Below are 288,358 nucleotides of genomic sequence, written 5' to 3' on the forward strand. Positions count from 1 at the left end.
TCCACCAGATCAAACAGTTAGGGCCTTAGAAGTCAACGCCTGAAACATAAAATACAAAATAAATCGAACAGGTTTTCCATTGTATAAAACGAATAATTGCTACCAGTGTGAAAGTTCTGGTCATTTCGACGTTCCGGGCAACCTAGGCTTCACTCTACGGCGTTGTTCCACCAGATCGAATAGTTAGGGCCTAAGAAGTCAACACCAGAAGAATAAAATACAATAAAAATACAACAGTTTTTCCATCGTATGGCAGGAATAATTTGCAACCAGTGTGATAATAGTGGTCATTTCTACGTTCCGGGCAACCTAGGCTTCACCCTACGGCGTTGTTCCACCAGATCGAACAGTTAGGGCCTAAGAAGTCAACGCCAGAAGTATAAAATACAATGTAAATATAACAGTTTTTCCATCGTATAAATCGAATGATAGCAACCAGTGTGAAAGTTATGGTCATTTCTACGTTCCGGGCAACCTAGGCTTCACTCTAGGGCGTTGCTCCACCAGATCGAATAGTTAGGGCCTTAGAAGTCAACGCCCGAAGCATAAAATACAAAATAAATAAAACAGTTTTTCCATCGTATAAAACGAATAATTGCTACCAGTGTGAAAGTTATAGTCATTTCTACGTTCCGGGCAACCTAGGTTTCACTCTAGGGCGTTGCTCCACCAGATCGAATGGTGATGGCCTTAGAAGTAAACGCCCGAAGCATAAAACACGATACAAAATACAACAGCTTTTCCATCGTATAAAACGAATAATTGGGACCTGTGTGAAAGTCGAAGTCATTTCTACATTCGGAGGAACCTAGGTTTCTCTCTAGGGCGTTGCTCCACCAGATCGACTAGCTAGGGACGTGGAATTCAACGCCAGAAGAATAAAACACAATATAAGTACAACCGTTTCTCCATTGTATAAAATGAATAATTGCAAACATTGTGAAATTAATGGTCATTTCTAGGTTCCGGGCAACCTAGGCGTCACTGTAGGGCGTTGCTCCACCACAGCTAATAGCTACGGCCTTAGAAGTCAACGCCAGAAGCATAAAATACAATATCAATACAACAGCTTTTCCATCGTATAAAATGAATAATTGCAAACAGTGTGAAAGTACTGGTCATTTCTACGTTCCGGGTAACCTAGGCTTCACTCTAGGGCGTTGTTCCGCCAGATGGAACAGTTAGGGCCTAAGAAAGCAAAGCCAGAAGCTTAAAATACAATATAAATATAACAGTTTTTCCATCGTATAGAACGAATAATAGCAACCAGTGTGAAAGTTATGGTCATTTCTACGTTCCGGGCAACATAGGCTTCACTCTAGGGCGTTGTTCCACCAGATCGAACAGCTAAGGCCTAAGAAGGCAACGCCAGAAGCATAAAATACAATATAAATATAACAGTTTCTCCATCGTATAAAACGAATAATAGCGACCAGTGTGAAAGTTATGGTCATTTCTACATTCCGAGCAACCTAGGCTTCACTCTAGGGTGTTGATCCAACAGATTGAATAGTTAGGGCCTTAGAAGTCAACGCCGGAAGCATAAAATGCAATAAAAATACAACAGTTTTTCCATCGTATAAAACGAATAATTTCAACCAGTGTGAATGTTATGGTCATTTCTACATTCCGAGCAACCTAGGCTTCACTCTAGGGTGTTGATCCAACAGATTGAATAGTTAGGGCCTTAGAAGTCAACGCCGGAAGCATAAAATGCAATAAAAATACAACAGTTTCTCCATCGTATAAAAGGATTAATTGCAACCAGTTCGAAAGTGTGGTCATTTCTACGTTCCGGGCAACCTAGGCTTCACTCGAGGGCGCTGCTCCACAAGATCGAATAGTTAGGGCCTTAGAAGTCAACGCTAGAAGCTTAAAATAGAATAAAGATGCAACAGCTTTTCCATCGTATAAAACGAATAATTTCAACCAGTGTGAATGTTATGGTCATTTCTACATTCCGAGCAACCTAGGCTTCACTCTAGGGCGTTGACCCAACAGATTCAATAGCTAGGGCCTTAGAAGTCAACGCCCGAAGCATAAAATACAATATAAATGCAACAGTTTTTCCATCGTATAAAACGAATAATTGCAACCAGTATGAAAGTTAAGGTCAATTCTACTTTCCGGCAACCTAGGCTTCACCCTAGGGCGTTGCTCCAACAGATCGAATAGTTAGGGCCTCAGAAGCCAACGGCCAAAGCATAAAATACAAAATAAATAGAACTGTTTTTCCATCGTATAAAACGAATAATTGTCACCAGTATGAAGGATATGGCCATTTCTACGTTCGGGGCAACCTAGGCTTCACTCTATGGCGTTCTTCCACCACATCGAATAGCTACGGCCTCAGAACTCAACGCCTGAAGCATAAAATACAATAAAAATACAACAGTCTTTCCATCCTATAACAGGAATAATTGCAACCCGTGTGAAAGTGATGGTCATTTGTTCGTTCCAGGTAACCTAGGCTTCACTCTAGGGCGTCGTTCCACCAGATCGAATTGTTAGGGCCTAAGAAGTCAACGCCAGAAGCATAAGATACAATATAAATATAACAGTTTTTCCATCGTATAGAACGAATAATAGCAACCAGTGTGAAAGTTATGGTCATTTCTACGTTCCGGGCAACCTAGGCTTCACTCTAGGGCGTTGTTCCACCAGATCGAACAGCTAGGGCCTAAGAAGGCAACGCCAGAAGCATAAAATACAATATAAATATAACAGTTTCTCCATCGTATCAAACGAATAATAGCGACCTGTGTGAAAGTTATGGTCATTTCTACGTTCCCGGCTACCTAGGCTTCACCCCAGGGCGTTGTTCCACCAGATCGAATAGTTAGGGCCTAAGAAGTGAACGCCAGAAGCATAAAATACAATATAAATACAACAGTTTTTCCATCATATAAAACGAATAATTGCAACCAGTATGAAAGCTATGGTCATTTCTACTTTACGGGCAACCTAGGCTACACCCTAGGGCGTTGTTCCTACAGATTGAATAGTTAGGGCCTTAGAAGTCATTGCCCGAAGCATAAAATGCAATAAAAAAACAACAGTTTTTCCATCATATAACAGGAATATTTGCAACCAGTTTGAAGGTGATGGTACTTTCTACGTTCCGGGCAAGTTAGGCTTCACTCTAGGGCGTTGCTCCACCAGATCGAATAGTTAGTGCCTTAGAAGTCAACGCCAGAAGCATAAGATACAAAATAAATAGAAGAGCTTTTCCATCGTGTAAAACGAATAATTGCTACCGGCGTGAAAGTTATGGTCATTTCTACGTTCCGGTCAACCTAGGCTTCACTGTATGGTGTTGCTCCACCAGATCGAATAGCTAGGGACTTAGAATTAAACGCCAGAAGCATAAAGTACAATAAAAGTACAACAGTTTTTCCATCGTATAACAGGAGTAATTGCAGCCAGTGTGAATGTAATGGTATGACCTACTTTCCGGGCAACCTAGGCTTCACTCTAGGGCGTACGTCCACCAGATCGAATAGTTAGGGCCTAAGAAGTCAACGCCAGAAGCATAAAATACAATATAAGTATAACAGTTTTTCCATCGTATAAAACGAATAATAGCAACCAGTGTGAAAGTAATGGACATTTCTACTTTCCGGGCAACCTAGGCTTGACCACAGGGCGTTGCTCCAACAGTTTGAATAGTTAGGGCCTTAGAAGTCAACGGCCGAAGCATAAAATACAAAACAAATATAACAGTTTTTCCATCGTATAAAACGAATAATTGCTACCGATGTGAAAGTTATGGTCATTTCTATGTTCCGGGCAACCTAGGCTCCACTCTAGGGCCTTGCTCCACCAGATCGAATAGTTAGGGCCTTAGATGTGAACGCCAGATGCATAAAATACAATAAAGGTGCAACTGTTTTCCCGTCGTATAAAACGAGTAATTGCAAACAGTGTGAATGTAATGGTCATTTCTACGTTCCGGGTAACCTAGGCGCTACTCTAGGGCGTTACTCCACCAGATCGAATAGTTAGGGCCTGAGAAGTCAACGCCAGAAGCATGAAATACAAAATAAATAGAACAGTTTTTCCATGTATAAAACGAATAATTGCTACCAGTGTGAAAGTTATGGTCATTTCTACGTTCCGGGCTACCTAGGCTTCACTCCAGGGCGTGGTTTCACCAGATGGAATAGTTAGGGCCTAAGAAGTCAACGCCAGAAGCATAAAATACGATATAAATACTACAGCTTTTCCATCGTATAAAACGAATAATAGCTACCAGTGTGAAAGTTATGGTCATTTCTACGTTCCGGGCAACCTAGGCTTCACCCTAGGGCGTTGTTCCACCAGATGGAATAGTTTGGGCCTAAGAAGTCAACGCCAGAAGCATAAAACACAATAAATATACAAGAGTTTTTCCACCGTGTAACAGGAATAATTGCATCCAGTGTGAATGTGATGGTCATTTCTACGTTCCGGGCAAACTAGGCTTCACTCTAGGGCGTTGTACCACCAGATCGAAAAGTTAGGGCCTAAGAAGTCAACGCCAGAAGCATAAAATACAATATAAATATAACAGTTTTTCCATCGTATGAAACGAATAATAGCAACCAGTGTGAAAGTTATGGTCATGTCTACGTTCCGGGCTACCTAGGCTGCACTCTAGGGCGTTCCTCCACCAGTTCGAATAGTTAGGGCCTTAGAAGTCAACGCCAGAAGCATGAAATACAAGATAAATAGAACAGTTTTTCCATGTATAAAACGAATAATTGCTACCAGTGTGAAAGTTATGGTCATTTCTACTTCCCGGGCAACCTAGGCTTCACTCTAGGGCGTTGCTCCACCAGATCTAATAGTTAGGGCATTAGAAGTCAACGCCCGAAGCATAAAATGCAAAATAAATAGAACAGTTGTTCCATTGTATAAAACGAATAACTGCAACCAGTGTGAAAGTACTGGTCATTTCTACGTTCCGGGTAACCTAGGTTTCACTCTAGGGCGTTGCTCCACCAGATAGAATAGATAGAGACTTATAATTCAACGCCAGAAGGCTAAAATACTATATAAGTACAACAGTTTTTCCATCGTATAAAATGTATATTTGCAAAAATTGTGAAAGTAATGGTCATTTCTACGTTCCGGGCAACCTATGCGACACTCAAGGTCGTTGCTCCCCCAGATCTAATAGCTACGGCCTTAAAAGTCAACGCCAGAAGCATAAAACACAATAAATATACAAGAGCTTTTCCACCGTGTAACAGGAATAATTGCAACCAGTGTGAAAGTGATTGTCATTTCTACGTTCCGGGCAACCTAGGCTTCACTCTAGGGCGTTGTACCACCAGATCGAAAAGTTATGGCCTAAGAAGTCAACGCCAGAAGCATACAATACATTATAAATATAACAGTTTTTCCATCGTATGAAACGAATAATAGCAACCAGTGTGAAAGTTATGATCATTTCTACGTTCCGGGCTACCTAGGCTGCACCCTAGGGCGTTCCTCCACCAGTTCGAATAGTTAGGGCCTTAGAAGTCAACGCCAGAAGCATGAAATACAAAATAAATAGAACAGTTTTTCCATGTATAAAACGAATAATTGCCACCAGTGTGAAAGTTATGGACATTTCTACGTTCCGGGCAACCTAGGCTTCACCGTAGTGCGTTGTTCCACCAGATGGAAAAGTTAGGGCCTTAGAAGGCGACGCCAGAAGCATAAAATACGATATAAATACAACAGCTTTTCCATCGTATAAAACGAATAATGGTGGCCAGTGTGAAAGCTATGGTCATTTCTACGTTCCGCGCAACCTAGGCTTCACTCTAGGACGTTGCTCCACCAGATCGAATAGTTAGGGCCTAAGAAGTCAACGCCAGAAGCATAAAATACAATAAAGATGCAACAGTTTTTCCATCGCATAACAGGAATAATTGCAACCAGTGTGAAGGTAATGGTCATTTCTACGTTCCGGGCAACCTAGGCTTCCCTCTAGGGCGTTCCTCCACCAGTTCGAATAGTTAGGGCCTTAGAAGTCAACGCCAGAAGCATGAAATACAAAATAAATAGAACAGTTTTTCCATGTATAAAACGAATAATTGCTACCAGTGTGAAAGTTATGGACATTTCTACGTTCCGGGCAACCTAGGCTTCACCGTAGTGCGTTGTTCCACCAGATGGAAAAGTTAGGGCCTTAGAAGTCGACGCCAGAAGCATAAAATACGATATAAATACAACAGCTTTTCCATCGTATAAAACGAATAATGGTAGCCAGTGTGAAAGCTATGGTCATTTCTACGTTCCGCGCAACCTAGGCTTCACTCTAGGACGTTGCTCCACCAGATCGAATAGTTAGGGCCTAAGAAGTCAACGCCAGAAGCATGAAATACAAGATAAATAGAACAGTTTTTCCATGTATAAAACGAATAATTGCTACCAGTGTGAAAGTTATGGTCATTTCTACTTCCCGGGCAACCTAGGCTTCACTCTAGGGTGCTGCTCCACCAGATGGAATAGCTAGGGAGTTAGAATTCAATGCCAGAAGCATAAAATGCAATATAAATATAACAGCTTTTCCATCGTATAAAACGAATTACTGCAACCAGTGGGAAAGTGCTGGTCATTTCTACGTTCCGGGCAACCTTGGCTTCACTCTAGGGCGTTGTTCCACCAGATCGAATAGCTAGGGACTTAGAAATCAACGCCAAGAGGATAAAATACAATATAAGTACAACAGTTTTTCCATCGGAGAAAATGAATAATTGCAGACATTGTGAAAGTAACGGTCATATCTACGTTCCGGTCAACCTAGGCGTCACTCTAGGGCGTTGCTCCACCACATCTAATAGCTACGGCCTTAGAAGTCAACGCCAGAGGAATAAAATACAATATAAGTACAACAGCTTTTCCATCGTACAAAATGAATAATAGCACACAGTGTGAAAGTTATTGTCATTTCTACGTTCCGGGCAACCTAGACTTCACTCTAGGTCGTTGCTCCACCAGATCACATAGCTAGCGACTTAGAATTAAACGCCAGTAGCATAGAACACAATAAAAATACAACAGTTTTTCCATCGTATAACAGGAATAATTGCAACCAGTGTGAATGTAATGGTCATTTCCACGTTCCGGGCAACCTAGGTTTCACTCTAGGGCGTTGCTCCACCAGGTCGAATAGTTAGGGCCTAAGAAGTCAACGCCAGAAGCATAAAATACGATATAAATACAACAGCTTTTACATCGTATAAAACGAATAATTGCAACCAGTGTGGAAGTTATGGTCATTTTTACGTTCCGGGCAACCTAAGCTTCACTCTAGGGCGTTGCTCCACCGGGTCGAATAGTTAGGGCCTAAGAAGTCAGCGCCCGAAGCATAAAATGCAAAATAAATAGAACAGTTTTTCATTGTATAAAACGAATAACTGCAACCAGTGTGAAAGTACTGGTCATTTCTATGTTCCGGGCCACCTAGGCTTCACTCTAGGGCTTTGCTCCACCAGATCGAATAGTTAGGGCCTTAGATGTCAACGCCAGATGCATACAATACAATAAAGGAGCAACAGTTTTTCCATCGTATAACAGGAATAACTGCAACCAGTGTGAAAGTTATGGTCATTTCTACTTCCCGGGCAACCTAGGCTTCACTCTAGGGCGTTGCTCCACCAGATCGAATAGATACGGCCTTAGAAGTCAGCGCCCGAAGCATAAAATGCAAAATAAATAGAACAGTTTTTCATTGTAAAAAACGAATAACTGCAACCAGTGTGAAAGTACTGGTCATTTCTATGTTCCGGGCCACCTAGGCTTCACTCTAGGGCTTTGCTCCACCAGATCGAATAGTTAGGGCCTTAGATGTCAACGCCAGATGCATACAATACAATAAAGGAGCAACAGTTTTTCCATCGTATAACAGGAATAACTGCAACCAGTGTGAAAGTACTGGTCATTTCTACGTTCCGGGTAACCTAGGTTTCACTCTAGGGCGTTGCTCCACCAGATAGAATAGCTAGGGACTTATAATTCAACGCCAGAAGGCTAAAACACTATATAAGTACAACAGTTTTTCCATCGTATAAAATGTATATTTGCAAAAATTGTGAAAGTAATGGTCATTTCTACGTTCCGGGCAACCTATACGACACTCAAGGGCGTTGCTCCACCACATCTAATAGCTACGGCCTTAAAAGTCAACGCCAGAAGCATAAAATACGATATAAATACAACAGCTTTTCCATCGTATAAAACGAATAATGGTAGCCAGTGTGAAAGTTATGGTCATTTCTACGTTCCAGTCAACCTAGGCTTCACTCTAGGACGTTGCTCCACCTGATCGAATAGTTAGGGCCCATGAAGTCTACGCCAGAAGCATAAAATACAATAAAGGTGCAACAGTTTTTCCATCGTATAACAGGAGTAATTGCAACCAGTGTGAAGGTAATGGTCACTTCTACGTTCCGAGCAACCTAGGCGTCACTCTAGGGCGTTGCTCCCACACAGCTAATAGCTACGCCCTTAGAAGTCAGCGCCAGAAGTATAAAATACAAGAAGAATGCAACAGTTTTTCCATCGTATAGCATGACTAATTGCAACCAGTGCGAAAGTAATGATCATTTCGAAGTATCGGGCATCCTAGGCTTAACTCTGAGGCGTTGCTACACCAGATCGAGGAGTTATGGCCTTAGTAGTCAACGCCAGAAGCATAAAATACGATATAAATACAACAGCTTTTCCATCCTATAAAACGAATAATGGGAACCAGTGTGAAAGTTATGGTCATTTCTACGTTCCGGTCAACCTAGGCTTCACTCTAGGACGTTGCTCCACCAGATCGAATAGTTAGGGCCTATGAAGTCAACGCCAGAAGCATAAAACGCAATAAAGGTGCAACAGTTTTTCCATCGTGTGACAGGTATAATTGCAACCAGTGTGAAAGTTATGGTCATTTCTACTTCCCGGGCAACCTAGGCTTCACTCTAGGGCGTTGCTCCACCAGATCGAATAGTTAGGGCCTTAGAAGTCAGCGCCCGAAGCATAAAATGCAAAATAAATAGAACAGTTTTTCATTGTATAAAACGAATAACTGCAACCAGTGTGAAAGTACTGGTCATTTATATGTTCCGGGCAACCTAGGCTTCACTCTAGGGCCTTGCTCCACCAGATCGAATAGTTAGGGCCTTAGATGTCAACGCCAGATGCATAAAATATAATAAAGGAGCAACAGTTTTTCCATCGTATAACAGGAATAACTGCAACCAGTGTGAAAGTACTGGTCATTTCTACGTTCCGGGTAACCTAGGTTTCACTCTAGGGCGTTGCTCCACCAGGTAGAATAGCTAGGGACTTATAATTCAACGCCAGAAGGCTAAAATACTATATAAGTGCAACAGTTTTTCCATCGTATAAAATGTATATTTTGCAAAAATTGTGAAAGTAATGGTCATTTCTACGTTCCGGGCAACCTATGCGACACTCAAGGGCGTTGCTCCACCACATCTAATAGCTACGGCCTTAAAAGTCAACGCCAGAAGCATAAAATACGATATAAATACAACAGCTTTTCCATCGTATAAGACGAATAATGGTAACCAGTGTGAAAGTTATGGTCATTTCTACGTTCCAGTCAACCTAGGCTTCACTCTAGGACGTTGCTCCACCAGATCGAATAGTTAGGGCCTATGAAGTCAACGCCGGAAGCATAAATTACAATATAAGTACAACAGCTTTTCCATCATATGTAATGTATATATGCAATCAGTGTGGAAGTAATGGTTATTTCTACGTTCCGGGCAACCTAGGCTTCACACTAGGGTGTTGCTCCACCAGATGGAATAGCTAGGGAGTTAGAATTCAATGCCAGAAGCATAAAATGCAATATAAATATAACAGCTTTTCCATCGTATAAAACGAATAATAGCAACCAGTGTGAAAGTTATGGTCATTTCTACTTCCCGGGCAACCTAGGCTTCACTCTAGGGCGTTGCTCCAGCAGATCAAATAGTTAGGGCCTTAGCAGTCAGCGCCCGAAGCATAAAATGCAAAACAAATACAACAGTTTTTCCATCGTTTAAAATGAATAATTGCAGACATTGTGAAAGTAAAGGTCATTTCTACGTTCCGGTCAACCTAGGCGTCACTCTAGGGCGTTGCTCCACCACATCTAATAGCTACGGCCTTAGAAGTCAACGCCAGAGGAATAAAATACAATATAAGTACAACAGCTTTTCCATCGTACAAAATGCGTAATAGCAAACAGTGTGAAAGTTATGGTCATTTCTACGTTCCGGTCAACATAGGCTTCACTCTAGGACGTTGCTCCACCAGATCGAATAGTTAGGGCCTATGAAGTCAACGCCAGAAGCATAAAAGGCAATAAAGGTGCAACAGTTTTTCCATCGTGTAACAGGAATAATTGCAACCAGTGTGAAAGTTATGGTCATTTCTACTTCCCGGGCAACCTAGGCTTCACTCTAGGGCGTTGCTCCACCAGATCGAATAGTTAGGGCGTTAGAAGTCAGCGCCCGAAGCATAAAATGCAAAACAAATAGAACAGGTTTTCATTGTATAAAACGAATAACTGCAACCAGTGTGAAAGTACTGGTCATTTCTATGTTCCGGGCAACCTAGGCTTCACTCTAGGGCCTTGCTCCACCAGATCGAATAGTTAGGGCCTTAGATGTCAACGCCAGATGCAGAAAATACAATAAAGGTGCAACTGTTTTCCCGTCGTATAAAACGAATAATTGCAAACAGTGTGAAAGTAATGGTCATTTCTACGTTCCGGGTAACCTAGGCGTCACTCTAGGGCGTTACTCCACCAGATGGAATAGTTAGGGCCTTAGAAGTCAACGCCAGAAGCATGAAATACAAAATAAATAGAACAGTTTTTCCACCGTATAAAACGAATAATTGCTACCAGTGTGAAAGTTATGGTCATTTCTACGTTCCGGGCAACCAAGGCTTCACCCTAGGGCGTTGTTCCACCAGATGGAATAGTTTGGGCCTAAGAAGTCAACGCCAGAAGCATAAAACACAATAAATATACAAGAGTTTTTCCACCGTGTAACAGGAACAATTGCAACCAGTGTGAAAGTGATGGTCATTTCTACGTTCCGGGCAACCTAGGCCTCACTCTAGGGCGTTGTTCCACCAGATGGAATAGTTTGGCCCTAAGAACTCAACGCCAGAAGCATAAAACACAATAAATATACAAGAGTCTTTCTACCGTGTAACAGGAATAATTGCAACCAGTGTGAAAGTAATGGTCATTTCTACGGTCCGAGCAACCTAGGCGTCACTCTAGGGCGTTGCTCCCCCACAGCTAATAGCTACGGCCTTAGAAGTCAACGCCAGAAGCATAAAATACAATATGAATGCAACAGTTTTTCCATCGTATAGCATGACTTATTGCAACCAGTGCGAAAGTAATGATCATTTCGACGTTTCGGGCATCCTAGGCTTAACTCTGAGGCGTTGCTCCACCAGATCGAGGAGCTATGGCCTTAGTAGTCAACGCCAGAAGCATAAACTACAAAATAAATACAACAGTCTTTCCATCGTACAAAACGGATAATTGCAACCTGTGTGAAGGTTATGGTCACATCTACGTACCGGGCAACCTAAGCTTCAGTGTAGGGTGTTGCTCCACCAGATCGAATAGGTAGTTCAGTAGAAGTCAACGCCGGAAGCATAAAATACAAGATAAATAGAACAGTTTTTCCATGTATAAAACGAATAATTGCTACCAGTGTGAAAGTTATGGTCATTTCTACGTTCCGGGCAACCTAGGCTTCACTCCAGGGCGTTGTTCCACCAGATGGAATAGTTAGGGCCTAAGAAGTCAACGCCAGAAGCATAAATTACAATATAAGTACTACAGCTTTTCCATCATATGTAATGTATATTTGCAATCAGTGTGGAAGTAATGGTTATTTCTACGTTCCGGGCAACCTAGGCTTCACACTAGGGTGTTGCTCCACCAGATGGAATAGCTAGGGAGTTAGAATTCAATGCCAGAAGCATAAAATGCAATATAAATATAACAGCTTTTCCATCGTATAAAACGAATAATAGCAACCAGTGAGAAAGTGCTGGTCATTTCTACGTTCCGGGCAACCTTGGCTTCACTCTAGGGCGTTGCTCCACCAGATCGAATAGCTAGGGACTTAGAAATCAACGCCAAGAGGATAAAATACAATATAAGTACAACAGTTTGTCCGTCGTATAAAATGAATAATTGCAGACATTGTGAAAGTAATGGTCATTTCTACGTTCCGGTCAACCTAGGCGTCTCTCTAGGGCGTTGCTCCACCACATCTAATAGCTACGGCCTTAGAAGTCAACGCCAGAGGAATAAAATACAATATAAGTACAACAGCTTTTCCATCGTACAAAATGAATAATAGCAAACAGTGTGAAAGTTATTGTCATTTCTACGTTCCGGGCAACCTACACCGGGTCGAATAGTTAGGGCCTAAGAAGTCAACGCCAGAAGCATAAAATACGATATAAATACAACAGCTTTTACATCGTATAAAACGAATAATTGCTACCAGTGTGAAAGTTATGGTCATTGCTACGTTCCGCGCAACCTACCCTTCACCCTAGGGCGTTGCTCCACCAGATCGAATAGTTACGGCCTTAGAAGTCAGCGCGAGAAGCATAAAATACAATAAAGATGCAACAGTTTTTCCATCGTTTAACAGGAATAACTGCAACCAGTGTGAATGTACTGGTCATTTCTACGTTCCGGATAACCTAGGTTTCACTCTAGGGCGTTGTTCTACCAGATCGAATAGCTATGGACTTAGAATTCAACGCCAGAAGGATAAAATACAATATAAGTACAACAGTTATTTCATCGTATAAAATGAATAGTTGCAAACATTGTAAAAGTAATTGTCATTTCTACGTTCCGGGCAACCTAGGCATCACTCTAGGGCGTTGCTCCACCAGATTGAATAGTTAGGGCCTTAGAAGTCAACGCCAGAAGCATAAAATACAATAAAGATGCAACAGTTTTTCCATCGTACAACAGGAGTAACTGCAAACAGTGTGAAGGATATGGACATTTCTACGTTCCGGGCTACCTAGGCGTCACTCTAGGGCGTTGCTCCACAAGATCGAATAGTTAGAGCCTTAGAAGTCAACGCCAGAAGCATAAAATACAATATCAATATAACAGTTTTTGCATCGTATAAAACGAATAATAGCAACCAGTGTGAAAGTTATGGTCATTTATACGTTCCGGGCAACCTAGGCTTCACTCTAGGGCGTTGCTCCTCCAGATCGAACAGTTAGCTCCTTAGAAGTCAACGCCAGAAGCATAAAATACGATATAAATACAACAGCTGTTCCATCGTATAAAAGGAATAATTGCAAACAGTGTGAAAGTAATGGTCATTTCTACGTTCCAGGCAACCTAGGCTGCACTCTAGGGCGTTGCACCACCAGATGGAATAGTTAGGGCCTTAGAAGTCAATGCCCGAAGCATAAAGTACAAAATAAATAGAACGGTTTTTCCATTGTATAAAACGAATAAATGCTACCAGTGTGAAAGTTATGGTCATTTCTACGTTCCGAGCAACCTAGGCTTCACTCTAGGGCATTGCTCCACCAGATCGAATAGTTAGAGCCTTAGATGTCAACGCCCGAAGCATAAAATACAATAAATATACAAGAGTTTTTCCACCGTATAACAGGAATAATTGCAACGAGTGTGAAAGTGATGGTCATTTCTACGTTCCGGGCAACCTAGGCTTCACTCTAGGGCGGTGCTCCGCCAGATCAAATAGTTAGGGCCTAAGAAGTCAACGCCAGTAGCATCAATTACAATATAAGTACAACAGCTTTTCCATCGTATATAATGTATATTTGCAAACAGTGTGGAAGTAATGGTCACTTCTACGTTCCGGGCAACCTAGGCTTCACTCTAGGGTGTTGTTCCACAAGATGGAATTGCTAGGGACTTAGAATTCAATGCCAGAAGCATAAAATGCAATATAAATATAACAGCTTTTCCATCGTATAAAACGAATAATAGCAACCAGTGTGAAAGTTATGGTCATTTCTACGTTCCGGGCAACCTAGACTTCACTCTAGGTCGTTGCTCCACCAGATCAAATAGCTAGCGACTTAGAATTAAACGCCAGAAGCATAGAATACAATAAAAATACAACAGTTTTTCCATCGTATAACAGGAATAATTGCAACCAGTGTGAATGTAATGGTCATTTCTACGTTCCGGGCAACCTAGGTTTCACTCTAGGGCGTTGCTCCACCGGGTCGAATAGTTAGGGCCTAAGGAGTCAACGCCAGAAGCATAAAATACGATATAAATACAACAGCTTTTACATCGTATAAAACGAATAATTGCAACCAGTGTGGAAGTTATGGACATTTTTACGTTCCGGGCAACCTAAGCTTCACTCTAGGGCGTTGCTCCACCAGGTCGAATAGTTAGGGCCTAAGAAGTCAACGCCAGAAGCATAAAATACGATATAAATACAACAGCTTTTACATCGTATAAAACGAATAATTGCTACCAGTGTGAAGGTTATGGTCATTGCTACGTTCCGCGCAACCTAGGCTTCACCCTAGGTCGCTGTTCCACCAGATCGAACAGTTAGGGCCTAAGAAGTGAACGCCAGAATCATAAAATGCAATAAAAATACGACAGTTTTTCCATCGTATAGCAGGAATAATTTGCAACCAGTGTGATAGTAGTGGTCATTTCTACGTTCCGGGCAACCCAGGTTTCACTCCAGGGCGTTGCTCCACCAGATCGAATAGTTACGGTGTAAGAAGTCAACGCCAGAAGCATAAAATACGATAAAGACGCAACAGTTTTTCCATCGTATAAAACGAATGATTGCAATCAGTGTGAAAGTTATGGTCATTTCTACATTCCGAGCAACCTAGGCTTCACTCTAGGGCGTTGCTCCACCAGATCGAATAGTTAGGTCCTTAGAAGTCAACGCCAGAAGCATAAAATACGATATAAATACAACAGCTGTTCCATCGTATAAAAGGAATAATTGCAAACAGTGTGAATGTAATGGTCATTTCTACGTTCCGGGCAACCTAGGTTTCACTCTAGGGCGTTGCTCCACCAGGTCGAACAGTTAGGGCCTAAGAAGTCAACGCCAGAAGCATAAAATACGATATAATTACAACAGCTTTTACATCGTATAAAACGAATAATTGCAACCAGTGTGAAGGTTATGGTCATTGCTACGTTCCGCGCAACCTACCTTTCACCCTAGGGCGTTGCTCCACCAGATCGAATAGTTACGGCCTTAGAAGTCAGCGCGAGAAGCATAAAATACAATAAAGATGCAACAGTTTTTCCATCGTTTAACAGGAATAACTGCAACCAGTGTGAATGTACTGGTCATTTCTACGTTCCGGATAACCTAGGTTTCACTCTAGGGCGTTGTTCTACCAGATCGAATAGCTATGGACTTAGAATTCAACGCCAGAAGGATAAAATACAATATAAGTACAACAGTTATTCCATCGTATAAAATGAATAGTTGCAAACATTGTAAAGGTAATGGTCATTTCTACGTTCCGGGCAACCTAGGCGTCACTCTAGGGCGTTGCTCCACCAGATTGAATAGTTAGGGCCTTAGAAGTCAACGCCAGAAGCATAAAATACAATAAAGATGCAACAGTTTTTCCATCGTACAACAGGAGTAACTGCAAACAGTGTGAAAGATATGGACATTTCTACGTTCCGGGCTACCTAGGCTTCACTCTATGGCGTTCTTCCACCACATCGAATTGCTACAGCCTCAGAAGTCAACGCCTGAAGCATAAAATACAATAAATATACAAGAGTTTTTCCACCGTATAACAGGAATAATTGCAACGAGTGTGAAAGTGATGGTCATTTCTACGTTCCGGGCAACCTAGGCTTCACTCTAGGGCGGTGCTCCGCCAGATCAAATAGTTAGGGCCTAAGAAGTCAACGCCAGTAGCATCAATTACAATATAAGTACAACAGCTTTTCCATCGTATATAATGTTTATTTGCAAACAGTGTGGAAGTAATGGTCACTTCTACGTTCCGGGCAACCTAGGCTTCACTCTAGGGTGTTGTTCCACAAGATGGAATTGCTAGGGACTTAGAATTCAATGCCAGAAGCATAAAATGCAATATAAATATAACAGCTTTTCCATCGTATAAAACGAATAATAGCAACCAGTGTGAAAGTTATGGTCATTTCTACGTTCCGGTCAACCTAGGCTTCACTCTAGGACGTTGCTCCACCAGATCGAATAGTTAGGGCCTATGAAGTCAACGCCAGAAGCATAAAACACAATAAAGGTGCAACAGTTTTTCCATCGTGTAACAGGAATAATTGCAACCAGTGTGAAAGTTATGGTCATTTCTACTTCCCGGGCAACCTAGGCTTCAATCTAGGGCGTTGCTCCACCAGATAGAATAGCTAGGGACTTAGAATTCAACGCCAGAAGAATAAAATACAATATAAGTACAACAGTTTTTCCACTGTATAAAGTGAATAATTGCAAACATTGTGAAAGTAATGGTCATTTCTACGTTCCGTGCAACCTAGACGTCACTCTAGAGCGTTGCTCCACCACCGCTAATAGCAACGGCCTTAGAAGTCAACGCCAGAAGCATAAAATACAATAAAAGAGCAACAGTTTTTCCATCGTATAGCATGACTAATTGCAAACAGTGCGAAAGTAATGATCATTTCGACGTTTCGGGCATCCTAGGCTTAACTCTGAGGCGTTCCTCCACCAGATCGAAGAGTTAGGGCCTTAGATGTCAACGCCATAAGCATAAACTACAAAATAAATACAAAAATCTTTCCATCGTATAAAACGTATAATTGCCACCAGTGTGAAAGTTATGGTCATTTCTACGTTCCGGGCAACCTAGGCTTCACCCTAGGGCGTTGTTCCACCAGATGGAATAGTTAGGGCCTTAGGAGTCAACGCCAGAAGCATAAAATACGATATAAATACAACAGCTTTTCCATCGTATAAAACGAATAATGGTAACCAGTGTGAAAGTTATGGTCATTTCTACGTTCCGGGCAACCTTGGCTTCACTCTAGGACGTTGCTCCACCAGATCGAATAGCTAGGGACTTAGAATTCAACGCCAGAAGCATAAAATACGATATAAATACAACAGCTTTTACATCGTATAAAACGAATAATTGCTACCAGTGTGAAAGTTATGGTCATTGCTACGTTCCGCGCAACCTACCTTTCACCCTAGGGCGTTGCTCCACCAGATCGAATAGTTACGGCCTTAGACGTCAGCGCGAGAAGCATAAAATACAATAAAGATGCAACAGTTTTTCCATCGTTTAACAGGAATAACTGCAACCAGTGTGAATGTACTGGTCATTTCTACGTTCCGGATAACCTAGGTTTCACTCTAGGGCGTTGTTCTACCAGATCGAATAGCTATGGACTTAGAATTCAACGCCAGAAGGATAAAATACAATATAAGTACAACAGTTATTCCATCGTATAAAATGAATAGTTGCAAACATTGTAAAAGTAATGGTCATTTCTACGTTCCGGGCAACCTAGGCGTCACTCTAGGGCGTTGCTCCACCAGATTGAATAGTTAGGGCCTTAGAAGTCAACGCCAGAAGCATAAAATACAATAAAGGTGCAACAGTTTTTCCATCGTACAACAGGAGTAACTGCAAACAGTGTGAAAGATATGGACATTTCTACGTTCCGGGCTACCTAGGCTTCACTCTATGGCGTTCTTCCACCACATCGAATTGCTACAGCCTCAGAAGTCAACGCCTGAAGCATAAAATACAATAAATATACAAGAGTTTTTCCACCGTATAACAGGAATAATTGCAACGAGTGTGAAAGTGATGGTCATTTCTACGTTCCGGGCAACCTAGGCTTCACTCTAGGGCGGTGCTCCGCCAGATCAAATAGTTAGGGCCTAAGAAGTCAACGCCAGTAGCATCAATTACAATATAAGTACAACAGCTTTTCCATCGTATATAATGTTTATTTGCAAACAGTGTGGAAGTAATGGTCACTTCTACGTTCCGGGCAACCTAGGCTTCACTCTAGGGTGTCGTTCCACAAGATGGAATTGCTAGGGACTTAGAATTCAATGCCAGAAGCATAAAATGCAATATAAATATAACAGCTTTTCCATCGTATAAAACGAATAATAGCAACCAGTGTGAAAGTTATGGTCATTTCTACGTTCCGGTCAACCTAGGCTTCACTCTAGGACGTTGCTCCACCAGATCGAATAGTTAGGGCCTATGAAGTCAACGCCAGAAGAATAAAACACAATAAAGGTGCAACAGTTTTTCCATCGTGTAACAGGAATAATTGCAACCAGTGTGAAAGTTATGGTCATTTCTACTTCCCGGGCAACCTAGGCTTCAATCTAGGGCGTTGCTCCACCAGATAGAATAGCTAGGGACTTAGAATTCAACGCCAGAAGAATAAAATACAATATAAGTACAACAGTTTTTCCATTGTATAAAGTGAATAATTGCAAACATTGTGAAAGTAATGGTCATTTCTACGTTCCGTGCAACCTAGACGTCACTCTAGAGCGTTGCTCCACCACCGCTAATAGCAACGGCCTTAGAAGTCAACGCCAGAAGCATAAAATACAATAAAAGAGCAACAGTTTTTCCATCGTATAGCATGACTAATTGCAAACAGTGCGAAAGTAATGATCATTTCGACGTTTCGGGCATCCTAGGCTTAACTCTGAGGCGTTCCTCCACCAGATCGAAGAGTTAGGGCCTTAGATGTCAACGCCATAAGCATAAACTACAAAATAAATACAAAAATCTTTCCATCGTATAAAACGTATAATTGCCACCAGTGTGAAAGTTATGGTCATTTCTACGTTCCGGGCAACCTAGGCTTCACCCTAGGGCGTTGTTCCACCAGATGGAATAGTTAGGGCCTTAGGAGTCAACGCCAGAAGCATAAAATACGATATAAATACAACAGCTTTTCCATCGTATAAAACGAATAATGGTAACCAGTGTGAAAGTTATGGTCATTTCTACGTTCCGGGCAACCTTGGCTTCACTCTAGGACGTTGCTCCACCAGATCGAATAGCTAGGGACTTAGAATTCAATGCCAGAAGCATAAAATGCAATATAAATATAACAGCTTTTCCATCCTTTAAAACGAATAATAGCAACCAGTGTGAAAGTTATGCTCATTTCTACTTCCCGGGCAACCTAGGCTTCACTCTAGGGCGTTGCTCCAGCAGATCGAATAGTTAGGGCCTTAGAAGTCAGCGCCCGAAGCATTAAATGCAAAACAAATACAACAGTTTTTCCATTGTATAAAACGAATAACTGCAACCAGTGAGAAAGTGCTGGTCATTTCTACGTTCTGGGCAACCATGGCTTCACTCTAGGGCGTTGCTCCACCAGATCGAATAGCTAGGGACTTAGAAATCAACGCGAAGAGGATAAAATACAATATAAGTACAACAGTTTTTCCATCGTTTAAAATGAATAATTGCAGACATTGTGAAAATAATGGTCATTTCTACGTTCCGGTCAACCTAGGCGTCACTCTAGGACGTTGCTCCACCAGATCGAATAGTTAGGGCCTATGAAGTCAACGCCAGAAGCATAAAACACAATAAAGGTGCAACAGTTTTTCCATCGTGTAACAGGAATAATTGCAACCAGTGTGAAAGTTATGGTCATTTCTACTTCCCGGGCAACCTAGGCTTCAATCTAGGGCGTTGCTCCACCAGATAGAATAGCTAGGGACTTAGAATTCAACGCCAGAAGAATAAAATACAATATAAGTACAACAGTTTTTCCATTGTATAAAGTGAATAAATGCAAACATTGTGAAAGTAATGGTCATTTCTACGTTCCGTGCAACCTGGACGTCACTCTAGAGCGTTGCTCCACCACCGCTAATAGCAACGGCCTTAGAAGTCAACGCCAGAAGCATAAAATACAATAAAAGAGCAACAGTTTTTCCATCGTATAGCATGACTAATTGCAAACAGTGCGAAAGTAATGATCATTTCGACGTTTCGGGCATCCTAGGCTTAACTCTGAGGCGTTCCTCCACCAGATCGAAGAGTTAGGGCCTTAGATGTCAACGCCATAAGCATAAACTACAAAATAAATACAAAAATCTTTCCATCGTATAAAACGTATAATTGCCACCAGTGTGAAAGTTATGGTCATTTCTACGTTCCGGGCAACCTAGGCTTCACCCTAGGGCGTTGTTCCACCAGATGGAATAGTTAGGGCCTTAGGAGTCAACGCCAGAAGCATAAAATACGATATAAATACAACAGCTTTTCCATCGTATAAAACGAATAATGGTAACCAGTGTGAAAGTTATGGTCATTTCTACGTTCCGGGCAACCTTGGCTTCACTCTAGGACGTTGCTCCACCAGATCGAATAGCTAGGGACTTAGAATTCAATGCCAGAAGCATAAAATGCAATATAAATATAACAGCTTTTCCATCCTTTAAAACGAATAATAGCAACCAGTGTGAAAGTTATGCTCATTTCTACTTCCCGGGCAACCTAGGCTTCACTCTAGGGCGTTGCTCCAGCAGATCGAATAGTTAGGGCCTTAGAAGTCAGCGCCCGAAGCATTAAATGCAAAACAAATACAACAGTTTTTCCATTGTATAAAACGAATAACTGCAACCAGTGAGAAAGTGCTGGTCATTTCTACGTTCCGGGCAACCATGGCTTCACTCTAGGGCGTTGCTCCACCAGATCGAATAGTTAGGGCCTATGAAGTCAACGCCAGAAGCATAAAACGCAATAAAGGTGCAACAGTTTTTCCATCGTGTAACAGGAATAATTGCAACCAGTGTGAAAGTTATGGTCATTTCTACTTCCCAGGCAACCTAGGCTTCACTCTAGGGCGTTGCTCCACCAGATCGAATAGTTAGGGCCTTAGAAGTCAGCGCCCGAAGCATAAAATGCAAAATAAATAGAACAGGTTTTCATTGTATAAAACGAATAACTGCAACCAGTGTGAAAGTACTGGTCATTTCTATGTTCCGGGCAACCTAGGCTTCACTCTAGGGCCTTGCTCCACCAGATCGAATAGTTAGGGCCTTCGATGTCAACGCCAGATGCAGAAAATACAATAAAGGTGTATCTGTTCTCCCGTCGTATAAAACGAATAATTGCAAACAGTGTGAAAGTAATGGTCATTTCTACGTTCCGGGAAACCTAGGCGTCACTCTAGGGCGTTACTCCACCAGATCGAATAGTTAGGGCCTTAGAAGTCAACGCCAGAAGCATGAAATACAAATAAATAGAACAGTTTTTCCATGTATAAAACGAATAATTGCTACCAGTGTGAAAGTTATGGTCATTTCTACGTTCCGGGCAACCTAGGCTTCACCCTAGGCCGTTGCTCCACCAGATCGAATAGTTAGGGCCTAAGAAGTGAACACCAGAAGCATAAAATGCAATAAAAATACAACAGTTTCTCCATCGTATAGCAGGAATAATTTGCAACCAGTGTGATAGTAGTGGTCATTTCTACGTTCCGGGCAACCTAGGTTTCACTCCAGGGCGTTGCTGCACCAGATCGAATAGTTACGGCCTAAGAAGTCAACGCCAGAAGCATAATATACGATAAAGATGCAACAGTTTTTCCATCGTATAAAATGAATAATTGCAAACAGTGAAAGATATGGACATTTCTACGTTCCGGGCTACCTAGGCTTCACTATATGGCGTTCTTCCACCACATCGAATAGCAGCGGCCTCAGAAGTCATCGCCAGAAGCATAAAATACAATATAATAATAACAGCTTTTCCATCGTATAAAACGAATAATTGCTACCAGTGTAAAAGTTATGGTCATTTGTACGTTCCGGGCAACCTAGGCTTCACTGTATGGCGTTCTTCCACCACACCGAATAGCTACGGCCTCAGAAGTCAACGCCTGAAGTATAAAGTACAATAAAAATACAACAGTCTTTCCATGCTATAACAGAAATAATTGCAACCCGTGTGAAAGCGATGGTCATTTCTACGTTCCAGGCAACCTAGGCTTCACTCCAGGGCGTTGCTCAACCAGATCAAACAGTTAGGGCCTTAGAAGTCAACGCCAGAAGCATTAAATACAAAATAAATAGAACAGATTTTCCATTGTATAAAACAAATAATTGCTACCAGTGTGAAAGTCATGGTCATTTCTACGTTCCGGGCAAGCGAGGCTTCACTCTAGGGCGTTGCTCCACCAGATCAAACAGATAGGGCCTTAGAAGTCAACGCCCGAGGCATTAAGTATAAAATAAATAGAACAGTTTTTCCATTGTATAAAACGAATAATTGCTACCAGTGTAAAAGTTATGGTCATTTCTACGTTCCGGGCAACCTAGGCTTCACCCTAGGCCGTTGTTCCACCAGATCGAATAGTTATGGCCTAAGAAGTGAACGCCAGAAGCATAAAATGCAATAAAAATACAACAGTTTTTCCATCGCGTAGCAGGAATAATATGCAACCAGTGTGATAGTAGTGGTCATTTCTACGTTCCGGGCAACCTAGGATTCACTCCAGGGCGTTGCTCCACCAGGTCGAATAGTTAGGGCCTAAGAAGTGAACGCCAGAAGCATAAAATACAATATAAATACAACAGCTTTTCCATCGTATAAAACGAATAATTGCAACCAGTATGAAACTTGTGGTCATTTCAACGTACCGGGCAACCTAGGCTTTACTCTAGGGCGTTGGCTCTACCAGATCGAACAGTTAGGGCCTTAGAAGTCAACGCCCAAAGCATAAAATACAAAATAAATAGAACAGTTTTTCCATCGTATAAAACGAATAATTGCTACCAGTGTGAAAGTTATGGTCATTTCTACTTTCCGGGAAACCTAGACTTCACCCTACGGCGTTGTTCCACCAGATGGAATAGTTAGGGCCTAAGAAGTCAACGCCAGATGCAAAAAATACGATATAAATACAACAGCTTTTCCATCGTATAAAACAAATAATTGCAACCAGTTTGATAGTGATGGTCATTTCTACGTACCGGGCAACCTAGGCTTCACGCTAGGGCGTTGCTCCTCCAGATCGAATAGTTAGGGCCTTAGAAGTCAACGCCCGAAGCCTAAAATATAAAATAAATAGAACAGTTTTTCCACCGTATAAAACGGATAATTGCTACCAGTGTGAAAGTTATGGTCATTTCCACGTACCGGGCAACCTAGGCTACACTCTAGGGCGTTGCTCTACCAGATCGAACTGTTAGGGCCTAAGAAGTCAACGCCAGAAGCATAAAATACAATATAAATATAACAGTTCTTCCATCGTATAAAACGAATGATAGCAACCAGTGTGAGAGTTATGATCATTTCTACGTCCCGGGCGACCTAGGCTTCACCCTAGGGCGTTGCTCCACCATATCGAATAGTTAGGGCCTTAGAAGTCAACGCCCGAAGCATAAAATGCAATAAAAATACAACAGTTTTTCCATCGTATAGCAGGAATAATTTGCAACCAGTGTGATAGTAGTGGTCATTTCTACGTTCCGGGCAACCTAGGTTTCACTCCAGGGCGTTGCTCCACCAGATCGAATAGTTACGGCCTAAGAAGTCAACGCCAGAAGCATAAAATACGATAAAGATGCAACAGTTTTTCCATCGTATAAAATGAATAATTGCAAACAGTGAAAGATATGGACATTTCTACGTTCCGGGCTACCTAGGCTTCACTATATGGCGTTCTTCCACCACATCGAATAGCAGCGGCCTCAGAAGTCAACGCCAGAAGCATAAAATACAATATAATTATAACAGCTTTTCCATCGTATAAATCGAATAATTGCTACCAGTGTAAAAGTTATGGTCATTTGTACGTTCCGGGCAACCTAGGCTTCACTGTATGGCGTTCTTCCACCACACCGAATAGCTACGGCCTCAGAAGTCAACGCCTGACGTATAAAGTACAATAAAGATACAACAGTCTTTCCATGCTATAACAGGAATAATTGCAACCCGTGTGAAAGCGATGGTCATTTCTACGTTCCAGGCAACCTAGGCTTCACTCCAGGGCGTTGCTCCACCAGATCAAACAGTTAGGGCCTTAGAAGTCAACGCCTGACGTATAAAGTACAATAAAGATACAACAGTCTTTCCATGCTATAACAGGAATAATTGCAACCCGTGTGAAAGCGATGGTCATTTCTACGTTCCAGGCAACCTAGGCTTCACTCCAGGGCGTTGCTCCACCAGATCAAACAGTTACGGCCTTAGAAGTCAACGCCAGAAGCATTAAATACAAAATAAATAGAACAGATTTTCCATTGTGTAAAACAAATAATTGCTACCAGTGTAAAAGTTATGGTCATTTCTACGTTCCGGGCAACCTAGGCTGCACTCTAGGGCGTTGCTCCACCATATCGAATAGTTAGGGCCTTAGAAGTCAACGCCCGAAGCATAAAATACAAAATAAATAAAACAGTTTTTCCATCGTATAATACGAATAATTGATACCAGTGTGAAAGTTATGGTCATTTCTACGTTCCGCGCAACCTGGGCTTTACCCTAGGGCGTTGTTCCACCAGAGGGAATAGTTAGGTCCTAAGAAGTCAACGCCAGAAGCATAAAATACGATTTAAATACAACAGCTTTTCCATCGTATAAAACAAATAATTGTAACCAGTGTGAAAGTTATGGTCATTTCTACTTTCCGGGAAACCTAGACTTCACCCTACGGCGTTGTTCCACCAGATGGAATAGTTAGGGCCTTAGAAGTCAACGCCAGAAGCATAAAGTACAATAAAGATGCAAAAGTTTTTCCATCGTATAACAGGAATAACTGCAAACAGTGTGAAAGTTATGGTCATTTCTACGTTCCGGGCAACCTAGACTTCACTCTAGGGCGTTGCTCCACCAGATCGAATAGTTAGGGCCATAGAAGTCAACGCCCGAAGCATAAAATGCAAAATAAATAAAACAGTTTTTCCATCGTATAAAACGAATAATTGCAACCAGTATGAAAGTTAACGTCATTCCCACTTTCGGGGCAACATAGGCTTCACCCTTGGGCGTTGCACCAACAGATTGAATAGTTAGGCCCTTAGAAGTAAACGCCCGAAGCATAAAATACAAAATAAATAGAACAGTTTTTCCATCGTATAAAACGAATAATTGCAACCAGTGTGAAGGTAATGGTTTTTTCTACGTTCCGCGCAACCTAGGCTTCAATCTAGGGCGGTGCTCCACCAGATCAAATAGTTAGGGCCTAAGAAGTCAACGCCAGAAGCACAAAATACAATAAAGATGCAAAGGTGTTTCCATCGTGTAACAGGAATAACTGCAAACAGTGTTAAAGTAGTGGTCATTTCCATGTTCCGGGCAACCAAGTCTTCACTCTAGGGCGTTGTTCCACCAGATCGAATAGTTAGGGCCTAAGAAGACAACGCCAGAAGAATAAAATACAAAATAAATAGAACGGTTTTTCCACCGTATAAAACGGATAATTGCTACCAGTGTGAAAGTTATGGTCATTTCCACGTACCGGGCAACCTAGGCTACACTCTAGGGCGTTGCTCTACCAGATCGAACTGTTAGGGCCTAAGAAGTCAACGCCAGAAGCATAAAATACAATATAAATATAACAGTTCTTCCATCGTATAAAACGAATGATAGCAACCAGTGTGAGAGTTATGATCATTTCTACGTCCCGGGCGACCTAGGCTTCACCCTAGGGCGTTGCTCCACCATATCGAATAGTTAGGGCCTTAGAAGTCAACGCCCGAAGCATAAAATACAAAATAAATAAAACAGTTTTTCCATCCTATAAAACGAATAATTGCTACCAGTGTGAAAGTTATGGTCATTTCTACGTTCCGCGCAACCTGGGCTTTACCCTAGGGCGTTGTTCGACCTGATGGAATAGTTAGGGCCTAAGAAGTCAACGCCAGAAGCATAAAATACGATATAAATACAACAGCTCTTCCATCGTATAAAACAAATAATTGTAACCAGTGTGAAAGTTATGGTCATTTCTACGTTCCGGGCAACCTAGGCTTCACCCTAGGCCGTTGTTCCACCAGATCGAATAGTCAGGGCCTAAGAAGTAGACGCCAGAAGCATAAAATGCAATAAAAATACAACAGCTTTCCATCGTGTAGCAGGAATAATATGCAACCAGTGTGATAGTAGTGGTCATTTCTACGTTCCGGGCAACCTAGGTTTCACTCCAGGGCGTTGCTCCACCAGATCGAATAGCTAGGGCCTTAGAAGACAATGCCCGCAGCATAAAATACAAAATAAATAGAACAGTTTTTCCATTGTATAAAACGAATAATTGCTACCAGTGTAAAAGTTATGGTCATTTCTACGTTCCGGGCAACCTAGGCTTCACCCTAGGCCGTTGTTCCACCAGATCGAATAGTTAGGGCCTAAGAAGTGAACGCCAGAAGCATAAAATGCAATAAAAATACAACAGTTTTTCCATCGCGTAGCAGGAATAATATGCAACCAGTGTGATAGTAGTGGTCATTTCTGCGTTCCGGGCAACCTAGGATTCACTCCAGGGCGTTGCTCCACCAGGTCGAATAGTTAGGGCCTAAGAAGTGAACGCCAGAAGCATAAAATACAATATAAATACAACAGCTTTTCCATCGTATAAAACGAATAATTGCAACCAGTATGAAACTTGTGGTCATTTCAACGTACCGGGCAACCTAGGCTTTACTCTAGGGCGTTGGCTCTACCAGATCGAACAGTTAGGGCCTTAGAAGTCAACGCCCAAAGCATAAAATACAAAATAAATAGAACAGTTTTTCCATCGTATAAAACGAATAATTGCTACCAGTGTGAAAGTTATGGTCATTTCTACTTTCCGGGAAACCTAGACTTCACCCTACGGCGTTGTTCCACCAGATGGAATAGTTAGGGCCTAAGAAGTCAACGCCAGATGCAAAAAATACGATATAAATACAACAGCTTTTCCATCGTATAAAACAAATAATTGCAACCAGTTTGATAGTGATGGTCATTTCTACGTACCGGGCAACCTAGGCTTCACGCTAGGGCGTTGCTCCTCCAGATCGAATAGTTAGGGCCTTAGAAGTCAACGCCCGAAGCCTAAAATATAAAATAAATAGAACAGTTTTTCCACCGTATAAAACGGATAATTGCTACCAGTGTGAAAGTTATGGTCATTTCCACGTACCGGGCAACCTAGGCTACACTCTAGGGCGTTGCTCTACCAGATCGAACTGTTAGGGCCTAAGAAGTCAACGCCAGAAGCATAAAATACAATATAAATATAACAGTTCTTCCATCGTATAAAACGAATGATAGCAACCAGTGTGAGAGTTATGATCATTTCTACGTACCGGGCGACCTAGGCTTCACCCTAGGGCGTTGCTCCACCATATCGAATAGTTAGGGCCTTAGAAGTCAACGCCCGAAGCATAAAATACAAAATAAATAAAACAGTTTTTCCATCCTATAAAACGAATAATTGCTACCAGTGTGAAAGTTATGGTCATTTCTACGTTCCGCGCAACCTGGGCTTTACCCTAGGGCGTTGTTCGACCTGATGGAATAGTTAGGGCCTAAGAAGTCAACGCCAGAAGCATAAAATACGATATAAATACAACAGCTCTTCCATCGTATAAAACAAATAATTGTAACCAGTGTGAAAGTTATGGTCATTTCTACGTTCCGGGCAACCTAGGCTTCACCCTAGGCCGTTGTTCCACCAGATCGAATAGTCAGGGCCTAAGAAGTAGACGCCAGAAGCATAAAATGCAATAAAAATACAACAGCTTTCCATCGTGTAGCAGGAATAATATGCAACCAGTGTGATAGTAGTGGTCATTTCTACGTTCTGGGCAACCTAGGTTTCACTCCAGGGCGTTGCTCCACCAGATCGAATAGTTACGGCCTAAGAAGTCAACGCCAGAAGCATAAAATACGATAAAGATGCAACAGCTTTTCCATCGTGTAAAACGAATAATTGCTACCAGTATGAAACTTATGGTCATTTCTACTTTCCGAGCAACCTAGGCTTCACCCTAGGGCGTTGCTACAACAGATTGAATAGTTAGGGCCTTAGAAGTCAACGCCCGAAGCATAAAATACAAAATAAATAGAACGGTTTTTCCATTGTATAAAACGAATAATTGCAACCAGTATGAAACTTATGGCCATTTCTACGTTCCGGGCAACCTAGGCTTCACTGTATGGCGTTCTTCCACCTCATCGAATAGCTACGGCCTCAGAAGTCAACGCCTGAAGTATAAAATACAGTAAAAATACAACAGTCTTTCCATCGTATAAAACGAATAATTGCAACCAGTATGAAACTTATGGTCATTTCTACTTTCCGAGCAACCTAGGCTTCACCCAAGGGCGTTGCTACAACAGATTGAATAGTTAGGGCCTTAGAAGTCAACGCCCGAAGCATAAAATACAAAATAAATAGAACGGTTTTTCCATTGTATAAAACGAATAATTGCATCCAGTATGAAACTTATGGCCATTTCTACGTTCCGGGCAACCTAGGCTTCACTGTATGGCGTTCTTCCACCTCATCGAATAGCTACGGCCTCAGAAGTCAACGCCTGAAGTATAAAATACAGTAAAAATACAACAGTCTTTCCATCGTATAAAACGAATAATTGCGACCAGTGTGGAAGTTATGGTCATTTCTACGTTCCGGTCAACCTAGGCTTCACTCTAGGGCGGTGCTCCACCAAATCGAATAGCTAGGGCCTTAGAAGACAATGCCCGAAGCATAAAATACAAAATAAATAATACAGTTTTTCCATCGTATAAAACGAATAATTGCAACCAGTGTGGAAGTTATGGTCATTTCTACTTTCTGGGCAACCTAGGCTTCACTCTAGGGCGTTGCTCCACCAGATCGAATAGTTAGGGCCTTAGAAGTCAACGCCCGAAGCATAAAATACAAAATAAATAAAACAGTTTTTCCATCGTATAAGACGAATAATTGCAACCAGTATGAAAGTTAACGTCATTTCTACTTTCGGGGCAACATAGGCTTCACCCTTGGGCGTTGCACCAACAGATTGAATAGTTAGGCCGTTAGAAGTCAACGCCAGAAGCATAAAATGCGATATAAATAGAACAGCTTTTCCATCGTATAAAACGAATAATTGCAACCAGTGTGGAAGTTATGGTCATGTCTACGTTCCGGGCAACCTAGGCTTCACTCTAGGGCGTTGCTCGACCAGATCGAATAGCTAGGATCTTAGAAGTCAATGCCTGAAGTATAAAATACAATAAAAATACAACAGCCTTTCCATCCTATAACAGGAATAATTGCAACCCGTGTGAAAGTGATGGTCATTTCTACGTTCCAGGCAACCTAGGCTTCACCCTAGGGCGTTGTTCCACCACAAGGAATAGTTAGGGCCTAAGAAGTCAACGCCAGAAGCATAAAACACTATATAAATACAACAGCTTTTCCATCATATAAAACGAATAATTGCAACCAGGATGAAAGTTATGGTCATTTCTACTTTCCGGGCAAGCTAGGCTTCACTCTAGGGCGTTGCCCCACCAGGTCGAATAGTTAGGGCCTTAGAAGTCAACGCCCGAAGCATAAAACACAAAATAAATAAAACAGTTTTTCCATCGCATAAAACGGATAATTGCAACCAGTATGAAAGTTAACGTCATTTCTACCTTCCGGGCAACATAGGCTTCACCCTTGGGCGTTGCACCAACAGATTGAATAGTTAGGGCCTTAGAAGACAACGCCCGAAGCATAAAATACAAAATAAATAGAACAGTTTTTCCATCGTATAAAACGAATAATTGCAACCAGTGTGAAGGTAATGGTCATTTCTACGTTCCGGGCAACTTAGGCGTCACCCTAGGGCGTTGCTCCACCACATCTAATAGCAACGGCCTTAGAAGTCAGCCCCAGATGAATAAAATACATAAAAGATGCCACAGCTTTTCCATCGTATAAAACGAATAATTGCAACCAGTGTGAAAGTTATGGTCATTTCTACGTTCCGGGCAACATAGGCTTCACTCTAGGGCGTTGCGCCACCAGATCGAATAGTTAGGGCCTTAGAAGTCAACGCCAGAAGCATAAAATACGATATAAATGCAACAGCTTTTCCATCGTATAAAACGAATAATTGCAACCAGTGTGAAGGTAATGGTTTTTTCTACGTTCCGGGCAACCTAGGCTTCACTCTAGGGCGGTGCTCCACCAGATCAAATAGTTAGGGCCTAAGAAGTCAACGCCAGAAGCATAAAATACAACATAAATACAACAGTTTTTCCATCGTATATAATGTATATTTGCAAACAGTGTGAAATTAATGGTCATTTCTACGTATCAGGCAACCTAGGCTCCACTCTCGGGTGTTGCTCCACCAAATCGAATAGCTAGGGCCTTAGAAGTCAACGCCAGAAGCATAAAATACAATAAAGATGCAAAAGTTTTTCCATCGTATAACAGGAATAACTGCAAACAGTGCTAAAGTAATGGTCATTTCCATGTTCCGGGCAACCAAGTCTTCACTCTAGGGCGTTGTTCCTCCAGATCGAATAGTTAGGGCCTAAGAAGTTAACGCCAGAAGAATAAAATACAATATAAGTACAAAAGCTTTTCCATCGTATAAAATGAATAATTGCAAACATTGTGAAAGTAATGGTCATTTCTACGTTCCGGCCAACCTAGGCGTCACTCTAGGGCGTTGCTCCACCACATCTAACAGCTACGGCCTTAGAAGTCAACCGCAGATGAATAAAATACAATAAAGGTGCCACAGCTTTTCCATCGTATAAAACGAATAATTGCAACCAGTGTGAAAGTTATGGTCATTTCTGCTTTCCGGGCATCCTAGGCTTCACCCTAAGGCGTTGCACCAACAGATTGAATAGTTAGGGCCTTAGAAGTCAACGCCAGAAGCATAAAGTACAATAAAGGTGCAAAAGTTTTTCCATCGTATAACAGGAATAACTGCAAACAGTGTGAAAGTTATGGTCATTTCTACGTTCCGGGCAACCTCAGCTTCACTCTAGGGCGCTGCGGCACCAGATCGAATAGTTAGGGCCTTAGAAATCAACGCCCGAAACATAAAATACAAAATAAATACAACAGATTTTCCATCGTATAAAACGAATAATTGCAACCAGTGTGGAAGTTATGGTCATTTCTACGTTCCGGGCAACCTAGACTTCACTCTAGGGCGTTGCTCCACCAGATCGAATAGTTAGGGCCTTAGAAGTCAACGCCCGAAGCATAAAATGCAAAATAAATAAAACAGTTTTTCCATCGTATAAAACGAATAATTGCAACCAGTATGAAAGTTAACGTCATTCCCACTTTCGGGGCAACATAGGCTTCACCCTTGGGCGTTGCACCAACAGATTGAATAGTTAGGCCCTTAGAAGTAAACGCCCGAAGCATAAAATACAAAATAAATAGAACAGTTTTTCCATCGTATAAAACGAATAATTGCAACCAGTGTGAAGGTAATGGTTTTTTCTACGTTCCGCGCAACCTAGGCTTCAATCTAGGGCGGTGCTCCACCAGATCAAATAGTTAGGGCCTAAGAAGTCAACGCCAGAAGCATAAAATACAATAAAGATGCAAAGGTGTTTCCATCGTGTAACAGGAATAACTGCAAACAGTGTTAAAGTAGTGGTCATTTCCATGTTCCGGGCAACCAAGTCTTCACTCTAGGGCGTTGTTCCACCAGATCGAATAGTTAGGGCCTAAGAAGACAACGCCAGAAGAATAAAATACAATATAAGTACAAAAGCTTTTCCATCGTATAAAATGAATAATTGCAAACATTGTGAAAGTAATGGTCATTTCTACGTTCCGGGCAACCTAGGCTTCACCCTAGGCCGTTGTTCCACCAGATCGAATAGTCAGGGCCTAAGAAGTAGACGCCAGAAGCATAAAATGCAATAAAAATACAACAGCTTTCCATCGTGTAGCAGGAATAATATGCATCCAGTGTGATAGTAGTGGTCATTTCTACGTTCCGGGCAACCTAGGTTTCACTCCAGGGCGTTGCTCCACCAGATCGAATAGTTACGGCCTAAGAAGTCAACGCCAGAAGCATAAAATACGATAAAGATGCAACAGCTTTTCCATCGTGTAAAACGAATAATTGCAACCAGTATGAAACTTATGGTCATTTCTACTTTCCGAGCAACCTAGGCTTCACCCTAGGGCGTTGCTACAACAGATTGAATAGTTAGGGCCTTAGAAGTCAACGCCAGAAGCATAAAATACGATATAAATACAACAGCTATTCCATCGTATGAAACAAATAATTGTAACCAGTGTGAAAGTTATGGTCATTTCTACGTTCCGGGCAACCTAGGCTTCACTCTAGGGCGGTGCTCCACCAAATCGAATAGCTAGGGCCTTAGAAGACAATGCCCGCAGCATAAAATACAAAATAAATAGAACAGTTTTTCCATTGTATAAAACGAATAATTGCCACCAGTGTAAAAGTTATGGTCATTTCTACGTTCCGGGCAACCTAGGCTTCACCCTAGGCCGTTGTTCCACCAGATCGAATAGTTAGGGCCTAAGAAGTGAACGCCAGAAGCATAAAATGCAATAAAAATACAACAGTTTTTCCATCGTATAGCAGGAATAATTTGCAACCAGTGTGATAGTAGTGGTCATTTCTACGTTCCGGGCAACCCAGGTTTCACTCCAGGGCGTTGCTCCACCAGATCGAAGAGTTACGGCCTAAGAAGTCAACGCCAGAAGCATAAAATACGATAAAAATGCAACAGTTTTTCCATCGTATAAAACGAATAATTGCAATCAGTGTGAAAGTTATGGTCATTTCTACATTCCGAGCAACCTAGGCTTCACTCTAGGGCGTTGCTCCACCAGATCGAATAGTTAGGTCCTAAGAAGTCAACACCAGAAGAATAAAATACAATAAAGATACAACAGTCTTTCCATCCTATAAAAGGAATAATTGCAACCCGTGTGATAGTAGTGGTCATTTCTACGTTCCGGGCAACCCAGGTTTCACTCCAGGGCTTGCTCCACCAGATCGAATAGTTACGGCCTAAGAAGTCAACGCCAGAAGCATAAAATACGATATAAATACAACAGCTTTTCCATCGTATAAAAGGAATAATTGACACCAGTACGAAACTTATTGTCATTTCTACGTTCCGGGCAATCTAGGCTTCACTGTATGGCGTTCTGCCACCACATCGAATAGCTAGGGCCTCAGAAGTCCACGCCTGAAGCATAAAATACAATAAAAATACAACAGTCTTTCCATCCTATAACAGGAATGATTGTAACCCGTGTGAAAGTTATGGTCATTTCTGCGTTCCAGGCAACCTAGGCTTCACTCCAGGGCGTTGTTCCACAAGATCGAATAGTTAGGGCCTAAGAAGTCAACGCCAGAAGCATAAAATGCCATATAAATATAACAGTTTCTCCATCGTATAAAACGAGTAATAGCAACCAGTGTGAAAGTTATGATGATTTTTACGCTCCGGGCAACCTAGGCTTCACTCTAGGGCGTTGTTCCACCAGTTGGAATAGTTAGGGCCTAAGAAGTCAACGCCAGAAGCATAAAATACGATATGAATACAACAGCTTTTCCATCGTATAAAACGAATAATTGTAACCAGTGTGAAAGTTATGGTCATTTCTACGTTCCGGGCAACCTAGGCTTCACCCTAGGCCGTTGTTCCACCAGATCGAATAGTTAGGGCCTAAGAAGTGAACATCAGAAGCATAAAATGCAATAAAAATACAACAGTTTCTCCATCGTGTAGCAGGAATAATATGCAACCAGTGTGATAGTAGTGGTCATTTCTACGTTCCGGGCAACCTAGGTTTCACTCCAGGGCGTTGCTCCACCAGATCGAATAGTTAGGGCCTAAGAAGTGAACGCCAGAAGCATAAAATACGATAAAGATGCAACAGTTTTTCCATCGTATAAAACGAATAATTGCAACCAGTGTGAAAGTTATGGTCATTTCTACGTTCCGGGCAACCTAGGCTTCACCCTAGGCCGTTGCTCCACCAGATCGAATAGTTAGGGCCTAAGAAGTGAACACCAGAAGCATAAAATGCAATAAAAATACAACAGTTTTTCCATCGTATAGCAGGAATAATTTGCAACCAGTGTGATAGTAGTGGTCATTTCTACGTTCCGGGCAACCTAGGTTTCACTCCAGGGCGTTGCTGCACCAGATCGAATAGTTACGGCCTAAGAAGTCAACGCCAGAAGCATAAAATACGATAAAGATGCAACAGTTTTTCCATCGTATAAAATGAATAATTGCAAACAGTGAAAGATATGGACATTTCTACGTTCCGGGCTACCTAGGCTTCACTATATGGCGTTCTTCCACCACATCGAATAGCAGCGGCCTCAGAAGTCAACGCCAGAAGCATAAAATACAATATAATTATAACAGCTTTTCCATCGTATAAAACGAATAATTGCTACCAGTGTAAAAGTTATGGTCATTTGTACGTTCCGGGCAACCTAGGCTTCACTGTATGGCGTTCTTCCACCACACCGAATAGCTACGGCCTCAGAAGTCAACGCCTGACGTATAAAGTACAATAAAAATACAACAGTCTTTCCATGCTATAACAGGAATAATTGCAACCCGTGTGAAAGCGATGGTCATTTCTACGTTCCAGGCAACCTAGGCTTCACTCCAGGGCGTTGCTCCACCAGATCAAACAGTTAGGGCCTTAGAAGTCAACGAGAGAAGCATTAAATACAAAATAAATAGAACAGATTTTCCATTGTGTAAAACAAATAATTGCTACCAGTGTAAAAGTTATGGTCATTTCTACGTTCCGGGCAACCTAGCCTGCACTCTAGGGCGTTGCTCCACCATATCGAATAGTTAGGGCCTTAGAAGTCAACGCCCGAAGCATAAAATACAAAATAAATAAAACAGTTTTTCCATCGTATAATACGAATAATTGATACCAGTGTGAAAGTTATGGTCATTTCTACGTTCCGCGCAACCTGGGCTTTACCCTAGGGCGTTGTTCCACCAGAGGGAATAGTTAGGTCCTAAGAAGTCAACGCCAGAAGCATAAAATACGATTTAAATACAACAGCTTTTCCATCGTATAAAACAAATAATTGTAACCAGTGTGAAAGTCATGGTCATTTCTACGTTCCGGGCAAGCTAGGCTTCACTCTAGGGCGTTGCTCCACCAGATCAAACAGATAGGGCCTTAGAAGTCAACGCCCGAAGCATTAAGTATAAAATAAATAGAACAGTTTTTCCATTGTATAAAACGAATAATTGCTACCAGTGTGAAAGTTATGGTCATTTCTACTTTCCGGGAAACCTAGACTTCACCCTACGGCGTTGTTCCACCAGATGGAATAGTTAGGGCCTTAGAAGTCAACGCCAGAAGCATAAAGTACAATAAAGATGCAAAAGTTTTTCCATCGTATAACAGGAATAACTGCAAACAGTGTGAAAGTTATGGTCATTTCTACGTTCCGGGCAACCTCGGCTTCACTCTAGGGCGTTGCGGCACCAGATCGAATAGTTAGGGCCTTAGAAATCAACGCCCGAAGCATAAAATACAATATAATTATAACAGCTTTTCCATCGTATAAAACGAATAATTGCTACCAGTGTAAAAGTTATGGTCATTTGTACGTTCCGGGCAACCTAGGCTTCACTGTATGGCGTTCTTCCACCACACCGAATAGCTACGGCCTCAGAAGTCAACGCCTGACGTATAAAGTACAATAAAAATACAACAGTCTTTCCATGCTATAACAGGAATAATTGCAACCCGTGTGAAAGCGATGGTCATTTCTACGTTCCAGGCAACCTAGGCTTCACTCCAGGGCGTTGCTCCACCAGATCAAACAGTTAGGGCCTTAGAAGTCAACGCCAGAAGCATTAAATACAAAATAAATAGAACAGATTTTCCATTGTGTAAAACAAATAATTGCTACCAGTGTAAAAGTTATGGTCATTTCTACGTTCCGGGCAACCTAGCCTGCACTCTAGGGCGTTGCTCCACCATATCGAATAGTTAGGGCCTTAGAAGTCAACGCCCGAAGCATAAAATACAAAATAAATAAAACAGTTTTTCCATCGTATAATACGAATAATTGATACCAGTGTGAAAGTTATGGTCATTTCTACGTTCCGCGCAACCTGGGCTTTACCCTAGGGCGTTGTTCCACCAGAGGGAATAGCTAGGTCCTAAGAAGTCAACGCCAGAAGCATAAAATACGATTTAAATACAACAGCTTTTCCATCGTATAAAACAAATAATTGTAACCAGTGTGAAAGTCATGGTCATTTCTACGTTCCGGGCAAGCTAGGCTTCACTCTAGGGCGTTGCTCCACCAGATCAAACAGATAGGGCCTTAGAAGTCAACGCCCGAAGCATTAAGTATAAAATAAATAGAACAGTTTTTCCATTGTATAAATGAATAATTGCTACCAGTGTGAAAGTTATGGTCATTTCTACTTTCCGGGAAACCTAGACTTCACCCTACGGCGTTGTTCCACCAGATGGAATAGTTAGGGCCTTAGAAGTCAACGCCAGAAGCATAAAGTACAATAAAGATGCAAAAGTTTTTCCATCGTATAACAGGAATAACTGCAAACAGTGTGAAAGTTATGGTCATTTCTACGTTCCGGGCAACCTCGGCTTCACTCTAGGGCGTTGCGGCACCAGATCGAATAGTTAGGGCCTTAGAAATCAACGCCCGAAGCATAAAATACAATATAATTATAACAGCTTTTCCATCGTATAAAACGAATAATTGCTACCAGTGTAAAAGTTATGGTCATTTGTACGTTCCGGGCAACCTAGGCTTCACTGTATGGCGTTCTTCCACCACACCGAATAGCTACGGCCTCAGAAGTCAACGCCTGACGTATAAAGTACAATAAAAATACAACAGTCTTTCCATGCTATAACAGGAATAATTGCAACCCGTGTGAAAGCGATGGTCATTTCTACGTTCCAGGCAACCTAGGCTTCACTCCAGGGCGTTGCTCCACCAGATCGAATAGTTAGGGCCTTAGAAATCAACGCCCGAAGCATAAAATACAAAATAAATAATACAGTTTTTCCATCGTATAAAACGAATAATTGCAACCAGTGTGGAAGTTATGGTCATTTCTACTTTCTGGGCAACCTAGGCTTCACTCTAGGGCGTTGCTCCACCAGATCGAATAGTTAGGGCCTTAGAAGTCAACGCCCGAGGCATAAAATACAAAATAAATAAAACAGTTTTTCCATCGTATAAAACGAATAATTGCTACCAGTGTGAAAGTTATGGTCATTTCTACTTTCCGGGAAACCTAGACTTCACCCTACGGCGTTGTTCCACCAGATGGAATAGTTAGGGCCTTAGAAGTCAACGCCAGAAGCATAAAGTACAATAAAGATGCAAAAGTTTTTCCATCGTATAACAGGAATAACTGCAAACAGTGTGAAAGTTATGGTCATTTCTACGTTCCCGGCAATCTCGGCTTCACTCTAGGGCGTTGCGGCACCAGATCGAATAGTTAGGGCCTTAGAAATCAACGCCCGAAGCATAAAATACAAAATAAATAATACAGTTTTTCCATCGTATAAAACGAATAATTGCAACCAGTGTGGAAGTTATGGTCATTTCTACTTTCTGGGCAACCTAGGCTTCACTCTAGGGCGTTGCTCCACCAGATCGAATAGTTAGGGCCTTAGAAGTCAACGCCCGAGGCATAAAATACAAAATAAATAAAACAGTTTTTCCATCGTATAAAACGAATAATTGCAACCAGTATGAAAGTTAACGTCATTTCTACTTTCGGGGCAACATAGGCTTCACCCTTGGGTGTTGCACCAACAGATTGAATAGTTAGGCCGTTAGAAGTCAACGCCAGAAGCATAAAATGCGATATAAATAGAACAGCTTTTCCATCGTATAAAACGAATAATTGCAACCAGTGTGGAAGTTATGGTCATGTCTACGTTCCGGGCAACCTAGGCTTCACTCTAGGGCGTTGCTCGACCAGATCGAATAGCTAGGATCTTAGAAGTCAACGCCTGAAGTATAAAATACAATAAAAATACAACAGCCTTTCCATCCTATAACAGGAATAATTGCAACCCGTGTGAATGTGATGGTCATTTCTACGTTCCAGGCAACCTAGGCTTCACCCTAGGGCGTTGTTCCACCACAAGGAATAGTTAGGGCCTAAGAAGTCAACGCCAGAAGCATAAAACACTATATAAATACAACAGCTTTTCCATCATATAAAACGAATAATTGCAACCAGGATGAAAGTTATGGTCATTTCTACTTTCCGGGCAAGCTAGGCTTCACTCTAGGGCGTTGCCCCACCAGGTCGAATAGTTAGGGCCTTAGAAGTCAACGCCCGAAGCATAAAACACAAAATAAATAAAACAGTTTTTCCATCGCATAAAACGGATAATTGCAACCAGTATGAAAGTTAACGTCATTTCTACCTTCCGGGCAACATAGGCTTCACCCTTGGGCGTTGCACCAACAGATTGAATAGTTAGGGCCTTAGAAGACAACGCCCGAAGCATAAAATACAAAATAAATAGAACAGTTTTTCCATCGTATAAAACGAATAATTGCAACCAGTGTGAAGGTAATGGTCATTTCTACGTTCCGGGCAACTTAGGCGTCACCCTAGGGCGTTGCTCCACCACATCTAATAGCAACGGCCTTAGAAGTCAGCCCCAGATGAATAAAATACATAAAAGATGCCACAGCTTTTCCATCGTATAAAACGAATAATTGCAACCAGTGTGAAAGTTATGGTCATTTCTACGTTCCGGGCAACACAGGCTTCACTCTAGGGCGTTGCGCCACCAGATCGAATAGTTACGGCCTTAGAAGTCAACGCCAGAAGCATAAAATACGATATAAATGCAACAGCTTTTCCATCGTATAAAACGAATAATTGCAACCAGTGTGGAAGTTATGGTCATTTCTACGTTCCGGGCAACCTAGGCTTCACTCTAGGGCGTTGTTCCACCAGATGGTATAGTTAGGGCCTAAGAAGTCAACGCCAGAAGCATAAAACACTATATAAATACAACAGTTTTTCCATCATATAAAACGAATGATAGCAACCAGTGTGAAAGTTATGGTCATTTCTATGTTCCGGCAACATAGGCTTCACTCTAGGGCGTTGCTCGACCAGATGGAATGGCTAGGGCCTTAGAAATCAACGCCCGAAGCATAAAATACAAAATAAATAGAACAGTTTTTCCATCGTATAAAACGAATAATTGCAACCAGTGTGAAGGTAATGGTTTTTTCTACGTTCCGGGCAACCTAGGCTTCACTCTAGGGCGGTGCTCCACCAGATCAAATAGTTAGGGCCTAAGAAGTCAACGCCAGAAGCATAAAATACAACATAAATACAACAGTTTTTCCATCGTATATAATGTATATTTGCAAACAGTGTGAAATTAATGGTCATTTCTACGTATCGGGCAACCTAGGCTCCACTCTCGGGTGTTGCTCCACCAAATCGAATAGCTAGGGCCTTAGAAGTCAACGCCAGAAGCATAAAATACAATAAAGATGCAAAAGTTTTTCCATCGTATAACAGGAATAACTGCAAACAGTGCTAGAGTAATGGTCATTTCCATGTTCCGGGCAACCAAGTCTTCACTCTAGGGCGTTGTTCCTCCAGATCGAATAGTTAGGGCCTAAGAAGTTAACGCCAGAAGAATAAAATACAATATAAGTACAAAAGCTTTTCCATCGTATAAAATGAATAATTGCAAACATTGTGAAAGTAATGGTCATTTCTACGTTCCGGCCAACCTAGGCGTCACTCTAGGGCGTTGCTCCACCACATCTAACAGCTACGGCCTTAGAAGTCAACCGCAGATGAATAAAATACAATAAAGGTGCCACAGCTTTTCCATCGTATAAAACGAATAATTGCAACCAGTGTGAAAGTTATGGTCATTTCTGCTTTCCGGGCATCCTAGGCTTCACCCTAGGGCGTTGCACCAACAGATTGAATAGTTAGGGCCTTAGAAGTCAACGCCAGAAGCATAAAGTACAATAAAGGTGCAAAAGTTTTTCCATCGTATAACAGGAATAACTGCAAACAGTGTGAAAGTTATGGTCATTTCTACGTTCCGGGCAACCTAGGCTTCACTCTAGGGCGCTGCTCGACCAGATCGAATAGCTAGGGCCTTAGAAGTCAACGCCTGAAGTATAAAATACAATAAAGATGCAAAAGATTTTCCATCGTATAACAGGAATAACTGCAAACAGTGTGAAAGTACTGGTCATTTCTACGTTCCGGGTAACCTAGGTATTACTTTAGGGCGTTGCTCCACCAGATCGAGTAGCTAATGACTTAGAATTCAACGCCATAAGAATAAAATACAATATAAATATAACAGTTTTTCCATTGTATCAAACGAATAATAACAACCTGTGTGAAAGTTATTGTCATTTCAACGTTCCGGGCAATCTAGGCTTCACTCTAGGGCGTTGCTCCACCAGGTCAATCAGTTAGGGCCTTAGAAGTCAACGCCCGAAGCATAAAATGCAAAATAATTAGAACTGTTTTTCCATTGCATAAAACGAATAATTGCTACCAGTGTAAAAGTTATGGTCATTTCTACGTTCCGGGCAACCTAGGCTTCACCCTAGGGCGTTTTTCCATCAGATCGAATAGTTAGGTCCTTAGAAGTCAACGCCAGAAGCATTAAATACAAAATAAATAGAACAGTTTTTCCACTGTATAAAACGAATAATTGCTGCCAGTGTAAAAGTTATGGTCATTTCTACGTTCCGGGCAACCTAGGCTGCACTCTAGAGCGTTGCTCCACCATATCGAATAGTTAGGGCCTTAGAAGTCAACGCCCGAAGCATAAAATACAAAGTAAATAGAACAGTTTTTGCATCGTATAAAACGAATAATCGCAACCAGTATGAAAGTTATGGTCATTTCTACTTTCTGGGCAACCTAGGCTTCACCATAGGACGTTGCACCACCAGATCGAATAGTTAGGGCCTTAGAAATCAACGCCAGAAGCATAAAATACAATAAAGATGCAACAGTCTTCCCATCGTAAAGCAGGAATAATTGCAACCAGTGTGAAGGTAATGGTCTTTTCTACGTTCCGGGCAACCTAGGCTTCACTCTAGGGCGGTGCTCCACCAGATCAAATAGTTAGGGCCTAAGAAGTCAACGCCACAAGCATAAAATACAACATAAATACAACAGATTTTCCATCGTATATAATGTATATTTGCAAACAGTGTGAAAGTAATGGTGATTTCTACGTACAGGGCAACTTAGGCTCCGCTCTCGGGCGTTGCTCCACCAAACCGAATAGGTAGGGCCTTAGAAGTCAACGCCAGAAGCATAAAATACAATAAAGATGCAAAAGTTTTTCCACCGTATAACAGGAATAACTGCAAACAGTGTGAAGGTAATGGTCATTTCCATGTTCCGGGCTACCTAGTCTTCACTCTAGGGCGTTGTTGAACCAGATCGAACAGTTAGGGCCTAAGAAGTCAACGCCAGAAGCATAAAATACAATATAAATATAACAGTTTTTCCATCGTATAAAACGAATGATAGCAACCAGTGTGAAAGTTATGGTCATTTCTACGTTCCGAGCAACCTAGGCTTCACTCTAGGGTGTTATGCCACCAGATCGAATAGTTAGGTCCTTAGAAGTCAACTCCCGAAGCATAAAATACAAAATAAATAAAACAGTTTTTCCATCGTATAAAACGAATAATTACAACCAGTATAAAAGTTAACGTCATTTCTACTTTCCGGGCATCATAGGCTTCACACTTGGGCGTTGCACCAACAGATTGGATAGTTAGGTCCTTAGAAGTCAACGCCCGAAGCATAAAATACAAAATAGATAGAACAGTTTTTCCATCGTATAAAACGAATAATTGCTACCGGTGTGAAAGTTATGGTCATTTCGCCGTTCCGGGCAACCTAGGCATCACTCTAGGGCGTTACTATACCAGATCGAATAGTTAGACCCTAAGAAGTCAACGCCAGAAGCATAAAATGCAATAAAAGTACAACAGTTTTTCCATCGTATAACAGGAATGATTCCAACCAGTTTGAAAATGATGGTCATTTCTACGTTCCGGGCAACCTAGGCTCCACTCTAGGGCGTTGCACCACCAAATCGAATAGCTAGGGACTTAGAAGTCAACGCCAGAAGCACAAAATACAATAAAGATGCAAAAGATTTTCCATCGTATAACAGGAATAACTGCAAACAGTGTGAAAGTACTGGTCATTTCTACGTTCCGGGTAACCTAGGTATCACTTTAGGGCGTTGCTCCACCAGATCGAGTAGCTAGTGACTTAGAATTCAACGCCATAAGAATAAAATACAATATAAATATAACAGTTCTTCCATTGTATCAAACGAATAATAACAACCTGTGTGAAAGTTATGGTCATTTCAACGTTCCCGGCAATCTAGGCTTCACTCTAGGGCGTTGCTCCACCAGGTCAATCAGTGAGGGCCTTAGAAGTCAACGCCCGAAGCATAAAATGCAAAATAATTAGAACAGTTATTCCATTGCATAAAACGAATAATTGCTACCAGTGTAAAAGTTATGGTCATTTCTACGTTCCGGGCAACCTAGGCTTCACCCTAGGGCGTTTTTCCATCAGATCGAATAGTTAGGTCCTTAGAAGTCAACGCCAGAAGCATTAAATACAAAATAAATAGAACAGTTTTTCCATTGTATAAAACGAATAATTGCTACCAGTGTAAAAGTTATGGTCATTTCTACGTTCCGGGCAACCTAGGCTGCACTCTAGGGCGTTGCTCCACCATATCGAATAGTTAGGGCCTTAGAAGTCAACGCCCGAAGCATAAAATACAAAGTAAATAGAACAGTTTTTGCATCGTATAAAACGAATAATCGCAACCGCTATGAAACTTATGGTCATTTATACTTTCTGGGCAACCTAGGCTTCACCCTAGGGCGTTGCACCACCAGATCGAATAGTTAGGGCCTTAGAAATCAACGCCAGAAGCATAAAATACAATAAAGATGCAACAGTCTTTCCATCGTAAAACAGGAATAATTGCAACCAGTGTGAAGGTAATGGTCTTTTCTACGTTCCGGGCAACCTAGGCTTCACTCTAGGGCGGTGCTCCACCAGATCAAATAGTTAGGGCCTTAGAAGTCAACGCCAGAAGCATAAAATACAGAATAAATAAAACAGTTTTTCCATCGTATAAAACGAATAATTGCAACCAGTGTGGAAGTTATGGTCATTTCTACGTTCCGGGCAACCTAGGCTTCACTCTAGGGCGCTGCTCGACCAGATCGAATAGCTAGGGCCTTAGAAGTCAACGCCTGAAGTATAAAATACAATAAAGATGCAAAAGATTTTCCATCGTATAACAGGAATAACTGCAAACAGTGTGAAAGTACTGGTCATTTCTACGTTCCGGGTAACCTAGGTATTACTTTAGGGCGTTGCTCCACCAGATCGAGTAGCTAATGACTTAGAATTCAACGCCATAAGAATAAAATACAATATAAATATAACAGTTTTTCCATTGTATCAAACGAATAATAACAACCTGTGTGAAAGTTATTGTCATTTCAACGTTCCGGGCAATCTAGGCTTCACTCTAGGGCGTTGCTCCACCAGGTCAATCAGTTAGGGCCTTAGAAGTCAACGCCCGAAGCATAAAATGCAAAATAATTAGAACTGTTTTTCCATTGCATAAAACGAATAATTGCTACCAGTGTAAAAGTTATGGTCATTTCTACGTTCCGGGCAACCTAGGCTTCACGCTAGGGCGTTTTTCCATCAGATCGAATAGTTAGGTCCTTAGAAGTCAACGCCAGAAGCATTAAATACAAAATAAATAGAACAGTTTTTCCATTGTATAAAACGAATAATTGCTACCAGTGTAAAAATTATGGTCATTTCTACGTTCCGGGCAACCTAGGCTGCACTCTAGGGCGTTGCTCCACAATATCGAATAGTTAGGGCCTTAGAAGTCAACGCCCGAAGCATAAAATACAAAGTAAATAGAACAGTTTTTGCATCGTATAAAACGAATAATCGCAACCAGTATGAAAGTTATGGTCATTTCTACTTTCTGGGCAACCTAGGCTTCACCCTAGGGCGTTGCACCACCGGATCGAATAGTTAGGGCCTTAGAAATCAAAGCCAGAAACATAAAATACAATAAAGATGCAACAGTCTTTCCATCGTAAAACAGGAATAATTGCAACCAGTGTGAAGGTAATGGTCGTTTCTACGTTCCGAGCAACCTAGGCTTCACTCTAGGGCGGTGCTCCACCAGATCAAATAGTTAGGGCCTTAGAAGTCAACGCCAGAAGCATAAAATACAACATAAATGCAACAGATTTTCCATCGTATATAATGTATATTTGCAAACAGTGTGAAAGTAATGGTGATTTCTACGTACCGGGCAACTTAGGCTCCGCTCTCGGGCGTTGCTCCACCAAACCGAATAGGTAGGGCCCTAGAAATCAACGCCAGAAGCATAAAATACAATAAAGATGCAAAAGTTTTTCCACCGTATAACAGGAATAACTGCAAACAATGTGAAAGTAATGGTCATTTCCATGTTCCGGGCAACCTAGTCTTCACTCTAGGGCGTTGTTGAACCTGATCGAACAGTTAGGGCCTAAGAAGTCAACGCCAGAAGCATAAAATGCAAAATAATTAGAACAGTTTTTCCATTGCATAAAACGAATAATTGCTACCAGTGTAAAAGTTATGGTCATTTATACTTTCTGGGCAACCTAGGCTTCACCCTAGGGCGTTGCACCACCAGATCGAATAGTTAGGGCCTTAGAAATCAACGCCAGAAGCATAAAATACAATAAAGATGCAACAGTCTTTCCATCGTAAAACAGGAATAATTGCAACCAGTGTGAAGGTAATGGTCTTTTCTACGTTCCGGGCAACCTAGGCTTCACTCTAGGGCGGTGCTCCACCAGATCAAATAGTTAGGGCCTTAGAAGTCAACGCCAGAAGCATAAAATACAATAAAGATGCAAAAGTTTTTCCACCGTATAACAGGAATAACTGCAAACAGTGTGAAAGTAATGGTCATTTCCATGTTCCGGGCAACCTAGTCTTCACTCTAGGGCGTTGTTGAACCAGATCGAATAGTTAGGGCCTAAGAAGTCAACGCCAGAAGCATAAAATACAATATAAATATAACAGTTTTTCCATCGTATAAAACGAATGATAGCAACCAGTGTGAAAGTTATGGTCATTTCTACGTTCCGGGCAACCTAGGCTTCACTCTAGGGCGTTGCGCCGCCATATCGAATAGTTAGGGCCTTAGAAGTCAACGCTCGAAGCATAAAATACAAAATAAATAAAACAATTTTTCCATCGTATAAAACGAATGATAGCAACCAGTGTGAAAGTAATGGTCATTTCTACGTACACGGCAACCTAGGCTCCACTCTCGGGCGTTGCTCCACCAAATCGAATAGCTAGGGCCTTAGAAGTCAACGCCAGAAGCATAAAATACAATAAAGATGCAATAGTTTTTCCATCGTATGACAGGAATAACTGCAAACAGTGTAAAAGTAATGGTCATTTCCATGTTCCGGGCAACCTAGTCTTCACTCTAGGGCGTTGTTCCACCAGATCGAATAGTCAGGGCCTAAGAAGTCAACGCCAGCAGAATAAAATACAATATAAGTACAAAAGCTTTTCCATCGTATAAAATGAATAATTGCAAACATTGTGAAAGTAATGGTCATTTCTACGTTCCGGCCAACCTAGGCGTCACTCTAGGGCGTTGCTCCACCACATCTAACAGCTACGGCCTTAGAAGTCAACCGCAGATGAATAAAATACAATAAAGGTGCCACAGCTTTTCCATCGTATAAAACGAATAATTGCAACCAGTGTGAAAGTTATGGTCATTTCTGCTTTCCGGGCATCCTAGGCTTCACCCTAGGGCGTTGCACCAACAGATTGAATAGTTAGGGCCTTAGAAGTCAACGCCAGAAGCATAAAGTACAATAAAGGTGCAAAAGTTTTTCCATCGTATAACAGGAATAACTGCAAACAGTGTGAAAGTTATGGTCATTTCTACGTTCCGGGCAACCTCGGCTTCACTCTAGGGCGCTGCGGCACCAGATCGAATAGTTAGGGCCTTAGAAATCAACGCCCGAAACATAAAATACAAAATAAATACAACAGATTTTCCATCGTATAAAACGAATAATTGCAACCAGTGTGGAAGTTATGGTCATTTCTACGTTCCGGGCAACCTAGACTTCACTCTAGGGCGTTGCTCCACCAGATCGAATAGTTAGGGCCTTAGAAGTCAACGCCCGAAGCATAAAATGCAAAATAAATAATACAGTTTTTCCATCGTATAAAACGAATAATTGCAACCAGTATGAAAGTTAACGTCATTCCCACTTTCGGGGCAACATAGGCTTCACCCTTGGGCGTTGCACCAACAGATTGAATAGTTAGGCCCTTAGAAGTAAACGCCCGAAGCATAAAATACAAAATAAATAGAACAGTTTTTCCATCGTATAAAACGAATAATTGCAACCAGTGTGAAGGTAATGGTTCTTTCTACGTTCCGCGCAACCTAGGCTTCAATCTAGGGCGGTGCTCCACCAGATCAAATAGTTAGGGCCTAAGAAGTCAACGCCAGAAGCATAAAATACAATAAAGATGCAAAGGTGTTTCCATCGTGTAACAGGAATAACTGCAAACAGTGTTAAAGTAGTGGTCATTTCCATGTTCCGGGCAACCAAGTCTTCACTCTAGGGCGTTGTTCCACCAGATCGAATAGTTAGGGCCTAAGAAGACAACGCCAGAAGAATAAAATACAATATAAGTACAAAAGCTTTTCCATCGTATAAAATGAATAATTGCAAACATTGTGAAAGTAATGGTCATTTCTACGTTCCGGCCTACCTAGGCGTCACATTAGGGCGTTGCTCCACCACATCTAATAGCTGCGGCCTTAGAAGTCAACCGCAGATGAATAAAATACAATAAAGGTGCCACAGCTTTTCCGTCGTATAAAACGAATAATTGCAACCAGTGTGAAAGTTATGGTCATTTCTACGTTCCGGGCAACCTCGGCTTCACTCTAGGGCGCTGCGGCACCAGATCGAATAGTTAGGGCCTTAGAAATCAACGCCCGAAACATAAAATACAAAATAAATACAACAGATTTTCCATCGTATAAAACGAATAATTGCAACCAGTGTGGAAGTTATGGTCATTTCTACGTTCCGGGCAACCTAGACTTCACTCTAGGGCGTTGCTCCACCAGATCGAATAGTTAGGGCCTTAGAAGTCAACGCCCGAAGCATAAAATGCAAAATAAATAATACAGTTTTTCCATCGTATAAAACGAATAATTGCAACCAGTATGAAAGTTAACGTCATTCCCACTTTCGGGGCAACATAGGCTTCACCCTTGGGCGTTGCACCAACAGATTGAATAGTTAGGCCCTTAGAAGTAAACGCCCGAAGCATAAAATACAAAATAAATAGAACAGTTTTTCCATCGTATAAAACGAATAATTGCAACCAGTGTGAAGGTAATGGTTCTTTCTACGTTCCGCGCAACCTAGGCTTCAATCTAGGGCGGTGCTCCACCAGATCAAATAGTTAGGGCCTAAGAAGTCAACGCCAGAAGCATAAAATACAATAAAGATGCAAAGGTGTTTCCATCGTGTAACAGGAATAACTGCAAACAGTGTTAAAGTAGTGGTCATTTCCATGTTCCGGGCAACCAAGTCTTCACTCTAGGGCGTTGTTCCACCAGATCGAATAGTTAGGGCCTAAGAAGACAACGCCAGAAGAATAAAATACAATATAAGTACAAAAGCTTTTCCATCGTATAAAATGAATAATTGCAAACATTGTGAAAGTAATGGTCATTTCTACGTTCCGGCCTACCTAGGCGTCACATTAGGGCGTTGCTCCACCACATCTAATAGCTGCGGCCTTAGAAGTCAACCGCAGATGAATAAAATACAATAAAGGTGCCACAGCTTTTCCGTCGTATAAAACGAATAATTGCAACCAGTGTGAAAGTTATGGTCATTTCAACTTTCCGGGCATCCTAGGCTTCACCCTAGGGAGTTGTTCCACCAGATCGAACAGTTAGGGCCTAAGAAGTCAAAGCCAGAAGCATAAAATACAATATAAATATAACAGTTTTTCCATCGTATAAAACGAATGACAGCAACCAATGTGAAAGTTATGGTCATTTCTACGTTCCGGGCAACCTAGGCTTCACTCTAGGGCGTTATGCCACCAGATCGAATAGTTAGGGCCTTAGAAGTCAACTCCCGAAGCATAAAATACAAAATAAATAAAACAGTTTTTCCATCGTATAAAACGAATAATTGCTACCAGTGTGAACGTTATGGTCATTTCTACGTTCCGCGCAACCTAGGCATCACTCTAGGGCGTTGCTACACCAGATCGAATGGTTAGGTCCTTAGAAGTCAACGCCAGAAGCATAAAATAGGATATAAATACAACAGCTTTTCCATCGTATAAAACGAATAATTGCAACCAGTGTGGAAGTTATGGTCATTTATACGTTCCGGGCAACCTAGGCTTCACTCTAGGGCGTTGCTCGACCAGATCGAATAGCTAGGGCCTTAGAAGTCAACGCTTGAAGTATAAAATACAATAAAAATGCAACAGTCTTTCCATCCTATAACAGGAATAACTGCAACCCGTGTGAAAGTGATGGTCATTTCTACGTTCCAGGCTACCTAGGCTTCACCCTAGGGCGTTGCACCACCAGATCGAATAGTTAGGGCCTTAGAAGTCAACGCCCGAAGCATAAAATACAAAGTAAATAGAACAGTTTTTGCATCGTATAAAACGAATAATCGCAACCAGTATGAAAGTTATGGTCATTTCTACTTTCTGGGCAACCTAGGATTCACCCTAGGGCGTTGCACCACCAGATCGAATAGTTAGGGCCTTAGAAATCAACGCCAGAAGCATAAAATACAATAAAGATGCAACAGTCTTTCCATCGTAAAACAGGAATAATTGCAACCAGTGTGAAGGTAATGGTCTTTTCTACGTTCCGGGCAACCTAGGCTTCACTCTAGGGCGGTGCTCCACCAGATCAAATAGTTAGGGCCTAAGAAGTCAACGCCAGAAGCATAAAATACAACATAAATACAACAGATTTTCCATCGTATATAATGTATATTTGCAAACAGTGTGAAAGTAATGGTGATTTCTACGTACCGGGCAACTTAGGCTCCGCTCTCGGGCGTTGCTCCACCAAACCGAATAGGTAGGGCCTTAGAAGTCAACGCCAGAAGGATAAAATACAATAAAGATGCAAAAGTTTTTCCACCGTATAACAGGAATAACTGCAAACAGTGTGAAAGTAATGGTCATTTCCATGCTCCGGGCAACCTAGTCTTCACTCTAGGGCGTTGTTGAACCTGATCGAACAGTTAGGGCCTAAGAAGTCAACGCCAGAAGCATAAAATGCAATATAAATATAACAGTTTTTCCATCGTATAAAACGTATGATAGCAACCAGTGTGAAAGTTATGGTCATTTCTACGTTCCGGGCAGCCTAGGCTTCACTCTAGGGCGTTGTTCCACCAGATCGAATAGTTAGGCCCTAAGAAGTCAACGCCAGAAGCATAAAATGCAATAAAAGTACAACAGTTTTTCCATCGTATAACAGGAATGATTCCAACCAGTTTGAAAATGATGGTCATTTCTACGTTCCGGGCAACCTAGGTTTCACTCTAGGGCGTCGCTCCAATAGATCGAATGGCTAGGGACTTAGAATTCAACGGCAGAAGGATAAAATACAATATATGTACAACAGTGTTTTCATCGTATAAAATGAATAATTGCAAACATTGCGAAAGTTATGGTCATTTCTACTTTCCGGGCATCCTAGGCTTCACTCTAGGGCGTTGCCCCACCACACTGAATAGTTAGGGCGTTAGAAGTCAACGCCCGAAGCATAAAATGCAATAAAAAGACAACAGTTTTTCGATAGTATAACAGGAATAATTCCAACCAGTTTGAAAGTAATGGTCATTTCTACGTTCCGGGCAACCTAGGCTCCACTCTAGGGCGTTGCTCCACCAAATCGAATAGCTAGGGACTTAGAAGTCAACGCCAGAAGCATAAAATACAATAAAGATGCAAAAGATTTTCCATCGTATAACAGGAATAACTGCAAACAGTGTGAAAGTACTGGTCATTTCTACGTTCCGGGCAACCTAGGCTTCACTCTAGGGTGTTATGCCACCAGATCGAATAGTTAGGTCCTTAGAAGTCAACTCCCGAAGCATAAAATACAAAATAATTAGAACTGTTTTTCCATTGCATAAAACGAATAATTGCTACCAGTGTAAAAGTTATGGTCATTTCTACGTTCCGGGCAACCTAGGCTTCACCCTAGGGCGTTTTTCCATCAGATCGAATAGTTAGGTCCTTAGAAGTCAACGCCAGAAGCATTAAATACAAAATAAATAGAACAGTTTTTCCACTGTATAAAACGAATAATTGCTGCCAGTGTAAAAGTTATGGTCATTTCTACGTTCCGGGCAACCTAGGCTGCACTCTAGGGCGTTGCTCCACCATATCGAATAGTTAGGGCCTTAGAAGTCAACGCCCGAAGCATAAAATACAAAGTAAATAGAACAGTTTTTGCATCGTATAAAACGAATAATCGCAACCAGTATGAAAGTTATGGTCATTTCTACTTTCTGGGCAACCTAGGCTTCACCATAGGACGTTGCACCACCAGATCGAATAGTTAGGGCCTTAGAAATCAACGCCAGAAGCATAAAATACAATAAAGATGCAACAGTCTTCCCATCGTAAAGCAGGAATAATTGCAACCAGTGTGAAGGTAATGGTCTTTTCTACGTTCCGGGCAACCTAGGCTTCACTCTAGGGCGGTGTTCCACCAGATCAAATAGTTAGGGCCTAAGAAGTCAACGCCACAAGCATAAAATACAACATAAATACAACAGATTTTCCATCGTATATAATGTATATTTGCAAACAGTGTGAAAGTAATGGTGATTTCTACGTACAGGGCAACTTAGGCTCCGCTCTCGGGCGTTGCTCCACCAAACCGAATAGGTAGGGCCTTAGAAGTCAACGCCAGAAGCATAAAATACAATAAAGATGCAAAAGTTTTTCCACCGTATAACAGGAATAACTGCAAACAGTGTGAAGGTAATGGTCATTTCCATGTTCCGGGCTACCTAGTCTTCACTCTAGGGCGTTGTTGAACCAGATCGAACAGTTAGGGCCTAAGAAGTCAACGCCAGAAGCATAAAATACAATATAAATATAACAGTTTTTCCATCGTATAAAACGAATGATAGCAACCAGTGTGAAAGTTATGGTCATTTCTACGTTCCGAGCAACCTAGGCTTCACTCTAGGGTGTTATGCCACCAGATCGAATAGTTAGGTCCTTAGAAGTCAACTCCCGAAGCATAAAATACAAAATAAATAAAACAGTTTTTCCATCGTATAAAACGAATAATTACAACCAGTATAAAAGTTAACGTCATTTCTACTTTCCGGGCATCATAGGCTTCACACTTGGGCGTTGCACCAACAGATTGGACAGTTAGGTCCTTAGAAGTCAACGCCCGAAGCATAAAATACAAAATAGATAGAACAGTTTTTCCATCGTATAAAACGAATAATTGCTACCGGTGTGAAAGTTATGGTCATTTCGCCGTTCCGGGCAACCTAGGCATCACTCTAGGGCGTTACTCCACCAGATCGAATAGTTAGACCCTAAGAAGTCAACGCCAGAAGCATAAAATGCAATAAAAGTACAACAGTTTTTCCATCGTATAACAGGAATGATTCCAACCAGTTTGAAAATGATGGTCATTTCTACGTTCCGGGCAACCTAGGCTCCACTCTAGGGCGTTGCACCACCAAATCGAATAGCTAGGGACTTAGAAGTCAACGCCAGAAGCACAAAATACAATAAAGATGCAAAAGATTTTCCATCGTATAACAGGAATAACTGCAAACAGTGTGAAAGTACTGGTCATTTCTACGTTCCGGGTAACCTAGGTATCACTTTAGGGCGTTGCTCCACCAGATCGAGTAGCTAGTGACTTAGAATTCAACGCCATAAGAATAAAATACAATATAAATATAACAGTTCTTCCATTGTATCAAACGAATAATAACAACCTGTGTGAAAGTTATGGTCATTTCAACGTTCCGGGCAATCTAGGCTTCACTCTAGGGCGTTGCTCCACCAGGTCAATCAGTGAGGGCCTTAGAAGTCAACGCCCGAAGCATAAAATGCAAAATAATTAGAACAGTTTTTCCATTGCATAAAACGAATAATTGCTACCAGTGTAAAAGTTATGGTCATTTCTACGTTCCGGGCAACCTAGGCTTCACCCTAGGGCGTTTTTCCATCAGATCGAATAGTTATGTCCTTAGAAGTCAACGCCAGAAGCATTAAATACAAAATAAATAGAACAGTTTTTCCATTGTATAAAACGAATAATTGCTACCAGTGTAAAAGTTATGGTCATTTCTACGTTCCGGGCAACCTAGGCTGCACTCTAGGGCGTTGCTCCACCATATAGAATAGTTAGGGCCTTAGAAGTCAACGCCCGAAGCATAAAATACAAAGTAAATAGAACAGTTTTTGCATCGTATAAAACGAATAATCGCAACCAGTATGAAAGTTATGGTCATTTCTACTTTCTGGGCAACCTAGGCTTCACCCTAGGGCGTTGCACCACCGGATCGAATAGTTAGGGCCTTAGAAATCAAAGCCAGAAACATAAAATACAATAAAGATGCAACAGTCTTTCCATCGTAAAACAGGAATAATTGCAACCAGTGTGAAGGTAATGGTCGTTTCTACGTTCCGAGCAACCTAGGCTTCACTCTAGGGCGGTGCTCCACCTGATCAAATAGTTAGGGCCTTAGAAGTCAACGCCAGAAGCATAAAATACAACATAAATGCAACAGATTTTCCATCGTATATAATGTATATTTGCAAGCAGTGTGAAAGTAATGGTGATTTCTACGTACCGGGCAACTTAGACTCCGCTCTCGGGCGTTGCTCCACCAAACCGAATAGGTAGGGCCCTAGAAATCAACGCCAGAAGCATAAAATACAATAAAGATGCAAAAGTTTTTCCACCGTATAACAGGAATAACTGCAAACAATGTGAAAGTAATGGTCATTTACATGTTCCGGGCAACCTAGTCTTCACTCTAGGGCGTTGTTGAACCTGATCGAACAGTTAGGGCCTAAGAAGTCAACGCCAGAAGCATAAAATGCAAAATAATTAGAACAGTTTTTCCATTGCATAAAACGAATAATTGCTACCAGTGTAAAAGTTATGGTCATTTATACTTTCTGGGCAACCTAGGCTTCACCCTAGGGCGTTGCACCACCAGATCGAATAGTTAGGGCCTTAGAAATCAACGCCAGAAGCATAAAATACAATAAAGATGCAACAGTCTTTCCATCGTAAAACAGGAATAATTGCAACCAGTGTGAAGGTAATGGTCTTTTCTACGTTCCGGGCAACCTAGGCTTCACTCTAGGGCGGTGCTCCACCAGATCAAATAGTTAGGGCCTTAGAAGTCAACGCCAGAAGCATAAAATACAATAAAGATGCAAAAGTTTTTCCACCGTATAACAGGAATAACTGCAAACAGTGTGAAAGTAATGGTCATTTCCATGTTCCGGGCAACCTAGTCTTCACTCTAGGGCGTTGTTGAACCAGATCGAATAGTTAGGGCCTAAGAAGTCAACGCCAGAAGCATAAAATACAATATAAATATAACAGTTTTTCCATCGTATAAAACGAATGATAGCAACCAGTGTGAAAGTTATGGTCATTTCTACGTTCCGGGCAACCTAGGCTTCACTCTAGGGCGTTGCGCCGCCAGATCGAATAGTTACGGCCTTAGAAGTCAACGCTCGAAGCATAAAATACAAAATAAATAAAACAATTTTTCCATCGTATAAAACGAATGATAGCAACCAGTGTGAAAGTAATGGTCATTTCTACGTACACGGCAACCTAGGCTCCACTCTCGGGCGTTGCTCCACCAAATCGAATAGCTAGGGCCTTAGAAGTCAACGCCAGAAGCATAAAATACAATAAAGATGCAATAGTTTTTCCATCGTATGACAGGAATAACTGCAAACAGGGTAAAAGTAATGGTCATTTCCATGTTCCGGGCAACCTAGTCTTCACTCTAGGGCGTTGTTCCACCAGATCGAATAGTCAGGGCCTAAGAAGTCAACGCCAGCAGAATAAAATACAATATAACTACAAAAGCTTTTCCATCGTATAAAATGAATAATTGCAAACATTGTGAAAGTAATGGTCATTTCTACGTTCCCAGCAACCTAGGCGTCACTCTAGGGCGTTGGTCCACCACATCTAATAGCTACGGCCTTAGAAGTCAACCCCGGATGAATAAAATACAGTAAAGATGCCACAGCTTTTCCATCGTATAAAACGAATAATTGCAACCAGTGTGAAAGTTATGGTCATTTCTACGTTCCGGGCAACATAGGCTTCACTCTAGGGCGTTGCGCCACCAGATCGAATAGTTAGGGCCTTAGAAGTCAAGGCCAGAAGCATAAAATACGATATAAATACAACAGGTTTTCCATCGTATAAAACGAATAATTGCAACCAGTGTGGAAGTTATGGTCATTTCTACGTTCCGGGCAACCTAGGCTTCACTCTAGGGCGTTGTTCCACCAGATGGAATAGTTAGGGCCTAAGAAGTCAACGCCAGAAGCATAAAACACTATATAAATACAACAGTTTTTCCATCATATAAAACGAATGATAGCAATCCAGTGTGAAAGTTATGGTCATTTCTACGTTACGCGCAACCTAGGGTTCACCCGAGGGCGTTGTTCCACCAGATGGAATAGTTAGGGCCTAAGAGTTCAACGCCAGAATCATAAAATACGATATAAATACAACAGCTTTTCCATCGTATAAAACGAATAATTGCAACCAGTGTGGAAGTTATGGTCATTTCTACGTTCCGGGCAACCTAGGCTTCACTCTAGGGCGTTGTTCCACCAGATGCAATAGTTAGGGCCTTAGAAGTCAATGCCCGAAGCATAAAATACAATATAAATACAACAGCTTTTCCATCGTATAAAACGGATAATTGCAACCAGTATGAAAGTTAACGTCATTTCTACCTTCCGCGCAACATAGGCTTCACCCTTTGGCGTTGCACCAACAGATTGAATAGTTAGGGCCTTAGAAGTCAACGCCCGAAGCATAAAATACAAAATAGATAGAACAGTTTTTCCATCGTATAAAACGAATAATTGCAACCAGTGTGGAAGTTATGGTCATGTCTACATTCCGGGCAACCTAGGCTTCACTCTAGGGCGTTGCTCGACCAGATCGAATAGCTAGGGCCTTAGAAGTCAACGCCTGAAGTATAAAATACAATAAAAATACAACAGCCTTTCCATCCTATAACAGGAATAATTGCAACCCGAGTGAAAGTGATGGTCATTTCTACGTTCCAGGCAACCCACGCTTCACCCTAGGGCGTTGTTCCACCAGATGGAATAGTTAGGGCCTAAGAAGTCAACGCCAGAAGCATAAAACACTATATAAATACAACAGTTTTTCCATCATATAAAACGAATAATTGCAACCAGGATGAAAGTTATGGTCATTTCTACTTTCCGGGCAACCTAGGCTTCACTCTAGGGCGTAGCCCCACCAGATCGAATAGTTAGGGCCTTAGAAGTCAACGCCCGAAGCATAAAACACAAAATAGATAAAACAGTTTTTCCATCGCATTAAACGGATAATTGCAACCAGTATGAAAGTTAACGTCATTTCTACCTTCCGGGCAACATGGGCTTCACCCTTGGGCGTTGCACCAACAGATTGAATAGTTAGGGCCTTAGAAGTCAACGCCCGAAGCATAAAATACAAAATAAATAGAACAGTTTTTCCATCGTATAAAACGAATAATTGCAACCATTGTGAAGGTAATGGTCATTTATACGTTCCGGGCAACTTAGGCGTCACCCTAGGGAGTTGCTCCACCACATCTAATAGCAACGGCCTTAGAAGTCAGTCCCAGATGAATAAAATACATAAAAGATGCCACAGCTTTTCCATCGTATAAAACGAATAATTGCAACCAGTGTGAAAGTTATGGTCATTTCTACGTTCCGGGCGACATAGGCTTCACTCTAGGGCGTTGCGCCACCAGATCGAATAGCTAGGGCCTTAGCAGTCAACGCCAGAAGCATAAAGTACGATATGAATACAACAGCTTTTCCATCGTATAAAACGAATAATGGCAACCAGTGTGGAAGTTATGGTCATTTCTACGTTCCGGGCAACCTAGGCTTCACTCTAGGGCGTTGTTCCACCAGATGGAATAGTTAGGGCCTAAGAAGTCAACGCCAGAAGCATAAAACACTATATAAATACAACAGTTTTTCCATCATATAAAACGAATGATAGCAATCCAGTGTGAAAGTTATGGTCATTTCTACGTTCCGGGCAACATAGGCTTCACTCTAGGGCGTCGCGCCACCTGATCGAATAGTTAGGGCCTTAGAAGTCAAGGCCCGAAGCATAAAATACAAAATAAATAAAACAGCTTTTCCATCGTATAAAACGAATAATTGCAACCAGTATGAAAGTTAACGTCATTTCTACTTTCCGGGCAACATAGGCTTCACCCTTTGGCGTTGCACCAACAGATTGAATAGTTAGGGCCTTAGCAGTCAACGCCCGAAGCATAAAATACGAAATAAATAGAACAGTTTTTCCATCGTATAAAAAGAATAATTGCTACCGGTGTGAAAGTTATGGTCATTTCTCCGTTACGGGCAAGCTAGGCTTCACTCTAGGGCGTTGCTCCACCGGATCGAATGGTTAGGGCCTTAGAAGTCAACGCCAGAAGCATAAAATACAAAATAAATAAAACAGTTTTTCCATCGTATAAAACGAATAATTGCTACCAGTGTGAAAGTTATGGTCATTTCTACGTTACGCGCAACCTAGGGTTCACCCGAGGGCGTTGTCCCACCAGATGGAATAGTTAGGGCCTAAGAGTTCAACGCCAGAATCATAAAATACGATATAAATACAACAGCTTTTCCATCGTATAAAACGAATAATTGCAACCAGTGTGGAAGTTATGGTCATTTCTACGTTCCGGGCAACCTAGGCTTCACTCTAGGGCGTTGTTCCACCAGATGCAATAGTTAGGGCCTTAGAACTCAATGCCCGAAGCATAAAATACAATATAAATACAACAGCTTTTCCATCGTATAAAACGGATAATTGCAACCAGTATGAAAGTTAACGTCATTTCTACCATCCGGGCAACATGTGCTTCACCCTTGGGCGTTGCACCTACAGATTGAATAGTTAGGGCCTTAGAAGTCAACGCCCGAAGCATAAAATACAAAATAAATAGAACAGTTTTTCCATCGTATAAAACGAATAATTGCAACCAGTGTGAAGGTAATGGTCATTTCTACGTTCCGGGCAACTTAGGCGTCACCCTAGGGCGTTGCTCCACCACATCTAATAGCAACGGCCTTAGAAGTCAGCTCCAGATGAATAAAATACATAAAAGATGCCACAGCTTTTCCATCGTATAAAACGAATAATTGCAACCAGTGTGAAAGTTATGGTCATTTCTACGTTTCGGGCAACATAGGCTTCACTCTATGGCGTTGCGCCACCAGATCGAATAGTTAGTGCCTTAGAAGTCAACGCCAGAAGCATAAAATACGATATAACTACAACAGCTTTTCCATCGTATAAAACGAATAATTGCAACCAGTATGAAAGTTAACGTAATTTCTACCATCCGGGCAACATGTGCTTCACCCTTGGGCGTTGCACCAACAGATTGAATAGTTAGGGCCTTAGAAGTCAACGCCCGAAGCATAAAATACAAAATAAATAGAACAGTCTTTCCATCGTATAAAACGAATAATTGCAACCAGTGTGAAGGTAATGGTCATTTCTACGTTCCGGGCAACTTAGGCGTCACCCTAGGGCGTTGCTCCACCACATCTAATAGCAACGGCCTTAGAAGTCAGCTCCAGATGAATAAAATACATAAAAGATGCCACAGCTTTTCCATCGTATAAAACGAATAATTGCAACCAGTGTGAAAGTTATGGTCATTTCTACGTTTCGGGCAACATAGGCTTCACTCTAGGGCGTTGCGCCACCAGATCGAATAGTTAGCGCCTTAGAAGTCAACGCCAGAAGCATAAAATACGATATAAATACAACAGCTTTTCCATCGTATAAAACGAATAATTGCAACCAGTGTGGAAGTTATGGTCATTTCTACGTTCCGGGCAACCTAGGCTTCACTCTAGGGCGTTGTTCCACCAGATGGAATAGTTAGGGCCTAAGAAGTCAACGCCAGAAGCATAAAACACTATATAAATACAACAGTTTTTCCATCATATAAAACGAATGATAGCAACCAGTGTGAAAGTTATGGTCATTTCTACGTTCCGGGCAACATTGGCTTCACTCTAGGGCGTCGCGCCACCTGATCGAATAGTTAGGGCCTTAGAAGTCAACGCGCGAAGCATAAAATACAAAATAAATAAAACAGCTTTTCCATCGTATAAAACGAATAATTGCAACCAGTATGAAAGTTAACGTCATTTCTACTTTCCGGGCAACATAGGCTTCACCCTTTGGCGTTGCACCAACAGATTGAATAGTTAGGGCCTTACCAGTCAACGCCCGAAGCATAAAATACAAAATAAATAGAACAGTTTTTCCATCGTATAAAAAGAATAATTGCTACCGGTGTGAAAGTTATGGTCATTTCTCCGTTCCGGGCAACCTAGGCTTCACTCTAGGGCGTTGCTCCAACGGATCGAATGGTTAGGGCCTTAGAAGTCAATGCCCGAAGCATAAAATACAATATAAATACAACAGTTTTTCCATCGTATAAAACGAATAATTGCAACCAGTAGGAAAGTTAACGTCGTTCCTACTTTCCGGGCAACCTAGGCTTCACCCTAGGGCGTTGCACCAACAGATTGAATAGTTAGGGCCTTAGAAGTCAACGCCCGAAGCATAAAATACAAAATAAACAGAACAGTTTTTCCATCGTATAAAACGAATAATTGCTACCGGTGTGAAAGTTATGGTGATTTCTCCGTTCCGGGCAGCCTAGGCTTCACTCTAGGGCATTGCTCCACCAGATCGAATAGTTCGGGCCTTAGAAGTCAACGCCAGAAGCATAAAATACAATAAAGATGCAAAGGTTTTCCCATCGCATAACAGGAATAACTGCAAACAGTGTTAAAGTAATGGTCATTTCCATGTTCCGGGCAACCAAGTCTTCACTCTAGGGCGTTGTTCCACCAGATCGAATAGCTAGGGCCTAAGAAGTCAACGGCAGAAGAATAAAATACAATATAAGTACAAAAGCTTTTCCATCGTATAAAATGAATAATTGCAAACATTGTGAAAGTAATGGTCATTTCTACGTTCCGCGCAACCTAGGCTTCACCCAAGGGCGTTGTTCCACCAGATGGAATAGTTAGGGCCTAAGAAGTCAACGCCAGAAGCATAAAATACGATATAAATACAACAGTTTTTCCATCGTATAAAACGAATAATTGCTACCAGAGTGAAATTTATGGTCACTTCTACGTTCCGCGCAACCTAGGCTTCACCCTAGGACGCTGTTCCACCAGATGGAATAGTTAGGGCCTAAGAAGTCAACGCCAGAAGCATAAAATACGATATATATACAACAGCTTTTCCATCGTATAAAACGAATAATTGCAACCAGTATGAAAGTTAACGTCATTTCTACTTTCCGGGCAACATAGGCTTCACCCTTTGGCGTTGCACCAACAGATTGAGTAGTTAGGGCCTTACCAGTCAACGCCCGAAGCATAAAATACAAAATAAATAGAACAGTTTTTCCATCGTATAAAAAGAATAATTGCTACCGGTGTGAAAGTTATGGTCATTTCTCCGTTCCGGGCAACCTAGGCTTCACTCTAGGGCGTTGCTCCAACGGATCGAATGGTTAGGGCCTTAGAAGTCAATGCCCGAAGCATAAAATACAATATAAATACAACAGTTTTTCCATCGTATAAAACGAATAATTGCAACCAGTAGGAAAGTTAACGTCGTTCCTACTTTCCGGGCAACCTAGGCTTCACCCTAGGGCGTTGCACCAACAGATTGAATAGTTAGGGCCTTAGAAGTCAACGCCCGAAGCATAAAATACAAAATAAACAGAACAGTTTTTCCATCGTATAAAACGAATAATTGCTACCGGTGTGAAAGTTATGGTGATTTCTCCGTTCCGGGCAGCCTAGGCTTCACTCTAGGGCATTGCTCCACCAGATCGAATAGTTCGGGCCTTAGAAGTCAACGCCAGAAGCATAAAATACAATAAAGATGCAAAGGTTTTCCCATCGCATAACAGGAATAACTGCAAACAGTGTTAAAGTAATGGTCATTTCCATGTTCCGGGCAACCAAGTCTTCACTCTAGGGCGTTGTTCCACCAGATCGAATAGCTAGGGCCTAAGAAGTCAACGGCAGAAGAATAAAATACAATATAAGTACAAAAGCTTTTCCATCGTATAAAATGAATAATTGCAAACATTGTGAAAGTAATGGTCATTTCTACGTTCCGCGCAACCTAGGCTTCACCCAAGGGCGTTGTTCCACCAGATGGAATAGTTAGGGCCTAAGAAGTCAACGCCAGAAGCATAAAATACGATATAAATACAACAGCTTTTCCATCGTATAAAACGAATAATTGCTACCAGAGTGAAATTTATGGTCACTTCTACGTTCCGCGCAACCTAGGCTTCACCCTAGGACGCTGTTCCACCAGATGGAATAGTTAGGGCCTAAGAAGTCAACGCCAGAAGCATAAAATACGATATATATACAACAGCTTTTCCATCGTATAAAACGAATAATTGCAACCAGTATGAAAGTTATCGTCATTTCTACTTTCCGGGCAACCTAGGCTTCACCCTGGGGCGTTGCTCCAACAGATTGAATAGGTAGGGCCTTAGAAGTCAACGCCCGAAGCATAAAATACAAAATAAACAGAACAGTTTTTCCATCGTATAAAACGAATAATTGCTACCGGTGTGAAAGTTATGGTGATTTCTCCGTTGCGGGCAACATGGGCTTCACCCTTGGGCGTTGCACCAACAGATTGAATAGTTAGGGCCTTAGAAGTCAACGCCCGAAGCATAAAATACAAAATAAATAGAACAGTTTTTCCATCGTATAAAACGAATAATTGCAACCATTGTGAAGGTAATGGTCATTTATACGTTCCGGGCAACTTAGGCGTCACCCTAGGGAGTTGCTCCACCACATCTAATAGCAACGGCCTTAGAAGTCAGTCCCAGATGAATAAAATACATAAAAGATGCCACAGCTTTTCCATCGTATAAAACGAATAATTGCAACCAGTGTGAAAGTTATGGTCATTTCTACGTTCCGGGCGACATAGGCTTCACTCTAGGGCGTTGCGCCACCAGATCGAATAGCTAGGGCCTTAGCAGTCAACGCCAGAAGCATAAAGTACGATATGAATACAACAGCTTTTCCATCGTATAAAACGAATAATGGCAACCAGTGTGGAAGTTATGGTCATTTCTACGTTCCGGGCAACCTAGGCTTCACTCTAGGGCGTTGTTCCACCAGATGGAATAGTTAGGGCCTAAGAAGTCAACGCCAGAAGCATAAAACACTATATAAATACAACAGTTTTTCCATCATATAAAACGAATGATAGCAATCCAGTGTGAAAGTTATGGTCATTTCTACGTTCCGGGCAACATAGGCTTCACTCTAGGGCGTCGCGCCACCTGATCGAATAGTTAGGGCCTTAGAAGTCAAGGCCCGAAGCATAAAATACAAAATAAATAAAACAGCTTTTCCATCGTATAAAACGAATAATTGCAACCAGTATGAAAGTTAACGTCATTTCTACTTTCCGGGCAACATAGGCTTCACCCTTTGGCGTTGCACCAACAGATTGAATAGTTAGGGCCTTAGCAGTCAACGCCCGAAGCATAAAATACGAAATAAATAGAACAGTTTTTCCATCGTATAAAAAGAATAATTGCTACCGGTGTGAAAGTTATGGTCATTTCTCCGTTACGGGCAAGCTAGGCTTCACTCTAGGGCGTTGCTCCACCGGATCGAATGGTTAGGGCCTTAGAAGTCAACGCCAGAAGCATAAAATACAAAATAAATAAAACAGTTTTTCCATCGTATAAAACGAATAATTGCTACCAGTGTGAAAGTTATGGTCATTTCTACGTTACGCGCAACCTAGGGTTCACCCGAGGGCGTTGTCCCACCAGATGGAATAGTTAGGGCCTAAGAGTTCAACGCCAGAATCATAAAATACGATATAAATACAACAGCTTTTCCATCGTATAAAACGAATAATTGCAACCAGTGTGGAAGTTATGGTCATTTCTACGTTCCGGGCAACCTAGGCTTCACTCTAGGGCGTTGTTCCACCAGATGCAATAGTTAGGGCCTTAGAACTCAATGCCCGAAGCATAAAATACAATATAAATACAACAGCTTTTCCATCGTATAAAACGGATAATTGCAACCAGTATGAAAGTTAACGTCATTTCTACCATCCGGGCAACATGTGCTTCACCCTTGGGCGTTGCACCTACAGATTGAATAGTTAGGGCCTTAGAAGTCAACGCCCGAAGCATAAAATACAAAATAAATAGAACAGTTTTTCCATCGTATAAAACGAATAATTGCAACCAGTGTGAAGGTAATGGTCATTTCTACGTTCCGGGCAACTTAGGCGTCACCCTAGGGCGTTGCTCCACCACATCTAATAGCAACGGCCTTAGAAGTCAGCTCCAGATGAATAAAATACATAAAAGATGCCACAGCTTTTCCATCGTATAAAACGAATAATTGCAACCAGTGTGAAAGTTATGGTCATTTCTACGTTTCGGGCAACATAGGCTTCACTCTATGGCGTTGCGCCACCAGATCGAATAGTTAGTGCCTTAGAAGTCAACGCCAGAAGCATAAAATACGATATAACTACAACAGCTTTTCCATCGTATAAAACGAATAATTGCAACCAGTATGAAAGTTAACGTAATTTCTACCATCCGGGCAACATGTGCTTCACCCTTGGGCGTTGCACCAACAGATTGAATAGTTAGGGCCTTAGAAGTCAACGCCCGAAGCATAAAATACAAAATAAATAGAACAGTTTTTCCATCGTATAAAACGAATAATTGCAACCAGTGTGAAGGTAATGGTCATTTCTACGTTCCGGGCAACTTAGGCGTCACCCTAGGGCGTTGCTCCACCACATCTAATAGCAACGGCCTTAGAAGTCAGCTCCAGATGAATAAAATACATAAAAGATGCCACAGCTTTTCCATCGTATAAAACGAATAATTGCAACCAGTGTGAAAGTTATGGTCATTTCTACGTTTCGGGCAACATAGGCTTCACTCTAGGGCGTTGCGCCACCAGATCGAATAGTTAGCGCCTTAGAAGTCAACGCCAGAAGCATAAAATACGATATAAATACAACAGCTTTTCCATCGTATAAAACGAATAATTGCAACCAGTGTGGAAGTTATGGTCATTTCTACGTTCCGGGCAACCTAGGCTTCACTCTAGGGCGTTGTTCCACCAGATGGAATAGTTAGGGCCTAAGAAGTCAACGCCAGAAGCATAAAACACTATATAAATACAACAGTTTTTCCATCATATAAAACGAATGATAGCAACCAGTGTGAAAGTTATGGTCATTTCTACGTTCCGGGCAACATTGGCTTCACTCTAGGGCGTCGCGCCACCTGATCGAATAGTTAGGGCCTTAGAAGTCAACGCGCGAAGCATAAAATACAAAATAAATAAAACAGCTTTTCCATCGTATAAAACGAATAATTGCAACCAGTATGAAAGTTAACGTCATTTCTACTTTCCGGGCAACATAGGCTTCACCCTTTGGCGTTGCACCAACAGATTGAATAGTTAGGGCCTTACCAGTCAACGCCCGAAGCATAAAATACAAAATAAATAGAACAGTTTTTCCATCGTATAAAAAGAATAATTGCTACCGGTGTGAAAGTTATGGTCATTTCTCCGTTCCGGGCAACCTAGGCTTCACTCTAGGGCGTTGCTCCAACGGATCGAATGGTTAGGGCCTTAGAAGTCAATGCCCGAAGCATAAAATACAATATAAATACAACAGTTTTTCCATCGTATAAAACGAATAATTGCAACCAGTAGGAAAGTTAACGTCGTTCCTACTTTCCGGGCAACCTAGGCTTCACCCTAGGGCGTTGCACCAACAGATTGAATAGTTAGGGCCTTAGAAGTCAACGCCCGAAGCATAAAATACAAAATAAACAGAACAGTTTTTCCATCGTATAAAACGAATAATTGCTACCGGTGTGAAAGTTATGGTGATTTCTCCGTTCCGGGCAGCCTAGGCTTCACTCTAGGGCATTGCTCCACCAGATCGAATAGTTCGGGCCTTAGAAGTCAACGCCAGAAGCATAAAATACAATAAAGATGCAAAGGTTTTCCCATCGCATAACAGGAATAACTGCAAACAGTGTTAAAGTAATGGTCATTTCCATGTTCCGGGCAACCAAGTCTTCACTCTAGGGCGTTGTTCCACCAGATCGAATAGCTAGGGCCTAAGAAGTCAACGGCAGAAGAATAAAATACAATATAAGTACAAAAGCTTTTCCATCGTATAAAATGAATAATTGCAAACATTGTGAAAGTAATGGTCATTTCTACGTTCCGCGCAACCTAGGCTTCACCCAAGGGCGTTGTTCCACCAGATGGAATAGTTAGGGCCTAAGAAGTCAACGCCAGAAGCATAAAATACGATATAAATACAACAGTTTTTCCATCGTATAAAACGAATAATTGCTACCAGAGTGAAATTTATGGTCACTTCTACGTTCCGCGCAACCTAGGCTTCACCCTAGGACGCTGTTCCACCAGATGGAATAGTTAGGGCCTAAGAAGTCAACGCCAGAAGCATAAAATACGATATATATACAACAGCTTTTCCATCGTATAAAACGAATAATTGCAACCAGTATGAAAGTTAACGTCATTTCTACTTTCCGGGCAACATAGGCTTCACCCTTTGGCGTTGCACCAACAGATTGAGTAGTTAGGGCCTTACCAGTCAACGCCCGAAGCATAAAATACAAAATAAATAGAACAGTTTTTCCATCGTATAAAAAGAATAATTGCTACCGGTGTGAAAGTTATGGTCATTTCTCCGTTCCGGGCAACCTAGGCTTCACTCTAGGGCGTTGCTCCAACGGATCGAATGGTTAGGGCCTTAGAAGTCAATGCCCGAAGCATAAAATACAATATAAATACAACAGTTTTTCCATCGTATAAAACGAATAATTGCAACCAGTAGGAAAGTTAACGTCGTTCCTACTTTCCGGGCAACCTAGGCTTCACCCTAGGGCGTTGCACCAACAGATTGAATAGTTAGGGCCTTAGAAGTCAACGCCCGAAGCATAAAATACAAAATAAACAGAACAGTTTTTCCATCGTATAAAACGAATAATTGCTACCGGTGTGAAAGTTATGGTGATTTCTCCGTTCCGGGCAGCCTAGGCTTCACTCTAGGGCATTGCTCCACCAGATCGAATAGTTCGGGCCTTAGAAGTCAACGCCAGAAGCATAAAATACAATAAAGATGCAAAGGTTTTCCCATCGCATAACAGGAATAACTGCAAACAGTGTTAAAGTAATGGTCATTTCCATGTTCCGGGCAACCAAGTCTTCACTCTAGGGCGTTGTTCCACCAGATCGAATAGCTAGGGCCTAAGAAGTCAACGGCAGAAGAATAAAATACAATATAAGTACAAAAGCTTTTCCATCGTATAAAATGAATAATTGCAAACATTGTGAAAGTAATGGTCATTTCTACGTTCCGCGCAACCTAGGCTTCACCCAAGGGCGTTGTTCCACCAGATGGAATAGTTAGGGCCTAAGAAGTCAACGCCAGAAGCATAAAATACGATATAAATACAACAGCTTTTCCATCGTATAAAACGAATAATTGCTACCAGAGTGAAATTTATGGTCACTTCTACGTTCCGCGCAACCTAGGCTTCACCCTAGGACGCTGTTCCACCAGATGGAATAGTTAGGGCCTAAGAAGTCAACGCCAGAAGCATAAAATACGATATATATACAACAGCTTTTCCATCGTATAAAACGAATAATTGCAACCAGTATGAAAGTTATCGTCATTTCTACTTTCCGGGCAACCTAGGCTTCACCCTGGGGCGTTGCTCCAACAGATTGAATAGGTAGGGCCTTAGAAGTCAACGCCCGAAGCATAAAATACAAAATAAACAGAACAGTTTTTCCATCGTATAAAACGAATAATTGCTACCGGTGTGAAAGTTATGGTGATTTCTCCGTTGCGGGCAACATAGGCTTCACTCTAGGGCATTGCGCCACCAGATCGAATAGTTAGGGCCGTAGAAGTCAACGCCAGAAGCATAAAATACAAAATAAATAAAACAGTTTTTCCATCGTATAAAACGAATAATTGCTACCAGAGTGAAATTTATGGTCACTTCTACGTTCCGCGCAACCTAGGCTTCACCCTAGGACGCTGTTCCACCAGATGGAATAGTTAGGGCCTAAGAAGTCAACGCCAGAAGCATAAAATACGATATAAATACAACAGTTTTTCCATCGTATAAAACGAATGATAGTAACCAGTGTGAAAGTTATGGTCATTTCTACGTTCCGGGCAACCTAGGCTTCACTCTAGGGCGTTGCTCCTCCAGATCGAATAGTTAGGGAATTAGAAGTCAACGCCCGAAGCATAAAATACAAAATAAATAAAACAGTTTTTCCATCGTATAAAACGAATAATTGCAACCAGTGCGGAAGTTATGGTCATTTCTACGTTCCGGGCAACCTAGGCTTCACTCTAGGGCGTTGTTCCACCAGATGCAATAGTTAGGGCCTAAGAAGTCAACGCCAGAAGCATAAAACACTATATAAATACAACAGCTTTTCCGCCATATAAAACGAATAATTGCAACCAGGATGAAAGTTAATGTCATTTCTACTTTCCGGGCAACCTAGGCTTCACCCTAGGGCGTTGCTACAACAGATTGAATAGCTAGGGCCTTAGAAGTCAATGCCCGAAGCATAAAATACAATATAAATACAACAGTTTTTCCATCGTATAAAACGAATAATTGAAACCAGTATGAAAGTTAACGTCATTTCTACTTTCCGGGCTACCTAGGCTTGACCGTAGGGCGCTGCACCAACAGATTGAATAGTTAGGGCCTTAGAAGTCAACGCCAGAAGCATAAAGTACAATAAAGATGCAAAAGTTTTTCCATCGTATAACAGGAATAACTGCAAACAGTGTGAAAGTCATGGTCATTTCTACGTTCCGGGCAACCTCGGCTTCACTCTAGGGCGTTGCGGCACCAGATCGAATAGTTAGGGCATTAGAAATCAACCCCCGAAGGATAAAATACAAAATAAATAATTCAGTTTTTCCATCGTATAAAACGAATAATTGCAACCAGTGTGGAAGCTATGGTCATTTCTACGTTCCGGGCTACCTAGGCTTCACTCTAGGGCGTTGCACCAACAGATCGAATAGTTAGGGCCTAAGAAGTCAACGCCAGAAGCATAGAACACTATATAAATACAACAGTTTTTCCATCATATAAAACGAATAATTGCAACCAGGATGAAAGTTATGGTCATTTCTACTTTCCGGGCAACCTAGGCTTCACTCTAGGGCGTTGCCCCTCCAGGTCGAATAGTTAGGGCCTTAGAAGTCAACGCCCGAAGCATAAAACACAAAATAAACAAAACAGCTTTTCCATCGCATAAAACCAATAATTGCAACCAGTGTGAAGGTAATGGTCATTTCTACGTTCCGGGCAACTTAGGCGTCACCCTAGGGCGTTGTTCCACCAGATGGAATAGTTAGGGCCTAAGAGTTCAACGCCAGAATCATAAAATACGATATAAATACAACAGCTTTTCTATCGTATAAAACGAATAATTGCAACCAGTGTGGAAGTTATGGTCATTTCTACGTTCCGGGCAACCTAGGCTTCACTCTAGGGCGTTGTTCCACCAGATGCAATAGTTAGGGCCTAAGAAGTCAACGCCAGAAGCATAAAACACTATATAAATACAACAGTTTTTCCATCATATAAAACGAATAATTGCAACCAGGATGAAAGTTATTGTCATTTCTACTTTCCGGGCAACCTAGGCTTCACCCTAGGGCGTTGCTCGAACAGATCGAATAGTTGGGGCCTTAGAAATCAACGCCCCAAGCATAAAATACAAAATAAATAGAACAGTTTTTCCATCGTATAAAACGAATAATTGCAACCAGTGTGGAAGTTATGGTCATTTCTACGTTCCGGGCAACCTAGGCTTCACTCTAGGGCGTTGCTCCACCAAATCGAATAGTTAGGGCCTTAGAAGTCAACGCCCGAAGCATAAAATACAAAATAAATAAAACAGTTTTTCCATCGTATAAAACGAATAATTGCAACCAGTATGAAACTTAACGTCATTTCTACTTTCGGGGCAACATAGGCTTCACCCTTGGGCGTTGCACCAACAGATTGAATAGTTAGGCCCTTAGAAGTCAACGCCCGAAGCATAAAATACAAAATAAATAGAACAGTTTTTCCATCGTATAAAACGAATAATTGCAACCAGTGTGGAAGTTATGGTCATTTCTACGTTCCGGGCAACCTAGGCTTCACTCTAGGGCGTTGCTCCACCAAATCGAATAGTTAGGGCCTTAGAAGTCAACGCCCGAAGCATAAAATACAAAATAAATAAAACAGTTTTTCCATCGTATAAAACGAATAATTGCAACCAGTGTGAAGGTAATGGTTTTTCCTACGTTCCGGGCAACCTAGGCTTCAATCTAGGGCGGTGCTCCACCAGATCGAATAGCTAGGGCCTTAGAAGTCAACGCCTGAAGTATAAAATACAATAAAAATGCAACTGTCTTTCCATCCTATAACAGGAATAACTGCAACCCGTGTGAAAGTGATGGTCATTTCTACGTTCCACGCAACCTAGGATTCACCCTAGGGCGTTGTTCCACCAGATGGAATAGTTAGGGCGTAAGAAGTCAACGCCAGAAGCATAAAACACTATATAAATACAACAGCTTTTCCAACATATAAAACGGATAATTGCAACCAGGATGAAAGTTATGGTCATTTCTACTTTCCGGGCAACCTAGGTTTCACACTGGGGCGTTGCTCCAACAGATTGAATAGTTAGGGCCTTAGAAGTCAATGCCCGAAGCATAAAATACAATATAAATACAACAGTTTTTCCATCGTATAAAACGAATAATTGCAACCAGTAAGAAAGTTAACGTCGTTCCTACTTTCCGGGCAACCTAGGCTTCACCCTAGGGCGTTGCACCAACAGATTGAATAGTTAGGGCCTTAGAAGTCAACGCCCGAAGCATAAAATACAAAATAAACAGAACAGTTTTTCCATCGTATAAAACGAATAATTGCTACCGGTGTGAAAGTTATGGTGATTTCTCCGTTCCGGGCAGCCTAGGCTTCACTCTAGGGCATTGCTCCACCAGATCGAATAGTTCGGGCCTTAGAAGTCAACGCCAGAAGCATAAAATACAGAATAAATAAAACAGTTTTTCCATCGTACAAAACGAATAATTGCTACCAGTGTGAACGTTATGGTCATTTCTACGTTCCGCGCAACCTAGGCTTCACTCTAGGGCGTTGCTCCACCAGATCGAATGGCTAGGTCCTTAGAAGTCAACGCCAGAAGCATAAAATACGATATAAATACAACAGCTTTTCCATCGTATAAATCGAATAATTGCAACCAGTGTGGAAGTTATGGTCATTTCTACGTTCCCGGCAGCCTAGGCTTCACTCTAGGGCGTTGCTCGACCAGATCGAATAGCTAGGGCCTTAGAAGTCAACGCCTGAAGTATAAAATACAATAAAAATGCAACAGTCTTTCCATCCTATAACAGGAATAACTGCAACCCGTGTGAAAGTGATGGTCATTTCTACGTTCCAGGCAACCTAGGATTCACCCTAGGGCGTAGTTCCATCAGATAGAATAGTTAGGGCCTAAGAAGTCAACGCCAGAAGCTTAAAACGCTATATAAATACAACAGCTTTTCCAACATATAAAACGGATAATTGCAACCAGGATGAAAGTAATGGTCATTTCTACTTTCCGGGCAACCTAGGTTTCACCCTGGGGCGTTGCTCCAACAGATTGAATAGTTAGGGCCTTAGAAGTCAATGCCCGAAGCATAAAATACAATATAAATACAACAGTTTTTCCATCGTATAAAACGAATAATTGCAACCAGTATGAAAGTTATCGTCATTTCTACTTTCCGGGCAACCTAGGCTTCACCCTAGGGCGTTGCACCAACAGATTGAATAGTTAGGGCCTTAGAAGTCAACGCCCGAAGCATAAAATACAAAATAAACAGAACAGTTTTTCCATCGTATAAAACGAATAATTGCTACCGGTGTGAAATTTATGGTGATTTCTCCGTTCCGGGCAACCTACGCTTCACTCTAGGGCATTGCTCCACCAGATCGAATAGTTAGGGCCGTAGAAGTCAACGCCAGAAGCATAAAATACAAAATAAATAAAACAGTTTTTCCATCGTATAAAACGAATAATTGCTACCAGAGTGAAATTTATGGTCACTTCTACGTTCCGCGCAACGTAGGCTTCACCCTAGGACGCTGTTCCACCAGATGGAATAGTTAGGGCCTAAGAAGTCAACGCCAGAAGCATAAAATACGATATATATACAACAGCATTTCCATCGTATAAAACGAATAATTGCAAGCAGTGTGGAAGTTATGGTCATTTCTACGTTCCGTGCAACCTAGGCTTCACTCTAGGGCGTTGCTCGACCAGATCGAATAGCTAGGGCCTTAGAAGTCAACGCCCGAAGCACAAAATACAAAATAAATAGAACAGTTTTTCCATCGTATGAAACGAATAATTGCTACCAGTGTGAAAGTTATGGTCATTGCTACGTTCCGCGCAACCTAGGCTTCACCCAAGGGCGTTGTTCCACCAGATGGAATAGTTAGGGCCTAAGAAGACAACGCCAGAAGCATAAAATACGATATAAATACAACAGTTTTTCCATCGTATGAAACGAATGATAGTAACCAGTGTGAAAGTTATGGTCATTTCTACGTTCCGGGCAACCTAGGCTTCACTCTAGGGCGTTGCTCCTCCAGATCGAATAGTTAGGGAATTAGAAGTCAACGCCCGAAGCATAAAATACAAAATAAATAAAACAGTTTTTCCATCGTATAAAACGAATAATTGCAACCAGTGCGGAAGTTATGGTCATTTCTACGTTCCGGGCAACCTAGGCTTCACTCTAGGGCGTTGCTCCACCAGATGCAATAGTTAGGGCCTAAGAAGTCAACGCCAGAAGCATAAAACACTATATAAATACAACAGCTTTTCCGCCATATAAAACGAATAATTGCAACCAGGATGAAAGTTAATGTCATTTCTACTTTCCGGGCAACCTAGGCTTCACCCTAGGGCGTTGCTACAACAGATTGAATAGCTAGGGCCTTAGAAGTCAATGCCCGAAGCATAAAATACAATATAAATACAACAGTTTTTCCATCGTATAAAACGAATAATTGAAACCAGTATGAAAGTTAACGTCATTTCTACTTTCCGGGCTACCTAGGCTTGACCATAGGGCGCTGCACCAACAGATTGAATAGTTAGGGCCTTAGAAGTCAACGCCAGAAGCATAAAGTACAATAAAGATGCAAAAGTTTTTCCATCGTATAACAGGAATAACTGCAAACAGTGTGAAAGTCATGGTCATTTCTACGTTCCGGGCAACCTCGGCTTCACTCTAGGGCGTTGCGGCACCAGATCGAATAGTTAGGGCATTAGAAATCAACCCCCGAAGGATAAAATACAAAATAAATAATTCAGTTTTTCCATCGTATAAAACGAATAATTGCAACCAGTGTGGAAGCTATGGTCATTTCTACGTTCCGGGCTACCTAGGCTTCACTCTAGGGCGTTGCACCTACAGATCGAATAGTTAGGGCCTAAGAAGTCAACGCCAGAAGCATAAAATACGATATAAATATAACAGCTTTTCCATCGTATAAAACGAATAATTGCAACCAGTGTGGAAGTTATGGTCATGTCTACGTTCCGGGCAACCTAGGCTTCACTCTAGGGCGTTGCTCGACCAGATCGGATAGCTAGGGCCTTAGAAGTCAACGCCTGAAGTATAAAATACAATAAAAGATGCCACAGCTTTTCCATCGTATAAAACGAATTATTGCAACCAGTGTGAAAGTTATGGTCATTTCTACGTTCCGGGCAACATAGGCTTCACTCTAGGGCGTGGCGCCACCAGATCGAATAGTTAGGGCCTTAGAAGTCAACGCCAGAAGCATAAAATACGATATAAATACAACAGCTTTTCCATCGTATAAAACGAATAATTGCAACCAGTGTGAAAGTTATGGTCATTTCTACGTTACGCGCAACCTAGGCTTCACCCGAGGGCGTTGATCCACCAGATGGAATAGTTAGGGCCTAAGAGTTCAACGCCAGAATCATAAAATACGATATAAATACAACAGCTTTTCCATCGTATAAAACGAATAATTGCAACCAGTGTGGAAGTTATGGTCATTTCTACGTTCCGGACAACCTAGGCTTCACTCTAGGGCGTTGCACCAACAGATTGAATAGTTAGGGCCTTAGAAGTCAACGCCCGAAGCATAAAATACAAAATAAATAGAACAGTTTTTCCATCGTATAAAACGAATAATTGCTACCGATGTGAAAGTTATGGTCATTTCTCCGTTGCGGGCAACCCAGGCTTCACTCTAGGGCGTTGCTCCACCAGATCGAATAGTTAGGGCCTTAGAAGTCAACGCCAGAAGCATAAAATACAGAATAAATAAAACAGTTTTTCCATCGTACAAAACGAATAATTGCTACCAGTGTGAACGTTATGGTCATTTCTACGTTCCGCGCAACCTAGGCTTCACTCTAGGGCGTTGCTCCACCAGATCGAATGGCTAGGTGCTTAGAAGTCAACGCCAGAAGCATAAAATACGATATAAATACAACAGCTTTTCCATCGTATAAAACGAATAATTGCAACCAGAGTGGAAGTTATGGTCATTTCTACGTTCCCGGCAACCTAGGCTTCACTCTAGGGCGTTGCTCGACCCCGATCGAATAGCTAGGGCCTTAGAAGTCAACGCCTGAAGTATAAAATACAATAAAAATGCAACAGTCTTTCCATCCTATAACAGGAATAACTGCAACCCGTGTGAAAGTGATGGTCATTTCTACGTTCCAGGCAACCTAGGATTCACCCTAGGGCGTAGTTCCACCAGATAGAATAGTTAGGCCCTAAGAAGTCAACGCCAGAAGCTTAAAACGCTATATAAATACAACAGCTTTTCCAACATATAAAACGGATAATTGCAACCAGTATGAAAGTTATCGTCATTCCTACTTTCCGGGCAACCTAGGCTTCACCCTAGGGCGTTGCACCAACAGATTGAATAGTTATGGCCTTAGAAGTCAACGCCCGAAGCATAAAATACAAAATAAACAGAACAGTTTTTCCATCGTATAAAACGAATAATTGCTACCGGTGTGAAATTTATGGTGATTTCTCCGTTCCGGGCAACCTAGGCTTCACTCTAGGGCATTGCTCCACCAGATCGAATAGTTAGGGCCGTAGAAGTCAACGCCAGAAGCATAAAATACAAAATAAATAAAACAGTTTTTCCATCGTATAAAACGAATAATTGCTACCAGAGTGAAATTTATGGTCACTTCTACGTTCCGCGCAACCTAGGCTTCACCCTAGGACGCTGTTCCACCAGATGGAATAGTTAGGGCCTAAGAAGTCAACGCCAGAAGCATAAAATACGATATATATACAACAGCTTTTCCATCGTATAAAACGAATAATTGCAAGCAGTGTGGAAGTTATGGTCATTTCTACGTTCCGTGCAACCTAGGCTTCACTCTAGGGCGTTGCTCGACCAGATCGAATAGCTAGGGCCTTAGAAGTCAACGCCCGAAGCATAAAATACAAAATAAATAGAACAGTTTTTCCATCGTATGAAACGAATAATTGCTACCAGTGTGAAAGTTATGGTCATTGCTACGTTCCGCGCAACCGAGGCTTCACCCAAGGGCGTTTTTCCACCAGATGGAATAGTTAGGGCCTAAGAAGTCAACGCCAGAAGCATAAAACACTATATAAATACAACAGCTTTTCCGCCATATAAAACGAATAATTGCAACCAGGATGAATGTTAATGTCATTTCTACTTTCCGGGCAACCTAGGCTTCACCCTAGGGCGTTGCTACAACAGATTGAATAGCTAGGGCCTTAGAAGTCAATGCCCGAAGCATAAAATACAATATAAATACAGAAGTTTTTCCATCGTATAAAACGAATAATTGAAACCAGTATGAAAGTTAACGTCATTTCTACTTTCCGGGCTACCTAGGCTTGACCATAGGGCGTTGCACCAACAGATTGAATAGTTAGGGCCTTAGAAGTCAACGCCAGAAGCACAAAGTACAATAAAGATGCAAAAGTTTTTCCATCGTATAAAAGGAATAACTGCAAACAGTGTGAAAGTCATGGTCATTTCTACGTTCCGGGCTACCTAGGCTTCACTCTAGGGCGTTGCACCAACAGATCGAATAGTTAGGGCCTTAGAAGTCAACGCCCGAAGCATAAAACACAAAATAAATAAAACAGCTTTTCCATCGCATAAAACCAATAATTGCAACCAGTGTGAAGGTAATGGTCATTTCTACGTTCCGGGCAACTTAGGCGTCACCCTAGGGCGTTGCACCAACAGATTGAATAGTTAGGGCCATAGCAGTCAACGCCCGAAGCATAAAATACAAAATAAATAGAACAGTTTTTCCAACGTATAAAAAGAATAATTGCTACCGGTGTGAAAGTTATGGTCATTTCGCCGTTCCGGGCAACCTAGGCTTCACTCTAGGGCGTTGCTCCACCGGATCGAATAGTTAGGGCCTTAGAAGTCAACGCCAGAAGCATAAAATACAAAATAAATAAAACAGTTTTTCCATCGTATAAAACGAATAATTGCAACCAGTGTGGAAGTTATGGTCATTTCTGCTTTCCGGGCAACCTAGGCTTCACCCTAGGGCGTTGCTCCAACAGATTCAGTAGCTAGGGCCTTAGAAGTCAATGCCCGAATCATAAAATACAATATAAATACAACAGCTTTTCCATCGTATAAAACGGATAATTGCAACCAGTATGAAAGTTAACGTCATTTCTACCTTCCGCGCAACATAGGCTTCACCCTTGGGCGTTGCACCAACAGATTGAATAGTTAGGGCCTTAGAAGTCAACGCCCGAAGCATAAAATACAAAATAAATAGAACAGTTTTTCCATCGTATAAAACGAATAATTGCAACCAGTGTGAAGCTAATGGTCATTTCTACGTTCCGGGCAACTTAGGCGTCACCCTAGGGCGTTGCTCCACCACATCTAATAGCAACGGCCTTACAAGTCAGCCCCAGATGAATAAAATACATAAAAGATGCCACAGCTTTTCCATCGTCTAAAACGAATAATTGCAACCAGTGTGAAAGTTATGGTCATTTCTACGTTCCGGGCAACATAGGCTTCACTCTAGGGCGTTGCGCCACCAGATCGAATAGTTAGGGCCTTAGAAGTCAACGCCCGAAGCATAAAATACAAAATAAATAGAACAGTTTTTCCATCGTATAAAACGAATAATTGCTACCGGTGTGAAAGCTATGGTCATTTCTCCGTTCCGGGCAACCTAGGCTTCACTCTAGGGCGTTGCTTCACCAGATCGAATAGTTAGGGCCTTAGAAGTCAACGCCAGAAGCATAAAATACGATATAAATACAACAGTTTTTCCATCATATAAAGCGAATAATTGCAACCAGGATGAAATTTATGGTCATTTCTACTTTCCGGGCAACCTAGGCTTCACTCTAGGGCGTTGCCCCACCAGATCGAATAGTTAGGGCCTTAGAAGTCAATGCCCGAAGCATAAAACACAAAATAAATAAAACAGCTTTTCCATCGCATAAAACGAATAATTGCAACCAGTATGAAAGTTAACGTCATTTCTACCTTCCGGGCAACATAGGCTTCACCTTGGGCGTTGCACCAACAGATTTAATAGTTAGGGCCTTAGAAGTCAACGCCCGAAGCATGAAATACAAAATAAATACAACAGTTTTTCCATCGTATAAAACGAATAATTGAAACCAGTATGAAAGCTAACGTCATTTCTACTTTCCGGGCTACCTAGGCTTCACCCTAGAGCGTTGCACCAACAGATTGAATAGTTAGGGCCTTAGAAGCCAACGCCAGAAGCATAAAGTACAATAAAGATGCAAAAGTTTTTCCATCGTATAACAGGAATAACTGCAAACAGTGTGAAAGTTATGGTCATTTCTACGTTCCGGGCAACCTCGGCTTCACTCTAGGGCGTAGCGGCACCAGATCGAATAGTTAGGGCCTTAGAAATCAACGCCCGAAGCATAAAATACAAAATAAATAATACAGTTTTTCCATCGTATAAAACGAATAATTGCAACCAGTGTGGAAGTTATGGTCATTTCTACGTTCCGGGCAACCTAGGCTTCACTCTAGGGCGTTCCTCCACCAGATCGAATAGTTAGGGCCTTAGAAGTCTACGCCCGAAGCATAAAATACAAAATAAATAAAACAGTTTTCCATCGTATAAAAAGAATAATTGCAACCAGTATGAAAGTTAACGTCATTTCTACTTTCGGGGCAACATAGGCTTCACCCTTGGGCGTTGCACCAACAGATTGAATAGTTAGGCCCTTAGAAGTCAACGCCAGAAGCATAAAATACGATATAAATAGAACAGCTTTTCCATCGTATAAAACGAATAATTGCAACCAGTGTGGAAGTTATGGTCATGTCTACGTTCCGGGCAACCTAGGCTTCACTCTAGGGCGTTGCTCGACCAGATCGGATAGCTAGGGCCTTAGAAGTCAACGCCTGAAGTATAAAATACAATAAAAATACAACAGCCTTTCCATCCTATAACAGGAATAATTGCAACCCGTGTGAAAGTGATGGTCATTTCTACGTTCCAGGCAACTTAGGATTCACCCTAGGGCGTTGTTCCACCAGATGGAATAGTTAGGGCCTAAGAAGTCAACGCCAGAAGCATAAAACACTATATAAATACAACAGTTTTTCCATCATATAAAACGAATAATTGCAACCAGTGTAAAAGTTATGGTCATTTCTACTTTCCGGGCAACATAGGCTTCACCCTTGGGCGTTGCACCAACAGATTGAATAGTTAGGCCCTTAGAAGTCAACGCCAGAAGCATAAAATACGATATAAATAGAACAGCTTTTCCATCGTATAAAACGAATAATTGCAACCAGTGTGAAGGTAATGGTCATTTCTACGTTCCAGGCAACTTAGGCGTCACCCTAGGGCGTTGCTCCACCACATCTAATAGCAACGGCCTTAGAAGTCAGCCCCAGATGAATAAAATACATAAAAGATGCCACAGCTTTTCCATCGTATAAAAGGAATTATTGCAGCCAGTGTGAAAGTTATGGTCATTTCTACGTTCCGGGCAACATAGGCTTCACTCTAGGGCGTGGCGCCACCAGATCGAATAGTTAGGGCCTTAGAAGTCAACGCCAGAAGCATAAAATACGATATAAATACAACAGCTTTTCCATCGTATAAAACGAATAATTCCAACCAGTGTGGAAGTTATGGTCATTTCTACGTTTCAGGCAACCTAGGCTTCACTCTAGGGCGTTGTTCCACCAGATGGAATAGTTAGGGCCTAAGAAGTCAACGCCAGAAGCATAAAACACTATATAAATACAACAGTTTTTCCATCATATAAAACGAATGATAGCAACCAGTGTGAAAGTTATGGTCATTTCTACGTTCCGGGCAACATAGGCTTCACTCTAGGGCGTCGCGCCACCAGATCGAATAGTTAGGGCCTTAGAAGTCAACGCCCGAAGCATAAAATACAAAATACATAAAACAGCTTTTCCATCGTATAAAACGAATAATTGCAACCAGTATGAAAGTTAACGTCATTTCTACTTTGCGGGCAACCTAGGCTTCACCCTAAGGCGTTGTTCCACCAGATGGAATAGTTAAGGCCTAAGAAGTCAACGCCAGAAGCATAAAACACTATATAAATACAACAGTTTTTCCATCATATAAAACGAATAATTGCAACCAGGATGAAGTTTATGGTCATTTCTACTTTCCGGGCAACCTAGGCTTCACTCTAGGGCGTTGCCCCACCAGATCGAATAGTTAGGGCCTTAGAAGTCAGCGCCAGAAGCATAAAATACGATATAAATACAACAGCATTTCCACCGTATTAAATGAATAATTGCAAACAGTGTGAAAGTAGTGGTCATTTCTACGTTCCGAGCAACCTAGGCTTCACTCTAGGCCGGTGCTCCAACATATCGAATAGCTACGGCCTTAGAAGTCTACGACTGAAGCATAAAATACGATATAAATACAACAGCTTTTCCATCGTATAAAACGAATAATTGCAACCAGTGTGGAAGTTATGGTCATTTCTACGTTCCGGACAACCTAGGCTTCACTCTAGGGCGTTGTTCCACCAGATGCAATAGTTAGGGCCTAAGAAGTCAACGCCAGAAGCATAAAACACTATATAAATACAACAGTTTTACCATCATATAAAACGAATAATTGCAACCAGTATGAAAGTTATTGTCATTTCTACTTTCCGGGCAACCTAGGCTTCACCCTAGGGCGTTGCTCCAACAGATTGAGTAGCTAGGGCCTTAGAAGTCAATGCCCGAAACATAAAATACAATATAAATACAACAGTTTTTCCATCGTATAAAACGAATAATTGCAACCAGTATGAAAGTTAACGTCATTTCTACTTTGCGGGCAACCTAGGCTTCACCCTAAGGCGTTGTTCCACCAGATGGAATAGTTAAGGCCTAAGAAGTCAACGCCAGAAGCATAAAACACTATATAAATACAACAGTTTTTCCATCATATAAAACGAATAATTGCAACCAGGATGAAATTTATGGTCATTTCTACTTTCCGGGCAACCTAGTCTTCACTCTAGGGCGTTGCCCCTCCAGATCGAATAGTTAGGGCCTTAGAAGTCAACGCCCGAAGCATAAAACACAAAATAAATAAAACAGCTTTTCCATCGCATAAAACGAATAATTGCAACCAGTATGAAAGTTAACGTCATTTCTACCTTCCGGGCAACATAGGCTTCACCTTGGGCGTTGCACCAACAGATTTAATAATTAGGGCCTTAGAAGTCAACGCCCGAAGCATGAAATACAAAATAAATAGAACAGTTTTTCCATCGTATAAAACGAATAATTGCAACCAGTGTGAAGGTAATGGTCATTTCTACGTTCCGGGGAACTTAGGCGTCACCCTAGGTCGTTGCTCCACCACATCTAATAGCAACGGCCTTAGAAGTCAACCCCAGATGAATAAAATACATAAAGGATGCCACAGCTTTTCCATCGTATAAAACTAATAATTGCAACCAGTGTGAAAGTTATGGTCATTTCTACGTTCCGGGCAACCTAGGCTTCACTCTAGGGCGTTGCGCCACCAGATCGAATAGTTAGGGCCTTAGAAGTCAACGCCAGAAGCATAAAATACGATATAAATACAACAGCTTTTCCATCGTATAAAACGAATAATTGCTACCAGTGTGAAAGTTATGGTCATTTCTACGTTACGCGCAACCTAGGCTTCACCCGAGGGCGTTGATCCACCAGATGGAATAGTTAGGGCCTAAGAGTTCAACGCCAGAATCATAAAATACGATATAAATGCAACAGCTTTTCCATCGTATAAAACGAATAATTGCAACCAGTGTGGAAGTTATGGTCATTTCTACGTTCCGGACAACCTAGGCTTCACTCTAGGGCGTTGTTCCACCAGATGCAATAGTTAGGGCCTAAGAAGTCAACGCCAGAAGCATAAAACACTATATAAATACAACAGTTTTTCCATCATATAAAACGAATAATTGCAACCAGGATGAAAGTTATTGTCATTTCTACTTTCCGGGCAACCTAGGCTTCACCCTAGGGCGTCGCTCCAACAGATTGAGTAGCTAGGGCCTTAGAAGTCAATGCCCGAAGCATAAAATACAATATAAATACAACAGTTTTTCCATCGTATAAAACGAATAATTGAAACCAGTATGAAAGTTAACGTCATTTCTACCTTCCGGGCTACCTAGGCTTCACCCTAGAGCGTTGCACCAACAGATTGAATAGTTAGGACCTTAGAAGCCAACGCCAGAAGCATAAAGTACAATAAAGATGCAAAAGTTTTTCCATCGTATAACAGGAATAACTGCAAACAGTGTGAAAGTTATGGGCATTTCTACGTTCCGGGCAACCTCGGCTTCACTCTAGGGCGTTGCTCGACCAGATCGAATAGCTAGGGCCTTAGAAGTCTACGCCCGAAGCATAAAATACAAAATAAATAAAACAGTTTTTCCATCGTATAAAAAGAATAATTGCAACCAGTGTGGAAGTTATGGTCATTTCTACGTTCCGGGCAACCTAGGCTTCACTCTAGGGCGTTGCTCCACCAGATCGAATAGTTAGGGCCTTAGAAGTCTACGCCCGAAGCATAAAATACAAAATAAATAAAACAGTTTTTCCATCGTATAAAAAGAATAATTGCAACCAGTATGAAAGTTAACGTCATTTCTACTTTCGGGGCAACATAGGCTTCACCCTTGGGCGTTGCACCAGCAGATTGAATAGTTAGGCCCTTAGAAGTCAACGCCAGAAGCATAAAATACGATATAAATAGAACAGCTTTTCCATCGTATAAAACGAATAATTGCAACCAGTGTGGAAGTTATGGTCATGTCTACGTTCCGGGCAACATAGGCTTCACTCTAGGGCGTTGCTCGACCAGATCGAATAGCTAGGGCCTTAGAAGTCAACGCCTGAAGTATAAAATACAATAAAAATACAACAGCCTTTCCATCCTATAACAGGAATAACTGCAACCCGTGTGAAAGTGATGGTCATTTCTACGTTCCAGGCAACCTAGGATTCACCCTAGGGCGTTGTTCCACCAGATGGAATAGTTAGGGCCTAAGAAGTCAACGCCAGAAGCATAAAACACTATATAAATACAACAGCTTTTCCAACATATAAAACGGATAATTGCAACCAGGATGAAAGTTATGGTCATTTCTACGTTCCGGGCAACCTAGGCTTCACTCTAGGGCGTTATGCCACCAGATCGAATAGTTAGGGCCTTAGAAGTCAACGCCCGAATCATAAAATACAAAATAAATAAAACAGTTTTTCCATCGTATAAAACGAATAATTACAACCAGTATAAAAGTTAACGTCATTTCTACTTTCCGGGCAACATAGGCTTCACCCTTGGGCGTTGCACCAACAGATTGAATAGTTAGGGCCTTAGAAGTCAACGCCCGAAGCATAAAATACAAAATAAATAGAACAGTTTTTCCATCGTATAAAACGAATAATTGCTACCGGTGTGAAAGCTATGGTCATTTCTCCGTTCCGGGCAACCTAGGCTTCACTCTAGGGCGTTGCTTCACCAGATCGAATAGTTAGGGCCTTAGAAGTCAACGCCAGAAGCATAAAATACAATATAAATACAACAGTTTTTCCATCGTATAAAACGAATAATTGAAACCAGTATGAAAGTTAACGTCATTTCTACTTTCCGGGCTACCTAGGCTTCACCCTAGAGCGTTGCACCAACAGATTGAATAGTTAGGACCTTAGAAGCCAACGCCAGAAGCATAAAGTACAATAAAGATGCAAAAGTTTTTCCATCCTATAACAGGAATAACTGCAAACAGTGTGAAAGTTATGGTCATTTCTACGTTCCGGGCAACCTCGGCTTCACTCTAGCGTGTTGCGGCACCAGATCGAATAGTTAGGGCCTTAGAAATCAACGCCCGAAGCATAAAATACGATATAAATAGAACAGCTTTTCCATCGTATAAAACGAATAATTGCAACCAGTGTGGAAGTTATGGTCATGTCTACGTTCCGGGCAACATAGGCTTCACTCTAGGGCGTTGCTCGACCAGATCGAATAGCTAGGGCCTTAGAAGTCAACGCCTGAAGTATAAAATACAATAAAAATACAACAGACTTTCCATCCTATAACAGGAATAACTGCAACCCGTGTGAAAGTGATGGTCATTTCTACGTTCCAGGCAACCTAGGATTCACCCTAGGGCGTTGTTCCACCAGATGGAATAGTTAGGGCCTAAGAAGTCAACGCCAGAAGCATAAAACACTATATAAATACAACAGCTTTTCCAACATATAAAACGGATAATTGCAACCAGGATGAAAGTTATGGTCATTTCTACGTTCCGGGCAACCTAGGCTTCACTCTAGGGCGTTATGCCACCAGATCGAATAGTTAGGGCCTTAGAAGTCAACGCCCGAATCATAAAATACAAAATAAATAAAACAGTTTTTCCATCGTATAAAACGAATAATTACAACCAGTATAAAAGTTAACGTCATTTCTACTTTCCGGGCAACATAGGCTTCACCCTTGGGCGTTGCACCAACAGATTGAATAGTTAGGGCCTTAGAAGTCAACGCCCGAAGCATAAAATACAAAATAAACAGAACAGTTTTTCCATCGTATAAAACGAATAATTGCTACCGGTGTGAAAGTTATGGTGATTTCTCCGTTCCGGGCAGCCTAGGCTTCACTCTAGGGCATTGCTCCACCAGATCGAATAGTTCGGGCCTTAGAAGTCAACGCCAGAAGCATAAAATACGATATAAATACAACAGTTTTTCCATCGTATAAAACGAATGATAGTAACCAGTGTGAAAGTTATGGTCATTTCTACGTTCCGGGCAACATAGGCTTCACCTTGGGCGTTGCACCAACAGATTTAATAGTTAGGGCCTTAGAAGTCAACGGCCGACGCATGAAATACAAAATAAATAGAACAGCTTTTCCATCGTATAAAACGAATAATTGCAACCAGTATGAAAGTTAACGTCATTTCTACTTTCCGGGCAACATAGGCTTCACCCTTGGGCGTTGCTCCAACAGACTGAATAGATAGGGCCTTAGAAGTCAACGACGGAAGCATAAAATGCAATAAAAATACAACAGTTTTTCCATCGTATAAAAGGATTAATTGCAACCAGTTTGAAAGTGATGGTCATTTCTCCGTTCCGGGCAACCTAGGCTTCACTCTAGGGCGTTGCTCCACCGGATCGAATGGTTAGGGCCTTAGAAGTCAACGCCAGTAGCATAAAATACAAAATAAATAAAACAGTTTTTCCATCGTATAAAACGAATAATTGCTACCAGTGTGAAAGTTATGGTCATTTCTACGTTACGCGCATCCTAGGCTTCACCCGAGGGCGTTGCTCCACCAGATCGAATAGTTAGGGCCTTAGAAGTCAACGCCCGAAGCATAAAATGCAAAATAAATAAAACAGGTTTTCCATCGTATAAAACGAATAATTGCAACCAGTATGAAAGTTAACGTCATTTCTAATTTCGGGGCAACATAGGCTTCACCCTTGGGCGTTGCACCAACAGATTGAATAGTTAGGCCCTTAGAAGTCAACGCCAGAAGCATAAAATACGATATAAATAGAATAGCTTTTCCATCCTATAAAACGAATAATTGCAACCAGTGTGGAAGTTATGGTCATGTCTACGTTCCGGGCAACCTAGGCTTCACTCTAGGGCGTTGCTCGACCAGATCGAATAGCTAGGGCCTTAGAAGTCAACGCCTGAAGTATAAAATACAATAAAAATACAACAGCCTTTCCATCCTATAACAGGAATAATTGCAACCCGTGTGAAAGGGATGGTCATTTCTACGTTCCAGGCAACCTAGGCTTCACCCTAGGGCGTTGTTCCACCAGATGGAATAGTTAGGGCCTAAGAAGTCAACGCCAGAAGCAAAAAACACTATATAAATACAACAGTTTTTCCATCATATAAAGCGAATAATTGCAACCAGGATGAAATTTATGGTCATTTCTACCTTCCGGGCAACATAGGCTTCACCTTGGGCGTTGCACCAATAGATTTAATAGTTAGGGCCTTAGAAGTCAACGCCCGAAGCATGAAATACAAAATAAATAGAACAGTTTTTCCATCGTATAAAACGAATAATTGCAACCAGTGTGAAGGTAATGGTCATTTCTACGTTCCGGGGAACTTAGGCGTCACCCTAGGGCGTTGCTCCACCACATCTAATAGTAACGGCCTTAGAAGTCAACCCCAGATGAATAAAATACATAAAAGATGCCACAGCTTTTCCATCGTATAAATCTAATAATTGCAACCAGTGTGAAAGTTATGGTCATTTCTACGTTCCGGGCAACCTAGGCTTCACTCTAGGGCGTTGCGCCACCAGATCGAATAGTTAGGGCCTTAGAAGTCAACGCCAGAAGCATAAAATACGATATAAATACAACAGTTTTTCCATCGTATAAAACGAATAATTGCTTCCAGTGTGAAAGTTATGGTCATTTCTACGTAACGCGCAACCTAGGCTTCACCCGAGGGCGTTGATCCACCAGATGGAATGGTTAGGGCCTAAGAGTTCAACGCCAGAATCATAAAATACGATATAAATACAACAGCTTTTCCATCGTATAAAACGAATAATTACAACCAGTGTGGAAGTTATGGTCATTTCTACGTTCCGGGCAACCTAGGCTTCACTCTAGGGCGTTGTTCCACCAGATGCAATAGTTAGGGCCTAAGAAGTCAACGCCAGAAGCATAAAACACTATATAAATACAACAGTTTTTCCATCATATAAAACGAATAATTGCAACCAGGATGAAAGTTATTCTTCATTTCTACTTTCCGGGCAACCTAGGCTTCACCCTAGGGCGTTGCTCCAACAGATTGAGTAGCTAGGGCCTTAGAAGTCAATGCCCGAAGCATAAAATACAATATAAATACAACAGTTTTTCCATCGTATAAAACGAATAATTGAAACCAGTATGAAAGCTAACGTCATTTCTACTTTCCGGGCTACCTAGGCTTCACCCTAGAGCGTTGCACCAACAGATTGAATAGTTAGGGCCTTAGAAGCCAACGCCAGAAGCATAAAGTACAATAAAGATGCAAAAGTTTTTCCATCGCATAACAGGAATAACTGCAAACAGTGTGAAAGTTATGGTCATTTCTACGTTCCGGGCAACCTCGGCTTCACTCTAGGGCGTTGCGGCACCAGATCGAATAGTTAGGGCCTTAGAAATCAACGCCCGAAGCATAAAATACAAAATAAATAATACAGTTTTTCCATCGTATAAAACGAATAATTGCAACCAGTGTGGAAGTTATGGTCATTTCTACGTTCCGGGCAACCTAGGCTTCACTCTAGGGCGTTCCTCCACCAGATCGAATAGTTAGGGCCTTAGAAGTCTACGCCCGAAGCATAAAATACAAAATAAATAAAACAGTTTTCCATCGTATAAAAAGAATAATTGCAACCAGTATGAAAGTTAACGTCATTTCTACTTTCGGGGCAACATAGGCTTCACCCTTGGGCGTTGCACCAACAGATTGAATAGTTAGGCCCTTAGAAGTCAACGCCAGAAGCATAAAATACGATATAAATAGAACAGCTTTTCCATCGTATAAAACGAATAATTGCAACCAGTGTGGAAGTTATTGTCATGTCTACGTTCCGGGCAACCTAGGCTTCACTCTAGGGCGTTGCTCGACCAGATCGGATAGCTAGGGCCTTAGAAGTCAACGCCTGAAGTATAAAATACAATAAAAATACAACAGCCTTTCCATCCTATAACAGGAATAATTGCAACCCGTGTGAAAGTGATGGTTATTTCTACGTTCCAGGCAACTTAGGATTCACCCTAGGGCGTTCTTCCACCAGATGGAATGGTTAGGGCCTATGAAGTCAACGCCAGAAGCATAAAACACTATATAAATACAACAGTTTTTCCATCATATAAAACGAATAATTGCAACCAGTGTAAAAGTTATGGTCATTTCTACTTTCCGGGCAACATAGGCTTCACCCTTGGGCGTTGCACCAACAGATTGAATAGTTAGGCCCTTAGAAGTCAACGCTAGAAGCATAAAATACGATATAAATAGAACAGCTTTTCCATCGTATAAAACGAATAATTGCAACCAGTGTGAAGGTAATGGTCATTTCTACGTTCCAGGCAACTTAGGCGTCACCCTAGGGCGTTGCTCCACCACATCTAATAGCAACGGCCTTAGAAGTCAGCCCCAGATGAATAAAATACATAAAAGATGCCACAGCTTTTCCATCGTATAAAACGAATTATTGCAACCAGTGTGAAAGTTATGGTCATTTCTACGTTCCGGGCAACATAGGCTTCACTCTAGGGCGTGGCGCCACCAGATCGAATAGTTAGGGCCTTAGAAGTCAACGCCAGAAGCATAAAATACGATATAAATACAACAGCTTTTCCATCGTATAAAACGAATAATTGCAACCAGTGTGGAAGTTATGGTCATTTCTACGTTCCGGGCAACCTAGGCTTCACTCTAGGGCGTTGTTCCGCCAGATGGAATAGTTAGGGCCTAAGAAGTCAACGCCAGAAGCATAAAATGCAAGATAAATAGAACAGCTTTTCCATTGTATAAAACGAACAACTGCAACCAGTGTGAAAGTACTGGTCATTTCTACGTTCCGGGCAACCTAGGCTTCACTCTAGGGCGTTGCTCCACCAGATCGAATAGTTAGGGCCTTAGAAGTCAACGTCCGAAGCATAAAATGGAAAATAAATAGAACAGTTTTTCCACTGCATAAAACGAATAACGGTAACCAGTGTGAAAGTACTGGTCATTTCTACGTTCCGGGTAACCTAGGTTTCACCCTAGGTCGATGCTCCACCAGATCGAATAGCTTGGGACTTAGAATTCAACGCCAGAAGGATAAAATACAATATAAGTACAACGGTTTTTCCATCGTATAAAATGAATAATTGCAGACATTGTGAAAGTAATGGTCATTTCTACGTTCCGGTCAACCTAGGCGTCACTCTAGGGCGTTGCTCGACCACATCTAATAGGTACGGCCTTAGAAGTCAACGCCAGGAGCATAAAATACAATATAAATACAACAGCTTTTCCATCGTATAAAATGAATAATTGCAGACATTGTGAAAGTAATGGTCATTTCTACGTTCCGGTCAACCTAGGCGTCACTCTAGGGCGTTGCTCGACCACATCTAATAGCTACGGCCTTAGAAGTCAACGCCAGGAGCATAAAACACAATATAAATACAACAGCTTTTCCATCGTATAAAATGAAAAATTGCAGACATTGTGAAAGTAATGGTCATTTCTACGTTCCGGTCAACCTAGGCGTCACTCTAGGGCGTTGCTCCACAAGATCAAACAGTTAGGGCCTTTGATATCAACGCCCGAAGCATTAAATACAAAATAAATAGAACAGTTTTTCCATTGTATAAAACGAATAATTGCTACCACTGTAAAAGTTATGGTCATTTCTACGTTCCGGGCAACCTAGGCTTCACCCTAGGCCGTTGTTCCACCAGATCGAATAGTTAGGGCCTAAGAAGTGAACGCCAGAAGCATAAAACACGATAAAGATGCAACAGTTTTTCCATCGTATAAAACGAATAATTGCAACCAGTGTGAAAGTTATGGTCATTTCTACGTTCCGGGCAACCTAGGCTTCACCCTAGGCCGTTGTTCCACCAGATCGAATAGTTAGGGCCTAAGAAGTGAACGCCAGAAGCATAAAATGCAATAAAAATACAACAGTTTTTCCATCGTATAGCAGGAATAATTTGCAACCAGTGTGATAGTAGTGGTCATTTCTAAGTTCCGGGCAACCTAGGTTTCACTCCAGGGCGTTGCTCCACCAGATCGAATAGTTACGGCCTAAGAAGTCAACGCCAGAAGCATAAAATACGATAAAGATGCAACAGTTTTTCCATCGTATAAAACGAATAATTGCAGCCAGTGTGAAGGTGATGGTCATTTCTACATTCCGAGCAACCTAGGCTTCACTCTAGGGCGTTGTTCCGCCAGATCGAATAGTTAGGGCCTAAGAAGTGAACGCCAGAAGCATAAAATACAATATAAATACAACAGTTTTTCCATCATATAAAACGAATGATAGCAACCAGTGTGAAAGTTATGGTCATTTCTACGTTCCGGGCAACCTAGGCTTCACTCTAGGGTGTTGCTCCACCAGATGGAATAGCTAGGGAGTTAGAATTCAATGCCAGAAGCATAAAATGCAATATAAATATAACAGCTTTTCCATCGTATAAAACGAATAATAGCAACCAGTGTGAATGTTATGGTCATTTCTACTTTCCGGGCAACCTAGGCTTCACTCTAGGGCGTTGCTCCACCAGATCGAATAGTTAGGGCTTTAGAAGTCAGCGCCCGAAGCATAAAATGCAATATAAATAGAACAGTTTTTCCATTGTATAAAACGAATAACTGCAACCAGTGTGAAAGTACTGGTCATTTCTACGTTCCGGGCAACCTTGGCATCACTCTAGGGCGTGCTCGACCAGATCGAATAGTTAGGGCCTTAGAAGTCAACGCCCGAAGCATAAAATGCAAAATAACCAGAACAGTTTTTCCATTGTATAAAACGAATAACTGCAACCAGTGTGAAAGTACTGGTCATTTCTACGTTCCGGGTCACCTAGGTTTCACCCTAGGGCGTTGATCCACCGGATCGAATAGTTAGGGCCTAAGAAGTGAACGCAAGAAGCATAAAATACAATATAAATACAACAGTTTTTCCATCGTATAAACCGATTAATTGCAACCAATATGAAACTTATTGTCATTTCTACGTGCCGGGCAACCTAGGCTTCACTGTATGGCGTTCTTCCACCACATCGAATAGCTACGGCCTCAGAAGTCAACGCCTGAAGTATAAAATAAAATAAAAATACTACAGTATTTCCATTCTATAACAGGAATAATTGCAACCCGTGTGAAAGTGATATTCATTTCCACGTTATAGGCAACCTAGGCTTCACTCTAGGGCGTTGTTCCACAAGATCGAATAGTTAGGGCCTAAGAAGTCAACGCCAGAAGCATAAAAAACGACATAAATACAACAGCCTTTCCATCGTATAAAACGAATAATTGCAACCAGTGTGGAAGTAATGGTTATTTCTACGTTCCGAGCACCATAGGCATCACTCTAGGGCGTTGCTCCACCACATCTAATAGCTACGGCCTTAGAAGTCAACGCCAGAGGCATAAAATACAATATAAATACAACAGCGTTTCCATCGTATAAAACGAATAATTGCAAGCAGTGTGATAGTTATGGTCATTTCTACATTCCGAGCAACCTAGGCTTCACTCTAGGGCGTTGCTCCACCAGATCGAATAGTTAGGTCCTTAGAAGTAAACGCCAGAAGCATAAAATACGATATAAATACAACAGCTTTTCCATCGTATAAAAGGATTAATTGCAACCAGTTTGAAAGTGATGGTCATTTCTCCTTTCCGGGCAACCTCGGCTTCACTCTAGGGCGTTGCTCCACCAGATCGAATAGTTAGTGCCTTAGAAGTCAACGCCAGAAGCATAAAATACAATATAAATACAACAGTTTTTCCATCGTATAAAACGAATAATTGCAACCAGTATGAAACTTATGGTCATTTCTACTTTGAGAGCAACCTAGGCTTCACCCTAGGGCGTTGCTCCAACAGATTGAATAGTTAGGACCTTAGAAGTCAACGCCCGAACCGTAAAATGCAAAAAAAATACAACAGTGTTTCCATCATATAACAGGAATAATTGCAACCAGTTTGAAAGTGATGGCCAATTCTACGTTCCGGGCAACCTAGGCTTCACTCTAGGGCGTTGCTCCACCAGATCGAATAGTTAGTGCCTTAGAAGTCAACGCCAGAAGCATAAAATACAATATAAATACAACAGCTTTTCCATCGTATAAAACGAATAATTGCAACCAGTATGAAACTTACGGTCATTTCTGCTTTCCGAGCAACCTAGGCTTCACCCTAGGGCGTTGCTCCAACAGATTGAATAGTTAGGGTCTTAGAGGTCAACGCCCGAAGCATAAAATGCAATAAAAATACAACAGTGTTTCCATCATATAACAGGAATAATTGCAACCAGTTTGAAAGTGATGGCCAATTCTACGTTCCGGGCAACCTAGGTTTCACTCCAGGGCGTTTCTCCACCAGACCGAATAGTTACGGCCTATGAAGTCAACGCCAGAAGCATAAAATACGATAAAGATGCAACAGTTTTTCCATCGTATAAAACGAATAATTGCAGCCAGTGTGAAGGTGATGGTCATTTCTACATTCCGAGCAACCTAGGCTTCACTCTAGGGCGTTGTTCCGCCAGATCGAATAGTTAGGGCCTAAGAAGTGAACGCCAGAAGCATAAAATACAATATAAATACAACAGTTTTTCCATCATATAAAACGAATGATAGCAACCAGTGTGAAAGTTATGGTCATTTCTACGTTCCGGGCAACCTAGGCTTCACTCTAGGGTGTTGCTCCACCAGATGGAATAGCTAGGGAGTTAGAATTCAATGCCAGAAGCATAAAATGCAATATAAATATAACAGCTTTTCCATCGTATAAAACGAATAATAGCAACCAGTGTGAATGTTATGGTCATTTCTACTTTCCGGGCAACCTAGGCTTCACTCTAGGGCGTTGCTCCACCAGATCGAATAGTTAGGGCTTTAGAAGTCAGCGCCCGAAGCATAAAATGCAATATAAATAGAACAGTTTTTCCATTGTATAAAACGAATAACTGCAACCAGTGTGAAAGTACTGGTCATTTCTACGTTCCGGGCAACCTTGGCATCACTCTAGGGCGTGCTCGACCAGATCGAATAGTTAGGGCCTTAGAAGTCAACGCCCGAAGCATAAAATGCAAAATAACCAGAACAGTTTTTCCATTGTATAAAACGAATAACTGCAACCAGTGTGAAAGTACTGGTCATTTCTACGTTCCGGGTCACCTAGGTTTCACCCTAGGGCGTTGATCCACCGGATCGAATAGTTAGGGCCTAAGAAGTGAACGCAAGAAGCATAAAATACAATATAAATACAACAGTTTTTCCATCGTATAAACCGATTAATTGCAACCAATATGAAACTTATTGTCATTTCTACGTGCCGGGCAACCTAGGCTTCACTGTATGGCGTTCTTCCACCACATCGAATAGCTACGGCCTCAGAAGTCAACGCCTGAAGTATAAAATAAAATAAAAATACTACAGTATTTCCATTCTATAACAGGAATAATTGCAACCCGTGTGAAAGTGATATTCATTTCTACGTTATAGGCAACCTAGGCTTCACTCTAGGGCGTTGTTCCACAAGATCGAATAGTTAGGGCCTAAGAAGTCAACGCCAGAAGCATAAAAAACGACATAAATACAACAGCCTTTCCATCGTATAAAACGAATAATTGCAACCAGTGTGGAAGTAATGGTTATTTCTACGTTCCGAGCACCATAGGCATCACTCTAGGGCGTTGCTCCACCACATCTAATAGCTACGGCCTTAGAAGTCAACGCCAGAGGCATAAAATACAATATAAATACAACAGCGTTTCCATCGTATAAAACGAATAATTGCAAGCAGTGTGATAGTTATGGTCATTTCTACATTCCGAGCAACCTAGGCTTCACTCTAGGGCGTTGCTCCACCAGATCGAATAGTTAGGTCCTTAGAAGTAAACGCCAGAAGCATAAAATACGATATAAATACAACAGCTTTTCCATCGTATAAAAGGATTAATTGCAACCAGTTTGAAAGTGATGGTCATTTCTCCTTTCCGGGCAACCTCGGCTTCACTCTAGGGCGTTGCTCCACCAGATCGAATAGTTAGTGCCTTAGAAGTCAACGCCAGAAGCATAAAATACAATATAAATACAACAGTTTTTCCATCGTATAAAACGAATAATTGCAACCAGTATGAAACTTATGGTCATTTCTACTTTGAGAGCAACCTAGGCTTCACCCTAGGGCGTTGCTCCAACAGATTGAATAGTTAGGACCTTAGAAGTCAACGCCCGAACCGTAAAATGCAAAAAAAATACAACAGTGTTTCCATCATATAACAGGAATAATTGCAACCAGTTTGAAAGTGATGGCCAATTCTACGTTCCGGGCAACCTAGGCTTCACTCTAGGGCGTTGCTCCACCAGATCGAATAGTTAGTGCCTTAGAAGTCAACGCCAGAAGCATAAAATACAATATAAATACAACAGCTTTTCCATCGTATAAAACGAATAATTGCAACCAGTATGAAACTTACGGTCATTTCTGCTTTCCGAGCAACCTAGGCTTCACCCTAGGGCGTTGCTCCAACAGATTGAATAGTTAGGGTCTTAGAGGTCAACGCCCGAAGCATAAAATGCAATAAAAATACAACAGTGTTTCCATCATATAACAGGAATAATTGCAACCAGTTTGAAAGTGATGGCCAATTCTACGTTCCGGGCAACCTAGGTTTCACTCCAGGGCGTTTCTCCACCAGACCGAATAGTTACGGCCTATGAAGTCAACGCCAGAAGCATAAAATACGATATAAATACAACAGCTTTTCCATCGTATAAAACGACTAATTGCAACCAGTATGAAACTTATGGTGATTTCTACTTTCCGAGCAAGCTAGGCTTCACCCTAGGGCGTTGCTCCAACAGATTGAATCGTTAGGGCCTTAGAAGTCAACGCCCGAAGCATAAAATGCAAAAAAAATACAACAGTGTTTCCATCATATAACAGGTATGATTGCAACTAGTTTGAAAGTAATGGCCAATTCTACGTTCCTGGCAACCTAGGTTTCACTCCAGGGCGTTGCTCCATCAGACCGAATAGTTACAGCCTAAGAAGTCAACGCCAGAAGCATAAAATACGATATAAATACAACAGCTTTTCCATCGTATAAAACGAATAATTGCAACCAGTGTGAAAGTTATGGTCATTTCTACATTCCGAGCAACCTAGGATTCACTCTAGGGCGTTGCTCCACCAGATCGAATAGTTAGGTCCTTAGAAGTAAACGCCAGAAACTTAAAATACGATATAAATACAACAGCGTTTCCATCGTATAAAACGAATAATTGCAATCAGTGTGAAAGTTATGGTCATTTCTACATTCCGAGCAACCTAGGATTCACTCTAGGGTGTTGCTCCACCAGATCGAATAGTTAGGTCCTTAGAAGTAAACGACAGAAGCATAAAATACGATATAAATACAACAGCGTTTCCGTCGTATAAAACGAATAATTGCAACCAGTGTGAAAGTTATGGTCATTTCTACATTCCGAGCAACCTAGGATTCACTCTAGGGCGTTGCTCCACCAGATCGAATACTGAGGTCCTTAGAAGTAAACGCCAGAAGCATAAAATACGATATAAATACAACAGCTTTTCCATCGTATAAAACGATTAATTGCAACCAGTATGAAACTTATGGTCATTTCTAGTTTCCGAGCAACCTAGGCTTCACCCTAGGGCGTTGCTCCAACAGATTGAATAGTTAGGGTCTTAGAGGTCAACGCCCGAAGCATAAAATGCAATAAAAATACAACAGTGTTTCCATCATATAACAGGAATAATTGCAACCAGTTTGAAAGTGATGGCCAATTCTACGTTCCGGGCAACCTAGGTTTCACTCCAGGGCGTTTCTCCACCAGACCGAATAGTTACGGCCTATGAAGTCAACGCCAGAAGCATAAAATACGATATAAATACAACAGCTTTTCCATCGTATAAAACGACTAATTGCAACCAGTATGAAACTTATGGTCATTTCTACTTTCCGAGCAAGCTAGGCTTCACCCTAGGGCGTTGCTCCAACAGATTGAATCGTTAGGGCCTTAGAAGTCAACGCCCGAAGCATAAAATGCAAAAAAAATACAACAGTGTTTCCATCATATAACAGGTATGATTGCAACTAGTTTGAAAGTAATGGCCAATTCTACGTTCCTGGCAACCTAGGTTTCACTCCAGGGCGTTGCTCCATCAGACCGAATAGTTACAGCCTAAGAAGTCAACGCCAGAAGCATAAAATACGATATAAATACAACAGCTTTTCCATCGTATAAAACGAATAATTGCAACCAGTGTGAAAGTTATGGTCATTTCTACATTCCGAGCAACCTAGGATTCACTCTAGGGCGTTGCTCCACCAGATCGAATAGTTAGGTCCTTAGAAGTAAACGCCAGAAACTTAAAATACGATATAAATACAACAGCGTTTCCATCGTATAAAACGAATAATTGCAATCAGTGTGAAAGTTATGGTCATTTCTACATTCCGAGCAACCTAGGATTCACTCTAGGGTGTTGCTCCACCAGATCGAATAGTTAGGTCCTTAGAAGTAAACGACAGAAGCATAAAATACGATATAAATACAACAGCGTTTCCGTCGTATAAAACGAATAATTGCAACCAGTGTGAAAGTTATGGTCATTTCTACATTCCGAGCAACCTAGGATTCACTCTAGGGCGTTGCTCCACCAGATCGAATACTGAGGTCCTTAGAAGTAAACGCCAGAAGCATAAAATACGATATAAATACAACAGCTTTTCCATCGTATAAAACGATTAATTGCAACCAGTATGAAACTTATGGTCATTTCTAGTTTCCGAGCAACCTAGGCTTCACCCTAGGGCGTTGCTCCAACAGATTGAATAGTTAGGGCCTTAGAAGTCAACGCCGGAACCATAAAATGCAAAAAAAATACAACAGTGTTTCCATCATATATCAGGAATAATTGCAACCAGTTTGAAAGTGATGGCCAATTCTACGTTCCGGGCAACCTAGGTTTCACTCCAGGGCGTTGCTCCACCAGAGCGAATAGTTACGGCCTAAGAAGTCAACGCCAGAAGCATAAAATACGATATAAATACAACAGCTTTTCCATCGTATAAAACGAATAATTGCAACCAGTATGAAACTTATGGTCATCTCTACTTTCCGAGCAAGCTAGGCTTCACCCTAGGGCGTTGGTCCAACAGATTGAATAGTTAGGGCCTTAGAAGTCAACGCCAGAAGCATAAAATACAATATAAATACAACAGCTTTTGCAAAGTATAAAACGAATAATTGCAACCAGTTTGAAAGTTATGGTCATTTCTGCTTTCCGGGCAACCTAGACTTCACTCTAGGGCGTTGCTCCACCAGATCGAATAGTTAGTGCCTTAGAAGTCAACGCCAGAAGCATAAAATACAATATAAATACAACAGTTTTTCCATCGTATAAAACGAATAATTGCAACCAGTATGAAACTTATGGACATTTCTACTTTCCGAGCAACCTAGGCTTCACCCTAGGGCGTTGCTCCAACAGATTGAATAGTTAGGGCCTTAGAAGTCAACGCCGGAACCATAAAATGCAAAAAAAATACAACAGTGTTTCCATCATATATCAGGAATAATTGCAACCAGTTTGAAAGTGATGGCCAATTCTACGTTCCGGGCAACCTAGGTTTCACTCCAGGGCGTTGCTCCACCAGAGCGAATAGTTACGGCCTAAGAAGTCAACGCCAGAAGCATAAAATACGATATAAATACAACAGCTTTTCCATCGTATAAAACGAATAATTGCAACCAGTATGAAACTTATGGTCATCTCTACTTTCCGAGCAAGCTAGGCTTCACCCTAGGGCGTTGGTCCAACAGATTGAATAGTTAGGGCCTTAGAAGTCAACGCCAGAAGCATAAAATACAATATAAATACAACAGCTTTTGCAAAGTATAAAACGAATAATTGCAACCAGTTTGAAAGTTATGGTCATTTCTGCTTTCCGGGCAACCTAGACTTCACTCTAGGGCGTTGCTCCACCAGATCGAATAGTTAGTGCCTTAGAAGTCAACGCCAGAAGCATAAAATACAATATAAATACAACAGTTTTTCCATCGTATAAAACGAATAATTGCAACCAGTATGAAACTTATGGACATTTCTACTTTCCGAGCAACCTAGGCTTCACCCTAGGGCGTTGCTCCAACAGATTGAATAGTTAGGGCCTTAGAAGTCAACGCCCGAACCATAAAATGCAAAAAAAATACAACAGTGTTTCCATCATATATCAGGAATAATTGCAACCAGTTTGAAAGTGATGGCCAATTCTACGTTCCGGGCAACCTAGGTTTCACTCCAGGGCGTTGCTCCACCAGACCGAATAGTTACGGCCTAAGAAGTCAACGCCAGAAGCATAAAATACGATATAAATACAACAGCTTTTCCATCGTATAAAACGAATAATTGCAACCAGTATGAAACTTATGGTCATCTCTACTTTCGAGCAAGCTAGGCTTCACCCTAGGGCGTTGGTCCAACAGATTGAATAGTTAGGGCCTTAGAAGTCAACGCACGAAGCATAAAATGCAATAAAAATACAACAGTGTATCCATCATATAACAGGAATAATTGCAACCAGTTTGAAAGTGATGGCCAATTCTACGTTCCGGGCAACCTAGGCCTCACTCTAGGGCGTTGCTCCACCAGATCGAATAGCTAGTGTCTTAGAAGTCAGCGCAGAAGCATAAAATACAATATAAATACAACAGTTTTTCCATCGTATAAAACGAATAATTGCAACCAGTATGAAACTTATGGTCATTTCTACTTTCCGAGCAACCTAGGCTTAACCCTAGGGCGTTGCTCCAACAGATTGAATGGTTAGGACCTTAGAAGTCAACGCCCGAACCATAAAATGCAAAAAAAATACAGCAGTGTTTCCATCATATAACAGGAATAATTGCAACCAGTTTGAAAGTGATGGCCAATTCTACGTTCCGGGCAACCTAGGCTTCGCCCTAGGGCGTTGCTCCACCAGATCGAAAAGATCGTGCCTTAGAAGTCAACGCCAGAAGCATAAAATGCGATATAAATACAACAGTTTTTCCATCGTATAAAACGAATAATTGCAACCAGTATGAAACTTATGGTCATTTCTACTTTCCGAGCTACATAGGCTTCACCCTAGGGCGTTGCTCCAACAGATTGAATAGTTAGGGCCTTAGAAGTCAACGCCCGAACCATAAAATGCAAAAAAAATACAACAGTGTTTCCATCATATAACAGGAATAATTGCAACCAGTTTGAAAGTGATGGCCAATTCTACGTTCCGGGCAACCTAGGCTTCGCTCTAGGGCGTTGCTCCACCAGATCGAAAAGATCGTGCCTTAGAAGTCAACGCCAGAAGCATAAAATGCGATATAAGTACAACAGTTTTTCCATCGTATAAAACGAATAATTGCAACCAGTATGAAACTTATGGTCATTTCTACTTTCCGAGCTACATAGGCTTCACCCTAGGGCGTTGCTCCAACAGATTGAATAGTTAGGGCCTTAGAAGTCAACGCCCGAACCATAAAATGCAAAAAAAATACAACAGTGTTTCCATCATATAACAGGAATAATTACAACCAGTTTGAAAGTGATGGCCAACTCTACGTTCCGGGCAACCTAGGTTTCACTCCAGGGCGTTGCTCCACCAGATCGAATAGTTAGTGCCTTAGAAGTCAATGCCAGAAGCATAAAATGCAATATACATACAACAGTTTTTCCATAGTATAAAACAAGTAATTGCAACCAGTTTGAAACTTATGGTCATTTCTACTTTCCGAGCAACCTAGGCTTCACCCTAGGGCGTTGCTCCAACGGATTGAATAGTTAGGGCCTTAGAAGTCAACGCCCGAACCATAAAATGCAAAAAAAATACAACAGTGTTTCCTTCATATAACAGGAATAATTGCAACCAGTTTGACAGTGATGGCCAATTCTACGTTCCGGGCAACCTAGGTTTCACTCCAGGGCGTTGCTCCACCAGATCGAATAGTTAGTGCCTTAGAAGTCAACGCCAGAAGCATAAAATGCGATATAAATACAACAGCTTTTCCATCGTATAAAACGAATAATTGCAACCAGTATGAAACTTATGGTCATTTCTACTTTACGAGCAAGCTAGGCTTCACCCTAGGGCGTTTCTCCAACAGATTGAATAGTTAGGGCCTTAGAAGTCAACGCCCGAAGCATAAAATGCAGTTAAAATACAACAGTGTTTCCATCATATAACAGGAATAATTGCAACCAGTTTGAAAGTGATGGCCAATTCTACGTTCCGGGCAACCTAGGTTTCACTCCAGGGCGTTGCTCCACCAGTTCGAATAGTTAGTGCCTTAGAAGTCAACGCCAGAAGCATAAAATGCGATATAAATACAACAGCTTTTCCATCGTATAAAACGAATAATTGCAACCAGTATGAAACTTATGGTCATTTCTACTTTACGAGCAAGCTAGGCTTCACCCTAGGGCGTTGCTCCAACAGATTGAATAGTTAGGGCCTTAGAAGTCAACGCCCGAAGCATAAAATGCAGTTAAAATACAACAGTGTTTCCATCATATAACAGGAATAATTGCAACCAGTTTGAAAGTGATGGCCAATTCTACGTTCGCGGCAACCTAGGCTTCGCTCTAGGGCGTTGCTCCACCAGATCGAAAAGATAGTGCCTTAGAAGTCAACGCCAGAAGCATAAAGTGCGATATAAATACAACAGTTTTTCCATCGTATAAAACGAATAATTGCATCCAGTATGAAACTTATGGTCATTTCTACTTTCCGAGCAACCTAGGCATCACCCTAGGGCGTTGCTCCAACAGATTGAATAGTTAGGGCCTTAAAAGTCAACGCCCGAACCATAAAATGCAAAAAAAATACAACAGTGTTTCCATCATATAACAGGAATAATTGCAACCAGTTTGAAAGTGATGGCCAATTCTACGTTCCGGGCAACCTAATCTCCGCTCTAGGGCGTTGCTCCACCAGATCGAATAGTTAGTGCCTTAGAAGTCAACGCCAGAAGCATAAAATACAATATACATACAACAGTTTTTCCATCGTAAAAAACGAATAATTGCAACCAGTATGAAACTTATGGTCATTTCTGCTTTCCGGGCAACCTAGGCTTCACTCTAGTGCGTCGCTCCACCAGATCGAATAGTTAGTGCCCTAGAAGTCAACGCCAGAAGCATAAAATACAATATAAATACAACAGCTTTTCCACCGTATAAAACGAATAATTGCAACCAGTATGAAACTTATGGTCATTTCTACTTTCCGAGCAAGCTAGGCTTCACCCTAGGGCGTTGCTCCAACAGATTGAATAGCTAGGGCCTTAGAAGTCAACGCCCGTACCATAAAACGCAAAAAAAATACAACAGTGTTGCCATCATATAACAGGAATAATTACAACCAGTTTGAAAGTGATGGCCAATTCTACGTTCCGGGCAACCTAGGCCTCACTCTAGGGCGTTGCTCCACCAGATCGAATAGTTAGTGCCTTAGAAGTCAACGCCAGAAGCATAAAATACAATATAAATACAACAGTTTTTGCATCGTATAAAACGAATAATTGCAACCAGTTTGAAAGTGATGGTCATTTCTGCTTTCCGGGCAACCTAGGCTTCACACTAGGGCGTTGCTCCACCAGATCGAATAGTTAGTGCCTTAGAAGTCAACGCCAGAAGCATAAAATACAATATAAATACAACAGTTTTTCCATCGTATAAAACGAATAATTGCAACCAGTATGAAACTTATGGACATTTCTACTTTCCGAGCAACCTAGGCTTCGCCCTAGGGCGTTGCTCCAACAGATTGAATAGTTAGGGCCTTAGAAGTCAACGCCCGAACCATAAAATGCAAAAAAAATACAACAGTGTTTCCATCATATATCAGGAATAATTGCAACCAGTTTGAAAGTGATGGCCAATTCTACGTTCCGGGCAACCTAGGTTTCACTCCAGGGCGTTGCTCCACCAGACCGAATAGTTACGGCCTAAGAAGTCAACGCCAGAAGCATAAAATACGATATAAATACAACAGCTTTTCCATCGTATAAAACGAATAATTGCAACCAGTATGAAACTTATGGTCATCTCTACTTTCGAGCAAGCTAGGCTTCACCCTAGGGCGTTGGTCCAACAGATTGAATAGTTAGGGCCTTAGAAGTCAACGCCAGAAGCATAAAATACAATATAAATCCAACAGTTTTTCCATCGTATAAAACGAATAATTGCAACCAGTATGAAACTTATGGTCATTTCTACTTTCCGAGCAACCTAGGCTTAACCCTAGGGCGTTGCTCCACCAGATCGAAAAGATAGTGCCTTAGAAGTCAACGCCAGAAGCATAAAATGCGATATAAATACAACAGTTTTTCCATCGTATAAAACGAATAATTGCAACCAGTATGAAACTTATGGTCATTTCTACTTTCCGAGCTACATAGGCTTCACCCTAGGGCGTTGCTCCAACAGATTGAATAGTTAGGGCCTTAGAAGTCAACGCCCGAACCATAAAATGCAAAAAAAATACAACAGTGTTTCCATCATATAACAGGAATAATTGCAACCAGTTTGAAAGTGATGGCCAATTCTACGTTCCGGGCAACCTAGGTTTCACTCCAGGGCGTTGCTCCACCAGATCGAATAGTTAGTGCCTTAGAAGTCAACGCCAGAAGCATAAAATACAATATACATACAACAGCTTTTCCATAGTATAAAACAAGTAATTGCAACCAGTTTGAAACTTATGGTCATTTCTACTTTCCGAGCAACCTAGGCTTAACCCTAGGTCGTTGCTCCAACGGATTGAATAGTTAGGGCCTTAGAAGTCAACGCCCGAACCATAAAATGCAAAAAAAATACAACAGTGTTTCCTTCATATAACAGGAATAATTGCAACCAGTTTGAAAGTGATGGCCAATTCTACGTTCCGGGCAACCTAGGTTTCACTCCAGGGCGTTGCTCCACCAGATCGAATAGTTAGTGCCTTAGAAGTCAACGCCAGAAGCATAAAATGCGATATAAATACAACAGCTTTTCCATCGTATAAAACGAATAATTGCAACCAGTATGAAACTTATGGTCATTTCTACTTTACGAGCAAGCTAGGCTTCACCCTAGGGCGTTGCTCCAACAGATTGAATAGTTAGGGCCTTAGAAGTCAACGCCCGAAGCATAAAATGCAGTTAAAATACAACAGTGTTTCCATCATATAACAGGAATAATTGCAACCAGTTTGAAAGTGATGGCCAATTTTACGTTCCGGGCAACCTAATCTCCGCTCTAGGGCGTTGCTCCACCAGATCGAATAGTTAGTGCCTTAGAAGTCAACGCCAGAAGCATAAAATACAATATACATACAACAGTTTTTCCATCGTAAAAAACGAATAATTGCAACCAGTATGAAACTTATGGTCATTTCTGCTTTCCGGGCAACCTAGGCTTCACTCTAGGGCGTTGCTCCACCAGATCGAATAGTTAGTGCCTTAGAAGTCAACGCCAGAAGCATAAAATACAATATAAATACAACAGCTTTTCCACCGTATAAAACGAATAATTGCAACCAGTATGAAACTTATGGTCATTTCTACTTTCCGAGCAAGCTAGGCTTCACCCTAGGGCGTTGCTCCAACAGATTGAATAGCTAGGGCCTTAGAAGTCAACGCCCGTACCATAAAACGCAAAAAAAATACAACAGTTTTGCCATCATATAACAGGAATAATTACAACCAGTTTGAAAGTGATGGCCAATTCTACGTTCCGGGCAACCTAGGCATCACTCTATTGCGTTGCTCCACCAGATCGAATAGTTAGTTCCTTAGAAGTCAACGCCAGAAGCATAAAATACGATATAAATACAACAGTTTTTGCATCGTATAAAACGAATAATTGCAACCAGTTTGAAAGTGATGGTCATTTCTACTTTCCGAACAACCTAGGCTTCACCCTGGGGCGTTGCTCCAACAGATTGAATAGTTAGGGCCTTAGAAGTCATCGCCCGAACCATAAAATGCAAAAAAAATACAACAGTGTTTCCATCATATATCAGGAATAATTGCAACCAGTTTGAAAGTGATGGCCAATTCTACGTTCCGGGCAACCTAGGTTTCACTCCAGGGCGTTGCTCCACCAGACCGAATAGTTCCGGCCTAAGAAGTCAACGCCAGAAGCATAAAATACGATATAAATACAACAGCTTTTCCATCGTATAAAACGAATAATTGCAACCAGTATGAAACTTATGGTCATCTCTACATTCCGAGCAAGCTAGGCTTCACCCTAGGGCGTTGGTCCAACAGATTGAATAGTTAGGGCATTACAAGTCAGCGCCCGAAGCATAAAATGCAATAAAAATACAACAGTGTATCCATCATATAACAGGAATAATTGCAACCAGTTTGCAAGTGATGGCCAATTCTACGTTCCGGGCAACCGAGGCCTCACTCTAGGGCGTTGTTCCACCAGATCGAATAGCTAGTGTCTTAGAAGTCAGCGCCAGAAGCATAAAATACAATATAAATACAACAGTTTTTCCATCGTATGAAACGAATAATTGCAACCAGTGTGAAAGTAATGGCCATTTCTACGTTCCGAGCATCCTAGACTTAACCCTGAGGCATTGCTCCACCAGGTCGAATAGTTAGGGTGTAAGAAGTCAACGCCAGAAGCGTAAAACGCAATATAAATACAACTGTTTTTCCATCGTATAGCATGAATAATTGCAACCAGTGTGAAAGTAATTGTCATTTGTACGTTCCGGGCAACATAGGCTTCACTCTAGGGCGTTGCTCCACCAGATCGAATAGCTCGGGCCTTAGAAGTCAACGCCCGAAACATAAAATACAAAACAAATACAACTGCTTTTCCATCGTATGAAACGAATAATTGAAACCAGTATGAAAGTAATGGTCATTTCTACGTTCCGAGCAACCTGGCCTTCACTCTAGGGCGTTGCTCCGCCAGTTCGAATAGTTAGGGCCTTAGAAGTCAACGCCGGAAGCATAAAACACAATATAAATGCAGAAGTTTTTCCACTGCATTGCAGGAATTATTGCAACCATTGTGAAATTAATGTCCATTTCTACGTTCCGCGCAACCTAGACTTCACCCTAGGGCGTTGCTCCACCAGATCGACTAGTTAGGGCCTTAGAATTCAACGCCCGCAGCTTAAAATGCAATATAAATACAGCAGATTTTCCATCGTATAACAGGAATAACTGCAACCTGTGTGAAGGTAATAGTCATTTCTACGTTCCGGGCAACCTAGGCTTCACTCTAGGGCGTTGCTCCACCAGATCGGATAGCTCGGGCCTTAGAAGTCAATGCCCGAAACATAAAATACAAAACAAATACAACTGTTTTTCCATCGTATAATGGGAATAATTGCAACCAGTGTCAATGTGATGGTCATTTCTACGTTCCGGGAAACCTAGGCTTCACTCTAGGGCGTTGGTCCACCAGATCCATTACTTAGGGCCTAAGAAGTCAACGCCAGAAGCACCAAATACAAAATAAATACAACAGTTTTTCCATCGTATAGCATGAATAATTGCAACCATTGTGAAAGTTATGGTCATTTCTACATTCCGGGCTACCTAGGCTTCACTCTAGGGCGTTGGTCAACCTGATCGAATAGTTAGGGCCTTAGAAGTCTACGGCCGGAGCATAAAGTACAATAAAAATACAACAGTTTTTCCATCGTATAAAATGAATAATTGCAACCAGTGTGGTGGTAATTGTCATTTCTACATTTTGGGCAACCTGGGCTTCACTCTAGGGCGTTGCTCCACCAGTTCGAATAGTTAGGGCCTATGAAGTCAACGCCAGAAGCATAAAACACAATATAATTACAACAGCTTTTCCATCGTATAGAACGAATAATTACAACCAGTGTGAAAGTTATGGTCATTTCTACATGCCGGGCAACCTAGGCTTCACTCTAGGGCGTTGTTCCACCATATCGAATAGTTAGGGCGCAAGAAGTCAACGCCAGAAGCACCAAATACAAAATAAATACAACAGTCTTTCCATTGTATAGCATTGATAATTGCAACCAGTGTGACACTAATGATAGTTTCGGCGTTTCGGGCATCCCAGACTTAACTCTGAGGCATTGCTCCACCAGATCGAATAGTTAGGGCCTTAGAAGTCAACGCCCGAAGCATAAAATACAATGTAAATACAACAGCTTTTCCATTGTATAAAACGAATAATTGCAACCAGTGTGAAAGTTATGGTCATTTCTACGTCCCGGGCAGCCTAGGCGTCACCCTAGGTCGTTGTTCTATCAGATCGAATAGTTAAGGCCTAAGAGGTGAACGCCAGAAGCATAAAGCACAATATAAATACAACAGTTTTTCCATCGTACAACAGGAATAATTGCAACCAGTTTGAAAGTGATGGTCATTTCTACTTTCCGGGCAACCTAGGCATCACTCCGGGGCGTTGGTCCAGAAGATCGAATAGTTAGGGCCTAAGATGTCAACACCAGGAGCATAAAATGCAATATAAATACAACAGTTGTTCCATCGTATAACAGGAATAATTGCAACCAGTGTGAAAGTACTGGTCATTTCTACGTATCGGACAAGATAGGCTTCTCTCAATGGCGTTGTTCCACCAGATCGAATAGCTAGTGCCTAAGAAGTCAACGCCAGAAGCATAAAATACAATATAAATACAACAGTTTTTACATCGTATAAAACGAATAATTGGTAACCATTGTGAAAGTTATGCTCATACCTACCTTCCGGGCAACTTAGGCTTGACTCTAGGGCGTTCCTCCACCAGATCGAATAGGTAGGGCCATAGAAGTCAACGCCCGAAACATAAAATACAATAAACATACAACAGTTTTTCCACCGTATAACAGGAATAATTGCAACAAGTGTGAAGGTAATTGTCATTTCCACGTTCCGGGCATCCTAGGCTTCACTCTAGGGCGTTGCTCCACCAGATCGAATAGCTAGGGCCCTAGCAGTCAACGCCAGAAGCATAAAGTAAAATAAAAATAGAACAGTTATTCCATCGTATAACAGGAATAATTGCAACCGTAGTGAAAGTGATGGTCATTTCTACATTCCGGGCGACCTAGGCTTCACTACGGGGCGTTGGTCCACCAGATCGAATAGATAGTGCCTTAGAAGTCAACGCCAGAAGCATAGAATACAATAAGAATACAACAGTTTTTACATCGTATAAAACGAATAATTGCAACCAGGATGAAACTTATGGTCATTTATACTTTCCGAGCAGCCTTGGCTTCACTCTAGGGCGTTGCTCCACCAGATCGAATAGTTAGGTCCTTAGAAGTCAACGCCAGAAGCATAAAATACAATATAAACACAACAGTATTTCCATCGTATAAAACGAATAATTGCAACCAGTATGAAAGCTATGGTCATTTCTACGTTCCAGGCAACCTAGGCTTCACTCTAGGGCGTTGTTCCACCAGATCGAATAGTTAGGGCCTAAGAAGTCAACGCCAGAAGCATAAAATACGATATAAATACAACAGCTTTTCCATCGTATAAAACGAATAATTGCAACCAGTGTGAAAGTTATGGTTATTTCTACGTTCCGGGCAACCTAGGCGACCCTCTATGGCGTTCATCCACCACATCGAATAGCTACGGCCTAAGAAGTCAACGCCAGAAGCATAAAATACAATATAAATATAACAGTTTTTCCATCGCATAAAACGAATAATAGCAACCAGTGTGAAAGTTATGGTCATTTCTACGTTCCAGGCAACCTAGGCTTCACTCTAGGGCGTTGCTCCAACAGATTGAATAGTTAGGGCCTTAGAAGTCAACGCCCGAACCATAAAATGCAAACAAAATACAACAGTGTTTCCATCATATAACAGGAATAATTGCTACCAGTTTGAAAGTGATGGCCAATTCTACGTTCCGGGCAACCTATGCTTCAGTCTGGGGCGTTGCTCCACCAGATCGAATAGATAGTGCCTTAGAAGTCAACGCCAGAAGCATAGAATACAATACAAATACAACAGTTTTTCCATCGTATAAAACGAATAATTGCAACCAGGATGAAACTTATGGTCATTTCTACTTTCCGAGCAACCTTGGCTTCACTCTAGGGCGTTGCTCCACCAGATCGAATAGTTAGGTCCTTAGAAGTCAACGCCAGAAGCATAAAATACAATATAAATACAACAGTATTTCCATCGTATAAAACTAATAATTGCAACCAGTATGAAACCTTTGGTCATTTCTACTTTCCGAGCAACCTAAGCTTCACCCTAGGGCGTTGCTCCAACGGATTGAATAGTTAGGGCCTTAGAAGTCAACGCCCCAACCATAAAATGCAAAAAAAATACAACAGTGTTTCCAACATATAACAGGAATAATTGCAACCATTTTGAAAGTGATGGCCAATTCTACGTTCCGGGCAACCTAGGCTTCACTCTGTTGCGTTGCTCCACCAGATCGAATAGTTGGTGCCTTAGAAGTCAACGCCAGAAGCATAAAATACAATATAAATACAACAGATTTTCCATCGCATAAAACGAATAATTGCAACCAGTATGAAACTTATGGACATTTCTACTTTCCGAGCAACCTAGGCTTCACCCTAGGGCGTTGCTCCATCAGATTGAATAGTTAGGGCCTTAGAAATCAACGCCCGAAGCATAAAATGCAATAAAAATGCAACAGTGTTTCCATCATATAACAGGAATAATTGCTACCAGTGTAAAAGTTATGGTCATTTCTACGTTCCGGGCAACCTAGGTTTCACTCCAGGGCGTTGCTGCTCCAGATCGAATAGTTACGGCCTAAGAAGTCATTGCCAGAAGCATAAAATACGATAAAGATGCAACAGTTTTTCCATCGTATAAAACGAATAATTGCAACCAGTGTGAGAGTTATGGTCATTTCTACATTCCGAGCAACCTAGGCTTCACTCTAGGGCGTTGCTCCGCCAGATCGAATAGTTAGGTCCTTAGAAGTCAACGCCAGAAGCATAAAATACGATATAAATACAACAGTTTTCCATCGTATAACAGGAATAATTGCAAACAGTGTGAAAGTAATGGTCATTTCTACGTTCCGGGCAACCTAGGCTTCACTCTAGGGCGTTGCTCCAGCAGATCAAACAGTTAGGGCCTTAGAAGTCAACGCCCGAAGCATAAAATACAAAATAAATGGAACAGTTTTTCCATTGCATGAAACGAATAATTGCTACCAGTGTAAAAGTTATGGTCATTTCTACGTTCCGGGCAACCTAGGCTTCACCCAAGGGCGTTGCTCCACTAGATCGAAAAGCTAGGGCCTTAGAAGTCAACGCCAGAAGCATAAAATACAATATAAATACAACAGTTTTTCCATCGTATAAAACGAATAATTGCAACCAGTATGAAACCTATGGTCATTTCTACTTTCCGAGCAACCTAGGCTTCACCCTAGGGCGTTGCTCCAACAGATTGAATAGTTAGGGCCTTAGAAGTCAACGCCCGAACCATACAATGCAAACAAAATACAACAGTGTTTCCATCATATAACAGGAATAATTGCAACCATTTTGAAAGTGATGGCCAATTCTACGTTCCGGGCAACCTAGGCTTCAGTCTAGGGCGGTGCTCCACCAGAACGAATAGATAGTGCCTTAGAAGTCAACGCCAGAAGCATAGAATACAATATAAATACAACAGTTTTTCCATCGTATAAAACGAATAATTGCAACCAGGATGAAGCTTATGGTCATTTCTACTTTCCGAGCAACCTTGGCTTCACTCTAGGGCGTTGCTCCACCAGATCGAATAGTTAGGTACTTAGAAGTCAACGCCAGAAGCATAAAATACAATATAAATACAACAGTATTTCCATCGTATAAAACGAATAATTGCAACCAGTATGAAACTTTTGGTCATTTCTACTTTCCGAGCAACCTAAGCTTCAGCCTAGGGCGTTGCTCCAACGGATTGAATAGTTGGTGCCTTAGAAGTCAACGCCATAAGCATAAAATACAATATAAATACAACAGTTTTTCCATCGCATAAAACGAATAATTGCAACCAGTATGAAACTTATGGACATTTCTACTTTCCGAGCAACCTAGGCTTCACCCTAGGGCGTTGCTCCATCAGATTGAATAGTTAGGGCCTTAGAAGTCAACGCCCGAAGCATAAAATGCAATAAAAATGCAACAGTGTTTCCATCATATAACAGGAATAATTGCTACCAGTGTAAAAGTTATGGTCATTTCTACGTTCCGGGCAACCTAGGTTTCACTCCAGGGCGTTGCTACTCCAGATCGAATAGTTACGGCGTAAGAAGTCATCGCCAGAAGCATAAAATACGATAAAGATGCAACAGTTTTTCCATGGTATAAAACGAATAATTGCAACCAGTGTGAGAGTTATGGTCATTTCTACATTCCGAGCAACCTAGGCTTCACTCTAGGGCGTTGCTCCGCCAGATCGAATAGTTAGGTCCTTAGAAGTCAACGCCAGAAGCATAAAATACGATATAAATACAACAGTTTTCCATCGTATAAAAGGAATAATTGCAAACAGTGTGAAAGTAATGGTCATTTCTACGTTCCGGGCAACCTAGGCTTCACTCTAGGGCGTTGCTCCAGCAGATCAAACAGTTAGGGCCTTAGAAGTCAACGCCCGAAGCATAAAATACAAAATAAATGGAACAGTTTTTCCATTGCATAAAACGAATAATTGCTACCAGTGTAAAAGTTATGGTCATTTCTACGTTCCGGGCAACCTAGGCTTCACCCAAGGGCGTTATTCCACTAGATCGAATAGCTAGGGCCTTAGAAGTCAACGCCAGAAGCATAAAATACAATATAAATACAACAGTTTTTCCATCGTATAAAACGAATAATTGCAACCAGTATGAAACCTATGGTCATTTCTACTTTCCGAGCAACCTAGGCTTCACCCTAGGGCGTTGCTCCAACAGATTGAATAGTTAGGGCCTTAGAAGTCAACGCCCGAACCATACAATGCAAACAAAATACAACAGTGTTTCCATCATATAACAGGAATAATTGCTACCAGTTCGAAAGTGATGGCCAATTCTACGTTCCGGGCAACCTAGGCTTCAGTCTAGGGCGTTGCTCCACCAGATCTAATAGATAGTGCCTTAGAAGTCAACGCCAGAAGCATAGAATACAATATAAATACAACAGTTTTTCCATCGTATAAAACGAATAATTGCAACCAGGATGAAACTTATGGTCATTTCTACTTTCCGAGCAACCTTGGCATCACTCTAGGGCGTTGCTCCAACGGATTGAATAGTTAGGGCCTTAGAAGTCAACGCCCGAACCATAAAATGCAAAAAAAATACAACAGTGTTTCCAACATATAACAGGAATAATTGCAACCATTTTGAAAGTGATGGCCAATTCTACGTTCCGGGCAACCTAGGCTTCAGTCTAGGGCGGTGCTCCACCAAATCGAATAGATAGTGCCTTAGAAGTCAACGCCAGAAGCATAGAATACAATATAAATACAACAGTTTTTCCATCGTATAAAACGAATAATTGCAACCAGGATGAAACTTATGGTCATTTCTACTTTCCGAGCAACCTTGGCTTCACTCTAGGGCGTTGCTCCACCAGATCGAATAGTTAGGTACTTAGAAGTCAACGCCAGAAGCATAAAATACAATATAAATACAACAGTATTTCCATCGTATAAAACGAATAATTGCAACCAGTATGAAACTTTTGGTCATTTCTACTTTCCGAGCAACCTAAGCTTCACCCTAGGGCGCTGCTCCAACGGATTGAATAGTTAGGGCCTTAGAAGTCAACGCCCGAACCATAAAATGCAAAAAAAATACAACAGTGTTTCCAACATATAACAGGAATAATTGCAACCATTTTGAAAGTGATGGCCAATTCTACGTTCCGGGCAACCTAGGCTTCACTCTATTGCGTTGCTCCACCAGATCGAATAGTTAGTGCCTTAGAAGTCAACGCCAGAAGCATAAAATACAATATAAATACAACAGTTTTTCCATCGTATAAAACGAATAATTGCAACCAGTATGAAACTTATGGAAATTTCTACTTTCCGAGCAACCTAGGCTTCACCCTAGGGCGTTGCCCCAACAGATTGAATAGTTAGGGCCTTAGAAGTCAACGCCCGAAGCATAAAATGCAATAAAAATACAACAGAGTTTCCATCATATAACAGGAATAATTGCAACCAGTTTGAAAGTGACGGCCAATTCTACGTTGCGGGCAACCTAGGCTTCACTCTTGGGCGTTGCTCCACCAGATCGAATAGTTAGTGCCTTAGAAGTCAACGCCAGAGGCATACAATACAATATAAATACAACAGTTTTTCCATCGTATAAAACGAATAATTGCAACCAGTATGAAACTTATGGACATTTCTACTTTCCGAGCAACCTAGGCTTCTCCCTAGGGCGTTGCTCCACCACATGTAATAGCTACGGCCTTAGAAGTCTACGCCAGAGGCATAAAATACAATATAAATACAACAGCTTTTCCATCGTATCAAACGAATGATTGCAACCAGTGTGAAAGTAATGGTCATTTCTACATTCCGAGCAACCTAGGCTTCACTCTAGGGTGCTGCTCCACCAGACCGAATAGTTAGGTCCTAAGAAGTCAACGCCAGAAGCATAAGATACAATATAAATATAACAGCTTTTCCACCGTATAAAACGAATAATAGCAACCGGTGTGAAAGTTATGGTCATTTCTACGTTCCGGTCAACCTAGGCTTCACCATAGGGCGTTGTTCTACCAGATCGAATAGTTAGGGCCTATGAAGCGAACGCCAGAAGCATAAAGTACAATATAAATACAACAGTTTTTCCATCATACAAAACGAATAATTGCAACCAGTATGAAAGCTATGGTCATTTCTACTTTACGGGCAACCTAGGCTACACCCTAGGGCGTTGCTCTTACAGATTGAATAGATAGGGCCTTAGAAGTTAATGCCCGAAGCATATAATGCAATAAAAATACAACAGCTTTTCCATCATATAACAGGAGTATTTGCAACCAGTCTGAAAGTGATGGCAATAACTACGTTCCGCGCAACTGAGGCTTCACTCTAGGGCGTTGCTCCACCAGATCGAATATTTAGTGCCTTAGAAGTCAACGCCAGAAGCATAAAATACAATATAAATACAACAGTTTTTATATCGTATAAAACGAATAATTGCAACCAGTATGAAAGTTGACGTCATTTCTACTTTCCGGGCAACCTAGGCTTCACCCTAGGGCGTTGCTCCAACAGACTGAATAGATAGGGCCTTAGAAGTCAACGACGGAAGCATAAAATGCAATAAAAATACAACAGTTTTTCCATCGTATAAAAGGATTAATTGCAACCAGTTTGAAAGTGATGGTCATTTCTACGTTCCGGGCAACCTAGGCTTCACTCTATGGCGTTCTTCCACCACATCGGATAGGTACGGCCTCAGAAGTCAACGCCTGAAGCATAAAATACAATAAAAATACAACAGTCTTTCCATCCTATAAGAGGAATAATTGCAACCCGTGTGAAAGTGATGGTCATTTGTACGTTCCAGGCAACCTAGGCTTCACTCTAGGGCGTTGTTCGACCAGATCGAATTGTTAGGTCCTAAGAAGTCAACGCCAGAAGCATAAGATACATAATAAATATAACAGTATTTCCATCGTATAGAACGAATAATAGCATCCAGTGTGAAAGTTATGGTCATTTCTACGTTCCGGGCAACCTAGGCTTCACCCTAGGGCGTTGCTCCAACAGATCGAATAGTTAGTGCCTTAGAAGTCAACGCCAGAAGCATAAAATACAACATAAACACAACAGTTTTTCCATCGTTTAAAACGAATAATTGCAACCAGTTTGAAAGTGATGGCCAATTCTACGTTCCGGGCAACCTAGGCTTCACTCTAGGGAGTTGTTCCACCAGATCGAACAGTTGGGGCCTAAGAAGTCAACGCCAGAAGCATAAAATACAATATAAATATAACAGTTTTTCCATCGTATACAACGAATGATAGCAACCAGTATGAAAGTTATGGTCATTTCTACGTTCCGGGCAACCCAGGCTTCACTCTATGGCGTTGTTCCACCACATCGACTAGTTACGGCCTCAGAAGTCAACGCCTGAAGCATAAAATACAATAAAAATACAACAGTCTTTCCATCCTATAACAGGAATAATTGCAACCAGTTTGAAAGTGATGGTCATTTCTACGTTCCGGGCAACCTAGGCTTCACTCTAGGGCGTTGCTCCACCAGATCGAATAGTTAGTGACTTAGAAGTCAACGCCAGAAGCATAAAATACAATATAAACACAACAGTTTTTCCATCGTATAAAACGAGTAATTGCTACCAGCGTGAAAGTTATGGTCATTTCTACGTTCCGGGCAACATAGGCTTCACTCTAGGGCGGTGTTCCACCAGATCGAATATTTAGGGCCTAAGAAGTCAACGCCAGAAGCATAAAATACGATATAAATGCAACAGCTTTTCCATCGTATAAAACGAATTATTGCAACCAGTGTGAAAGTTATGGTCATTTCAACGTTCCGGGCAACCTAGGCTTCACCCTAGGGCGTTGCTCCAACAGACTGAATAGTTAGGGCCTAAGAAGTGAACGCAAGAAGCATAAAATACAATATAAATACAACAGTTCTTCCATCATATAAAACGAATAATTGCAACCAGTATGAAAGTTATGGTCATTTCTACGTTCCGGGCAACCTAGTCTTCACCCTAGGGCGTTGCTCCAACAGACTGAATAGTTAGGGCCTTAGAAGTCAATGCCCGATGCATAAAATGCAATAAAAATACAACAGTTTTTCCATCGTATAGCAGGAATAATTTGCAACCAGTGTGACAGTAGTGGTCATTTCTACGTTCCGGGCAACCTAGGTGTCGCTCCAGGGCGTTACTCCACCAGATCGAATAGTTACGGCCTAAGAAGTCAACGCCAGAAGCATAAAATACGATGAAGATGCAACAGTTTTTCCATCGTATAAAACGAATAATTGCAACCAGTGTGAAACTTATGGTCATTTCTACGTTCCGGGCAACCTAGGCTTCACCCTAGGCCGTTGTTCCACCAGATCGAATTGTTAGGGCCTAAGAAGGGAACGCCAGAAGCATAAAATGCAATAAAAATCCAACAGTTTTTCCATCGTATAACAGGATTAATTGCAACCTGTTTGAAAGTGATGGTCATTTCTCCTTTCCGGGCAACCTAGGCTTCACTCTAGGGCGTTGCTCCACTAGATCGAATAGCTAGGGCCTTAGAAGTCAACGACAGAAGCATAAAATACTATATAAATACAACAGTTTTTCCATCGTATAAATCGAATAATAGCAATCAGTGTAAAAGTTATGGTCATTTCTAAGTTCCGGGCATCCTAGGCTTCACCCTAGGGCGTTGCTCCAACAGATTGAATAGTTAGTGCCTTAGAAGTCATCGCCCGACGCATAAAATGCAATAAAAATGCAACAGTTTTTCCATCGTATAAAAGGATTAATTGCAACCAGTTTGAAAGTGATGGTCATTTCTACGTTCCGTGCAACCTAGGCTTCACCCTAGGCCGTTGTTCCACCAGATCGAATAGTTAGGGCATAAGAAGTCAACGCCAGAAGCATAAAATACGGTATAAATACAACAGCTTTTCCATCGTATAGAACGAATAATTGCAACCAGTATGAAACTTATGGTCATTTCTACGTTCCGGGCAATCTAGGCTTCACTCTATGGCGTTCATCCACCACATCGAATAGCTACGGCCTCAGAAGTCAACGCCAGAAGTATAAAATACAATAAAAATACAACCGTCTTTCCATCCTATAACAGGAATAATTGCAACCAGTTTGAAAGTGATGGTCATTTCGCCTTTCCGGGAAACCTCGGCTTCACTCTAGGGCGTTGCTCCAACAGATCGAATAGTTAATGCCTTAGAAGTCAACGCCAGAAGCATAAAATACAATATAAACACAACAGTTTTTCCATCGTATAAAACGAATAATTGCTACCAGTATGGAAGTTATGGTCATTTCTACGTCCCGGGCAACCTAGGCTTCACTCTAGGGCGTTGCTCCAGTAGATCGAATAGTTAGGGCCCTAGAAGTCAACGCCCGAAGCATAAAATACAAAATAAATACAACAGTTTTTCCATCGTGTAAAACGCGTAATTGCTACCAGTGTGAAAGTTATGGTCATTTCTACGTTCCGGGCAACCTAGGCTTCACTCTAGGGCGGTGTTCCACCAGATCGAATATTTAGGGCCTAAGAAGTCAACGCCAGAAGCATAAAATACGATATAAATACAACAGCTTTTCCATCGTATAAAACGAATTATTGCAACCAGTGTGAAAGTTATGGTCATTTCTACGTTCCGGGCAACCTAGGCTTCACCCTAGGGCGTTGCTCCAACAGACTGAATAGTTAGGGCCTAAGAAGTGAACGCAAGAAGCATAAAATACAATATAAATACAACAGTTCTTCCATCATATAAAACGGATAATTGCAACCAGTATGAAAGTTATGGTCATTTCTACGTGCCGGGCAACCCAGGTTTCAATCTATGGCGTTCTTCCCCCACATCGAATAGCTACGTCCTCAGAAGTCAACGCCTGAGGCATAAAATACAATAAAAATACAACAGTCTTTCCATCCTATAACAGGAATAATTGCAACCAGTTTGAAAGTGATGGTCATTTCTAGGTTCCGGGCAACCTAGGCTTCACTCTAGGGCGTTGCTCCAACAGATCGAATAGTTAGTGCCTTAGAAGTCAACGCCAGAAGCATAAAATACAATATAAACACAACAGTTTTTCCATCGTATAAAACGAATAATTGCTACCAGTGTGAACGTAATGGTCATTTCTACGTTCCGAGCACCCTAGGCGTCACTCTAGGGCGTTGCTCCTCCACATCTAATAGCTACGGCCTTTGAAGTCAACGCCAGAGGCATAAAATACAATATAAATACAACAGCGTTTCCATCGTATAAAACGAATAATTGCAACCAGTGTGAAAGTTATGGTCATTTCTACATTCCGAGCAACCTAGGCTTCACTCTAGGGCGTTGCTCCACCAGATCGAATAGTTAGGTCATTTGAAGTAAACGCCAGAAGCATAAAATACGATATAAATACAACAGCTTTTCCATCGTATAAAAGGAATAATTGCATACAGTGTGAAAGTAATGGTCATTTCTACGTTCCGGTCAACCTAGGCTTCACTCTACGGTGTTGTTCCACCAGATCGAATGGTTGGGGCCTAAGAAGTGAACGCCAGAAGCATAAAATGCAAAAAAAATACAACTGTGTTTCCATCATATAACAGGAGTAATTGCATCCAGTTTGAATGTGATGGTCATTTCTCCTTTCCGGGCAACCTAGGCTTCACTCTAGGGCGTTGCTCCACTAGATCGAATAGCTAGGGCCTTAGAAGTCAACGCCAGAAGCATAAAATACGATATAAATACAACAGCTTTTCCATCGTATAAAAGGAATAATTGCAAACAGTGTGAAAGTAATGGTATTTCTACTTTCCGAGCAGCCTAGGCTTCACCCTAGGGCGCTGCTCCAACAGATTGAATAGTTAGGGCCTAAGACGTCAACGCCCGAACCATAGAATGCAAAAAAAATACAACAGCTTTTTCATCGTATAAAACGCATAATTGCAAGCAGTGTGAAAGTAATGGTCATTTCTACGTTCCGAGCACCCTAGGCGTCACTGTAGGGCATTGCTCCACCACATCTAATAGCCACGGCCTTAGAAGTCAACGCCAGAGGCATAAAATACAATATAAATACAACAGCGTTTCCATCGTATAAAACGAATAATTAAAACCAGTGTGAAAGTTATGGTCATTTCTACATTCCGAGCAACATAGGCTTCACTCTAGGGCGCTGCTCCACCAGGCCGAATAGTTACGGCCTAAGAAGTCAACGCCAGAAGCATAAAATACGATATAAATACAACAGCTTTTCCATCGTATAAAACGAATAATTGCAACCAGTGTGAAAGTAATGGTCATTTCTACGTTCCGAGCACCCTAGGCGTCACTCTAGGGCGTTGCTCCTCCACATCTAATAGCTACGGCCTTAGAAGTCAACGCCAGAGGCATAAAATACATTATAAATACAACAGCGTTTCCATCGTATAAAACGAATAATTGCAACCAGTGTGAAAGTTATGGTCATTTCTACATTCCGAGCAACCTAGGCTTCACTCTAGGGCGTTGCTCCACCAGATCGAATAGTTAGGTCATTTGAAGTAAACGCCAGAAGCATGAAGTACGATACAAATACAACAGCTTTTCCATCGTATAAAAGGAATAATTGCATACAGTGTGAAAGTAATGGTCATTTCTACGTTCCGGTCAACCTAGGCTTCACTCTACGGTGTTGTTCCACCAGATCGAATGGTTGGGGCCTAAGAAGTGAACGCCAGAAGCATAAAATACAATATAAATATAACAGTTTTTCCAACGTATAAAACGAATAATTGCAACCAGTATGAAACATATGGACATTTCCACTTTCCGAGCAACCTAGGCTTCACCGTAGGGCGTTGCTACAACAGATTGAATAGTTAGGGCCTTAGAAGACAACGCCCGAACCATAAAATGCAAAAAAAAATACAACTGTGTTTCCATCATATAACAGGAATAATTGCATCCAGTTTGAAAGTGATGTTCATTTCTCCTTTCCGGGCAACCTAGGCTTCACTCTACGGCGTTGCTCCACTAGATCGAATAGCTAGGGCCTTAGAAGTCAACGCCAGAAGCATAAAATACGATATAAATACAACAGCTTTTCCATCGTATAAAAGGAATAATTGCAAACAGTGTGAAAGTAATGGTCATTTCTACATTCCGGGCAACCTAGGCTTCACTCTACGACGCTGTTCCACCAGATCGAATAGTTAGGGCCTAAGAAGTCAACACCAGAAGAATAAAATACAAAATAAATACAACAGCCTTTACACCGTATAAAACGAATAATTGCAACCTGTGTGAAGGTTATGGTGATACCTACGTTCCGGGCAACCTAGGCTCCACTGTAGGGCGTTGCTCCACCAGATCGAAATGTTAGGGCCTAAGAAGTCAACGCCAGAAGCATAAAATACAATATAAATACAACAGTTTTTCCAACGTATAAAACGAAGAATAGCAGCCAGTGTGAAAGTTATGATCATTCCTACGTTCCGGGCAACCTAGGCTTCACTCTAGGGCGGTGTTCCACCAGATCGAATATTTAGGGCCTAAGAAGTCAACGCCAGAAGCATAAAATGCAATATAAATATAACAGATTTTCCATCGGATAACACGAGTAATTGCAACCAGTGTGAAAGTTATGGTCATTTCTAAATTCCGAGCACCCTAGGCGTCACTCTAGGGCGTTGCTCCTCCACATCTAATAGCTACGGCCTTTGAAGTCAACGCCAGAGGCATAAAATACAATATAAATACAACAGCGTTTCCATCGTATAAAACGAATAATTGCAACCAGTGTGAAAGTTATGGTCATTTCTACATTCCGAGCAACCTAGGCTTCACTCTAGGGCGTTGCTCCACCAGATCGAATAGTTAGGTCATTTGAAGTAAACGCCAGAAGCATAAAATACGATATAAATACAACAGCTTTTCCATCGTATAAAAGGAATAATTGCATACAGTGTGAAAGTAATGGTCATTTCTACGTTCCGGTCAACCTAGGGTTCACTCTACGGTGTTGTTCCACCAGATCGAATGGTTGGGGCCTAAGAAGTGAACGCCAGAAGCATAAAATGCAAAAAAAATACAACTGTGTTTCCATCATATAACAGGAGTAATTGCATCCAGTTTGAATGTGATGGTCATTTCTCCTTTCCGGGCAACCTAGGCTTCACTCTAGGGCGTTGCTCCACTAGATCGAATAGCTAGGGCCTTAGAAGTCAACGCCAGAAGCATAAAATACGATATAAATACAACAGCTTTTCCATCGTATAAAAGGAATAATTGCAAACAGTGTGAAAGTAATGGTATTTCTACTTTCCGAGCAGCCTAGGCTTCACCCTAGGGCGCTGCTCCAACAGATTGAATAGTTAGGGCCTAAGACGTCAACGCCCGAACCATAGAATGCAAAAAAAATACAACAGCTTTTTCATCGTATAAAACGAATAATTGCAAGCAGTGTGAAAGTAATGGTCATTTCTACGTTCCGAGCACCCTAGGCGTCACTGTAGGGCATTGCTCCACCACATCTAATAGCCACGGCCTTAGAAGTCAACGCCAGAGGCATAAAATACAATATAAATACAACAGCGTTTCCATCGTATAAAACGAATAATTAAAACCAGTGTGAAAGTTATGGTCATTTCTACATTCCGAGCAACATAGGCTTCACTCTAGGGCGCTGCTCCACCAGGCCGAATAGTTACGGCCTAAGAAGTCAACGCCAGAAGCATAAAATACGATATAAATACAACAGCTTTTCCATCGTATAAAACGAATAATTGCAACCAGTGTGAAAGTAATGGTCATTTCTACGTTCCGAGCACCCTAGGCGTCACTCTAGGGCGTTGCTCCTCCACATCTAATAGCTACGGCCTTAGAAGTCAACGCCAGAGGCATAAAATACATTATAAATACAACAGCGTTTCCATCGTATAAAACGAATAATTGCAACCAGTGTGAAAGTTATGGTCATTTCTACATTCCGAGCAACCTAGGCTTCACTCTAGGGCGTTGCTCCACCAGATCGAATAGTTAGGTCATTTGAAGTAAACGCCAGAAGCATGAAGTACGATACAAATACAACAGCTTTTCCATCGTATAAAAGGAATAATTGCATACAGTGTGAAAGTAATGGTCATTTCTACGTTCCGGTCAACCTAGGCTTCACTCTACGGTGTTGTTCCACCAGATCGAATGGTTGGGGCCTAAGAAGTGAACGCCAGAAGCATAAAATACAATATAAATATAACAGTTTTTCCAACGTATAAAACGAATAATTGCAACCAGTATGAAACTTATGGACATTTCCACTTTCCGAGCAACCTAGGCTTCACCGTAGGGCGTTGCTACAACAGATTGAATAGTTAGGGCCTTAGAAGACAACGCCCGAACCATAAAATGCAAAAAAAAATACAACTGTGTTTCCATCATATAACAGGAATAATTGCATCCAGTTTGAAAGTGATGTTCATTTCTCCTTTCCGGGCAACCTAGGCTTCACTCTACGGCGTTGCTCCACTAGATCGAATAGCTAGGGCCTTAGAAGTCAACGCCAGAAGCATAAAATACGATATAAATACAACAGCTTTTCCATCGTATAAAAGGAATAATTGCAAACAGTGTGAAAGTAATGGTCATTTCTACATTCCGGGCAACCTAGGCTTCACTCTACGACGCTGTTCCACCAGATCGAATAGTTAGGGCCTAAGAAGTCAACACCAGAAGAATAAAATACAAAATAAATACAACAGCCTTTACACCGTATAAAACGAATAATTGCAACCTGTGTGAAGGTTATGGTGATACCTACGTTCCGGGCAACCTAGGCTCCACTGTAGGGCGTTGCTCCAACAGATTGAATAGTTAGGGCCTTAGAAGTCAACGCCGGAAGCATAAAATGCAATAAAAATACAACAGTTTTTCCATCGTATAAATCGAATAATAGCAATCAGTGTAAAAGTTATGGTCATTTCTAAGTTCCGGGCATCCTAGGCTTCACCCTAGGGCGTTGCTCCAACAGATTGAATAGTTAGTGCCTTAGAAGTCATCGCCCGACGCATAAAATGCAATAAAAATGCAACAGTTTTTCCATCGTATAAAAGGATTAATTGCAACCAGTTTGAAAGTGATGGTCATTTCTACGTTCCGTGCAACCTAGGCTTCACCCTAGGCCGTTGTTCCACCAGATCGAATAGTTAGGGCATAAGAAGTCAACGCCAGAAGCATAAAATACGGTATAAATACAACAGCTTTTCCATCGTATAGAACGAATAATTGCAACCAGTATGAAACTTATGGTCATTTCTACGTTCCGGGCAATCTAGGCTTCACTCTATGGCGTTCATCCACCACATCGAATAGCTACGGCCTCAGAAGTCAACGCCAGAAGTATAAAATACAATAAAAATACAACCGTCTTTCCATCCTATAACAGGAATAATTGCAACCAGTTTGAAAGTGATGGTCATTTCGCCTTTCCGGGAAACCTCGGCTTCACTCTAGGGCGTTGCTCCAACAGATCGAATAGTTAATGCCTTAGAAGTCAACGCAAGAAGCATAAAATACAATATAAACACAACAGTTTTTCCATCGTATAAAACGAATAATTGCTACCAGTATGGAAGTGATGGTCATTTCTACGTCCCGGGCAACCTAGGCTTCACTCTAGGGCGTTGCTCCAGTAGATCGAATAGTTAGGGCCCTAGAAGTCAACGCCCGAAGCATAAAATACAAAATAAATACAACAGTTTTTCCATCGTGTAAAACGCGTAATTGCTACCAGTGTGAAAGTTATGGTCATTTCTAAGTTCCGGGCAACCTAGGCTTCACTCTAGGGCGGTGTTCCACCAGATCGAATATTTAGGGCCTAAGAAGTCAACGCCAGAAGCATAAAATACGATATAAATACAACAGCTTTTCCATCGCATAAAACGAATTATTGCAACCAGTGTGAAAGTTATGGTCATTTCTACGTTCCGGGCAACCTAGGCTTCACCCTAGGGCGTTGCTCCAACAGACTGAATAGTTAGGGCCTAAGAAGTGAACGCAAGAAGCATAAAATACAATATAAATACAACAGTTCTTCCATCATATAAAACGGATAATTGCAACCAGTATGAAAGTTATGGTCATTTCTACGTGCCGGGCAACCCAGGTTCCAATCTATGGCGTTCTTCCCCCACATCGAATAGCTACGTCCTCAGAAGTCAACGCCTGAGGCATAAAATACAATAAAAATACAACAGTCTTTCCATCCTATAACAGGAATAATTGCAACCAGTTTGAAAGTGATGGTCATTTCTAGGTTCCGGGCAACCTAGGCTTCACTCTAGGGCGTTGCTCCAACAGATCGAATAGTTAGTGCCTTAGAAGTCAACGCCAGAAGCATAAAATACAATATAAACACAACAGTTTTTCCAACGTATAAAACGAAGAATAGCAGCCAGTGTGAAAGTTATGATCATTCCTACGTTCCGGGCAACCTAGGCTTCACTCTAGGGCGGTGTTCCACCAGATCGAATATTTAGGGCCTAAGAAGTCAACGCCAGAAGCATAAAATGCAATATAAATATAACAGATTTTCCATCGGATAACACGAGTAATTGCAACCAGTGTGAAAGTTATGGTCATTTCTAAATTCCGAGCAACATAGGCTTCACTCTAGGGCGTTGCTCCACCTGATCGAATAGTTTGGGCCTAAGAAATCAACGCCAGAAGCATAAAATACAATATAAATATAACAGTTTTTCCATCGTATAAAACGAAGAATAGTAGCCAGTGTGAAAGTTATGGTCATTTCTACGTTCCGGGCAACCTAGGCTTCACTCTATGGCGTTCTTCCGCCACATCGAATAGCTACGACCTCAGAACTCAACGCCAGAAGCATAAAATACAATAAAAATACAACAGTTTTTCCATCGTGTAACAGGAATTATTGCAACCAGTGTGAAAGTTATGGTCATTTCTAAATTCCGAGCAACATAGGCTTCACTCTAGGGCGTTGCTGCACCAGATCAAACAGTTAGGGCCTCAGATGTCAACGCCCGAAGCATAAAATACAAAATAAATAGAACAGTTTTTCCATTGTATAAAACGAATAATTGCTACCAGTGTAAAAGTTATGGTCATTTCTACGTTCCGGGCAACCTAGGCTTCACCCTAGGGCGTTGCTCCACCAGATCGAATAGTTAGGGCCTAAGAAGTGAACGCCAGAAGCATAAAATACAATATAAATACAACAGTTTTTCCAACGTATAAAACGAATAATTGCAACCAGTATGAAACTTATGGACATTTCCACTTTCCGAGCAACCTATGCTTCACCCTAGGGCGTTGCTCCAACAGATTGAATAGTTAGGGCCTTAGAAGTCAACGCCCGAACCATAAAATGCAAAAAAAAATACAACTGTGTTTCCATCATATAACAGGAATAATTGCATCCAGTTTGAAAGTGATGGTCATTTCTCCTTTCCGGGCAACCTAGGCTTCACTCTAGGGCGTTGCTCCACTAGATCGAATAGCTAGGGCCTTAGAAGTCAACGCCAGAAGCATAAAATACGATATAAATACAACAGCTTTTCCATCGTATAAAAGGAATAATTGCAAACAGTGTGAAAGTAATGGTATTTCTACGTTCCGGGCAACCTAGGCTTCACTCTACGGCGCTGTTCCACCAGATCGAATAGTTAGGGCCTAAGAAGTCAACGCCAGCAGCATAAAATACAATATAAATACAACAGTTTTTCCATCGTATATAACGAATAATTGCAACCAGTATGAAACTTATGGACATTTCTACTTTCCGAGCAACCTAGGCTTCACCCTAGGGCGTTGCTCCAACAGATTGAATAGTTAGGGCCTTAGAAGTCAACGCCCGAACCATAAAATGCAAAAAAAATAAAACAGTGTTTCCATCATATAACAGGAATAATTGCATCCAGTTTGAAAGTGATGGTCATTTCTCCTTTCCGGGCAACCTAGGCTTCCCTCTACGGCGCTGTTCCACCAGATCGAAATGTTAGGGCCTAAGAAGTCAACGCCAGAAGCATAAAATACAATATAAATACAACAGTTTTTCCAACGTATAAAACGAATAATTGCAACCAGTATGAAACTTATGGACATTTCTACTTTCCGAGCAACCTAGGCTTCAGCCTAGGGCGTTGCTCCAACAGATTGTATAGTAAGGGCCTTAGAAGTCAACGCCCGAGCCATAAAATGCAAAAAAAAAACAACAGTGTTTCCATCATATAACAAGAATAATTGCGACCAGTTTGAAATTGATGGCCAATTCTACGTTCCGGGCAACCTAGGCTTCACTCTAGGGCGTTGCCCCACCAGATCGAATAGATAGTGCCTTAGAAGTCAACGCCAGAAGCATAAAATAAAATATAAATACAACAGTTTTTCCATCGTATAAAACGAATAATTGCAACCAGTATGAAACTTATGGTCATTTCTACTTTCCGAGCAACCTAGGCTTCACCCTAGTGCCTTGCTCCAACAGATTGAATAGTTAGGGCCTTAGAAGTCAACGCCCGAACCATAAAATGCAAAAAAAATACAACAGTGTTTCCCTCATATAACAGGAATAATTGCGACCAGTTTGAAAGTGATGGCCAGTTCTACGTTCCGAGCAACCTAGGCTTCACTCTAGGGCGCTGCACCACCAGATCGAATAGTTAGTGCCTTAGAAGTCAACGCCAGAAGCATAAAATACAATGTAACTACAACAGCTTTTCCATCGTATAAAACGAATAATTGCAACCAGTATGAAACTTATGGTCATTTCTACTTTCCGAGCAACCTAGGCTTCACCATAGGGCCTTGCTCCAACAGATGGAATAGTTAGGGCCTTAGAAGTCAACGCCCGAACCATAAAATGCAAAAAAAATACAACAGTGTTTCCGTCATATAACAGGAATAATTGCAACCAATTTGGAAGGTGATGGCCAATTCTACATTCCGGGCAACCTAGGCTTCACTCTAGGGCGTTGCTCCACCATATCGAATAGTTAGTGCCTTAGAAGTAAACGCCAGAAGCATAAAATACAATATAAATACAACAGCTTTTCCATCGTATAAAACGAATAATTGCAACCAGTATGAAACTTATGGTCATTTCTACTTTCCTAGCAACCCAGGCTTCACCCTAGGGCATTGCTCCAACAGACTGAATAGTTAGGGCCTTAGAACTCTACGCACAACCATAAAATGCAAAAAAAATACAACAGTGCTTCCATCATATAACAGGAATAATTGCGACCAGTTTGAAAGTGATGGCCAATTCTACGTTCCGGGCAACCTAGGTTTCACTTCAGGGCGTTGCTCCACCAGACCCAATAGTTACGGCCTAAGAGGTCAACGCCAGAAGCATAAAATACGATATAAATACAACAGCTTTTCCATCGTATAAAACGAATAATTGCAACCAGTGTGAAAGTAATGGTCATTTCTACGTTCCGAGCACACTAGGAGTCACTCTAGGGCGTTGCTCCTCCACAGCTAATAGCTACGGCCTTAGAAGTCAACGCCAGAGGCATAAAGTACAATATAAATACAACAGCGTTTCCATCGTATAAAACGAATAATTGCAATCAGTGTGAAAGTTATGGTCATTTCTACATTCCGAGCAACCTAGGATCCACTCTAGGGCGTTGCTCCACCATATCGAATAGCTAGGTCCTTAGAAGTAAACGCCAGAAGCATAAAATACGATATAAATACAACAGCTTTTCCATCGTATAAAACGAATAATTGCAATCAGTGTGAAAGTTATGGTCATTTCTACATTCCGAGCAACCTAGGATCCACTCTAGGGCGTTGCTCCACCATATCGAATAGCTAGGTCCTTAGAAGTAAACGCCAGAAGCATAAAATACGATATAAATACAACAGCTTTTCCATCGTATAAAACGAATAATTGCAACCAGTATGAAACTTATGGTCATTTCTACGTTCCGGGCAACCTAGGTTTCACTCCAGGGCGTTGCTCCACCAGACCGAATAGTTACGGCCTAAGAAGTCAACGCCAGAAGCATAAAATACGATATAAATACAACAGCCTTTCCATCGTATAAAAGGATTAATTGCAACCAGTTTGAACGTGATGGTCATTTCTCCTTTCCGGGCAACCTAGGCTTCACTCTAGGGCGTTGCTCCACTAGGTCGAACAGCTAGGGCCTTAGAAGTCAACGCCAGATGCATAAAATACAATATAAATGCAACAGTTTTTCCATCGTATGAAACAAATAATTGCAATCAGTATGAAACTTATGGTCATTTCTACGTTCCGAGCAACCTAGGCTTCACCCTAGGGCGTTGCTCCAACGGATTGAATAGTTAGGGCCTAAGAAGTGAACGCAAGAAGCATAAAATACAATATAAATACAACAGTTCTTCCATCATATAAAACGGATAATTGCAACCAGTATGAAAGTTATGGTCATTTCTACGTGCCGGGCAACCCAGGTTTCAATCTATGGCGTTCTTCCCCCACATCGAATAGCTACGTACTCAGAAGTCAACGCCTGAGGCATAAAATACAATAAAAATACAACAGTCTTTCCATCCTATAACAGGAATAATTGCAACCAGTTTGAAAGTGATGGTCATTTCTAGGTTCCGGGCAACCTAGGCTTCACTCTAGGGCGTTGCTCCAACAGATCGAATAGTTAGTGCCTTAGAAGTCAACGCCAGAAGCATAAAATACAATATAAACACAACAGTTTTTCCATCGTATAAAACGAATAATTGCTACCAGTGTGAACGTAATGGTCATTTCTACGTTCCGAGCACCCTAGGCGTCACTCTAGGGCGTTGCTCCTCCACATCTAATAGCTACGGCCTTTGAAGTCAACGCCAGAGGCATAAAATACAATATAAATACAACAGCGTTTCCATCGTATAAAACGAATAATTGCAACCAGTGTGAAAGTTATGGTCATTTCTACATTCCGAGCAACCTAGGCTTCACTCTAGGGCGTTGCTCCACCAGATCGAATAGTTAGGTCATTTGAAGTAAACGCCAGAAGCATAAAATACGATATAAATACAACAGCTTTTCCATCGTATAAAAGGAATAATTGCATACAGTGTGAAGGTAATGGTCATTTCTACGTTCCGGTCAACCTAGGCTTCACTCTACGGTGTTGTTCCACCAGATCGAATGGTTGGGGCCTAAGAAGTGAACGCCAGAAGCATAAAATACAATATAAATATAACAGTTTTTCCAACGTATAAAACGAATAATTGCAACCAGTATGAAACTTATGGACATTTCCACTTTCCGAGCAATCTAGGCTTCACCGTAGGGCGTTGCTCCAACAGATTGAATAGTTAGGGCCTTAGAAGTCAACGCCCGAACCATAAAATGCAAAAAAAATAAAACAGTGTTTCCATCATATAACAGGAATAATTGCATCCAGTTTGAAAGTGATGGTCATTTCTCCTTTCCGGGCAACCTAGGCTTCACTCTAGGGTGTTGCTGCACTAGATCGTATAGCTAGGGCCTTAGAAGTCAACGCCAGAAGCATAAAATAAAATATAAATACAACAGTTTTTCCATCGTATAAAACGAATAATTGCAACCAGTATGAAACTTATGGTCATTTCTACTTGCCGAGCAACCTAGGCTTCACCCTAGTGCCTTGCTCCAACAGATTGAATAGTTAGGGCCTTAGAAGTCAACGCCCGAACCATAAAATGCAAAAAAAATACAACAGTGTTTCCCTCATATAACAGGAATAATTGCGACCAGTTTGAAAGTGATGGCCAGTTCTACGTTCCGAGCAACCTAGGCTTCACTCTAGGGCGCTGCACCACCAGATCGAATAGTTAGTGCCTTAGAAGTCAACGCCAGAAGCATAAAATACAATGTAACTACAACAGTTTTTCCATCGTATAAAACGAATAATTGCAACCAGTATGAAACTGATGGTCATTTCTACTTTCCGAGCAACCTAGGCTTCACCCTAGGGCGTTGCTCCAACAGATTCAATAGTTAGGGCCTTAGAAGTCTACGCCCGAACCATAGAATGCAAAAAAAATACAACAGTGTTTCCATCATATAACTGGAATAATTTCGACCAGTTTGAAAGTGATTGCCAATTCTACGTTCCGGGCAACCTAGGTTTCACTCCAGGGCGTTGCTCCACCAGACCGAATAGTTACGGCCTAAGAAGTCAACGCCAGAAGCATAAAATACGATATAAATACAACAGCCTTTCCATCGTATAAAAGGATTAATTGCAACCAGTTTGAACGTGATGGTCATTTCTCCTTTCCGGGCAACCTAGGCTTCACTCTAGGGCGTTGCTGCACTAGATCGAACAGCTAGGGCCTTAGAAGTCAACGCCAGAAGCATAAGATACAATATAAATACAACAGTTTTTCCATCGTATAAAACGAATAATTGCAACCAGTAAGAAACTTATGGTCATTTCTACTTTCCGAGCAACCTAGGCTTCACCCTAGGGCGTTGCTCCAACAGATTGAATAGTTAGGGCCTTAGAACTCTACGCCCGAACCATAAAATGCAAAAAAAATAAAACAGTGTTTCCGTCATATAACAGGAGTAATCGCGACCAGTTTGAAAGTGATGGCCAATTCTACGTTCCGGGCAACCTAGGCTTCACTCTAGGGCGTTGCTCCACCAGATCGAATAGTTAGTGCCTTAGAAGTCAACGCCAGAAGCATAAAATACAATATAAGTACAACAGCTTTTCCATCGTATAAAACGAATAATTGCAACCAGTGTGAAAGTAATGGTCATTTCTACGTTCCGAGCACCCCAGGCGTCACTCTAGGGCGTTGCTCCACCACATCTAATAGCTACGGCCTTAGAAGTCAACGCCAGAAGCATAAGATACAATATAAATACAACAGTTTTTCCATCGTATAAAACGAATAATTGCAACCAGTATGAAACTTATGGTCATTTCTACTTTCCGAGCAACCTAGGCTTCACCCTAGGGCGTTGCTCCAACAGATTGAATAGTTAGGGCCTTAGAAGTCAACGCCCGAAGCATATAATGCAATAAAAATACAACAGTGTTTCCATAATATAACAGGAATAATTGCAACCAATTTGGAAAGTGATGGCCAATTCTACGTTCCGGGCAACCTAGGCTTCACTCTAGGGCGTTGCTCCACCATATCGAATAGTTAGTGCCTTAGAAGTCAACGCCAGAAGCTTAAAATACAACATAAATACAACAGCTTTTCCATCGTATAAAACGAATAATTGCAACCAGTATGAAAATTATGGTCATTTCTACTTTCCTAGCAACCTAGGCTTCACCCTAGGGCGTTGGTCCAACAGATTGAATAGTTAGGGCCTTAGAACTATACGCCCGAACCATAAAATGCAAAAAAAATACAACAGTGTTTCCATCATATAACAGGAATAATTGCGACCAGTTTGAAAGTGATGCCCAATTCTACGTTCCGGGCAACCTAGGCTTCACTCTAGGGCGTTGCTCCACCAGATCGAACAGCTAGCGCCTTAGAAGTCAACGCCAGAAGCATAAAATACAATATAAATACAACAGCGTTTCCATCGTATAAAACGAATAATTGCAACCAGTGTGAAAGTTATGGTCATTTCTACATTCCGAGCAACCTAGGATCCACTCTAGGGCGCTGCTCCACCAGATCGAATAGTTAGGTCCTTAGAAGTAAACGCCAGAAGCATAAAATACGATATAAATACAACAGCTGTTCCATTGTATAGAAGGAATAATTGCAAACAGTGTGAAGGTAATGGTCATTTCTACGTTCCGGGCAAGCTAGGCTTCACCCTAGGCCGTTGTTCCACCAGATCGAATGGTTAGGGCCTAAGAAGTGAACACCAGAAGCATAAAATGCAATAAAAATACAACAGTTTTTCCAATGTATGACAGAATTAATTGCAACCTGTTTGAAAGTGATGGTCATTTCTCCATTCCGGACAACCTAGGCTTCACCCTAGGGCGTTGCTCCACTAGATCGAATAGCTAGGGCCTTAGAAGTCAACGCCAGAAGCATAAAATACAATATAAGTACAACAGTTTTTCCATCGTATAAAACGAATAATTGCAACCAGTATGAAACTGATGGTCATTTCTACTATCCGAGCAACCTAGGCTTCACCCTAGGGCGTTGCTCCAACAGATTGAATAGTTAGGGCCTTAGCAGTCAACGCCCGAAGCATAAAATGCAATAAAAATACAACAGTGTTTCCATCGTATAAAACGAATAATTGCAACCAGTATGAAACTTATGGTCATTTCTACTTTCCGAGCAACCTAGGCTTCACTCTAGGGCGTTGCTCCACCAGATCGAACAGCTAGGGCCTAAGAAGTCAACGCCAGAAGCATAAAATACAAATAAATACAACAGCGTTTCCATCGTATAAAACGAATAATTGCAACCAGTGTGAAAGTTATGGTCATTTCTACATTCCGAGCAACCTAGGATCCACTCTAGGGCGTTGCTCCACCAGATCGAATAGTTAGGTCCTTAGAAGTAAACGCCAGAAGCATAAAATACGATATAAATACAACAGCTGTTCCATTGTATAGAAGGAATAATTGCAAACAGTGTGAAGGTAATGGTCATTTCTACGTTCCGGGCAAGCTAGGCTTCACCCTAGGCCGTTGTTCCACCAGGTCGAATAGTTAGGGCCTAAGAAGTGATCACCAGAAGCATAAAATGCAATAAAAATGCAACAGTTTTTCCAATGTATAACAGAATTAATTGCAACCAGTTTGAAAGTGATGGTCATTTCTCCATTCCGGGCAACCTAGGCTTCACTCTAGGGCGTTGCTCCACTAGATCGAATAGCTAGGGCCTCAGGATTCAACGCCAGAAGCATAAAATACAATAAAAATACAACAGTTTCCATCGTATAACAGGAATAATTGCAACTAGTGTGAATATAATGGTCATTTCTACGTTCCGGGCAACCTACGCTTCACTCTATGGCGTCGCTCCACCAGATGGAAAAGTTATGGCCTTAGAAGTCAACGCCAGAAGCATAAAATACAAAATAAATAGAACAGTTTTTCCATTGTATATAAAGAATAATTGCTACCAGTATGAAAGTTATGGTCATTTCAACGTTCCGGGCAACCTAGGCTTCCCTCTAGGGTGTTGCTCCACCAGATCGAGTAGTTAGGACCTAAGAAGTCAACTCCAGAAGCATAAAATACAATATAAATACAACAATTTTTCCATCGCATAAAACGAATAATTGCAACCAGTGTGAAAGTTATGGTCATTTCTACGTTCCGTGCAACCAAGGCTTCACTCTAGTGCTTTGTGCCACCAGATTGAATAGCTAGGGCCTAAGAAGTCAACGCCAGAAGCATAAAATACTATAAAAATACAACAGTCCTTCCATCGTATAGCAGGAATAATTGCAACCAGTGTGAAAGTTATGGTCATTTCAACGTTCCGGGCAACCTAGGCTTCACTCTGGGACGTTGCTCCACAACATCGAATAGTTAGGGCCTTAGTAGTCGACGCCCAAAGCATAAAATACAGAATAAATAGAACAGCTTTTCCCTTGTATAAAACGAGTAAATGCAACCAGTGTGAAAGTTATGGTCATTTCTACGTTCCAGGCAACCTAGGCTTCACTCTAGGGCGTTGTTCCACCAGATCGAATAGTTAGGGCCTAAGAAGTTAACGTCAGAAGCATAAAATACAATACAAATGGAACAGTTTTTCCATCGTATAACATGAATAATTGCAACCAGTGTGAAGGTAATGATCATTTCGACGTTTCGGGCATCCTAGATTTAACAGTGAGGCATTGCTCCACCAGATCGAATACGTAGGGCCTTAGAAGTCAACGCAAGAAGCATAAAATACAATATAAATACAACAGTTTTTCCATCTTATAAAACGAATAATTGCAACCAGTGTGAAAGTTATGGTCATTTCAACGTTCCGGGCAATGTAGGCTTCACCCTAGGGCGTTGCTCCACCAGATGGAATAGTTAGGGCCTAAGAAATCGACGCCAGAAGCATAAAATACAATATAAATACAACAGCTTTTCCATCGTATAAAATGTATAATTGCAAACAGTGTGAAGGTTATGGCCATTTCTACGTTTCGGGCACCCTAGGCTTCTCCCTAGGGCGTTGCTCCACCAAACCGAATAGCTAGGGCCTTAGAAGTCAACGCCCAAAGCATAAAATACAATAAAAGTACAACAGTCCTTCCATCGTATAACAGGAAGAATGCACCCAGTGTGAAGGTAATGGTCTTTTCTACGTTCCGGGCAACCTAGGCTTCACTCTAGGGTGGTGCTCCACCAGATCAAACTGTTAGGGCCTAAGAAGTCAACGCCAGACGCATAAAATACAATATAAATACAGCAGCTTTTCATCGTATATAATGTATATTTGGAAACAGTGTGAAAGGTATGGTCATTTCTACGTTCTGGACAACCCAGGCTTCAATCTAGGGCGTTGTTCCACCAGATCAAATAGCTAAGGACTTAGTAGTCAACGCCAGAATCATAAAATACAATAAAAATACAACAGTTTTTCCATCGTAAACAGGAATAATTGCATCCAGTGTGAAAGTACTGGTCATTTCTACGTTCCGTGTAACCTAGGCTTCACTCTAGGGCGTTGCTGCACCAGATCGAATAGTTAGCGCCTGAGAAGTCAACCACCTGAAGCAAAAAACACAATAAAAATACAACAATCTTTCCATAGTATAACAGGAATAATTGCAGCCAGTGTGAAAGTACTGGTCATTTCTACGTTCCGGGTAACCTAGGCTTCACTCTAGGGCGTTGCTCGACCAGATCGCATAGTTAGGGCCTAAGAAGTCAACGCCAGAAGTATAAAATACAATATAAATACAACAGTTTTTCCATCATATTAAGCGAATAATTGCAACCAGTGTGAAAGTGATGGTCATTTCTACATTCCGGCAACCTAGGCTTGACTCTAGGGCGTTGCTCCACCAGATCGAATAGTTAGGGACTTAGAATTCAACGTCAGAAGTATAAAATACAATATAAATACAACAGTTTTTCCTACGTGTAAAGCGAACCATTGCAACCAGTGTGAAAGTTATTGTCATTTCTACGTTCCGCGCAACCTAGGCGTCACACTAGGGCGTTGCTGCACCAGATCGAATAGCTAGGGACTTAGACGTCAGCGCCAGAAGCATGAAATATAATAAAAATACAACAGTTGTTCCATCGTATAACAGGAATAATTGCAACCAGTGTGAAAGTAATGGGCATTTCTACGTTCCGTGCAACCAAGGATTCGCACTAGGGCGTTGCACCAGCAGGTCGAATAGCTAGGGCCTAAGAAAACAACTCCAGACACATAAGATACAGTAAAAATGCAACAGTTTTTCCATCGTATAAAAAGAGTAATTGCAACCAGTGTGAAAGTAATGATCATTGCTACGTTCCGGGCAACCTAGGCTTCACTCTAGGGTGTCTCTCCACCACATCGAATAGCAACGACCTTAGAAGCCAACGCCTGAAGCATAAAATACAATATAAATACATCAGCTTTTCCATCGTATAATACGAATAATTGCAACCAGTATGAAAGTTATGGTCATTTCTACGTTCCGGGCAACCTAGGCTTCACTCTAGGGCGTTGCTCCACAACATCGAATAGTTAGGGATTTAGTAGTCGACGCCCGAAGCATAAAATACAAAACAAATAGAACAGTTTTTCCATTGTATAAAACGAATAAATGCAACCAGTGTGAAAGTTATGGTCATTCATACGATCCGTGCAACCTAGGCTTCACTCTAGTTCGTTGTGCCACCAGATCGAATAGCTAGGGCCTAAGAAGTCAACGACAGAAGCATAAAATACTATAAAAATACAACAGTCCTTCAATCGTATAACAGGAATAATTGCAACCAGTGTGAAAGTAGTGGTCATTTCTACGTTCCGGGCAACCTACGTTTCGCTCTAGGGTGTTGCTCCACCAGATCGAATAGCTAGGCATTTAGACGTCAGCGCCAGAAGCGTAAAATATAATAAAAATACAACAGTTGTTCCATCGTATAACAGGAATAATTGCAACCAGTGTGAAAGTAATGGGCATTTCTACGTTCCATGCAACCTAGGATTCGCACCAGGGCGTTGCACCACCAGGTCGAATAGCTAGGGCCTTAGAAAACTACTCCAGACGCATAAGATACAGTAAAAATACAACAGTCCTTCCATCGTATAACACGAATAATTGCAACCAGTGTGAATGTAATGGTCATTACTACGTTGCGGGCAACCTAGGCTTCGCTCTAGGATATTGCACCACCAGGTCGAATAGTTTGGGCCTTTGAAAACAACTCCAGACGCATAAAATACAATAAAAATACAACAGTTTTTCCATCGTATAAAAAGAATAATTGGAAACACTGTGAAAGTAATGGACATTTCTATGTTTCGGGCAACATACGCTTCACTCTTGGACGTTGCACCACGAGATCGAATAGCTAGGGCCCAAGAAGTCAACGCCAGAACCATAAAATACAATAAATATACAACAGTCCTTCCATCGTATAACAGGAATAATTGCAACCCGTGTGAAGGTAATGGACATTTCTACGTTCCGTGCAACCAAAGCTTCGTTCTAGGGTGTTGCTCCACCACATCGAATAGCTACGACCTTAGAAGTCAACGCCTGAAGCATAAAATACAATATAAATACAACAGCTTTTCCATCGCATAAAACGACTAATTGCAACCAGTGTGAAAGCTATGGTCATTTCTACGTTCCGGGCAACCTAGGCTTCACTCTAGGGCGTTGCTCCACGACATCGAATAGTTAGGGCCTTAGTAGTCGACGCCCGAAGCATAAAATACAAAATATATAGAACAGTTTTTCGATTGTATAAAACGAATAAATGCAACCAGTGTGAAAGTTATGGCCATTTCTACGTTCCGTGCAACCTAGGCTTCACTCTAGTGCATTGTGCCACCAGATCGAATAGCTAGGGCCTAAGAACTCAACGACAGAAGCATAAAATACTATAAAAATACAACAGTCCTTCAATCGTATAACAGGAATAATTGCAACCAGTGTGAAAGCAATAGTCATTACTACGTTCCGCGCAACCTAGGTTTCGCTCTAGGGTGTTGCTCCACCAGATCCAATAGCTAGGGACTTAGACGTCAGCGCCAGAAGCATAAAATATAATAAAAATACAACAGTTTTTCTATCGTATAAAAAGAATAATTGCAACCAGTGTGAAAGTAATTGTCATTCCTACGCTTCGGGCAACATACGCTTCACTCTTGGACGTTGCTCCATGAGATCGAATAGCTAGGACCTTAGAAGTCAACGCCTGAAACATAAAATACAATAAAAATACAACAGTCCTTCCATCGTATGACAGGAATAATTGCATCCAGTGTGAAAGTACTGGTCATTTCTACGTTCCGTGTAACCTAGGCTTCACTCTAGGGCGTTGCTGCACCAGATCGAATAGTTAGCGCCTGAGAAGTCAACCCCTGAAGCAAAAAACACAATAAAAATACAACAATCTTTCCATAGTATAACAGGAATAATTGCAGCCAGTGTGAAAGTACTGGTCATTTCTACGTTCCGGGTAACCTAGGCTTCACTCTAGGGCGTTGCTCCACCAGATCGAATAGTTAGGGCCTAAGAAGTCAACGCCAGAAGTATAAAATACAATATAAATACAACAGTTTTTCCATCATATTAAGCGAATAATTGCAACCAGTGTGAAAGTGATGGTCATTTCTACATTCTGGGCAACCTAGGCTTGACTCTAGGGCGTTGCTCCACCAGATCGAATAGTTAGGGACTTAGAATTCAACGCCAGAAGTATAAAATACAATATAAATACAACAGTTTTTCCTACGTGTAAAGCGAGCAATTGCAACCAGTGTGAAAGTTATTGTCATTTCTACGTTCCGGGCAACCTAGGCTTCACTCTACGGCGTTGTTCCACCAGATCGAATAGTTAGGGCCTAAGAAGTCAACGCCAGAAGCATAAAATACGATATAAATACAACAGCTTTTCCATCGTATAAAACGAATAATTGCTACCAGTGTAAAAGCTATGGTCATTTCAACGTTCCGGGCAATCTAGGCTGCACTCTAGGGCGTTGCTCCACCAGATCGAATAGTTAGGGCCTTAGAAATCAACGCCCGAAGCATAAAATACAAAGTAAATAAAGCAGTTTTTCCATCGTATAAAACGAAAAATTGCGAACAGTGTGAAAGATATGGACATTTCTACGAGCCGGGCGACCTAGGTTTCACTCTATGGCGTTCTTCCACCACATCGAATAGCAACGGCCTCAGAAGTCAACGCCAGAAGCTTAAATACAATATAAATATAACAGTTTTTCCATCGTATAAAACGAATAATAGCAACCAGTGTGAAAGTTATGGTTATTTCTACGTTCCGGGCAACCCAGGCTTCACTCCATGGCGGTTCTCCACCAGATCGAATAGTTACGGCCTAGGAAGTCAACGCCAGAAGCACAAAATACGATAAAGATGCAACAGTTTTTCCATCGTATAAAACGAATAATTGCAACCAGTGTGAAAGTTATGGTCATTTCTACATTCCGAGCAACCTAGGCTTCACTCTAGGGCGTTGCTCCACCAGACCAAATAGTTAGGTCCTTAGAAGTCAACGCCAGAAGCATAAAATACGATATAAATACAACAGCTTTTCCATCGTATAAAACAAATAATTCCAACCAGTGTGAAGGTTATGGTCATTTCTACGTTCCGGGCAACCTAGGCTTCACCCTAGGCCGTTGTCCCACCAGATCGAATAGTTACGGCCTAAGAAGTCAACGCCAGAAGCATAAAATACGATGAAGATGCAACAGTTTTTCCACCGTATAAAAAGAATAATTGCAATCAGTGTGAAAGTTATGGTCATTTCTACATTCCGAGCCACCTAGGCTTCACTGTCGGGCGTTGCACCACCAGATCGAAATGTTAGGGCCTAAGAAGTCAACGCCCGAAGCATAAAATACGATATAAATACAACAGCATTTCCATCGTATTAAATGAATAATTGAAAACAGTGTGAATGTAGTGGTCATTTCTACGTTCCGGGCAACCTAGGCTTCACTGTATGGCGTTCTTCCACCACATCGAATAGCTACGGCCTCAGAAGTCCACGCCTGAAGCATAAAATACAATAAAAATACAACAGTCTCTTCATCGCATAACAGGAATAATTGCAACAAGCGTGAAAGTAATGATCATTTCGGCGTTACGGGCATCCTAGACTTAACTCTGAGGCATTGCTCCACCAGATCGAATAATTAGGTCCTGAGAAGTCAACGCCAGATGCATAAAATACAATATAAATACAACAGTTTTTCTATCGTATAAAACGAATAATTGCAACCAGTATGAAACTTATGGTCATTTCTACTTTCCGAGCAACCTAGGCTTCACCCTAGGGCTTTGCTCCAACAGATTGAATAGTTAGGGCCTAAGAAGTCAACGCCAGAAGCATAAAATACGATTTAATACAACAGCTTTTCCATCGTATAAAAGGAATAATTGCAAACAGTGTGAAAGTAATGGTCATTTCTACGTTCCGGGCAACCTAGGCTTCACTCTACGGCGTTGTTAAACCAGATCGAATAGTGAGGGCCTAAGAAGTCAACACCAGAAGAATAAAATACAAAATAAATACAACAGCCTTTACACCGTATAAAACGAATAATTGCAACCTGTGTGAAGGTTATGGTCATATCTACGTTCCGGGCAACCTAGGCTTCACTGTCGGGCGTTGCTCCACCAGATCGAAATGTTAGGGCCTAAGAAGTCTACGCCCGAAGCATAAAATACGATATAGATACAACAGCATTTCCATCGTATTAAATGAATAATTGCAAACAGTGTGAAAGTAGTGGTCATTTCTACGTTCCGGGCAACCTAGGCTTCACTGTATGGCGTTCTTCCACCACATCGAATAGCTACGGCCTCAGAAGTCCACGCCTGAAGCATAAAATACAATAAAAATACAACAGTCTTTTCATCGTATGACAGGAATAATTGCAACAAGCGTGAAAGTAATGATCATTTCGGCGTTTCGGGCATCCTAGACTTAACTCTGAGGCATTGCTCCACCAGATCGAATATTTAGGGCCTTAGAAGTCAACCCCAGAAGTATAAAATACAATATAAATACAACAGTTTTTCCATCATATTAAGCGAATAATTGCAACCAGTGTGAAAGTGATGGTCATTTCTACATTCTGGGCAACCTAGGCTTGACTCTAGGGCGTTGCTCCACCAGATCGAATAGTTAGGGACTTAGAATTCAACGCCAGAAGTATAAAATACAATATAAATACAACAGTTTTTCCTACGTGTAAAGCGAGCAATTGCAACCAGTGTGAAAGTTATTGTCATTTCTACGTTCCGCGCAACCTAGGCGTCACACTAGGGCGTTGCTGCACCAGATCGAATAGCTAGGGACTTAGACGTCAGCGCCAGAAGCATGAAATATAATAAAAATACAACAGTTGTTCGATCGTATAACAGGAATAATTGCAACCAGTGTGAAAGTAATGGGCATTTCTACGTACCGTGCAACCAAGGATTCGCACTAGGGCGTTGCACCAGCAGGTCGAATAGCTAGGGCCTAAGAAAACAACTCCAGACACATAAGATACAGTAAAAATGCAACAGTTTTTCCATCGTATAAAAAGAATAATTGCAACCAGTGTGAAAGTAATGATCATTGCTACGTTCCGGGCAACCTAGGCACACTCTAGGGTGTTTCTCCACCACATCGAATAGCTACGACCTTAGAAGTCAACGCCTGAAGCATAAAATACAATATAAATACAACAGCTTTTCCATCGCATAAAACGACTAATTGCAACCAGTGTGAAAGCTATGGTCATTTCTACGTTCCGGGCAACCTAGGCTTCACTCTAGGGCGTTGCTCCACGACATCGAATAGTTAGGGCCTTAGTAGTCGACGCCCGAAGCATAAAATACAAAATATATAGAACAGTTTTTCGATTGTATAAAACGAATAAATGCAACCAGTGTGAAAGTTATGGCCATTTCTACGTTCCGTGCAACCTAGGATTCACTCTAGTGCGTTGTGCCACCAGATCGAATAGCTAGGGCCTAAGAACTCAACGACAGAAGCATAAAATACTATAAAAATACAACAGTCCTTCAATCGTATAACAGGAATAATTGCAACCAGTGTGAAAGCAATAGTCATTACTACGTTCCGCGCAACCTAGGTTTCGCTCTAGGGTGTTGCTCCACCAGATCCAATAGCTAGGGACTTAGACGTCAGCGCCAGAAGCATAAAATATAATAAAAATACAACAGTTTTTCTATCGTATAAAAAGAATAATTGCAACCAGTGTGAAAGTAATTGTCATTCCTACGCTTCGGGCAACATACGCTTCACTCTTGGACGTTGCTCCATGAGATCGAATAGCTAGGACCTTAGAAGTCAACGCCTGAAACATAAAATACAATAAAAATACAACAGTCCTTCCATCGTATGACAGGAATAATTGCATCCAGTGTGAAAGTACTGGTCATTTCTACGTTCCGTGTAACCTAGGCTTCACTCTAGGGCGTTGCTGCACCAGATCGAATAGTTAGCGCCTGAGAAGTCAACCCCTGAAGCAAAAAACACAATAAAAATACAACAATCTTTCCATAGTATAACAGGAATAATTGCAGCCAGTGTGAAAGTACTGGTCATTTCTACGTTCCGGGTAACCTAGGCTTCACTCTAGGGCGTTGCTCCACCAGATCGAATAGTTAGGGCCTAAGAAGTCAACGCCAGAAGTATAAAATACAATATAAATACAACAGTTTTTCCATCATATTAAGCGAATAATTGCAACCAGTGTGGAAGTGATGGTCATTTCTACATTCTGGGCAACCTAGGCTTGACTCTAGGGCGTTGCTCCACCAGATCGAATAGTTAGGGACTTAGAATTCAACGCCAGAAGTATAAAATACAATATAAATACAACAGTTTTTCCTACGTGTAAAGCGAGCAATTGCAACCAGTGTGAAAGTTATTGTCATTTCTACGTTCCGCGCAACCTAGGCGTCACACTAGGGCGTTGCTGCACCAGATCGAATAGCTAGGGACTTAGACGTCAGCGCCAGAAGCATGAAATATAATAAAAATACAACAGTTGTTCGATCGTATAACAGGAATAATTGCAACCAGTGTGAAAGTAATGGGCATTTCTACGTACCGTTCAACCAAGGATTCGCACTAGGGCGTTGCACCAGCAGGTCGAATAGCTAGGGCCTAAGAAAACAACTCCAGACACATAAGATACAGTAAAAATGCAACAGTTTTTCCATCGTATAAAAAGAATAATTGCAACCAGTGTGAAAGTAATGATCATTGCTACGTTCCGGGCAACCTAGGCACACTCTAGGGTGTTTCTCCACCACATCGAATAGCAACGACCTTAGAAGTCAACGCCTGAAGCATAAAATACAATATAAATACATCAGCTTTTCCATCGTATAATACGAATAATTGCAACCAGTATGAAAGTTATGGTCATTTCTACGTTCCGGGCAACCTAGGCTTCACTCTAGGGCGTTGCTCCACAACATCGAATAGTTAGGGATTTAGTAGTCGACGCCCGAAGCATAAAATACAAAATAAATAGAACAGTTTTTCCATTGTATAAAACGAATAAATGCAACCAGTGTGAAAGTTATGGTCATTCATACGATCCGTGCAACCTAGGCTTCACTCTAGTTCGTTGTGCCACCAGATCGAATAGCTAGGGCCTAAGAAGTCAACGACAGAAGCATAAAATACTATAAAAATACAACAGTCCTTCAATCGTATAACAGGAATAATTGCAACCAGTGTGAAAGTAATGGTCATTTCTACGTTCCGGGCAACCTAGGTTTCGCTCTAGGGTGTTGCTCCACCAGATCGAATAGCTAGGCACTTAGACGTCAGCGCCAGAAGCGTAAAATATAATAAAAATACAATAGTTGTTCCATCGTATAACAGGAATAATTGCAGCCAGTGTGAAAGTAATGGGCATTTCTACGTTCCATGCAACCTAGGATTCGCACTAGGGCGTTGCACCACCAGGTCGAATAGCTAGGGCCTTAGAAAACTACTCCAGACGCATAAGATACAGTAAAAATACAACAGTCCTTCCATCGTATAACAGGAATAATTGCAACCAGTGTGAATGTAATGGTCATTACTACGTTGCGGGCAACCTAGGCTTCGCTCTAGGATATTGCACCACCAGGTCGAATAGTTAGGGCATTAGAAAACAGCTCCAGACGCATAAAATACAATAAAAATACAACAGTTTTTCCATCGTATAAAAAGAATAATTGCAAACAGTGTGAAAGTAATGGACATTTCTATGTTTCGGGCAACATACGCTTCACTCTTGGACGTTGCACCACGAGATCGAATAGCTAGGGCCTAAGAAGTGAACGCCAGAACCATAAAATACAATAAATGTACAACAGTCCTTCCATCGTATAACAGGAATAATTGCAACCCCTGTGAAGGTAATGGACATTTCTACGTTCCGTGCAACCAAGGCTTCGCTCTAGGGTGTTGCTCCACCACATCGAATAGCTGCGACCTTAGAAGTCAACGCCTGAAGCATAAAATACAATATAAATACAACAGCTTTTCCATCGCATAAAACGACTAATTGCAACCAGTGTGAAAGCTATGGTCATTTCTACGTTCCGGGCAACCTAGGCTTCACTCTAGGGCGTTGATCCACGACATCGAATAGTTAGGGCCTTAGTAGTCGACGCCCGAAGCATAAAATACAAAATATATAGAACAGTTTTTCCATTGTATAAAACGAATAAATGCAACCAGTGTGAAAGTTATGGCCATTTCTACGTTCAGGGCAACCTAGGCTTGACCCTAGGGCGTTGTTCCACCAGATCCAATAGTTAGGGCCTAAGAAGTGAACGCCAGACGCATAAAATGCAATAAAAATACAACAGTTTTTCCATCGTATAAAACGAATAATTGCAAACAGTGTGAAAGTAATGGTCATTTCTACGTTCCGGGCAACCTAGGCTTCACTCTACGGCGTTGTTCCACCAGATCGAATAGTTAGGGCCTAAGAAGTCAACGCCAGAAGCATAAAATACGATATAAATACAACAGCTTTTCCATCGTATAAAACGAATAATTGCTACCAGTGTAAAAGCTATGGTCATTTCAACGTTCCGGGCAATCTAGGCTGCACTCTAGGGCGTTGCTCCACCAGATCGAATAGTTAGGGCCTTAGAAGTCAACGCCCGAAGCATAAAATACAAAATAAATAAAGCAGTTTTTCCATCGTATAAAACGAAAAATTGCGAACAGTGTGAAAGATATGGACATTTCTACGAGCCGGGCTACCTAGGTTTCACTCTATGGCGTTCTTCCACCACATCGAATAGCAACGGCCTCAGAAGTCAACGCCAGAAGCTTATATACAATATAAATATAACAGTTTTTCCATCGTATAAAACGAATAATAGCAACCAGTGTGAAAGTTATGGTTATTTCTACGTTCCGGGCAACCTAGGCTTCACTGTATGGCGTTCTTCCACCACATCGGATAGCTACGGCCTCAGAAGTCAACGCCAGAAGCACAAAATACGATAAAGATGCAACAGTTTTTCCATCGTATAAAACGAATAATTGCAACCTGTGTGAAGGTTATGGTCATATCTACGTTCCGTGCAACCTAGGCTTCACTGTCGGGCGTTGCTCCACCAGATCGGATAGTTACGGCCTAAGAAGTCAGCGCCAGAAGCATAAAATACGATATAAATACAACAGCTGTTCCATCGAATAAAAGGAATAATTGCAAACAGTGTGAAAGTAATAGTCATTTCTACGTTCCGGGCAACCTAGGCTTCATCCTAGGCCGTTGTTCCACCAAATCGAATAGTTAGGGCCTAAGAAGTGAACGCCAGAAGCATAAAATGCAATAAAAATACAACAGTTTTTCCATCGTATAGTAGGAATAATTTGCAACCAGTGTGATAGTAGTGGTCATTTCTACGATCCGGGCAACCTAGGCTTCACTCCAGGGCGGTGCTCCACCAGATCGAATAGTTACCGCCTAAGAAGTCAACGCCAGAAGCATAAGATAGAAAAATACAACAGTCTTTCCATCGTACGACAGGAATAACTACAACCAGTGTGAACGTAATTGTCATTTCTACGTTCCGGGCAACCTAGGCTTCACTCTAGGGCGTTGGGCCACCAGATCGAATAGTTAGGGCCTAAGAAGTCAACGCCAGAAGCATAAAATACAAAATAAATACAACAGTTTTTCCCTCGTATAAAAAGAATAATTGCAACCAGTGCGAAAGTAATGGTCATTTCTACGTTCCCGGCAACTTAGGCTTCACTCTAGGGCGTTTCTCCACCAGATCGAATCGTTAGGGCCTTAGAAGTAAACGCCCGAAGCATAAAATACAAAATAAATACAACAGTTTTTCCATTGTATAAAACGAATAATTGCAACCAGTGTGAAAGTTATGGTCATTTCTACGATCCGAGCTGCCTAGGCTTCACTCTAGGGCGTTGCTCCACCACATTGAATATCTACAGCCTTAGAAGTCAACGCCAGAAGCATAAAATACAATATAAATACAACAGCTTTCCATCGTATGAGACGAATGTTTGCAAATATTGTGAAAGTAACGGTCATTTCTATGTTCCGGGCAACCTAGGCCTCACTCTAGGGCGTTGCTCCACCAGACCGAATAGTTAGGGCCTAAGAAGTCGACGCCAGAAGCATAAAATACAATAAAAATACAACAGTTTTTCCAACGTGTAGCATGAATAATTGCAACCAGAGTGAAAGTAATGGTCATTTCTACGTTCCGGGTAACCTAGACTTCACTCAAGGGCGTTTCTCCACCAGATCGAATCGTTAGGGCCTTAGAAGTCAACGCCAGAAGCATAAAATACAAAATAAATAGAACAGCTTCCCATCGTATGAGACGAATGTTTGCAAATATTGTGAAAGTAACGGTCATTTCTATGTTCCGGGCAACCTAGGCCTCACTCTAGGGCGTTGCTCCACCAGATCGAATAGTTAGGGCCTAAGAAGTCAACGCCAGAAGCATAAGATAGAAAAATACAACAGTCTTTCCATCGTACGACAGGAATAACTACAACCAGTGTGAACGTAATTGTCATTTCTACGTTCCGGGCAACCTAGGCTTCGCTCTAGGGCGTTGGGCCACCAGATCGAATAGTTAGGGCCTAAGAAGTCAACGCCAGAAGCATAAAATACAAAATAAATACAACAGTTTTTCCCTCGTATAAAAAGAATAATTGCAACCAGTGCGAAAGTAATGGTCATTTCTACGTTCCGGGCAACCTAGGCTTCACTCTAGGGCGTTGTTCCACCACATCGAATAGCTAGGGCCTTAGAAATCTACGCCCGGCGCATAAAATACAATAAAAATACAACAGTTTTTCCATCGTATAAAATGAATAATTGGAAGCAGTGTGATGGTAATGTTCATTTCTACGTTCCGGGAAACCTAGGCTTCACTCAAGGGCGCTGCTCCACCAGATCGAATAGCTAGGGACTTAGAAGTCAACGCCAGAAGCATAAAATACAGTATAAATACAGCAGCTTTCCATCGTATAAGACGAATGTTTGCAAATATTGTGAAAGTAACGGTCATTTCTATGTTCCGGGCAACCTAGGCCTCACTCTAGGCCGTTGCTCCACCAGATCGAATAGTTAGGGCCTAAGAAGTCAACGCCAGAAGCATAAGATACAAAAATACAACAGTCTTTCCATCGTATGACAGGAATAACTACAACCAGTGTGAAGGTAATAGTCATTTCTACGTTCCGGGCAACCTAGGCTTCACTCTTGGGTGGTGACCCACTAGATCGAATAGTTAGGGCCTTAGAAGTCAACGCCCGAAACATAAAATAAAATAAGAATGTAACAGTTTTTCCATCGTATATCACGAATAATTCCAACCAGTGTGAAAGTGATAGTCATTTCTACGTTCCGGGCAACAGAGGCTACACTCTCGGGCGTTGCTCAACCAGATCGAATGGCTAGGGCCTTAGAAGTCTACGCCCGGAGCATAAAATACAATAAAAATGCAACAGTCTTTCCATCGTATAAAATGAATAATTGCAACCAGTGTGAAAATGATAGTCATTTCTACGTTCCGGGCAACCTAGTCTTCACTCTAGGGCGTTGCTCCACCACATTGAATAGCGACGGCCCTAGAAGTCAACGCCAGAAGCATAAAATACAATATAAATACAACAGCTTTCCATCGCATAAGATGAATGTTTGCAAATATTGTGAAAGTAACGGTCATTTCTATGTTCCGGGCAGCCTAGGCCTCACTCTAGGGCGTTGCTCCAAAAGATCGAATAGCAAGGGCCTTAGAAGTCAATTGCCGAAGCATAAAATACAATAAAGATACAACAGTTTTGCCATCGTATAACAGGAACAATTGCAACCCATGTGAAAGTGATGGTCATTTCTACGTTCCGGGCAACCTAGACTTCACACTAGGGCGTTTCTCCACCAGATCGAATCGTTAGGGCCTTAGAAGTCAACGCCCGAAGCATAAAATACAAAATAAATAGAACAGTTTTTCCATTGTATAAAACGAATAATTGCAACCAGTGTGAAAGTTATGGTCATTTCTACGATCCGAGCTGCCTAGGCTTCACTCTAGGGCGTTGCTCCACCACATTGAATAGCTACGGCCTTAGAAGTCAACGCCAGAAGCGTAAAATACAATATAAATACAACAGCTTTCCATCTTATAAGACGAACGTTTGCAAATATTGTGAAAGTAACGGTCATTTCTATGTTCCGGGCAACCTAGGCCTCACTCTAGGGCGTTGCTCCACCAGATCGAATAGTTAGGGCCTAAGAAGTCAACGCCAGAAGCATAAGATACAAAAATACAACAGTCTTTCCATCGTATGACAGGAATAACTACAACCAGTGTGAAGGTAATAGTCATTTCTACGTTCCGGGCAACCTAGGCTTCACTCTAGGGCGTTGGTCCACCAGATCGAATATTTAGGACCTAAGAAGTCAACGCCAGAAGCATAAAATACAAAATAAATACAACAGTTTTTCTCTCGTATAAAAAGAATAATTGCAACCAGAGTGAAAGTAATGGTCATTTCTACGTTTCGGGCAACCTAGGCTTCACTCTAGGTCTTTGCTTCAAAAGATCGAATAGCTAGGGCCTTAGAAGTCAATTGCCGAAGCATAAAATACAATAAAGGTACAACAGTTTTGCCATCGTATAACAGGAACAATTGCAACCAGTGTGAAAGTGATGGTCATTTCTATGTTCCGGGCAACCTAGACTTCACTCTAGGGCGTTGGTCCACCAGATCGAATATTTAGGACCTAAGAAGTCAACGCCAGAAGCATAAAATACGATATAAATACAACAGCTTTTCCATCGTATAAAAGGAATAATTGTAGACAGTGTGAAAGTAATGGTCATTTCTACGTTCCGGGCAACCTAGGCTTCACCCTAGAGCGTTGCTCCACCAGATCAAACAGTTAGGGCGTTAGAAGTCAACGCCCGAAGCATAAAATACGATATAAATACAACAGTTTTTCCATCGTATAACACGAATAATTGCAACCAGTGTGAAAGTTATGGTCATTTCTACGTTCCGGGCAACCTAGGCTTCACTCTAGGGCGGTGCTCCACCAGATCAAATAGTTAGGGCCTTAGAAGTCAGCGCCCGAAGCATAAAATGCAAAATACATAGATCAGTTTTTCCACTGTATAAAACGAATAACTGCAACCAGTGTGGAAGTACTGGTCATTTCTGCGTTCCGGGCAACCTAGGCTTCTCCCTAGGGCGCTGTTCCACCAGATGGAATAGTTAGGGCCTAAGAAGTCAACGCCAGAAGCATAAAATACGATATAGATACAACAGCTTTTCCATCGTATAAAACGAATAATGGTAACCAGTGCGAAAGTTATGGTCATTGCTACGTTCCTGGCAACCTAGGCTTCACCCTAGGGCGCTGTTCCACCAGATGGAATAGTTGGGGCCTAAGAAGTCAACGCCAGAAGCATAAAATAGGATATAATTTCAACAGCTTTTCCATCGTGTAAAACGAATAATGGTAACCAGTGTGAAAGTTGTGGTCATGTCTACGTTCCGGTCAACCTAGGCTTCAGTCTAGGACGTTGCTACACCAGATGGAATAGTTAGGGCCTATGAAGTCAACGCCAGAAGCTTAAAATACAATATAAGTACAACAGCTTTTCCATCGTATATAATATATATTTGCAACCAGTGTGAAAGTTATGGTCATTTCTACTTCCCGTGCAACCTAGGCTTCACTCTAGGGCGTTGCTCCACCAGATCGAATAGTTAGGACCTTAGAAGTCAGCGCCAGAAGCATAAAATACAATAAAGATGCAACAGTTTTTCCATCATATAACAGGAATAATTGCAAACAGTGTGAAGGTAATTGTATGTTCTACGTTCCGGGCAAACTAGGCTTCACGCTAGGGTGTTGCTCCACCAGATGGAATAGGTAGGGCCTTAGAAGTCAACGCCCGAAGCATAAAATGCAAAATAAGTAGAACAGTTTTTCCATTGTATAAAACGAATAACTGCAACCAGTGTGAAAGTACCGGTCATTTCTACGTTCCGGGCAACCTAGGCTTCACCCTAGGCCGTCGTTCCACCAGATGGAATAGTTACGGCCTTAGAAGTCAACGCCAGAAGCATAAACTACAAAATAAATACAACAGTCCTTCCATCGTATAAAACGAATAATTGCAACCTGTGTGATGGTTATGGACATATCTACGTTCCGGGCAATCTAGGCTTCACTGTAGGGCGTTGCTCCACAAAATCGAATTGTGAGGGCCTTAGAAGTCAACGCCCGAAGCATAAAATACAATATAAGTGCAAAAGTTTTTCCATCGTATAAAATGGATGATTGCGAACATTGTGAAAGTAATGGTCATTTCTACGTGCCTGGCTACCTACGCGTCACTCTAGGGCGTTGCTGCTCCACATCTGACAGCTACGGCCTTAGAAGCTAACGCCGGAAGCATAAAATACAATATAAGTACAACAGCTTTGCAATCGTATAAAATGAATAATTGCAAACAGTGTGAAGGTAATGGCCGTTTCTACTTCCCGGGCAACCTAGGCTTCACTCTAGGGCGTTGCTCCACCAGATCGAATAGTTAGGACCTTAGAAGTCAGCGCCAGAAGCATAAAATACAATAAAGATGCAACAGTTTTTCCATCATATAACAGGAATAATTGCAAACAGTGTGAAGGTAATTGTATGTTCTACGTTCCGGGCAAACTAGGCTTCACGCTAGGGTGTTGCTCCACCAGATGGAATAGGTAGGGCCTTAGAAGTCAACGCCCGAAGCATAAAATGCAAAATAAACAGAACAGTTTTTCCATTCTATAAAACGGATAACTGCAACCAGTGTGAAAGTACTGGTCATTTCCACGTTCCGGGTAACCTAGGTTTCACTATAGGGCGATGCTCCACCAGATCGAATAGCTAGGGGCTTAGAATTCAACGCCAGAAGGATAAAAAACACTATAAGTACAACAGTTTTTCCATCGTATAAAATGAATAATTGCAGACGTTGTGAAAGTAATGGTCATTTCTACGTTCCGGTCAACCTAGGCATCACTCTAATGCGTTCCTCCACCACATCTAATAGCTACGGCCTTAGAAGTTAATGCCAGGAGCATAAAATACAATATAAATACAACAGCTTTTCCATCGTATAAAATGAATAATTGCAAACAGTGTGAAAGTAATGGTCATGTCTACGTTCCGGGTAACCTAGGTTTCACTCTAGGGCGTTGCTCGACCAGATAGAATAGCTAGGGACTTAGAATTCAACACCAGAAGAATAAAATACAATATAAGTACAACAGTTTTTCCATCGTATAAAATGAATATTTGCAAACATTGTGAAAGTAATGGTCATTTCTACGTTCCGGGCAACCCTTACGACACTCTAGGGCGTTGCTCCACCACATCCAATAGCTACGGCCTTCAAAGTCAACGCCAGAAGCATAAAATACGATATAAATACAACAGCTTTTCCATCATATAAAACGAATAATGGTAACCAGTGTGAAAGTTATGGTCATTTCTACGTTCCGGTCAACCTAGGCTTCACTCTAGGACGTTGATCCACCAGATCGAATAGTATGGGCCTATGAAGTCAACGCCAGAAGCATAAAATACAATATAAATAGAACAGTTCTTCCATCATATAAAACGAATGATAGCAACCAGTATGAAACTTATGGTCATTTCTACGTTCCGGTCAACCTAGGCTTCACACTATGGTGTTCTTCCACCACATCGAAAGCTACGGCCTCAGAAGTCAACGCGCGAAGCATAAAATGCAATAAAAGTACAGCAGTGTTTCCATCATATAACAGGAATAATTGCAACCAGTGCGAAAGTTATGGTCATTACTACGTTCCTGGCAACCTAGGCTTCACCCTAGGGCGCTGTTCCACCAGATGGAATAGTTGGGGCCTAAGAAGTCAACGCCAGAAGCATAAAATAGGATATAATTTCAACAGCTTTTCCATCGTGTAAAACGAATAATGGTAACCAGTGTGAAAGTTGTGGTCATTTCTACGTTCCGGTCAACCTAGGCTTCAGTCTAGGACGTTGCTACACCAGATGGAATAGTTAGGGCCTATGAAGTCAAGGCCAGAAGCTTAAAATACAATATAAGTACAACAGCTTTTCCATCGTATATAATGTATATTTGCAACCAGTGTGAAAGTTATGGTCATTTCTCCTTCCAGGGCAACCTAGGCTTCACTCTAGGGCGTTGCTCCACCAGATCGAATAGTTAGGACCTTAGAAGTCAGCGCCAGAAGCATAAAATACAATAAAGATGCAACAGTTTTTCCATCATATAACAGGAATAATTGCAAACAGTGTGAAGGTAATTGTATGTTCTACTTTCCGAGCAACCTAAGCTTCACCCTAGGGCGTTGCTCCAACGGATTGAATAGTTAGGGCCTTAGAAGTCAACGCCCGAACCATAAAATGCAAACAAAATACAACAGTGTTTCCATCATATAACAGGAATAATTGCTACCAGTTTGAAAGTGATGGCCAATTCTACGTTGCAGGCAACCTAGGCTTCAGTCTAGGGCGTTGCTCCACCAGATCGAATAGATAGTGCCTTAGAAGTCAACGCCAGAAGCATAGAATACAATGTAAATACAACAGTTTTTACATCGTATAAAACGAATAATTGCAACCAGGATGAAACTTATGGTCATTTATACTTTCCGAGCAGCCTTGGCTTCACTCTAGGGCGTTGCTCCACCAGATCGAATAGTTAGGTCCTTAGAAGTCAACGCCAGAAGCATAAAATACAATATAAACACAACAGTATTTCCATCGTATAAAACGAATAATTGCAACCAGTATGAAAGCTATGGTCATTTCTACGTTCCAGGCAACCTAGGCTTCACTCTAGGGCGTTGTTCCACCAGATCGAATAGTTAGGGCCTAAGAAGTCAACGCCAGAAGCATAAAATACGATATAAATACAACAGCTTTTCCATCGTATAAAACGAATAATTGCAACCAGTGTGAAAGTTATGGTCATTTCTACGTTCCGGGCAACCTAGGCGACCCTCTATGGCGTTCATCCACCACATCGAATAGCTACGGCCTAAGAAGTCAACGCCAGAAGCATAAAATACAATATAAATATAACAGTTTTTCCATCGCATAAAACGAATAATAGCAACCAGTGTGAAAGTTATGGTCATTTCTACGTTCCAGGCAACCTAGGCTTCACTCTAGGGCGTTGCTCCAACAGATTGAATAGTTAGGGCCTTAGAAGTCAACGCCCGAACCATAAAATGCAAACAAAATACAACAGTGTTTCCATCATATAACAGGAATAATTGCTACCAGTTTGAAAGTGATGGCCAATTCTACGTTCCGGGCAACCTACGCTTCAGTCTAGGGCGTTGCTCCACCAGATCGAATAGATAGTGCCTTAGAAGTCAACGCCAGAAGCATAGAATACAATATAAATACAACAGTTTTTCCATCGTATAAAACGAATAATTGCAACCAGGATGAAACTTATGGTCATTTCTACTTTACGAGCAACCTTGGCTTCACTCTAGGGCGTTGCTCCACCAGATCGAATAGTTAGGTCCTTAGAAGTCAACGCCAGAAGCATAAAATACAATATAAATACAACAGTATTTCCATCGTATAAAACTAATAATTGCAACCAGTATGAAACTTTTGGTCATTTCTACTTTCCGAGCAACCTAAGCTTCACCCTAGGGCGTTGCTCCAACGGATTGAATAGTTAGGGCCTTAGAAGTCAACGCCCCAACCATAAAATGCAAAAAAAATACAACAGTGTTTCCAACATATAACAGGAATAATTGCAACCATTTTGAAAGTGATGGCCAATTCTACGTTCCGGGCAACCTAGGCTTCACTAAATTGCGTTGCTCCACCAGATCGAATAGTTGGTGCCTTAGAAGTCAACGCCAGAAGCATAAAATACAATATAAATACAACAGTTTTTCCATCGTATAAAACGAATAATTGCAACCAGTATGAAACTTATGGTCATTTCTACTTTCCGAGCAACCTAAGCTTCACCCTAGGGCGTTGCTCCAACGGATTGAATAGTTAGGGCCTTAGAAGTCAACGCCCGAACCATAAAATGCAAACAAAATACAACAGTGTTTCCATCATATAACAGGAATAATTGCTACCAGTTTGAATGTGATGGCCAATTCTACGTTCCGGGCAACCTAGGCTTCAGTCTAGGGCGTTGCTCCACCAGATCGAATAGATAGTGCCTTAGAAGTCAACGCCAGAAGCATAGAATACAATATAAATACAACAGTTTTTACATCGTATAAAGCGAATAATTGCAACCAGGATGAAACTTATGGTCATTTATACTTTCCGAGCAGCCTTGGCTTCACTCTAGGGCGTTGCTCCACCAGATCGAATAGTTAGGTCATTAGAAGTCAACGCCAGAAGCATAAAATACAATATAAACACAACAGTATTTCCATCGTATAAAACGAATAATTGCAACCAGTATGAAAGCTATGGTCATTTCTACGTTCCAGGCAACCTAGGCTTCACTCTAGGGCGTTGTTCCACCAGATCGAATAGTTAGGGCCTAAGAAGTCAACGCCAGAAGCATAAAATACGATATAAATACAACAGCTTTTCCATCGTATAAAACGAATAATTGCAACCAGTGTGAAAGTTATGGTCATTTCTACGTTCCGGGCAACCTAGGCGACCCTCTATGGCGTTCATCCACCACATCGAATAGCTACGGCCTAAGAAGTCAACGCCAGAAGCATAAAATACAATATAAATATAACAGTTTTTCCATCGCATAAAACGAATAATAGCAACCAGTGTGAAAGTTATGGTCATTTCTACGTTCCAGGCAACCTAGGCTTCACTCTAGGGCGTTGCTCCAACAGATTGAATAGTTAGGGCCTTAGAAGTCAACGCCCGAACCATAAAATGCAAACAAAATACAACAGTGTTTCCATCATATAACAGGAATAATTGCTACCAGTTTGAAAGTGATGGCCAATTCTACGTTCCGGGCAACCTACGCTTCAGTCTAGGGCGTTGCTCCACCAGATCGAATAGATAGTGCCTTAGAAGTCAACGCCAGAAGCATAGAATACAATATAAATACAACAGTTTTTCCATCGTATAAAACGAATAATTGCAACCAGGATGAAACTTATGGTCATTTCTACTTTACGAGCAACCTTGGCTTCACTCTAGGGCGTTGCTCCACCAGATCGAATAGTTAGGTCCTTAGAAGTCAACGCCAGAAGCATAAAATACAATATAAATACAACAGTATTTCCATCGTATAAAACTAATAATTGCAACCAGTATGAAACTTTTGGTCATTTCTACTTTCCGAGCAACCTAAGCTTCACCCTAGGGCGTTGCTCCAACGGATTGAATAGTTAGGGCCTTAGAAGTCAACGCCCCAACCATAAAATGCAAAAAAAATACAACAGTGTTTCCAACATATAACAGGAATAATTGCAACCATTTTGAAAGTGATGGCCAATTCTACGTTCCGGGCAACCTAGGCTTCACTCTATTGCGTTGCTCCACCAGATCGAATAGTTGGTGCCTTAGAAGTCAACGCCAGAAGCATAAAATACAATATAAATACAACAGTTTTTCCATCGTATAAAACGAATAATTGCAACCAGTATGAAACTTATGGTCATTTCTACTTTCCGAGCAACCTAAGCTTCACCCTAGGGCGTTGCTCCAACGGATTGAATAGTTAGGGCCTTAGAAGTCAACGCCCGAACCATAAAATGCAAACAAAATACAACAGTGTTTCCATCATATAACAGGAATAATTGCTACCAGTTTGAATGTGATGGCCAATTCTACGTTCCGGGCAACCTAGGCTTCAGTCTAGGGCGTTGCTCCACCAGATCGAATAGATAGTGCCTTAGAAGTCAACGCCAGAAGCATAGAATACAATATAAATACAACAGTTTTTACATCGTATAAAGCGAATAATTGCAACCAGGATGAAACTTATGGTCATTTATACTTTCCGAGCAGCCTTGGCTTCACTCTAGGGCGTTGCTCCACCAGATCGAATAGTTAGGTCATTAGAAGTCAACGCCAGAAGCATAAAATACAATATAAACACAACAGTATTTCCATCGTATAAAACGAATAATTGCAACCAGTATGAAAGCTATGGTCATTTCTACGTTCCAGGCAACCTAGGCTTCACTCTAGGGCGTTGTTCCACCAGATCGAATAGTTAGGGCCTAAGAAGTCAACGCCAGAAGCATAAAATACGATATAAATACAACAGCTTTTCCATCGTATAAAACGAATAATTGCAACCAGTGTGAAAGTTATGGTCATTTCTACGTTCCGGGCAACCTAGGCGACCCTCTATGGCGTTCATCCACCACATCGAATAGCTACGGCCTAAGAAGTTAACGCCAGAAGCATAAAATACAATATAAATATAACAGTTTTTCCATCGCATAAAACGAGTAATAGCAACCAGTGTGAAAGTTATGGTCATTTCTACGTTCCAGGCAACCTAGGCTTCACTCTAGGGCGTTGCTCCAACAGATTGAATAGTTAGGGCCTTAGAAGTCAACGCCCGAACCATAAAATGCAAACAAAATACAACAGTGTTTCCATCATATAACAGGAATAATTGCTGCCAGTTTGAAAGTGATGGCCAATTCTACGTTCCGGGCAACCTACGCTTCAGTCTAGGGCGTTGCTCCACCAGATCGAATAGATAGTGCCTTAGAAGTCAACGCCAGAAGCATAGAATACAATATAAATACAACAGTTTTTCCATCGTATAAAACGAATAATTGCAACCAGGATGAAACTTATGGTCATTTCTACTTTCCGAGCAACCTTGGCTTCACTCTAGGGCGTTGCTCCACCAGATCGAATAGTTAGGTCCTTAGAAGTCAATGCCAGAAGCATAAAATACAATATAAATGCAACAGTATTTCCATCGTATAAAACTAATAATTGCAACCAGTATGAAACTTTTGGTCATTTCTACTTTCCGAGCAACCTAAGCTTCACCCTAGGGCGTTGCTCCAACGGATTGAATAGTTAGGGCCTTAGAAGTCAACGCCCCAACCATAAAATGCAAAAAAAATACAACAGTGTTTCCAACATATAACAGGAATAATTGCAACCATTTTGAAAGTGATGGCCAATTCTACGTTCCGGGCAACCTAGGCTTCACTCTATTGCGTTGCTCCACCAGATCGAATAGTTGGTGCCTTAGAAGTCAACGCCAGAAGCATAAAATACAATATAAATACAACAGTTTTTCCATCGCATAAAACGAATAATTGCAACCAGTATGAAACTTATGGACATTTCTACTTTCCGAGCAACCTAGGCTTCACCCTAGGGCGTTGCTCCATCAGATTGAATAGTTAGGGCCTTAGAAGTCAACGCCCGAAGCATAAAATGCAAACAAAATACAACAGTGTTTCCATCATATAACAGGAATAATTGCAACCATTTTGAAAGTGATGGCCAATTCTACGTTCCGGGCAACCTAGGCTTCAGTCTAGGGCGGTGCTCCACCAGATCGAATAGATAGTGCCTTAGAAGTCAACGCCAGAAGCATAGAATACAATATAAATACAACAGTTTTTCCATCGTATAAAACGAATAATTGCAACCAGGATGAAACTTAAGGTCATTTCTACTTTCCGAGCAACCTTGGCTTCACTCTAGGGCGTTGCTCCACCAGATCGAATAGTTAGGTACTTAGAAGTCAACGCCAGAAGCATAAAATACAATATAAATACAACAGTATTTCCATCGTATAAAACGAATAATTGCAACCAGTATGAAACTTTTGGTCATTTCTACTTTCCGAGCAACCTAAGCTTCACCCTAGGGCGTTGCTCGAACGGATTGAATAGTTAGGGCCTTAGAAGTCAACGCCCGAACCATAAAATGCAAAAAAAATACAACAGTGTTTCCAACATATAACAGGAATAATTGCAACCATTTTGAAAGTGATGGCCAATTCTACGTTCCGGGCAACCTAGGCTTCACTCTATTGCGTTGCTCCACCAGATCGAATAGTTAGTGCCTTAGAAGTCAACGCCAGAAGCATAAAATACAATATAAATACAACAGTTTTTCCATCGCATAAAACGAATAATTGCAACCAGTATGAAACTTATGGACATTTCTACTTTCCGAGCAACCTAGGCTTCACCCTAGGGCGTTGCTCCAACAGATTGAATAGTTAGGGCCTTAGAAGTCAACGCCCGAAGCATAAAATGCAATAAAAATACAACAGTGTTTCCATCATATAACAGGAATAATTGCTACCAGTGTAAAGGTTATGGTCATTTCTACGTTCCGGGCATCCTAGGTTTCACTCCTGGGCGTTGCTACTCCAGATCGAATAGTTACGGCCTAAGAAGTCATCGCCAGAAGCATAAAATACGATAAAGATGCAACAGTTTTTCCATTGTATAAAACGAATAATTGCAACCAGTGTGAGACTTATGGTCATTTCTACATTCCGAGCAACCTAGGCTTCACTCTAGGGCGTTGCTCCGACAGATCGAATAGTTAGGTCCTTAGAAGTCAACGCCAGAAGCATAAAATACGATATAAATACTACAGTTTTCCATCGTATAAAAGGAATAATTGCAAACAGTGTGAAAGTAATGGTCATTTCTACGTTCCGGGCAACCTAGGCTTCACTCTAGGGCGTTGCTCCAGCAGATCAAACAGTTAGGGCCTTAGAAGTCAACGCCCGAAGCATAAAATACAAAATAAATGGAACAGTTTTTCCATTCTATAAAACGAATAATTGCTACCAGTGTAAAAGTTATGGTCATTTCTACGTTCCGGGCAACCTAGGCTTCACCCAAGGGCGTTGCTCCACCAGATCGAATAGTTAGGGCCTAAGAAGTGAACGCCAGAAGCATAAAATACAATATAAATACAACAGTCTTTCCATCGTATAAAACGAGTAATTGCAACCACCAAGAGACTTATGGTCATTTCTACTTTCCGAGCAACCTAGGCTTCCCCTATGGCGTTGCTCCAACAGATTGAATAGTTAGGGCCTTAGAAGTCAACGCCCGAACCATAAAATGCAAAAAAAATACAACAGTGTTTCCATCATATAACAGGAATAATTGCAACCAGTTTGAAAGTGATGGCCAATTCTACGTTCCGGGCAACCTAGGCTTCACCCTAGGTCGTTGCTCCACCAGACCGAATAGTTACGGCCTAAGAAGTCAACGCCAGAAGCATAAAATACGATATGAATACAACAGCTTTTCCATCGTATAAAACGGATAATAGCAACCAGTGTAAAAGTTATTGTCATTTCTATGTTCCGGGCAACCTAGGCTTCACTCTAGGGCGTTGCTCCGCCAGATCGAAATGTCAGGGCCTAAGAAGTCAACGCCCGATGCATAAAATACGATATAAATACAACAGATTTTCCATCATATATCAGGAATAATTGCAACCAGTTTGAAAGTGATGGCCAATTCTACGTTCCGGGCAACCTAGGTTTCACTCCAGGACGTTGCTCCACCAGACCGAATGGTTACGGCCTAAGAAGTCAATGCCAGAAGCATAAAAAACGATATAAATACAACAGCTTTTCCATCGTATAAAACGAATAATAGCAACCAGTGTGAAAGTAATGGTCATTCCTACGTTCCGAGCACCCTAGGCGTCACTCTAGGGCGTTGCTCCACCACATCTAATAGCTACGTCCTTAGAAGTCAACGCCAGAGGCATAAAATACAATATAAATACAACAGCGTTTCCATCGTATAAAACGAATAATTGCAAGCAGTGTGAAAGTTATGGTCATTTCTACGTTCCGGGCAACCTAGGCTTCACTCTATGGCGTTCTTCCACCACATCGAATAGCTACGGCCTCAGAAGTCACCGACTGGAGTATAAAATACAATAAAAATACAACAGTCTTTCCATCCTATAACAGGAATAATTGCAACCCGTGTGAAGGTCATGGTCATTTCTACGTTCCAGGAAACCTAGGCTTCACTCTAGGGCGTTGTTCCTCCTGATCGTATAGTTAGGGCCTAAGAAGTCAACGCCAGAAGCATAAAATGCGATATAAATACAACTGCTTTTCCATCGTATAAAACGAATAATTGCAACCAGTGTGAAAGCTATGGTCATTTCTACGTTCCGGGCAACCTAGGCTTCACTCTAGGGCGTTGTTCCACCAGATCGAATAGTTAGGGCCTAAGAAGTCAACGCCAGAAGCATAAAATACGATATAAATACAACAGCAATTGCATCGTATAAAACGAATAATTGCAACCAGTGTGAAAGTTATGGTCATTTCTACGTTCCGGGCAACCTAGGCGACCCTCTATGGCGTTCATCCACCACATCGAATAGCTACGGCCTAAGAAGTCAACGCCAGAAGCATAAAATACAATATAAATATAACAGTTTTTCCATCGCATAAAACGAATAATAGCAACCAGTGTGAAAGTTATGGTCATTTCTACGTTACAGGCAACCTAGGCTTCACTCTAGGGCGTTGCTCCACCAGATCGAATAGTTAGGTCCTTAGAAGTCAACGCCAGAAGCATAAAATACAATATAAATACAACAGTATTTCCATCGTATAAAACTAATAATTGCAACCAGTATGAAACTTTTGGTCATTTCTACTTTCCGAGCAACCTAAGCTTCACCCTAGGGCGTTGCTCCAACGGATTGAATAGTTAGGGCCTTAGAAGTCAACGCCCCAACCATAAAATGCAAAAAAAATACAACAGTGTTTCCAACATATAACAGGAATAATTGCAACCATTTTGAAAGTGATGGCCAATTCTACGTTCCGGGCAACCTAGGCTTCACTCTATTGCGTTGCTCCACCAGATCGAATAGTTGGTGCCTTAGAAGTCAACGCCAGAAGCATAAAATACAATATAAATACAACAGTTTTTCCATCGCATAAAACGAATAATTGCAACCAGTATGAAACTTATGGACATTTCTACTTTCCGAGCAACCTAGGCTTCACGCTAGGGCGTTGCTCCATCAGATTGAATAGTTAGGGCCTTAGAAGTCAACGCCCGAAGCATAAAATGCAATAAAAATGCAACAGTGTTTCCATCATATAACAGGAATAATTGCTACCAGTGTAAAAGTTATGGTCATTTCTACGTTCCGGGCAACCTAGGTTTCACTCCAGGGCGTTGCTACTCCAGATCGAATAGTTACGGCCTAAGAAGTCATCGCCAGAAGCATAAAATACGATAAAGATGCAACAGTTTTTCCATCGTATAAAACGAATAATTGCAACCAGTGTGAGAGTTATGGTCATTTCTACATTCCGAGCAACCTAGGCTTCACTCTAGGGCGTTGCTCCGCCAGATCGAATAGTTAGGTCCTTAGAAGTCAACGCCAGAAGCATAAAATACGATATAAATACAACAGTTTTCCATCGTATAAAAGGAATAATTGCAAACAGTGTGAAAGTAATGGTCATTTCTACGTTCCGGGCAACCTAGGCTTCACTCTAGGGCGTTGCTCCAGCAGATCAAACAGTTAGGGCCTTAGAAGTCAACGCCCGAAGCATAAAATACAAAATAAATGGAACAGTTTTTCCATTGCATGAAACGAATAATTGCTACCAGTGTAAAAGTTATGGTCATTTCCACGTTCCGGGCAACCTAGGCTTCACCCAAGGGCGTTGCTCCACTAGATCGAATAGCTAGGGCCTTAGAAGTCAACGCCAGAAGCATAAAATACAATATAAATACAACAGTTTTTCCATCGTATAAAACGAATAATTGCAACCAGTATGAAACCTATGGTCATTTCTACTTTCCGAGCAACCTAGGCTTCACCCTAGGGCGTTGCTCCAACAGATTGAATAGTTAGGGCCTTAGAAGTCAACGCCCGAACCATACAATGCAAACAAAATACAACAGTGTTTCCATCATATAACAGGAATAATTGCAACCATTTTGAAAGTGATGGCCAATTCTACGTTCCGGGCAACCTAGGCTTCACTCTATTGCGTTGCTCCACCAGATCGAATAGTTGGTGCCTTAGAAGTCAACGCCAGAAGCATAAAATACAATATAAATACAACAGTTTTTCCATCGCATAAAACGAATAATTGCAACCAGTATGAAACTTATGGACATTTCTACTTTCCGAGCAACCTAGGCTTCACGCTAGGGCGTTGCTCCATCAGATTGAATAGTTAGGGCCTTAGAAGTCAACGCCCGAAGCATAAAATGCAATAAAAATGCAACAGTGTTTCCATCATATAACAGGAATAATTGCTACCAGTGTAAAAGTTATGGTCATTTCTACGTTCCGGGCAACCTAGGTTTCGCTCCAGGGCGTTGCTACTCCAGATCGAATAGTTACGGCCTAAGAAGTCATCGCCAGAAGCATAAAATACGATAAAGATGCAACAGTTTTTCCATCGTATAAAACGAATAATTGCAACCAGTGTGAGAGTTATGGTCATTTCTACATTCCGAGCAACCTAGGCTTCACTCTAGGGCGTTGCTCCGCCAGATCGAATAGTTAGGTCCTTAGAAGTCAACGCCAGAAGCATAAAATACGATATAAATACAACAGTTTTCCATCGTATAAAAGGAATAATTGCAAACAGTGTGAAAGTAATGGTCATTTCTACGTTCCGGGCAACCTAGGCTTCACTCTAGGGCGTTGCTCCAGCAGATCAAACAGTTAGGGCCTGAGAAGTCAACGCCCGAAGCATAAAATACAAAATAAATGGAACAGTTTTTCCATTGCATGAAACGAATAATTGCTACCAGTGTAAAAGTTATGGTCATTTCCACGTTCCGGGCAACCTAGGCTTCACCCAAGGGCGTTGCTCCACTAGATCGAATAGCTAGGGCCTTAGAAGTCAACGCCAGAAGCATAAAATACAATATAAATACAACAGTTTTTCCATCGTATAAAACGAATAATTGCAACCAGTATGAAACCTATGGTCATTTCTACTTTCCGAGCAACCTAGGCTTCACCCTAGGGCGTTGCTCCAACAGATAGAATAGTTAGGGCCTTAGAAGTCAACGCCCGAACCATACAATGCAAACAAAATACAACAGTGTTTCCATCATATAACAGGAATAATTGCATCCATTTTGAAAGTGATGGCCAATTCTACGTTCCGGGCAACCTAGGCTTCAGTCTAGGGCGGTGCTCCACCAGATCGAATCGATAGTGCCTTAGAAGTCAACGCCAGAAGCATAGAATACAATATAAATACAACAGTTTTTCCATCGTATAAAACGAATAATTGCAACCAGGATGAAACTTATGGTCATTTCTACTTTCCGAGCAACCTAGGCTTCACTCTAGGGCGTTGCTCCACCAGATCGAATAGTTAGGTACTTAGAAGTCAACGCCAGAAACATAAAATACAATATAAATACAACAGTTTTTCCATCGTATAAAACGAATAATTGCAACCAGTATGAAACCTATGGTCATTTCTACTTTCCGAGCAACCTAGGCTTCACCCTAGGGCGTTGCTCCAACAGATAGAATAGTTAGGGCCTTAGAAGTCAACGCCCGAACCATAAAATGCAAAAAAAATACAACAGTGTTTCCAACATATAACAGGAATAATTGCAACCATTTTGAAAGTGATGGCCAATTCTACGTTCCGGGCAACCTAGGCTTCACTCTATTGCGTTGCTCCACCAGATCGAATAGTTAGTGCCTTAGAAGTCAACGCCAGAAGCATAAAATACAAAATAAATGGAACAGTTTTTCCATTGCATGAAACGAATAATTGCTACCAGTGTAAAAGTTATGGTCATTTCCACGTTCCGGGCAACCTAGGCTTCACCCAAGGGCGTTGCTCCACTAGATCGAATAGCTAGGGCCTTAGAAGTCAACGCCAGAAGCATAAAATACAATATAAATACAACAGTTTTTCCATCGTATAAAACGAATAATTGCAACCAGTATGAAACCTATGGTCATTTCTACTTTCCGAGCAACCTAGGCTTCACCCTAGGGCGTTGCTCCAACAGATTGAATAGTTAGGGCCTTAGAAGTCAACGCCCGAACCATACAATGCAAACAAAATACAACAGTGTTTCCATCATATAACAGGAATAATTGCAACCATTTTGAAAGTGATGGCCAATTCTACGTTCCGGGCAACCTAGGCTTCACTCTATTGCGTTGCTCCACCAGATCGAATAGTTGGTGCCTTAGAAGTCAACGCCAGAAGCATAAAATACAATATAAATACAACAGTTTTTCCATCGCATAAAACGAATAATTGCAACCAGTATGAAACTTATGGACATTTCTACTTTCCGAGCAACCTAGGCTTCACGCTAGGGCGTTGCTCCATCAGATTGAATAGTTAGGGCCTTAGAAGTCAACGCCCGAAGCATAAAATGCAATAAAAATGCAACAGTGTTTCCATCATATAACAGGAATAATTGCTACCAGTGTAAAAGTTATGGTCATTTCTACGTTCCGGGCAACCTAGGTTTCGCTCCAGGGCGTTGCTACTCCAGATCGAATAGTTACGGCCTAAGAAGTCATCGCCAGAAGCATAAAATACGATAAAGATGCAACAGTTTTTCCATCGTATAAAACGAATAATTGCAACCAGTGTGAGAGTTATGGTCATTTCTACATTCCGAGCAACCTAGGCTTCACTCTAGGGCGTTGCTCCGCCAGATCGAATAGTTAGGTCCTTAGAAGTCAACGCCAGAAGCATAAAATACGATATAAATACAACAGTTTTCCATCGTATAAAAGGAATAATTGCAAACAGTGTGAAAGTAATGGTCATTTCTACGTTCCGGGCAACCTAGGCTTCACTCTAGGGCGTTGCTCCAGCAGATCAAACAGTTAGGGCCTTAGAAGTCAACGCCCGAAGCATAAAATACAAAATAAATGGAACAGTTTTTCCATTGCATGAAACGAATAATTGCTACCAGTGTAAAAGTTATGGTCATTTCCACGTTCCGGGCAACCTAGGCTTCACCCAAGGGCGTTGCTCCACTAGATCGAATAGCTAGGGCCTTAGAAGTCAACGCCAGAAGCATAAAATACAATATAAATACAACAGTTTTTCCATCGTATAAAACGAATAATTGCAACCAGTATGAAACCTATGGTCATTTCTACTTTCCGAGCAACCTAGGCTTCACCCTAGGGCGTTGCTCCAACAGATAGAATAGTTAGGGCCTTAGAAGTCAACGCCCGAACCATACAATGCAAACAAAATACAACAGTGTTTCCATCATATAACAGGAATAATTGCATCCATTTTGAAAGTGATGGCCAATTCTACGTTCCGGGCAACCTAGGCTTCAGTCTAGGGCGGTGCTCCACCAGATCGAATCGATAGTGCCTTAGAAGTCAACGCCAGAAGCATAGAATACAATATAAATACAACAGTTTTTCCATCGTATAAAACGAATAATTGCAACCAGGATGAAACTTATGGTCATTTCTACTTTCCGAGCAACCTAGGCTTCACTCTAGGGCGTTGCTCCACCAGATCGAATAGTTAGTGCCTTAGAAGTCAACGCCAGAAGCATAAAATACAATATAAATACAACAGTATTTCCATCGTATAAAACGAATAATTGCAACCAGTATGAAACTTATGGACATTTCTACTTTCCGAGCAACCTAGGCTTCACCCTAGGGCGTTGCTCCAACAGATTGAATAGTTAGGGCCTTAGAAGTCAACGCCCGAAGCATAAAATGCAATAAAAATACAACAGTGTTTCCATCATATAACAGGAATAATTGCTACCAGTGTAAAGGTTATGGTCATTTCTACGTTCCGGGCAACCTAGGTTTCTCTCCAGGGCGTTGCTACTCCAGATCGAATAGTTACGGCCTAAGAAGTCATCGCCAGAAGCATAAAATACGATAAAGATGCAACAGTTTTTCCATCGTATAAAACGAATAATTGCAACCAGTGTGAGACTTATGGTCATTTCTACATTCCGAGCAACCTAGGCTTCACTCTAGGGCGTTGCTCCGCCAGATCGAATAGTTAGGTCTTTAGAAGTCAACGCCAGAAGCATAAAATACGATATAAATACTACAGTTTTCCATCGTATAAAAGGAATAATTGCTAACAGTGTGAAAGTAATGGTCATCTCTACGTTCCGGGCAACCTAGGCTTCACTCTAGGGCGTTGCTCCAGCAGATCAAACAGTTAGGGCCTTAGAAGTCAACGCCCGAAGCATAAAATACAAAATAAATGGAACAGTTTTTCCATTGCATAAAACGAATAATTGCTACCAGTGTAAAAGTTATGGTCATTTCTACGTTCCGCGCAACCTAGGCTTCACCCAAGGGCGTTGCTCCACCAGATCGAATAGTTAGGGCCTAAGAAGTGAACGCCATAAGCATAAAATACAATATAAATACAACAGTCTTTCCATCGTATAAAACGAGTAATTGCAACCAGCAAGAAACTTATGGTCATTTCTACTTTCCGAGCAACCTAGGCTTCACCCTATGGCGTTGCTCCAACAGATTGAATAGTTAGGGCCTTAGAAGTCAACGCCCGAACCATAAAATGCAAAAAAAATACAACAGTGTTTCCATCATATAACAGGAATAATTGCAACCATTTTGAAAGTGATGGCCAATTCTACGTTCCGGGCAACCTAGGCTTCACTCTATTGCGTTGCTCCACCAGATCGAATAGTTAGTGCCATAGAAGTCAACGCCAGAAGCATAAAATACAATATAAATACAACAGTTTTTCCATCGCATAAAATGAATAATTGCAACCAGTATGAAACTTATGGACATTTCTACTTTCCGAGCAACCTAGGCTTCACCCTAGGGCGTTGCTCCAACAGATTGAATAGTTAGGGCCTTAGAAGTCAACGCCCGAAGCATAAAATGCAATAAAAATACAACAGTGTTTCCATCATATAACAGGAATAATTGCTACCAGTGTAAAGGTTATGGTCATTTCTACGTTCCGGGCAACCTAGGTTTCACTCCAGGGCGTTGCTACTCCAGATCGAATTGTTACGGCCTAAGAAGTCTTCGCCAGAAGCATAAAATACGATAAAGATGCAACAGTTTTTCCATCGTATAAAACGAATAATTGCAACCAGTGTGAGACTTATGGTCATTTCTACATTCCGAGCAACCTAGGCTTCACTCTAGGGCGTTGCTCCGCCAGATCGAATAGTTAGGTCCTTAGAAGTCAACGCCAGAAGCATAAAATACGATATAAATACTACAGTTTTCCATCCTATAAAAGGAATAATTGCAAACAGTGTGAAAGTAATGGTCATTTCTACGTTCCGGGCAACCTAGGCTTCACTCTAGGGCGTTGCTCCAGCAGATTAAACAGTTAGGGCCTTAGAAGTCAACGCCCGAAGCATAAAATACAAAATAAATGGAACAGTTTTTCCATTGCATAAAACGAATAATTGCTACCAGTGTAAAAGTTATGGTCATTTCTACGTTCCGGGCAACCTAGGCTTCACCCAAGGGCGTTGCTCCACCAGATCGAATAGTTAGGGCCTAAGAAGTGAACGCCAGAAGCATAAAATACAATATAAATACAAGAGTCTTTCCATCGTATAAAACGAGTAATTGCAACCAGCAAGAAACTTATGGTCATTTCTACTTTCCGAGCAACCTAGGCTTCACCCTATGGCGTTGCTCCAACAGATTGAATAGTTAGGGCCTTAGAAGTCAACGCCCGAACCATAAATTGCAAAAAAAATACAACAGTGTTTCCATCATATAACAGGAATAATTGCAACCAGTTTGAAAGTGATGGCCTATTCTACGTTCCGGGCAACCTAGGCTTCACTCTATTGCGTTGCTCCACCAGATCGAATAGTTAGTGCCTTAGAAGTCAATGCCAGAAGCATAAAATACAATATAAATACAACAGTTTTTCCATCGCATAAAACGAATAATTGCAACCAGTATGAAACTTATGGACATTTCTACTTTCCGAGCAACCTAGGCTTCACCCTAGGGCGTTGCTCCAGCAGATTGAATAGCTAGGGCCATAGAAGTCAACGCCCGACCCATAAAATGCAAAAAAAATACAACAGTGTTTCCATCATATAACAGGAATAATTGTTACCAGTTTGAAAGTGATGGCCAATTCTATGTTCCGGGCAACCTAGGCTTCACTCTAGGGCGTTGCTCCACCAGATCGAATAGATAGTGCCTTAGAAGTCAACGCCAGAAGCACAAAATACAATATAAATACAACAGTTTTTCCATCGTATAAAACGAATAATTGCAACCAGTATGAAACTTATGGTCATTTCTACTTTCCGAGCAACCTAAGCTTCACCGTAGGCCGTTGTTCCACCAGATCGAAATGTCAGGGCCTAAGAAGTCAACGCCCGAAGCATAAAATACGATATAAATACCACAGATTTTCCATCATATATCAGGAATAATTGCAACCAGTTTGAAAGTGATGGCCAATTCTACGTTCCAGGCAACCTAGGTTTCACTCCAGGGCGTTGCTCCACCAGACCGAATGGTTGCGGCCTAAGAAGTCAATGCCAGAAGCATAAAAAACGATATAAATACAACAGCTTTTCCATCGTATAAAACGAATAATAGCAACCAGTGTGATAGTAATGGTCATTTCTACGTTCCGAGCACCCTAGGCGTCACTCTAGGGCGTTGCTCCACCACATCTAATAGCTACGTCCTTAGAAGTCAACGCCAGAGGCATAAAATACAATATAAATACAACAGCGTTTCCATCGTATAAAACGAATAATTGCAAGCAGTGTGAAAGTTATGGTCATTTCTACGTTCCCGGCAGCCTAGGCTTCACTCTATGGCGTTCTTCCACCACATCGAATAGCTACGGCCTCAGAAGTCACCGACTGGAGTATAAAATACAATAAAAATACAACAGTCTTTCCATCCTATAACAGGAATAATTGCAACCCGTGTGAAGGTCATGGTCATTTCTACGTTCCAGGAAACCTAGGCTTCACTCTAGGGCGTTGTTCCTCCTGATCGTATAGTGAGGGCCTAAGAAGTCAACGCCAGAAGCATAAAATGCGATATAAATACAACTGCTTTTCCATCGTATAAAACGAATAATTGCAACCAGTGTGAAAGTAATGGTCATTTCTACGTTCCGGGCAACCTAGGCCTCACTCTAGGGCGTTGCCCCACCACATCTTATAGCTACGGCCTTAGAAGTCAACGCCAGAGGCATAAAATACAATATAAATACAACAGTTTTTCCATCGTATAAAACGAATAATTGCAACCAGTATTAAACTTATGGTCACTTCTACTTTCCGAGCAACCTAGGCTTCACCCTAGGGCGTTGATCCAACCGATTGAATAGTTAGGGCCTTAGAAGTCAACGCCCGAACCATAAAATGCAAAAAAAATACAACAGTGTTTCCATCATATATCAGGCATAATTGCAACCAGTTTGAAAGTGATGGCCAATTCTACGTTACGGGCAACCTAGGCTTCACTCTAGGGCGTTGCACCACCAGATCGAATAGTTAGGGCCTAAAAAGTCAACGCCAGAAGCATAAAAGACAATATAAATACAACAACTTTTCCATCGTATAACAGGAATAATAGCAACCAGTGTGAAAGATATGGTCATTTCTACGTTCCGGGCAACATAGGCTTCACTCTTGGACGATGCCCCACCAGATCGAATAGCTAGGACCTTAGAAGTCGAAGCCAGAAGCGGAAAATACAATAAAAATGCATCAGTTTTTCCAACGTATAAAACGAAAAATTGTTACCAGTGTGAATGTTATGGACATTTCTACATTCCAGGCAACCCAGGCTTCACTCTGGGGCGTTGCTCCGCCAGATCGAATAGCTACGACCTTAGAAGTCAAAGCCAGAGGCAGAAAATACAATAAAAATGCAACAGTTTTTCCACCGTATGGCATGGCTAATTGCAACCAGTGCGAAAGTAATGATCAGTTCGACGTTTCGGGCATCCTAGACTTAACTCTGAGGCGTTGCTCCACCAGATAGAAGAGTTAGGGCCTTTGAAATCAACGCCAGAAGCATAAACTACAAAATAAATACAACAGCCTTTACATCGTACAAAACGAATAATTGCAACCTGTGTGAAGGTTATGGTCATATCTACGTTCCGGGCAACATAGGCTTCACTGTAGGGCGTTGCTCCACCAGATCGAATAGGTAGGGCCTTAGAAGTCAACGCCAGAAACATAAAACACAATATAAATACAACAACTTTTCCATCGTATAACAGGAGTAATAGCAACCAGTGTGAAAGATATGGTCACGTCTACGTTCCGGGCAACCTAGGGTTCACTCTAGGGCGTTGGTCCACCAGTTCCAATAGATAGGGCGTAAGCAGTCAACGCCAGAAGCACCAATTACAAAATAAAGACAACAGTTTTTCCATCGTATAAAGCGAATAATTGCAACCAGTGTGAAAGTAATGGTCATTTCTACGTTCCGGGCAACCTAGGCTTCACTCTAGGGCGTTGCCCCACCACATCGAATAGCTACAGCCTTAGAAGTAAACCCCAGAAGCATAAAATACAATATAAATACAACAGTTTTTCCGTTGTATAAAACGAATAATTGCAAACAGTCTGAAAGTAACGGTCATTTCTACGTTCCAGGCAACCTAGGCTTCACCCTAGGGCGTTGTTCCACCAGATCGAATAGGTAGGGCCTAAGAAGTCAACGCCATAAGAATAAAATACAATATAAACATAACAGTTTTTCCATCGTATAAAACGAATAATAGCAACCAGTGTGAAGGTTATGGTCATTTCAACGTTCCGGGCAACCTAGGCTTCATTCTAGGGCGTTGCTCCACCAGATCAAACAGTTAGGGCCTTAGAAGTCAATGCCCCAAGCATAAAATGCAATAAAAATACAACAGTTTTTCCATCATATAACCGGAATAATTGCAACCAGTTTGAAAGTGATGGTCAGTTCTACGTTCCGGGCAACCTAGGCTACACCCTAGGGCGTTGCTCTTACAGATTGAATAGATAGGGCCTTAGAAGTTAATGCCCGAATCATATAATGCAATAAAAATACAACAGCTTTTCCATCATATAACAGGAGTATTTGCAACCAGTCTGAAAGTGATGGCAATAACTACGTTCCGGGCAACTTAGGCTTCACTCTAGGGCGTTGCTCCACCAGATCGAATAGTTACGGCCTAAGAAGTCAACGCCAGAAGCATAAAATACTATATAAATATAACAGTTTTTCCATCGTATAAAACGAATAATAGCAACCGGTGTGAAAGTTATGGTCATTTCTACGTTCCGGTCAACCTAGGCTTCACCATAGGGCGTTGTTCTACCAGATCGAATAGTTAGGTCCTATGAAGCGAACGCCAGAAGTATAAAATACAATATAAATACAACAGTTTTTCCATCATACAAAACGAATAATTGCAACCAGTATGAAAGCTATGGTCATTTCTACTTTACGGGCAACCTAGGCTACACCCTAGGGCGTTGCTCTTACAGATTGAATAAATAGGGCCTTAGAAGATAATGCCCGAAGCATATAATGCAATAAAAATACAACAGCTTTTCCATCATATAACATGAGTATTTGCAACCAGTCTGAAAGTGATGGCAATAACTACGTTCCGGGCAACTTAGGCTTCACTCTAGGGCGTTGCTCCACCAGATCGAATATTTAGTGCCTTAGAAGTCAACGCCAGAAGCATAAAATACAATATAAATACAACAGTTTTTATATCGTATAAAACGAATAATTGCAACCAGTATGAAAGTTGACGTCATTTCTACTTTCCGGGCAACCTAGGCTTCACCCTAGGGCGTTGCTCCAACAGACTGAATAGATAGGGCCTTAGAAGTCAACGACGGAAGCATAAAATGCAATAAAAATACAACAGTTTTTCCATCGTATAAAAGGATTTATTGCAACCAGTTTGAAAGTGATGGTCAATTCTACGTTCCGGGCAACCTAGGCTTCACTCTATGGTGTTCTTCCACCACATCGGATAGCTACGGCTTCAGAAGTCAACGCCTGAAGCATAAAATACAATAAAAATGCAACAGTCTTTCCATCCTATAACAGGAATAATTGCAACCCGTGTGAAAGTGATGGTCATTTGTACGTTCCAGGCAACCTAGGCTTCACTCTAGGGCGTTGTTCCACCAGATCGAATTGTTAGGGCCTAAGAAGTCAACGCCAGAAGCATAAGATACATAATAAATATAACAGTATTTTCATCGTATAGAACGAATAATAGCATCCGGTGTGAAGGTTATGGTCATTTCTACGTTCCGGGCAACCTAGGCTTCACTCTAGGGCGTTGCTCCACCAGATCAAACAGTTAGGGCCCAAGAAGTGAACGCCAGAAGCATAAAATGCAATAAAAATACAACAGTTTTTCCATCGTATAAAAGGATTAATTGCAACCAGTTTGAAAGTGATGGTCATTTCTACGTTCCGGGCAACCTAGGCTTCACTCTAGGGCGTTGCTCCAACAGATTGAATAGTTAGGGCCTTAGAAGTCAACGCCGGAAGCATAAAATGCAATAAAAATACAACAGTTTTTCGATCGTATAAAAGGATTAATTGCAACCAGTTTGAAAGTGATGGTCACTTCTACGTTCCGGGCAACCTAGGCTTCACTCTGGGGCGTTGCTCCACCAGATCGAATAGCTAGGGCCTTACAAGTCAACGCCCGAAGCATAAAATACAAAATAAATAGTACAGTTTTTCCATTGTATAAACCGTATAATTGCTACCGGAGTGAAAGTTATGGTCATTTCTACGTTCCGGGCAACCTAGGCTTCACCCTAGGTCGTTGTTCCACCAGATGGAATAGTTAGGGCCATAGAAGTCAACGCCCGAAGTATAAAATACAAAATAAATAGAACAGTTTTTCCATCGTATAAAACTAATAATTGCAACCAGTGTGAAAGTAATGGGCATTTCTACGTTCCGGGCAACCTGGGCTTCACTCTAGGGCGTTGCTCCACCACATCGAATAGCTACGGCCTTAGAAGTCAACGCCAGAAGCATAAAATACAGTATAAGTACAACAGTTTTCCCATTGTATAGCATGACCAATTGCAACCAGTGCGAAAGTAACGATCATTTCGACGTTTCGGGCATCCTAGACATAACTCTGAGGCGCTGCTCCACCAGATGGAAGAGTTAGGGTCTAAGAAGTCAACACAGGAAGCATAAAATACAATATAAATACAACAGCTTTTCCATCGTAGAAAACGAATAATTGCAACCTGTGTGAAGGTTATGGTCATATCTACGTTCCGGGCAACCTTGGCTTCACTGTAGGGTGTTGCTCCACCAGATCGAATAGGTAGGGCCTTAGAAGTCTACGCCCGAAGCATAAAATACAATAAATATACAAAAGTTTTTCCATCGTATATCGGGTATAATTGCAACCAGTGTGAAAGTGATGGTCATTTCTACGTTCCGGGCAACGTAGGATTCACTCTAGGGCGTTGCTCCAGCAGGTCGAATAGTTAGGGCCTTAGAAGTCAACGCCAGAAGCATAAAATACAATATAAGTACAACAGGTTTTTCATCGTATAAAATGAATAATTGCAAACACTGCGAAAGTAATGGTCATTCCACGTTCCGGGCAACCTAGGCGTCACTGTAGTGCGTTGCTCCACCACATCTAATATCTACGGCCTTAGACGTCAACGACAGAAGCATAAAATACAATAAAGATGCAACAGCTTTTCCGTCGTGTGAAACGAATAATTGCACCCAGTGTGATAGTTATTGTCATTTCTACTTTCCGCGCAACCAAGGCTTCAGCCTAGGGCGTTGCTCCAACAGATTGAATAGTTAGGACCTTAGAAGTTAATGCCCGATGCATAAAATGCAATAAAAATACAACAGTTTTTCCATCATTTAACAGGAATAATTGCAACCAGATTGAAAGTGATGGTCACTTCTACGTTCCGGGCAACCTAGGCTTCACTCTAGGGCGTTGCTCCACCAGATCGAATAGTTAGAGCCTTAGAAGTCAACGCCCCAACCATAAAATGCAAAAAAAATACGAGAGTGTTTCCATCATATAACAGGAATAATTGCAACCAGTTTAAAAGTGATGGCCAATTCTACGTTCCGGGTAACCTAGGTTTCACTCCAGGGCGTTGCTCCACCAGATCGAATAGTTACGGACTAAGAACTCAACGCCAGAAGCATAAAATACGATATAAATACAACAGCTTTTCCATCGTATAAAACGAATAATTGCAACCAGTGTGAAAGTAATGGTCATTTCTACGTTCCGAGCACCCTAGGCGTCACTCTAGGGCGTTGCTCCACCACACCTAATAGCTACGGCCTTAGAAGTTACCGCCAGAGGCATAAAATACAATATAAATACAACAGCTTTTCCATCGTATAAAACGAATGATTGCAACCAGTGTGAAAGTAATGGCCATTTCTACATTCCGAGCAACCTAGGCTTCACTCTAGGGCGCTGCTCCACCAGATCGAATAGTTAGGTCCTTAGATGTCAACGCCAGAAGCATAAAATACGATATAAATACAACAGCTTTTCCATCGTATAAAAGGAATAATTGCAAGCAGTGTGAAAGTAATGGTCGTTTCTACGATCCGGGCAAAGTAGGCTTCACTCTACGGCGTTGATCCACCAGATCGAATAGATAGGGCCTAAGAAGTCAACGCAGAAGCATAAAATACAATATAAATATAACAGTTTTTCCATCGTATAAAACGAATAATAGCAACCAGTGTGAAAGTTATGGTCATTTCTACGCTCCGGGCAACCTAGTCTTCACTCTAGGGCGTTGCTCCACCAGATCAAACAGTTAGGGCCTTAGAAGTCAGCGCCCGAAGCATAAAATACAAAATAAATAGAACAGTTTTTCCATTGTATAAAACGAATAATTGCTGCCAGTGTAAAAGTTATAGTCATTTCTACGTTCCGGGCAACCTAGGCTTCACCCTAGGGCGTTGTTCCACCTGATGGAATAGTTAGGGCCTAAGAAGTCAACGCCAGAAGCATAAAATACGATATAAATGCAACAGCTTTTCCATCGTATAAAACGAATAATTGCAACCAGTTTGAAAGTGATGGTCATTTCTACGTTCCGGGCAACCTAGGCTTCACTCTAGGGCGTTGCTCCACCAGATCGAATAGTTAGAGCCTTAGAAGTCAACGCCCCAACCATAAAATGCAAAAAAAATACGAGAGTGTTTCCATCATATAACAGGAATAATTGCAACCAGTTTGAAAGTGATGGCCAATTCTACGTTCCGGGTAACCTAGGTTTCACTCCAGGGCGTTGCTCCACCAGATCGAATAGTTACGGCCTAAGACGTCAACGCCAGAAGCATAAAATACGATATAAATACAACAGCTTTTCCATCGTATAAAACGAATAATTGCAACCAGTGTGAAAGTAATGGTCATTTCTACGTTCCGAGCACCCTAGGCGTCACTCTAGGGCGTTGCTCCACCACATGTAATAGCTACGGCCTTAGAAGTCTACGCCAGAGGCATAAAATACAATATAAATACAACAGCTTTTCCATCGTATCAAACGAATGATTGCAACCAGTGTAAAAGTAATGGTCATTTCTACATTCCGAGCAACCTAGGCTTCACTCTAGGGTGCTGCTCCACCAGACCGAATAGTTAGGTCCTAAGAAGTCAACGCCAGAAGCATAAGATACAATATAAATATAACAGTTTTTCCATCGTATAAAACGAATAATAGCAACCGGTGTGAAAGTTATGGTCATTTCTACGTTCCGGTCAACCTAGGCTTCACCATAGGGCGTTGTTCTACCAGATCGAATAGTTAGGGCCTATGAAGCGAACGCCAGAAGCATAAAATACAATATAAATACAACAGTTTTTCCATCATACAAAACAAATAATTGCAACCAGTATGAAAGCTATGGTCATTTCTACTTTACGGGCAACCTAGGCTACACCCTAGGGCGTTGCTCTTACAGATTGAATAGATAGGGCCTTAGAAGTTAATGCCCGAAGCATATAATGCAATAAAAATACAACAGCTTTTCCATCATATAACAGGAGTATTTGCAACCAGTCTGAATGTGATGGCAATAACTACGTTCCGGGCAACTTAGGCTTCACTCTAGGGCGTTGCTCCACCAGATCGAATATTTAGTGCCTTAGAAGTCAACGCCAGAAGCATAAAATACAATATAAATACAACAGTTTTTATATCGTATAAAACGAATAATTGCAACCAGTATGAAAGTTGACGTCATTTCTACTTTCCGGGCAACCTAGGCTTCACCCTAGGGCGTTGCTCCAACAGACTGAATAGATAGGGCCTTAGAAGTCAACGACGGAAGCATAAAATGCAATAAAAATACAACAGTTTTTCCATCGTATAAAAGGATTAATTGCAACCAGTTTGAAAGTGATGGTCATTTCTACGTTCCGGGCAACCTAGGCTTCACTCTATGGCGTTCTTCCACCACATCGGATAGCTACGGCCTCAGAAGTCAACGGCTGAAGCATAAAATACAATAAAAATACAACAGTCTTTCCATCCTATAACAGGAATAATTGCAACCCGTGTGAAAGTGATGGTCATTTGTACGTTCCAGGCAACCTAGGCTTCACTCTAGGGCGTTGTTCGACCAGATCGAATTGTTAGGGCCTAAGAAGTCAACGCCAGAAGCATAAGATACATAATAAATATAACAGTATTTCCATCGTATAGAACGAATAATAGCATCCAGTGTGAAAGTTATGGTCATTTCTACGTTCCGGGCAACCTAGGCTTCACTCTAGGGCGTTGCTCCAACAGATCGAATAGTTAGTGCCTTAGAAGTCAACGCCAGAAGCATAAAATACAACATAAACACAACAGTTTTTCCATCGTTTAAAACGAATAATTGCAACCAGTTTGAAAGTGATGGCCAATTCTACGTTCCGGGCAACCTAGGCTTCACTCTAGGGAGTTGTTCCACCAGATCGAACAGTTGGGGCCTAAGAAGTCAACGCCAGAAGCATAAAATACAATATAAATATAACAGTTTTTCCATCGTATACAACGAATGATAGCAACCAGTATGAAAGTTATGGTCATTTCTACGTTCCGGGCAACCCTGGCTTCACTCTATGGCGTTGTTCCACCACATCGACTAGTTACGGCCTCAGAAGTCAACGCCTGAAGCATAAAATACAATAAAAATACAACAGTCTTTCCATCCTATAACAGGAATAATTGCAACCAGTTTGAAAGTGATGGTCATTTCTACGTTCCGGGCAACCTAGGCTTCACTCTAGGGCGTTGCTCCACCAGATCGAATAGTTAGTGCCTTAGAAGTCAACGCCAGAAGCATAAAATACAATATAAACACAACAGTTTTTCCATCGTATAAAACGAGTAATTGCTACCAGTGTGAAAGTTATGGTCATTTCTACGTTCCGTGCAACCTAGGCTTCACCCTAGGCCGTTGTTGCACCAGATCGAATAGTTAGGGCATAAGAAGTCCACGCCAGAAGCATAAAATACGGTATAAATACAACAGCTTTTCCATCGTATAGAACGAATAATTGCAACCAGTATGAAACTTATGGTCATTTCTACGTTCCGGGCAATCTAGGCTTCACTCTATGGCGTTCTTCCACCACATCGAATAGCTACGGCCTCAGAAGTCAACGCCTGAAGTATAAAATACAATAAAAATACAACCGTCTTTTCATCCTATAACAGGAATAATTGCAACCAGTTTGAAAGTGATGGTCATTTCGCCTTTCCGGGAAACCTCGGCTTCACTCTAGGGCGTTGCTCCAACAGATCGAATAGTTAATGCCTTAGAAGTCAACGCCAGAAGCATAAAATACAATATAAACGCAACAGTTTTTCCATCGTATAAAACGAATAATTGCTACCAGTATGGAGGTGATGGTCATTTCTACGTACCGGGCAACCTAGGCTTCACTCTACGGTGTTGTTCCACCAGATCGAATGGTTGGGGCCTAAGAAGTGAACGTCAGAAGCATAAAATACAATATAAATATAACAGTTTTTCCAACGTATAAAACGAATAATTGCAACCAGTATGAAACTTATGAACATTTACACTTTCCGAGCAACCTAGGCTTCACCCTAGGGCGTTGCTCCAACAGATTGAATAGTTAGGGCCTTAGAATTCAACGCCCGAACCATAAAATGCAAAAAAAATACAACTGTGTTTCCATCATATAACAGGAATAATTGCATCCAGTTTGAAAGTGATGGCCAATTCTACGTTCCGGGTAACCTAGGTTTCACTCCAGGGCGTTGCTCCACCAGATCGAATAGTTACGGCCTAAGAACTCAACGCCAGAAGCATAAAATACGATATAAATACAACAGCTTTTCCATCGTATAAAACGAATAATTGCAACCAGTGTGAAAGTAATGGTCATTTCTACGTTCCGAGCACCCTAGGCGTCACTCTAGGGCGTTGCTCCACCACACCTAATAGCTACGGCCTTAGAAGTTACCGCCAGAGGCATAAAATACAATATAAATACAACAGCTTTTCCATCGTATAAAACGAATGATTGCAACCAGTGTGAAAGTAATGGCCATTTCTACATTCCGAGCAACCTAGGCTTCACTCTAGGGCGCTGCTCCACCAGATCGAATAGTTAGGTCCTTAGATGTCAACGCCAGAAGCATAAAATACGATATAAATACAACAGCTTTTCCATCGTATAAAAGGAATAATTGCAAGCAGTGTGAAAGTAATGGTCATTTCTACGATCCGGGCAAAGTAGGCTTCACTCTACGGCGTTGATCCACCAGATCGAATAGTTAGGGCCTAAGAAGTCAACGCAGAAGCATAAAATACAATATAAATATAACAGTTTTTCCATCGTATAAAACGAATAATAGCAACCAGTGTGAAAGTTATGGTCATTTCTACGCTCCGGGCAACCTAGTCTTCACTCTAGGGCGTTGCTCCACCAGATCAAACAGTTAGGGCCTTAGAAGTCAGCGCCCGAAGCATAAAATACAAAATAAATAGAACAGTTTTTCCATTGTATAAAACGAATAATTGCTGCCAGTGTAAAAGTTATAGTCATTTCTACGTTCCGGGCAACCTAGGCTTCACCCTAGGGCGTTGTTCCACCTGATGGAATAGTTAGGGCCTAAGAAGTCAACGCCAGAAGCATAAAATACGATATAAATGCAACAGCTTTTCCATCGTATAAAACGAATAATTGCAACCAGTTTGAAAGTGATGGTCATTTCTACGTTCCGGGCAACCTAGGCTTCACTCTAGGGCGTTGCTCCACCAGATCGAATAGTTAGAGCCTTAGAAGTCAACGCCCCAACCATAAAATGCAAAAAAAATACGAGAGTGTTTCCATCATATAACAGGAATAATTGCAACCAGTTTGAAAGTGATGGCCAATTCTACGTTCCGGGTAACCTAGGTTTCACTCCAGGGCGTTGCTCCACCAGATCGAATAGTTACGGCCTAAGACGTCAACGCCAGAAGCATAAAATACGATATAAATACAACAGCTTTTCCATCGTATAAAACGAATAATTGCAACCAGTGTGAAAGTAATGGTCATTTCTACGTTCCGAGCACCCTAGGCGTCACTCTAGGGCGTTGCTCCACCACATGTAATAGCTACGGCCTTAGAAGTCTACGCCAGAGGCATAAAATACAATATAAATACAACAGCTTTTCCATCGTATCAAACGAATGATTGCAACCAGTGTAAAAGTAATGGTCATTTCTACATTCCGAGCAACCTAGGCTTCACTCTAGGGTGCTGCTCCACCAGACCTAATAGTTAGGTCCTAAGAAGTCAACGCCAGAAGCATAAGATACAATATAAATATAACAGTTTTTCCATCGTATAAAACGAATAATAGCAACCGGTGTGAAAGTTATGGTCATTTCTACGTTCCGGTCAACCTAGGCTTCACCATAGGGCGTTGTTCTACCAGATCGAATAGTTAGGGCCTATGAAGCGAACGCCAGAAGCATAAAATACAATATAAATACAACAGTTTTTCCATCATACAAAACAAATAATTGCAACCAGTATGAAAGCTATGGTCATTTCTACTTTACGGGCAACCTAGGCTACACCCTAGGGCGTTGCTCTTACAGATTGAATAGATAGGGCCTTAGAAGTTAATGCCCGAAGCATATAATGCAATAAAAATACAACAGCTTTTCCATCATATAACAGGAGTATTTGCAACCAGTCTGAATGTGATGGCAATAACTACGTTCCGGGCAACTTAGGCTTCACTCTAGGGCGTTGCTCCACCAGATCGAATATTTAGTGCCTTAGAAGTCAACGCCAGAAGCATAAAATACAATATAAATACAACAGTTTTTATATCGTATAAAACGAATAATTGCAACCAGTATGAAAGTTGACGTCATTTCTACTTTCCGGGCAACCTAGGCTTCACCCTAGGGCGTTGTTCCACCAGATCGAATAGTTCGGGCCTAAGATGTGAACGCCAGAAGAATAAAATACAATATAAATATAACAGTTTTTCCATCGTATAAAACGAATAATAGCAACCAGTGTGAAAGTGATGGTCATTTCTACGTTCCGGGCAACCTAGGCTTCACTCTATGGCGTTCTTCCACCACATCGGATAGCTACGGCCTCAGAAGTCAACGGCTGAAGCATAAAATACAATAAAAATACAACAGTCTTTCCATCCTATAACAGGAATAATTGCAACCCGTGTGAAAGTGATGGTCATTTGTACGTTCCAGGCAACCTAGGCTTCACTCTAGGGCGTTGTTCGACCAGATCGAATTGTTAGGGCCTAAGAAGTCAACGCCAGAAGCATAAGATACATAATAAATATAACAGTATTTCCATCGTATAGAACGAATAATAGCATCCAGTGTGAAAGTTATGGTCATTTCTACGTTCCGGGCAACCTAGGCTTCACTCTAGGGCGTTGCTCCAACAGATCGAATAGTTAGTGCCTTAGAAGTCAACGCCAGAAGCATAAAATACAACATAAACACAACAGTTTTTCCATCGTTTAAAACGAATAATTGCAACCAGTTTGAAAGTGATGGCCAATTCTACGTTCCGGGCAACCTAGGCTTCACTCTAGGGAGTTGTTCCACCAGATCGAACAGTTGGGGCCTAAGAAGTCAACGCCAGAAGCATAAAATACAATATAAATATAACAGTTTTTCCATCGTATACAACGAATGATAGCAACCAGTATGAAAGTTATGGTCATTTCTACGTTCCGGGCAACCCTGGCTTCACTCTATGGCGTTGTTCCACCACATCGACTAGTTACGGCCTCAGAAGTCAACGCCTGAAGCATAAAATACAATAAAAATACAACAGTCTTTCCATCCTATAACAGGAATAATTGCAACCAGTTTGAAAGTGATGGTCATTTCTACGTTCCGGGCAACCTAGGCTTCACTCTAGGGCGTTGCTCCACCAGATCGAATAGTTAGTGCCTTAGAAGTCAACGCCAGAAGCATAAAATACAATATAAACACAACAGTTTTTCCATCGTATAAAACGAGTAATTGCTACCAGTGTGAAAGTTATGGTCATTTCTACGTTCCGTGCAACCTAGGCTTCACCCTAGGCCGTTGTTGCACCAGATCGAATAGTTAGGGCATAAGAAGTCCACGCCAGAAGCATAAAATACGGTATAAATACAACAGCTTTTCCATCGTATAGAACGAATAATTGCAACCAGTATGAAACTTATGGTCATTTCTACGTTCCGGGCAATCTAGGCTTCACTCTATGGCGTTCTTCCACCACATCGAATAGCTACGGCCTCAGAAGTCAACGCCTGAAGTATAAAATACAATAAAAATACAACCGTCTTTTCATCCTATAACAGGAATAATTGCAACCAGTTTGAAAGTGATGGTCATTTCGCCTTTCCGGGAAACCTCGGCTTCACTCTAGGGCGTTGCTCCAACAGATCGAATAGTTAATGCCTTAGAAGTCAACGCCAGAAGCATAAAATACAATATAAACACAACAGTTTTTCCATCGTATAAAACGAATAATTGCTACCAGTATGGAGGTGATGGTCATTTCTACGTACCGGGCAACCTAGGCTTCACTCTACGGTGTTGTTCCACCAGATCGAATGGTTGGGGCCTAAGAAGTGAACGTCAGAAGCATAAAATACAATATAAATATAACAGTTTTTCCAACGTATAAAACGAATAATTGCAACCAGTATGAAACTTATGAACATTTACACTTTCCGAGCAACCTAGGCTTCACCCTAGGGCGTTGCTCCAACAGATTGAATAGTTAGGGCCTTAGAATTCAACGCCCGAACCATAAAATGCAAAAAAAATACAACTGTGTTTCCATCATATAACAGGAATAATTGCATCCAGTTTGAAAGTGATGGCCAATTCTACGTTCCGGGTAACCTAGGTTTCACTCCAGGGCGTTGCTCCACCAGATCGAATAGTTACGGCCTAAGAACTCAACGCCAGAAGCATAAAATACGATATAAATACAACAGCTTTTCCATCGTATAAAACGAATAATTGCAACCAGTGTGAAAGTAATGGTCATTTCTACGTTCCGAGCACCCTAGGCGTCACTCTAGGGCGTTGCTCCACCACACCTAATAGCTACGGCCTTAGAAGTTACCGCCAGAGGCATAAAATACAATATAAATACAACAGCTTTTCCATCGTATAAAACGAATGATTGCAACCAGTGTGAAAGTAATGGCCATTTCTACATTCCGAGCAACCTAGGCTTCACTCTAGGGCGCTGCTCCACCAGATCGAATAGTTAGGTCCTTAGATGTCAACGCCAGAAGCATAAAATACGATATAAATACAACAGCTTTTCCATCGTATAAAAGGAATAATTGCAAGCAGTGTGAAAGTAATGGTCATTTCTACGATCCGGGCAAAGTAGGCTTCACTCTACGGCGTTGATCCACCAGATCGAATAGTTAGGGCCTAAGAAGTCAACGCAGAAGCATAAAATACAATATAAATATAACAGTTTTTCCATCGTATAAAACGAATAATAGCAACCAGTGTGAAAGTTATGGTCATTTCTACGCTCCGGGCAACCTAGTCTTCACTCTAGGGCGTTGCTCCACCAGATCAAACAGTTAGGGCCTTAGAAGTCAGCGCCCGAAGCATAAAATACAAAATAAATAGAACAGTTTTTCCATTGTATAAAACGAATAATTGCTGCCAGTGTAAAAGTTATAGTCATTTCTACGTTCCGGGCAACCTAGGCTTCACCCTAGGGCGTTGTTCCACCTGATGGAATAGTTAGGGCCTAAGAAGTCAACGCCAGAAGCATAAAATACGATATAAATGCAACAGCTTTTCCATCGTATAAAACGAATAATTGCAACCAGTTTGTAAGTGATGGTCATTTCTACGTTCCGGGCAACCTAGGCTTCACTCTAGGGCGTTGCTCCACCAGATCGAATAGTTAGAGCCTTAGAAGTCAACGCCCCAACCATAAAATGCAAAAAAAATACGAGAGTGTTTCCATCATATAACAGGAATAATTGCAACCAGTTTGAAAGTGATGGCCAATTCTACGTTCCGGGTAACCTAGGTTTCACTCCAGGGCGTTGCTCCACCAGATCGAATAGTTACGGCCTAAGACGTCAACGCCAGAAGCATAAAATACGATATAAATACAACAGCTTTTCCATCGTATCAAACGAATGATTGCAACCAGTGTAAAAGTAATGGTCATTTCTACATTCCGAGCAACCTAGGTTTCACTCCAGGGCGTTGCTATACCAGATCGAATAGTTACGGCCTAAGACGTCAACGCCAGAAGCATAAAATACGATATAAATACAACAGTTTTTCCATCGTATAAAACGAATAATAGCAACCAGTTTGTAAGTGATGGTCATTTCTACGTTCCGGGCAACCTAGGCTTCACTCTAGGGCGTTGCTCCACCAGATCGAATAGTTAGAGCCTTAGAAGTCAACGCCCCAACCATAAAATGCAAAAAAAATACGAGAGTGTTTCCATCATATAACAGGAATAATTGCAACCAGTGTGAAAGTAATGGTCATTTCTACGTTCCGAGCACCCTAGGCGTCACTCTAGGGCGTTGCTCCACCACATGTAATAGCTACGGCCTTAGAAGTCTACGCCAGAGGCATAAAATACAATATAAATACAACAGCTTTTCCATCGTATCAAACGAATGATTGCAACCAGTGTAAAAGTAATGGTCATTTCTACATTCCGAGCAACCTAGGCTTCACTCTAGGGTGCTGCTCCACCAGACCGAATAGTTAGGTCCTAAGAAGTCAACGCCAGAAGCATAAGATACAATATAAATATAACAGTTTTTCCATCGTATAAAACGAATAATAGCAACCGGTGTGAAAGTTATGGTCATTTCTACGTTCCGGTCAACCTAGGCTTCACCATAGGGCGTTGTTCTACCAGATCGAATAGTTAGGGCCTATGAAGCGAACGCCAGAAGCATAAAATACAATATAAATACAACAGTTTTTCCATCATACAAAACAAATAATTGCAACCAGTATGAAAGCTATGGTCATTTCTACTTTACGGGCAACCTAGGCTACACCCTAGGGCGTTGCTCTTACAGATTGAATAGATAGGGCCTTAGAAGTTAATGCCCGAAGCATATAATGCAATAAAAATACAACAGCTTTTCCATCATATAACAGGAGTATTTGCAACCAGTCTGAATGTGATGGCAATAACTACGTTCCGGGCAACTTAGGCTTCACTCTAGGGCGTTGCTCCACCAGATCGAATATTTAGTGCCTTAGAAGTCAACGCCAGAAGCATAAAATACAATATAAATACAACAGTTTTTATATCGTATAAAACGAATAATTGCAACCAGTATGAAAGTTGACGTCATTTCTACTTTCCGGGCAACCTAGGCTTCACCCTAGGGCGTTGCTCCAACAGACTGAATAGATAGGGCCTTAGAAGTCAACGACGGAAGCATAAAATGCAATAAAAATACAACAGTTTTTCCATCGTATAAAAGGATTAATTGCAACCAGTTTGAAAGTGATGGTCATTTCTACGTTCCGGGCAACCTAGGCTTCACTCTATGGCGTTCTTCCACCACATCGGATAGCTACGGCCTCAGAAGTCAACGGCTGAAGCATAAAATACAATAAAAATACAACAGTCTTTCCATCCTATAACAGGAATAATTGCAACCCGTGTGAAAGTGATGGTCATTTGTACGTTCCAGGCAACCTAGGCTTCACTCTAGGGCGTTGTTCGACCAGATCGAATTGTTAGGGCCTAAGAAGTCAACGCCGGAAGCATAAGATACATAATAAATATAACAGTATTTCCATCGTATAGAACGAATAATAGCATCCAGTGTGAAAGTTATGGTCATTTCTACGTTCCGGGCAACCTAGGCTTCACTCTAGGGCGTTGCTCCAACAGATCGAATAGTTAGTGCCTTAGAAGTCAACGCCAGAAGCATAAAATACAACATAAACACAACAGTTTTTCCATCGTTTAAAACGAATAATTGCAACCAGTTTGAAAGTGATGGCCAATTCTACGTTCCGGGCAACCTAGGCTTCACTCTAGGGAGTTGTTCCACCAGATCGAACAGTTGGGGCCTAAGAAGTCAACGCCAGAAGCATAAAATACAATATAAATATAACAGTTTTTCCATCGTATACAACGAATGATAGCAACCAGTATGAAAGTTATGGTCATTTCTACGTTCCGGGCAACCCTGGCTTCACTCTATGGCGTTGTTCCACCACATCGACTAGTTACGGCCTCAGAAGTCAACGCCTGAAGCATAAAATACAATAAAAATACAACAGTCTTTCCATCCTATAACAGGAATAATTGCAACCAGTTTGAAAGTGATGGTCATTTCTACGTTCCGGGCAACCTAGGCTTCACTCTAGGGCGTTGCTCCACCAGATCGAATAGTTAGTGCCTTAGAAGTCAACGCCAGAAGCATAAAATACAATATAAACACAACAGTTTTTCCATCGTATAAAACGAGTAATTGCTACCAGTGTGAAAGTTATGGTCATTTCTACGTTCCGTGCAACCTAGGCTTCACCCTAGGCCGTTGTTGCACCAGATCGAATAGTTAGGGCATAAGAAGTCCACGCCAGAAGCATAAAATACGGTATAAATACAACAGCTTTTCCATCGTATAGAACGAATAATTGCAACCAGTATGAAACTTATGGTCATTTCTACGTTCCGGGCAATCTAGGCTTCACTCTATGGCGTTCTTCCACCACATCGAATAGCTACGGCCTCAGAAGTCAACGCCTGAAGTATAAAATACAATAAAAATACAACCGTCTTTTCATCCTATAACAGGAATAATTGCAACCAGTTTGAAAGTGATGGTCATTTCGCCTTTCCGGGAAACCTCGGCTTCACTCTAGGGCGTTGCTCCAACAGATCGAATAGTTAATGCCTTAGAAGTCAACGCCAGAAGCATAAAATACAATATAAACACAACAGTTTTTCCATCGTATAAAACGAATAATTGCTACCAGTATGGAGGTGATGGTCATTTCTACGTACCGGGCAACCTAGGCTTCACTCTACGGTGTTGTTCCACCAGATCGAATGGTTGGGGCCTAAGAAGTGAACGTGAGAAGCATAAAATACAATATAAATATAACAGTTTTTCCAACGTATAAAACGAATAATTGCAACCAGTATGAAACTTATGAACATTTACACTTTCCGAGCAACCTAGGCTTCACCCTAGGGCGTTGCTCCAACAGATTGAATAGTTAGGGCCTTAGAATTCAACGCCCGAACCATAAAATGCAAAAAAAATACAACTGTGTTTCCATCATATAACAGGAATAATTGCATCCAGTTTGAAAGTGATGGCCAATTCTACGTTCCGGGTAACCTAGGTTTCACTCCAGGGCGTTGCTCCACCAGATCGAATAGTTACGGCCTAAGAACTCAACGCCAGAAGCATAAAATACGATATAAATACAACAGCTTTTCCATCGTATAAAACGAATAATTGCAACCAGTGTGAAAGTAATGGTCATTTCTACGTTCCGAGCACCCTAGGCGTCACTCTAGGGCGTTGCTCCACCACACCTAATAGCTACGGCCTTAGAAGTTACCGCCAGAGGCATAAAATACAATATAAATACAACAGCTTTTCCATCGTATAAAACGAATGATTGCAACCAGTGTGAAAGGAATGGCCATTTCTACATTCCGAGCAACCTAGGCTTCACTCTAGGGTGCTGCTCCACCAGACCGAATAGTTAGGTCCTAAGAAGTCAACGCCAGAAGCATAAGATACAATATAAATATAACAGCTTTTCCATCGTATAAAACGAATAATAGCAACCGGTGTGAAAGTTATGGTCATTTCTACGTTCCGGTCAACCTAGGCTTCACCATAGGGCGCTGTTCTACCAGATCGAATAGTTAGGGCCTATGAAGCGAACGCCAGAAGCATAAAATACAATATAAATACAACAGTTTTTCCATCATACAAAACAAATAATTGCAACCAGTATGAAAGCTATGGTCATTTCTACTTTACGGGCAACCTAGGCTACACCCTAGGGCGTTGCTCTTACAGATTGAATAGATAGGGCCTTAGAAGTTAATGCCCGAAGCATATAATGCAATAAAAATACAACAGCTTTTCCATCATATAACAGGAGTATTTGCAACCAGTCTGAATGTGATGGCAATAACTACGTTCCGGGCAACTTAGGCTTCACTCTAGGGCGTTGCTCCACCAGATCGAATATTTAGTGCCTTAGAAGTCAACGCCAGAAGCATAAAATACAATATAAATACAACAGTTTTTATATCGTATAAAACGAATAATTGCAACCAGTATGAAAGTTGACGTCATTTCTACTTTCCGGGCAACCTAGGCTTCACCCTAGGGCGTTGCTCCAACAGACTGAATAGATAGGGCCTTAGAAGTCAACGACGGAAGCATAAAATGCAATAAAAATACAACAGTTTTTCCATCGTATAAAAGGATTAATTGCAACCAGTTTGAAAGTGATGGTCATTTCTACGTTCCGGGCAACCTAGGCTTCACTCTATGGCGTTCTTCCACCACATCGGATAGCTACGGCCTCAGAAGTCAACGGCTGAAGCATAAAATACAATAAAAATACAACAGTCTTTCCATCCTATAACAGGAATAATTGCAACCCGTGTGAAAGTGATGGTCATTTGTACGTTCCAGGCAACCTAGGCTTCACTCTAGGGCGTTGTTCGACCAGATCGAATTGTTAGGGCCTAAGAAGTCAACGCCAGAAGCATAAGATACATAATAAATATAACAGTATTTCCATCGTATAGAACGAATAATAGCATCCAGTGTGAAAGTTATGGTCATTTCTACGTTCCGGGCAACCTAGGCTTCACTCTAGGGCGTTGCTCCAACAGATCGAATAGTTAGTGCCTTAGAAGTCAACGCCAGAAGCATAAAATACAACATAAACACAACAGTTTTTCCATCGTTTAAAACGAATAATTGCAACCAGTTTGAAAGTGATGGCCAATTCTACGTTCCGGGCAACCTAGGCTTCACTCTAGGGAGTTGTTCCACCAGATCGAACAGTTGGGGCCTAAGAAGTCAACGCCAGAAGCATAAAATACAATATAAATATAACAGTTTTTCCATCGTATACAACGAATGATAGCAACCAGTATGAAAGTTATGGTCATTTCTACGTTCCGGGCAAGCCAGGCTTCACTCTATGGCGTTGTTCCACCACATCGACTAGTTACGGCCTCAGAAGTCAACGCCTGAAGCATAAAATACAATAAAAATACAACAGTCTTTCCATCCGATAACAGGAATAATTGCAACCAGTTTGAAAGTGATGGTCATTTCTACGTTCCGGGCAACCTAGGCTTCACTCTAGGGCGTTGCTCCACCAGATCGAATAGTTAGTGCCTTAGAAGTCAACGCCAGAAGCATAAAATACAATATAAACACAACAGTTTTTCCATCGTATAAAACGAGTAATTGCTACCAGTGTGAAAGTTATGGTCATTTCTACGTTCCGGGCAACATAGGCTTCACTCTAGGGCGGTGTTCCACCAGATCGAATAGTTACGGCCTAAGAAGTCAACGCCAGAAGCATAAAATACGATGAAGATGCAACAGTTTTTCCATCGTATAAAACGAATAATTGCAACCAGTGTGAAACTTATGGTCATTTCTACGTTCCGGGCAACCTAGGCTTCACCCTAGGCCGTTGTTCCACCAGATCGAATTGTTAGGGCCTAAGAAGGGAACGCCAGAAGCATAAAATGCAATAAAAATACAACAGTTTTTCCATCGTATAACAGGATTAATTGCAACCTGTTTGAAAGTGATGGTCATTTCTCCTTTCCGGGCAACCTAGGCTTCACTCTAGGGCGTTGCTCCACTAGATCGAATAGCTAGGGCCTTAGAAGTCAACGACAGAAGCATAAAATACTATATAAATACAACAGTTTTTCCATCGTATAAAACGGGTAAGTGCAACCAGTATGAAACTTATGGTCATTTATACTTTCCGGGCAACCTAGGCTTCACCCTAGGGCGTTGCTCCAACAGATTGAATAGTTAGGGCCTTAGAAATAAATGCCCGAAGCATATAATGCAATAATAATACAACAGTTTTTCCATCGTATAACAGGATTAATTGCAACCAGTTTGAAAGTGATGGTCATTTCTACGTTCCGGGCCACCTAGGCTTCACTCTAGGGAGTTGCTCCATTAGATCGAATAGCTAGGGCCTTAGAAGTCAACGCCAGAAGCATAAAATACGATATAAATACAACAGCTTTTCCATCGTATAAAACGAATTATTGCAACCAGTGTGAAAGTTATGGTCATTTCTACGTCCGAGCAACCTAGGCTACACCCTAGGGCGTTGCTCCAACAGACTGAATAGTTAGGGCCTAAGAAGTGAACGCAAGAAGCATAAAATACAATATAAATACAACAGTTCTTCCATCATATAAAACGGATAATTGCAACCAGTATGAAAGTTATGGTCATTTCTACGTGCCGGGCAACCCAGGTTTCAATCTATGGCGTTCTTCCCCCACATCGAATAGCTACGTCCTCAGAAGTCAACGCCTGAGGCATAAAATACAATAAAAATACAACAGTCTTTCCATCCTATAACAGGAATAATTGCAACCAGTTTGAAAGTGATGGTCATTTCTAGGTTCCGGGCAACCTAGGCTTCACTCTAGGGCGTTGCTCCAACAGATCGAATAGTTAGTGCCTTAGAAGTCAACGCCAGAAGCATAAAATACAATATAAACACAACAGTTTTTCCATCGTATAAAACGAATCATTGCTACCAGTGTGAACGTAATGGTCATTTCTACGTTCCGAGCACCCTTGGCGTCACTCTAGGGCGTTGCTCCTCCACATCTAATAGCTACGGCCTTTGAAGTCAACGCCAGAGGCATAAAATACAATATAAATACAACAGCGTTTCCATCGTATAAAACGAATAATTGCAACCAGTGTGAAAGTTATGGTCATTTCTACATTCCGAGCAACCTAGGCTTCACTCTAGGGCGTTGCTCCACCAGATCGAATAGTTAGGTCATTTGAAGTAAACGCCAGAAGCATAAAATACGATATAAATACAACAGCTTTTCCATCGTATAAAAGGAATAATTGCAAACAGTGTGAAAGTAATGGTCATTTCTACGTTCCGGGCAACCTAGGCTTCACTCTACGACGTTGCTCCACCAGATCGAAATGTTAGGGCCTAAGAACTCAACGCCAGAAGCATAAAATACAATAAAAATACAACAGTTTTTCCATCGTATAACAGGAATTATTGCAACTAGTGTGAAAGTAATGGTCATTCCGACGTACCGGGCAACCTAGGCTTCACTCTACGACGCTGTTCCACCAGATCGAATAGTTAGGGCCTAAGAAGTCAACACCAGAAGAATAAAATACAAAATAAATACAACAGCCTTTACACCGTATAAAACGAATAATTGCAACCTGTGTGAAGGTTATGGTCATATCTACGTTCCGGGCAACCTAGGCTCCACTGTAGGTCGTTGCTCCACCAGATCGAAATGTTAGGGCCTAAGAAGTCAACGCCAGAAGCATAAAATACAATATAAATGCAACAGTTTTTCCAACGTATAAAACGAAGAATAGCAGCCAGTGTGAAAGTTATGGTCATTCCTACGTTCCGGGCAACCTAGGCTCCACTCTAGGGCGTTGTTTCACGAGATCGACCAGTTAGGGCCTAAAAAGTTAACGCCAGAAGCATAAAATACGATAAAAATGAAACCGTTTTTCCATCGTATAGCATGAATAATTGCAACCAGTGTGAAAGTAATGGTCATTTCTACGTTTCGGGCAACCTAGGCTTCACTCTTGGGCATTGCTCCGCCAGATCGAATAGTTGGGGACTTAGAAGTCAACGCCAGAATCATAAAACACAATAAAAATACAACAGCTTTTCCATCGTAAACAGGAATAATTGCAACCAGTGTGAAAGTGATGGTCATTTCTACGTTCCGGGTAACATGGGCTTCACTGTAGGGTGTTGCTCCAACACATCGAATAGCTACGTCCTTCGAAGTCAACGCAAGAATCATAAAATACAATATAAATACAACAGTTTTTCCATCTTATAAAACGATTAATTGCAACCAGTGTGAAAGTTATGGTCATTTCAACGTTCCGGGCAACCTAGGCTTCACTCTGGGACGTTGCTCCACAACATCGAATAGTTAGGGCCTTAGTAGTCGACGCCCAAAGCATAAAATACAGAATAAATAGAACAGTTTTTCCATTGTATAAAACGAGTAAATGCAACCAGTGTGAAAGTTATGGTCATTTCAACGTTCCGGGCAATGTAGGCTTCACCCTAGGGCGTTGCTCCACCAGATGGAATAGTTAGGGCCTAAGAAATCGACGCCAGAAGCATAAAATACAATATAAATACAACAGCTTTTCCATCGTATAAAATGTATAATTGCAAACAGTGTGAAGGTTATGGCCATTTCTACGTTTCGGGCACCCTAGGCTTCTCTCTAGGGCGTTGCTCCACCAAACCGAATAGCTAGGGCCTTAGAAGTCAACGCCCAAAGCATAAAATACAATAAAAGTACAACAGTCCTTCCATCGTATAACAGGAAGAATGCACCCAGTGTGAAGGTAATGGTCTTTTCTACGTTCCGGGTAACCTAGGCTTCACTCTAGGGCGTTGCTCGACCAGATCGCATAGTTAGGGCCTAAGAAGTCAACGCCAGAAGTATAAAATACAATATAAATACAACAGTTTTTCCATCATATTAAGCGAATAATTGCAGCCAGTGTGAAAGTGATGGTCATTTCTACATTCCGGCAACCTAGGCTTGACTCTAGGGCGTTGCTCCACCAGATCGAATAGTTAGGGACTTAGAATTCAACGCCAGAAGTATAAAATACGATGAAGATGCAACAGTTTTTCCATCGTATAAAAAGAATAATTGCAATCAGTGTGAAAGTTATGGTCATTTCTACATTCCGAGCCACCTAGGCGTCACACTAGGGCGTTGCTGCACCAGATCGAATAGCTAGGGACTTAGACGTCAGCGCCAGAAGCATGAAATATAATAAAAATACAACAGTTGTTCCATCGTATAACAGGAATAATTGCAACCAGTGTGAAAGTAATGGGCATTTCTACGTTCCGTGCAACCAAGGATTCGCACTAGGGCGTTGCACCAGCAGGTCGAATAGCTAGGGCCTAAGAAAACAACTCCACACACATAAGATACAGTAAAAGTGCAACAGTTTTTCCATCGTATAAAAAGAATAATTGGAAACACTGTGAAAGTAATGGACATTTCTATGTTTCGGGCAACATACGCTTCACTCTTGGACGTTGCACCACGAGATCGAATAGCTAGGGCCTAAGAAGTCAACGCCAGAACCATAAAATACAATAAATATACAACAGTCCTTCCATCGTATAACAGGAATAATTGCAACCCGTGTGAAGGTAATGGACATTTCTACGTTCCGTGCAACCAAGGCTTCGTTCTAGGGTGTTACTCCACCACATCGAATAGCTACGACCTTAGAAGTCAACGCCTGAAGCATAAAATACAATATAAATACAACAGCTTTTCCATCGCATAAAACGACTAATTGCAACCAGTGTGAAAGCTATGGTCCTTTCTACGTTCCGGGCAACCTAGGCTTCGCTCTAGGGCGTTTCTCCACAACATCGAATAGTTAGGGCCTTAGTAGTCGACGCCCGAAGCATAAAATACAAAATATATAGAACAGTTTTTCCATCGTATAAAACGAATAAATGCAACCAGTGTGAAAGTTATGGCCATTTCTACGTTCCGTGCAACCTAGGCTTCACTCTAGTGCGTTGTGCCACCAGATCGAATAGCTAGGGCCTAAGAACTCAACGACAGAAGCATAAAATACTATAAAAATACAACAGCTTTTCCATCGTATAAAACAAATAATTGCAACCAGTGTGAAAGTTATGGTCATTTCTACGTTCCGGGCAACCTAGGCTTCACCCTAGGCCGTTGTCCCACCAGATCGAATAGTTACGCCCTGAGAAGTCAACGCCAGATGCATAAAATACGATGAAGATGCAACAGTTTTTCCATCGTATAAAAAGAATAATTGCAATCAGTGTGAAAGTTATGGTCATTTCTACATTCCGAGCCACCTAGGCTTCACTCTAGGGCGTTGCTCCACCAGATCGAATAGTTAGGTCCTTAGAAGTCAACGCCAGAAGCATAAAATACGATATAAAGACAACAGCTTTACCATCGTATAAAAGGAATAATTGCAAACAGTGTGAAAGTAATGGTCATTTCTACGTTCGGGCAACCTAGGCTTCACTCTACGGCGTTGTTCCACCAGATCGAATAGTTAGGTCCTAAGAAGTCAACACCAGAAGAATAAAATACAAAATAAATACAACAGCCTTTACACCGTATAAAACGAATAATTGCAACCTGTGTGAAGGTTATGGTCATATCTACGTTCCGTGCAACCTAGGCTTCACTGTCGGGCGTTGCTCCACCAGATCGGATAGTTACGGCCTAAGAAGTCAACGCCAGAAGCATAAAATACGATAAAGATGCAACAGCTTTTCCATCGTATAAAACGAATAATTGCAACTGGTATGCAACTTATGGTCATTTCTACATTCCGAGCAACCTAGGCTTCACTCTAGGGCGTTGCTCCACCAGATCGAATTGTTAGGACCTTAGAAGTCAGCGCCAGAAGCATAAAATACGATATAAATACAACAGCTGTTCCATCGAATAAAAGGAATAATTGCAAACAGTGTGAAAGTAATAGTCATTTCTACGATCCGGGCAACCTAGGCTTCATCCTAGGCCGTTGTTCCACCAAATCGAATAGTTAGGGCCTAAGAAGTGAACGCCAGAAGCATAAAATGCAATAAAAATACAACAGTTTTTCCATCGTATAGCAGGAATAATTTGCAGCCAGCGTGATAGCAGTGGTCATTTCTACGTTCCGGGCAACCCAGGTTTCACTCCAGGGCGCTGCACCACCAGATCGAATAGTTACGGCCTAAGAAGTCAACGCCAGAAGCATAAAATACGATGAAGATGCAACAGTTTTTCAATTGTATAAAACGAATAATTGCAATCAGTGTGAAAGTTATGGTCATTTCTACAATCCGAGCAACCTAGGCTTCACTCTAGGGCGTTGCTCCACCAGATCGAATAGTTAGGTCCTTAGAAGTCAACGCCAGAAGCATAAAATACGATATAAATACAATAGCTTTTCCATCGTATAAAAAGAATAATTGCAAACAGTGTGAAAGTAATGGTCATTTCTACGATCGGGCAACCTAGCCTTCACTCTACGGCGTTGTTCCACCAGATCGAATAGCTAGGGCCTAAGAAGTCAACGCCAGAACCATAAAATACGATATAAATACAACAGCTTTTCCATCGTATAAATGGAATAATTGCAAACAGTGTGAAAGTTATGGACATTTCTACGTTCCGGGCAACCTAGGCTTCACCCTAGGGCGTTGCTCCAACAGATTGAATAGCTAGGGCCTTAGAAGTCAATGCCCGAAGCATAAAATGCAATAAAAATACAACAGTTTTTCCATCGTATAGCAGGAATAATTTGCAACCAGTGTGATAGTAGTGGTCATTTCTACGTTCCGGGCAACCTAGGCTTCACTCCAGGGCGGTGCTCCACCAGATCGAATAGTTACGGCCTAAGAAGTCAACGCCAGAAGCACAAAATACGATAAAGATGCAACAGCTTTTCCATCGTATAAAACGAATAATTGCAACCAGTGTGAAAGTTATGGTCATTTCTACATTCCGAGCAACCTAGGCTTCACTCTAGGGCGTTGCTCCACCAGACCGAATAGCTAGGTCCTTAGAAGTCAACGGCAGAAGCATAAAATACGATATAAATACAACAGCTTTTCCATCGTATAAAACAAATAATTGCAACCACTGTGAAAGTTATGGTCATTTCTACGTTCCGGCCAACCTAGGCTTCACTGTCGGGCGTTGCTCCACCAGATCGAAATGTTAGGGCCTAAGAAGTCTAAGCCCGAAGCATAAAATACGATATAAATACAACAGCATTTCCATCGTATAAAACAAATAATTGCAACCAGTGTGAAAGTTATGGTCATTTCTACGTTCGGGGCAACGTAGGCTTCACCCTAGGCCGTTATACCTCCAGATCGAATAGTTAGGGCCTAAGAAGTGAAAGCCAGAAGCATAAAATGCAATAAAAATTCAACAGTTTTTCCATCGTGTAACAGGAATAATTGCAACCAGTGTGAATGAAATGGTCATTTCTAGGTTCCGGGCAACCTAGGTTTCACTCTAGGGCGTTGCTCCTCCAGGTCGAGTAGTTAGGGCCTAAGAAGTCAACGTCAGAAGCATAAAATACGATACAAATACAACAGCTTTTACATCGTATAAAACTAATAATTGCAACCAGTGTGGAAGTTATGGTCATTTCTACGTTCCGGGCAACCTAGGCTTCGCTCTAGGGCGTTTCTCCACAACATCGAATAGTTAGGGCCTTAGTAGTCGACGCCCGAAGCATAAAATACAAAATATATAGAACAGTTTTTCCATCGTATAAAACGAATAAATGCAACCAGTGTGAAAGTTATGGCCATTTCTACGTTCCGTGCAACCTAGGCTTCACTCTTGTGCGTTGTGCCACCAGATCGAATAGCTAGGGCCTAAGAAGTCAACGACAGAAGCATAAAATACTATAAAAATACAACAGTCCTTCAATCGTATAACAGGAATAATTGCAACCAGTGTGAAAGCAATAGTCATTACTACGTTCCGCGCAACCTAGGTTTCGCTCTAGGGTGTTGCTCCACCAGATCGAATAGCTAGGGACTTAGACGTCAGCGCCAGAAGCATAAAATATAATAAAAATACAACAGTTTTTCTATCGTATAAAAAGAATAATTGCAACCAGTGTGAAAGTAATTGTCATTCCTACGCTTCGGGCAACATACGCTTCACTCCTGGACGTTGCTCCATGAGATCGAAAAGCTAGGACCTTAGAAGTCAACGCCTGAAACATAAAATACAATAAAAATACAACAGTCCTTCCATCGTATAACAGGAATAATTGCATCCAGTGTGAAAGTACTGGTCATTTCTACGTTCCGTGTAACCTAGGCTTCACTCCAGGGCGTTGCTGCACCAGATCGAATAGTGAGCGCCTGAGAAGTCAACCCCCTGAAGCAAAAAACACAATAAAAATACAACAATCTTTCCATAGTATAAAAAGAATAATTGCAGCCAGTGTGAAAGTACTGGTCATTTCTACATTCCGAGCCACCTAGGCTTCACTCTAGGGCGTTGCTCCACCAGATCGAATAGTTAGGTCCTTAGAAGTCAACGCCAGAAGCATAAAATACGATATAAATACAACAGCTTTTCCATCGTATAAAACAAATAATTGCAACCAGTGTGAAAGTTATGGTCATTTCTACGTTCCGGGCAACCTAGGCTTCACCCTAGGCCGTTGTCCCACCAGATCGAATAGTTACGGCCTAAGAAGTCAACGCCAGAAGCATAAAATACGATGAAGATGCAACAGTTTTTCCATCGTATAAAATAATAATTGCAATCAGTGTGAAAGTTATGGTCATTTCTACATTCCGAGCCACCTAGGCTTCACTCTAGGGCGTTGCTCCACCAGATCGAATAGTTAGGTCCTTAGAAGTCAACGCCAGAAGCATAAAATACGATATAAAGACAACAGCTTTTCCATCGTATAAAAGGAATAATTGCAAACAGTGTGAAAGTAATGGTCATTTCTACGTTCGGGCAACCTAGGCTTCACTCTACGGCGTTGTTCCACCAGATCGAATAGTTAGGTCCTAAGAAGTCAACACCAGATGAATAAAATACAAAATAAATACAACAGCCTTTACACCGTATAAAACGAATAATTGCAACCTGTGTGAAGGTTATGGTCATATCTACGTTCCGTGCAACCTAGGCTTCACTGTCGGGCGTTGCTCCACCAGATCGAAATGTTAGGGCCTAAGAAGTCAACGCCCGAAGCATAAAATACGATATAAATACAACAGCATTTCCATCGTATTAAATGAATAATTGCAAACAGTGTGAAAGTAATGGTCATTTCTACGTTCCGGGCAACCTAGGCTTCACTCTACGGCGTTGTTAAACCAGATCGAATAGTGAGGGCCTAAGAAGTCAACACCAGAAGAGTAAAATACAAAATAAATACAACAGCCTTTACACCGTATAAAACGAATAATTGCATCCTGTGTGAAGGTTATGGTCATATCTACGTTCCGGGCAACCTAGGCTTCACTGTCGGGCGTTGCTCCACCAGATCGAAATGTTAGGGCCTAAGAAGTCTACGCCCGAAGCATAAAATACGATATAAATACAACAGCATTTCCATCGTATTAAATGAATAATTGCAAACAGTGTGAAGGTAGTGGACATTTCTACGTTCCGGGCAACCTAGGCTTCACTGTATGGTGTTCTTCCACCACATCGAATAGCTACGGCCTCAGAAGTGCACGCCTGAAGCAGAAAATACAATAAAAATACAACAGTCTTTTCATCGTATAACAGGAATAATTGCAACAAGCGTGAAAGTAATGATCATTTCGGCGTTTCGGGCATCCTAGACTTAACTCTGAGGCATTGCTCCACCAGATCGAATATTTAGGGCCTTAGAAGTCAACCCCAGAAGCATAAAATACGATACAAATACAACAGCTTTTACATCGTATAAAACTAATAATTGCAACCAGTGTGGAAGTTATGGTCATTTCTACGTTCCGGGCAACCTAGGCTTCACTCTAGGGCGTTGCTTCACCAGATCGTATAGTTAGGGCCTTAGAAGTCAACGCCCGAAGCATAAAATACAAAATAAATAAAACAGTTTTTCCATCGTAAAAAACGAATAATTGCTACCAGTGTGAAAGTTATGGTCATTTCTACGATCCGCGCAACCTGGGCTTTACCCTAGGGCGTTGTTCCACCAGATCGAAGAGTTAGGGCCTTAGAAGTCAACGTCAGAAGCATAAAATATAATAAAAATACAACAGTTTTTCCATCGTATAGCATGAATAATTGCAACCAGAGTGAAAGTAATGGTCATTTCTACGTTTGGGGCAACCTAGGCTTCACTCTAGGTCTTTGCTCCAAAAGATCGAATAGCTAGGGCCTTAGAAGTCAATTGCCGAAGCATAAAATACGATAAAGATACAACAGTTTTGCCATCGTATAACAGGAACAATTGCAACCAGTGTGAAAGTGATGGTCATTTCTACGTTCCGGGCAACCTAGACTTCACTCAAGGGCGTTCCTCCACCAGATCGAATCGTTAGGGCCTTAGAAGTCAACGCCCGAAGCATAAAATACAAAATAAATAGAACAGTTTTTCCACTGTATAAAACGAATAATTGCAACCAGTGTGAAAGTTATGGTCATTTCTACGATCCGAGCTGCCTAGGCTTCACTCTAGGGCGTTGCTCCACCACATTGAATAGCTACGGCCTTAGAAGTCAACGCCAGAAGCGTAAAATACAATATAAATACAACAGCTTTCCATCTTATAAGACGAACGTTTGCAAATGTTGTGAAAGTAACGGTCATTTCTATGTTCCGGGCAACCTAGGCCTCACTCTAGGGCGTTGCTCCACCAGATCGAATAGTTAGGGCCTAAGAAGTCAACGCCAGAAGCATAAGATACAAAAATACAACAGTCTTTCCATCGAATGACAGGAATAACTACAACCAGTGTGAAGGTAATAGTCATTTCTACGTTCCGGGCAACCTAGGCTTCACTCTAGGGCGTTGGTCCACCAGATCGAATATTTAGGACCTAAGAAGTCAACGCCAGAAGCATAAAATACAAAATAAATACAACAGTTTTTCTCTCGTATAAAAAGAATAATTGCAACCAGAGTGAAAGTAATGGTCATTTCTACGTTTCGCGCAACCTAGGCTTCACCCTGGGGCGTTGCTCCAACAGATTGAATAGTTTGGGCCTTAGAAGTCAATGCCCGAAGCATAAAATGCAATAAAAATACAACAGTTTTTCCATCGTATAACAGGATTAATTGCAACCAGTTTGAAAGTGATGGTCATTTCTACGTTCCGGGCAACCTAGGCTTCACTCTCGGGCGTTGCTCCACTAGATCGAAAAGCTAGGGCCTTAGAAGTCAACGCCAGAAGCATAAAATACAATATAAATACAACAGTTTTTCCACCGTATAAAACGAATAATTGCAACCAGTATGAAACTTATCGTCATTTCTACTTTCCGAGCAACCTAGGCTTCACCCTAGGGCGTTGCTCCAACAGATTGAATAGTTAGGGACTTGGAAGTCAACGCCCCAACCATAAAATGCAAAAAAAATACAACAGTGTTTCCATCATATAACAGGAATAATTGCAACCAGTTTGAAAGTGATGGTCATTTCTACGTTCCGAGCACCCTAGGCGTCACTCTAGGGCGTTGCTCCACCAGATCGAATAGTTACGGCCTTAGAAGTCAACGCCAGAAGCATAAAATACGATATAAATACAACAGCTTTTCCATCGTATAAAACGAATAATTGCTACCAGTGTGAAAGTTATGGTCATTTCTACTTTCCGGGCAACTTAGGCTTCACCCTAGGGCGTTGTTCCACCTGATGGAATAGTTAGGGCCCAAGAAGTCAACGTCAGAAGCATAGAATACGATATAAATACAACTGCTTTTCCATGGTATAAAACGTATAATTGCAACCAGTTTGAAAGTGACGGTCATTTCTACGTACCAGGCAACCTAGGCTTCACTATAGGGCGTGGCTCCACCAGGTCAAACAGTTAGGGCCTTAGAAGCCAACGCCCGAAGCATTAAATACAAAATAAATAGAACAGTTTTTCCATTGTATAAAACGAATAATTGCTACCAGTGTAAAAGTTATGGTCATTTCTACGTTCTGGGCGACATAGGCTTCACCCTAGGCCGTTGTTACACCAGATCGAATAGCTAGGGACTTATAATTCATCGCTAAAAGCATAAAATACAATTAAAATACAACAGTTTTTCCATCGTATAACAGGAATAATTGCAACCAGTGTGAAAGTAATGGTCATTTCTACGTTCCGAGCACCCTAGGCGTCACTCTAGGGCGTTGCTCCATCAGATCGAATAGTTACGGCCTTAGAAGTCAACGCCAGAAGCATAAAATACGATATAAATACAACAGCTTTTCCATTGTATAAAACGAATAATTGCTACCAGTGTAAAAGTTATGTTCATTTCTACGTTCCGGGCAACCTAGGCTTCACCCTAGGGCGTTGTTCCACCAGATCGAATAGTTCGGGCCTAAGAAGTGATCGCCAGATGCATAAAATACATATAAATACAACAGTTTTTCCATCATATAAAACGAATAATTGCCACCAGTATGAAAGCTATGGTCAGTTCTACTTTCCGGGCAACCTAGGCTTCACCCTAGGGCGTTGCTCCAACAGATTGAATAGTTTGGGCCTTAGAAGTCAATGCCCGAAGCATAAAATGCAATAAAAATACAACAGTTTTTCCATCGTATAACAGGATTAATTGCAACCAGTTTGAAAGTGATGGTCATTTCTACGTTCCGGGCAACCTAGGCCTCACTCTAGGGCGTTGCTCCACTAGATCGAAAAGCTAGGGCCTTAGAAGTCAACGCCAGAAGCATAAAATACAATATAAATACAACAGTTTTTCCACCGTATAAAACGAATAATTGCAACCAGTATGAAACTTAACGTCATTTCTACTTTCCGAGCAACCTAGGCTTCACCCTAGGGCGTTGCTCCAACAGATTGAATAGTTAGGGACTTGGAAGTCAGCGCCCGAACCATAAAATGCAAAAAAAATACAACAGTGTTTCCATCATATAACAGGAGTGATTGCAACCAGTTTGAAAGTGATGGCCAATTCTACGTTGCGGGCAACCTAGGTTTCACTCCAGGGCGTTGCTCTACCAGACCGAATAGTTACGGCCCAAGAAGTCAACGCCAGAAACATAAAATACGATATAAATGCAACAGCTTTTGCATCGTATAAAACGAGTAATTGCAACCAGTATGAAACTTATGGTCATTTCTACTTTCCGAGCAAGCTAGGCTTCACCCTAGGGCGTTGCTGCAACAGATTGAATAGTCAGGGCCTTAGAAGTCAACGCCCGAAGCATAAAATGCAGCAAAAATACAACAGTGTTTCCATCATATAACAGGAATAATTGCAACCAGTTTGAAAGTGATGGCCAATTCTACGTTCCGGGCAACCTAGGCTTCGCTCTAGGGCGTTGCTCCACCAGATCGAAAAGATAGTGCCTTAGAAGTCAACGCCAGAAGCATAAAATGCGATATAAATACAACAGTTTTTCCATCGTATAAAACGAATAATTGCATCCAGTATGAAACTTATGGTCATTTCTACTTTCCGAGCAACCTAGGCTACACCCTAGGGCGTTGCTCCAACAGATTGAATAGTTAGGGCCTTAGAAGTCAACGCCCGAAGCATAAAATGCAATAAAAATACAACTGTGTTTCCATCATATAACAGGAGTAATTGCAACCAGTTTGAAAGTGATGGCCAATTCTACGTTCCGGGCAACCTAAGTTTTACACCAGGGCGTTGCTCCTCCAGACCGAATAGTTACGGCCTAAGAAGTCAACGCCAGAAGCATAAAATACGATATAAATACAACAGCTTTTCCATCGTATAAAACGAATAATTGCAACCAGTATGAAACTTATGGTCATCTCTACTTTCCAAGCAAGCTAGGCTTCACCCTAGGGCGTTGGTCCAACAGATTGAATAGTTAGGGCCTTAGAAGTCAACGCACGAAGCATAAAATGCAATAAAAATACAACAGTGTATCCATCATATAACAGGAATAATTGCAACCAGTTTGAAAGTGATGGCCAATTCTACGTTCCGGGCAACCTAGGCCTCACTCTAGGGCGTTGCTCCACCAGATCTAATAGTTGGTGCCTTAGAAGTCAACGCCAGAAGCATAAAATACAATATAAATACAACAGTTTTTGCATCGTATAAAACGAATAATTGCAACCAGTTTGAAAGTGATGGTCATTTCTGCTTTCCGGGCAACCTAGGCTTCACTCTAGGGCGTTGCTCCACCAGATCGAATAGTTAGTGCCTTAGAAGTCAACGCCAGAAGCATAAAATACAATATAAATACAACAGTTTTTCCATCGTATAAAACGAATAATTGCAACCAGTATGAAACTTATGGACATTTCTACTTTCCGAGCAACCTAGGCTTCACCCTAGGGTGTTGCTCCAACAGATTGAATAGTTAGGGCCTTAGAAGTCAACGCCCGAACCATAAAATGCAAAAAAAATACAACAGTGTTTCCATCATATATCAGGAATAATTGCAACCAGTTTGAAAGTGATGGCCAATTCTACGTTCCGGGCAACCTAGGTTTCACTCCAGGGCGTTGCTCCACCAGACCGAATAGTTACGGCCTAAGAAGTCAACGCCAGAAGCATAAAATACGATATAAATACAACAGATTTTCCATCGTATAAAACGAATAATTGCAACCAGTATGAAACTTATGGTCATCTCTACTTTCGAGCAAGCTAGGCTTCACCCTAGGGCGTTGGTCCAACAGATTGAATAGTTAGGGCCTTAGAAGTCAACGCACGAAGCATAAAATGCAATAAAAATACAACAGTGTATCCATCATATAACAGGAGTAATTGCAACCAGTTTGAAAGTGATGGCCAATTCTACGTTCCTGGCAACCTAGGCTTCGCCCTAGGGCGTTGCTCCACCAGATCGAAAGGATAGTGACTTAGAAGTCAACGCCAGAAGCATAAAATGCGATATAAATACAACAGTTTTTCCATCGTATAAAACGAATAATTGCAACCAGTATGGAACTTATGGTCATTTCTACTTTCCGAGCTACATAGGCTTCACCCTAGGGCGTTGCTCCAACAAATTGAATAGTTAGGGCCTTAGAAGTCAACGCCCGAAGCATAAAATGCAGTTAAAATACAACAGTGTTTCCATCATATAACAGGAATAATTGCAACCAGTTTGAAAGTGATGGCCAATTCTACGTTCCGGGCAACCTAGGCTTCACTCTAGGGCGTTGCTCCACCAGATGGAATAGTTAGTGCCTTAGAAGTCAACGACAGAAGCATAACATACAATATAAATACAACAGTTTTTCCACCGTATAAAACGAATAATTGCAACCAGTTTGAAAGTGATGGCCAATTCTACCTTCCGGGCTACCTAGGCTTCACTCTACGGCGTTGCTCCACTAGATCGAACAGCTAGGGCCTTAGAAGTCAACGCCAGAAGTATAAAATACAATATAAATACAACAGTTTTTCCATCGTATAAAACTAATAATTGCAACCAGTATGAAACTTATGGTCATTTGTACTTTCCGAGCAACCTAGGCTCTACGCTAGGGCGTTGCTTCAACAGATTGAGTAGTTAGGGCCTTAGATGTTCAACGCCCGAAGCATAAAATGCAATAAAAATACAACTGTGCTTCCATCATATAACAGGAATAATTGCAACCAGTTTGAAAGTGATGGCCAATTCTACGTTCCGGGCAACCTAGGCTTCTCTCTAGGGCGTTGCTCCACCAGATCGAATAGTTAGTGCCTTAGAAGTCAACGCCTGAAGCATAATATACAATATAAATACAACAGTTTTTCCATCGTATAAAACAAATAATTGCAACCAGTATGAAACTTATGGTCATTTCTACTTTCAGAGCATCCTAGGCTTCACCCTAGGGCGTTGCTCCAACGGATTGAATAGTTAGGGCCCTAGAAGTCAACGCCCGAAACATAAAATGCAAAAAAAATACAACAGAGTTTCCATCATATAACAGGAATAATTACAACCAGTTTGAAAGTGATGGCCAATTCTACGTTCCGGGCAACCTAGGTTTCACTCCAGGGCATTGCTCCACCAGACCGAATAGTTACGGCCCAAGAAGTCAACGCCAGAAGCATAAAATACGATATAAATGCAACAGCTTTTCCATCGTATAAAACGAGTAATTGCAACCAGTATGAAACTTATGGTCATTTCTACTTTCCGAGCAAGCTAGGCTTCACTCTAGGGCGTTGCTCCAACGGATTGAATAGTTAGGGCCTTAGAAGTCAACGCCCGAACCACAAAATGCAAAAAAAATACAACAGTGTTTCCATCATATAACAGGAATAATTGCAACCAGTTTGAAAGTGATGGTCATTTCTACGTTCCAAGCACCCTAGGCGTCACTCTAGGGCGTTGCTCCACCAGATCGAATAGTTACGGCCTTAGAAGTCAACGCCAGAAGCATAAAATACGATATAAATACAACAGCTTTTCCATCGTATAAAACGAATAATTGCTACCAGTGTGAAAGTTATGGTCATTTCTACTTTCCGGGCAACTTAGGCTTCACCCTAGGGCGTTGTTCCACCTGATGGAATAGTTAGGGCCCAAGAAGTCAACGTCAGAAGCATAGAATACGATATAAATACACCTGCTTTTCCATCGTATAAAACGTATAATTGCAACCAGTTTGAAAGTGACGGTCATTTCTACGTACCAGGCAACCTAGGCTTCACTATAGGGCGTGGCTCCACCAGGTCAAACAGTTAGGGCCCTAGAAGCCAACGCCCGAAGCATTAAATACAAAATAAATAGAACAGTTTTTCCATTGTATAAAACGAATAATTGCTACCAGTGTAAAAGTTATGGTCATTTCTACGTTCCGGGCGACATAGGCTTCACCCTAGGCCGTTGTTACACCAGATCGAATAGCTAGGGACTTATAATTCATCGCTAAAAGCTTAAAATACAATTGAAATACAACAGTTTTTCCATCGTATAACAGGAATAATTGCAACCAGTGTGAAAGTAATGGTCATTTCTACGTTCCGAGCACCCTAGGCGTCACTCTAGGGCGTTGCTCCATCAGATCGAATAGTTACGGCCTTAGAAGTCAACGCCAGAAGCATAAAATACGATATAAATACAATAGCTTTTCCATCGTATAAAAGGAATAATTGCAAACAGTGTGAAAGTAATGGTCATTTCTACGTTCGGGCAACCTAGCCTTCACTCTACGGCGTTGTTCCACCAGATCGAATAATTAGGGCCGGAGAAGTCAACGCCAGAAGCATAAAATACAATATAAATACAACAGTTTTTCCATCGTATAAAACGAATAATTGCAACCAGTATGAAACTTATGGTCATTTCTACTTTCCGAGCAACCTAGGCTTCACCCTAGGGCTTTGCTCCAACAGATTGAATAGTTAGGGCCTTAGAAGTCAACGCCCGAAGCATAAAATACAAAATAAATAGAACGGTTTTTCCATTGTATAAAACGAATAATTGCTACGAGTGTAAAAGCTATGGTCATTTCTACGTTCAGGGCAACCTAGGCCTGACCCTAGGGCGTTGTTCCACCAGATCCAATAGTTAGGGCATAAGAAGTGAACGCCAGGCGCATAAAATGCAATAAAAATACAACAGTTTTTCCATCGTATAAAACGATTAATTGCAAACAGTGTGAAAGTAATGGTCAAATCTACGTTCCGGGCAACCTAGGCTTCACTATACGGCGTTGTTCCACTAGATCGAATAGCTAGGGCCTAAGAAGTCAACGCCAGAACCATAAAATACGATATAAATACAACAGCTTTTCCATCGTATAAATGGAATAATTGCAAACAGTGTGAAAGTTATGGTCATTTCTACGTTCCGGGCAACCTAGGCTTCACCCTAGGGCGTTGCTCCAACAGATTGAATAGCTAGGGCCTTAGAAGTCAATGCCCGAAGCATAAAATGCAATAAAAATACAACAGTTTTTCCATCGTATAGCAGGAATAATTTGCAACCAGTGTGATAGTAGTGGTCATTTCTACGTTCCGGGCAACCTAGGCTTCACTCCAGGGCGGTGCTCCACCAGATCGAATAGTTACGGCCTAAGAAGTCAACGCCAGAAGCACAAAATACGATAAAGATGCAACAGCTTTTCCATCGTATAAAACGAATAATTGCAACCAGTGTGAAAGTTATGGTCATTTCTACATTCCGAGCAACCTAGGCTTCACTCTAGGGCGTTGCTCCACCAGACCGAATAGCTAGGTCCTTAGAAGTCAACGGCAGAAGCATAAAATACGATATAAATACAACAGCTTTTCCATCGTATAAAACAAATAATTGCAACCAGTGTGAAAGTTATGGTCATTTCTACGTTCCGGCCAACCTAGGCTTCACTGTCGGGCGTTGCTCCACCAGATCGAAATGCTAGGGCCTAAGAAGTCTAAGCCCGAAGCATAAAATACGATATAAATACAACAGCATTTCCATCGTATAAAACAAATAATTGCAACCAGTGTGAAAGTTATGGTCATTTCTACGTTCGGGGCAACGTAGGCTTCACCCTAGGCCGTTGTACCTCCAGATCGAATAGTTAGGGCCTAAGAAGTGAAAGCCAGAAGCATAAAATGCAATAAAAATTCAACAGTTTTTCCATCGTGTAACAGGAATAATTGCAACCAGTGTGAGTGTAATGGTCATTTCTAGGTTCCGGGCAACCTAGGTTTCACTCTAGGGCGTTGCTCCTCCAGGTCGAGTAGTTAGGGCCTAAGAAGTCAACGTCAGAAGCATAAAATACGATATAAATACAACAGCTTTTACATCGTATAAAACGAATAATTGCAACCAGTGTGGAAGTTATGGTCATTTCTACGTTCCGGGCAACCTAGGCTTCACTCTAGGGCGTTGCTCCACCAGATCGTATAGTTAGGGCCTTAGAAGTCAACGCCCGAAGCATAAAATACAAAATAAATAAAACAGTTTTTCCATCGTAAAAAACGAATAATTGCTACCAGTGTGAAAGTTATGGTCATTTCTACGTTCCGCGCAACCTGGGCTTTACCCTAGGGCGTTGTTCCACCAGATCGAAGAGTTAGGGCCTTAGAAGTCAACGTCAGAAGCATAAAATACAATAAAAATACAACAGTTTTTCCATCGTATAGCATGAATAATTGCAACCAGAGTGAAAGTAATGGTCATTTCTACGTTTCGGGCAACCTAGGCTTCACTCTAGGTCTTTGCTCCAAAAGATCGAATAGCTAGGGCCTTAGAAGTCAATTGCCGAAGCATAAAATACAATAAAGATACAACAGTTTTGCCATCGTATAACAGGGACAATTGCAACCAGTGTGAAAGTGATGGTCATTTCTACGTTCCGGGCAACCTAGACTTCACTCAAGGGCGTTTCTCCACCAGATCGAATAGTTAGGTCCTTAGAAGTAAACGCCAGAAGCATAAAATACGATATAAATACAACAGCGTTTCCATCGTATAAAACGAATAATTGCAACCAGTGTGAAAGTTATGGTCATTTCTACATTCCGAGCTACCCAGGATCCACTCTACGGCGTTGCTCCACCAGGTCGAATAGTTAGGTCCTTAGAAGTAAACGCCAGAAGCATAAAATACGATATAAATACAACAGCGTTTGCATCGTATAAAACGAATATTTGCAGCCAGTGTGAATGTTATGGTTATTTCTACATTCCGAGCAACCTAGGATTCACTCTAGGGCGTTGCTCCACCAGATCGAATAGTTAGGTCTTTAGAAGTAAACGCCAGAAGCATAAAATACGATATAAATACAACAGCGTTTCCATCGTATAAAATGAATAATTGCAGCCAGTGTGAAAGTTATGGTCATTTCTACATTCCGAGCAACCTAGGATTCACTCTAGGTTGTTGCTCCACCAGATCGAATAGTTAGGTCTTTAGAAGTAAACGCCTGAAGCATAAAATACGATATAAATACAACAGCTTTTCCATCGTATAAAAGGTATAATTGCAAACAGTGTGAAGGTAATGGTCATTTCTACGTTCCGGGCAAGCTAGGCTTCACCCTATGCCGTTGTTCCACCAGATCGTATAGTTAGGGCCTAAGAAGTGAACGCCAGAAGCATAAAATGCAATAGAAATACAACAGTTTTTCCAATGTGTAACAGGATTAATTGCAACCAGTTTGAAAGTGATGGTCATTTCTCCTTTCCGGGCAACCTAGGCTTCACTCTAGGGCGTGGCACCACCAGATCGAATGGTTAGTGCCTTAGAAGTCAACGCCAGAAGCATAAAATACAATATAAATACAACAGCTTTTCCATCGTATAAAACGAATAATTGCAACCAGTATGAAACTTATGGACATTTCTACTTTCCGAGCAACCTAGGCTTCACCCTTGGGCGTTGCTCCAACAGATTGAATAGTTAGTGCCTTAGAAGTCAAAGACAGAAGCATAAAATACGATATAAATACAACAGCGTTTGCATCGTATAAAACGAATAATTGCAACCAGTGTGAACGTTATGGTCATTTCTACATTCCGAGCTACCCAGGATCCACTCTACGGCGTTGCTCCACCAGGTCGAATAGTTAGGTCCTTAGAAGTAAACGCCAGAAGCATAAAATACGATATAAATACAACAGCGTTTGCATCGTATAAAACGAATATTTGCAGCCAGTGTGAATGTTATGGTTATTTCTACATTCCGAGCAACCTAGGATTCACTCTAGGGCGTTGCTCCACCAGATCGAATAGTAAGGTCTTTAGAAGTAAACGCCAGAAGCATAAAATACGATATAAATACAACAGCGTTTCCATCGTATAAAACGAATAATTGCAGCCAGTGTGAAAGTTATGGTCATTTCTACATTCCGAGCAACCTAGGATTCACTCTAGGGTGTTGCTCCACCAGATCGAATAGTTAGGTCTTTAGAAGTAAACGCCTGAAGCATAAAATACGATATAAATACAACAGCTTTTCCATCGTATAAAAGGTATAATTGCAAACAGTGTGAAGGTAATTGTCATTTCTACGTTCCGGGCAAGCTAGGCTTCACCCTATGCCGTTGTTCCACCAGATCGTATAGTTAGGGCCTAAGAAGTGAACGCCAGAAGCATAAAATGCAATAAAAATACAACAGTTTTTCCAATGTGTAACAGGATTAATTGCAACCAGTTTGAAAGTGATGGTCATTTCTCCTTTCCGGACAACCTAGGCTTCACTCTAGGGCGTGGCTCCACCAGATCGAATGGTTAGTGCCTTAGAAGTCAACGCCAGAAGCATAAAATACAATATAAATACAACAACTTTTCCATCGTATAAAACGAATAATTGCAACCAGTATGAAACTTATGGACATTTCTACTTTCCGAGCAACCTAGGCTTCACCCTTGGGCGTTGCTCCAACAGATTGAATAGTTAGTGCCTTAGAAGTCAAAGACAGAAGCATAAAATACGATATAAATACAACAGCGTTTGCATCGTATAAAACGAATAATTGCAACCAGTCTGAAAGTTATGGTCATTTCTACATTCCGAGCAACCCAGGATCCACTCTAGGGCGTTGCTCCACCAGATCGGATAGTTAGGTCCTTAGAAGTAAACGCCAGAAGCATAAAATACGATATAAATACAACAGATTTTCCATCGTATAAAACGAATAATTGCAACCAGTATGAAACTTATGGTCATTTCTACTTTCCGAGCAACCTAGGCTTCACCCTAGGGCGTTGCTCCAACAGATTGAATTGTCAGGGCCTTAGAAGTCAACGCCCGAAGCATAAAATGCAATAAAAATACAACAGTGTTTCCATCATATAACAGGAATAATTGCAACCAGTTTGAAAGTTATGGTCATTTCTTCGTTCCGGGCAACCTCGGCTTCACTCTAGGGCGTTGCTCCACCAGATCAAACAGTTAGGGCCTTAGAAGCCAACGCCCGAAGCATTAAATACCAAATAAATAGAACAGTTTTTCCATTGTATAAAACGAATAATTGCTACCAGTTTGAAAGTGATGGCCAATTCTACGTTCCGGGCAACCTAGGCTTCGCTCTAGGGCGTTGATTCACCAGATCAAACAGTTAGGGCCTTAGAAGTCAACGCCCGAAGCATAAAATACAAAATAAATAGAACAGTTTTTCCATTATATAAAACGAATAATTGCTACCAGTGTAAAAGTTATGGTCATTTCTACATTCCGGGCAACCTAGGCTTCACTCTATGGCGTTCTTCCACCACATCGAATCGCTACGGCCTCAGAAGTCAACGACAGAAGCATAAAATACAATATAAATATATCAGTTTTTCCATCGCATAAAACGAATAATAGCAGCCAGTGTGAATGTTATGGTCATTTCTTCGTTCCGGGCAACCTAGGCTTCACTCTAGGGCGTTACTCCACCAGATCAAACAGTTAGGGCCTTAGAAGCCAACGCCCGAAGCATTAAATACCAAATAAATAGAACAGTTTTTCCATTGTATAAAACGAGTAATTGCAACCATATGGAACTTATGGTGATTTCTACTTTCCGAGCAACCTAGGCTTCACCCTAGGGCGTTGCTCCAACAGATTGAATAGTTAGGGCCTCAAAAGCCAACGCCCGAACCATAAAATGCAAAAAAAATACAACAGTGTTTCCATCATATAACAGGAATAATTGCAACCAGTGTGAAAGTGGTGGCCAATTCTACGTTCCGGGCAACCTAGGATTCACTCTAGGGCGTTGCTCCACCAGAACGAATAGTTAGTGCTTTAGAAGTCAACGCCAGAAGCATAAAATACAATATAAATACAACAGTTTTTTCATTGTATAAAACGAATAATTGCAACCAGTATGAATCTTATGGACATTTCTACTTTCCGAGCAACCTAGGCTTCACCCTAGGGCGTTGCTCCAACAGATTGAATAGTTAGGGTCTTAGAAGTCAACGCCCGATCCATAAAATGCAAAAAAAATACAACAGTGTTTCCATCATATAACAGGAATAATTGCAACCAGTTTGAAAGTGATGGCCAATTCTACGTTCCGGGCAACCTAGGCTGCACACTAGGGCGTTGCTCCACCAGATCGAATAGTTAGTGCCTTAGAAGACAACGCCAGAAGCATAAAATACAATATATATACAACAGCTTTTCCATCGTATAATACGAATAATTGCAACCAGTATGAAACTTATGGTCATTTCGACTTTCCGAGCAACCTAGGCTTCACCGTAGGGCGTTGCTTCAACAGATTGAATAGTTAGGGCCTTAGAAGTCAACGCCCGATCCATAAAATGCAAAAAAAATACAACAGTGTTTCCATCATCTATCAGGAATAATTGCAAACAGTTTGAAAGTGATGGCCAATTCTACGTTCCGGGCAACCTAGGTTTCACTCCAGGGCGTTGCTCCACCAGACCGAATAGTTACGGCCTAAGAAGCCAACGCCAGAAGCATAAAATACGATATAAATGCAACAGCTTTTCCATTGTATAAAACGAATAATTGCAACCAGTGTGAAAGTGATGGCCAATTCTACGTTCCGGGCAACCTAGGCTTCGCTCTAGGGCGTTGATCCACCAGATCAAACAGTTAGGGCCTTAGAAGTCAACGCCCGAAGCATAAAATACAAAATAAATAGAACAGTTTTTCCATTGTATAAAACGAATAATTGCTACCAGTGTAAAAGTTATGGTCATTTCTACATTCCGGGCAACCTAGGCTTCACTCTATGGCGTTCTTCCACCACATCGAATAGCTACGGCCTCAGAAGTCAACGACAGAAGAATAAAATACAATATAAATATATCAGTTTTTCCATCGCATAAAACGAATAATAGCAGCCAGTGTGAAAGTTATGGTCATTTCTTCGTTCCGGGCAACCTAGGCTTCACTATAGGGCGTTACTCCACCAGATCAAACAGTTAGGGCCTTAGAAGTCAACGCCAGAAGCATAAAATACAATATAAATACAACAGTTTTTTCATTGTATAAAACGAATAATTGCAACCAGTCTGAATCTTATGGACATTTCTACTTTCCGAGCAACCTAGGCTTCACCCTAGGGCGTTGCTCCAACAGATTGAATAGTTAGGGTCTTAGAAGTCAACGCCCGAACCATAAAATGCAAAAAAAATTCAACAGTGTTTCCACCATATAACAGGAATAATTGCAACCAGTTTGAAAGTGATGGCCAATTCTACGTTCCGGGCAACCTAGGCTGCACTCTAGGGCGTTGCTCCACCAGATCGAATAGTTAGTGCCTTAGAAGACAACGCCAGAAGCATAAAATACAATATATATACAACTGTTTTTCCATCGTATAAAACGAATAATTACAACCAGTATGAGACTTCTGGTCGTTTCTACTTTCCGAGCTACCTAGGCTTCACCCTAGTGCGTTGCTCCAACAGATTCAATAGTTAGGGCCTTAGAAGTCAACGCCCGAACCATAAAATGCAAAAAAAATACAACAGTGTTTCCATCATCTATCAGGAATAATTGCAACCAGTTTGAAAGTGATGGCCAATTCTACGTTCCGGGCAACCTAGGCTTCACCCTAAGCCGTTGTTCCACCAGATCGAATAGTTAGGGCCTAAGAAGTGAACGCCAGAAGCATAAAATGCAATAAAAATACAACAGTCTTTCCATCGTATAACTGGATTAATTGCAACCAGTTTGAAAGTGATTGTCATTTCTCCTTTCCGGGCAACCTAGGCTACACTCTAGGGCGTTGCTCTACTAGATCGAATAGCTAGGGCCTTAGAAGTCAACGCCAGAAGCAAAAAGTACAATATAAATACCACACTTTTTCCATCGTATAAAACGAATAATTGCTACCAGTGTAAAAGTTATGGTCATTTATACGTTCCTGGCAATCTAGGGTTCACTCTATGGCGTTCTTCCACCACATCGAATAGCTACGGCCTCAGAAGTCAACGCCTGAAGTATAAAATACAATAAAAATACAACAGTGTTTCCATCATATAACAGGAATAATTGCAACCAGTTTGAAAGTGATGGCCAATTCTACGTTCCGGGCAACCTAGGCTTCACTCTAGGGCGTTGCTCCACCAGATCGAATAGTTAGTGCCTTAGAAGGCAACGCCAGAAGCATAAAATACAATATAAATACAACAGTTTTTCCATCGTATAAATCGAATAATTGCAACCAGTATGAAACTTATGGTCATTTCTACTTTCCGAGCTACCTAGGCTTCACCCTAGGGCGTTGCTCCAACAGATTGAATAGTTAGGGCCTTAGAAGTCAACGCCCGAACCATAAAATGCAAAAAAAATACAACAGTGTTTCCATCATATAACAGGAATAATTGCAACCAGTTTGAAAGTGATGGCCAATTCTACGTTCCGGGCAACCTAGGCTGCACTCTAGGGCTTTGCTCCACCAGATCGAATAGTTAGTGCCTTAGAAGACAACGCCAGAAGCATTAAATACCAAATAAATAGAACAGTTTTTCCATTGTATAAAACGAATAATTGCTACCAGTGTAAAAGTTATGGTCATTTCTACGTTCCGGGCAACCTAGGCTTCACCCTAAGCCGTTGTTCCACCAGATCGAATAGTTAGGGCCTAAGAAGTGAACGCCAGAAGCATAAAATGCAATAAAAATACTACAGTTTTTCCATCGTATAACTGGATTAATTGCAACCAGTTTGAAAGTGATGGTCATTTCTCCTTTCCGGGCAACCTAGGCTACACTTTAGGGTGTTGCTCTACTAGATCGAACAGCTAGGGCCTTAGAAGTCAACGCCAGAAGCATAAAGTACAATATAAATATATCAGTTTTTCCATCGTATAAAACGAATAATAGCAGCAAGTGTGAAAGTTATGGTCATTTCTTCGTTCCGGGCAACCTCGGCTTCACTCTAGGGCGTTGCTCCACCAGATCAAACAGTTAGGGCCTTAGAAGCCAACGCCCGAAGCATTAAATACCAAATAAATAGAACAGTTTTTCCATTGTATAAAACGAATAATTGCTACCAGTTTGAAAGTGATGGCCAATTCTACGTTCCGGGCAACCTAGGCTTCGCTCTAGGGCGTTGATTCACCAGATCAAACAGTTAGGGCCTTAGAAGTCAACGCCCGAAGCATAAAATACAAAATAAATAGAACAGTTTTTCCATTATATAAAACGAATAATTGCTACCAGTGTAAAAGTTATGGTCATTTCTAAATTCCGGGCAACCTAGGCTTCACTCTATGGCGTTCTTCCACCACATCGAATCGCTACGGCCTCAGAAGTCAACGACAGAAGCATAAAATACAATATAAATATATCAGTTTTTCCATCGCATAAAACGAATAATAGCAGCCAGTGTGAATGTTATGGTCATTTCTTCGTTCCGGGCAACCTAGGCTTCACTCTAGGGCGTTACTCCACCAGATCAAACAGTTAGGGCCTTAGAAGCCAACGCCCGAAGCATTAAATACCAAATAAATAGAACAGTTTTTCCATTGTATAAAACGAGTAATTGCAACCATATGGAACTTATGGTCATTTCTACTTTCCGAGCAACCTAGGCTTCACCCTAGGGCGTTGCGCCAACAGATTGAATAGTTAGGGCCTCAAAAGCCAACGCCCGAACCATAAAATGCAAAAAAAATACAACAGTGTTTCCATCATATAACAGGAATAATTGCAACCAGTTTGAAAGTGGTGGCCAATTCTACGTTCCGGGCAACCTAGGATTCACTCTAGGGCGTTGCTCCACCAGAACGAATAGTTAGTGCTTTAGAAGTCAACGCCAGAAGCATAAAATACAATATAAATACAACAGTTTTTTCATTGTATAAAACGAATAATTGCAACCAGTATGAATCTTATGGACATTTCTACTTTCCGAGCAACCTAGGCTTCACCCTAGGGCGTTGCTCCAACAGATTGAATAGTTAGGGTCTTAGAAGTCAACGCCCGATCCATAAAATGCAAAAAAAATACAACAGTGTTTCCATCATATAACAGGAATAATTGCAACCAGTTTGAAAGTGATGGCCAATTCTACGTTCCGGGCAACCTAGGCTGCACACTAGGGCGTTGCTCCACCAGATCGAATAGTTAGTGCCTTAGAAGACAACGCCAGAAGCATAAAATACAATATATATACAACAGCTTTTCCATCGTACAATACGAATAATTGCAACCAGTATGAAACTTATGGTCATTTCGACTTTCCGAGCAACCTAGGCTTCACCGTAGGGCGTTGCTTCAACAGATTGAATAGTTAGGGCCTTAGAAGTCAACGCCCGATCCATAAAATGCAAAAAAAATACAACAGTATTTCCATCATCTATCAGGAATAATTGCAAACAGTTTGAAAGTGATGGCCAATTCTACGTTCCGGGCAACCTAGGTTTCACTCCAGGGCGTTGCTCCACCAGACCGAATAGTTACGGCCTAAGAAGCCAACGCCAGAAGCATAAAATACGATATAAATGCAACAGCTTTTCCATTGTATAAAACGAATAATTGCAACCAGTGTGAAAGTGATGGCCAATTCTACGTTCCGGGCAACCTAGGCTTCGCTCTAGGGCGTTGATCCACCAGATCAAACAGTTAGGGCCTTAGAAGTCAACGCCCGTAGCATAAAATACAAAATAAATAGAACAGTTTTTCCATTGTATAAAACGAATAATTGCTACCAGTGTAAAAGTTATGGTCATTTCTACATTGCGGGCAACCTAGGCTTCACTCTATGGCGTTCTTCCACCACATCGAATAGCTACGGCCTCAGAAGTCAACGACAGAAGAATAAAATACAATATAAATATATCAGTTTTTCCATCGCATAAAACGAATAATAGCAGCCAGTGTGAAAGTTATGGTCATTTCTTCGTTCCGGGCAACCTAGGCTTCACTCTAGGGCGTTACTCCACCAGATCAAACAGTTAGGGCCTTAGAAGTCAACGCCAGAAGCATAAAATACAATATAAATACAACAGTTTTTTCATTGTATAAAACGAATAATTGCAACCAGTATGAATCTTATGGACATTTCTACTTTCCGAGCAACCTAGGCTTCACCCTAGGGCGTTGCTCCAACAGATTGAATAGTTAGGGTCTTAGAAGTCAACGCCCGAACCATAAAATGCAAAAAAAATTCAACAGTGTTTCCATCATATAACAGGAATAATTGCAACCAGTTTGAAAGTGATGGCCAATTCTACGTTCCGGGCAACCTAGGCTGCACTCTAGGGCGTTGCTCCACCAGATCGAATAGTTAGTGCCTTAGAAGACAACGCCAGAAGCATAAAATACAATATATATACAACTGTTTTTCCATCGTATAAAACGAATAATTGCAACCAGTATGAGACTTCTGGTCGTTTCTACTTTCCGAGCAACCTAGGCTTCACCCTAGTGCGTTGCTCCAACAGATTCAATAGTTAGGGCCTTAGAAGTCAACGCCCGAACCATAAAATGCAAAAAAAATACAACAGTGTTTCCATCATCTATCAGGAATAATTGCAACCAGTTTGAAAGTGATGGCCAATTCTACGTTCCGGGCAACCTAGGCTTCACCCTAAGCCGTTGTTCCACCAGATCGAATAGTTAGGGCCTAAGAAGTGAACGCCAGAAGCATAAAATGCAATAAAAATACAACAGTTTTTCCATCGTATAAATCGAATAATTGCAACCAGTATGAAACTTATGGTCATTTCTACTTTCCGAGCTACCTAGGCTTCACCCTAGGGCGTTGCTCCAACAGATTGAATAGTTAGGGTCTTAGAAGTCAACGCCCGGACCATAAAATGCAAAAAAAATACAACAGTGTTTCCATCATATAACAGGAATAATTGCAACCAGTTTGAAAGTGATTGTCATTTCTCCTTTCCGGGCAACCTAGGCTACACTCTAGGGCGTTGCTCTACTAGATCGAATAGCTAGGGCCTTAGAAGTCAACGCCAGAAGCAAAAAGTACAATATAAATACAACACTTTTTCCATCGTATAAAACGAATAATTGCTACCAGTGTAAAAGTTATGGTCATTTCTACGTTCCGGGCAATCTAGGGTTCACTCTATGGCGTTCTTCCACCACATCGAATAGCTACGGCCTCAGAAGTCAACGCCTGAAGTATAAAATACAATAAAAATACACCAGTGTTTCCATCATATAACAGGAATAATTGCAACCAGTTTGAAAGTGATGGCCAATTCTACGTTCCGGGCAACCTAGGCTTCACTCTAGGGCGTTGCTCTACTAGATCGAACAGCTAGGGCCTTAGAAGTCAACGCCAGAAGCATAAAGTACAATATAAATATATCAGTTTTTCCATCGTATAAAACGAATAATAGCAGCAAGTGTGAAAGTTATGGTCATTTCTTCGTTCCGGGCAACCTCGGCTTCACTCTAGGGCGCTGCTCCACCAGATCAAACAGTTAGGGCCTTAGAAGCCAACGCCCGAAGCATTAAATACCGAATAAATAGTACAGTTTTTCCATTGTATAAAACGAATAATTGCTACCAGTTTGAAAGTGATGGCCAATTCTACGTTCCGGGCAACCTAGGCTTCGCTCTAGGGCGTTAATCCACCAGATCAAACAGTTAGGGCCTTAGAAGTCAACGCCCGAAGCATAAAATACAAAATAAATAGAACAGTTTTTCCATTGTATAAAACGAATAATTGCTACCAGTGTAAAAGTTATGGTCATTTCTACATTCCGGGCAACCTAGGCTTCACTCTATGGCGTTCTTCCACCACATCGAATCGCTACGGCCTCAGAAGTCAACGACAGAAGCATACAATACAATATAAATATATCAGTTTTTCCATCGCATAAAACGAATAATAGCAGCCAGTGTGAATGTTATGGTCATTTCTTCGTTCCGGGCAACCTAGGCTTCACTCTAGGGCGTTACTCCACCAGATCAAACAGTTAGGGCCTTAGAAGCCAACGCCCGAAGCATTAAATACCAAATAAATAGAACAGTTTTTCCATTGTATAAAACGAGTAATTGCAACCAGTATGGAACTTATGGTCATTTCTACTTTCCGAGCAACCTAGGCTTCACCCTAGGGCGTTGCTCCAACAGGTTGAATAGTTAGGGCCTCAAAAGCCAACGCCCGGACCATAAAATGCAAAAAAAATACAACAGTGTTTCCATCATATAACAGGAATAATTGCAACCAGTTTGAAAGTGGTGGCCAATTCTACGTTCCGGGCAACCTAGGATTCACTCTAGGGCGTTGCTCCACCAGATCGAATAGTTGGTGCTTTAGAAGTCAACGCCAGAAGCATAAAATACAATATAAATACAACAGTTTTTTCATTGTATAAAACGAATAATTGCAACCAGTATGAATCTTATGGACATTTCTACTTTCCGAGCAACCTAGGCTTCACCCTAGGGCGTTGCTCCAACAGATTGAATAGTTAGGGTCTTAGAAGTCAACGCCCGATCCATAAAATGCAAAAAAAATACAACAGTGTTTCCATCATATAACAGGAATAATTGCAACCAGTTTGAAAGTGATTGTCATTTCTCCTTTCCGGGCAACCTAGGCTACACTCTAGGGCGTTGCTCTACTAGATCGAATAGCTAGGGCCTTAGAAGTCAACGCCAGAAGCAAAAAGTACAATATAAATACAACACTTTTTCCATCGTATAAAACGAATAATTGCTACCAGTGTAAAAGTTATGGTCATTTCTACGTTCCGGGCAATCTAGGGTTCACTCTATGGCGTTCTTCCACCACATCGAATAGCTACGGCCTCAGAAGTCAACGCCTGAAGTATAAAATACAATAAAAATACACCAGTGTTTCCATCATATAACAGGAATAATTGCAACCAGTTTGAAAGTGATGGCCAATTCTACGTTCCGGGCAACCTAGGCTTCACTCTAGGGCGTTGCTCCACCAGATCGAATAGTTAGTGCCTTAGAAGGCAACGCCAGAAGCATAAAATACAATATAAATACAACAGTTTTTCCATCGTATAAATCGAATAATTGCAACCAGTATGAAACTTATGGTCATTTCTACTTTCCGAGCTACCTAGGCTTCACCCTAGGGCGTTGCTCCAACAGATTGAATAGTTAGGGCCTTAGAAGTCAACGCCCGGACCATAAAATGCAAAAAAAATACAACAGTGTTTCCATCATATAACAGGAATAATTGCAACCAGTTTGAAAGTGATGGCCAATTCTACGTTCCGGGCAACCTAGGCTGCACTCTAGGGCGTTGCTCCACCAGATCGAATAGTTAGTGCCTTAGAAGACAACGCCAGAAGCATTAAGTACCAAATAAATAGAACAGTTTTTCCATTGTATAAAACGAATAATTGCTACCAGTGTAAAAGTTATGGTCATTTCTACGTTCCGGGCAACCTAGGCTTCACCCTAAGCCGTTGTTCCACCAGATCGAATAGTTAGGGCCTAAGAAGTGAACGCCAGAAGCATAAAATGCAATAAAAATACTACAGTTTTTCCATCGTATAACTGGATTAATTGCAACCAGTTTGAAAGTGATGGTCATTTCTCCTTTCCGGGCAACCTAGGCTACACTTTAGGGTGTTGCTCTACTAGATCGAACAGCTAGGGCCTTAGAAGTCAACGCCAGAAGCATAAAGTACAATATAAATATATCAGTTTTTCCATCGTATAAAACGAATAATAGCAGCAAGTGTGAAAGTTATGGTCATTTCTTCGTTCCGGGCAACCTCGGCTTCACTCTAGGGCGCTGCTCCACCAGATCAAACAGTTAGGGCCTTAGAAGCCAACGCCCGAAGCATTAAATACCGAATAAATAGTACAGTTTTTCCATTGTATAAAACGAATAATTGCTACCAGTTTGAAAGTGATGGCCAATTCTACGTTCCGGGCAACCTAGGCTTCGCTCTAGGGCGTTAATCCACCAGATCAAACAGTTAGGGCCTTAGAAGTCAACGCCCGAAGCATAAAATACAAAATAAATAGAACAGTTTTTCCATTGTATAAAACGAATAATTGCTACCAGTGTAAAAGTTATGGTCATTTCTACATTCCGGGCAACCTAGGCTTCACTCTATGGCGTTCTTCCACCACATCGAATCGCTACGGCCTCAGAAGTCAACGACAGAAGCATACAATACAATATAAATATATCAGTTTTTCCATCGCATAAAGCGAATAATAGCAGCCAGTGTGAATGTTATGGTCATTTCTTTGTTCCGGGCAACCTAGGCTTCACTCTAGGGCGTTACTCCACCAGATCAAACAGTTAGGGCCTTAGAAGCCAACGCCCGAAGCATTAAATACCAAATAAATAGAACAGTTTTTCCATTGTATAAAACGAGTAATTGCAACCAGTATGGAACTTATGGTCATTTCTACTTTCCGAGCAACCTAGGCTTCACCCTAGGGCGTTGCTCCAACAGGTTGAATAGTTAGGGCCTCAAAAGCCAACGCCCGGACCATAAAATGCAAAAAAAATACAACAGTGTTTCCATCATATAACAGGAATAATTGCAACCAGTTTGAAAGTGGTGGCCAATTCTACGTTCCGGGCAACCTAGGATTCACTCTAGGGCGTTGCTCCACCAGATCGAATAGTTGGTGCTTTAGAAGTCAACGCCAGAAGCATAAAATACAATATAAATACAACAGTTTTTTCATTGTATAAAACGAATAATTGCAACCAGTATGAATCTTATGGACATTTCTACTTTCCGAGCAACCTAGGCTTCACCCTAGGGCGTTGCTCCAACAGATTGAATAGTTAGGGTCTTAGAAGTCAACGCCCGATCCATAAAATGCAAAAAAAATACAACAGTGTTTCCATCATATAACAGGAATAATTGCAACCAGTTTGAAAGTGATGGCCAATTCTACGTTCCGGGCAACCTAGGCTGCACTCTAGGGCGTTGCTCCACCAGATCGAATAGTTAGTGCCTTAGAAGACAACGCCAGAAGCATAAAATACAATATATATACAACTGTTTTTCCATCGTATAAAACGAATAATTGCAACCAGTATGAGACTTCTGGTCGTTTCTACTTTCCGAGCTACCTAGGCTTCACCCTAGTGCGTTGCTCCAACAGATTCAATAGTTAGGGCCTTAGAAGTCAACGCCCGAACCATAAAATGCAAAAAAAATGCAACAGTGTTTCCATCATATAACAGGAATAATTGCAACCAGTTTGAAAGTGGTGGCCAATTCTACGTTCCGGGCAACCTAGGATTCACTCTAGGGCGTTGCTCCACCAGATCGAATAGTTGGTGCTTTAGAAGTCAACGCCAGAAGCATAAAATACAATATAAATACAACAGTTTTTCCATCGTATAAATCGAATAATTGCAACCAGTATGAAACTTATGGTCATTTCTACTTTCCGAGCTACCTAGGCTTCACCCTAGGGCGTTGCTCCAACAGATTGAATAGTTAGGGCCTTAGAAGTCAACGCCCGAACCATAAAATGCAAAAAAAATACAACAGTGTTTCCATCATATAACAGGAATAATTGCAACCAGTTTGAAAGTGATGGCCAATTCTACGTTCCGGGCAACCTAGGCTGCACTCTAGGGCTTTGCTCCACCAGATCGAATAGTTAGTGCCTTAGAAGACAACGCCAGAAGCATTAAATACCAAATAAATAGAACAGTTTTTCCATTGTATAAAACGAATAATTGCTACCAGTGTAAAAGTTATGGTCATTTCTACGTTCCGGGCAACCTAGGCTTCACCCTAAGCCGTTGTTCCACCAGATCGAATAGTTAGGGCCTAAGAAGTGAACGCCAGAAGCATAAAATGCAATAAAAATACTACAGTTTTTCCATCGTATAACTGGATTAATTGCAACCAGTTTGAAAGTGATGGTCATTTCTCCTTTCCGGGCAACCTAGGCTACACTTTAGGGTGTTGCTCTACTAGATCGAACAGCTAGGGCCTTAGAAGTCAACGCCAGAAGCATAAAGTACAATATAAATATATCAGTTTTTCCATCGTATAAAACGAATAATAGCAGCAAGTGTGAAAGTTATGGTCATTTCTTCGTTCCGGGCAACCTCGGCTTCACTCTAGGGCGTTGCTCCACCAGATCAAACAGTTAGGGCCTTAGAAGCCAACGCCCGAAGCATTAAATACCAAATAAATAGAACAGTTTTTCCATTGTATAAAACGAATAATTGCTACCAGTTTGAAAGTGATGGCCAATTCTACGTTCCGGGCAACCTAGGCTTCGCTCTAGGGCGTTGATTCACCAGATCAAACAGTTAGGGCCTTAGAAGTCAACGCCCGAAGCATAAAATACAAAATAAATAGAACAGTTTTTCCATTATATAAAACGAATAATTGCTACCAGTGTAAAAGTTATGGTCATTTCTACATTCCGGGCAACCTAGGCTTCACTCTATGGCGTTCTTCCACCACATCGAATCGCTACGGCCTCAGAAGTCAACGACAGAAGCATAAAATACAATATAAATATATCAGTTTTTCCATCGCATAAAACGAATAATAGCAGCCAGTGTGAATGTTATGGTCATTTCTTCGTTCCGGGCAACCTAGGCTTCACTCTAGGGCGTTACTCCACCAGATCAAACAGTTAGGGCCTTAGAAGCCAACGCCCGAAGCATTAAATACCAAATAAATAGAACAGTTTTTCCATTGTATAAAACGAGTAATTGCAACCATATGGAACTTATGGTCATTTCTACTTTCCGAGCAACCTAGGCTTCACCCTAGGGCGTTGCGCCAACAGATTGAATAGTTAGGGCCTCAAAAGCCAACGCCCGAACCATAAAATGCAAAAAAAATACAACAGTGTTTCCATCATATAACAGGAATAATTGCAACCAGTTTGAAAGTGGTGGCCAATTCTACGTTCCGGGCAACCTAGGATTCACTCTAGGGCGTTGCTCCACCAGAACGAATAGTTAGTGCTTTAGAAGTCAACGCCAGAAGCATAAAATACAATATAAATACAACAGTTTTTTCATTGTATAAAACGAATAATTGCAACCAGTATGAATCTTATGGACATTTCTACTTTCCGAGCAACCTAGGCTTCACCCTAGGGCGTTGCTCCAACAGATTGAATAGTTAGGGTCTTAGAAGTCAACGCCCGATCCATAAAATGCAAAAAAAATACAACAGTGTTTCCATCATATAACAGGAATAATTGCAACCAGTTTGAAAGTGATGGCCAATTCTACGTTCCGGGCAACCTAGGCTGCACACTAGGGCGTTGCTCCACCAGATCGAATAGTTAGTGCCTTAGAAGACAACGCCAGAAGCATAAAATACAATATATATACAACAGCTTTTCCATCGTACAATACGAATAATTGCAACCAGTATGAAACTTATGGTCATTTCGACTTTCCGAGCAACCTAGGCTTCACCGTAGGGCGTTGCTTCAACAGATTGAATAGTTAGGGCCTTAGAAGTCAACGCCCGATCCATAAAATGCAAAAAAAATACAACAGTATTTCCATCATCTATCAGGAATAATTGCAAACAGTTTGAAAGTGATGGCCAATTCTACGTTCCGGGCAACCTAGGTTTCACTCCAGGGCGTTGCTCCACCAGACCGAATAGTTACGGCCTAAGAAGCCAACGCCAGAAGCATAAAATACGATATAAATGCAACAGCTTTTCCATTGTATAAAACGAATAATTGCAACCAGTGTGAAAGTGATGGCCAATTCTACGTTCCGGGCAACCTAGGCTTCGCTCTAGGGCGTTGATCCACCAGATCAAACAGTTAGGGCCTTAGAAGTCAACGCCCGAAGCATAAAATACAAAATAAATAGAACAGTCTTTCCATTGTATAAAACGAATAATTGCTACCAGTGTAAAAGTTATGGTCATTTCTACATTGCGGGCAACCTAGGCTTCACTCTATGGCGTTCTTCCACCACATCGAATAGCTACGGCCTCAGAAGTCAACGACAGAAGAATAAAATACAATATAAATATATCAGTTTTTCCATCGCATAAAACGAATAATAGCAGCCAGTGTGAAAGTTATGGTCATTTCTTCGTTCCGGGCAACCTAGGCTTCACTCTAGGGCGTTACTCCACCAGATCAAACAGTTAGGGCCTTAGAAGTCAACGCCAGAAGCATAAAATACAATATAAATACAACAGTTTTTTCATTGTATAAAACGAATAATTGCAACCAGTATGAATCTTATGGACATTTCTACTTTCCGAGCAACCTAGGCTTCACCCTAGGGCGTTGCTCCAACAGATTGAATAGTTAGGGTCTTAGAAGTCAAGGCCCGAACCATAAAATGCAAAAAAAATTCAACAGTGTTTCCATCATATAACAGGAATAATTGCAACCAGTTTGAAAGTGATGGCCAATTCTACGTTCCGGGCAACCTAGGCTGCACTCTAGGGCGTTGCTCCACCAGATCGAATAGTTAGTGCCTTAGAAGACAACGCCAGAAGCATAAAATACAATATATATACAACTGTTTTTCCATCGTATAAAACGAATAATTGCAACCAGTATGAGACTTCTGGTCGTTTCTACTTTCCGAGCAACCTAGGCTTCACCCTAGTGCGTTGCTCCAACAGATTCAATAGTTAGGGCCTTAGAAGTCAACGCCCGAACCATAAAATGCAAAAAAAATACAACAGTGTTTCCATCATCTATCAGGAATAATTGCAACCAGTTTGAAAGTGATGGCCAATTCTACGTTCCGGGCAACCTAGGCTTCACCCTAAGCCGTTGTTCCACCAGATCCAATAGTTAGGGCCTAAGAAGTGAACGCCAGAAGCATAAAATGCAATAAAAATACAACAGTTTTTCCATCGTATAAATCGAATAATTGCAACCAGTATGAAACTTATGGTCATTTCTACTTTCCGAGCTACCTAGGCTTCACCCTAGGGCGTTGCTCCAACAGATTGAATAGTTAGGGTCTTAGAAGTCAACGCCCGGACCATAAAATGCAAAAAAAATACAACAGTGTTTCCATCATATAACAGGAATAATTGCAACCAGTTTGAAAGTGATTGTCATTTCTCCTTTCCGGGCAACCTAGGCTACACTCTAGGGCGTTGCTCTACTAGATCGAATAGCTAGGGCCTTAGAAGTCAACGCCAGAAGCAAAAAGTACAATATAAATACAACACTTTTTCCATCGTATAAAACGAATAATTGCTACCAGTGTAAAAGTTATGGTCATTTCTACGTTCCGGGCAATCTAGGGTTCACTCTATGGCGTTCTTCCACCACATCGAATAGCTACGGCCTCAGAAGTCAACGCCTGAAGTATAAAATACAATAAAAATACACCAGTGTTTCCATCATATAACAGGAATAATTGCAACCAGTTTGAAAGTGATGGCCAATTCTACGTTCCGGGCAACCTAGGCTTCACTCTAGGGCGTTGCTCCACCAGATCGAATAGTTAGTGCCTTAGAAGGCAACGCCAGAAGCATAAAATACAATATAAATACAACAGTTTTTCCATCGTATAAATCGAATAATTGCAACCAGTATGAAACTTATGGTCATTTCTACTTTCCGAGCTACCTAGGCTTCACCCTAGGGCGTTGCTCCAACAGATTGAATAGTTAGGGCCTTAGAAGTCAACGCCCGGACCATAAAATGCAAAAAAAATACAACAGTGTTTCCATCATATAACAGGAATAATTGCAACCAGTTTGAAAGTGATGGCCAATTCTACGTTCCGGGCAACCTAGGCTGCACTCTAGGGCGTTGCTCCACCAGATCGAATAGTTAGTGCCTTAGAAGACAACGCCAGAAGCATTAAGTACCAAATAAATAGAACAGTTTTTCCATTGTATAAAACGAATAATTGCTACCAGTGTAAAAGTTATGGTCATTTCTACGTTCCGGGCAACCTAGGCTTCACCCTAAGCCGTTGTTCCACCAGATCGAATAGTTAGGGCCTAAGAAGTGAACGCCAGAAGCATAAAATGCAATAAAAATACTACAGTTTTTCCATCGTATAACTGGATTAATTGCAACCAGTTTGAAAGTGATGGTCATTTCTCCTTTCCGGGCAACCTAGGCTACACTTTAGGGTGTTGCTCTACTAGATCGAACAGCTAGGGCCTTAGAAGTCAACGCCAGAAGCATAAAGTACAATATAAATATATCAGTTTTTCCATCGTATAAAACGAATAATAGCAGCAAGTGTGAAAGTTATGGTCATTTCTTCGTTCCGGGCAACCTCGGCTTCACTCTAGGGCGCTGCTCCACCAGATCAAACAGTTAGGGCCTTAGAAGCCAACGCCCGAAGCATTAAATACCGAATAAATAGTACAGTTTTTCCATTGTATAAAACGAATAATTGCTACCAGTTTGAAAGTGATGGCCAATTCTACGTTCCGGGCAACCTAGGCTTCGCTCTAGGGCGTTAATCCACCAGATCAAACAGTTAGGGCCTTAGAAGTCAACGCCCGAAGCATAAAATACAAAATAAATAGAACAGTTTTTCCATTGTATAAAACGAATAATTGCTACCAGTGTAAAAGTTATGGTCATTTCTACATTCCGGGCAACCTAGGCTTCACTCTATGGCGTTCTTCCACCACATCGAATCGCTACGGCCTCAGAAGTCAACGACAGAAGCATACAATACAATATAAATATATCAGTTTTTCCATCGCATAAAACGAATAATAGCAGCCAGTGTGAATGTTATGGTCATTTCTTCGTTCCGGGCAACCTAGGCTTCACTCTAGGGCGTTACTCCACCAGATCAAACAGTTAGGGCCTTAGAAGCCAACGCCCGAAGCATTAAATACCAAATAAATAGAACAGTTTTTCCATTGTATAAAACGAGTAATTGCAACCAGTATGGAACTTATGGTCATTTCTACTTTCCGAGCAACCTAGGCTTCACCCTAGGGCGTTGCTCCAACAGGTTGAATAGTTAGGGCCTCAAAAGCCAACGCCCGGACCATAAAATGCAAAAAAAATACAACAGTGTTTCCATCATATAACAGGAATAATTAGAACCAGTTTGAAAGTGGTGGCCAATTCTACGTTCCGGGCAACCTAGGATTCACTCTAGGGCGTTGCTCCACCAGATCGAATAGTTGGTGCTTTAGAAGTCAACGCCAGAAGCATAAAATACAATATAAATACAACAGTTTTTTCATTGTATAAAACGAATAATTGCAACCAGTATGAATCTTATGGACATTTCTACTTTCCGAGCAACCTAGGCTTCACCCTAGGGCGTTGCTCCAACAGATTGAATAGTTAGGGTCTTAGAAGTCAACGCCCGATCCATAAAATGCAAAAAAAATACAACTGTGTTTCCATCATATAACAGGAATAATTGCAACCAGTTTGAAAGTGATGGCCAATTCTACGTTCCGGGCAACCTAGGCTGCACTCTAGGGCGTTGCTCCACCAGATCGAATAGTTAGTGCCTTAGAAGACAACGCCAGAAGCATAAAATACAATATATATACAACTGTTTTTCCATCGTATAAAACGAATAATTGCAACCAGTATGAGACTTCTGGTCGTTTCTACTTTCCGAGCTACCTAGGCTTCACCCTAGTGCGTTGCTCCAACAGATTCAATAGTTAGGGCCTTAGAAGTCAACGCCCGAACCATAAAATGCAAAAAAAATACAACAGTGTTTCCATCATCTATCAGGAATAATTGCAACCAGTTTGAAAGTGATGGCCAATTCTACGTTCCGGGCAACCTAGGCTTCACCCTAAGCCGTTGTTCCACCAGATCGAATAGTTAGGGCCTAAGAAGTGAACGCCAGAAGCATAAAATGCAATAAAAATACAACAGTCTTTCCATCGTATAACTGGATTAATTGCAACCAGTTTGAAAGTGATTGTCATTTCTCCTTTCCGGGCAACCTAGGCTACACTCTAGGGCGTTGCTCTACTAGATCGAATAGCTAGGGCCTTAGAAGTCAACGCCAGAAGCAAAAAGTACAATATAAATACAACACTTTTTCCATCGTATAAAACGAATAATTGCTACCAGTGTAAAAGTTATGGTCATTTCTACGTTCCGGGCAATCTAGGGTTCACTCTATGGCGTTCTTCCACCACATCGAATAGCTACGGCCTCAGAAGTCAACGCCTGAAGTATAAAATACAATAAAAATACAACAGTGTTTCCATCATATAACAGGAATAATTGCAACCAGTTTGAAAGTGATGGCCAATTCTACGTTCCGGGCAACCTAGGCTTCACTCTAGGGCGTTGCTCCACCAGATCGAATAGTTAGTGCCTTAGAAGGCAACGCCAGAAGCATAAAATACAATATAAATACAACAGTTTTTCCATCGTATAAATCGAATAATTGCAACCAGTATGAAACTTATGGTCATTTCTACTTTCCGAGCTACCTAGGCTTCACCCTAGGGCGTTGCTCCAACAGATTGAATAGTTAGGGCCTTAGAAGTCAACGCCCGGACCATAAAATGCAAAAAAAATACAACAGTGTTTCCATCATATAACAGGAATAATTGCAACCAGTTTGAAAGTGATGGCCAATTCTACGTTCCGGGCAACCTAGGCTGCACTCTAGGGCGTTGCTCCACCAGATCGAATAGTTAGTGCCTTAGAAGACAACGCCAGAAGCATTAAATACCAAATAAATAGAACAGTTTTTCCATTGTATAAAACGAATAATTGCTACCAGTGTAAAAGTTATGGTCATTTCTACGTTCCGGGCAACCTAGGCTTCACCCTAAGCCGTTGTTCCACCAGATCGAATAGTTAGGGCCTAAGAAGTGAACGCCAGAAGCATAAAATGCAATAAAAATACTACAGTTTTTCCATCGTATAACTGGATTAATTGCAACCAGTTTGAAAGTGATGGTCATTTCTCCTTTCCGGGCAACCTAGGCTACACTTTAGGGTGTTGCTCTACTAGATCGAACAGCTAGGGCCTTAGAAGTCAACGCCAGAAGCATAAAGTACAATATAAATATATCAGTTTTTCCATCGTATAAAACGAATAATAGCAGCAAGTGTGAAAGTTATGGTCATTTCTTCGTTCCGGGCAACCTCGGCTTCACTCTAGGGCGCTGCTCCACCAGATCAAACAGTTAGGGCCTTAGAAGCCAACGCCCGAAGCATTAAATACCAAATAAATAGTACAGTTTTTCCATTGTATAAAACGAATAATTGCTACCAGTTTGAAAGTGATGGCCAATTCTACGTTCCGGGCAACCTAGGCTTCGCTCTAGGGCGTTGATCCACCAGATCAAACAGTTAGGGCCTTAGAAGTCAACGCCCGCAGCATAAAATACAAAATAAATAGAACAGTTTTTCCATTGTATAAAACGAATAATTGCTACCAGTGTAAAAGTTATGGTCATTTCTACATTCCGGGCAACCTAGGCTTCACTCTATGGCGTTCTTCCACCACATCGAATCGCTACGGCCTCAGAAGTCAACGACAGAAGCATACAATACAATATAAATATATCAGTTTTTCCATCGCATAAAACGAATAATAGCAGCCAGTGTGAATGTTATGGTCATTTCTTCGTTCCGGGCAACCTAGGCTTCACTCTAGGGCGTTACTCCACCAGATCAAACAGTTAGGGCCTTAGAAGCCAACGCCCGAAGCATTAAATACCAAATAAATAGAACAGTTTTTCCATTGTATAAAACGAGTAATTGCAACCAGTATGGAACTTATGGTCATTTCTACTTTCCGAGCAACCTAGGCTTCACCCTAGGGCGTTGCTCCAACAGGTTGAATAGTTAGGGCCTCAAAAGCCAACGCCCGGACCATAAATTGCAAAAAAAATACAACAGTGTTTCCATCATATAACAGGAATAATTGCAACCAGTTTGAAAGTGGTGGCCAATTCTACGTTCCGGGCAACCTAGGATTCACTCTAGGGCGTTGCTCCACCAGATCGAATAGTTGGTGCTTTAGAAGTCAACGCCAGAAGCATAAAATACAATATAAATACAACAGTTTTTTCATTGTATAAAACGAATAATTGCAACCAGTATGAATCTTATGGACATTTCTACTTTCCGAGCAACCTAGGCTTCACCCTAGGGCCTTGCTCCAACAGATTGAATAGTTAGGGTCTTAGAAGTCAACGCCCGATCCATAAAATGCAAAAAAAATACAACAGTGTTTCCATCATATAACAGGAATAATTGCAACCAGTTTGAAAGTGATGGCCAATTCTACGTTCCGGGCAACCTAGGCTGCACACTAGGGCGTTGCTCCACCAGATCGAATAGTTAGTGCCTTAGAAGACAACGCCAGAAGCATAAAATACAATATATATACAACAGCTTTTCCATCGTATAATACGAATAATTGCAACCAGTATGAAACTTATGGTCATTTCGACTTTCCGAGCAACCTAGGCTTCACCGTAGGGCGTTGCTTCAACAGATTGAATAGTTAGGGCCTTAGAAGTCAACGCCCGATCCATAAAATGCAAAAAAAATACAACAGTGTTTCCATCATCTATCAGGAATAATTGCATCCAGTTTGAAAGTGATGGCCAATTCTACGTTCCGGGCAACCTAGGTTTCACTCCAGGGCGTTGCTCCACCAGACCGAATAGTTACGGCCTAAGAAGTCAACGCCAGAAGCATAAAATACGATATAAATGCAACAGCTTTTCCATTGTATAAAACGAATAATTGCAACCAGTGTGAAAGTAATGGTCATTTCTTCGTTCCGGGCAACCTCGGCTTCACTCTATGGCGTTCTTCCACCACATCGAATAGCTACGGCCTCAGAAGTCAACGCCTGAAGTATAAAATACAATAAAAATACAACAGTGTTTCCATCATATAACAGGAATAATTGCAACCAGTTTGAAAGTGATGGCCAATTCTACGTTCCGGGCAACCTAGGCTTCACTCTAGGGCGTTGCTCCACCAGATCGAATAGTTAGTGCCTTAGAAGGCAACGCCAGAAGCATAAAATACAATATAAATACAACAGTTTTTCCATCGTATAAATCGAATAATTGCAACCAGTATGAAACTTATGGTCATTTCTACTTTCCGAGCTACCTAGGCTTCACCCTAGGGCGTTGCTCCAACAGATTGAATAGTTAGGGCCTTAGAAGTCAACGCCCGAACCATAAAATGCCAAAAAAATACAACAGTGTTTCCATCATATAACAGGAATAATTGCAACCAGTTTGAAAGTGATGGCCAATTCTACGTTCCGGGCAACCTAGGCTGCACTCTAGGGCGTTGCTCCACCAGATCGAATAGTTAGTGCCTTAGAAGACAACGCCAGAAGCATTAAATACCAAATAAATAGAACAGTTTTTCCATTGTATAAAACGAATAATTGCTACCAGTGTAAAAGTTATGGTCATTTCTACGTTCCGGGCAACCTAGGCTTCACCCTAAGCCGTTGTTCCACCAGATCGAATAGTTAGGGCCTAAGAAGTGAACGCCAGAAGCATAAAATGCAATAAAAATACTACAGTTTTTCCATCGTATAACTGGATTAATTGCAACCAGTTTGAAAGTGATGGTCATTTCTCCTTTCCGGGCAACCTAGGCTACACTTTAGGGTGTTGCTCTACTAGATCGAACAGCTAGGGCCTTAGAAGTCAACGCCAGAAGCATAAAGTACAATATAAATATATCAGTTTTTCCATCGTATAAAACGAATAATAGCAGCAAGTGTGAAAGTTATGGTCATTTCTTCGTTCCGGGCAACCTCGGCTTCACTCTAGGGCGCTGCTCCACCAGATCAAACAGTTAGGGCCTTAGAAGCCAACGCCCGAAGCATTAAATACCAAATAAATAGTACAGTTTTTCCATTGTATAAAACGAATAATTGCTACCAGTTTGAAAGTGATGGCCAATTCTACGTTCCGGGCAACCTAGGCTTCGCTCTAGGGCGTTGATCCACCAGATCAAACAGTTAGGGCCTTAGAAGTCAACGCCCGAAGCATAAAATACAAAATAAATAGAACAGTTTTTCCATTGTATAAAACGAATAATTGCTACCAGTGTAAAAGTTATGGTCATTTCTACATTCCGGGCAACCTAGGCTTCACTCTATGGCGTTCTTCCACCACATCGAATCGCTACGGCCTCAGAAGTCAACGACAGAAGCATAAAATACAATATAAATATATCAGTTTTTCCATCGCATAAAACGAATAATAGCAGCCAGTGTGAATGTTATGGTCATTTCTTCGTTCCGGGCAACCTAGGCTTCACTCTAGGGCGTTACTCCACCAGATCAAACAGTTAGGGCCTTAGAAGCCAACGCCCGAAGCATTAAATACCAAATAAATAGAACAGTTTTTCCATTGTATAAAACGAGTAATTGCAACCAGTATGGAACTTATGGTCATTTCTACTTTCCGAGCAACCTAGGCTTCACCCTAGGGCGTTGCTCCAACAGGTTGAATAGTTAGGGCCTCAAAAGCCAACGCCCGGACCATAAAATGCAAAAAAAATACAACAGTGTTTCCATCATATAACAGGAATAATTGCAACCAGTTTGAAAGTGGTGGCCAATTCTACGTTCCGGGCAACCTAGGATTCACTCTAGGGCGTTGCTCCACCAGATCGAATAGTTAGTGCTTTAGAAGTCAACGCCAGAAGCATAAAATACAATATAAATACAACAGTTTTTTCATTGTATAAAACGAATAATTGCAACCAGTATGAATCTTATGGACATTTCTACTTTCCAAGCAACCTAGGCTTCACCCTAGGGCGTTGCTCCAACAGATTGAATAGTTAGGGTCTTAGAAGGCAACGCCCGGACCATAAAATGCAAAAAAAATACAACAGTGTTTCCATCATATAACAGGAATAATTGCAACCAGTTTGAAAGTGGTGGCCAATTCTACGTTCCGGGCAACCTAGGATTCACTCTAGGGCGTTGCTCCACCAGATCGAATAGTTGGTGCTTTAGAAGTCAACGCCAGAAGCATAAAATACAATATAAATACAACAGTTTTTTCATTGTATAAAACGAATAATTGCAACCAGTATGAATCTTATGGACATTTCTACTTTCCGAGCAACCTAGGCTTCACCCTAGGGCGTTGCTCCAACAGATTGAATAGTTAGGGTCTTAGAAGTCAACGCCCGATCCATAAAATGCAAAAAAAATACAACAGTGTTTCCATCATATAACAGGAATAATTGCAACCAGTTTGAAAGTGATGGCCAATTCTACGTTCCGGGCAACCTAGGCTTCACCCTAAGCCGTTGTTCCACCAGATCGAATAGTTAGGGCCTAAGAAGTGAACGCCAGAAGCATAAAATGCAATAAAAATACTACAGTTTTTCCATCGTATAACTGGATTAATTGCAACCAGTTTGAAAGTGATGGTCATTTCTCCTTTCCGGGCAACCTAGGCTACACTTTAGGGTGTTGCTCTACTAGATCGAACAGCTAGGGCCTTAGAAGTCAACGCCAGAAGCATAAAGTACAATATAAATATATCAGTTTTTCCATCGTATAAAACGAATAATAGCAGCAAGTGTGAAAGTTATGGTCATTTCTTCGTTGCGGGCAACCTCGGCTTCACTCTAGGGCGCTGCTCCACCAGATCAAACAGTTAGGGCCTTAGAAGCCAACGCCCGAAGCATTAAATACCAAATAAATAGTACAGTTTTTCCATTGTATAAAACGAATAATTGCTACCAGTTTGAAAGTGATGGCCAATTCTACGTTCCGGGCAACCTAGGCTTCGCTCTAGGGCGTTGATCCACCAGATCAAACAGTTAGGGCCTTAGAAGTCAACGCCCGAAGCATAAAATACAAAATAAATAGAACAGTTTTTCCATTGTATAAAACGAATAATTGCTACCAGTGTAAAAGTTATGGTCATTTCTACATTCCGGGCAACCTAGGCTTCACTCTATGGCGTTCTTCCACCACATCGAATCGCTACGGCCTCAGAAGTCAACGACAGAAGCATAAAATACAATATAAATATATCAGTTTTTCCATCGCATAAAACGAATAATAGCAGCCAGTGTGAATGTTATGGTCATTTCTTCGTTCCGGGCAACCTAGGCTTCACTCTAGGGCGTTACTCCACCAGATCAAACAGTTAGGGCCTTAGAAGCCAACGCCCGAAGCATTAAATACCAAATAAATAGAACAGTTTTTCCATTGTATAAAACGAGTAATTGCAACCAGTATGGAACTTATGGTCATTTCTACTTTCCGAGCAACCTAGGCTTCACCCTAGGGCGTTGCTCCAACAGGTTGAATAGTTAGGGCCTCAAAAGCCAACGCCCGGACCATAAAATGCAAAAAAAATTCAACAGTGTTTCCATCATATAACAGGAATAATTGCAACCAGTTTGAAAGTGGTGGCCAATTCTACGTTCCGGGCAACCTAGGATTCACTCTAGGGCGTTGCTCCACCAGATCGAATAGTTGGTGCTTTAGAAGTCAACGCCAGAAGAATAAAATACAATATAAATACAACAGTTTTTTCATTGTATAAAACGAATAATTGCAACCAGTATGAATCTTATGGACATTTCTACTTTCCGAGCAACCTAGGCTTCACCCTAGGGCGTTGCTCCAACAGATTGAATAGTTAGGGTCTTAGAAGTCAACGCCCGATCCATAAAATGCAAAAAAAATACAACAGTGTTTCCATCATATAACAGGAATAATTGCAACCAGTTTGAAAGTGATGGCCAATTCTACGTTCCGGGCAACCTAGGCTGCACTCTAGGGCGTTGCTCCACCAGATCGAATAGTTAGTGCCTTAGAAGACAACGCCAGAAGCATAAAATACAATATATATACAACTGTTTTTCCATCGTATAAAACGAATAATTGCAACCAGTATGAGACTTCTGGTCGTTTCTACTTTCCGAGCTACCTAGGCTTCACCCTAGTGCGTTGCTCCAACAGATTCAATAGTTAGGGCCTTAGAAGTCAACGCCCGAACCATAAAATGCAAAAAAAATACAACAGTGTTTCCATCATCTATCAGGAATAATTGCAACCAGTTTGAAAGTGATGGCCAATTCTACGTTCCGGGCAACCTAGGCTTCACCCTAAGCCGTTGTTCCACCAGATCGAATAGTTAGGGCCTAAGAAGTGAACGCCAGAAGCATAAAATGCAATAAAAATACAACAGTCTTTCCATCGTATAACTGGATTAATTGCAACCAGTTTGAAAGTGATTGTCATTTCTCCTTTCCGGGCAACCTAGGCTACACTCTAGGGCGTTGCTCTACTAGATCGAATAGCTAGGGCCTTAGAAGTCAACGCCAGAAGCAAAAAGTACAATATAAATACAACACTTTTTCCATCGTATAAAACGAATAATTGCTACCAGTGTAAAAGTTATGGTCATTTCTACGTTCCGGGCAATCTAGGGTTCACTCTATGGCGTTCTTCCACCACATCGAATAGCTACGGCCTCAGAAGTCAACGCCTGAAGTATAAAATACAATAAAAATACAACAGTGTTTCCATCATATAACAGGAATAATTGCAACCAGTTTGAAAGTGATGGCCAATTCTACGTTCCGGGCAACCTAGGCTTCACTCTAGAGCGCTGCTCCACCAGATCGAATAGTTAGTGCCTTAGAAGGCAACGCCAGAAGCATAAAATACAATATAAATACAACAGTTTTTCCATCGTATAAATCGAATAATTGCAACCAGTATGAAACTTATGGTCATTTCTACTTTCCGAGCTACCTAGGCTTCACCCTAGGGCGTTGCTCCAACAGATTGAATAGTTAGGGCCTTAGAAGTCAACGCCCGGACCATAAAATGCAAAAAAAATACAACAGTGTTTCCATCATATAACAGGAATAATTGCAACCAGTTTGAAAGTGATGGCCAATTCTACGTTCCGGGCAACCTAGGCTGCACTCTAGGGCGTTGCTCCACCAGATCGAATAGTTAGTGCCTTAGAAGACAACGCCAGAAGCATTAAATACCAAATAAATAGAACAGTTTTTCCATTGTATAAAACGAATAATTGCTACCAGTGTAAAAGTTATGGTCATTTCTACGTTCCGGGCAACCTAGGCTTCACCCTAAGCCGTTGTTCCACCAGATCGAATAGTTAGGGCCTAAGAAGTGAACGCCAGAAGCATAAAATGCAATAAAAATACTACAGTTTTTCCATCGTATAACTGGATTAATTGCAACCAGTTTGAAAGTGATGGTCATTTCTCCTTTCCGGGCAACCTAGGCTACACTTTAGGGTGTTGCTCTACTAGATCGAACAGCTAGGGCCTTAGAAGTCAACGCCAGAAGCATAAAGTACAATATAAATATATCAGTTTTTCCATCGTATAAAACGAATAATAGCAGCAAGTGTGAAAGTTATGGTCATTTCTTCGTTCCGGGCAACCTCGGCTTCACTCTAGGGCGCTGCTCCACCAGATCAAACAGTTAGGGCCTTAGAAGCCAACGCCCGAAGCATTAAATACCAAATAAATAGTACAGTTTTTCCATTGTATAAAACGAATAATTGCTACCAGTTTGAAAGTGATGGCCAATTCTACGTTCCGGGCAACCTAGGCTTCGCTCTAGGGCGTTGATCCACCAGATCAAACAGTTAGGGCCTTAGAAGTCAACGCCCGAAGCATAAAATACAATAAAAATACAACAGTGTTTCCATCATATAACAGGAATAATTGCAACCAGTTTGAAAGTGATGGCCAATTCTACGTTCCGGGCAACCTAGGCTTCACTCTAGGGCGTTGCTCCACCAGATCGAATAGTTAGTGCCTTAGAAGGCAACGCCAGAAGCATAAAATACAATATAAATACAACAGTTTTTCCATCGTATAAATCGAATAATTGCAACCAGTATGAAACTTATGGTCATTTCTACTTTCCGAGCTACCTAGGCTTCACCCTAGGGCGTTGCTCCAACAGATTGAATAGTTAGGGCCTTAGAAGTCAACGCCCGAACCATAAAATGCAAAAAAAATACAACAGTGTTTCCATCATATAACAGGAATAATTGCAACCAGTTTGAAAGTGATGGCCAATTCTACGTTCCGGGCAACCTAGGCTGCACTCTAGGGCGTTGCTCCACCAGATCGAATAGTTAGTGCCTTAGAAGACAACGCCAGAAGCATTAAATACCAAATAAATAGAACAGTTTTTCCATTGTATAAAACGAATAATTGCTACCAGTGTAAAAGTTATGGTCATTTCTACGTTCCGGGCAACCTAGGCTTCACCCTAAGCCGTTGTTCCACCAGATCGAATAGTTAGGGCCTAAGAAGTGAACGCCAGAAGCATAAAATGCAATAAAAATACTACAGTTTTTCCATCGTATAACTGGATTAATTGCAACCAGTTTGAAAGTGATGGTCATTTCTCCTTTCCGGGCAACCTAGGCTACACTTTAGGGTGTTGCTCTACTAGATCGAACAGCTAGGGCCTTAGAAGTCAACGCCAGAAGCATAAAGTACAATATAAATATATCAGTTTTTCCATCGTATAAAACGAATAATAGCAGCAAGTGTGAAAGTTATGGTCATTTCTTCGTTCCGGGCAACCTCGGCTTCACTCTAGGGCGCTGCTCCACCAGATCAAACAGTTAGGGCCTTAGAAGCCAACGCCCGAAGCATTAAATACCAAATAAATAGTACAGTTTTTCCATTGTATAAAACGAATAATTGCTACCAGTTTGAAAGTGATGGCCAATTCTACGTTCCGGGCAACCTAGGCTTCGCTCTAGGGCGTTGATCCACCAGATCAAACAGTTAGGGCCTTAGAAGTCAACGCCCGAAGCATAAAATACAAAATAAATAGAACAGTTTTTCCATTGTATAAAACGAATAATTGCTACCAGTGTAAAAGTTATGGTCATTTCTACATTCCGGGCAACCTAGGCTTCACTCTATGGCGTTCTTCCACCACATCGAATCGCTACGGCCTCAGAAGTCAACGACAGAAGCATAAAATACAATATAAATATATCAGTTTTTCCATCGCATAAAACGAATAATAGCAGCCAGTGTGAATGTTATGGTCATTTCTTCGTTCCGGGCAACCTAGGCTTCACTCTAGGGCGTTACTCCACCAGATCAAACAGTTAGGGCCTTAGAAGCCAACGCCCGAAGCATTAAATACCAAATAAATAGAACAGTTTTTCCATTGTATAAAACGAGTAATTGCAACCAGTATGGAACTTATGGTCATTTCTACTTTCCGAGCAACCTAGGCTTCACCCTAGGGCGTTGCTCCAACAGGTTGAATAGTTAGGGCCTCAAAAGCCAACGCCCGGACCATAAAATGCAAAAAAAATACAACAGTGTTTCCATCATATAACAGGAATAATTGCAACCAGTTTGAAAGTGGTGGCCAATTCTACGTTCCGGGCAACCTAGGATTCACTCTAGGGCGTTGCTCCACCAGATCGAATAGTTAGTGCTTTAGAAGTCAACGCCAGAAGCATAAAATACAATATAAATACAACAGTTTTTTCATTGTATAAAACGAATAATTGCAACCAGTATGAATCTTATGGACATTTCTACTTTCCAAGCAACCTAGGCTTCACCCTAGGGCGTTGCTCCAACAGATTGAATAGTTAGGGTCTTAGAAGTCAACGCCCGATCCATAAAATGCAAAAAAAATACAACAGTGTTTCCATCATATAACAGGAATAATTGCAACCAGTTTGAAAGTGATGGCCAATTCTACGTTCTGGGCAACCTAGGCTGCACACTAGGGCGTTGCTCCACCAGATCGAATAGTTAGTGCCTTAGAAGACAACGCCAGAAGCATAAAATACAATATATATACAACAGCTTTTCCATCGTATAATACGAATAATTGCAACCAGTATGAAACTTATGGTCATTTCGACTTTCCGAGCAACCTAGGCTTCACCGTAGGGCGTTGCTTCAACAGATTGAATAGTTAGGGCCTTAGAAGTCAACGCCAGAAGCATAAAATACGATATAAATGCAACAGCTTTTCCATTGTATAAAACGAATAATTGCAACCAGTGTGAAAGTAATGGTCATTTCTTCGTTCCGGGCAACCTCGGCTTCACTCTAGGGCGTTGCTCCACGAGATCAAACAGTTAGGGCCTTAGAAGCCAACGCCCGAAGCATTAAATACCAAATAAATAGAACAGTTTTTCCATTGTATAAAACGAATAATTGCTACCAGTTTGAAAGTGATGGCCAATTCTAAGTTCCGGGCAACCTAGGCTTCGCTCTAGGGCGTTGATCCACCAGATCAAACAGTTAGGGCCTTAGAAGTCAACGCCCGAAGCATAAAATACAAAATAAATAGAACAGTTTTTCCATTGTATAAAACGAATAATTGCTACCTGTGTAAAAGTTATGGTCATTTCTACATTCCGGGCAACCTAGGCTTCACTCTATGGCGTTCTTCCACCACATCGAATAGCTACGGCCTCAGAAGTCAACGACAGAAGCATAAAATACAATATAAATATATCAGTTTTTCCATCGCATAAAACGAATAATAGCAGCCAGTGTGAAAGTTATGGTCATTTCTTCGTTCCGGGCAACCTAGGCTTCACTCTAGGGCGTTGCTCCACCAGATCAAACTGTTAGGGCCTTAGAAGTCAACGCCAGAAGCATAAAATACAATATAAATATAACAGTTTTTTCATTGTATAAAACGAATAATTGCAACCAGTATGAATCTTATGGACATTTCTACTTTCCGAGCAACCTAGGCTTCACCCTAGGGCGTTGCTCCAACAGATTGAATAGGTAGGGTCTTAGAAGTCAACGCCCGAACCATAAAATGCAAAAAAAATTCAACAGTGTTTCCATCATATAACAGGAATAATTGCAACCAGTTTGAAAGTGATAGCCAATTCTACGTTCCGGGCAACCTAGGCTGCACTCTAGGGCGTTGCTCCACCAGATCGAATAGTTAGTGCCTTAGAAGACAACGCCAGAAGCATAAAATACAATATATATACAACTGTTTTTCCATCGTATAAAACGAATAATTGCAACCAGTATGAAACTTCTGCTCATTTGTACTTTCCGAGCTACCTAGGCTTCACCCTAGGGCGTTGCTCCAACAGATTCAATAGTTAGGGCCTTAGAAGTCAACGCCCGAACCATAAAATGCAAAAAAAATACAACAGTGTTTCCATCATCTATCAGGAATAATTGCAACCAGTTTGAAAGTGATGGCCAATTCTACGTTCCGGGCAACCTAGGCTTCACCCTAAGCCGTTGTTCCACCAGATCGAATAGTTAGGGCCTAAGAAGTGAACGCCAGAAGCATAAAATGCAATAAAAATACAACAGTCTTTCCATCGTATAACTGGATTAATTGCAAGCAGTTTGAAAGTGATGGTCATTTCTCCTTTCCGGGCCACCTAGGCTACACTCTAGGGCGGTGCTCTACTAGATCGAATAGCTAGGGCCTTAGAAGTCAACGCCAGAAGCAAAAAGTACAATATAAATACAACACTTTTTCCATCGTATAAAACGAATAATTGCTACCAGTGTAAAAGTTATGGTCATTTCTACGTTCCGGGCAACCTAGGCTTCACTCTATGGCGTTCTTCCACCACATCGAATAGCTACGGCCTCAGAAGTCAACGCCCGAAGTATAAAATACAATAAAAATACAACAGTGTTTCCATCATATAACAGGAATAATTGCAACCAGTTTGAAAGTGATGGCCAATTCTACGTTCCGGGCAACCTAGGCTTCACTCTAGGGCGTTGCTCCACCAGATCGAATAGTTAGTGCCTTAGAAGACAACGCCAGAAGCATAAAATACAATATAAATACAACAGTTTTTCCATCGTATAAATCGAATAATTGCAACCAGTATGAAACTTATGGTCATTTCTACTTTCCGAGCTACCTAGGCTTCACCCTAGGGCGTTGCTCCAACAGATTGAATAGTTAGGGCCTTAGAAGTCAACGCCCGAACCATAAAATGCAAAAAAAATACAACAGTGTTTCCATCATCTATCAGGAATAATTGCAACCAGTTTGAAAGTGATGGCCAATTCTACGTTCCGGGCAACCTAGGCTTCACTCTAGAGCGTTGCTCCACCAGATCGAATAGTTAGTGCCTTAGAAGGCAACGCCAGAAGCATAAAATACAATATAAATACAACAGTTTTTCCATCGTATAAATCGAATAATTGCAACCAGTATGAAACTTATGGTCATTTCTACTTTCCGAGCTACCTAGGCTTCACCCTAGGGCGTTGCTCCAACAGATTGAATAGTTAGGGCCTTAGAAGTCAACGCCCGGACCATAAAATGCAAAAAAAATACAACAGTGTTTCCATCATATAACAGGAATAATTGCAACCAGTTTGAAAGTGATGGCCAATTCTACGTTCCGGGCAACCTAGGCTGCACTCTAGGGCGTTGCTCCACCAGATCGAATAGTTAGTGCCTTAGAAGACAACGCCAGAAGCATTAAATACCAAATAAATAGAACAGTTTTTCCATTGTATAAAACGAATAATAGCTACCAGTGTAAAAGTTATGGTCATTTCTACGTTCCGGGCAACCTAGGCTTCACCCTAAGCCGTTGTTCCACCAGATCGAATAGTTAGGGCCTAAGAAGTGAACGCCAGAAGCATAAAATGCAATAAAAATACTACAGTTTTTCCATCGTATAACTGGATTAATTGCAACCAGTTTGAAAGTGATGGTCATTTCTCCTTTCCGGGCAACCTAGGCTACACTTTAGGGTGTTGCTCTACTAGATCGAACAGCTAGGGCCTTAGAAGTCAACGCCAGAAGCATAAAGTACAATATAAATATATCAGTTTTTCCATCGTATAAAACGAATAATAGCAGCAAGTGTGAAAGTTATGGTCATTTCTTCGTTCCGGGCAACCTCGGCTTCACTCTAGGGCGCTGCTCCACCAGATCAAACAGTTAGGGCCTTAGAAGCCAACGCCCGAAGCATTAAATACCAAATAAATAGTACAGTTTTTCCATTGTATAAAACGAATAATTGCTACCAGTTTGAAAGTGATGGCCAATTCTACGTTCCGGGCAACCTAGGCTTCGCTCTAGGGCGTTGATCCACCAGATCAAACAGTTAGGGCCTTAGAAGTCAACGCCCGAAGCATAAAATACAATAAAAATACAACAGTGTTTCCATCATATAACAGGAATAATTGCAACCAGTTTGAAAGTGATGGCCAATTCTACGTTCCGGGCAACCTAGGCTTCACTCTAGGGCGTTGCTCCACCAGATCGAATAGTTAGTGCCTTAGAAGGCAACGCCAGAAGCATAAAATACAATATAAATACAACAGTTTTTCCATCGTATAAATCGAATAATTGCAACCAGTATGAAACTTATGGTCATTTCTACTTTCCGAGCTACCTAGGCTTCACCCTAGGGCGTTGCTCCAACAGATTGAATAGTTAGGGCCTTAGAAGTCAACGCCCGAACCATAAAATGCAAAAAAAATACAACAGTGTTTCCATCATATAACAGGAATAATTGCAACCAGTTTGAAAGTGATGGCCAATTCTACGTTCCGGGCAACCTAGGCTGCACTCTAGGGCGTTGCTCCACCAGATCGAATAGTTAGTGCCTTAGAAGACAACGCCAGAAGCATTAAATACCAAATAAATAGAACAGTTTTTCCATTGTATAAAACGAATAATTGCTACCAGTGTAAAAGTTATGGTCATTTCTACGTTCCGGGCAACCTAGGCTTCACCCTAAGCCGTTGTTCCACCAGATCGAATAGTTAGGGCCTAAGAAGTGAACGCCAGAAGCATAAAATGCAATAAAAATACTACAGTTTTTCCATCGTATAACTGGATTAATTGCAACCAGTTTGAAAGTGATGGTCATTTCTCCTTTCCGGGCAACCTAGGCTACACTTTAGGGTGTTGCTCTACTAGATCGAACAGCTAGGGCCTTAGAAGTCAACGCCAGAAGCATAAAGTACAATATAAATATATCAGTTTTTCCATCGTATAAAACGAATAATAGCAGCAAGTGTGAAAGTTATGGTCATTTCTTCGTTCCGGGCAACCTCGGCTTCACTCTAGGGCGCTGCTCCACCAGATCAAACAGTTAGGGCCTTAGAAGCCAACGCCCGAAGCATTAAATACCAAATAAATAGTACAGTTTTTCCATTGTATAAAACGAATAATTGCTACCAGTTTGAAAGTGATGGCCAATTCTACGTTCCGGGCAACCTAGGCTTCGCTCTAGGGCGTTGATCCACCAGATCAAACAGTTAGGGCCTTAGAAGTCAACGCCCGAAGCATAAAATACAAAATAAATAGAACAGTTTTTCCATTGTATAAAACGAATAATTGCTACCAGTGTAAAAGTTATGGTCATTTCTACATTCCGGGCAACCTAGGCTTCACTCTATGGCGTTCTTCCACCACATCGAATCGCTACGGCCTCAGAAGTCAACGACAGAAGCATAAAATACAATATAAATATATCAGTTTTTCCATCGCATAAAACGAATAATAGCAGCCAGTGTGAATGTTATGGTCATTTCTTCGTTCCGGGCAACCTAGGCTTCACTCTAGGGCGTTACTCCACCAGATCAAACAGTTAGGGCCTTAGAAGCCAACGCCCGAAGCATTAAATACCAAATAAATAGAACAGTTTTTCCATTGTATAAAACGAGTAATTGCAACCAGTATGGAACTTATGGTCATTTCTACTTTCCGAGCAACCTAGGCTTCACCCTAGGGCGTTGCTCCAACAGGTTGAATAGTTAGGGCCTCAAAAGCCAACGCCCGGACCATAAAATGCAAAAAAAATACAACAGTGTTTCCATCATATAACAGGAATAATTGCAACCAGTTTGAAAGTGGTGGCCAATTCTACGTTCCGGGCAACCTAGGATTCACTCTAGGGCGTTGCTCCACCAGATCGAATAGTTAGTGCTTTAGAAGTCAACGCCAGAAGCATAAAATACAATATAAATACAACAGTTTTTTCATTGTATAAAACGAATAATTGCAACCAGTATGAATCTTATGGACATTTCTACTTTCCAAGCAACCTAGGCTTCACCCTAGGGCGTTGCTCCAACAGATTGAATAGTTAGGGTCTTAGAAGTCAACGCCCGATCCATAAAATGCAAAAAAAATACAACAGTGTTTCCATCATATAACAGGAATAATTGCAACCAGTTTGAAAGTGATGGCCAATTCTACGTTCTGGGCAACCTAGGCTGCACACTAGGGCGTTGCTCCACCAGATCGAATAGTTAGTGCCTTAGAAGACAACGCCAGAAGCATAAAATACAATATATATACAACAGCTTTTCCATCGTATAATACGAATAATTGCAACCAGTATGAAACTTATGGTCATTTCGACTTTCCGAGCAACCTAGGCTTCACCGTAGGGCGTTGCTTCAACAGATTGAATAGTTAGGGCCTTAGAAGTCAACGCCCGATCCATAAAATGCAAAAAAAATACAACAGTGTTTCCATCATCTATCAGGAATAATTGCATCCAGTTTGAAAGTGATGGCCAATTCTACGTTCCGGGCAACCTAGGTTTCACTCCAGGGCGTTGCTCCACCAGACCGAATAGTTACGGCCTAAGAAGTCAACGCCAGAAGCATAAAATACGATATAAATGCAACAGCTTTTCCATTGTATAAAACGAATAATTGCAACCAGTGTGAAAGTAATGGTCATTTCTTCGTTCCGGGCAACCTCGGCTTCACTCTAGGGCGTTGCTCCACGAGATCAAACAGTTAGGGCCTTAGAAGCCAACGCCCGAAGCATTAAATACCAAATAAATAGAACAGTTTTTCCATTGTATAAAACGAATAATTGCTACCAGTTTGAAAGTGATGGCCAATTCTAAGTTCCGGGCAACCTAGGCTTCGCTCTAGGGCGTTGATCCACCAGATCAAACAGTTAGGGCCTTAGAAGTCAACGCCCGAAGCATAAAATACAAAATAAATAGAACAGTTTTTCCATTGTATAAAACGAATAATTGCTACCTGTGTAAAAGTTATGGTCATTTCTACATTCCGGGCAACCTAGGCTTCACTCTATGGCGTTCTTCCACCACATCGAATAGCTACGGCCTCAGAAGTCAACGACAGAAGCATAAAATACAATATAAATATATCAGTTTTTCCATCGCATAAAACGAATAATAGCAGCCAGTGTGAAAGTTATGGTCATTTCTTCGTTCCGGGCAACCTAGGCTTCACTCTAGGGCGTTGCTCCACCAGATCAAACTGTTAGGGCCTTAGAAGTCAACGCCAGAAGCATAAAATACAATATAAATATAACAGTTTTTTCATTGTATAAAACGAATAATTGCAACCAGTATGAATCTTATGGACATTTCTACTTTCCGAGCAACCTAGGCTTCACCCTAGGGCGTTGCTCCAACAGATTGAATAGGTAGGGTCTTAGAAGTCAACGCCCGAACCATAAAATGCAAAAAAAATTCAACAGTGTTTCCATCATATAACAGGAATAATTGCAACCAGTTTGAAAGTGATAGCCAATTCTACGTTCCGGGCAACCTAGGCTGCACTCTAGGGCGTTGCTCCACCAGATCGAATAGTTAGTGCCTTAGAAGACAACGCCAGAAGCATAAAATACAATATATATACAACTGTTTTTCCATCGTATAAAACGAATAATTGCAACCAGTATGAAACTTCTGGTCATTTGTACTTTCCGAGCTACCTAGGCTTCACCCTAGGGCGTTGCTCCAACAGATTCAATAGTTAGGGCCTTAGAAGTCAACGCCCGAACCATAAAATGCAAAAAAAATACAACAGTGTTTCCATCATCTATCAGGAATAATTGCAACCAGTTTGAAAGTGATGGCCAATTCTACGTTCCGGGCAACCTAGGCTTCACCCTAAGCCGTTGTTCCACCAGATCGAATAGTTAGGGCCTAAGAAGTGAACGCCAGAAGCATAAAATGCAATAAAAATACAACAGTCTTTCCATCGTATAACTGGATTAATTGCAAGCAGTTTGAAAGTGATGGTCATTTCTCCTTTCCGGGCCACCTAGGCTACACTCTAGGGCGGTGCTCTACTAGATCGAATAGCTAGGGCCTTAGAAGTCAACGCCAGAAGCAAAAAGTACAATATAAATACAACACTTTTTCCATCGTATAAAACGAATAATTGCTACCAGTGTAAAAGTTATGGTCATTTCTACGTTCCGGGCAACCTAGGCTTCACTCTATGGCGTTCTTCCACCACATCGAATAGCTACGGCCTCAGAAGTCAACGCCCGAAGTATAAAATACAATAAAAATACAACAGTGTTTCCATCATATAACAGGAATAATTGCAACCAGTTTGAAAGTGATGGCCAATTCTACGTTCCGGGCAACCTAGGCTTCACTCTAGGGCGTTGCTCCACCAGATCGAATAGTTAGTGCCTTAGAAGACAACGCCAGAAGCATAAAATACAATATAAATACAACAGTTTTTCCATCGTATAAATCGAATAATTGCAACCAGTATGAAACTTATGGTCATTTCTACTTTCCGAGCTACCTAGGCTTCACCCTAGGGCGTTGCTCCAACAGATTGAATAGTTAGGGCCTTAGAAGTCAACGCCCGAACCATAAAATGCAAAAAAAATACAACAGTGTTTCCATCATCTATCAGGAATAATTGCAACCAGTTTGAAAGTGATGGCCAATTCTACGTTCCGGGCAACCTAGGCTTCACCCTAAGCCGTTGTTCCACCAGATCGAATAGTTAGGGCCTAAGAAGTGAACGCCAGAAGCATAAAATGCAATAAAAATACAACAGTCTTTCCATCGTATAACTGGATTAATTGCAACCAGTTTGAAAGTGATTGTCATTTCTCCTTTCCGGGCAACCTAGGCTACACTCTAGGGCGTTGCTCTACTAGATCGAATAGCTAGGGCCTTAGAAGTCAACGCCAGAAGCAAAAAGTACAATATAAATACAACACTTTTTCCATCGTATAAAACGAATAATTGCTACCAGTGTAAAAGTTATGGTCATTTCTACGTTCCGGGCAATCTAGGGTTCACTCTATGGCGTTCTTCCACCACATCGAATAGCTACGGCCTCAGAAGTCAACGCCTGAAGTATAAAATACAATAAAAATACAACAGTGTTTCCATCATATAACAGGAATAATTGCAACCAGTTTGAAAGTGATGGCCAATTCTACGTTCCGGGCAACCTAGGCTTCACTCTAGGACGTTGCTCCACCAGATCGAATAGTTAGTGCCTTAGAAGACAACACCAGAAGCATAAAATGCAATATAAATACAACAGTTTTTCCATCGTATAAATCGAATAATTGCAACCAGTATGAAACTTATGGTCATTTCTACTTTCCGAGCTACCTAGGCTTCACCCTAGGGCGTTGCTCCAACAGATTGAATAGTTAGGGCCTTAGAAGTCAACGCCCGAACCATAAAATGCAAAAAAAATACAACAGTGTTTCCATCATATAACAGGAATAATTGCAACCAGTTTGAAAGTGATGGCCAATTCTACGTTCCGGGCAACCTAGGCTGCACTCTAGGGCGTTGCTCCACCAGATCGGATAGTTAGTGCCTTAGAAGACAACGCCAGAAGCATTAAATACCAAATAAATAGAACAGTTTTTCCATTGTTTAAAACGAATAATTGCTACCAGTGTAAAAGTTATGGTCATTTCTACGTTCCGGGCAACCTAGGCTTCACCCTAAGCCGTTGTTCCACCAGATCGAATAGTTAGGGCCTAAGAAGTGAACGCCAGAAGCATAAAATGCAATAAAAATACTACAGTTTTTCCATCGTATAACTGGATTAATTGCAACCAGTTTGAAAGTGATGGTCATTTCTCCTTTCCGGGCAACCTAGGCTACACTTTAGGGTGTTGCTCTACTAGATCGAACAGCTAGGGCCTTAGAAGTCAACGCCAGAAGCATAAAGTACAATATAAATATATCAGTTTTTCCATCGTATAAAACGAATAATAGCAGCAAGTGTGAAAGTAATGATCATTTCGGCGTTTCGGGCATCCTAGACTTAACTCTGAGGCATTGCTCCACCAGATCGAATAGTTAGGGCCTAAGAAGTCGACGCCAGAAGCATAAAATACAATATAAATACAACAGTTTTTCCATTCTATAAAACGAATAATTGCTACCAGTGTAAATGTTATGTTCATTTCTACGTTCCGGGCAACCTAGGCTTCACCCTAGGGCGTTGTCCCACCAGATCGAATAGTTAGGGCCCAAGAAGTGAGCGGCAGAAGCATAAAATACAATTTAAATACAACAGTTTTTCCATCGTATAAAACGAATAATTGCAACCAGTTTGAAAGTTATGGTTATTTCTACATTCCGAGCAACCTAGGCTTCACTCTAGGGCGTTGCTCCACCAGATCGAATAGTTAGGTCCTTAGAAGTCAACGCCAGAAACATAAAATACGATATAAATACAGCAGCTTTTCCATCGTATAAAAGGGATAATTGCAAACAGTGTGAAAGTAATGGTCATTTCTACGTTCCGGGCAACCTAGGCTTCACTCTACGGCGTTATTCCACCATATCGAATAGTTGGGGCCTAAGAAGTCAACACCAGAAGAATAAAATACAAAATAAATACAACAGCCTTTACACCGTATAAAACGAATAATTGCAACCTGTGTGAAGGTTATGGTCATATCTACGTTCCGGGCAACCTAGGCTTCACTGTAGGGCGTTGCTCCACCAGATCGAAGTGTTAGGGCCTAAGAAGTCAACGCCGGAAGCATAAAATACAATAGAGATACAACAGTTTTTCCATCGTATAAAACGAATAATTGCAACCACTATAAAACTTATGGTAATTTCTACCTTCCGGGCAACCTAGGCTTCACCCTAGGACGTTGTTCCACCAGATCGAATAGTTAGGGCCTAAGAAGTGAACGCCAGAAGAATAAAATGCAATAAAAATACAACAGTTTTTCCATCGTATAACAGGATTAATTGCAACCAGTTTGAAAGTGATGGTCATTTCTACGTTCCGGGAAACCTAGGCTTCACTCTAGGGCGTTGCTCCACTAGATCGAATAGCTAGGGCCTTAGAAGTCAACGCCAGAAGCATAAAATACGATATAAATACAACAGCTTTTCCATCGTATAAAAGGTATAATTGCAAACAGTGTGAAAGTAATGGTCATTTCTACGTTCCGGGCAACCTAGGCTTCACTCTAGGGCGGTGCTCCACCATATCGAATAGCTACGGCCTTAGAAGCCTACGCCTGAAGCATAAAATACAATAAAAATACAACGGTCTTTTCATCGTATAACAGGAATAATTGCAACAAGCGTGAAAGTAATGATCATTTCGGCGTTTCGGGCATCCTAGACTTAACTCTGAGGCATTGCTCCACCAGATCGAATAGTTAGGGCCTAAGAAGTCGACGCCAGAAGCATAAAATACAATATAAATACAACAGTTTTTCCATTCTATAAAACGAATAATTGCTACCAGTGTAATTGTTATGGTCATTTCTACGTTCCGGGCAACCTAGGCTTCACCCTAGGGCGTTGTCCCACCAGATCGAATAGTTAGGGCCCAAGAAGTGAGCGGCAGAAGCATAAAATACAATTTAAATACAACAGTTTTTCCATCGTATAAAACGAATAATTGCAACCAGTGTGAAAGTTATGGTCATTTCTACATTCCGAGCAACCTAGGCTTCACTCTAGGGCGTTGCTCCACCAGATCGAATAGTTAGGTCCTTAGAAGTCAACGCCAGAAGCATAAAATACGATATAAATACAGCAGCTTTTCCATCCTATAAAAGGAATAATTGCAAACAGTGTGAAAGTAATGGTCATTTCTACGTTCCGGGCAACCTAGGCTTCACTCTACGGCGTTATTCCACCATATCGAATAGTTGGGGCCTAAGAAGTCAACACCAGAAGAATAAAATACAAAATAAATACAACAGCCTTTACACCGTATAAAACGAATAATTGCAACCTGTGTGAAGGTTATGGTCATATCTACGTTCCGGGCAACCTAGGCTTCACTGTAGGGCGTTGCTCCACCAGATCGAAGTGTTAGGGCCAAAGAAGTCAACGCCGGAAGCATAAAATACAATAGAGATACAACAGTTTTTCCATCGTATAAAACGAATAATTGCAACCACTATAAAACTTATGGTAATTTCTACCTTCCGGGCAACCTAGGCTTCACCCTAGGACGTTGTTCCACCAGATCGAATAGTTAGGGCCTAAGAAGTGAACGCCAGAAGCATAAAATGCAATAAAAATACAACAGTTTTTCCATCGTATAACAGGATTAATTGCAACCAGTTTGAAAGTGATGGTCATTTCTACGTTCCGCGAAACCTAGGCTTCACTCTAGGGCGTTGCTCCACTAGATCGAATAGCTAGGGCCTTAGAAGTCAACGCCAGAAGCATAAAATACGATATAAATACAACAGCTTTTCCATCGTATAAAAGGAATAATTGCAAACAGTGTGAAAGTAATGGTCATTTCTACGTTCCGGGCAACCTAGGCTTCACTCTAGGGCGGTGCTCCACCATATCGAATAGCTACGGCCTTAGAAGCCTACGCCTGAAGCATAAAATACAATAAAAATACAACGGTCTTTTCATCGTATAACAGGAATAATTGCAACAAGCGTGAAAGTAATGATCATTTCGGCGTTTCGGGCATCCTAGACTTAACTCTGAGGCATTGCTCCACCAGATCGAATAGTTAGGGCCTAAGAAGTCGACGCCAGAAGCATAAAATACAATATAAATACAACAGTTTTTCCATTCTATAAAACGAATAATTGCTACCAGTGTAATTGTTAAGGTCATTTCTACGTTCCGGGCAACCTAGGCTTCACCGTAGGGCGTTGTCCCTCCAGATCGAATAGTTAGGGCCCAAGAAGTGAGCGGCAGAAGCATAAAATATAATTTAAATACAACAGTTTTTCCATCGTATAAAACGAATAATTGCAACCAGTGTGAAAGTTATGGTCATTTCTACATTCCGAGCAACCTAGGCTTCACTCTGAGGCATTGCTCCACCAGATCGAATAGTTAGGGCCTAAGAAGTCAACGCCAGAAGCATAAAATACAATATAAATACAACAGTTTTGCCATCGTATAAAACGAATAATTGCAACCAGTTTGAAAGTGATGGTCATTTCTACGTTCCGGGAAACCTAGGCTTCACTCTAGGGCGTTGCTCCACGAGATCGAATAGCTAGGGCCTTAGAAGTCGACGCCCGAAGCATAAAATGCAATAAAAATACAACAGCTTTTCCATCGTATAACAGGATTAATTGCAACCAGTTTGAAAGTGATGGTCATTTCTACGTTCCGGGCAACCTAGGCTTCACTCTGGGGCGTTGCTCCACCAGATGAAACAGTTAGGGCCTTAGAAGTCAACGCCCGAAGCATAAAATACAAAATAAATAGAACAGTTTTTCCATCGTATAAAACGAATAATTGCAACCAGTGTGGAAGTTATGGTCATTTCTACATTCCGAGCAACCTAGGCTTCACTCTAGGGCGTTGCTCCAACAGATTGAATAGTTATGGCCTTAGAAGTCAACGACCGAAGCATAAAATGCAACAAAAATACAAAGGTTTTTCCATCGTATAAAACGAATAATTGCAGCCAGTGTGAAAGTTATGGTCATTTCTACATTCCGAGCAACCTAGGCTTCACTCTAGGGCGTTGCTGCAACAGATTGAATAGTTAGGGCCTTAGAAGTCAACGCCCGAAGCATAAAATGCAATAAAAATACAACAGTTTTTCCATTGTATAACAGGATTAATTGCAACCAGTTTGAAAGTGATGGTCATTTCTACGTTCCGGGCAACCTAGGCTTCACTCTAGGGCGTTGCTCCACCAGATCAAACAGTTAGGGCCTTAGAAGTCAACGCCCGAAGCATAAAATACAAAATAAATACAACAGTTTTTCCATTGTATAAAACGAATAATTGCTACCAGTGTAAAAGTTATGGTCATTTCTACGTCCCGGGCAACCTAGGCTTCACCCTAGGGCGTTGTTCCACCAGATCAAACAGTTAGGGCCTTAGAAGTCAACGCCCGAAGCATAAAAGACAAAATAAAAAGAACTGTTTTTCCATTGTATAGAACGAATAATTGCTACAAGTGTAAATGTTATGGTCATTTCTACGTCCCGGGCAACCTAGGCTTCACCCTAGGGCGTTGTTCCACCAGATCGAGTAGTTAGGGCCCAAGAAGTGAACGCCAGAAGCATAAAATACAATATAAATACAACAGTTTTTCCATCGTATAAAACGAATAAATGCAACCAGTGTGAAAGTTATGGTCATTTCTACATTCCGAGCAACCTAGGCTTCACTCTAGGGCGTTGGACCACCAGATTGAATAGTTAGGTCCTTAGAAGTCAACGCCAGAAGCATAAAATACGATATAAATACAGCAGCTTTTCCATCGTATAAAAGGAATAATTGCAAACAGTGTGAAGATAATGGTCATTTCTACGTTCCGGGCAACCTAGGCTTCACTCTGCGGCGTTATTCCACCATATCGAATAGTTAGGGCCTAAGAAGACAACACCAGAAGAATAAAATACAAAATAAATACAACAGCCTTTACACCGTGTAAAACGAATAATTGCAACCTGTGTGAAGGTTATGGTCATATCTACGTTCCAGTCAACCTAGGCTTCACTGTTGGGCGTTGCTACACCAGATCGAAGAGTTAGGGCCTAAGAATTCAACACCAGAAGAATAAAATACAAAATAAATACAACAGCCTTTACACCGTATAAAACGGATAATTGCAACCTGTGTGAAGGTTATGGTCATATCTACGTTCCGAGCAACCTAGGCTTCACTCTAGGGCGTTGCTCCAACAGATTGAATAGTTAGGGCCTTAGAAGTCAACGCCCGAAGCATAAAATGCAATAAAAATACAACAGCTTTTCCATCGTATAACAGGATTAATTGCAACCAGTTTGAAAGTGATGGTCATTTCTACGTTCCGGGCAACCTAGGCTTAACTCTAGGGCGTTGCTCCACCAGATCAAACAGTTAGGGCCTCAGAAGTCAACGCCCGAAGCATAAAATACAAAATAAAAAGAACAGTTTTTCCATTGTATAAAACGAATAATTGCTACCAGTGTAAATGTTATGGTCATTTCTACGTTCCAGGCAGCCTAGGCTTCACCCTAGGGCGTTGTTCCACCAGATCGAATAGTTAGGGCCCAAGAAGTGAACGGCAGAAGCATAAAATACAATATAAATACAACAGTTTTTCCATCGTATAAAACGAATAATTGCAACCAGTGTGAAAGTTATGGTCATTTCTACATTCCGAGCAACCTAGGCTTCACTCTAGGGCGTTGCTCCACCAGATCGAAGAGTTGGGTCCTTAGAAGTCAACGCCAGAAGCATAAAATACGATATAAATACAGCAGCTTTTCCATCGTATAAAACGAATAATTGCAACCATTATGAAACTTATGGTCATTTCTACCTTCCGGGCAACCTAGGCTTCACCCTAGGACGTTGTTCCACCAGATCGAATAGTTAGGGCCTAAGAAGTGAACGCCAGAAGCATAAAATGCAATAAAAATACAACAGCTTTTCCATCGTATAACAGGATTAATTGCAACCAGTTTGAAAGTGATGGTCATTTCTACGTTCCGGGCAACCTAGGCTTCACTCTGGGGCGTTGCTCCACCAGATGAAACAGTTAGGGCCTTAGAAGTCAACGCCCGAAGCATAAAATACAAAATAAATAGGACAGTTTTTCCAATGTAAAAAACGAATAATTGCTACCAGTGTAAAAGTTATGGTCATTTCTACGTTCCGGTCAACCTAGGCTTCACTCTAGGGCGTTGCTCCACTAGGTCGAATAGCTAGGGCCTTAGAAGTCAACGCCAGAGTCATAAAATACAATATAAATACAACAGCTTTTCCATCGTAAAAAACGAATAATTGCAACCAGTGTGAAAGTTATGGTTACTTCTACATTCCGAGCAACCTAGGCTTCACTCTAGGGCGTTGCTCCACCAGATCGAATAGTTAGGTCCTTGGAAGTCAACGCCCGAAGAATAAAATGCAACAAAAATACAACAGTTTTTCCATCGTATAACAGGATTAATTGCAACCAGTTTGAAAGTGATGGTCATTTCTACGTTCCGGGCAACCTAGGCTTCACTCTAGGGCGTTGCCCCACCAGATCAAACAGTTAGGGCCTTAGCAGTCAACGCCCGAAGCATAAAAGACAAAATAAAAAGAACAGTTTTTCCATTGTATAAAACGAATAATTGCTACCAGTGTAAATGTTATGGTCATTTCTACGTCCCGGGCAACCTAGGCTTCACCCTAGGGCGTTGTTCCACCAGGTCGAATAGTTAGGGCCTAAGAAGTAAACGCCAGAAGCATAAAATACAATATAAATACAACAGTTTTTCCATCGTATAAAACGAATAATTGCAACCAGTGTGAAAGTTATGGTCATTTCTACATTCCGAGCAACCTAGGCTTCACTCTAGGGTGTTGCTCCAACAGATGGAATAGTTATGGCCTTAGAAGTCAACGACCGAAGCATAAAATGCAACAAAAATACAAAGGTTTTTCCATCGTATAACAGGGTTAACTGCAACCAGTTTGAAAGTGATGGTCATTTCTACGTTCCGGGAAACCTAGGCTACGCTCTAGGGCGTTGCTCCACTAGATCGAATAGCTAGGGCCTTAGAAGTCAACGCCAGAAGCATAAAATACGATATAAATACAACAGCTTTTCCATCGTATAAAAGGAATATTTGCAAACAGTGTGAAAGTAATGGTCATTTCTACGTTCCGGGCAACCTAGGCTTCACGCTACGGCGTTGCTCCACCAGATGAAACAGTTAGGGCCTTAGAAGTCAACGCCCGAAGCATAAAATACAAAATAAATAGAACAGTTTTTCCATTGTATAAAACGAATAATTGCTACCAGTGTAAAAGTTATGGTCATTTCTACGTTCCGGGCAACCTAGGCTTCACCCTAGGGCGTTGTTCCACCAGATCGAATAGTTAGGGCCTAAGAAGTGAACGCCAGAAGCATGAAATACAAAATAAATACAACAGTTTTTCCATCGTATAAAACGAATAATTGCAGCCAGTGTGAAAGTTATGGTCATTTCTACATTCCGAGCAACCTAGGCTTCACTCTAGGGCGTTGCTGCAACAGATTGAATAGTTAGGGCCTTAGAAGTCAACGCCCGAAGCATAAAATGCAATAAAAATACAACAGTTTTTCCATTGTATAACAGGATTAATTGCAACCTGTTTGAAAGTGATGGTCATTTCAACGTTTCGGGCAACCTAGGCTTCACTCTAGGGCGTCGCCCCACCAGATCAAACAGTTAGGGCCTTAGAAGTCAACGCCCGAAGCATAAAAGACAAAATAAAAAGAACTGTTTTTCCATTGTATAGAACGAATAATTGCTACCAGTGTAAATGTTATGGTCATTTCTACGTCCCGGGCAACCTAGGCTTCACCCTAGGGCGTTGTTCCACCAGATCGAGTAGTTAGGGCCCAAGAAGTGAACGCCAGAAGCATAAAATACAATATAAATACAACAGTTTTTCCATCGTATAAAACGAATAATTGCAACCAGTGTGAAAGTTATGGTCATTTCTACATTCCGAGCAACCTAGGCTTCACTCTAGGGCGTTGGACCACCAGATCGAATAGTTGGATCCTTAGAAGTCAACGCCAGAAGCATAAAATACGATATAAATACAGCAGCTTTTCCATCGTATAAAAGGAATAATTGCAAACAGTGTGAAGATAATGGTCATTTCTACGTTCCGGGCAACCTGGGCTTCACTCTGCGGCGTTATTCCACCATATCGAATAGTTAGGGCCTAAGAAGACAACACCAGAAGAATAAAATACAAAATAAATACAACAGCCTTTACACCGTGTAAAACGAATAATTGCAACCTGTGTGAAGGTTATGGTCATATCTACGTTCCAGTCAACCTAGGCTTCACTGTCGGGCGTTGCTACACCAGATCGAAGAGTTAGGGCCTAAGAATTCAACACCAGAAGAATAAAATACAAAATAAATACAACAGCCTTTACACCGTATAAAACGGATAATTGCAACCTGTGTGAAGGTTATGGTCATATCTACGTTCCGAGCAACCTAGGCTTCACTCTAGGGCGTTGCTCCAACAGATTGAATAGTTAGGGCCTTAGAAGTCAACGCCCGAAGCATAAAATGCAATAAAAATACAACAGCTTTTCCATCGTATAACAGGATTAATTGCAACCAGTTTGAAAGTGATGGTCATTTCTACGTTCCGGGCAACCTAGGCTTAACTCTAGGGCGTTGCTCCACCAGATCAAACAGTTAGGGCCTCAGAAGTCAACGCCCGAAGCATAAAATACAAAATAAAAAGAACAGTTTTTCCATTGTATAAAACGAATAATTGCTACCAGTGTAAATGTTATGGTCATTTCTACGTTCCAGGCAGCCTAGGCTTCACCCTAGGGCGTTGTTCCACCAGATCGAATAGTTAGGGCCCAAGAAGTGAACGGCAGAAGCATAAAATACAATATAAATACAACAGTTTTTCCATCGTATAAAACGAATAATTGCAACCAGTGTGAAAGTTATGGTCATTTCTACATTCCGAGCAACCTAGGCTTCACTCTAGGGCGTTGCTCCACCAGATCGAAGAGTTGGGTCCTTAGAAGTCAACGCCAGAAGCATAAAATACGATATAAATACAGCAGCTTTTCCATCGTATAAAACGAATAATTGCAACCATTATGAAACTTATGGTCATTTCTACCTTCCGGGCAACCTAGGCTTCACCCTAGGACGTTGTTCCACCAGATCGAATAGTTAGGGCCTAAGAAGTGAACGCCAGAAGCATAAAATGCAATAAAAATACAACAGCTTTTCCATCGTATAACAGGATTAATTGCAACCAGTTTGAAAGTGATGGTCATTTCTACGTTCCGGGCAACCTAGGCTTCACTCTGGGGCGTTGCTCCACCAGATGAAACAGTTAGGGCCTTAGAAGTCAACGCCCGAAGCATAAAATACAAAATAAATAGGACAGTTTTTCCAATGTAAAAAACGAATAATTGCTACCAGTGTAAAAGTTATGGTCATTTCTACGTCCCGGGCAACCTAGGCTTCACCCTAGGGCGTTGTTCCACCAGGTCGAATAGTTAGGGCCTAAGAAGTAAACGCCAGAAGCATAAAATACAATATAAATACAACAGTTTTTCCATCGTATAAAACGAATAATTGCAACCAGTGTGAAAGTTATGGTCATTTCTACATTCCGAGCAACCTAGGCTTCACTCTAGGGTGTTGCTCCAACAGATGGAATAGTTATGGCCTTAGAAGTCAACGACCGAAGCATAAAATGCAACAAAAATACAAAGGTTTTTCCATCGTATAACAGGGTTAACTGCAACCAGTTTGAAAGTGATGGTCATTTCTACGTTCCGGGAAACCTAGGCTACGCTCTAGGGCGTTGCTCCACTAGATCGAATAGCTAGGGCCTTAGAAGTCAACGCCAGAAGCATAAAATACGATATAAATACAACAGCTTTTCCATCGTATAAAAGGAATATTTGCAAACAGTGTGAAAGTAATGGTCATTTCTACGTTCCGGGCAACCTAGGCTTCACGCTACGGCGTTGCTCCACCAGATGAAACAGTTAGGGCCTTAGAAGTCAACGCCCGAAGCATAAAATACAAAATAAATAGAACAGTTTTTCCATTGTATAAAACGAATAATTGCTACCAGTGTAAAAGTTATGGTCATTTCTACGTTCCGGGCAACCTAGGCTTCACCCTAGGGCGTTGTTCCACCAGATCGAATAGTTAGGGCCTAAGAAGTGAACGCCAGAAGCATGAAATACAAAATAAATACAACAGTTTTTCCATCGTATAAAACGAATAATTGCAGCCAGTGTGAAAGTTATGGTCATTTCTACATTCCGAGCAACCTAGGCTTCACTCTAGGGCGTTGCTGCAACAGATTGAATAGTTAGGGCCTTAGAAGTCAACGCCCGAAGCATAAAATGCAATAAAAATACAACAGTTTTTCCATTGTATAACAGGATTAATTGCAACCTGTTTGAAAGTGATGGTCATTTCAACGTTTCGGGCAACCTAGGCTTCACTCTAGGGCGTCGCCCCACCAGATCAAACAGTTAGGGCCTTAGAAGTCAACGCCCGAAGCATAAAAGACAAAATAAAAAGAACTGTTTTTCCATTGTATAGAACGAATAATTGCTACCAGTGTAAATGTTATGGTCATTTCTACGTCCCGGGCAACCTAGGCTTCACCCTAGGGCGTTGTTCCACCAGATCGAGTAGTTAGGGCCCAAGAAGTGAACGCCAGAAGCATAAAATACAATATAAATACAACAGTTTTTCCATCGTATAAAACGAATAATTGCAACCAGTGTGAAAGTTATGGTCATTTCTACATTCCGAGCAACCTAGGCTTCACTCTAGGGCGTTGGACCACCAGATCGAATAGTTGGATCCTTAGAAGTCAACGCCAGAAGCATAAAATACGATATAAATACAGCAGCTTTTCCATCGTATAAAAGGAATAATTGCAAACAGTGTGAAGATAATGGTCATTTCTACGTTCCGGGCAACCTGGGCTTCACTCTGCGGCGTTATTCCACCATATCGAATAGTTAGGGCCTAAGAAGACAACACCAGAAGAATAAAATACAAAATAAATACAACAGCCTTTACACCGTGTAAAACGAATAATTGCAACCTGTGTGAAGGTTATGGTCATATCTACGTTCCAGTCAACCTAGGCTTCACTGTCGGGCGTTGCTACACCAGATCGAAGAGTTAGGGCCTAAGAATTCAACACCAGAAGAATAAAATACAAAATAAATACAACAGCCTTTACACCGTATAAAACGGATAATTGCAACCTGTGTGAAGGTTATGGTCATATCTACGTTCCGAGCAACCTAGGCTTCACTCTAGGGCGTTGCTCCAACAGATTGAATAGTTAGGGCCTTAGAAGTCAACGCCCGAAGCATAAAATGCAATAAAAATACAACAGCTTTTCCATCGTATAACAGGATTAATTGCAACCAGTTTGAAAGTGATGGTCATTTCTACGTTCCGGGCAACCTAGGCTTAACTCTAGGGCGTTGCTCCACCAGATCAAACAGTTAGGGCCTCAGAAGTCAACGCCCGAAGCATAAAATACAAAATAAAAAGAACAGTTTTTCCATTGTATAAAACGAATAATTGCTACCAGTGTAAATGTTATGGTCATTTCTACGTTCCAGGCAGCCTAGGCTTCACCCTAGGGCGTTGTTCCACCAGATCGAATAGTTAGGGCCCAAGAAGTGAACGGCAGAAGCATAAAATACAATATAAATACAACAGTTTTTCCATCGTATAAAACGAATAATTGCAACCAGTGTGAAAGTTATGGTCATTTCTACATTCCGAGCAACCTAGGCTTCACTCTAGGGCGTTGCTCCACCAGATCGAAGAGTTGGGTCCTTAGAAGTCAACGCCAGAAGCATAAAATACGATATAAATACAGCAGCTTTTCCATCGTATAAAACGAATAATTGCAACCATTATGAAACTTATGGTCATTTCTACCTTCCGGGCAACCTAGGCTTCACCCTAGGACGTTGTTCCACCAGATCGAATAGTTAGGGCCTAAGAAGTGAACGCCAGAAGCATAAAATGCAATAAAAATACAACAGCTTTTCCATCGTATAACAGGATTAATTGCAACCAGTTTGAAAGTGATGGTCATTTCTACGTTCCGGGCAACCTAGGCTTCACTCTGGGGCGTTGCTCCACCAGATGAAACAGTTAGGGCCTTAGAAGTCAACGCCCGAAGCATAAAATACAAAATAAATAGGACAGTTTTTCCAATGTAAAAAACGAATAATTGCTACCAGTGTAAAAGTTATGGTCATTTCTACGTTCCGGTCAACCTAGGCTTCACTCTAGGGCGTTGCTCCACTAGGTCGAATAGCTAGGGCCTTAGAAGTCAACGCCAGAGTCATAAAATACAATATAAATACAACAGCTTTTCCATCGTAAAAAACGAATAATTGCAACCAGTGTGAAAGTTATGGTTACTTCTACATTCCGAGCAACCTAGGCTTCACTCTAGGGCGTTGCTCCACCAGATCGAATAGTTAGGTCCTTGGAAGTCAACGCCCGAAGCATAAAATGCAACAAAAATACAACAGTTTTTCCATCGTATAACAGGATTAATTGCAACCAGTTTGAAAGTGATGGTCATTTCTACGTTCCGGGCAACCTAGGCTTCCCCCTAGGGCGTTGCCCCACCAGATCAAACAGTTAGGGCCTTAGCAGTCAACGCCCGAAGCATAAAAGACAAAATAAAAAGAACAGTTTTTCCATTGTATAAAACGAATAATTGCTACCAGTGTAAATGTTATGGTCATTTCTACGTCCCGGGCAACCTAGGCTTCACCCTAGGGCGTTGTTCCACCAGGTCGAATAGTTAGGGCCTAAGAAGTAAACGCCAGAAGCATAAAATACAATATAAATACAACAGTTTTTCCATCGTATAAAACGAATAATTGCAACCAGTGTGAAAGTTATGGTCATTTCTACATTCCGAGCAACCTAGGCTTCACTCTAGGGCGTTGCTCCAACAGATTGAATAGTTATGGCCTTAGAAGTCAACGACCGAAGCATAAAATGCAGCAAAAATACAAAGGTTTTTCCATCGTATAACAGGGTTAACTGCAACCAGTTTGAAAGTGATGGTCATTTCTACGTTCCGGGAAACCTAGGCTACGCTCTAGGGCGTTGCTCCACTAGATCGAATAGCTAGGGCCTTAGAAGTCAACGCCAGAAGCATAAAATACGATATAAATACAACAGCTTTTCCATCGTATAAAAGGAATATTTGCAAACAGTGTGAAAGTAATGGTCATTTCTACGTTCCGGGCAACCTAGGCTTCACGCTACGGCGTTGCTCCACCAGATGAAACAGTTAGGGCCTTAGAAGTCAACGCCCGAAGCATAAAATACAAAATAAATAGAACAGTTTTTCCATTGTATAAAACGAATAATTGCTACCAGTGTAAAAGTTATGGTCATTTCTACGTTCCGGGCAACCTAGGCTTCACCCTAGGGCGTTGTTCCACCAGATCGAATAGTTAGGGCCTAAGAAGTGAACGCCAGAAGCATGAAATACAAAATAAATACAACAGTTTTTCCATCGTATAAAACGAATAATTGCAGCCAGTGTGAAAGTTATGGTCATTTCTACATTCCGAGCAACCTAGGCTTCACTCTAGGGCGTTGCTGCAACAGATTGAATAGTTAGGGCCTTAGAAGTCAACGCCCGAAGCATAAAATGCAATAAAAATACAACAGTTTTTCCATTGTATAACAGGATTAATTGCAACCAGTTTGAAAGTGATGGTCATTTCTACGTTCCGGGCAACCTAGGCTTCACTCTAGGGCGTTGCTCCACCAGATCAAACAGTTAGGGCCTTAGAAGTCAACGCCCGAAGCATAAAATACAAAATAAATACAACAGTTTTTCCATTGTATAAACCGAATAATTGCTACCAGTGTAAAAGTTATGGTCATTTCTACGTTCCGGGCAACCTAGGCTTCACTCTAGGGCGTTGCTCCACTAGGTCGAATAGCTAGGGCCTTAGAAGTCAACGCCAGAGTCATAAAATACAATATAAATACAACAGCTTTTCCATCGTAAAAAACGAATAATTGCAACCAGTGTGAAAGTTATGGTTATTTCTACATTCCGAGCAACCTAGGCTGCACTCTAGGGCGTTGCTCCACCAGATCGAATAGTTAGGTCCTTAGAAGTCAACGCCCGAAGCATAAAATGCAACAAAAATACAACAGTTTTTCCATCGTATAACAGGATTAATTGCAACCAGTTTGAAAGTGATGGTCATTTCAACGTTTCGGGCAACCTAGGCTTCACTCTAGGGCGTCGCCCCACCAGATCAAACAGTTAGGGCCTTAGAAGTCAACGCCCGAAGCATAAAAGACAAAATAAAGAGAACTGTTTTTCCATTGTATAGAACGAATAATTGCTACCAGTGTAAATGTTATGGTCATTTCTACGTCCCGGGCAACCTAGGCTTCACCCTAGGGCGTTGTTCCACCAGATCGAGTAGTTAGGGCCCAAGAAGTGAACGCCAGAAGCATAAAATACAATATAAATACAACAGTTTTTCCATCGTATAAAACGAATAATTGCAACCAGTGTGAAAGTTATGGTCATTTCTACATTCCGAGCAACCTAGGCTCCACTCTAGGGCGTTGGACCACCAGATCGAATAGTTAGGTCCTTAGAAGTCAACGCCAGAAGCATAAAATACGATATAAATACAGCAGCTTTTCCATCGTATAAAAGGAATAATTGCAAACAGTGTGAAGATAATGGTCATTTCTACGTTCCGGGCAACCTAGGCTTCACTCTGCGGCGTTATTCCACCATATCGAATAGTTAGGGCCTAAGAAGACAACACCAGAAGAATAAAATACAAAATAAATACAACAGCCTTTACACCGTGTAAAACGAATAATTGCAACCTGTGTGAAGGTTATGGTCATATCTACGTTCCAGTCAACCTAGGCTTCACTGTCGGGCGTTGCTACACCAGATCGAAGAGTTAGGGCCTAAGAAGTCAACGTCCGAAGCATAAAATACAATAGAAATACAACAGTTTTTCCATCGTATAAAAGGAATAATTGCAAACAGTGTGAATGTAATGGTCATTTCTTCGTTCCGGGCAACCTAGGCTTCACTCTACGGCGTTGTTCCACCAGATCGAATAGTTCGGGCCTAAGAATTCAACACCAGAAGAATAAAATACAAAATAAATACAACAGCCTTTACACCGTATAAAACGAATAATTGCAACCTGTGTGAAGGTTATGGTCATATCTACGTTCCGAGCAACCTAGGCTTCACTCTAGGGCGTTGCTCCAACAGATTGAATAGTTAGGGCCTTAGAAGTCAACGCCCGAAGCATAAAATGCAATAAAAATACAACAGCTTTTCCATCGTATAACAGGATTAATTGCAACCAGTTTGAAAGTGATGGTCATTTCTACGTTCCGGGCAACCTAGGCTTAACTCTAGGGCGTTGCCCCACCAGATCAAACAGTTAGGGCCTCAGAAGTCAACGCCCGAAGCATAAAATACAAAATAAAAAGAACAGTTTTTCCATTGTATAAAACGAATAATTGCTACCAGTGTAAATGTTATGGTCATTTCTACGTTCCAGGCAGCCTAGGCTTCACCCTAGGGCGTTGTTCCACCAGATCGAATAGTTAGGGCCCAAGAAGTGAACGGCAGAAGCATAAAATACAATATAAATACAACAGTTTTTCCATCGTATAAAACGAATAATTGCAACCAGTGTGAAAGTTATGGTCATTTCTACATTCCGAGCAACCTAGGCTTCACACTAGGGCGTTGCTCCACCAGATCGAAGAGTTGGGTCCTTAGAAGTCAACGCCAGAAGCATAAAATACGATATAAATACAGCAGCTTTTCCATCGTATAAAAGGAATAATTGCAAACAGTGTGAAAGCAATGGTCATTTCTACGTTCCGGGCAACCTAGGCTTCACTCTACGGCGTTATTCCACCATATCGAATAGTTAGGGCCTAAGAAGTCAACACCAGAAGAATAAAATACAAAATAATTACAACAGCCATTACACCGTATAAAACGAATAATTGCAACCTGTGTGAAGGTTATGGTCATATCTACGTTCCGGGCAACCTAGGCTTCACTGTAGGGCGTTGCTCCACCAGTTCGAAGTGTTAAGGCCTAAGAAGTCAACGCCCGAAGCATAAAATACAATAGAAATACAACAGATTTCCATCGTATAAAACGAATAATTGCAACCATTATGGAACTTATGGTAATTTCTACCTTCCGGGCAACCTAGGCTTCACCCTAGGACGTTTTTCCACCAGATCGAATAGTTAGGGCCTAAGAAGTGAACGCCGGAAGCATAAAATGCAATAAAAATACAACAGTTTTTCCATCGTATAACAGGATTAATTGCAACCAGTTTGAAAGTGATGGTCATTTCTACGTTCCGGGAAACCTAGGCTTCACTCTAGGGCGTTGCTCCACCAGATCAAACAGTTAGGGCCTTAGAAGTCAACGCCCGAAGCATAAAATACAAAATAAATAGAACAGTTTTTCCATTGTATAAAACGAATAATTGCTACCAGTGTAATAGTTATGGTCATTTCTACGTTCCGGGCAACCTAGGCTTCACTCTAGGGCGTTGCTCCACCAGATCGAATAGTTAGGTCCTTAGAAGTCAACGCCCGAAGCATAAAATACAAAATGAATAGAACAGTTTTTCCATTGTATAAAACGAATAATTGCAACAAGCGTGAAAGTAATGATCATTTCGGCGTTTCGGGCATCCTAGACTTAACTCTGAGGCATTGCTCCACCAGATCGAATAGTTAGGGCCTATGAAGTCAACGCCAGAAGCATAAAATACAATATAAATACAACAGTTTTTAAATTGTATAAAACGAATAATTGCTACCAGTGTAAAAGTTATGGTCATTTCTACGTTCCGGGCAACCTAGGCTTCACCCTAGGGCGTTGTTCCACCAGGTCGAATAGTTAGGGCCCAAGAAGTGAACGCCAGAAGCATAAAATACAATATAAATACAACAGTTTTTCCATCGTATAAAACGAATAATTGCAACCAGTGTGAAAGTTATGGTCATTTCTACATTCCGAGCAACCTAGGCTTCACTCTAGGGCGTTGCTCCACCAGATCGAATAGTTAGGTCCTTAGAAGTCAACGCCAGAAGCATAAAATACGATATAAATACAGCAGCATTTCCATCGCATAAAAGGAATAATTGCAAACAGTGTGAAAGTAATGGTCATTTCTACGTTCCGGGCAACCTAGGCTTCACTCTACGGCGTTATTCCACCATATCGAATAGTTAGGGCCTAAGAAGTCAACACCAGAAGAATAAAATACAAAACAAATACAACAGCCTTTACACCGTATAAAACGAATAATTGCAACCCGTGTGAAGGTTATGGTCATATCTACGTTCCGAGCAACCTAGGCTTCACTGTCGGGCGTTGCTACACCAGATCGAAGAGTTAGGGCCTAAGAAGTCAACGCCCGAAGCATAAAATACAATAGAAATACAACAGTTTTTCCATCGTATAAAAGGAATAATTGCAAACAGTGTGAAAGTAATGGTCATTTCTGCGTTCCGGGCAACCTAGGCTTCACCTTACGGCGTTGTTCCACCAGATCGAATAATTCGGGCCTAAGAATTCAACACCAGAAGAACAAAATACAAAATAAATACAACAGCCTTTACACCGTATAAATCGAATAATTGCAACCATTATGAAACTTATGGTAATTTCTACCTTCCGGGCAACCTAGGCTTCACCCTAGGACGTTGTTCCACCAGATCGAATAGTTAGGGCCTAAGAAGTGAACGCCAGAAGCATAAAATGCAATAAAAATACAACAGTTTTTCCATCGTATAACAGGATCAATTGCAACCAGTTTGAAAGTGATGGTCATTTCTACGTTCCGGGAAACCTAGGCATAACTCTAGGGCGTTGCTCCACCAGATCAAGCAGTTAGGGCCTTAGAAGTCAACGCCCGAAGCATAAAATACAAAATAAAAAGAACAGTTTTTCCATTGTATAAAACGAATAATTGCTACCAGTGTAAATGTTATGGTCATTTCTACGTTCCAGGCAACCTAGGCTTCACCCTAGGGCGTTGTTCCACCAGATCGAATAGTTAGGGCCCAAGAAGTGAACGCCAGAAGCATAAAATACAATATAAATACAACAGTTTTTCCATCGTATAAAACGAATAATTGCAACCAGTGTGAAAGTTATGGTCATTTCTACATTCCGAGCAACCTAGGCTTCACTCAAGGGCGTTGCTCCACCAGATCGAATAGTTGGGTCCTTAGAAGTCAACGCCAGAAGCATAAAATACGATATAAATACAGCAGCTTTTCCATCGTATAAAAGGAATAATTGCAAACAGTGTGAAAGTAATGGTCATTTCTACGTTCCGGGCAACCTAGGCTTCACTCTACGGCGTTATTCCACCATATCGAATAGGTAGGGCCTAAGAAGTCAACACCAGAAGAATAAAATACAAAATATATACAACAGCCTTTACACCGTATAAAACGAATAATTGCAACCTGTGTGAAGGTTATGGTCATATCTACGTTCCGGGCAACCTAGGCTTCACTGTAGGGCGTTGCTCCACCTGTTCGAAGTGTTAGGGCCTAAGAAGTCAACGCCCGAAGCATAAAATACAATAGAGATACAACAGTTTTTCCATCGTATAAAACGAATAATTGCAACCATTATGAAACTTATGGTAATTTCTACCTTCCGGGCAACCTAGGCTTCACCCTAGGACGTTGTTCCACCAGATCGAATAGTTAGGGCCTAAGAAGTGAACGCCAGAAGCATAAAATGCAATAAAAATACAACATTTTGTCCATCGTATAACAGGATTAATTGCAACCAGTTTGAAAGTGATGGTCATTTCTACGTTCCGGGAAACCTAGGCTTCACTCTAGGGCGTTGCTCCACTAGATCGAATAGCTAGGGCCTTAGAAGTCAACGCCAGAAGCATAAAATACGATATAAATACAACAGCTTTTCCATCGTATAAAAGGAATAATTGCAAACAGTGTGAAAGTAATGGTCATTTCTACGTTCCGAGCTACCTAGGCTAAACTCTAGGGCGTTGCTCCACCAGATCGAATAGTTAGGTCCTTAGAAGTCAACGCCCGAAGCATAAAATGCAAGAAAAATACAACAGTTTTTCCATCGTATAACAGGATTAATTGCAACCAGTTAGAAAGTGATGGTCATTTCTACGTTCCGGGCAACCTAGGCTTCACTCTAGGGCGTTGCTCCACCAGATCAAACAGTTAGGGCCTTAGAAGTCAACGCCAGAAGCATAAAATACGATATAAATCCAGCAGCTTTTCCATCGTATAAAAGGAATAATTGCAAACAGTGTGAAAGCAATGGTCATTTCTACGTTCCGGGCAACCTAGGCTTCACTCTGGGACGTTGCTCCACCAGATGAAACGGTTAGGGCCTTAGAAGTCCACGCCCGAAGCATAAAATACAAAATAAATAGAACAGTTTTTCCAATGTATAAAACGAATAATTGCTACCAGTGTAAAAGTTATGGTCATTTCTACGTTCCGGGCAACCTAGGCTTCACCCTAGGGCGGTGCTCCACCATATCGAATAGCTACGGCCTTAGAAGCCTACGCCTGAAGCACAAAATACAATAAAAATACAACGGTCTTTTCATCGTATAACAGGAATAATTGCAACAAGCGTGAGAGTAATGATCATTTCGGCGTTTCGGGCATCCTAGACTTAACTCTGAGGCATTGCTCCACCAGATCGAATAGTTAGGGCCTAAGAAGTCAACGCCAGAAGCATAAAATACAATATAAATACAACAGTTATTCCATTCTATAAAACGAATAATTGCTACCAGTGTAAATGTTATGGTCATTTCTACGTTCCGGGCAACCTAGGCTTCACCCTAGGGCGTTGTTCCACCAGATCGCATAGTTAGGGCCCAAGAAGTGAGCGGCAGAAGCATAAAATACAATTTAAATACAACAGTTTTTCCATCGTATAAAACGAATAATTGCAACCAGTGTGAAAGTTATGGTCATTTCTACATTCCGAGCAACCTAGGCTTCACTCTAGGGCGTTGCTCCACCAGATCGAGTAGTTAGGTCCTTAGAAGTCAACGCCAGAAGCATAAAATACGATATAAATCCAGCAGCTTTTCCATCGTATAAAAGGAATAATTGCAAACAGTGTGAAAGTAATGGTCATTTCTACGTTCCGGGCAACCTAGGCTTCACTCTACGGCGTTATTCCACCATATCGAATAGTTGGGGCCTAAGAAGTCAACACCAGAAGAATAAAATACAAAATAAATACAACAGCCTTTACACCGTATAAAACGAATAATTGCAACCTGTGTGAAGGTTATGGTCATATCTACGTTCCGGGCAACCTAGGCTTCACTGTAGGACGTTGCTCCACCAGATCGAAGTGTTAGGGCCTAAGAAGTCAACGCCCGAAGCTTAAAATACAATAGAGATACAACAGTTTTTCCATCGTATAAAACGAATAATTGCAACCATTATGAAACTTATGGTAATTTCTACCTTCCGCGCAACCTAGGCTTCACCCTAGGACGTTGTTCCACCAGATCGAATAGTTAGGGCCTAAGAAGTGAACGCCAGAAGCATAAAATGCAATAAAAATACAACAGTTTTTCCATCGTATAACAGGATTAATTGCAACCAGTTTGAAAGTGATGGTCATTTCTACGTTCCGGGCAACCTAGGCTTCACTCTAGGGCGTTGCTCCACCAGATCAAACAGTTAGGGCCTTAGAAGTCAACGCCAGAAGCATAAAATACGATATAAATCCAGCAGCTTTTCCATCGTATAAAAGGAATAATTGCAACCTGTGTGAAGGTTATGGTCATATCTACGTTCCGGGCAACCTAGGCTTCACTGTAGGACGTTGCTCCACCAGATCGAAGTGTTAGGGCCTAAGAAGTCAACGCCCGAAGCTTAAAATACAATAGAGATACAACAGCTTTTCCATCGTTTAAAAGGAATAATTGCAACCTGTGTAAAAGTTATGTTCATTTCTACGTTCCGGGCCACCTAGGCTTCACTCTAGGGCGGTGCTCCACCATATCCAATAGCTACGGCCTTAGAAGCCTACGCCTGAAGCATAAAATACAATAAAAAAAAAAGGTCTTTTCATCGTATAACAGGAATAATTGCAACAAGCGTGAAAGTAATGATCATTTCGGCGTTTCGGGCATCCTAGACTTAACTCTGAGGCATTGCTCCACCAGATCGAATAGTTAGGGCCTAAGATGTCAACGCCAGAAGCATAAAATACAATATAAATACAACAGTTTTTCCATACTATAAAACGAATAATTGCTACCAGTGTAAATGTTATGGTCATTTCTACGTTCCGGGCAACCTAGGCTTCACCCTAGGGCGTTGTTCCACCAGATCGAATAGTTAGGGCCCAAGAAGTGAGCGGCAGAAGCATAAAATTCAATTTAAATACAACAGTTTTTCCGTCGTATAAAACGAATAATTGCAACCAGTGTGAAAGTTATGGTCATTTCTACATTCCGAGCAACCTAGGCTTCACTCTAGGGCGTTGCTCCACCAGATCGAATAGTTAGGTCCTTAGAAGTCAACGCCAGAAGCATAAAATACGATATAAATACAGCAGCTTTTCCATCGTATAAAAGGAATAATTGCAAACAGTGTGAAAGTAATGGTCATTTCTACGTTCCAGGCAACCTAGGCTTCACTCTACGGCGTTATTCCACCATATCGAATAGTTGGGGCCTAAGAAGTCAACACCAGAAGAATAAAATACAAAATAAATACAACAGCCTTTACACCGTATAAAACGAATAATTGCAACCTGTGTGAAGGTTATGGTCATATCTATCGTTCCGGGCAACCTAGGCTTCACTGTAGGGCGTTGCTCCACCAGATCGAAGTGTTAGGGCCTAAGAAGTCAACGCCCGAAGCATAAAATACAATAGAGATACAACAGTTTTTCCATCGTATAAAACGAATAATTGCAACCATTATGAATCTTATGGTAATTTCTACCTTCCGGGCAACCTAGACTTCACCCTAGGACGTTGTTCCACCAGATCGAATAGTTAGGGCCTAAGAAGTGAACGCCAGAAGCATAAAATGCAATAAAAATACAACAGTTTTTCCATCGTATAACAGGATTAATTGCAACCAGTTTGAAAGTGATGGTCATTTCTACGATCCGGGAAACCTAGGCTTCACTCTAGGGCGTTGCTCCACTAGATCGAATAGCTAGGGCCTTAGAAGTCAACGCCAGAAGCATAAAATACGATATAAATACAACAGCTTTTCCATCGTATAAAAGGAATAATTGCAAACAGTGTGAAAGTAATGGTCATTTCTACGTTCCGGGCAACCTAGGCTTCACTCTAAGGCGGTGCTCCACCATATCGAATAGCTACGGCCTTAGAAGCCTACGCCTGAAGCATAAAATACAATAAAAATACAACGGTCATTCATCGTATAACAGGAATAATTGCAACAAGCGTGAAAGTAATGATCATTTCGGCGTTTCGGGCATCCTAGACTTAACTCTGAGGCATTGCTCCACCAGATCGAATAGTTAGGGCCTAAGAAGTCAACGCCAGAAGCATAAAATACAATATAAATACAACAGTTTTTCCATTGTATAAAACGAATAATTGCTACCAGTGTAAAAGTTATGGTCATTTCTACGTTCCGGGCAACCTAGGCTTCACTCTACGGCGTTATTCCACCATATCGAATAGTTGGGGCCTAAGAAGTCAACACCAAAAGAATAAAATACAAAATAAATACAACAGCCTTTACACCGTATACAACGAATAATTGCAACCTGTGTGAAGGTTATGGTCATATCTACGTTCCGGGCAACCTAGGCTTCACTGTAGGGCGTTGCTCCACCAGATCGAAGTGTTAGGGCCTAAGAAGTCAACGCCCGAAGCATAAAATACAATAGAAATACAACAGTTTTTCCATCGTATAAAACGAATAATTGCAACCAGTGTGAAAGTTATGGTCATTTCTACATTCCGAGCAACCTAGGCTTCACTCTAGGGCGTTGCTCCACCAGATCGAGTAGTTAGGTCCTTAGAAGTCAACGCCAGAAGCATAAAATACGATATAAATCCAGCAGCTTTTCCATCGTATAAAAGGAATAATTGCAAACAGTGTGAAAGTAATGGTCATTTCTACGTTCCGGGCAACCTAGGCTTCACTCTACGGCGTTATTCCACCATATCGAATAGTTGGGGCCTAAGAAGTCAACACCAGAAGAATAAAATACAAAATAAATACAACAGCCTTTACACCGTATAAAACGAATAATTGCAACCTGTGTGAAGGTTATGGTCATATCTACGTTCCGGGCAACCTAGGCTTCACTGTAGGACGTTGCTCCACCAGATCGAAGTGTTAGGGCCTAAGAAGTCAACGCCCGAAGCTTAAAATACAATAGAGATACAACAGTTTTTCCATCGTATAAAACGAATAATTGCAACCATTATGAAACTTATGGTAATTTCTACCTTCCGGGCAACCTAGGCTTCACCCTAGGACGTTGTTCCACCAGATCGAATAGTTAGGGCCTAAGAAGTGAACGCCAGAAGCATAAAATGCAATAAAAATTCAACAGTTTTTCCATCGTATAACAGGATTAATTGCAACCAGTTTGAAAGTGATGGTCATTTCTACGTTCCGGGCAACCTAGGCTTCACTCTAGGGCGTTGCTCCACCAGATCAAACAGTTAGGGCCTTAGAAGTCAACGCCAGAAGCATAAAATACGATATAAATCCAGCAGCTTTTCCATCGTATAAAAGGAATAATTGCAACCTGTGTGAAGGTTATGGTCATATCTACGTTCCGGGCAACCTAGGCTTCACTGTAGGACGTTGCTCCACCAGATCGAAGTGTTAGGGCCTAAGAAGTCAACGCCCGAAGCTTAAAATACAATAGAGATACAACAGCTTTTCCATCGTATAAAAGGAATAATTGCAAACAGTGTGAAAGTAACGGTCATTTCTACGTTCCGAGCTACCTAGGCTAAACTCTAGGGCGTTGCTCCACCAGATCGAATAGTTAGGTCCTTAGAAGTCAGCGCCCGAAGCATAAAATGCAATAAAAATACAACAGTTTTTCCATCGTATAACAGGATTAATTGCAACCAGTTTGAAAGTGATGGTCATTTCTACGTTCCGGGCAACCTAGGCTTCACTCTAGGGCGTTGCTCCACCAGATCAAACAGTTAGGGCCTTAGAAGTCAACGCCAGAAGCATAAAATACGATATAAATCCAGCAGCTTTTCCATCGTATAAAAGGAATAATTGCAAACAGTGTGAAAGTAATGGTCATTTCTACGTTCCGGGCAACCTAGGCTTCACTCTGGGGCGTTGCTCCACCAGATGAAACAGTTAGGGCCTTAGAAGTCAACGCCCGAAGCATAAAATGCAAAATAAATAGAACAGTTTTTCCAATGTATAAAACGAATAATTGCTACCAGTGTAAAAGTTATGTTCATTTCTACGTTCCGGGCAACCTAGACTTCACTCTAGGGCGGTGCTCCACCATATCGAATAGCTACGGCCTTAGAAGCCTACGCCTGAAGCATAAAATACAATAAAAATACAACGGTCATTCATCGTATAACAGGAATAATTGCAACAAGCGTGAAAGTAATGATCATTTCGGCGTTTCGGGCATCCTAGACTTAACTCTGAGGCATTGCTCCACCAGATCGAATAGTTAGGGCCTAAGAAGTCAACGCCAGAAGCATAAAATACAATATAAATACAACAGTTTTTCCATTGTATAAAACGAATAATTGCTACCAGTGTAAAAGTTATGGTCATTTCTACGTTCCGGGCAACCTAGGCTTCACTCTACGGCGTTATTCCACCATATCGAATAGTTGGGGCCTAAGAAGTCAACGCCAAAAGAATAAAATACAAAATAAATACAACAGCCTTTACACCGTATACAACGAATAATTGCAACCTGTGTGAAGGTTATGGTCATATCTACGTTCCGGGCAACCTAGGCTTCACTGTAGGGCGTTGCTCCACCAGATCGAAGTGTTAGGGCCTAAGAAGTCAACGCCCGAAGCATAAAATACAATAGAAATACAACAGTTTTTCCATCGTATAAAACGAATAATTGCAACCATTATGAAACTTATGGTAATTTCTACCTTCCGGGTAACCTAGGCTTCACCCTAGGACGTTGTTCCACCAGATCGAATAGTTAGGGCCTAAGAAGTGAACGCCAGAAGCATAAAATGCAATAAAAATACAACAGTTTTTCCATCGTATAACAGGATCAATTGCAACCAGTTTGAAAGTGATGGTCATTTCTACGTTCCGGGAAACCTAGGCATAACTCTAGGGCGTTGCTCCACCAGATCAAGCAGTTAGGGCCTTAGAAGTCAACGCCCGAAGCATAAAATACAAAATAAATAGAACAGTTTTTCCAATGTATAAAACGAATAATTGCTACCAGTGTAAAAGTTATGGTCATTTCTACGTTCCGGGCAACCTAGGCTTCACCCTAGGGCGGTGCTCCACCATATCGAATAGCTACGGCCTTAGAAGCCTACGCCTGAAGCATAAAATACAATAAAAATACAACGGTCTTTTCATCGTATAACAGGAATAATTGCAACAAGCGTGAGAGTAATGATCATTTCGGCGTTTCGGGCATCCTAGACTTAACTCTGAGGCATTGCTCCACCAGATCGAATAGTTAGGGCCTAAGAAGTCAACGCCAGAAGCATAAAATACAATATAAATACAACAGTTTTTCCATTCTATAAAACGAATAATTGCTACCAGTGTAAATGTTATGGTCATTTCTACGTTCCGGGCAACCTAGGCTTCACCCTAGGGCGTTGTTCCACCAGATCGCATAGTTAGGGCCCAAGAAGTGAGCGGCAGAAGCATAAAATACAATTTAAATACAACAGTTTTTCCATCGTATAAAACGAATAATTGCAACCAGTGTGAAAGTTATGGTCATTTCTACATTCCGAGCAACCTAGGCTTCACTCTAGGGCGTTGCTCCACCAGATCGAGTAGTTAGGTCCTTAGAAGTCAACGCCAGAAGCATAAAATACGATATAAATCCAGCAGCTTTTCCATCGTATAAAAGGAATAATTGCAAACAGTGTGAAAGTAATGGTCATTTCTACGTTCCGGGCAACCTAGGCTTCACTCTACGGCGTTATTCCACCATATCGAATAGTTGGGGCCTAAGAAGTCAACACCAGAAGAATAAAATACAAAATAAATACAACAGCCTTTACACCGTATAAAACGAATAATTGCAACCTGTGTGAAGGTTATGGTCATATCTACGTTCCGGGCAACCTAGGCTTCACTGTAGGACGTTGCTCCACCACATCGAAGTGTTAGGGCCTAAGAAGTCAACGCCCGAAGCTTAAAATACAATAGAGATACAACAGTTTTTCCATCGTATAAAACGAATAATTGCAACCATTATGAAACTTATGGTAATTTCTACCTTCCGCGCAACCTAGGCTTCACCCTAGGACGTTGTTCCACCAGATCGAATAGTTAGGGCCTAAGAAGTGAACGCCAGAAGCATAAAATGCAATAAAAATACAACAGTTTTTCCATCGTATAACAGGATTAATTGCAACCAGTTTGAAAGTGATGGTCATTTCTACGTTCCGGGCATCCTAGGCTTCACTCTAGGGCGTTGGTCCACCAGATCAATCAGTTAGGGCCTTAGAAGTCAACGCCAGAAGCATAAAATACCATATAAATCCAGCAGCTTTTCCATCGTATAAAAGGAATAATTGCAACCTGTGTGAAGGTTATGGTCATATCTACGTTCCGGGCAACCGAGGCTTCACTGTAGGACGTTGCTCCACCAGATCGAAGTGTTAGGGCCTAAGAAGTCAACGCCCGAAGCTTAAAATACAATAGAGATACAACAGCTTTTCCATCGTATAAAAGGAATAATTGCAAACAGTGTGAAAGTAATGGTCATTTCTACGTTCCGAGCTACCTAGGCTAAACTCTAGGGCGTTGCTCCACCAGATCGAATAGTTAGGTCCTTAGAAGTCAGCGCCCGAAGCATAAAATGCAATAAAAATACAACAGTTTTTCCATCGTATAACAGGATTAATTGCAACCAGTTTGAAAGTGATGGTCATTTCTACGTTCCGGGCAACCTAGGCTTCACTCTAGGGCGTTGCTCCACCAGATCAAACAGTTAGGGCCTTAGAAGTCAACGCCAGAAGCATAAAATACGATATAAATCCAGCAGCTTTTCCATTGTATAAAAGGAATAATTGCAAACAGTGTGAAAGTAATGGTCATTTCTACGTTCCGGGCAACCTAGGCTTCACTCTGGGGCGTTGCTCCACCAGATGAAACAGTTAGGGCCTTAGAAGTCAACGCCCGAAGCATAAAATGCAAAATAAATAGAACAGTTTTTCCAATGTATAAAACGAATAATTGCTACCAGTGTAAAAGTTATGTTCATTTCTACGTTCCGGGCAACCTAGGCTTCACTCTAGGGCGGTTCTCCACCACATGGAATAGCTACGGCCTTAGAAGCCTACGCCTGAAGCATAAAATACAATAAAAAAAAACGGTCTTTTCATCGTATAACAGGAATAATTGCAACAAGCGTGAAAGTAATGATCATTTCGGCGTTTCGGGCATCCTAGACTTAACTCTGAGGCATTGCTCCACCAGATCGAATAGTTAGGGCCTAAGATGTCAACGCCAGAAGCATAAAATACAATATAAATACAACAGTTTTTCCATACTATAAAACGAATAATTGCTACCAGTGTAAATGTTATGGTCATTTCTACGTTCCGGGCAACCTAGGCTTCACCCTAGGGCGTTGTTCCACCAGATCGAATAGTTAGGGCCCAAGAAGTGAGCGGCAGAAGCATAAAATTCAATTTAAATACAACAGTTTTTCCGTCGTATAAAACGAATAATTGCAACCAGTGTGAAAGTTATGGTCATTTCTACATTCCGAGCAACCTAGGCTTCACTCTAGGGCGTTGCTCCACCAGATCGAATAGTTAGGTCCTTAGAAGTCAACGCCAGAAGCATAAAATACGATATAAATACAGCAGCTTTTCCATCGTATAAAAGGAATAATTGCAAACAGTGTGAAAGTAATGGTCATTTCTACGTTCCAGGCAACCTAGGCTTCACTCTACGGCGTTATTCCACCATATCGAATAGTTGGGGCCTAAGAAGTCAACACCAGAAGAATAAAATACAAAATAAATACAACAGCCTTTACACCGTATAAAACGAATAATTGCAACCTGTGTGAAGGTTATGGTCATATCTATCGTTCCGGGCAACCTAGGCTTCACTGTAGGGCGTTGCTCCACCAGATCGAAGTGTTAGGGCCTAAGAAGTCAACGCCCGAAGCATAAAATACAATAGAGATACAACAGTTTTTCCATCGTATAAAACGAATAATTGCAACCATTATGAATCTTATGGTAATTTCTACCTTCCGGGCAACCTAGACTTCACCCTAGGACGTTGTTCCACCAGATCGAATAGTTAGGGCCTAAGAAGTGAACGCCAGAAGCATAAAATGCAATAAAAATACAACAGTTTTTCCATCGTATAACAGGATTAATTGCAACCAGTTTGAAAGTGATGGTCATTTCTACGATCCGGGAAACCTAGGCTTCACTCTAGGGCGTTGCTCCACTAGATCGAATAGCTAGGGCCTTAGAAGTCAACGCCAGAAGCATAAAATACGATATAAATTCAACAGCTTTTCCATCGTATAAAAGGAATAATTGCAAACAGTGTGAAAGTAATGGTCATTTCTACGTTCCGGGCAACCTAGGCTTCACTCTAGGGCGGTGCTCCACCATATCGAATAGCTACGGCCTTAGAAGCCTACGCCTGAAGCATAAAATACAATAAAAATACAACGGTCATTCATCGTATAACAGGAATAATTGCAACAAGCGTGGAAGTAATGATCATTTCGGCGTTTCGGGCATCCTAGACGTAACTCTGAGGCATTGCTCCACCAGATCGAATAGTTAGGGCCTAAGAAGTCAACGCCAGAAGCATAAAATACAATATAAATACAACAGTTTTTCCATTGTATAAAACGAATAATTGCTACCAGTGTAAAAGTTATGGTCATTTCTACGTTCCGGGCAACCTAGGCTTCACTCTACGGCGTTATTCCACCATATCGAATAGTTGGGGCCTAAGAAGTCAACACCAAAAGAATAAAATACAAAATAAATACAACAGCCTTTACAACGTATACAACGAATAATTGCAACCTGTGTGAAGGTTATGGTCATATCTACGTTCCGGGCAACCTAGGCTTCACTGTAGGGCGTTGCTCCACCAGATCGAAGTGTTAGGGCCTAAGAAGTCAACGCCCGAAGCATAAAATACAATAGAAATACAACAGTTTTTCCATCGTATAAAACGAATAATTGCAACCAGTGTGAAAGTTATGGTCATTTCTACATTCCGAGCAACCTAGGCTTCACTCTAGGGCGTTGCTCCACCAGATCGAGTAGTTAGGTCCTTAGAAGTCAACGCCAGAAGCATAAAATACGATATAAATCCAGCAGCTTTTCCATCGTATAAAAGGAATAATTGCAAACAGTGTGAAAGTAATGGTCATTTCTACGATCCGGGCAACCTAGGCTTCACTCTACGGCGTTATTCCACCATATCGAATAGTTGGGGCCTAAGAAGTCAACACCAGAAGAATAAAATACAAAATAAATACAACAGCCTTTACACCGTATAAAACGAATAATTGCAACCTGTGTGAAGGTTATGGTCATTTCTACGTTCCGGGCAACCTAGGCTACACTCTGGGGCGTTGCTCCACCAGATGAAACAGTTAGGGCATAAGAAGTCAACGCCCGAAGCATAAAATACAAAATAAATAGAACAGTTTTTCCAATGTATAAAACGAATAATTGCTACCAGTGTAAAAGTTATGTTCATTTCTACGTTCCGGGCAACCTAGGCTTCACTCTAGGGCGGTGCTCCACCATATCGAATAGCTACGACCTTAGAAGCCTACGCCTGAAGCATAAAATACAACAAAAAAAAACGGTCTTTTCATCGTATAACAGGAATAATTGCAACACGCGTGAAAGTAATGATCATTTCGGCGTTTCGGGCATCCTAGACTTAACTCTGAGGCATTGCTCCACCAGATCGAATAGTTAGGGCCTAAGAAGTCAATGCCAGAAGCATAAAATACAATATAAATACAACAGTTTTTCCATTCTATAAAACGAATAATTGCTACCAGTGTAAATGTTATGGTCATTTCTACGTTCCGGGCAACCTAGGCTTCACTCTGGGGCGTTGCTCCACCAGATGAAACAGTTAGGGCCTTAGAAGTCAACGCCCGAAGCATAAAATGCAAAATAAATAGAACAGTTTTTCCAATGTATAAAACGAATAATTGCTACCAGTGTAAATGTTATGTTCATTTCTACGTTCCGGGCAACCTAGGCTTCACTCTAGGGCGGTGCTCCACCATATCGAATAGCTACGGCCTTAGAAGCCTACGCCTGAAGCATAAAATACAATAAAAATACAACGGTCATTCATCGTATAACAGGAATAATTGCAACAAGCGTGAAAGTAATGATCATTTCGGCGTTTCGGGCATCCTAGACTTAACTCTGAGGCATTGCTCCACCAGATCGAATAGTTAGGGCCTAAGAAGTCAACGCCAGAAGCATAAAATACAATATAAATACAACAGTTTTTCCATTGTATAAAACGAATAATTGCTACCAGTGTAAAAGTTATGGTCATTTCTACGTTCCGGGCAACCTAGGCTTCACTCTACGGCGTTATTCCACCATATCGAATAGTTGGGGCCTAAGAAGTCAACACCAAAAGAATAAAATACAAAATAAATACAACAGCCTTTACACCGTATCCAACGAATAATTGCAACCTGTGTGAAGGTTATGGTCATATCTACGTTCCGGGCAACCTAGGCTTCACTGTAGGGCGTTGCTCCACCAGATCGAAGTGTTAGGGCCTAAGAAGTCAACGCCCGAAGCATAAAATACAATAGAAATACAACAGTTTTTCCATTGTATAAAACGAATAATTGCAACCATTATGAAACTTATGGTAATTTCTACCTTCCGGGTAACCTAGGCTTCACCCTAGGACGTTGTTCCACCAGATCGAATAGTTAGGGCCTAAGAAGTGAACGCCAGAAGCATAAAATGCAATAAAAATACAACAGTTTTTCCATCGTATAACAGGATTAATTGCAACCAGTTTGAAAGTGATGGTCATTTCTACGTTCCGGGAAACCTAGGCTTCACTCTAGGGCGTTGCTCCACCAGATCAAACAGTTAGGGCCTTAGAAGTCAACGCCCGAAGCATAAAATACAAAATAAATAGAACAGTTTTTCCATTGTATAAAACGAATAATTGCTACCAGTGTAATAGTTATGGTCATTTCTACGTTCCGGGCAACCTAGGCTTCACCCTAGGGCGTCGTTCCACCAGGTCTAATAGTTAGGGCCTAAGAAGTTAACGCCAGAGGCATAAAATACGATATAAATACAACAGCTTTTCCATCGTATAAAAGGAATATTTGCAAACAGTGTGAAAGTAATGGTCATTTCTACGTTCCGGGCAACCTAGGCTTCACCCTAGGGCATTGCTCCACCAGATGAAACAGTTAGGACCTTAGAAGTCAACGCCCGAAGCATAAAATACAATATAAATACAACAGTTTTTAAATTGTATAAAACGAATAATTGCTACCAGTGTAAAAGTTATGGTCATTTCTACGTTCCGGGAAACCTAGGCTTCACTCTAGGGCGGTACTCCACCATATCGAATAGCTACGGCCTTAGAAGCCTACGCCTGAAGCATAAAATACAATAAAAATACAACGGTCTTTTCATCGTATAAAACGAATAATTGCAACCAGTGTGAAAGTTATGGTTATTTCTACATTCCGAGCTACCTAGGCTAAACTCTAGGGCGTTGCTCCACCAGATCGAATAGTTAGGTCCTTAGAAGTCAACGCCCGAAGCATAAAATGCAATAAAAATACAACAGTTTTTCCATCGTATAACAGGATTAATTGCAACCAGTTTGAAAGTGATGGTCATTTCTACGTTCCGGGCAACCTAGGCTTCACTCTAGGGGGTTGCGCCACCAGATCAAACAGTTAGGGCCTTAGAAGTCAACGCCCGAAGCATAAAATACAAAATAAAAAGAACAGTTTTTCCATTGTATAAAACGAATAATTGCTACCAGTGTAAATGTTATGGTCATTTCTACGTCCCGGGCAACCTAGGCTTCACCCTAGGGCGTTGTTCCACCAGATCGAATAGTTAGGGCCCAAGAAGTGAGCGGCAGAAGCATAAAATACAATTTAAATACAACAGTTTTTCCATCGTATAAAACGAATAATTGCAACCAGTGTGCAAGTTATGGTCATTTCTAGATTCCGAGCAACCTAGGCTTCACTCTAGGGCGTTGCTCCACCAGATCGAATAGTTAGGTCCTTAGAAGTCAACGCCAGAAGCATAAAATACGATATAAATACAGCAGCTCTTCCATCGTATAAAAGGAATAATTGCAAACAGTGTGAAAGTAATGGTCATTTCTACGTTCCGGGCAACCTAGGCTTCACTCTACGGCGTTATTCCACCATATCGAATAGTTAGGGCCTAAGAAGTCAACACCAGAAGAATAAAATACAAAACAAATACAACAGCCTTTACACCGTATAAAACGAATAATTGCAACCCGTGTGAAGGTTATGGTCATATCTACGTTCCGGGCAACCTAGGCTTCACTGTAGGGCGTTGCTCCACCAGTTCGAAGTGTTAGGGCCTTAGAAGTGAACGCCAGAAGCATTAAATGCAATATTAATACAACAGTTTTTCCATCGTATAAAACGAATAATTGCAACCAGTGTGAAAGTTATGGTCATTTCTACATTCCGAGCAACCTAGGCTTCACTCTAGGGCGTTGCTCCAACAGATTGAATAGTTAGGGCCTTAGAAGTCAACGCCCGAAGCATAAAATGCAATAAAAATACAACAGTTTTTCCATCGTATAACAGGATTAATTGCAACCAGTTTGAAAGTGATTGTAATTTCTACGTTCCGGGCAACCTAGGCTTCACTGTAGGGCGTTGCTCCACCAGATCGAAGTGTTAGGGCCTAAGAAGTCAACGCCGGAAGCATAAAATACAATAGAGATACAACAGTTTTTCCATCGTATAAAACGAATAATTGCAACCACTATAAAACTTATGGTAATTTCTACCTTCCGGGCAACCTAGGCTTCACCGTAGGGCGTTGTTCCACCAGATCGAATAGTTAGGGCCTAAGAAGTGAACGCCAGAAGCATTAAATGCAATATAAATACAACAGTTTTTCCATCGTATAAAACGAATAATTGCAACCAGTGTGAAAGTTATGGTCATTTCTACATTCCGAGCAACCTAGGCTTCACTCTAGGGCGTTGTTCCACCAGATCGAATAGTTAGGGCCTTAGAAGTGAACGCCAGAAGCATTAAATGCAATATTAATACAACAGTTTTTCCATCGTATAAAACGAATAATTGCAACCAGTGTGAAAGTTATGGTCATTTCTACATTCCGAGCAACCTAGGCTTCACTCTAGGGCGTTGCTCCAACAGATTGAATAGTTAGGGCCTTAGAAGTCAACGCCCGAAGCATAAAATGCAATAAAAATACAACAGTTTTTCCATCGTATAACAGGATTAATTGCAACCAGTTTGAAAGTGATTGTAATTTCTACGTTCCGGGCAACCTAGGCTTCACTGTAGGGCGTTGCTCCACCAGATCGAAGTGTTAGGGCCTAAGAAGTCAACGCCGGAAGCATAAAATACAATAGAGATACAACAGTTTTTCCATCGTATAAAACGAATAATTGCAACCACTATAAAACTTATGGTAATTTCTACCTTCCGGGCAACCTAGGCTTCACCCTAGGACGTTGTTCCACCAGATCGAATAGTTAGGGCCTAAGAAGTGAACGCCAGAAGCATAAAGTGCAATAAAAATACAACAGTTTTTCCATCGTATAACAGGATTAATTGCAACCAGTTTGAAAGTGATGGTCATTTCTACGTTCCGGGAAACCTAGGCTTCACTCTAGGGCGTTGCTCCACTAGATCGAATAGCTAGGGCCTTAGAAGTCAACGCCAGAAGCATAAAATACGATATAAATACAACAGCTTTTCCATCGTATAAAAGGAATAATTGCAAACAGTGTGAAAGTAATGGTCATTTCTACGTTCCGGGCAACCTAGGCTTCACTCTAGGGCGGTGCTCCACCATATCGAATAGCAACGGCCTTAGAATCCTACGCCTGAAGCATAAAATACAATAAAAATACAACGGTCTTTTCATCGTATAACAGGAATAATTGCAACAAGCGTGAAAGTAATGATCATTTCGGCGTTTCGGGCATCCTAGACTTAACTCTGAGGCATTGCTCCACCAGATCGAATAGTTAGGGCCTAAGAAGTCGACGCCAGAAGCATAAAATACAATATAAATACAACAGTTTTTCAATTCTATAAAACGAATAATTGCTACCAGTGTAATTGTTATGGTCATTTCTACGTTCCGGGCAACCTAGGCTTCACCCTAGGGCGTTGTCCCACCAGATCGAATAGTTAGGGCCCAAGGAGTGAGCGGCAGAAGCATAAAATACAATTTAAATACAACAGTTTTTCCATCGTATAAAACGAATAATTGCAACCAGTGTGAAAGTTATGGTCATTTCTACATTCCGAGCAACCTAGGCTTCACTCTAGGGCGTTGCTCCAACAGATTGAATAGTTAGGGCCTTAGAAGTCGACGCCCGAAGCATAAAATGCAATAAAAATACAACAGCTTTTCCATCGTATAACAGGATTAATTGCAACCAGTTTGAAAGTGATGGTCATTTCTAGGTTCCGGGCAACCTAGGCTTCACTCTGGGGCGTTGCTCCACCAGATGAAACAGTTAGGGCCTTAGAAGTCAACGCCCGAAGCATAAAATACAAAATAAATAGAACAGTTTTTCCAATGTATAAAACGAATAATTGCTACCAGTGTAAAAGTTATGTTCATTTCTACGTTCCGGGCAACCTAGGCTTCACTCTAGGGCGGTGCTCCACCATATCGAATAGCTACGGCCTTAGAAGCCTACGCCTGAAGCACAAAATACAATAAAAATGCAACGGTCTTTTCATCGTATAACAGGAATAATTGCAACAAGCGTGAAAATAATGATCATTTCGGCGTTTCGGGCATCCTAGACTTATCTCTGAGGCATTGCTCCACCAGATCGAATAGTTAGGGCCTAAGAAGTCGACGCCAGAGGCATAAAATACAATATAAATACAACAGTTTTTCCATTCTATAAAACGAATAATTGCTACCAGTGTAATTGTTATGGTCATTTCTACGTTCCGGGCAACCTAGGCTTCACCCTAGGGCGTTGTCCCACCAGATCGAATAGTTAGGGCCCAAGAAGTGAGCGGCAGAAGCATAAAATACAATTTAAATACAACAGTTTTTCCATCGTATAAAACGAATAATTGCAACCAGTGTGAAAGTTATTGTCATTTCTACATTCCGAGCAACCTAGGCTTCACTCTAGGGCGTTGCTCCACCAGATCGAATAGTTAGGTCCTTAGAAGTCAACGCCAGAAGCATAAAATACGATATAAATACAGCAGCTTTTCCATCCTATAAAAGGAATAATTGCAAACAGTGTGAAAGTAATGGTCATTTCTACGTTCCGGGCAACCTAAGCTTCACTCTACGGCGTTATTCCACCATATCGAATAGTTGGGGCCTAAGAAGTCAACACCAGAAGAATAAAATACAAAATAAATACAACAGCCTTTACACCGTATAAAACGAATAATTTCAACCTGTGTGAAGGTTATGGTCATATCTACGTTCCGGGCAACCTAGGCTTCACTGTAGGGCATTGCTCCACCAGATCGAAGTGTTAGGGCCTAAGAAGTCAACGCCGGAAGCATAAAATACAATAGAGATACAACAGTATTTCCATCGTATAAAACGAATAATTGCAACCACTATAAAACTTATGGTAATTTCTACCTTCCGGGCAACCTAGGCTTCACCCTAGGACGTTGTTCCACCAGATCGAATAGTTAGGGCCTAAGAAGTGAACGCCAGAAGCATAAAATGCAATAAAAATACAACAGTTTTTCCATCGTATAACAGGATTAATTGCAACCAGTTTGAAAGTGATGGTCATTTCTACGTTCCGGGAAACCTAGGCTTCACTCTAGGGCGTTGCTCCACTAGATCGAATAGCTAGGGCCTTAGAAGTCAACGCCAGAAGCATAAAATACGATATAAATACAACAGCTTTTCCATCGTATAAAAGGAATAATTGCAAACAGTGTGAAAGTAATGGTCATTTCTACGTTCCGGGCAACCTAGGCTTCACTCTAGGGCGGTGCTCCACCATATCGAATAGCAACGGCCTTAGAATCCTACGCCTGAAGCATAAAATACAATAAAAATACAACGGTCTTTTCATCGTATAACAGGAATAATTGCAACAAGCGTGAAAGTAATGATCATTTCGGCGTTTCGGGCATCCTAGACTTAACTCTGAGGCATTGCTCCACCAGATCGAATAGTTAGGGCCTAAGAAGTCGACGCCAGAAGCATAAAATACAATATAAATACAACAGTTTTTCCATTCTATAAAACGAGTAATTGCTACCAGTGTAATTGTTGTGGTCATTTCTACGTTCCGGGCAACCTAGGCTTCACCCTAGGGCGTTGTCCCACCAGATCGAATAGTTAGGGCCCAAGAAGTGAGCGGCAGAAGCATAAAATACAATTTAAATACAACAGTTTTTCCATCGTATAAAACGAATAATTGCAACCAGTGTGAAAGTTATTGTCATTTCTACATTCCGAGCAACCTAGGCTTCACTCTAGGGCGTTGCTCCACCAGATCGAATAGTTAGGTCCTTAGAAGTCAACGCCAGAAGCATAAAATACGATATAAATACAGCAGCTTTTCCATCCTATAAAAGGAATAATTGCAAACAGTGTGAAAGTAATGGTCATTTCTACGTTCCGGGCAACCTAAGCTTCACTCTACGGCGTTATTCCACCATATCGAATAGTTGGGGCCTAAGAAGTCAACACCAGAAGAATAAAATACAAAATAAATACAACAGCCTTTACACCGTATAAAACGAATAATTGCAACCTGTGTGAAGGTTATGGTCATATCTACGTTCCGGGCAACCTAGGCTTCACTGTAGGGCATTGCTCCACCAGATCGAAGTGTTAGGGCCTAAGAAGTCAACGCCGGAAGCATAAAATACAATAGAGATACAACAGTATTTCCATCGTATAAAACGAATAATTGCAACCACTATAAAACTTATGGTAATTTCTACCTTCCGGGCAACCTAGGCTTCACCCTAGGACGTTGTTCCACCAGATCGAATAGTTATGGCCTAAGAAGTGAACGCCAGAAGCATAAAATGCAATAAAATTACAACAGTTTTTCCATCGTATAACAGGATTAATTGCAACCAGTTTGAAAGTGATGGTCATTTCTACGTTCCGGGAAACCTAGGCTTCACTCTAGGGCGTTGCTCCACTAGATCGAATAGCTAGGGCCTTAGAAGTCAACGCCAGAAGCATAAAATACGATATAAATACAACAGCTTTTCCATCGTATAAAAGGAATAATTGCAAACAGTGTGAAAGTAATGGTCATTTCTACGTTCCGGGCAACCTAGGCTTCACTCTAGGGCGGTGCTCCACCATATCGAATAGCTACGGCCTTAGAAGCCTACGCCTGAAGCATAAAATACAATAAAAATACAACGGTCATTCATCGTATAACAGGAATAATTGCAACAAGCGTGAAAGTAATGATCATTTCGGCGTTTCGGGCATCCTAGACTTAACTCTGAGGCATTGCTCCACCAGATCGAATAGTTAGGGCCTAAGAAGTCAACGCCAGAAGCATAAAATACAATATAAATACAACAGTTTTTCCATTGTATAAAACGAATAATTGCTACCAGTGTAAAAGTTATGGTCATTTCTACGTTCCGGGCAACCTAGGCTTCACCCTAGGGCGTTGTCCCACCAGATCGAATAGTTAGGGCCCAAGAAGTGAGCGGCAGAAGCATTAAATGCAATATAAATACAACAGTTTTTCCATCGTATAAAACGAATAATTGCAACCAGTGTGAAAGTTATGGTCATTTCTACATTCCGAGCAACCTAGGCTTCACTCTAGGGCGTTGCTCCAACAGATTGAATAGTTAGGGCCTTAGAAGTCGACGCCCGAAGCATAAAATGCAATAAAAATACAACAGCTTTTCCATCGTATAACAGGATTAATTGCAACCAGTTTGAAAGTGATGGTCATTTCTACGTTCCGGGCAACCTAGGCTTCACTCTGGGGCGTTGCTCCACCAGATGAAACAGTTAGGGCCTTAGAAGTCAACGCCCGAAGCATAAAATACAAAATAAATAGAACAGTTTTTCCAATGTATAAAACGAATAATTGCTACCAGTGTAAAAGTTATGTTCATTTCTACGTTCCGGGCAACCTAGGCTTCACTCTAGGGCGGTGCTCCACCATATCGAATAGCTACGGCCTTAGAAGCCTACGCCTGAAGCATAAAATACAATAAAAATACAACGGTCTTTTCATCGTATAACAGGAATAATTGCAACAAGCGTGAAAGTAATGATCATTTCTACATTCCGAGCAACCTAGGCTTCACTCTAGGGCGTTGCTCCACAAGATCGAATAGTTAGGTCCTTAGAAGTCAAGGCCAGAAGCATAAAATACGATATAAATACAGCAGCTTTTCCATCGTAAAAAACGAATAATTGCAACCATTATGAAACTTATGGTCATTTCTACATTCCGAGCAACCTAGGCTTCACTCTAGGGCGTTGCTCCAACAGATTGAAAAGTTAGGGCCTTAGAAGTCAACGCCCGAAGCATAAAATGCAATAAAAATACAACAGTTTTTCCATCGTATAACAGGATTAATTGCAACCAGTTTGAAAGTGATTGTAATTTCTACGTTCCGGGCAACCTAGGCTTCACTCTAGGGCGTTGCTCCACTAGATCGAATAGCTAGGGCCATAGAAGTCAACGCCAGAAGCATAAAATACGATATAAATACAACAGCTTTTCCATCGTATAGAAGGAATAATTGCAAACAGTGCGAAAGTAATGGTCATTTCTACGTTCCGGGCAACCTAGGCTTCACCCTAGGGCGTTGCTCCACCAGATTAAACAGTTAGGGCCTTAGAAGTCAACGCCCGAAGCATAAAATACAAAATAAATAGAACAGTTTTTCCATTGTGTAAAACGAATAATTGCTACCAGTGTAAAAGTTATGGTCATTTCTACATTCCGGGCAACCTTGGCTTCACCCTAGGGCGTTGTTCCACCAGATCGAATAGTTAGGGCCTAAGAAGTGAACGCCAGAAGCATAAAATACAATATAAATACAACAGTTTTTCCATTGTATAAAACGAATAATTGCAACCAGTGTGAAAGCTATGGTCATTTATACATTCCGAGCAACCTAGGCTTCACTCTAGCGCGTAGCTCCAACAGATTGAATAGTCAGGGCCTTAGAAGTGAACGCCCGAAGCATAAAATGCAATAAAAATACAACAGTTTTTCCATCGTATAACAGGATTAATTGCAACCAGTTTGAAAGTGATGGTCATTTCTACGTTCCGGGCAACCTAGGCTTCACTCTAGGGCGTTGCTCCACCAGATCGAATAGTTAGGTCCTTAGAAGTCAACGCCAGAAGCATAAAATGCAATAAAAATACAACAGTCTTTCAATCCTATAACATCAATAATTGCAACCCGTGTGAAAGTGATGGTCATTTGTACGTTCCAGGGAACCTAGGCTTCACTCTAGGGCGTTGCTCCACCAGATCAAACAGTTAGGGCCTTAGAAGTCAACGCCCCAATCATAAAATACAAAATAAATAGAACAGATTTTCCATTGTATAAAACGAATAATTGCTACCAGTGTAAAAGTGATGGTCATTTCTACGTTCCGGGGAACCTAGGCTTCACTCTAGGGCGTTGCTCCACCAGATCGAATAGTTAGGTCCTAAGAAGTCAACGCCAGAAGCATAAAATACGATATAAATAAAAAAGCTTTTGCATCGTATAAAAGGAATAATTGCAAACAGTGTGAATGTAATTGTCATTTCTACGTTCCGCGCAACCTAGGCTTCACTCTAGGGCGTTGCTCCACCAGATCAAACAGTTAGGGCCTTAGAAGTCAACGCCCCAAGCATAAAATACAAAATAAATAGAACAGATTTTCCATTGTATAAAACGAATAATTGCTACCAGTGTAAAAGTTATGGTCATTTCTACGTTCCGGGCAACCTCGGCTTCACCCTAGGGCGTTGTTCCACCAGATCGAATAGTCAGGGCCTAAGAAGTGAACGCCAGAAGCATAAAATGCAATAAAAATACAACAGTCTTTCAATCCTATAACATCAATAATTGCAACCCGTGTGAAAGTGATGGTCATTTGTACGTTCCAGGGAACCTAGGCTTCACTCTAGGGCGTTGCTCCACCAGATCGAATTGTTAGGGCCAAAGAAGTCAACGCCCGAAGCATAAAATACAAAATAAATAGAACAGTTTTTCCATTGTATAAAACGAATAATTGCTACCAGTGTAAAGGTTATGGTCATTTCTACGTTCCGGGTAACCTAGGCTTCATCCTAGTGCATTGTTCCATCAGATCGAGTAGTTAGGCCCTAAGAAGTGAACGCCAGAAGCATAAAATACAATATAAATACAATAGTTTTTCCATCGTAGAAAACGAATAATTGCAACCAGTGTGAAAGTAATGGTCATTTCTACGTTCCGGGCAACCTAGGCTTCACTCTAGGGCGGTGCTCCACCATATCGAATAGCTACGGCCTTAGAAGCCTACGCCTGAAGCATAAAATACAATAAAAATACAACGGTCTTTTCATCGTATAACAGGAATAATTGCAACAAGCGTGAAAGTAATGATCATTTCGGCGTTTCGGGCATCCTAGACTTAACTCTGAGGCATTGCTCCACCAGATCGAATAGTTAGGGCCTAAGAAGTCAACGCCGGAAGCATAAAATACAATAGAGATACAACAGTATTTCCATCGTATAAAACGAATAATTGCAACCACTATAAAACTTATGGTAATTTCTACCTTCCGGGCAACCTAGGCTTCACCCTAGGACGTTGTTCCACCAGATCGAATAGTTAGGGCCTAAGAAGTGAACGCCAGAAGCATAAAATGCAATAAAAATACAACAGTTTTTCCATCGTATAACAGGATTAATTGCAACCAGTTTGAAAGTGATGGTCATTTCTACGTTCCGGGAAACCTAGGCTTCACTCTAGGGCGTTGCTCCACTAGATCGAATAGCTAGGGCCTTAGAAGTCAACGCCAGAAGCATAAAATACGATATAAATACAACAGCTTTTCCATCGTATAAAAGGAATAATTGCAAACAGTGTGAAAGTAATGGTCATTTCTACGTTCCGGGCAACCTAGGCTTCACTCTAGGGCGGTGCTCCACCATATCGAATAGCAACGGCCTTAGAATCCTACGCCTGAAGCATAAAATACAATAAAAATACAACGGTCTTTTCATCGTATAACAGGAATAATTGCAACAAGCGTGAAAGTAATGATCATTTCGGCGTTTCGGGCATCCTAGACTTAACTCTGAGGCATTGCTCCACCAGATCGAATAGTTAGGGCCTAAGAAGTCGACGCCAGAAGCATAAAATACAATATAAATACAACAGTTTTTCCATTCTATAAAACGAGTAATTGCTACCAGTGTAATTGTTGTGGTCATTTCTACGTTCCGGGCAACCTAGGCTTCACCCTAGGGCGTTGTCCCACCAGATCGAATAGTTAGGGCCCAAGAAGTGAGCGGCAGAAGCATAAAATACAATTTAAATACAACAGTTTTTCCATCGTATAAAACGAATAATTGCAACCAGTGTGAAAGTTATTGTCATTTCTACATTCCGAGCAACCTAGGCTTCACTCTAGGGCGTTGCTCCACCAGATCGAATAGTTAGGTCCTTAGAAGTCAACGCCAGAAGCATAAAATACGATATAAATACAGCAGCTTTTCCATCCTATAAAAGGAATAATTGCAAACAGTGTGAAAGTAATGGTCATTTCTACGTTCCGGGCAACCTAAGCTTCACTCTACGGCGTTATTCCACCATATCGAATAGTTGGGGCCTAAGAAGTCAACACCAGAAGAATAAAATACAAAATAAATACAACAGCCTTTACACCGTATAAAACGAATAATTGCAACCTGTGTGAAGGTTATGGTCATATCTACGTTCCGGGCAACCTAGGCTTCACTGTAGGGCATTGCTCCACCAGATCGAAGTGTTAGGGCCTAAGAAGTCAACGCCGGAAGCATAAAATACAATAGAGATACAACAGTATTTCCATCGTATAAAACGAATAATTGCAACCACTATAAAACTTATGGTAATTTCTACCTTCCGGGCAACCTAGGCTTCACCCTAGGACGTTGTTCCACCAGATCGAATAGTTATGGCCTAAGAAGTGAACGCCAGAAGCATAAAATGCAATAAAATTACAACAGTTTTTCCATCGTATAACAGGATTAATTGCAACCAGTTTGAAAGTGATGGTCATTTCTACGTTCCGGGAAACCTAGGCTTCACTCTAGGGCGTTGCTCCACTAGATCGAATAGCTAGGGCCTTAGAAGTCAACGCCAGAAGCATAAAATACGATATAAATACAACAGCTTTTCCATCGTATAAAAGGAATAATTGCAAACAGTGTGAAAGTAATGGTCATTTCTACGTTCCGGGCAACCTAGGCTTCACTCTAGGGCGGTGCTCCACCATATCGAATAGCTACGGCCTTAGAAGCCTACGCCTGAAGCATAAAATACAATAAAAATACAACGGTCATTCATCGTATAACAGGAATAATTGCAACAAGCGTGAAAGTAATGATCATTTCGGCGTTTCGGGCATCCTAGACTTAACTCTGAGGCATTGCTCCACCAGATCGAATAGTTAGGGCCTAAGAAGTCAACGCCAGAAGCATAAAATACAATATAAATACAACAGTTTTTCCATTGTATAAAACGAATAATTGCTACCAGTGTAAAAGTTATGGTCATTTCTACGTTCCGGGCAACCTAGGCTTCACCCTAGGGCGTTGTCCCACCAGATCGAATAGTTAGGGCCCAAGAAGTGAGCGGCAGAAGCATTAAATGCAATATAAATACAACAGTTTTTCCATCGTATAAAACGAATAATTGCAACCAGTGTGAAAGTTATGGTCATTTCTACATTCCGAGCAACCTAGGCTTCACTCTAGGGCGTTGCTCCAACAGATTGAATAGTTAGGGCCTTAGAAGTCGACGCCCGAAGCATAAAATGCAATAAAAATACAACAGCTTTTCCATCGTATAACAGGATTAATTGCAACCAGTTTGAAAGTGATGGTCATTTCTACGTTCCGGGCAACCTAGGCTTCACTCTGGGGCGTTGCTCCACCAGATGAAACAGTTAGGGCCTTAGAAGTCAACGCCCGAAGCATAAAATACAAAATAAATAGAACAGTTTTTCCAATGTATAAAACGAATAATTGCTACCAGTGTAAAAGTTATGTTCATTTCTACGTTCCGGGCAACCTAGGCTTCACTCTAGGGCGGTGCTCCACCATATCGAATAGCTACGGCCTTAGAAGCCTACGCCTGAAGCATAAAATACAATAAAAATACAACGGTCTTTTCATCGTATAACAGGAATAATTGCAACAAGCGTGAAA

Source organism: Calliopsis andreniformis, unplaced genomic scaffold, assembly GCF_051401765.1.
Source record: "Calliopsis andreniformis isolate RMS-2024a unplaced genomic scaffold, iyCalAndr_principal scaffold0008, whole genome shotgun sequence".
NCBI classification, from domain to species: Eukaryota; Metazoa; Arthropoda; class Insecta; order Hymenoptera; family Andrenidae; genus Calliopsis; species Calliopsis andreniformis.